This window comes from Lacerta agilis, chromosome 12 (assembly GCF_009819535.1).
Source record: "Lacerta agilis isolate rLacAgi1 chromosome 12, rLacAgi1.pri, whole genome shotgun sequence".
NCBI lineage: Eukaryota > Metazoa > Chordata > Lepidosauria > Squamata > Lacertidae > Lacerta > Lacerta agilis.
This window is the reverse complement of record NC_046323.1, coordinates 49,824,622-50,112,979: the sequence shown is the minus strand read 5'-3', so window position 1 is coordinate 50,112,979 and position 288,358 is coordinate 49,824,622. Positions and strand designations below refer to the sequence as shown.

General features: G+C 45.8%; 2 protein-coding genes across 9 annotated transcripts; one reads left to right on the top strand and one right to left on the bottom strand.

Moving 5' to 3' along the window:
- Positions 1–110,145: 110,145 nt before the first annotated feature.
- LOC117055758 (vasoactive intestinal polypeptide receptor 1-like) lies at positions 110,146–145,469 on the top strand. Its single transcript, XM_033165565.1, is given in 14 exon segments — positions 110,146–110,245; positions 125,834–125,933; positions 126,123–126,230; positions 129,665–129,774; positions 131,084–131,181; positions 133,552–133,618; positions 133,620–133,682; positions 135,075–135,228; positions 136,340–136,400; positions 138,726–138,798; positions 140,072–140,163; positions 141,418–141,547; positions 143,481–143,522; positions 145,280–145,469. Coding segments are annotated over 14 exon segments (1,317 nt in total). The 5' UTR covers positions 110,146–110,209; the 3' UTR covers positions 145,463–145,469.
- A 10,491-nt stretch (positions 145,470–155,960) lies between these two features.
- On the bottom strand, positions 155,961–276,436 carry ADCYAP1R1 (ADCYAP receptor type I). Of its 8 annotated transcripts, none has more exons than XM_033165720.1 (18): positions 276,262–276,436; positions 242,195–242,350; positions 222,584–222,689; positions 204,481–204,588; positions 194,232–194,267; positions 192,874–192,912; positions 189,636–189,760; positions 189,036–189,133; positions 187,615–187,747; positions 184,695–184,848; positions 184,519–184,579; positions 183,849–183,918; positions 180,610–180,701; positions 174,530–174,571; positions 169,367–169,450; positions 160,499–160,628; positions 158,266–158,307; positions 155,961–156,317 (listed from the first exon to the last, which is right to left on the bottom strand). In XM_033165720.1, exons 2-18 carry the CDS (start codon positions 242,273–242,275, stop codon positions 156,108–156,110), a joined length of 1,611 nt encoding a protein of 536 aa, XP_033021611.1. In that variant the 5' UTR covers positions 242,276–242,350; positions 276,262–276,436; the 3' UTR covers positions 155,961–156,107. The 8 variants fall into 8 exon arrangements, with proteins under 8 accessions (XP_033021611.1, XP_033021613.1, XP_033021612.1 ...); XM_033165722.1 differs by having other exon boundaries at positions 155,961–156,304; positions 276,262–276,433; XM_033165721.1 differs by lacking the exon at positions 276,262–276,436 and adding an exon at positions 275,783–275,907.
- Between the last annotated feature and the right edge of the window lie 11,922 nt (positions 276,437–288,358).

Genomic DNA, 288,358 nt, shown 5'->3' with positions numbered 1-288,358 from the left:
CTCCGTGGGCCGGATCGAGCGTGCGGGCGCCATTTCTGGCATCTGGTGCTGCGGAAGCAAGTCCCCGCGCTGCGCCAGTTTAGCGCAGCGTGCGGGGACTCACCGAGTGGGCGGCTTGGTTGGGGGGCGGCGGCTCGTGGGCCAGTTAAACAACCCCTGTGGGCTGCTTGTGGCCCATGGGCCGCGGGTTGCCGACCCCTGACTTAGCTGTACTCTGTGAATGTTCAGTGGAGTGGGGAGAAATAAGGGCACATCTCTAAAGCCCAGACACTGCCTGTGGGCTGTATCTCATATTAGCTCTACTCAGAGTAAACCCATTGAAGTTAATAAACATAACTAAGGTTCATTTATTTTAGTCAGTCTGCTCAGAGTAGGAATTAGTTAGAGCCAACCTGATAGCTCTTATTTGAATCTCTCTCTCTCTCTCTAACAAAAGAAGTTGAGCAGTCAATGAGAAGCAGGAATGCTAATCCCTCCACTTACAAAAGAATGGAGTTTTGCTAATGGCAAAATTGGAACCAGTCCAAGGAATCCTGCACAGCAAATTAAAAGGTAATTACTCCAAATGTTATGGGGAATCTTTATCATTCACTTGCCAGCTTGAAAAGTCAGCTCTTGGTGCGGGACGATGTTGCTGTCTTCAGGGGCACAAAAGGTCAATTTATTGGATGACAAGAAAATTCCTTTAAAAAAAGAAAGGTTTTGTATATGTGTGTGTGTGTGTGTGCGTGCGTGTGTGTGTATATATATATATATATATATATATATATACACATACAGCTGTGCCCTTCAGATCTGTTTCCCCCGAGCTGGGCGTGTGGCCTTCTTTTACATCTGGGGTCAGGAACCTCAGGATCTAGGGGCCACATATGCAGTGGTGGACTTTGGGCTCTCGAATTTCAGCGGTGCCCTGTGCGACACTCAAAATTGGTGTCCCCTGCCTCTTGCATTCCACTCTGCAGCATTGCTTTGATGCCCCTGCCTGGCGGTTGCACTTCCCTCAAACTGCCTCTGGAGACGTGGCTCTTCACTTCTCTCTATCTGGCCCTTGGACGTCTCCCCAGGCCACATGCCTGCTTCGCTCCCCCAAGTGTTTTCCCCTGGCTGAAACATGTCCTTGTTCATTGTTTCTCTGGATGGAGGATAAAGGTAAAGGGACCCCTGACTGTTAGGTCCAGTCACGGACGACTCTGGGGTTGTGGCACTCATCTCGCGTTACTGGCCGAGGGAGCTGGCCCCCAACAAGAAGGCCAGATTTTGTATATGATGAATCCTCAAAGAACTTTAAAAAAATTATCCCTGTAATCCTTTGCACAGCCCGGTATGGTAGGCTGAGGTTTCCATCCCCATATTACATATGGGGGCTGATGCTAAAACAGAATGATTCCTCCTAAGGATCCCACGTAGTGATATAGGGAGCTGCCTTTAAGACAGGTCAGAATATTCTCCAGGCTCCTGGAAGTATCAGCTGCTCGTGAAGGTGCTAGATCAGGCGTAGGCAACCTTCAGTCCTCCAGATGGGAGCCAGTGTGGTGTGGTGGTTAAGAGCAGTAGATTCGTAATCTGGTGAACCGGGTTCGCGTCTCCACTCCTCCACATGCAGCTGCTGGGTGACCTTGGGCTAGTCACACTTTTTTGAATTCTCTCAGCCCCACTCATCTCACAGAGTGTTTGTTGTGGGGGAGGAAGGGAAAGGAGAATGTTAGCCGCTTTGAGACTCCTTCGGGTAGTGATAAAAGGTAAAGGGTAAAGGGACCCCTGACCATTTGGTCCAGTCGTGTCCGACTCTGGGGTTGCGGCGCTCATCTCGTGTTACTGGCCAAGGGAGCCGGCGTACAGCTTCCTGGTCATGTGGCCAGCATGACAAAGCCACTTCTGGCGAACCAGAGCAGCGCACGGAAACGCCGTTTACCTCCCCCCCGGAGCGGTAGCTATTTATCTACTTGCACTTTGATGTGCTTTCGAACTGCTAGGTGGGCATCGGGTAGTGATAAAGCGGGATATCAAATCCAAACTCTTCTTCTTCTTCTCCAGATGTTTTGGCCTACAACTCCCATGATCCCTAGCTAACAGGACCAGTGGTCAGGGATGATGGGGATTGTAGTCCAGAACATCTGGAGGGCCGAAGGTTGCCTATGCCTGCGCTAGATGGAGGTGAGGGTACTCAGCACATGCTTGGGGACTGAGATTCCTGCATTGCAGGGGGTTGGACTAGAATCATAGAATAGAATCATAGAGTTGGAAGAGACCACAAGGGCCATCCAGTCCAACCCCCTGCCAAGCAGGAAACACCATCAAAGCATTCCTGACAGATGGCTGTCAAGCCTCCGCTTAAAGACCTCTAAAGAAGGAGACTCCACCACACTCCTTGGCAGCAAATTCCACTGTCGAACAGCTCTTAGATGAGATCTGGTGTGCCCTTGCACCTGTGTGAATCAAGGGTCTGCGTGGATTAAGTCGGGATGCAAGGAAATAATGGGGGAATCAGATCTATGACTACATTTACGGAGCGCCGTGTCCTTCAGGAGCAACCTAATCTCCCAGTCTGAAAAGAACTACAAGCATCAAGCTGCTCTATTGGATTTCCAAACGAGAGCTGGGCTTGTTATTGATAAGGATGTAAAGGGCTGTTGCATTTGATAAGGTGGTCTGCAAGGCATTCAGCATAATAGATGCCCTATTTATAGATGGAGATAGCGTTCGTCTGGTTAAAACAGCACACTGGTGTATTAACATGCCATTACTGTTAGTGCAAGGAATGTTTTGCAGTCTTAAATACACTTCTGGGCCAGAGTATCCACCCAAGTTCTCTGGCATTGGCTAGGGTTATTATTTCACCATGGTGAAAACAGAAGGGTTGGGGATTCTGCCACTACAATCCTGCTGCAACAGAGAATATTGCATTGAATTTTGCTTTAATACAAGTTGGGTTTTTTTTTTTTACATTTAAGAAACGGAAGGGGTGTCAGGGCTAAAAACTGGCCACTGTTTCTTTAATAACATAGAATCATAGAATCCTAGAGTTGGAAGAGACCACAAGGGCCATCCAGTCCAACCCCCTGCCAAGCAGGAAACACCATCAAAGCATTCCTGACAGATGGCTGTCAAGCCTCTGCTTAAAGACCTCCAAAGAAGGAGACTCCACCACACTCCTTGGCAGCAAATTAATTCCACTGCCGAACAGCTCTCACTGTCAGGAAGTTCTTCCTAATGTTTAGGTGGAATCTTCTTTATTGTAGTTTGAATCCATTGCTCCGTGTCCGCTTCTCTGGAGCAGCAGAAAACAACCTTTCACCCTCCTCTATATGACACCCTTTGATATATTTGAACATGGCTATCATATCACCCCTTAACCTTCTCTTCTCCAGGCTTACGTTACAAAAAGAGGGTAACGTAAACCAAGGTGCTACTGTACCTTCAAGTGCACCAGAATAGTACCCTGTGAAGGTCCTCTGGATGAAGGCACCTTAACAGTTGGAGTGCTGCCGACAAAATTCCCTCTCTTGTGTGCACCTACCATGCCCATTAGTTGCATGGAGACCCATCTCTGGATGTCACCATGAGCTCTTCATAGGAGCACCAGAGGTTGCCTCATCAGACCATTATTCTATCCAGCTCTATAGTGCTTATACTGACTGGCAGTCGCTGTCCAGAATTTTGGGCAGGGGTCTCTCCCAGCTGTACCTGGGACTGCTGAGAATTTGTCCTGGGACACTCTGCATGTGGCGCAGATGCTCCGTCTCCGAGCTGTGACTCTTCCCCATGGTGACTGCAGTGGGCCAATCCACACCTGCCGGCTCAGCTTTCATTTCCAGCATTGCAATTTGAAAGGGGACCCATCTGAGCCTCAGCCTTAACTCCAAAGACCGTGCCGTCAAGCGTTCTTCTCTGTCAACAGGTTGTAACATTTAATGTTTGGCACTCGGGAGACCAAGTATATAGCACACACACACAAAAAGAGAGGAAAGAAAAAGCACTCCAAACTTTGAAACTATTCAGTAAGTGCTGTAGCACTTCTGATGCCAGGCATAAAAGCATCAGGAATTTAGGGACGGGATTAAGAGGCACTAAGGCTGTAAATCAGAGATCGAGAAAAGAGGGGAAAGTAATTTTCAGTGTTTTGAAGTCTTCCAGCTTGAAGAGTGTGGCGGTGAAGTGAGAAAGCTGTTCCTGTTCTTTTCCTCTTCTATGGTCAGGAGGAGAGAGCTTTTGAGCATTGAAAGATTGCTGCAAAGTTCTGATGAACACAGAATTTGGGGCGTTTGGGCAAAGCAGGATTCAGGGCAGAATTCGGGTAATGTCTTACCAGAATCCATAGAGTGCTTCCATAGAATTCTCAATGGTGCCTTTCATGCTGAAACACTATTATTATTATTATTATTATTATTATTATTATTATTATTATTATTATTATTATTATTATTATATATTCTGGAAGTTGTAGTTGTAGACTCTCCTTCCTTGGAGGTTTTCAAGCAGAGGTTGGATGGCCATCTGTCATGGATGCTTTAGCAGAGATTCCCCAGGGGGTTGGACTAGACGACCCTTGGGGACCCTTCCAACTCTACAGTTCTTGAATTCTCTGATTGATAAGCTGCATTTTTCCCTGATGGGGCTCCAGGAAGCTTACAGATAAAAATAAGAACCACTAAAAACATGGGGGATGGGGAAAACTATTATTATTATTATTATTATTATTAAAAATGAAACAAGTGATAGAAGTAAAACTATACACAGATATAAAGTCTATTAAGCACCAGCCCTTTCATTAAAAGCAGTCGGTTTCCAAAAGCCCGTTGGAACAAATAAAGTATTCACCTGTTGGCCGAAGCACAACAAGGAGGGAGCCAGTCTAGCTTCCCTAGGGAGGGAATTCCAAAGTCTGGGAGAAGCCACCACCAAGAAGGCCCTCTCAAGTGTCCCCACCAAGCCGGCTTGTGTGGGTGGCTGGACCGAGAGAAGATCCCAAAACCCCGGTAGATTTGTATGAGGGAACACAGTCTTATGAATTTGAAATAAGAGATACCTTCTGTTTTGCTCACAAACACCATGAGGCTTGCAGTATACAGTCAACGCGGAACATTGACTACAATGCCTACGATGCAGCGTGACTGCGAGCAAAGTGTTGATAGCAAAACTTCAAATCTGAGCAACGGGACAGCAGAAGTATTCTGCCAACCAAACTTACTGGGATCTGCACTTCTTTTGATGAGCACAGTGGATGCATTTATGCTCCAGATTTTCAGTTCCAACACCTGATCATGATCCATATGTCACAATGCAACATTAGGCTGATATTTAGCTGCAACTTCTGAAATTGCTGGAATGAGTCAGAATGTTCCATGTTCTCTGGCCGGCCTCTTGAAGAAAAAGGCAGCTCAAGTGAGGTAGTTTTGAAAGGAACAAAATGGCCAGCAAGGGAGCAATTAACCACTTGCTCCTTATCTGCCCTTCCCGCCACACATGACTTTGGGCTTGCTGATTGGAAGGTCGGCGGTTCGAATCCCAGTGACGGGGTGAGCTCCCGTTGCTCTGTCCCAGCTCCTGCCAACCTAGCAGTTTGAAAGCGTGTCAGTGCAAGTAGATAAATAGGTACCTTTGTGGCGGGAAGGTAAATGGCATTTCTGTGTGCTCTGGTTTCCATTGCAGCAGAAGCGGTTTAGTCATGCTGGACACATGACTGGGAAAGCTGTCTGTGGATAAATGCCGGCTGCCTCGGCCTGAAAGCGAGATGAGCGCCGCAACCCCATAGTCACCTTTGACTGGTCTTAACTGTCCAGGGGTTCTTGACCTTTACTTTTTACATGACTGAAGACCCCCAATGGGTGCTCTTCAAGGGTAAGTTACACAGAATCCTGTATAATTTGTACTTTGGCCTCAATAGACTTATGAAGGATGCACAGTATGAACAACAACTGTGAAATTTAAATATCTGTCTGTCTGTCTGTCTGTCTGTCTGTCTGTCTGTCATTTATCTGTCTATCACCTATCTATCTATCTATCTATCTATCTATCTATCTATCTATTATCTATCATCTATCTATCTATCTATCTATCTATCTATCTATCTATCGGGTTGCCAGGTGTACACTATTTGAGTGGACAGTCCACTTTTTCACATTATGTTCACTTTTTTCACAAAATAGTGGACTTTTTATTCAAATGCTTTATGATGAAATGGTATTTTAATACATGTTAAAATGTTTGTAAGAAAATATATAATTTAATTAAATTTAACCCCTCCGCTTGTCCACTATTTTTTGGAAGCAGACCTGGCAACCCTATCTGTCTGTCTGTCTATCTATCATCTCTCTCTCTCTCTCTCTATCATCTATCTATATCATCCATCCATCCATCCATCCATCCATCCAGGGATACTGTCATTTGGCTCAATTGTTATAAATCACAGTAAAGGGTGTCTGAGGAGAGTCACAAAAAGTTCTGGCAAAGCAGCAGAAAACAGCATTTTTCTTGGGGTGAGTATTAAATTGGATGCAGCAGGTTGGAGAGAGAAATTATTCAATTATGCTGAAAAGCGTATCAATCAATCCGGCGAAATGGAAGAGCAGTGACAGGGAACATGCCTTATCATGGAGGGGATGAGTGGATCCAGGCATAATGCCCTCTGTACACAGCCCCCCTTCCCCTCCCACCCATGTTATCGCCGCAAATTGGAATGGGAGCCATTGTGTTACGCAACTGCAGCCAGGAGAGCGAGGCTAATGGTCAAGTGGAATAAATGGCATTCACACGTCTCTGAGATGCTGCTTTTAATAGCCAGGGTTGCTCTACGCTACAATTGTTGAGGGTTTAACTTGAGGCAATGGCGCCAGCATCATTATTACATTTAGAAGAAGAAGAAGAGGAGGAGGAGGAGGAGGAGGAGGAGGAGGAGGAGGAGGAGGAGTTTGGATTTGATACTCCGCTTTATCACCACCTGAAGGAGTCTCAAAGTGGGTAACATTCTCCTTTCCCTTCCTCCCCCACACCAAACACTCTGTGAGGTGAGTAGGGCTGAGAGATTTCAAAGAAGTGTGAGTAGCTCAAGGTCACCCAGCAGCTGCATGTGGAGGAGCGGAGACGCGAACCCGGTTCACCAGATTACGAGTCTACTGCTCTTAACCACTATACCACACTGGCTCTCACCTCCCCCCCCCCCCCGAGGAGCTTAAAGTAGCATGCAGGGTTCCCCCTCCCTCTTCCTTTTATTCTCACAAAACAGCCCTGTGAGGTAGGTTAGCTTGAGAAACACTGATTGGCCCAATTACAGGTGGGTAGCCGTGTTGGTCTGCCATAGTCAAAACAAAATCGAAAATTCTTTCTAGTAGCACCTTAGAGACCAACTGAGTTTGTTCCTGGTATGAGCTTTCGTGTGCATGCACACTTCTTCAGATACGGATCTGAAGAAGTGTGCATGCACACGAAAGCTCATACCAGGAACAAACTCAGTTGGTCTCTAAGGTGCTACTAGAAAGAATTTTCGATTTTGATTGGCCCAATGTCACTCAGGGAGCTTCATGGATGAGTGGGGTTTTGAACTCTTGTTCCCCAGCTCCCTCTCCTCTCTCCGTTTATGATACACAGGGCTAGGCAAAGTGTTAGAAGGCACACCTGGTGAATTGCACCACTAGATGCTAGCTAAGATGGATGAAATGCTCTGGGCGTGTCTTTCCCAGCCTATGTTCTTGAGATTCTTTTAACTGGACATTCCAAGGTTTGATTGACTGTAGAGTTATGACAGAGCACAAAAACCTGTATTTCAGGGATAGGGAAACTGTGGCTCTCAAGATGTCATTGGGCTCCAACTCCCACCAGCATCAGTCAGCATGCCTAGTGGTCAGGGATGTTGGGAGTTAGGAGTCCAGCATCTGGAGGGTAGCAGGTTCCCCATCTTTGCTGTTTAAACTAAGAAGTGTGCATGCACATGAAAGCTCATACCAAGAACAAAGTTAGTTGGTCTCTAAGGTGCTACTGGAAGGAATTTTTTATTTTATTTTGTTTTGACTATGGCAGACCAACATGGCTACCTACCTGTAACGCAAATCCTAAAGGAAGAGAAGCAATTGTGTGACTTGACCCTCAGGCCCGCCCACCTGCCTGCCTGCCTGTCGGATCCTTATAAAACATATTAATCTAGCCCATTCTTACTGCTGAAGAATACATTAATGCACTAATTGCTCCACAGAGAGAAAGTGAGTGAGAGAGTGAGTCAAACATAGTCACTCAGCAACAATGTTCTGCTCGGAACATCTATATTTAGATTGCAAGTGATGTCGGGTTTGAATGGCTTTGAACTACGACTGTTGCTACTGTATTAAAGCAATTATGCAGAGTCTATTGCTGGCAAGGGACAAAACAAAGCAAGATAGATGATATAAGGAAATCAGAGCATTTCTCTTGCAAAGTGTGCGCCTTGTAGCACTCACAAGAACTAGCAAGGCTATACAGAAGAAGGAAGTGAGAGACATGAATTTTACTATCTAACGAGACCATTGATCCATAAAATGAAAGCAATAATCAATGTACTATACTATAAAAGTGGGAGCTGGACCATAAAGAAGGCTGATCGCCGAAGAATTGATGCTTTTGAATTATGGTGCTGGAGGAGACTCTTGAGAGTCCCATGGACTGCAAGAAGATCAAACATATCCATTCTTAAAGAAATCAGCCCTGAGCGCTCACTGGAAGGACAGATCCTGAAGTTGAGGCTCCAGTACTTTGGCCACCTCATGAGAAGAGAAGACTCCCTGGAAAAGACCCTGATGTTGGGAAAGATGGAGGGCACAAGGAGAAGGGGATGACAGAAGATGAGGTGGTTGGACAGTGTTCCTGAAGCTACTAACATGAGTTTGGCCAAACTGCGGGAGGCAGTGGCGGATAGGCGTGCCTGGCGTGCTCTGGTCCATGGGGTCACGAAGAGTCGGACATGACTGAACGACTGAACAACAACAAAGCTTTCTCACCATCTCTTACCATTGGCCGTCCTTGCTGGGGCTGATGGGTATTGTAGTCTACATATCACATCACATTTGCTAACTTTAGCCTCATCCAGGTGCAGCCAACATAATGCCCCGCAGATGTAATTAGACTACCACTTCCACCAGTGCTAGCCAACATGGCCAGTGGTCAGGGATAATGTGAGTTGTAGTCCAGCAACTTACGGAAGTTACTGCATTGGCTTCCCCTAAGCATAATCTCTCTGGGCTCTTCCAGTGTTTCTGGCAGAACAGAATGTCATAGGGTCCAGGAGAGCTTGCAGGGGCTACGAGCATTCCTCTAACACGATCCAAGGAAACCTTTTATTCCAAATTGGCTCCGATGGTTGATACAGCTCTGCTTCTCAAGCGAAACCGACATTTGGCACAATCGTATTTGACAATTGCTATAGGAGTTTTGACAGCATTGTCTTCTGACAGAGGGGGATCTGACACATCAATTTTTTTTTAAAGATTAATCTGGATAGGCTGCTCAGAGAACCCAAGTGCTGAATTTTGAGGCCAAATTTCACATTCAGAACATATGCGTTTTGAAATGGGTAATTTCAGCCTTGAAAACTTGCACGTCACAGACCCAGATGCGTGTATCTGCTTTTAGCTTGTTGTTGATTTTAATTGCTTTTCTTAAAAAAGGTTTTAATTTAACTGCCAATTTTATTGCTTTATTCCTTTTAGAAACGACTGCGGTTTTTAAAAATTTAAATCAAGCAGTACATAAATTTTATGGAATAAATAAATAAAATAAAATGTACACACTCGCCTGTTGTAACGTAGGGATCATGATTCAGCAAGTGACTTCAGCTCTCTGACATAGCAGGCAGGAGACAGTTTCTTCATGTAACACTCTTTATTCAGGCAAACAAGACTGGGGAACGGAGGAGAGGGATGCTACATTTATAGGGACAGAAAGACTGGCTAGAAAGGATACATTTTGGAGGGAACAATCTCAAGCAATCACAAAGCTGCCTTTTGGTGGGAACCAATAAGACTGAGGATCCAAATGCAGCAACTTGAATGAACCAATAGTAGCCGTTCCTTCTGGAACAGGAAGGCAGTTACTTTCCCCTAATGTGAATACGGACAATAGTAATACAGATATTATAACCCTTGAATCAATACACAACACCTACAGTGCAAGGAAAAGGTTTTGCTGCTTCGTTGTGTGGAATGCCTGAAGAACCACATCATAGCATCCCTTCCAAGTTTTATAAACATGCAAGCTTCTACTGTTCGTTGATACTCACCTTATGCCCTCTGTGCACTGTGAGCTAGACACTGAAATAAACTCTCCATATGGGGCATAATCTAGACAGCGAAGCAGTCTTTCGCTCCTTTATCTTCCCTGGAAAATATTTAAGCTGGTGTTTTAATTCCCCCACTGGAATCAGCGGAGCTTCAAAGTTTGAAGACGGAGCCCACGACAAGACCCCACACAGACCATATTTTATCGTCTTATTGGGCTATTGTTGCAAAATGCAAAATCTGATGACTCAGCAGAACGTGATGTGTTTGTTGAACTGCCCGGCATATTAATCAAGCCTACTTGTGCCTCGTTAAACAATCAAATGAATGTAATAAAGCAGGAGGCCTTTTTAAGCATCCCACAGCAATAAAATCAGGCCCGGAACATCCTTCATCAAACAGAATCTCTAAGCTGAAAAAGAAGATGGGATCAACAAATCATATTTCAACCTTAGTACCCATGTGCAGGGAAGGGTTTGTTATTTTTGGATCTACGTTGTTAATGTTAAAGTTGTAGATGACCAGGACAACGTAGATACCCAATAATACACACGCCACAAAGAGCAATCTGTATCTATTACTGTCAAGGTTGAACATGATGTTTATGAGGGCAATAAAAGGAAGGCAGTTTTTTTTTAACTGTATTAAGTTATATATTTGTGTATTTGCTTTGCATTGTCATTGTTCAACAATTGTCCATCAGTCATCCTCCTCCGACGTGCGTCTGTGACTCAAGCTGCTGTGCATGCAAGAGCACACATTACGCAGTAGAGTAATCACACAACAGATCAGGCTCGAGGCGTGGATACTATTACTAAACTATGCATTTATTCTACATAAATCAGGACAAAGAAAAACACGGCCTCGCTCCTTGTCGTTCTTCTCGGAGAGAGAAAAAACAAAAGCTATACAGAGCGGAACTTCCGCTCACGGGATTCAAGCAATCTGTGCTGGAATGCAAACAGACATGTGACATGTAACAAACCCACATATCTGCAGTAAAGGGCGGAATGGAATTCCCAACATCCCTATGCCTGTTTTAGGTATCTCAAGCAAATATGTAACACACACAAACACCTTCCAGTAGCACCTTAGAGACGAACTAAGTTTGTTCTTGGTATGAGCTTTCGTGTGCATGCACACTTCTTCAGATACACTGAAACAGAAGTCACCAGACCTTTATATATAGTGAGAGGGTGGGGAGGGGTATTACTCAGAAGGGTGGTGGGAATGGGGGATTGGCAGATAGGTGTGGAAAACCTGTTGATGACCACCCTTCTGAGTAATACCCCTCCGCACTCTCTCACTATATATAAAGGTCTGGTGGCTTCTGTTTCAGTGTATCTGAAGAAGTGTGCATGCACACGAAAGCTCATACCAAGAACAAACTTAGTTGGTCTCTAAGGTGCTACTGGAAGGATTTTTTTTAAATTTTGTTTGTTTGTTTTGATATGGCAGACCAACACGGCTACCTACCTGTAACACCCAAACACATTACTGTATACTGATAGCATTCCCAGCATCTATTTAGTTCAACTGGATAGCTTTTAGTAATATGGAAGTCTGTTGCCAGCACGTTATACTGACTTTCCATGAAGGCATCCTGTTCTCACAGGGACCAACCAGATGCCCCTTTTGGGAAACCTGTAAGCAGGACCTGAGCACGAGAGCACTCTCCCATCCTGTGGCTTCTAGCAACTGCTTTTCAGAGCAGTGTCCAGATCAAGGGAAGTAATAGTACCACTCTATTCTGCCTTGGTCAGACCACACCAGGAGTGCTGCGTTCAGATTTGGGCACCTCTGTTGAAGAAGAAGAAGAAGAAGAAGAAGAAGAAGAAGAAGAAGAAGAAGAAGAGGAGGAGGAGGAGGAGGAGGAGGAGGAGGAGGAGGAGGAGGAGGAGTAGTAGTTTGGATTTGATATTCCATTTTTCACTACCCGAAGGAGTCTCAAAGTGGCTAACATTCTCCTTTCACTTCCTCCCCCACAACAAACACTCTGTGAGGTGAGTGGGGCCAAGAGACTTCAAAGAAGTGTGACTAGCCCAAGGTCACCCAGCAGCTGCATGTGGAGGAGCGGGGATGCGAACCTGGTTCCCTAGATTACGAGTCTACCACTCTTAACCACTACACCACACTTGCTGACAAGCTGGAATGTGTGCAGATGAGGGTGACCAAGATGATCTAGGGTCTGGAAACCAAGCCTTATGAGGAACGGTTGAAGGAGCTGGGTATATTTAACCTGGAAAAGAAGAGACTGAGAGGAGATATGATAGCCATCTTCAAATATCTCAAGGATTGTCCCATGGACGATGGAGCAAACTTGTTTTCTTCTGCTCTGGAGGGGAGGACTCAAACCAATCGCTTCAAGTTACATGAAAGGAGATTCCGAGTAAACATTAGGAAGAATTTTCTGACAGTAGGAGATGTTCAGCAGTGGAGGTTGCGGACTCTCTTTCATTGGAATTTTTTAGGCAGAGGTTGGATGACCATCTGTCATGGATGCTTTATTTGAGATTCCTGCATTGATGACCCTCAGGGTCCCTTCCAGCTCTACAACTATATGATTCTATGAAAACAGATGCTCTACCATTCAGCTACACCCATGTCCTAGCAGGATCTTCTGTCCTGGCTCCTATTTGATCCACGCTCTAGCCACACGTAGGTGAAGCTTGGAGTTATTTCTTTAACCTTCCAGCCAGCCTTGTGATGCTCCACCTTGCAAAATAAAAGAGGCACCATTAAAACAGGCCAAATGGATTTCTTGCTGTAAACATTGGGAGTTAATAGCTGGCCTTCCAGGTCAATGACGGATTGAAATGTTGATACTGATAGGGGGATAGAAAGCAATGTTTGTGTAAGCTTCTGTTTCTGCTAGGGATACAGTGAATAAGAGCTGTTAGAAATGTAAGTTGTTCTGTTGTTTCCTGTAATTCGCTTTAGATTGGAGAGACCACCCTCCCTGTATTTTCATTTCCTGCTTCTTTAATGAGTGTAGTGTGGCTTGTAGCTCGATCCTCAAAGCAGTCAAGTGAAAAGATTTGTGTTTTCTATCAGAGCTGCATGTCCAAGATTTGGGGATCTAGAGTGAGCCAGCGTGGTGTAGTGGTTAAGAGCGGTAGTCTCGTAATCTGGTGAACCGGGTTCGCGTCCCCGCTCCTCCACATGCAGCTGCTGGGTGACCTTGGGTGACACTTCTCTGAAGTCTCTCAGCCCCACTCACCTCACAGAGTGTTTGTTGTGGGGCAGGAAGGGAAAGGAGAATGTTAGCCGCTTTGAGACTCCTTCGGGTAGTGATAAAGCGGGATATCAAATCCAAACTCTTCTCCACAACTGGACTTCCAATGGTTTTGAGGGGCCTTGGTTCCCCTCAAAAATTTATTTGGGGGCCAAAACTGCCCTGGGAGTCAGTACCTAGGCATGCAACTGATGTTTGGAGCTGCACTGAAGTGTGAAGTCAATGTTGTGGTTCAGGCTGCAGCAACAGCATCTTACAGGAAATAGTTAACTTCTGCTTATTATGGGTTCTGGTTGCATATCTGGCTGAGAATGGTGGAACAGAAAGAATGTTGCACATGGCAGCATGAAGATAAGACAGTCTACATTAGGCAAAGCATTCTTACAATACCAGGTGCCTAATTAGTGGCTCCGTTCGCTGGACTTCATTAGCATAAATGGAGCCGCAGGGTTTCTCTTGTTTTCTCTAATGAATGAATTAGAGAATGTCAGTTGTTTCTTCACTAGCGATGGGTTGTGTGCCCCCCCCCCCAGGGTAGAGATACAACAGACATAGGCAACCTCAGCCCTCCAGATGTTTTGGGACTACAATTCACATCATCCCTGATCACTGGTCCTGATAGCTAGGGATCATGGGAGTTGTAGGCCAAAAACATCTGGAGGGTCGAGGTTGCCTATGCCTGAGATACAAGAACCATTTGAGTAGCTTTCCTCTGGCCTAGTAGCCATTCCTTCCACAACTTTGGAAACCGCGACCTTGATCCAGCAGTAGAGATCTCTGAGCTGGAAGCCCCAGTTGCTCATCAGGATCTGGAAGAACATCCAGAATCTCGTGTTTCCCACCCCTAGTCCAGGAAGCCATCAAATGGAGCTGGATGCCTCAATGAACGACCCTAGCAATGCAATATTATTTACATTTTAACAGGGGACTCCCAAAAGCCATTCCAGTGTAAAAAATATGGAGTTGCCCTGAGAAGTGGACTGGAGCATAGCGTAGGAGGGGGCACAGGGGCAGTTGCCCTGGGTGCAAAATTTTTAGAGGGCACAAAATTTCAACACCCAGTGCTGCCTCAAAACATCTGCTTACTTCCATCGCTGGACTCTGTTGAAGATGGCTTCTCCATGAGAACCAGGAAGTGACCTCTCCAGGCAACGGAATAACTCTTCTTTTCAATTGAATGTGCATGCATATTCTGTTCATTTCCCTCCTTCCCACACCCCTCCACACTGCCCTGGGCTCTGGCAACCCATGCTACGCCACTGAGCAGAGCTATTTAATGCTAACTTCAATCAGCAGAGAGCCAGTGTGGGGAAGCAATTAGAGTGCTGGACCAGGACCTGGGAGACCAGGGTTCAAATCACCTCTCAGCCGTGAAGCTCGCTGGGTGACCTTGGGTCAGCCATCATCTCTCAGCCTAACATACCTTACGGAGTTGTGGGGATTAAATGAGGGGAACCATGCACACCAACTCGAGCTCCCTGAAGAAAAAAAGTGGGGTTAAAAATGCAGTAAATAAAGAAATGACTCATTTTAGTGGGAAGCTAGTGTGAGAACTATCTTCACACATTACCTATTGTCAAAACAAGCTTTGCTACCCACAGAAAATCCAGAGGCTCAGATGAGAATACCTGTGCATCTCCTTACAGATCCCCATTTGTGATCTGCAGTGTGTGTGTGTGTGTGTGTGAGTGTGTGTGTGTGAGTGAGAGACTGTTGCGATGAAGCCCATCCCTCAATTACTAAAATCGTGTCCGAAAGGGTACAGGGGTGAAACCAACCCCCATCCACTCGGTTCACCTCAAAACAAACCCCTCTTACTTCAAGGGCTTAATAGTAATGAGAGTCTTTTTTCAGCTTTCATGGCCTGGTATCCTCAATGCTCTGGGTTACTTAAATGAACAACCTCTTGCCTACAGTAAAGGGCCTCCCTCAGCTCGGATCCCCACTGTCTCGATTTGCCTCACCACTCTGGCAACTTTGTGGCACTCTAGGTTTTCACCACCTAATACTTTTCTGTGTGACTCTAGGACACAAACTATCACCTCCCTTTCTTCATGTAAGTTTTGCCCTTTCTTGAGTCCACACCTCTGTGAGATTTGATACCCTGCTGGACCAATAATGACGATTCCTCCTTGGCATCAAAAAGAACTGAACTTTATTTTCTTGAGAACATAGTTGATTTAAAGATTCATGCATTCACAATCTTAGTTGCAGTAATACAGAAACATATTTCGTTCTATAGTTTCATGTTAAACTAAACCTAACCTAAACCACCACTATCCTGGCCCCACACCCTTCTTCTTCCCTGTCTCCACACACACCCTCCCACTTCTCAACTGTCAAAACGGCTGTTCCCTCCTTTTAAACCGGCGACCGCCCCACCCCCAAAGGATGAGCTGTCAGTTAAGTTGAAGGTGGATTACCGTATATATTCGAGTATAAGCCGACCCGAATATAAGCCGAGGCACCTAGTTTTCCTACAAAGGTAGTCCCACGTAGAGCACATTGCAGTAGTCTAACCAGGAGATAACCAGAGCATGCACCACACTGGCGAGACGATCTGTGGGTAGGTAGGGTCTCAACCTGTGTACCAGATGGAGCTGGGAGACAGCTGCCCTGGACACAGAATTGACCTGCGCCTCCATGGACAGCTGTGAGTCCAAAATGACTCCCAGGCTATGCACCTGCTCCTTCAGGGGCACAGTTACCCTTTCAGGACCAAGGAATCCTCCACACCCGCCTGCCCCAGTCCTCCAAAATAAGTACTTTTGTCTTTTCAGGATTCAACCTCAATCTGTTAGCAGCCATTCATCCCCCAACCGCCTATTCCAACCGCCACATGAATCACTGTTCATGTGGATACACAATGCAACCTTCCATTGTTCAGGATCACTCCTGGCTTGGGTTCTGGGTCCAGATTGTGCTACAGTTCCTTGTTAGAGACACCTGTTATATATACAGGTGGGTAGCTGTGTTGGTCAGCCATAGTCGAAACAAAATAGAAAATTCTTTCCAGTAGCACCTTAGATACCAACTGAGTTTGTTCTTGGTATGAGCTTTCGTGTGCATGCACACTTCTTCAGATACACTGAAACAGAAGTCACCAGATCCTTAAATATAGTGAGGGAGTGGGGAGGGGTATTACTCAGAAGGGTGGTGGGAATGGGTGATCAGCTGATAGGTGTGGAAAACCTGTTGACGACTCTTAACGGCTGCAATTAGTCTTGCAGGGAAAGGCAAGGGGTGAGATGGCTAAAGATAGCTTTGTCATGTATAATGAGATAAGAATCCAATGTCTTTGTTCAGACCAGGTTTCTCCATGGTTTCAAGTTTGGTGATTAGTTGCAATTCAGCCACTTCCCTTTCCAGTCTATTTCTGAAATTTCTTTGTATTAAGACAGCTACTTTGAGATCTGTCCTGGGAGATTGAAGTGTTCTCCTACTGGTTTCTCTGTCTTGTGATTCCTGATATCGGATTTATGTCCATTTATCCTTTGGCGTAGGGTTTGGCCTGTTTGTCTGTTATATAGTTCATTTAATCTTGCAAGAGCAGCTTTAGAAAGCCCTTTGCTCAACTGAGCATGGAGTCTAAAGCACCCTCCCACCCACGCCAACTCTCCAGCTTTTATCATATATCTAGTAGAGGATTAATAGGCAATTAGAATGTAAGGCTGAACAGGCAGATGGTCAGCGCTCGCAAACAACCCCCGGGAGCTGGTTGCAACTTGCTCCTGAGTGCAGCGTCTTGTTGCCTGGTTGAATAAATTAGGCTAATTGGAAGGTGAGTGGGATGTGGGCTTAGACCAAATATGCCCCCTCCTCCCCCCCCCCACCTGAATTGAAATGAGGCTTCACTTTGCAGGGTGATGATGCTGTTTGATTGGAAATGGCAGCAGGTGAGTTATAGACTCATCAGATAGATTCAGCATCTCTGGCATGGAAGGAAATGAAGGGAATATCTTCAATGCCGACTGAGTGCGTATGAGCTGTCTGATTATTAGAGAGATTTATACTATCTTTCTCTCAGACAGTTCAGTTTGAGCACACTCTGGAAGGCAGAGAGAGAGAGAGAGAGAGAGAGAGAGAGAGAGAGAGAGAGAGAGAATTACTTGCACAACATTTCCTTTCATATTTGAAAGTTAGATTGATGCTGACCACTGCATTCAAGACTGGGTGTAATCCAGAATTATTTACACACATATAAAACCTGTGTGTAGGATGGAGGAGCTCACAGCATTAACACCCCAGCAGATCCTCACCTGGAATACTGTGTCCAGTTCTGGGCACCACAGTTCAAGAAGGATACTGACAAGCTGGGACGTGTCCAGAGGAGGGCAACCAAAATGGTCAAAGGCCTGGAAACGATGCCTTATGAGGAACGGCTTGGGGAGCTGGGTATGTTTAGCCTGGAGAAGAGAAGGTTGAAGGGGTGATATGATAGTCATGTTCAAATATATAAAAGGATGTCATATAGAGGAGGGAGAAAGGTTGTTTTCTGCTGCTCCAGAGAAGCGGACACTTAGCAATGGATTCAAACTTTAAGAAAGAAGATTCCACCTAAATATTAGGAAGAACTTCCTGACAGTAAGAGCTGTTTGACAGTGGAATTTGCTGCCAAGGAGTGTGGCGGAGTCTCCTTCTTTGGAGGTCTTTAAGCGGAGGCTTGACAGCCATCTGTCAGGAATGCTTTGATGGTGTTTCCTGCTTGGCAGGGGGTTGGACTGGATGGCCCTTGTGGTCTCTTCCAACTCTATGATTCTATGATTCTATGAGTCACAGCTTTGGCTCCAGCACAGAGAAAGCATATCTCTTTGTCTCCAGCTTCCAGCCTGGTTCCATTTCTGCTCTCACACACCACTAAGTTTATTGTTCTTCTGCACAGCATCTGGGTGAGGAAGTGTGGGGAGGCCCACCCATTAGCTTGGAGAGCACCATCACTTGGTTGTAGCTCCTGCAACCGAGCTCATTATTTTGAGATGCTGATGAGGTCACTTAAGCAGCAAGCTACGGTCATTGCCTTATAAAGAAATTTGTATGACTAGTTCAGTAACATAATACTCTATTAGATTCTAAACCTTGCTGGGCACAGTACCCCAAGAACTGGAAGGGACTCAAGGCTCCCGACTGACTCTCCAAATCCACAACATCATCCCATGTTCTACATTTTGCTGCTTCAGTTGTATTCCTTTGGAGTCAGGAATAATTTTGGTTCACAGATCCTCTTCCATCAGCAACATCTGCACAGGCATAGGAAAGTTTATCTCAGGAGATCTGCCTTTCATTGTAGAACTAGCTGCCTTGTTATCGACTGTTGGAAAAGGCACCACCTAGTAGAGAAGAAGAAGAAGAGTTTGGACTTGATATCCCGCCTTTCACTACCGTAAGGAGTCTCAAAGCGGCTGACAATCTCCTTTCCCTTCCTCCCCCACAACAAACACTCTGTGAGGTGAGTGGGGCTGAGAGACTTCAAAGAAGTGTGACTAGCCCAAGGTCACCCAGCAGCTGCATGTGGAGGAGCGGAGACGCAAACCCGGTTCACCAGATTATGAGTCCACCACCCCAGTAGTGTAAAACTACTTTATTGGTTACAGCATAGAACATTTCAACTCAATAAACACTGGTCCCCAACACAGACATCATTTATGACAAGGACAAAGTAGGTCCCTGAAGTGTGCTTTGGAGTGGTGTGTGGAGGTGTTACTCCAAGATGCTTCCTGTAAACTGGGGTCAATTGTTTTTCTTGGGCATTGCTTCATTGAAGAGCACATAAAGGAGATAGCCTGTACCAAAAACATCAAGGATCATGGTGGTTTGATACAGCATTGCATCCATTGTTCCACCTTTTAGGTACACTGGAATGCCATTATCTTCCTGGAAATGTTTTTGTAATTCCGGAACCTTGTTTGCAACCTGCCTGCGGGAGGCAGTGCTTATGGTTTTCTGAGAAAATTGCTTGAAGAGTTAAAAGGTTCTGAAGCAACTTGGCAGCTCTTCCCGTTCACCTTCCTCCTCGTCTATGCCGTGGCCTTCAACTGAGAACTCGCCTTCAGTTTTGCCCGCTTATGAGTTCTGTTTATTTTCCAAGCTTGCATGTGCACAGAACTACTTAACAGTGGCTTCTGGGTAGCACCAGAGAAAAATGGTGGAGAGCTTTTGATCAGGGCGTTATCAGGGACACCTGGTACGTGTAAATCATGCAATTCTACCAGTTTGGGGGGCTGGTTGTTCGAGATGCAATTTTGCAACTGCAAGGCCCTCCGGGCGTAACGAAGATTGATGAGACACTCACCCTCGGACGATGCATTATTTATATGTGCTAGAGCTGCCAACTCCAAACGCCTTCAGAGTGATAGAGATTTCCTTGCTGGCGGCAAGGCCTTCTCATCATTAGTCCCTGATAGGAGCTGAGTCAATGCAGGTACAAGCATTGTTTTGGAGCATAATTAGAATCAGAGAATCCCTTACGCTTGCGTTCTTCCAGGCGAGTGAGATGTGAACAGCCTCCACAATTCAAGGAGCTGGTTGCTAACCTTTTAAACGCCCACATCTCAGAGACCTCCTTTCCTTTGGCTGACCCCCACAACCCCACATTAAACAGGCATAGCTCTGCTTTGCTTGCAGAATGTCCCAGGTACAGTGCTCAGCAGAGGGTGGGGGACTCTCTCTCTGTGTGTGTGTGTGTTGTCCAGGGCACAGGTTTTATTTTGGAGGGGGGGCAAATTCCTTCTCACACCACCCTCCAGCTGGAGGGCACCTTGAGAAGGACGCTCACGGTGCTCTGTGAGCCAAGCGGGACTCACAAAAACGGTGTGGGGCTCGTAGGGCTCCACTAGCTGTTGTGTCCTTCTCGAGACACCCTCTGGCAGGAGGGCGAGTGAGAAGGACACAACAGCTCACGGCACCCTGCAAGCCTAGCATTGCTTTGCACCCTGCCCTGTTGTGTCCTTCTCACCCGCCCTCCATCTGGAGGGTGCCTTGAGAAGGGAGCAGCAGCTCGCGGCGCCCTGGGAGCCCCACATTGTTTCTGTGAGTCTTGCAAAGCGGAGCTGGGCTCCCAGGGCGCTGTGAGTGCACACCTCAAAACACGGTAGAGTTGGTCACGTGGGCAAGGATTGCTTCAGTGGCACGGCATGCCCCCACGGCATGCCCCACCCCAGAGCACGCTGAGCGCTTGCCCCCAGCCCCCATGGTGAATGCTCTGGCACTGGTCCCCAGTATCTCCAGACAAGGCTGGGAATCTCCCCTGCCTGAAACCCTGGAGAACTACCGCCAGTTGCTGTAGACAGGAGTTCTGCAAGCTCAGGGGCAAAATGCGGCCCTCAAACTCTTACAACCTGGCCACACGTAAGAGTGTACCCAGAACAGCTTTGTTTGCCAGGCGTAATAAACGTTAAGTTTCTCTATTCTTTCAAACAGCTGTCTTACAAGACTATTTATTGCAATACACAGCGGAACTAGCATGTCCACTGAAGATGACAAACGGTCCAGAGACCACTGCTTCTAGGAATGTAGGAAAGTTTGCTTACTTGCAGTGCTGTGTGTCTTTTAGCAGGTAGTCTATGCATGTGCCGTCTCCCCCGGTAAAACAATCACTTCTTTATTACCACCCTATCTCAAAACAAGCAGAGATAATATATCGCTCACTGCGATAGCAGTATGGGCTGTAGCCAGAGGTGCTCTCTGGGGTTTTCACAAGGTTGTTGGCATTCTCCTTTCGATTTTTAAAAGTCCCTTCTGGAGATGTCGAGATGTCGTAATTTTAAAGGGTGTGACAGAAATTGTGAGATCCCAGCCTTCGCTGAGGGTTGCTCTGTCACTAAAGGGCTATTTGTACAAACTAAAAAAATGGAATAAAAAGATAAGCCACTGTGTCTCTGGGCAGAGAAATTTGCTGGCATCTGCCTGTCTCAAAAGACAACAAGTGCACCTTGAAGTCAAATAAATGGAGAATCGCAGCACCTGCTGTGGCTGCAGAAGACAGGTAACTCGTAACTGCTGCCTCCCACGTTGTTTTTGCTGTGTTAGCAGCACCGAAATGACCTCTCTGGGGCTCAAGTGTGTATGGCGGTCCTGGGCTGTCCGGTTGACAAGACCACCTACCCCCCATTCGGCCTCTCTGATGTTGTTCAAAGGAAAGCAGAGCAACACATTTCATACCAACTTGGCTGCAGGAGTTGCAATCCAACCATCTTAGGGACTTCACTCCAGATTTGTGTAGAATTTACTCCTTAGCACTTTCTTCTCACGAAGATGTCCTAAAAGGCAGCAGGTATGGATTTTTACATGGGGTTTACTCTTTCTCATGAATGAATATAGCTTCAAGGCAGCGGAGGTTTAGGATCGGAGTTGCCCTTCTCCTATAGGGGCCAGCTTCCCTAGTAGACAAGCCCCACCTGTCCCTCACTTCCATTTTTAACTCACCAAATTGGGGGACTATTCTGGAAATCACAAGGACATACAGGTGAAACTCGAAAAATTAGAGTATCGTGGAAAAGTCCATTTATGTAAGCAGTTGTTTTCATTAGCTACTGGAGTTTAATATATGAGATAGACTCATGACATGCAAAGCGAGATATGTCAAGCCTTTGTTTGTTATAATTGTGATGATTATGGCGTACAGCTGATGAAAACCCCAAAGTTGAAATTGTGAATTTGGGGCTCTCATCATCTGTATGCCATAATCATCACAATTATAACTAATACAGGCCTGACATATCTCATTTTGCATGTCATGAGTTACTGAATTTGCATGTCATGAGTTACTGAAAGAAATGAACCTTTCAACGATATTCTAATTTTTCGAGTTTCACCTGTATTTTAAAGATTTAAAAGCCTAAATTTCCATGCTTCACTTGGTTGTGTATCTTGTGATTTTAAACCACTCCTGGAGTTCCCTCACCAAGGAGTACAGTGGTTAAGAACTTAATTCATTCTGGAGGTCCGTTCTTAACCTGAAACTGATCTTAACCTGAAGCACCACTTTAGCTAATGGGGCCTCCCACTGCCGCTGCGCCGCCAGAGCACGATTTCTGTTCTTATCCTGAAGCAAAGTTCTTAACCTGAAGCGTTATTTCTGGATTAGCGGAGTATGTAACCTGAAGCGCCTGTAACCTGAGGTTCCACTGTACTTGCCGCAAGCTTGGATCTTGGCATCCAGGAATTTTAATTTTTATGTGTATTTTCCCTTGAATAAACACAACCAACACATGTTCCTTAGATCATTGGTCTTCAGCAGATGGCTGAGGACACAATACCAGGTCTACAACAAGGGGGTGCTTGTACCCGGAAGTGCTACCACTTAGGCAAAATGGAACTGTATGTATTCTGTGCTTCCAAAGAAGAATCCAATATGGCTGCAAAGGCACTCCATGAACTCAGGCCAAATCAACCAGAGATTCAGAGAAGGTATGGTTTTGATGCACATTCCCATGAGACTATCCAGGATGGATGCAAAAAGTTGGGTTTCCCCCCCCCCCCACTTAATTGGCTAGTCTTGGCCTGACTCTTCCCACCAATAGGGAATGTTTTGTGTGTGTGTTGGTCTGTTGTGTTACAAAGGATGCTCCCCGCTTGAGCGAGTACAATGTTGCCGTTGAAGAATCACTTTCACAAAGAGGAGGTTTGTTTGAATGTTGATATTCCCTTCACAACAGAAGCAAGCGAGATTCGCCCCCCTCTCAGTTTAGCATGCCACTCATCTTCATTATTAAAGGCTTACATTTCCTTGTTGTTCGTTTACAAAAACCACAATTGTTTTGTCAGGCTTTCAGCTTAAATGCCATTCAGTTGGGTACTGTACTCATTTTAATTTTCTTTTCCATTTTCCTTGCTGTTCGCTACTGCTGCCCATGACTGTAGCAAGAGCAGAGCTGATTTCTGTGGCTGTCGTTATGTTTTGCGTGTTGAAGTCCCCAGACCACCCCTCAAATAATTCACACTTCAGACATGAATTTAAGTTATGGTTTTTGGCATTAATTTGGCCAGAACTTTATTCAAATACAAATTACGTGAGTGGTTGCTTAGGCATTGGTTCAGACTATCAGTCACTCTAGGGACAGAACTGACATTTGTCAGTAAGGGGAAAACCCTTTGGGGAGAGAATTGGAGCCGGGGGTCTGGCCCTCGCCTCTCCCCAAATGTTCTCAGGGGCTCTTGCGTGGCCCTGGCCCCCGACCGGGGGATACGGACAAAAGCATAGCGAGCCCCTGGATTCCTTTAACGGAATTCCCCATGCAACAGCAGCATTGGAGGGGCAGCCACCGTCACTTCTGACCCCTCCACCAACCAATAATAACCAATGCCTAACCGCCAACCTTACAAAGTTGTGACTAATTGCTACGCAGTAGGCGAAAACCAGATGGCACCAGCCAATCAGCCAAATGGAAAAATTCCTACCAGGCCCCTGCCCCAAGAGCAGACGACCCCATGACAGGCATAGCAAGGTCAAACACAGAGGCCTAGTAAAAGGGAGGGAGGGCAGGAGATCCGATGCACGCAGCGAAGAGGAGGAATGAGCAGCGTGCTAGACAATATATAGACCCTGGCCTGTCAATCAACAAATTGCTACATACAAATCTCCCCAGCTATACCCTGGACCCAATTACAAGAGACCATCTATCCTAACCTGCCCAGCGACAGAGGGGTGTCTTACTGGCCCCCACCGCAACACGTGCTCTCCAGGAAAGAGAAACGCTTTCCCAGAATGCTGCGGCATCGTTCTAGGATGTTTTTTGGAGGTGGGTGGGATGGCAGATGCCACTGGCAGCTGCTCTGAGTGCCCTGGATGCTCTCCAGATCTTTTTGACTACAACTCACATCAGCCCGTGCCCATGCCGGATGGAGATGATGGGTGTTGTATTCCAAAAAGTCTGGAGGTTGTGCCAGGTTGGCGAAGGCTGTGCTAGAGTCATGCACCACCTGGGGCATTCTGGGAAAGCAGAATAGTACCTGATAGAAGCAGGTGCTGGGATTTAGCTCTGCTGCAACCACTGCTAGGAAAAGTACCGTATTTTTCGCTCCATAGGGCACACCGGACCATAGGGCACACCTCGTTTTTAGAGGAGGAAACAAGAAATTTTTTCCCCTGGTTTTCCTCCTCTAAAAGCCCTGTTTTTTGAGGATCAGCTAAAAGTTTTGCAGCTTTTTTTTGCAAAGGGAAAAGCCCTGTTTTTTTGAGGATCAGCTAAAAGCTTTACAGCTTTTTTTGCAAAGGGAAAAGCCCTGTTTTTTGAGGATCAGCTAAAAGCTTTACAGCTTTTTTTGCAAAGGGAAAAGCCCTGGTTTTTTTGAGGATCAGCTAAAAGTTTTGCAGCTCTTTTGCAAAGGGAGAAAAGCAAAGCTCCTTTTGCAAAGGGGAAAAAGCAAAGAGGAAAAGCCCCATTTTTATGAGGTTTAACTCACATTTCTGCAGCTTCTGAAGGAAAGGGAGCCTTTTCTACAGTTTCCAGACAGATAATCTAATCAGCCAGTCACATTTCTCTGGGGAAACAAACAACCTCCCTCTGCAGCACATTCAACAATGGAGGGCGGGGCTGAAAGGGAGCCTGGACTCTTATCTCTCTCCGATCTCTTGCTGATCAGCTGCTGAGCGGGGTCCTTTCAACACCCCCTTTTCTCTTTGTAAAATAAAAAGCATGATCCTCTTTTGGCCCCTGGGCAATTCAGCTCCAGGGATCGCCATTCGCTCCATAAGACGCACCATAAGTGTCTTATGGAGCGAAAAATACAGTAACATCCCCACCTCACCTGAAGGAGTGCTAAATGAGATGATGAAAATGACACCCATTCATACTTTTTTTTTTACGGCTCATTGCATTTGTTTAAGAATGAATGAAAACTCTGACTGCAATTGGCAGGTCATGTAACAGAATCTATATTTAATGCTGCAAACTGCTACATGGTATCTGAATGGTAAGCGGTATAGATTTTTTTTTTAAAAAAAGTGAAAACGATTCCATCTCCTCCCTCCAAAATCCTTGCACCCAGAAAGCCAGCATGTCAAGGAGATGAAGACACCAGAACCTATCTGCCGGGCATACTAATCTTCTCTGTTCTTTTTCTTAGCCAAATTCATTATTCTCCCATTTCCCCCTCCCCGTGCTTTTTAATGGAGAGTTTAGGGCCGAACAATATTTTATAAGAAATCCATTTGCTGCAGGGGAAGCAGAAACAATGCATAATGGAACACAGGTAATTTTAAGACGCCTGGGTGTACATGGCTGCATCTTAAAAACAACAGCAGGAACAACCCATCCCGATCTGGATATGAACCAGAGCAGTACCACTTTGGCATGCTAATCAGGGGAGGTCATGAATATTCAAAAGCCTCTGTCTCCTGACTCCACCTCTCGGATGGCTTCCCACTGCCAATTATATACCACTCAGCAGCTTCAGTGCGTTAACCAGGCAGTTAAAGCAAGTAGCTTTGATTTAAGGCAGTGGAATAGTCAGATGATTTTAATATTTTTATTAAATATTTTCTTGATTTACAATCAAGGTAGTGCAATGTCTCTCTCGTATTTTTCCATATAACATTTTTACAAATCAGTTTTTGTTGTTGAGACATTAGGAAGAAAAGGGGGAGAGAGCTGGGTGGGATGGGGTGACGATGTTTCTATTTTACTTAATATGAGTAGGGTTTGGTGTCAGCGTTGTTTGTGTAGGTTCTCTGTTGTTCGCTTGTGCTCCTTTGGCGGTGAGAGAGGTCGGGGTTGGCGTAGGTTGTGATTGTTCATTTGTGGTTGGCTGTGGTGATCTTTGGTTTCCTGTGTGGGTGGGGTTGGTGGGTGTTTTGGATCAGGCCAGCCATATTGATTTGTATGCTGTTGGTAGATTTTTGTCATTGTCTTGTTGGGCTGTGTGTGTGATGAAGGGGAACCATACTGGGGTGAAGGTGTCTTCTTCTGTTTGTCCCCGTGTCAGTTTCAGCTTACTGGTTAGTTTTTCCAATAGGGCTGTTTCCCATACTACTTGGTACCATTGGTCCATGTTTGCTCCTGTCAGGTCTTTCCAGTGTCTGGTTACGATGTTTCTGGCTGCTGAGAGTAGATGAATTATGAGTTCTTTGTGTTGTAAGTGGGCATTATTGTCTTGGAAGATGTTTAGTAAGACGAATTCTGGGGTGGTTTCTAACACTTGCTTGGTTATTTTACATATTTCTTGTGTGGTTGTTGTCCAGAATGTTTGGATTTTGGGGCAATTCCACCACATGTGGAAGTATGTGCCTGTGGAGGTGCACCCTCTCCAGCATTTTGGTGAGGTTCCTAATTTTCTTGGCGTTAGATACCACCTGTAGGTTAGTTTTAGGGTGAGTTCTCTTCTTTTTGTTTATATGGATTTAAAGGGGGGTTTAGACCACATTCTGGTCCATTGGGTGGGGTTGATTTCATATCCTATGTCATCCTCCCATTGTTTTTATGCAGCACAAATCCTCCAAACCAAAACCTGACAATCCAAAGGCCTATATCGCCTAATAGACTTTTATAAAAAAAAATAACAAACCTCTGTCAACACAAGAAATACAGGACAAATTAGAAGACACCCAAATGCCCTGGTTAACACAACACCAATTACATGCCCTCTTAAACAACCCAACAGTAAAATCAGCAGCAACTAGACCCCTGACAACCTTCAAAAACCTCATCCTAATGACAAAGGGATGCGGCAGAGGGCTGGTATCCACAATATACAACATACTACTCAAAAATCCCACAAGCCCCTAGTCAGATGATTTTAGACCGTAGACTTAATAGTCTTAGAGCGGAGGGGTTTTTAGGCCAATGACTCCTCTAGTCTAACATTTCCATAACTTAAGCAAGTGGGTTTCCAAACTTCCTACCTCCACACCAGCTCATCTGTGCATGTTGCAGAGGATTCTGGTAAGCGTCCCAGAAGGTTTCAGGGCACTATCTGGGCCTGTTGGTCCTCCAGGTCACCTCTCAAGAACTGACAACCAAGGATGTCACCGAATGTCGCAATGACCTGGTTCAGAATACGAATATGCCCCTTTTGCAATGCTCACACAGATTACATGAGCCAAACCTAATTTCCTTGCACATTGTTCTGCAGCTCTGAATGTACGGCAAAATTATGCAGAGATGCAGAGTGTTCTTCTCATTCATAGCTATGTTTACTAAGTCTGTTTTGTGCCCTTGGCCTTGGGCAGCCCTCATATAGCTCCTGCCAAGCTGCTGCACACACCTCAAAGGAGATGATGAAAACTCCAGATAATCATGGATGAGTCCAGGGAAGCTGTGGAACTACAATAGTTTACAAAAAATAATCTCTCTCTCTCTCTCTCTCTCTCTCTCTCTCTCTCTCCGCCCCCCAAAAGCAATTGAATTGAAACATTCTGAAACTAGAATCACTAGAAACACGTCAGCATTCTAGGTAACTGGGTAGGTTTTGTCTAAACCAGCGTGGTTATTGGTTAAGAGCGGTGGACTCATAATCTGGTGAACCAGGTTTGCTTCCCCGCTCCTCCACATGCAGCTGCTGGGTGACCTTGGGAAGGGAGGAAGGGAAAGAAGATTGTTAGCTGCTTTGAGACTCCTTAAGGGGAGTGAAAGGCAGGATATCAAGTCCAAACTCTTCTTCTTCTAAACAAAAGTGATTTTAGCAGGTGCCAAAAGAGTACAGTGAAGGCACCTGCCTGGTGTCAATATAGACAGGGAGTTCCATGATCTTTAATGCTAAAAGATCACTTTCCTACAGATATAGAATGGATATTGTGTGGCACCTGTTCCTCATATTGATGTGATCAGGAGTAAGGGGTGAGACAATCTCTCAGGTCAGCTGGTTCCAAATTGTTCAGGGCTTTGTATTCTAACAGTAACGGCCTCAATCCTGTCATATTGAAAGCAATGTGTGAACACCTCTAGTGTCAAACTGAATCCTAAGCAGGAAGCATGACTTGCCCCACACCAGGAACTCATCCATCTCACCACAATGGAGGGAGGTGCAGGCAATCATTCTCTAAGCCTGGGATCTTGACTGGTATTTTGAAGCCCATGGGAAGCAGGGCTATCTTGCAGAATGCTTATGGTATCACTTTCAGCTGCGCACATTAAGTAATCAAATGCCTACTAATGAAAATGAAAATGCCCCGCTGAGATGATGGTCAGGGTCTGATGAGATCAACAGGAGGTTGATTGCAGCATCCCTGTGGTTACCTTCAATTTATTCTCCCAGGACTGCTGACTCAGCTGCCAATAAGCTGTGCAGTGTAAGCCTGACAGCGCTCATGGCTACGTCTTGATAGCCAGGTTGACTCTAGAAGGGGATTAAGCAAATTCGCGGAAGGAGGCTATTAGTCAGGATAGCTATATGGTCAAAGGCCTCTCCCTCACCAGACTGGAGAGGGGCAAAAGGAAAGGGCTGTTGCCTTGAAGCCCTGCTTGGTCACTGTGGAAAACGCAGGATGCTGGATCACATGGATCCACTGTTGGATTTGTTGTTTGTTTGTTTGTTTTTTGCTATGTTCTCATTGTGTGTTCAGTCGTTCAGTCATGTCCAACTCTTCGTGACCGCATGGACCAGAGCACGCCAGGCAACCCTGTCCTCCACTGCCTCCCGCACTTTGGCCAAACTCATGCCAGTCGCTTTGAGAACACTGTCCAACCATCTCATCCTCTGTTGCCCCCTTCTCCTTGTGCCCTCCATCTTTCCCAACATCAGGGTCTTTTCCAGTGAGTCTTCTCTTCTCATGAGGTGGCCAAAGCATTGGAGCCTCAACTTCAGGATCTGTCCTTCCAGTGAGCACTCAGGGCTGATTTCTTTAAGGATGGATAAGTTTGATCTTTTTGCAGTCCATGGGACTCTCAAGAGTCTCTTCCAGCACCATAATTCAAAAGCATCAATTCTTCTTTGTTCTCATTAGCTAGCCAAAATGAATGGATGGGGGAATCTGCATAGTATCTGTTGTGTCCTCCCTGCATGGGGATCTTTATTTCAGTGCTGTCTAGCAACTAATAACCCCACCTCTAGGCTTCACAGAAGCACTGTTGCATGGTCACATAAATTAGGATTGCCATATTTCAAAAAGTGACCTTCCGTACTTTTTTATTTTGCAAAATCTCCCCCCCAAATTGACATTTTTGAACTACTGTATTGGCCCAAATATAAGACGCACTCGCAAATAAGCTGCACTTGAACTTTTCACAGTTGGAATTGGGGGGGGGGGTTATATTTGGGCCAATACGGTATTTTTTTGGAAATTCGCCAAAACATCTACACTTGGGTTGCCATACACCAGGGTTTCCCCAGACATTTTCCTGCCCAGACTCTTTTTCTGACAGACGAATCCTGGACGTGTCCAGGAAATGGCAGCCCTACAGAAATGCTAGCACTGTATCACACTTCCCCCAGTTTCAAGAGACCTTATCTGTTTGCTGATTAAATTCCCAGGCCAAGATACGGTTATGTGATCAGTACACACAGAGATCGGTACACACACACAGAAAGGCCATTCGGAATGTAATCACACTTACGATTAAATAAATTGGTTTCATGTCCCTGGAGAGATCTTAACCATGTGGCTTGGCTGCTGCTAAGTCGTGGAATATCCACCAACATTCCAGCTTCTGTAAGGAAAGGGTTAATCGCAGAATGCTGAAAATCAATGCAGTTGAATAGGGAAGAGTTGGGAGAGAATCCTGCAAAGAGGGCTGAGGGGCGGAGAGCCGATGTTCTGGGGAGTAACCAGGCAGGTTTGCAATCATAGGCCTTTATTATTAGCATATTTCTGAAAGTCAGCCTGACCCTAATAAACTATCTAAAACCATAAAGCACATTTGACACCTCGTGAAATTTAAAGAACGCCAAGTTTCTGGCAAACTTAACAAACATTCAGTGGGAAGGCCATTTCTAAGAGCTTTCCCCCCCGGGAGTTGTCATCTGATTTTTCATTAGTTTGTTCTGAAGGAGCCTAATTTACTGATCTTTAAAACCACCTTGGGACAGATTTGGACCTTAGCGCAATCCATTAAACAACCTTCTAATAAGTTCTATGCATTTCATAAAGCTTGTTATTAACACTTCTTTGTCATGCTCTGGAGAATATGTTTAATTTAGGCAAACGGGGAAATCCAGTTAGTTAAGACAGCATACACATTTCCTATTATTTGGAATCATAGAATCATTGAATCATAGAGTTGGAAGAGACCACAAGGGCCATCCAGTCCAACCCCCTGCCAAGCAGGAAACACCATCAAAGCATTCCTGACAGATGGCTGTCAAGCCTCTGCTTAAAGACCTCCAAAGAAGGAGACTCCACCACACTCCTTGGTAGCAAATTCCACTGCCGAACAGCTCTCACTGTCAGGAAGTTCTTCCTAATGTTTAGGTGGAATCTTCTTTCTTGTAGTTTGAATCCATTGCCCCGTGTCCGCTTCTCTGGAGCAGCAGAAAACAACCTTTCTCCCTCCTCTATATGACATCCTTTGATATATTTGAACATGGCTATCATATCACCCCTTAACCTTCTCTTCTCCAGGCTAAACATACCCAGCTCCTTAAGCCGTTCCTCATAAGGCATTGTTTCCAGGCCTTTGACCATTTTGGTTGCCCTCCTCTGGACACGTTCCAGCTTGTCAGTATCCTTCTTGAACTGTGGTGCCCAGAACTGGACACAGTATTCCAGGTGAGGTCTGACCAGAGCAGAATATAGTGGTACTATTACCTCCCTTGATCTAGACGCTATACTCCTATTGAAATTAACTTGGGCCTCAATTGTTGCTTTAAGTCCAGAGAGTGCCCACCATCTTTCTCCTTCTTAATCTTAGTATTGTCCTTGCGGAAGCCAGCAGGGAGGAGGAGGAGGGTGGAGACAAAACGTGAACTATTGGGTTCTGCCTCTCACTGACTCTGAATCTACCAGTCATTTGTTGTAGCTCAATGTACTATTGGCTCCCCTGCCTTGCATCCAACTGACCCCAATGAGCACCAGCCTCCACTGCGCATTTACAAGATTTTTATGGTTACTGGTAGGTAGCCGTGTTGGTCTGCCATAGTCAAAACAAAATAAAAAATAAAAAAATCCCTCCAGTAGCACTTTAGAGACCAACTAATTTTGTTCTTGGTATGAGCTTTCGTGTGGATGCACACTTCTTCAGATTTTTTATGCTCTCTAGCATGGTTCATAAGGGATGTGGGTGGCGCTGTGGTCTAAACCACTGAGCCTCTTGGGCTTGCCGATCAGAAGGTTGGTGGTTTGAATCCCCGTGACGGGGTGAGCTCCCGTTGCTCGGTCCCAGCTCCTGCCAACCTAGCAGTTCGAAAGCACACCAGTGCAAGTAGATAAACAGGTACCGCTTTGGCGGGAAGGTAAATGGCATTTCCGTGAGCTGCTGTGGTTCACCAGAAGCGGATTAGTCATGCTGGTCACATGACCTGGAAGCTGTACGCCAGCTCCCTCGGCCAGTAAAGTGAGATGAGCACCGCAATCCCAGAGTCGTCCGCGACTGGACCTAATGGTCAGGGGTCCCTTTACCTTTAGCAAGTCAAGAACAATGACCACAAATGGCAAAGACAGATAAGCAGTGAAAGTGGAAGTCATTTTTTTTTAAAGAAGAAGCTCCAGACCTTAAAAACTAGATCAGAGTTTGTTGAAGCTGCCTGACTCAGCAATCGAATCAACGACTAAAAGCCTCAGAGAACAAAACAACCTTCACTTGGCATGATCACATCTACGGGAACATTTCTGGGTATATACTTTGCTACCAATGTGTCAGCTAAGAGCTCTTGCATCATCATGGCAGCAGATCTGCACCACAAATTTAATTTTTAATTATCATTCCTTCTCCTGGTGTGGGATATATAGGGAGCTGTTGGTGAGATGCCACAGGAAGCACTTGGAAGTGCTGCCAAGAGCATCGGGCAGCACATTGCCGGTCAAAACTAGCACTTTGAATTGGGCCCAGAAACCAATTGGCAGCCTGCGCAGTTGGACCAGGATTTGTATAATATGCTCAAACCATCTTGCCCCGGTGAGCAATCTGGCCACCAAATTCTGCACCAGCTGAAGTTTCCGAACCGTCTTCAGAGACAGCCCTACATATAACTCGTTGCAGTAATCTAACCTAGAGGTTACCAGAGCACAGACAACAGTAGTTAGGCTATCCCTGTCCAGATAGCAGTGCAGCTGGGACACCAGCCAAAGCTGATGGAAGGTACTCTGCACCACTGAGGCCCCCTGAGCCTTGAGTGACACCCAATGATCTGACTTGGTATGAGGAAGCTTCCTACCTTCCATGAAATTGTTTGACCTTCTTTTAAAGCTGTCCAGATTAGCAGCCATCACCATGGCTATCTATCTATCTATATGATAGATAGATAGATAGATAGATAGATAGATAGATAGATAGATAGTCTATCTATATCTCTATCTATATCTATCTATCTATCTACAGTGGTGCCCCGCTAGACGAAAATAATTCGTTCTGCGAGTATTTTCGTTTAGCGGGTTTTTCGTCTAGCGAAGAGGCAATGCAAACTGCGATTTTCGCTAGACGAAAAAAAAATTTCGTCTTGCGAGGCAGCCCCATAGACAAATTCGTCTTGTGGGGCAGACTTCCGCTAGACGAATGCCTTCATCTAGCAAGTTTTTCGTCTAGCAAGGCATTCGTCTAGCGGGGCACCACTCTATCTATCTATCTATCTATCTATCTATCTATCTATCTATATCTATATCTATATCTATATCTATATCTATATCTATATCTATCTATCTATCTATCTATCTATCTATCTATCTATCTATCTATCTATCTATCTATCTATCATCTATATCTATCTATCTATCTATCTATCTATCTATCTATCTATCTATCTATCATCTATCTATCTATCTATCTATCTATCTATCTATCTATCTATCTTTCTATCTTTCTATCTATCTATCTAATGTTCTTTGTATACTGTGTTAGTTTTATGTTGTTAGCCACCCTGAGCCTGGCTCCGGCTGGGGAGGGTGGGGTACAAATAAAAATTTATTATTATTATTATTATTATTATTATTATTATTATTATTATTATCATCATCATCTATGCACTGTGTGAAGAAATGCTTTCCTTCATCTGTCCTGAATCACCCTACATTCAGCTTCATTGGATGTTCAGAAGTTCTAGTATTATGTGAGAAGGAGAAAAACTCAGGGACAAAGTCCAGGACCTCACTTGGAGAGTGGCAGATGGCGGGCCCAGTGGCAAACAGGCCCCATTTTTTTTTACTACTGGTCTCTATAGGGCCGATCATGAAGCATTTGTTCTCCTTATTTATCTCTCTTTGCAACTTTCTCCTTATCTTTCTCCTTATTTTTAGAAACAGTCGGCTTGCAGCTGACTGGGAATATCCATGGTTACAGATGCTCACATTATTGTTTTTACCTTACATGCATATTATCCTTTTCTTCGTCAAAACCGTTATTTTTTCCTAAGCAAAGATACTTTGCATAAAGGTAGCAAAACCAACCTCCCGGTTTATTCCCGTGCTATGATTTTCTATTTGAAATAGGGGGTTGGGGGGGTCATTTTTCATTCCAAGGGCCACATTCCCTTCTGCACAAACTCCTGGGGGCCACATCCCAGTGAGGGGCGGGGCCAGAAGCAAAAGGGGGCAAATCAATGAATGTAAATATTAATCCTTGAACTGCAGGCTAGTTTCTACACACATGCCTCTCTATCCTCCATCCAGATAAGGAAGATACATTATCAGTCAGTTTTCAAATACGCATTTCAGCCAGGAAAGCCCCCCATGAGAGTTCAAACAGGGCTAGTGATTCCATAGGAACACAGAATTGCAGAGTTGGAAAGGACCCTGAGGGTCATCTACCCCAACCCCCTGTGTGGGATATGCAGCTATCCCACACAGCAGGCACAACCAACAGGTAGATCGCGACCTACTGGTAGATCATGGGGTGTCCTGGTAGATCCTGGCAGATCTCTAGCCCCTCTATGATCTCCCCACCAAAAGCTCAACAACCTTGGCTTCCAAAGAAAAGCTCAACAACTTTGGTCCATCCAACAGCAATGGGTAGATCACTGCCAGTTTTTTATACTGTGAGTATATCACAGTCCGTTGGGAGCTGGACGTCCCTGCTATAGGTAACTGAACAGAAACCTATGTCTGACAGGAGGGCCATACAGGAATCAAATCTGCAGTCTAGGCGTCAGCACCATGCTCTAACCAACTGAGCTATCCAGGCCTGTAATTTGGCATCCCCACGCTTGAGGAGCTCCCGCCACCCCACCCCCCGGCGTTTTAAACCCCTGATCTGGACAAATCATTTCACAGCCACCACATTTTATCTCATAATTTTGCTGGGAAAACCACGGGTCCCCCACGTATCTGCTTCAAAAACAAATAAGCGCTGCTAAGGTCAGAGGCTTTGCCACTCGAGTCTTGCTAATTGAATCTTGGCACTCGGTAGACTCTAAGCAGCTGTTTTAACCGTTTCCATTAGAAAATTGCGCTTTATCCAAGGTTCCAAATGACATGTCCCTATCCATGCTGCAAGCTGACGACAAAAGGGCCACCAACCGGTTCGGCGTAGCTTGTTAATCAAGCTTCTGCTATAAACAAAGGGGAGCCCCGCTGTCCACTTCAGAACCTTGGACAGCAGCCAGCCAACAGGCAGAATGACTTTGCAGGGAGCACGCTCCATGTGCAATGACTGGAGCATGCCTCGTTATGCAGACTTGCATGCCGTAGTTTGCCAATAATTTTGAAGCTGGTAGAATCATAGAACTGTAGAGTTGAAAGAGACCACCAGGGTCATCTGGTGCACCCCAGGAATCCTTTGCCCAATGTGGGGCTTGAACCCACGACCCTGAGATTAAGAGTCTCATGCTCTACCGTCTGGAGGTGGCAGGCTGCGTTGTACCATTTCAGGCTGCAAGTGTGCAGTGTTATGTCCGAATGCTCCCCCCGCCCACTTAAAATGTTCCTTCAGATCACACAGTCTGGAATCACTGCCACAGACAAAGGCAGCCACAAATCATTTTCACTACCTGAGGCAAAGGACAGATGGGCACTCCTGCCATGTTCAGATCCAGCTGGACAGGCAGTGGACTCTTATATCAGTGCTGGTAGTGCAATAGCAAGGGATTCAGGTGGCGCTGTGGTCTAAACCACTGAGCCTCTTGGACTTGCCGATCGGAAAGTCAGCGGTTTGAATCCCCATGACTGAGTGAGTTCCCATTGCTCTGTCCCAGCTCCTGCCAACCTAGCAGTTCTAAAGTACACCAGTGCAAGTAGATAAATAGGTGCCACTGCGGCAGGAAGGTAAAACGGCATTTCCGTGCGCTCTGGTTTCCGTCATGGTGTTCCGTTGCACCAGAAGCGGTTTAGTCCTGCTGGCCACAGGACCCGGAAAGCTGTCTGTGGACAAATGCCGGCTCCCTCGGTCTGAAAGGGAGATGAGCGCCGCAACCCCATAGTCGCCTTTGACTGGACTTAACTGTTCAGGGGTCCTTTCCCTTTCCCTCTTACCTTAGTGCAGGGGTGCCCAAACTTTTTTCAAAGAGGGTCAGATTTGATGAAGTGAACATGCATGAGGGCCGACCAAAGTTTTTGAGCTTTTTTTAAGGATTGAATTTTCCTCCAAAGTTGTTGAGCTTTTTGAAGGATTTTACCCCAAGACATATACTGCCATGGGGCTGGATTAAATCAACCGGTGGGCTGGATTAGGCCCCCGAAATGGACTTTGGACATGCCTCCCTTAGTCACATCATCAATATTCCATCTGATTGGACTTGCTTTCATCTATTAACATCTGTGCATATCATCTGACTGGACCTTTTTTCATCAATATCTACAGGAGCCTGGCTAAAGACATTTAAAGACTGAAATTGTCCTGTTGTACTAACTTGAATGAGTTTTCTGTTTGTGGCTTCTTTGTTTGACTTTTTGCATTGCTCTCTTGTTGATTGGACTACCAATATAGAATTCTATACGTGGAATGGTTTAGTAGATTTGTGTGCGCCGTTTTTGTGCTGCTGATTGTATACTGATTTCCCTTAGTGCAATAGCATACACTGTCACACTTGACAACAGTAGGCTACTTATGAGACATGCCGTGTATCAGACAGATATCTGTTCTGCAGCAAATGAGTGCAGCTGACACCACTGCAACCCCACCCACAGCATCGACTGCCTAAGGCAGTTACCTCATTGCCTACAAATAGACGCTTTGCTTTTGGGAATACTGGGCTCTGCTGATAGTCTGAAAAGCAGCAGGGTGAGTGTACAATTTGCAGGAGAGAGTGGCAGGCTGCAGTATGGGGCTGATGAACTCTTCCCGGCAGAAGCTGTCCTGACTGCTCCATCCTTCCTAGCGAACCACTATAGCCCCAGTGGAGCCTCTGTTTCCCTTCTTCTCCTTCCTTGTTTCTGCTTTGGGGTCGTAAGCTCCTCAAAGTAGGGGCACGTCAAACCCGTCAAGAGCTTTGTATACACAGATAGATAGCGCTGTGCATGTGAATGATGATTAATAAGCAAACGAGCTAAAGGGAAGAATTGGGGAATGAAACAAGCTAAAGGGAAGAAGATTGAGGCAGGCAGCAGAGAAGTCCAAGATGTGAGACGGGAAGTACTGTGTTTCCCCTAAAATAAGATGTAGCCATAAAATAAGCCGTAGCAGGATTTCTATGCATTTGTGCAATATAAGCCATACCCCGAAAATAAGCCATAGTGATGTGGTGCCTCCCTTAAGACGGCCTGGGTAGGCGTGGCTATGCAGCGTACCGACGTGGAGCAGTTAAAATAAGACATCCCCTGAAAATAAGCCATACTGTGTGTTTTTTCGAGGTGGGGAAAAATAAGACGGTGTCTTATTTTAGGGGAAACACGGTAGTTAATAAGGGAGGGAAGGTGGAGGGTTGAATTTCAAGTGTTGATTTGAACTATCCAGTCAGAATCCTGGGCTGCAGGATAAACTGGTGCCCTCCAGAGGTTGGTGGACTCTGGAGAGCCAGTGTGGTGTAGTGGTTAGAGTGTCAGACTAGAACCTGGGAGACCAGGGTTCAAATCCCCAGTGTCATAGAATTGTAGAGTTGGAAGGGTCATCTAGCCCAACTTGTGTGCAATGCAGGAATCACAGCTAAATGATCCCAGGCAGATGGCCATCCAACCTCTGTTTTAAAACTTCCAAGGTCACTGGGTGACCTTGGGCCAGTCACTGCCTCTCAGCCTAATTTAAGTCACAGGGTTGTTATGGGGGTTACATGAGAAGAGGAGGAGGAGGAGGAGGAGTTGGAGTTTGGATTTGATACCCCGTTTTATCACTACCCGAAGGAGTCTCAAAGCGGCTCACATTCTCCTTTCCCTTCCTCCCCCACAACAAACACTCTGTGAGGTGAGTGGGGCTGAGAGACTTCAAAGAAGTGTGACTAGCCCAAGGTCACCCAGCAGCTGCATGTGGAGGAGCGGAGACGCGAACCCGGTTCACCAGATTACAAGTCCACCGCTCTTAAGCACTACACCACACTGGAGTGGGAGGGAATTCGCAAAGTTGGGAAATAAATAAATAAATAAATAGTCCCAGCCACCAAGGCCAGTGGTCCAGGACAGTGGAAGGCGTATCTCTAACTTCTGGAGGGCATCGTAGAACCACAGAATTGTAGAGTCGGAAGGAACCCCAAGGATCATCTAGTCCAACCCCCTGCAATGCAGGAATAACCTGGGGTTCTTGTGCTGCAAATGACATTTGATGTCCTCTATAAATAATGAGTAATGATGGGGTGGTTGGTTTTTTTTTTTTTTTAAATACTTCACCTTTCTAAAGCTGTTTACATCAAACTGACAAAAACATTCCAACAGAAAAGAAAAATACTCATAAACCGCCTACACTCTTTTCAGCAGTTAAAACACAGATATCAAAATATTAGCTCAGAAAACCGCTTAAGACAATTCATTAAATATATAATATACAATTAATGCATTTATTTGAACCAAGCAATATTTGATTTTTTCAACAGCAGAATTTCAAAAGCAGAAATAGCGAATAATAATATTAATAATAATAATTATAATAATAATAATATCCAGCAGGTCAAGAAATACTCGAATAATATGGATTACCAGGGTATTGATCATCCTTAACAAATCCACAGACCTAAAATGCAACACAGCCACTAAGTCTAAAAATTCTAAAAGCTAAATTGCTAATTTAAGCATCCCACTCAGAAGTGTCATTCATACTGGTTAAATGTGTCATCTTGCTCTTCCTAAAACTGTTACCAGCTGGGACAGGGACTATCTATCCTCAATGGCTCTCTATAATCATGTTGAACAGTAAAATGCAGTCAAGTGGTGAACTCAGCTTGTTGGTTGTCCTGCATTCATGGGCAGTCAACACATCAATTATATGACTTGGCAATTGACAGCACTTATTCTCTGGCAAACCAGGCAGCCCAATAAAAGCGGGCCAGGCTATTGAAGATAAGACCTCTAGCACTGAAAAGGATTGAAACAATCTCTACGTCGAAAAACAAATAGCTTTTTATTACCATTTGGTCAAACATGATGGGGAGTTCAGGTTGGAAGCCAGAGAGATTCATTCAAGTGCAATTATTTTCAGCGCGGGCTGAACAGAGTTGTAAGACTAGGGGGAGATACGGTGTGCTTAAAGTTAGGGGTTTTGCCATTTCTCTGACCAAACTGCCTCTCCTAAACTGGTATTATTATTATTACAGGTAAAGGTAAAGGTAAATGGTTAAGTCCAGTCAAAGGCAACTATGGGGTTGCGGCATTCATCTCGCTTCAGGCTGAGGGAGCCAGCTTTTGTCCACAGACATATTTCCAGGAAATGTGGCCAGCAAGACTAAACCGCTTCTGGTGCAATGGAACACCATGACGGAAACCAGAGCGCACGGAAATGCCATTGACCTTCCCGCTGCAGCGGTACCTATTTATCTACTTGCACTGGCGTGCTTTCGAATTGCTAGGTTGGCAGAAGCCGGGACAGAGCAACAGGAGCTCACCCCGTCACAGGGATTCGAACCGCCAACCTTCTGATGGGCAAGCCCAAGAGACTCAGTGGTTTAGACCACAGTGTAACCCACTCCATCATCATCATCATCAGTTAGTTAGTTAGTTAGTTAGTTGCTACACTGAAAGGTCTCCAAACGACTCACAATGTATTTAAGAGCAGAAGCACAAGCAAAGATGTATCTACAGAGAAACACAGGCAATTCATAAAGAAACCACAACACAACTCCCAATAAAAGCAGCTGAAAGCTTCAATTGCACCCTGAAGAACGGACATCATCACGCACCAGTGTGGCATAGTGGTTAGAGTGTTATCCTAGGACCTGGAAGACCAGGGTTTTGGTCCCCACTCGACCACAAAGCTCCTTGTGTCACGTTGAGGGCCAGTCACTGCCTCTCAGAACAACCTGCTTCAGAGCATTGTTGTAAGGATAAGGGGGGGGCAGCAGTGGGGAGAATGATGTATGTCACTCTGAGTTCATTGGAGGAAAGGTGGGAAATAAATGCAATAAAATAACAACGTTGTATTCCAAAAGAAGGTTGATCGGCGAAGAATGGATACTTTTGAATTATGGTGCTGGAGGAGACTCTTGAGAGTCCCATGGACTGCAAGAAGATCAAACCTATCCATTCTTAAGGAAATCAGCCCTGAGTGTTCACTGGAAGGATAGATCCTGAAGCTGAGGCTCCACTACTTTGGCCACCTCATGAGAAGAGAAGACTCACTGGAAAAAACCCTGATGTTGGGAAAGATGGAGGGCACAAGGAGAAGGGGACGACAGAGGACGAGATGGTTGGACAGTGTTCTCGAAGCTACCAACATGAGTCTGACCAAACTGTGGGAGGCAGTGGAAGACAGGAGTGCCTGGTGTGCTCTGGTCCTTGGGGTCACAAAGAGTCGGACATGACTAAACAACTAAACAACAACAAACAATTCCATAAAAAGACGTGGAAGGAGCAAGTTGTTATCTAGCTACAAAAAGAAGCTAAAGAAGGTGCCAGTCAGACCTCACAGGGGAGAGCATTCTGCAGATAGGGAGCCACAATTGAAAAGACCCCTCTCCCTTGTCATCTCTCTCTAAGGATTCCTCAGAGGGGGGACCCAGGGAAGGGCCTTAGAAGAAGGTCTAAGGCTCTCGGTAGGTTCATACATTGGGAAAAGCATTCCAGAAGCTATTTGGGTCCTAAGTCATATAACAAGCGTGTGCTCTGTGAACTATTGAGATTAACCAGCACTCTTTTCTGAGATCTAAGTACTAACACCCTCTATTTTGGTTACAGGTGGGTAGCCGTGTTGGTCTGCCATAGTCGAAACAAAATAGGAAATTCTTTCCAGTAGCACCTTAGAGACCAACTGAGTTTGTTCTTGGTATGAGCTTTCGTGTGCATGCACACTTCTTCAGATACCTCTATTTTGGATTAGCCTGTTTGGTTCCCTTGAAATCCAGGTATCAATATTTCTGCAATCTGAGGGAAACACTAGGAGAAGCCAATTTCTGAAATCTGAGGGAAACACTAGGAGAAGCCAATGGTTCACATTATCCAATTGAGCACGGCACAGCAATGAGACGGCCGGCTAATTACTTCACTGGAAACCACACACCGGGACTAATCCCTTTGATAACAACACATTTTCTGGTTCAATCCTGGAAAATCTTTCCATCCTGGAGAGTTTATTAATTGTCCTCTTTATTGGCTCTGTCAACTTGGCTCTGCTCTGAATAGCAGAGATAACGCGAGGCGTAGTTAATCTTTTACCTACCTTTTGGCTCCCCGTCCTTCTCAGGCTTGGGCTCCAGTTGCCAGTTGCTCTTTGTGAAAGCGCTGCATTGCATCTCCTACCCCTGTAGATTCTAATTATATACCCCAACTTAAAGCTGTTGTCATTAGTTTTCTTCCTCCTCCTAGTATTGGGACTTGTTGTTGTTCAGTCATTCAGTCGTGTCCGACTCTTCATGACCCCATGGACCAGAGCACACCAGGCACTCCTGTCTTCCACTGCCTCCCGCAGTTTGGCCAAACTCATGCTAGTTGCTTCGAGAACACTGTCCAACCATCTCATCCTCTGTCATCCCCTTCTCCTTGTGCCCTCCATCTTCCCCAACATCAAGGTCTTTTCCAGGGAGTCTTCTCTTCTCATGAGGTGGCCAAAGTACTGGAGCCTCAACTTCAGGATCTGTCCTTCCAGTGATCAGTATTGGGACTAGCCGGGTCTTACTTGAGAGCCTCCTCCTGGTCCTGCTTTGAATGTGGTTCAGAGGCTGGTGACAAGGCAAAGATCCTTTTCAGCTCTGGCTCCTCATTTGTGAAATGCCCTCCCCAATGAAATCCTCCGGGTGCCATCATTCATTTACTTTTGGCACCCAATAAAAAACTCTTCTCTCCTCCCAGGCATTTTACAGATCACGAGCGTTTTGTTGTCTAGTAATGGCATGGTTTGGCTGCAGTTTTACTGAGTCTGTTTAAAAGGTTACTGCATGCCGCGGCAAGAATACTTCTAGCCCAAAGGTGGGAATTACAGGAAATGCCTACGATTGAGGAGTGGCAGACGAAAATGATGGAACATGCGGAACTTGCAAAACTGACAGGCAGGATCCGAAACCAGGATGAATCAAAATTCCAAAAGATTTATTGATTATATAAGATCTAACTGTGGAAGTTTGAAGACACTAGTGGGATTGGACTGACCCTACGACATTGTGGAAGGTTTAAAGTCAGAAACTGTGTGTTTATATTGGATTGAAAACCTGCTGATGTGAAGAAGGGAAGTCGAAGCTCGGCAGAGCGAGATTTATTGTTATTTGTTTATAACGTTTATAATCAGTTTAATTTGTTTAATTGTCAAAAATAATAAAAATTATTTAAAAATAAATAAATAAAAGGTTACTGCATGGTTTTTAATATAACGGACCTCTCTTTTTCTGGTTGTATTATTCTTTACACTGCTAAAATTATAAAAGTCACATGGAGAATCCTATATGGCAAGGCACATTATCACCACCACCACCATCCTGTCGATAAAAATGCAATCCGTTTTGTTTTTATGCTTTTTGTGTGTGGTTCAGTGGACATCAAAAGCTATAGCTTTTATAGGGAAATAATGGAGCATTTGGAAAAAAAGTTTCCAAAATTCTATTAGTGCTGGGTCAAAGCATTCACCTCAAATGTTTTCATTACTGTATTGAGAGTTAAAATGTCCCCCGAAGACTGGACAAAATCTAATAATTTTCAAATTAGTGTGCTTACCTTTAGGCCAAAGTGGAAGGTGGGTATAGTCCTATCTATCTCCAACTCGCCTTCCACCATCACCTGCACAGCTGCCTTCTTAATGCCTTTGTCTGCCCACTAACCTCACCTCTGACCCTTTCTTTCACTTAACCCTTATATGTCATCACTGACCCTTGACCTATGACTCCACCAAGAACCTTCTTCCTCTATCCACTTCTCCTAGGCGGTCTTTCTCTCTGGGAGCTCCTCCCTTGATTGATTGCTCTCACTTGGTTTTTTAAAAAAATATTTTCACATTTTATAATAACAATAATGCATAAATTCAATGCTCCCCCCCAAAAACCCAACCAATATAGACTTCCCTCCACCGCTCCCCTGAATCCCAATCTTTCCCCACATAATTTCTTGCATCTCTTTTTATCTCCAAACTCTTTGTTTTCCCTCTTGTTTATCTTAATTTCCAGTTATTTAATTACATAAATGTTACATCAGACCCGCTAATGTTTTAATATATTTACAGTGGTCTTTAAAATAATCTATAAATTTCTTCCATTCCTGCTCAAACACTTTCTCATCTTGATCTCTGATCTTCACGGTCATCTTTGACATTTCAGCATAGTCCATCATCTTAGTTCTCCATTCTTCTTTCATTGGTATCTTCTCCTGTTTCCAATTCTGGGCAAGCAACATTCTTGTGGCTGTTGTTGCATACATAAATAACCCTTTCAGGTCCCTAGGTATTCCATCCCTTGTTAATCCAAGTAAAAAGGCTTCTGGTTTTTTTTAAGCAAAGGTTATCTTAAACATCTTTTTCAGTTCATTATATATCATTCCCCAGAAGTCTTTTCCTTTTCTACAGGACCACCACATGTGGTAAAAAGTACCTTCCTTTTCCTTGCATTTCCAACACACATTTGATGCACTTTTATACATTTTTGCTAGCTTTGTCAGACTCACATACCATCGGTACAACATCTTCATATACTTTTCTTTCAGTGAACAACAAGCCGTAAATTTTAAATCCTCTTTCCATAACTTTTCCCATTGATTTAAAGGTATATTATACCCCACATCCTTTGCCCAGTGTATCATGACTGCCTTAACTTCCTCATCCTTTGTCTCCCATTCCAACAGTAATTTATACATTTTTGATAGCAGTTTATCATTATTGTCTACTACCTCTGTTTCAGACCTTGAAAATTCGTTTCCAGAGCCCACTCCCCTATCTATCCTGCTCTCACTTTGGAACTGGGGAACATGAGAAGAGGCCTGCTGAATTGGATAAGTGTCTACTTAGTGCAGAGGTGCTAGCCAGTGTGATGCCCTTTGTGTGTGGATGAACTCCACCTCCCACAAGCTCCAACTCATGTGATTAATAGTGAGGGATTGTGGGAATTGTGGTCCAACAACACCTGGAGGACACCATGTTGGCTATCCCTGATCTATCATACTCTTCATTTGCAAACATTAGCCAACCCAATGTTCCTGGTATGTTTATAATGAGGACATTGTTTGGCTGACCCATTAATTGATGTTAATTGTTGTTAACTGAGTTGCGTGAGGATGGGATTTGCCTTTGCACATCTCTGTTCTTTCCCAAATTGCTAGGAAGTGAAGGACAAGCCCTTGTGATATTTTAATTTCCCTTTATTCATTTGAGGAACGCAGCAGTGACACTGATTTGAAACAAGCTTGGCTTCCCATCCTAATGTGAATTTGACGAGGCAAGGGAATTTCACTCAGGTGCTCAGAGCCTGAAGATATCTCTCATCAACTTGACAAATTTTCCCGTCACCTCTAATCATGATGTGATGAATTCACAAGGCTCGCTCGAGAGTAAAAACCTATGCTGACTTGATTTGAAGTCTTTCCCCCACCCCAAATCTATCCAGTGAACTTGTGTAACATAGTGGTTAAGAGTGTGAAATGTGAGCTAGGAAGCACCGAGTTTAAATTTCACATGAAGTTAAAAATTTATAAGATAACCATAAAAAATCTATCATTCTCTTAGCTCCATGTTTTACAGTATGGATGCAATGTGTTCCGGCCTTCTTTAAGGAGATGACATGCATGTAGGGCTCTATATATTCTAAACATGACATCTCTCCCCCTTCATGTACACTCCTTCTACTCTGTTCACTTGTACTGAGTCAGACCATTGGTTCATCCAGCTGAGTATTATCTACACTAACTGGCAGTGGCTCTCCCAGTCCTACCTGGCGATACTGGGGATTGAACCTGTGACCTTCGGCTTGCAAATCAGATGCTCTTCCACTGAGCTATGGCTTTTCCCTTACTCCAACTAGCTGAGACCTAATCTGAGCCAATTAAAAACTAGCAGAGAAAGGGGAAAGCTACATCATCCCATGACCTCTTGAGTGAGGCTATGGCTCTATGTAAAATATTAAAATTGTATTGTAGAGGTGAAAAGGGAGGTTTATATGCAAAAAAAAAAAAAAAAATGTGGCATGCTGTGGTAGGACCGAGATGAAGCAACCTTGGTTTCATCTCACTAAATCCATTCTCTCTTAGGCCAGGAATGAAAAACCTGTAGCTCTCCAGATGTTGTTGGATTCTAACTCCCACCAGCACAAGCCAGCATGGCCAAATGGTCAGGAATAATGGGGTCTGCAACCCAAGAACATCCAGGGGACCACAGGTTTCTCAGCAGTGAACAGGACACTATATCAGAGACTACGGTGTCACTGGCTAAGGAGCCAGACTGGGTTCCTGGTCCTGACTCTGATAATGGTGTTCTGGAGAACATTGAAGTCAAGGCCAGGAACCACCTGAAACAGGTCCCAGGGCACTAGAGCCCATGGCACCATCACCAGGACCCACACAGGCACCTTTTTGTGTGCCCAAGGAACCATATGTCCTCCTTGGTAGTCTGAGGATAGATGACATAAGTTGGTCAGGAGGCCATGGAGCAGAGGAGAACTGTTCTTTTTCAGGTCAGAAGGCTGGCCCTTAAAGAGACTCCCGTTCCCCCAGAAAAGGCAGCTCCTAGGCACGGTAAACTGGAAGTAGAAGCTTGAAAGATGCCAGTTTGCTTCCAACCCTTTTGGGAGCAAGTTGCTCACTAGGAGCTCTCCGTAGTGCTGAAATAATGGACACATCTCAATCTATGGCCCCCTCTGTGACACCAGAACAGAACACAACTCTGTCTTAAGCATATGCACCACAGAGGGTGGATGCAAGTAAAAAAATAAAATAAAAAAGCAAATTGTATATAAATAGTCACTTTTTCATCTCAGCAAATACTAAATCTCAACAAAGGCTATATATATATATATATATATATATATATATATATATATATATATATATATATATATATATACACATACACACACACTCCTATGTGCAAGGTGTTTTTTATTTTGAAATGCCCCCCCCCCCGTTGGTCTCAGAGATTGTTTTCAATAAAATGACTGCTAAAATATTTTCAATTACTTAGGGCACTTTAATTTATCTCCACCAAAGGCATCAATATTCATGAGAACGCCCAGAAGTAAACACATTATTCAGTCAATTTAATTAGTATTTAATTACCAGACATAACTACCGATTATTAAGGGGTGCTATAAGCGAGCAGATACCCAGCTGGAGTCACTTTGAAGTCCTGATACTTCATTGAAATTTCAGAGGGAAGAAAACGATGATTTTCTGGGCCAGCGTAGAAGTGCATAATGAGTAACTAGGCAATAATTACAGCAGATGCAGAACCGGTCTTAAGGAATTGACTTTGCATGCTGGGCATGAAAATGAATTAATAGCACCGAAAATTCAAGCAAAAAATAAAATAAAAAACAAAATAGCACTAAACCCCAAACAAAACACAATGAACTCTGGCATATATCTTGTTAAAAAAAATTAAGCTACCATTATAAAGGCATCAGGGTGATTATGGCATTTAGCATTTTAAGGCTTACTGCCTTCACTAGTGAAAGTAGAATACAGCCATCGTGGCCAGTTTTCTTATTCTCCATGATGAAAAAAAGAGGCCAGTGAAGGCCCTGATTTCCTTTTTTTCTTAAATAAATTTTATTTTAAAAAGTTCTAACATACATTATTATTTGCATGACTCCTCAAACAATCTCAATAACTTTATGGGGGTTCTTCAAACCCCCGAACTTCCCCCACCCACCCCTCTTCCCCATTTCCAATAATTATCTCCTCTCTTTTCTGCCTCTAAATACCTTTATCCAGTCTATTAAATTTCCTTGTTAATATCTTTTGTCAGATTATATTACAAGTGCCAGTCCAATCCTGCTAACGTTTTTAAGATGTTTACAATGCTCCTTCATATATTCTACAAAGTTAATCCATTCTTTTTAAAAAATTATTGTCCTCTTGGTGTCTAATCTTCCTGATCAATTTCGCCATTTTGGCATAGTCCATCAGTTTTAATATCCATTCCTCTTTTGATGGGGTTCTTTCTTCCTTCCATCCCTGGGCATACAACATTCTTTTTTTTTTAATATTTTTATTGTTTTTATATCAATACATTGAGAAAAACTTTCACATTTATCTTTCCATTCATTTAACATTGTGGCCTTTTGGGCCGTGACTTCCCTCAAACCCTCCACATGATTTTCTAATTTCTATTACTTTATACTATACTTCTTAACTCAATCATTGCTTTAAATCATCATATTTTATTCGATAATCTACAAAGCTTCTTGCAGTCCTATCAACGTATTTGATTGAATACCATTGTCTTTTAAATAATTCGTAAATTTAGTCCAGTCTTTGATGAATTTCTGGTCCCGCTGTTCTCGGATTCTTCCCGTCATTTTATCCAATTCCGCATACTCCAGTAATTTCACTGTCCATTCTTTGTTGGTGTTTCTTCTTGTTTCCATTTTTGTGCTATTAAGATTCTCGCCACAGTCACTGCATATTGGAAAAGTTTAAAATCTTGTTTTTTAATGTCTGTACCGGTAATGCCCAGTAAGAAGGCTTCTAGTTTTATTTTAGCAAATGTATATTTCAACATTTTCTTCATTTCATTAGGGCATACAACATTCTTGCCGCTGTCATAAATAGGACCTTCGAAGGTCCTGATTTCCTAGACAGCTAAGCATCTGGTCCAGTGAGGCTTTCTTCTACTTCTCCTTAGAATCATAGAATCATAGGATTGTAGAGTTGGAAGGTCATCTAGTCCAACCCCCTGCAATGCAGGAATCACAGCTAAAGCATCCATGACAGATGGCCATCCAACCTCTGCTTAAAAACCTCCAAGGAAGGAGAGTCCGCCACCTTCCAAAGGAGTCCGTTCCACCATCGAACAGCTCTTACTGCCTGAAAGTGCTTCCTGGTATTTAATCAGAATCTCCTTTCTTGTAACTTGAAGCCATTGCCTTGAGTCGTGCCTTCCAGAGCAGGAGAAAACTGTCAGTTTGCATTTCTTAGTGCAGAAAGTGTTGATCTGATGTGTAGAGGTATTTCCTATTCTAATTAATTCAAGAAGCTTCTGGAAGCTTCTCTGTGTGAAATAAACAAGCCGAAGGTTCATGTTTGGGTTATTCCTTCAGAGAAGCTGAGTACAGCTGGCTTAAACTGGTTCTGTTATCTTTTCTGTCAAGGTCATGCTGACTATAAAAGTAAGGCCAGAAGGAGCCTGGGTTTCATTTTCTCTTTCTATCTCTCTTCCTTCTGGTGTTGTGTTATGTATATAGTGTTAAGGTTTAGTCTTATTATAAGTTATTGTAAGTTTAAGTTAAGTCTGCTGCAACTGGATTTCTAATGGGCAGTGCCAATCCTGAATGTATTGGATTTGTGACCATTATGCTGATTTGCCTTCAGTAGCAGTAAAGCTCTGCTGGATGAAATACAATTGCCTCTGATCTATTTTTTGGGAATCCTGCAACATGTTTAAGTTTTTACTCTGCTAACTATACATTGGAATATACTCTGGATCAATATTGAGTAGAATTTCATGACAAAAACAAGCTTGCTCCATCTTACACATGACAGCACTTTCTGATAAGATAAAAAATAAAAAAAACTCCTTCCAGTAGCACCTTAGAGACCAACTAAGTTTGTTCTTGGTATGAGCTTTTGTGAAGAAGTGTGCATGCACACAAAAGGTCATACCAAGAACAAACTTAATTGGTCTCTAAGGTGCTACTGGAAGGAATTTTTTTATTATTATTTATTATTTTGTTTTGACTATGGCAGACCAACACGGCTACCTACCTGTAACTAGCACTTTCTGATGTCTATCATATCTCCTCTCAGTCTCCCCTAAATATACCCAGCTCCCACAACCATTCCTCATAAGGCTTGGTTTCCAAACCCTCGATCATCTTGGTAGCCCACCTCTGCAGCCATTCTGATTTGTCAATATCCTTCCTAAATCTTAGTGCCCAGAACTGGACACATCATTCTAGGTGTGGTCTTACCAAGGCAGAATGTTGCTGTTGTTCAGTCATTCTGTCGTGTCCTACACTTTGTGACCCCATGGACCAGAGCACGCCAGGCACTCCTGTCTTCCACTGCCTCCCGCAGTTTGGCCAAACTCATGCTAGTCGCTTCAAGAACACTGTCCAACCATCTCATCCTCTGTTGTCCCCTTCTCCTTGTGCCCTCCATCTTTCCCAACATCAGGGTCTTTTCCAGGGAGTCTTCTCTTCTCATGAGGTGGCCAAAGTACCAAGGCAGAATAGAGTGTTACTATTACTTCCTTTGACCTGGACACTATACTTCTGTTGATGCAGCCTAGAAGAATATTAGCTTTCTTTTGTTTATTTATTTATTTTTATTTTTGCTGCATCACACTGTTGACTCATGTTAAGCAGGTGGTCTACTAAGACCCCCCAGGACCTTTTCACATGTATTTCACATTGTACTTTTCACACTTTTCACCTTTTCACAGGTGCCCCTCATTTGTGCAGCTGGTTCTTCCTGCCTAAGTGCAGAACCTTACATTTGTCCCTATTGAAATTCATTTTGTTCGTCTCCTTCTCCTTCTTTCTGCAGGACAACAATTTTGTGCTTTTTCTCTTCTGCCTGCCTGCATCTTGTTCTTGAAACAAAAAAACCAACCCAAAAATTGTTGCAAGGAATCTTTCCACTCACCCCTCATCATTCACTGCTGTAAATTAAACTCTGTTTGCAAGTCATTTTGCTCTGTTTTATTAAAAAGCAAGACAGGATTCTACCTGTGATCTACATACATTTTTATGCCCTCTGGTGTTTTAGAGAGGAAATTTGCTGTAATGACTCACTCTGGGGCCATTCTTCAAGAAATGGCATGCGCTCTGGACGTGCCTAGAAAACCCATTGATTGTCCTCTTATCTGCATTACTCCTCCATGGCTTCATTGCAGAGCCATGGCCAGGGGTGATGGAAGCTGTAGTCTGGGACCTAAAAGATAAAGGTAAAGGACCCCTGGACAGTTAAGTCCAGTCAAAGGTGACTATGGGGTTGTGGTGCTCATCTCACTTTCAGACCAAGGGAGCTGGCATTTGTCCACAGACAGCTTTCCAGGTCACATGGCCAGCACTGTGACGGAAGCCAGAATGCATGGAAATGCCGTTTACCTTCCCGCCATAGCAGTACCTATTTATCTACTTGCACTGGCATGCTTTCGAACTGCTAGGTTGGCAGGAGCAACGGGAGCTCACCCCGTTGCGGGGATTTGAACCGCTGGCCTTCTGATCGGCAAGACGCTCAGTGGTTTAGTTTGGGAACACTTGGAGGGCCAGCCCTATTCTTATTATATGGGCACTCTGGAGAAACTAAAATGGTGGCTGCTTGTTGGGAGGAGTGCCAGGGAGGTTTGCATGATTCAGACTTCACACATGCTCCCTCAAATTAACGCAAATCCTCCTCTTCCATAGCTTGTAAATGAAGAGAAACCGTGAGGGCAATTTTGACCCTTTGTGTGCATTCTGTATTGGCAACCTTGGTGCAGTTCTGGATTTACATATAAGCTAAACAAGCTATAGCTTAGGGCCCCACTCTCTTGGGGGCCCCCAAAAAATGTAAAGAAAAAAGAACTGGATGTACATTTCCAAAATATAACATAAAAAATAAACAAATAAAATAAAACCTACATACAGCAACAGTGTTTTGTGTTGTCTAGCCTCCTATGATGAAAGTAATGGGTCCCACATCTAGCATGTATTCAACACAAAAAACAGTGGCAATTTGTTGTTGACAAAGGACAGTTGGACCTATAAAGGGCCTCATTACCTCCAGTAGATTATGGCCTCATCAAACCTAAATCCAGCCCTGCCTTGGGGGTTAATCCTATAGGAAAGTCCCAGCCAGAGCCATGAGATTGCGTCATCCAGATATTTGGTCCACAGCCATATGGAATCCACTGATGGAGAAGCTTCTTTCACTTAGCTGTATTTTTGATGAAAGAGTCCTGAATGCAGTTAAAGACTTGGAACATGGCCTAAAATGAGTATCAAACAGTCATGTAAACAATCTAATTTTGATGTGTGGTTTGTTAATCTGGAACATCAATTGCTATATAAAGTTTGCAGGAGATAAAGTGAGAGCTTTTGTGGAAAGCAAACAGAACAAAAGAGGTAGAACTGAAAGCTACTTCCTCCTCAAAAAGCAAACCTTAGAATCAATGGGAACAACACCTAAGAGCAGCCTTTTGACACTTCCAATCAATTAGTGACATTTCAGCATCCAGGCAAGATGTTTCCGTTTGATATGTTACCTGCTTAGTTCAAAAAGTAAGGAGTGTTTTGGGGATTCTCTGCAGAGCTGAAATGAAATTCTAGAAATGCGCAGTTCAGGTGCCGATTTCAAAATTTTGCTGCTGGAATTTGACTTCCAAACTCCAGAATTAGAATTTGACATCATAATCAAACCACTGAGATGAGCTGAATGCGGTCAATAGCAAACTGCATCTATCTAATTTTGACGGCAGACTCCAAGACTAAACTTACAGGAAACACACAATTATCCAGTCTGATTTTAAACAAGAGTGAAGGAAACAGTCAATAGCGAGAGGAAACGAGACAAAGGCAAGAAGAGATGGGATGCAGGAGAGATAAAAAATACAATAAGTGTACACTGAAGATGTTAATGCAGTCAGGAAAAAAACCCAGGGGTGAGCTTCAATAGATTTTTCTGTGCAGCCATGTATTTGTCCCATGCATTATACTGTTGTTAAGCGATAATGCTTTTCAAGGAGAAGCTTGGTCAAATCATCCTTCCATTATTCCAAAGCACCTGACTTCCGTTACCGCAGAATACTGCAACGTTAATACTGAAGAGTTTTTGATTGTTGGAAACACTTCAAACCAACCTTAGTACACCTTGGAGCCCGGCACGCTTCCTTCAGCGCACGTACCTCTCCTGTACGTTCTCCTTGCTGCCGTCTCCTGTGCTATTCAGCAGAGTTATCTTCTCTTATCTTCTCTCACGCAGCGGGTTGTGTGCATGCCAGCATATTACAGACAACAGAGTCCGGCTTCTTTCTAATCTAGAAGCTTTATTTTACAAGGCATAAATCATTACATTCCGGGAGAGTCGCAAGCCATGTTGGTGGCTTCTCCCTTCTCTCCGTTCTCCGAACAACAGAAACGGAAAGTATCACATTACACAGTACAACAGTACACAGAGCATCCGGTGACGCTCTTCCTCCTGTGGGTGGGACAACCGGTTGAGCTTGTTAACTCTAAAAGCTCCAAACCTCTACACCCCCTCTTGTCCCGCACACAGGGGCGTTGTAAGCATGCAGCTTACCTCACACAAACCCTCACAGAACTCCCCATGACGTTGGAAGTTCCTGGGCTTCGTGAACCCAACCTTCTGGTTCACCTGACCAGGACAGTACTTCAGCTTCTCCAAGCCAGTCTGAACGCACACGTCTCGAAAGAGAACGTCTAGGTGTTTGGGTCTGGCCTTGACTTGTCCAGACTCTGCCGCCAACAAACAGAGTTGGTTGTCCTCCCAAACCATCACGGGCAGGCAACTCTGAACGCAGATCTCTTGGACCAAACACCTATAGAACTCCAGTTCCCTGCAAAGCACTGACAACGCACTGTACCTGGCTTCTGCACGAGAACGAGCAATGAGGCTCTGGCACCGGGACTTCAGCCCGCCTAGAGCTCCTCCACACTGTACAACCATTTCAGACACAGATTTCCTGTCCTCGGAATTTGCCCAACCGCCGTCGCACCAGCGCGTGAGCTGGGGCTCACCGGTAGCTGACAACTCCGGGCAAAACTCCTTAGTCTCCTGCAAACTCTGGAGCACTCTCTCCATGCCATTCCAGGCATGCATGCTGGGATTTGCAGCCACCTTGCTGAACAGATCCACAGCAACTGCTATGTCAGGTTTGCTCAACCGTGAAGGAAACAACAGCCTCCCAGGAGCTGACCTAAACACCTCGGGGCTCTCGAACTCAGAGCGTTCCCCGGTCTGACTGTCCTCACCTAGACACGTCTCCATGGGTGTTCTGACACTAGCACATTCAGACACTCTGCACTTCTTCAACAACTGCACTACCTTGCCAGTCTGATTGAGCAAGACATTACCGTCTTCGGCTCTGTCTACCTGCACACCTAGGTAAACACCAACAGGGCTTAGGTTCCTGAGCTGGAAAGACTGACCAAGCTCCTCTGCGAACCGTTGCACCTGTCCCCTGGACTCCACCAGGTAAAGCATGTCCGCACTGGACTGCAGAACTAGCTCCTGCTCTGGACTTACTCCTGCCAGAAACAGGCAGCTATCAGCACAACTCTGGCTGACACCTAGCTTTCTCAAAGCTTCTTGCACGCCTGAGGACCAATCTCTGGCTGACTCCTTCAAGCCAGTGATTGCCTCGTGCAAACTCCACACCTGATTTGGCCCGTTGTCCTCGAACCCTGGCGGAGGTACCTCGTACCTCTCCTCATCCAGGTCGGAATCCAAACAGGCATCCAAACCAAAGTGGCTTGCCTCAAAGCTGCTTTGAGTTGCGACCGCTAACAGCATGCGCGTGGTTTCGCTTCTGAGAGAGGGCGCGTCCAGTACCTCGGAACAATGGACCCCCTCCTCCTGAGTGAAACCTCTGGCTACTGACCTAGCCTCGCACTGCAACTCGCCAGTTGCTGCCGTCTTGAGTCTGCATACCCAACGACCTTCTGACAGCGTCGTGGTTGTGCACACACCCAAAGACCTCATTGAGCTTACCTGCTCTACCATGGCATCCTGCCATTTCTGGGCCTCACCTTGAGATACCCATTGAACCTTCACAAGGCTTTCCGGTTCACACTGAACCAAACAAGCATTCACACTAGTGGCCGTGAACCTTTCGGGCAGAATCCCTTCAGTGGATCGTGCAGACCGCTGTGATACCACGTCAGGTTCTCCCTCTGCTCCAGTTGCACTGGATTCCACCTGCACGTCCTTGACGTCAGGCATCTGACCTACAGACTTGCTGCGCCTGTGCATCCTAACTGAACCACCCAAGGATGACGTTGGCGCGCCTTTGGGCTCCTGCTTCACTGCCAAAGAACCCCCCTCTTGCACCAGGACGAGACCTGCGCCAGGCTCTCCTGGAGAAGAGTTGCCACACAAAGAGTCGCCAAGCGTGGCCTGCCTCCTAGTCCGTGACATAGGAGTTGCGGGTGCACCCCCAGGCTGCTGCCTTGGAGTTGCCCCTAGCTGCGCTGCACCCTGGTGATGGCCGGGAACTCGGCCCGAGCCACCAGCAGGTGCCAAAACCACAGCAATACCCCCTCTTGGGGCTGATCCACCTGGACCATTGCCACCCAGTTCCACCCAGAACCCTTGTGGAAGCTCTGCATCCAAGAGCATGTCTTCAGTGGCAGCATGCAGCATCCTTTGCTGCCTTTCTGCAAGACCACATACCTGTGAAGAAAGCAGGTTAGTCACACTGTGCTTACTCCCCCTCTCACTGAGGACCTGGGAACAGCCTACTCCAGTAGAAACCTGCTGTTCCACTGCAACCAGTGGTGCTGCCTCAGTTGCCTCCTTGAGCAACGCAGACCACTTGTGGTGAGAGAAAGCATCAGCCAAACACTCAGAACAACACGCTCCCCCCAGGTTAGCTTCTGGCATCCCTTCAGAAACAGCCACATGAACCAGGGAAAAGGGACGCGTGGTTTCCCTTTCAGACGCGGGGTAGCAGGATGCCGACTCCTCGACCTTGCAAACCCTGCAATCAAGAAAGCTGTTACATGCCCTTAACTTGCACCCTTCAGAGAACTCAGGCTGCTTCAGCACACTGTCCCAGTGGCAACTTGCCAGCCTTTGGTACCACTGACACAAACATAAGTGGTGCACGGGCACACTGGTGCGCTGAGCAAACACTGCAGCAGCGCTACCACCTTCCGCTGTTCTTGCTTGAGGCCCCTCGACAGCAAACAGCCCATCCTGGCTGCATTCCATGCGTAGCAGCATCTTCTGGACCCTGCAAGCAGAACAGGTGATTATCACAAAGCAAACAGCAAAAACAATGGACAGAAGGTTTGATATAAACAACCAATACAGAGTTATGTCAACAGCCACAGAAAACGCCAGTTCTGTCCCTTGGATCTGTCCCTTGACTGTTAGCAAAAAGTCAAGCCTTTTCTTGCTTCCAACAGTCACAAACTGCCTCTCGACTGCAGCAGCCAGTACGTTGAACTGCTCTGTAGAAGGAGACTCGCAGTTCCTCACAAGTCCACCAGGAGGAACGATGACGATGCAAAGAGACGCTGCACAGGCACTCATCACTCGCAGCCCACCAGGGTTGGCCTTCGTTGCCACGGCAACTGCATCACAACAGTAGGCGTCCTCTTCCGCCTGGGCTGTGGTAGAGCTGTTGCGATTCTCATGGCCAGTACCACACGTCATGTCCTTGGCCTTATCTTCAGCCATGCACGTCAACAAAAGACCAGGTGCAGGCTACGTGCCAAAACACAGCTCACAGTCAATGCCTTTATGCTGGCTTCAGACTTGGAAACAGCCCCTCCCTTTCTGGGAGCAAAGCCCACGGCGATCTGGCCCCCCTCCTGCTTTCCATGGCACTGTTGCTGCACAACAGCCATAAGCCGAGCTGGGGGCGAGCTTTCCAAAGCCACTTCAGCCAGTCCCTCAGCCCCAGGAAACTGGGCTAGGGTCTTCTTCCAGGCTTCACAAGCACTGGCCAGACCTTCCTCCTCACAGGCGTTGGCCAGAACATCAACGCTCTCAGGGAACAGCCCTCTGCATTGAAGCTGTGAGGCTGGAGGTGCTTGCAAACAAAAGCTTCCCTCCTCCTTGCTGGGAATGCTATGGCTCCCTCCATCTTGCCCAGGGGTAGCGTACTTACGAATCTGTAGCTTCTCACCCGGCTCCACAGATGGGGGTTTCACCAGAGAGGTACAACTGCTTTTGCAGCCCTCGATCTGGGCTTCCCTGCTGCCTTCCAACCTCTGGCAGCAGGTTTTAGGCTCCTGAGCCATTCAGCAGACTGCTGAATGCTCCTGCTGGCAAAGCAAACTCCCTGGGTGCTCCATCACAGTCCAAACCAGGGAGGCACTTCTCAGCTTGGCACACACGTTCTGGATCCTTAGAACTGCTCCAGAATCAGTCCAGAATCATAAACAAGCGCAAATATGGGACCATAACCTGAAGAGTTTTTGATTGTTGGAAACACTTCAAACCAACCTTAGTACACCTTGGAGCCCGGCACGCTTCCTTCAGCGCACGTACCTCTCCTGTACGTTCTCCTTGCTGCCGTCTCCTGTGCTATTCAGCAGAGTTATCTTCTCTTATCTTCTCTCACGCAGCGGGTTGTGTGCATGCCAGCATATTACAGACAACAGAGTCCGGCTTCTTTCTAATCTAGAAGCTTTATTTTACAAGGCATAAATCATTACATTCCGGGAGAGTCGCAAGCCATGTTGGTGGCTTCTCCCTTCTCTCCGTTCTCCGAACAACAGAAACGGAAAGTATCACATTACACAGTACAACAGTACACAGAGCATCCGGTGACGCTCTTCCTCCTGTGGGTGGGACAACCGGTTGAGCTTGTTAACTCTAAAAGCTCCAAACCTCTACAAATACAAATGCTTAAACACATTGCCATCACTTAGCCATTAGGCAGTGGGATGATAGTGTAATTGTCGCATAACTCAGCTCTGAATTGCATAAACAATGAAAATGTAATTGCATCTTTAATGCTTTCTTACATGGCAGGACCATTTGTATGGGGTGCTGTCCATTCTATGCTAGACGCCATGCCCTATTTCCCCGTGATGCAGCTTTGAGCTCCTTCTTCTGCCTCCCTGAAAATCGTTTGGGGAGAGGATGCAGCAACCTGGGATTTTTCCACCCAGAGACTCCTTCACAAGACCATCTCCCTCCAAAAGACATTGTGGTGGTAAGTCACCTCAGGAAATTCTACCTTCCCAGAAATAGTCACAAGAGTCTCACCCCACCCTACTCCAAAAGAACCCAGCACAATAGGATAACAGCTATGAACATCGGGGTTCCTTAATTCCATAGTTTAGCTTAGTTTAACTGAGGAAACGCAGAAAACACAGCCTTATACTGGGTTGGACCATTGGTCCATCTAATTGTCTATCTTAAGTAACGGAGGCTCTCTGGGGTTTCGGGCAGAGGACGTTCCCTACCTGAATATTCCAGAGATTTAACAGGAGGTTTTGCATATGCAAGTGGGACGCAGGTGGCGCTGTGGGTTAAACCACAGAGCCTAGGGCTTGCTGATCAGAAGGTCGGCGGTTTGAATCCCCGTGACGGGGTGAGCTCCTGTTGCTTGGTCCCAGCTCCTGCCAACCTAGCAGTTCGAAAGCACGTCAAAGTGCAAGTAGATAAATAGGTACCACTCCAGCGGGAAGGTAAACGGCATTTCCGTGCGCTGCTCTGGTTCGCCAGAAGAGGCTTAGTCATGCTGGCCACGTGACCCAGAAGCTGTACGCCGGCTCCCTCGGCCAGTAACACGAGATGAGCACCGCAACCCCAGAGTCGGACACGACTGGACCTAATGGTCAGGGATCCCTTTACCATTAAGAGAGCCAGTGTGGTGCAGTGGTTAAGAGTGGTAGTCTCGTAATCTGGGGAACCGGGTTCATGTCTCCACTCCTCCACATGCAGCTGCCGGGTGACCTTGGGCTAGTCACACTTCTTTGAAGTCTCTCAGCCCCACTCACCTCACAGAGTGTTTGTTGTGGGGGAGGAAGGGAAAGGAGAATGTTAGCCGCTTTGAGACTCCTTCGGGTAGTGAAAAGTGGGATATCAAATCCAAACTACTACTACTACTACTCTTCTTCTTCTTCTTCTTCTTCTTCTTCTTCTTCTTCTTCTTCTTCTTCTTCTTCTTCTTCTTCTTTACCTTTGTATATGCAAAATAGATGCTCTAGTACTGAACTATGAGCCTTCCTCAAAATAATAATAATAATAATAATAATAATAATAATAATAATAATAATATCTTTATTACGGTCGTAGACCAGCAAAAGAAAAATAAAATGGTAATACATAGTATAAATATTTCTTAAATATCATCTTTTAACAATACTATCTCAAAGCCTTCCTCAACATTCTCCAGTTCTGCAATATCCTTTCTGAGATAGAACAACCAGAGCTATGCACAGTATTCCAAGTAGGTTTGATAAGTTTTTATTTTCAGTCCCTTTATCCCATTTCTGGGAAAAGAACTCTTGAATCCACTGTTTATCCAAGGCCAGTGAGTATTGCCTATGAGGTTGATAGAGATAATTTTTGTATAGCTTCCAATGACTTTCTGCTGCTTAAGAAGATGGATTGTGTTTGTTTACAGAAGCAAATAAACTACAGTGAAGTCAAAATGTTGGCAGGTCCCCCCCTCCCCCCCTCCCCGAGAGAATGACATGAATGAATGGTCCCTCTTTTCTATAGCTGGATTGAATTATGCTGCTAAGTGAATCCTGACTCAGTGAGATGCACTTGATGTCATACAGACCTAAAGTGAAGATGCATTAAACAATAACAGCATTCAAATCTACATGAAGGCAATGATGATGTGATTTATAAGAGCTTGCTTTCAGCTTAGTCACTCTCTGTGGAAGTTACTCTGAATCAAATGGGTTTGACCCTCTGCTTGGCAATGAACCTCACCAAATAGCTATGGTTAGAGCATAAGAGTATAAGACGAGTTTTGCTGGATCAGACCAAAGGCCTATTTAGTCCAACATTTTATTCTCCCAGTAGCTAAATGGTACTCTTTCCACTTATGATCCCCAGCAACTCAAATTCAGAGGCATACGGCGTCTCATACAGGAAGTTTTATACACACACACACACACACACACACACAGGTTCACCTTGTATATTGTATTCACCTTGTATCTTTTCTTTTTAAATCAGTCTGTTTTTTTATTTGCTCTGTGAGCTCCGTCTGCTTTGATCTTGTGACTTGAGTTCACTCACTCTAAAATGAAAGCTCTGTGTACCTCATTCCCTCTGATGGGAAATTTTTAAAAAGCCTATAAATTTCTAACCCTTTTGGCAGGATCACATGAAATTTGCAGGCACAGGAGCGGAGTAAAGTAAGCATTCCAAATTATGGAGAAAGAGGTCCAGGGTTTGTTTGTTTTTTGCGGGGAAGAAAAATGGATTCACTTGCCTCCATAATGAATATCAGGGCAAGACTTTCACTGAGTCAACTAAAACTCCAAAGTCCATATTAGTTTCACATTTTCAAAAGAAAGGAGTGTGGGCTTGCCTCTTGCTCTTTCTTGCATCAGAAATATTAAGAGGTAGAAGTGAGTATTCTCCGTTGTACAATTTTGAAAACATTGGCATCTCCACATCACCATTGATTTCCAGGTCCTTGCCTGGAGGAAGGAGCAAATCAAAGGGGTTGTTAATGGCGGAGTGCTGAAGAGTTCTTGAAGCAGGGAAGCAGCTGATTGCTGCATTTTTTAAGTTCTCCAGTCCTAAACTTTGTAACTGGAGTGTTATTTATACTATTTGCTTTGGACTGAGGAAGCACTTTGCGAAACCTGACATGTATCCGGAAAGCAGGTCTTCTTCATCCCCATCTGGGTGGTGGCTTTGGTTTCGCCTTTTCCATTTACACGGCTTGGAATTTCCAACTTGAGACCCTTTGAGAAACATTCCATCTAGTTCGACACCAACAACGGGTTTTGAACTTTCTCCGTTCTCCTATGTGCCACCCTCCAGATACATTCATCTGTTTGAAACCATGTCTCCCAAGGGTCTGAATGAACATCAGGAATACATTTCCTTTTTTAAAATATCACCACAGTGCCTTTTGTTTTTGAGGAGTTTGGATTGTATTACACCTTTAAGAAGAACAGGGGGTTATCTCCTCCCCTTTCAGATATAAGGCCACAAACTCACCTATGAGTAGGAAACGCCAGAAAAAAACAGAGAAAAATACAGCAAAACTTCTTCTAAGGTGAGACCACACATAATCTTGTACTTCACATGTACACAATTTAATGGAAGAATTGTAACAGTCGTTTTTTCTATGGTTTACAGACGCTTTATCCTCTTAGGAATCAAAGAAACAGACACCATTTTTATTTTTCACACACTTCTACCATAAAAAACAAGGTAAGGAACCAAATACTTTGAAAAGCCACTTGGGCACATATATAAGCACGAGACTTTAAAACTTCCTGTAATAATAATTTTTCTGATGTTGTTGAATTATGACCTTTAGTGAATGATACTTTATAATTCTGTTTAAAACCTGACATAACTCGTTTGATGTTGTTTAAAATGTTCAATTTTGAAACTTGATGTACTCTGTGCTATTTAATACTATTTGATATTGCCAGCTGAAGAAGGCATCCATGCCGAAACGGGGCCCTGTCCTGGTCTCCCTGGTTTACACCTGATACGCATTGGAGAAGCCCTGACATCCATCTCTAAAAGACTTTAAGGAAAATTTTCATATGAAACTATTTGTTGTTTAAGACTGTAATTCTTTACAGAATTGATAATACGTTTGGAATTACTTATGAGTAAACACATGTTTTTTTGTTAAAACTTTTGGCCAGAGTTCTTATTTGGATTCATTACAGTATATTTGGCAATAAGAACTCCAACTTCTTTCACCCTCAACATTGTGGCAGCACGGGGTCATTATCCTGTATTTGGACTCACGCCCCTTGTTATATTATTCATCAATCCAATTCGTTCAGATATCGCTGAGTTTTTACCTTTTGTTTTCAGTATTTGCACTTGGCACTTTAGCATGTTTGTGAATCCAATGGTTATCAGCTCGTTTCTATTCCAGTATATTTGGTTTTATAGTGATAGCCAGTTTGTGGTGTTGTTGTTTTGTTTTGTTGTATTATTTTCACCACAATTGATACTTGTGTACCGTATTTTTTGCTCCATAGGGCGCACCGGACCATAGGGTGCACCTCGTTTTTAGAGGAGGAAACAAGAATTTTTTTTTCTGGTTTGCCTCCTCTAAAAGCACTGGGGTTTTTTTTAGGACCAGCTAAAACTTTTGCAGCTTTTTTTTGCAAAGGGAAAAGCCCTGTTTTTTTGAGGATCAGCTAAAAGTTTTGCAGCTTTTTTTGCAAAGGGGGAAAAGCAAAGTTCCTTTTGCAAAGGGGGAAAAGCAAAGAGGAAAAGCCCTGTTTTATGGGGTTCAACTCACATTTCTGCAGCTTCTAAAGGAAAGGGAGCCTTTTTTACAGTTTCCAGACAGACAATCTAATCAGCCAGTCACATGTTGCTTGGAAACAAACAACCTCCCTCTGCAGCACATTCAACAATGGAGGCCTGGGCAAGGGGGCGGGGCTGAAAGGGAACTGGGGACTCTTATCTCTCTCCCAATCTCTAGCTGATCAGTGGGGTCCTTTCAACACCTCCTTTTCTCTTTGTAAAATAAAAAAGCATGATCCTCTTTTGGCCCCTGGGCAATTCGGCTCCAGGGACCACCATTCGCTCCATAAGACGCACAGATATTTCCCCTTACTTTTTAGGAGGAAAAAAAGTGTGTCTTATGGAGCGAAAAATATGATATATTATTTTCACATGAGTGGCCTATAGCCATGTTGTGGAATATTCACATCAATATGATGCTGGAAGCCTCATTAAAGAACATGCATGAGAGGTTTGGGGAGTTTATAAAGCTAAAAGAGAACCTGGGAATCACTGAGCAAAATGACAAGAGCATTAGAAAACATTTTTTAACATTTCCAAAACTGTAGAGCACATGCTCCATTTTGCAACAATCATTTCCGCAAGCCAGGGTTGAACATTTCTTGCATCTCATCTCGAAGAAAACTAAAATTGCTTGTCCTGATGACATCCCTGCCTGCTGCCTATGAGGTCATTCAGTGTCATCACACATTCTAAAGCACCATCAGCTTATTTATGCATTCAGGGTAATCAAGTGGAATGTCACACTGAAAGTTTCATGAATGCCTCCCAGGCCCCTTGTGGCCCAAATTCCAGTGATTCCTCTGCCGGCTTTCTTCTGCAAAAGCTGACTCATGCCACCATCTCATTTCCCCTCTCGCCGAGCGAGCAGCAGGGCCATAAATCATGACTCAGGAAAAAGTGGTCTAGGGGCAGCCTCTCCATCTAATTTCAACTGCCTTATGCCCCACTGCTGAGAAAATCTGGTGTGTGAGGAAACGTGGTAATAAAGAGATGAAATCTCTTCAGCTGTTTTAACACTTTTTAAAAACAAAAAAGTCATTGCAATGACACTATAAACACAAAATAAAAAATTCCTTCCAGTAGCACCTTAGAGACCAACTAAGTTTGTTCTTGGTATGAGCTTTCGTGTGCATGCACACGAAAGCTCATACCAAGAACAAACTTGGTTGGTATCTAAGGCGCTACTGGAAGGAATTTTTATTTTTATTTTTTATTTTGTTTTGACTATGGCAGACCAACACGGCTACCTACCTGTAACTGGAACTATAAACACAGTGTGGGATGTACACTGGGAGCAGTCAAATACAACATTCCTTGTTTTCCTAGAGTGGACATGCACGGGAATGTTTGTTCCAGTCAGTCGAAACTTCCTCTTGTTCCTCCTGGCCTGGAGCATCCTTCCTTGCATGTGACTAGTGGGTGGGCGTGACCTTTCCAGACCTGGTAAAAGGACAAGGCATGCTGCCACTCTCTCTCTTTTTCCATCTCCCTTTTGCCCTGCGAACTTCCTGGAATGAACTGCTGGCTGCCCCAGGTCATCTCCCTTATGGGGAAAAAAACCTGTTAGTATAAGTTTGTAACTTTAAGCCTTAAGCCTGCCTTCAGGGATCACACACTGTGCTCTGCCTGATCGTGAGTAAACTTTCTTTTTGTTACTCATGAATAAGACTGTGGTGTCTTTATTCTTTTAGGAGGGATTACCAGGAAAATATTAGAACACATTTCAATCTGGACAAGCCAGATTGAATTGCGTATTGTTTTAAGAAACTGACACGAGTTTGCAACTAGTTTTCTGCTGTGTAAAAGGGAATGCACTCTGTTAAGTAAAGGAACTTGCCAGCGCAAGTTAGGAAGGATATTAATAAACAAGCTCACTTTATTCCTGTATAATCTGTGACATTTCAATGCTGTTAAGAGTTGGCTGACAGGATGAGGAAGTGAAGTTGGTGATGATACAATGGGCAAAAGATTTTGGTCATAATATTATGTTAGAAGACTGGGGGAAATTGTGGAAAGAAGGAATGAAATTTACTGCATGTAATGCGTTAAAAGAAAATGTCTTGAAGATGATGTATAGATGGTACATTACACCGGTCAAATTAGCAAAAATGCATAAGGTTGATAACAAGTGTTGGAAATGTAAGGAAAAGGAAGGCACCTTTTATCATATGTGGTGGGAATGAAGGTGAAAGGCTTCTGGGATATGATTTATAATGAAATGAAGAAAATGTTGAAATACACATTTGCTAAAAAACCAGAAGCCTTCTTACTGGGCATTACTGGTACAGACATTAAAAAACAAGACTTTAAACTTTTCCAATATGCAGTGACTGCGGCGAGAATCTTAATAGCACAAAAATGGAAACAAGAAGAAACACCGACAAAGAAAGAATGGACAGTGAAATTACTGGAGTATGCGGAATTGGACAAAATGACGGGTAGAATCCAAGAACAGCGGGACCAGAAATTCATCAAAGACTGGACCAAATTTACAAATTATGTAAAAGACAATGGTATTCAATCAAATACGTTGATAGGATTGCAAGAAGCTTTGTAGATTATTGAAGAAATGTCACTGTAAATATGAAATTATAGTGATTAAGTTGGATATGATGATTTAAAGCAATGATTGAGTTAAGAAGCATATAGTATAAAGTAATAGATATTACAAAATCATGTGGAGGATTTGAGGGAAGTCATGGCGCTAAAAGGCCAAAATGTTAAATGAATGAAAAGATAAATGTGATAGGTTTTTCAACGTATTTATATAATAATAATAATAATAATAATAATAATAATAATAATAATAATAATAATAATAATAATTTAAACAGAGTTGGCTGACAGGCTTTGTGTGGGAAAGGTCCCAAATTTCACTCCTGGGTATCTCCAGGTAGTGTCACGAATGAAAGCAAGGAGAGACCTGCTGCCAGTCAGTGTAAGCAACACTTAGCTAGATGGACCAATGATTTGTCTTGGTATGAGGCAGCTTCCTATGTACTTCCCCTTCCAGGTTCAAAGCAAATGAAGTGAATCATCTCCCCTCCCGATGAGATATGTAACAAAATAATTAGATCTCAAAAAATACTCAGCCGGGTGGACCAAGAGATTTGAATGAATACCAGTTGCTGGGGAAAAAAACAGGAGGGCAGATTGCTGTTGTGTCCAGGTCCCACTTGCAGATTTCCCAGAGGCACCAAAATTTAAGAAGGATGCTGACAAACTGGAACATGCGCAGAGGAGGGCAACCAAGATGATCAAGGGTCTGGAAACCAAGCCTTATGAGGAACGGTTGAAGGAGTTGGGTATGTTTAGCCTGGAAAAGAGGAGACTGAGAGGATGTATGATAACCATCTTCAAATATCTGAAGGGTTGTCTTGTTTGCTTGTTAAAATCTCCAGTTTCCCAGCACAGAGAGGGAAGCGAAGCATGGAGGGCATTTTTCATTTATTCCCCCCCCCCACATCTCTAGAAATGAGGCTGAAATGCTATGTGTTGCCTCTGAAAAAAATAAATAAAATCTCTCCCTCTCTCCAAATCCAAATCAATGTTGAGCTTGTTAACGAAACCAGTTTTGACCTTGCATAGTAAGTTCATATCTAGCTATAAGGCCCAGTGATTTGCTGCTGCTTGCGTCAAACCCATTTAGCTCAAGGTTACAATTGCAGCTCCAAATTTGAATGTACCTCTTCTCTGACTCTTGAAAAACAGCACAGCCTTGCTCCGGCAAGCAATTACCAAAAATGTACTTTTCTGTCTGGACTAGGAACAGCAGTGCAATAGGAACCCAATTAATTTCTGGAATTCAAGGGTCATTTTTAAAAAACTATGCAAAAACGTCCGATTTCTTATTAGAATCAGGCAAACAGGTGGTCCAGTCATACGTTGTTATTTTCAATTATTGGAGACACAGGCAATTTTTGATATCTGGGTACTCAGGAAAGAAGGATGCAAAAGAGGCCATCTGAAGTTATAATCTGAACATGGAAGATGTAGCATTGGAAGGAAGCCTATTCAGAGCCATTGCAAGAGAACCTGCCCTCACTCTGATTTGGCTTTACAACATAGACCACACACCTGTAACGGATCAGCCCTTAGTCTGGGTATGGTTAGGAACCCAGCGTATTATGAGTTAACACCCACTCTATGTGACTGGCGGCTCACTCGCAGGAGGCGGGGCTTTTTGCCCTTTTAAAAGGGGGGAATGGCAGTTGGGCGGTTGGTGAGAGTTAGAGGGTTAGAGGGTTGGAGAGAGCTCGTGAGAGGTTAGGCTTTGGGAAGGGAAGGGAAGGTCTTTACCCTTGCTATGTTGTAACAAAGCTGACTTACATGAAAAGAAGATTTGTAACAGTATTAACCCCGGACATCCATGTTTTTTAAGTTACCTCAATAAAGTTAATTGTGTTTCAACGTTCGTTGACTCTGGCAGCGCATCAGTGCCTTAAGAGGTGTGACAAAGGGGAGAGAACAAAGTTTTCCTGTGGAAGAGGAAACGGTTTGCTTATTCTCCTGTCATACAGAGGGCTGGGCAGTGAAGCCAAAGGTGCCACGCAGTTGCCAAAAGGGAAGGCGAACTGCAGTAGTTGGGAACCCGGGGAGGGAGATCCCAAGGTGGCAAGAGGTTTTCAAACGTGGAGCACTGAGGTACCCCGAAGACATCTCCCATATGAACACTTTAGGATTCATTTTAGTCGTCAGTGAAACCTAGGGGGAGACACAGTTTGGGGAAGCATCTAAAGCGAGGGATCGGGAATAAGGGTCCCTCACAACACCCAACTCTGATTGTCTGTATGAGGGTATGGAGGGACAAAGGACAGAGGGTGATGCTCCCATTAACAGGTGGTGAACAGGGTGTAAAATGATGGGCAAAAGGAGCTGTGGAACATTACACCCATCCTAAAGCTCTGCCTTTCACCGTCACAATTTTCATGGACAAGAATTCAGCTCAGTATTGCTGAAAATTAGGCAGATAGGCTGCCGTGTTAAACCAGGTCAAATTATTTGCCCCTCTCGCTCTGCACTTTCCACTGAGACTGGCAGGGATTTCCCAGGGTCTCATCCAGAGACGATCTCTCCCATCAACTCCTACCTGATACCTTTAAAAAACAACCTGGTTTTGCTTTATTGAATCAGGTGGTTTTTCTATTTTTCCTCTTGATAATTGCTTATATTAATTACACAGCATACTTCATAATACCAGCTCTGTGTTAATTTAGTCGGCATTATTTGCAAGTTGAGATCCCAATTGGTACTTAATCACTTTTCTTGGTTTCTTGGGACTTGTCTCCTTTCTGCTTAAACAATAATTTACCTGCAACGTTCCCTCCAGGTTATGCATTCCAGATATAGGCAGCATACAGAGAAGGTACTGAAAGTGAAGTGTTCCTTTGGCAGTTTTATTCTGTGCCAAACAGAGAAATCCAATTTCCACTAATGGAGAGTGGTAGATCTATCTTGCTTGGGAAATGCAGCTTTCTGGAAAAGGCAGCTCACGAACCCCTCGGCTGATTTGAGCAAGAGTACCTCTTCCCTGATGCGGGTGGCGCTGTGGTCTAAACCACAGAGCCTTGGGCTTGCCGATCAGAAGGTCAGCGGTTCAAATCCCCACAACGGGGTGAACTCCTGTTGCTCGGTCCCTGCTCCTGCCAACCTAGCAGTTCGAAAGCACATCAAAGTGCAAGTAGATAAATAGGTACCGCTCCAGCAGGAAGGTAAACGGCATTTCCGTGCATTACTCTGGTTCGCCAGAAGCGGCTTAGTCATGCTGGCCACATGACCCGGAAGTTGTCTGCGGACAAACGGCAGCTCCCTCAGGCAGTAAAGCGAGATGAGTGCCGTAACCCCAGAGTCGTCCGCGACTGGACCTAATGGTCAGGGGTCCCTTTACCTCTTTACCTCTTCCCTTGCTAAGTGCATACCAATTCTGCTGTTTCAAAAGCCCATGAACTCCCAGGCCATCCAGGTGGACTTCCTTATGAACCCCCTGGCCTCCATTTGGGTTGTTGTTAACTTCCACATCCTTTGCCAGCAAATATGGGTGGAATGGAAACATTTCAAATCAAGGGAAGCCATAGTTCCACTCCTTTCTGCCTTGGCCAGACCACACCTAGAATACTGTGTCCAATTATGGGCACCACAATTTAAGAAGGATGTCAACAAGCTGGAACGTGTGCAGAGGAGGGCGACCAAGATGATCAGGGGTCTGGAAACCAAGCCATATGAGGAACGGTTGAAGGAACTGGATATGTTTACCCTAGGAAAGAGGAGACTGAGAGGAGATATGATAGCCATCTTCTAATATGTCATGGCTTGGGTCTCCCCCAGAGAAGTGAGACAACTCCGACAGTAATTGTCTCAGATTTATGAGCAACAGAAGTAATTAGCTGATAATATTGTGGTTATGATTGGACAGTGTGCAGCAGAAGGGGAGGAAAAACAACTGCAGGGAAAACAGGGTGGGAAGTCAACAAAAATAAGAGAAAAGACAAAATTATGTTTTGATTGTAAATGTTAAAAATGTTGGAAATTAATAAAATATAATTGAAAAAGAAAAATAGAAGCAGCAAAACACATCATGAAAGCTAAATTTCACAGTTTGGTGGGGATTTTTTTTTTTTGCAATCAAGTATTTTTTATTTTCCAATTTCATACAGAACACAAATGTATACATCAAATAAAGTTTTACAATATCACCAAACTCCGCCGAGTTTTTATTGACTTCCTTCCCTCTCATCTCTGGCTTTCTAATTTTTACATCACTCCTACGCTTTCTCTTCTATTCTTTTTCTTCTTTCGCATATTTTGATATCTCAATATTTTCATTACTAATTTTATCCTGTTACAAGATTTCTTTATACCCTGTAAGCGCTTACACCTCTTTGTAATCTTTTATATATTCCAAAAATTTACCCCACTCCGTTTGAAACCTTCGATCCTTTTGTTCTCTTATTTTCCCAGTTAGTTTCGCCAATTCTGAAAATTCCAATACCTTTCTTCTCCAATCATTTACCGTTGGTACCTCTTTAACTTTCCATTTTTGCGCCAATAATATTCTTGCTGCCGTGGTGGCATATAAGAAAAAGTTTTGATCTTTCCTTTCAATCTCTTCCCCCACCAATCCAATCAAAAACGCTTCCTGTTTTTTTGGGAATGTATACCTGAAAATTTTCTTTAATTCATTATAAATTGCTTCCCAAAAAGGCTTAACTTTTTCACATGTCCACCACATGTGGTGGAACTCACCATCCTTTCTCTCACACTTCCAGCATTTCTTATCATATACATCTATACATCTTTGCCAATTTTACTGGTGTGAGGTACCATCGATACATCATTTTCATGATGTTTTCTTTTAGGAGTATACATGCTGTAAATTTCATATGTTTCTTCCAGAGGTTTTCCCACATTTCTAATTGTATGTTGTGACCGACGTCTACTGCCCATTTTATCAGTTTGGTGGGGATTTTTGCATACAGTAGTAGCTTGGTTCTGAAACGCCTTGGTACTCAAACACTGCAAACCCAGAAGTAAGTGTTCCAGTTTGCGAACTTTTTTCGGAAGCCAAACGTACTCCGTTTTGCGTGCCACGCTTCTGTTTTGAGTGTTACCCTGAGGTCTGTCTGTTTTTGCTGTTTGTTTTGTGTATTTGTTTTTGCGGCTCTTTTTTGTGACTGCGTGGAACCCATTTCAACTACTGACTGATTGTGTGACTGTAGTACATTGATTATTGCTTTCATTTTATGGATCAATGGTCTTGTTAGATAGTAAAATTCATGTCAAAACGCTGTTTTAGGGGTTGTTTTTTTAAAAGTCTGGAACGGATTAATCCATTTTGCATTACTTTCTATGGGGAAAGCACGCCTTGGTTTTGGAACGCTTTGGTTTTGGAACGGACTTCCAGAACGGATTAAGTTTGCAAACCGAGGTACCACTGTATCTGAAAACTTTAGGTGTCAAATTCTGAGATGTGTGAATTTCTAACAATGGGTGTGCTTCGATTTTCCTGTTGCTTTGGAATGAGCGAGTTTGGTAGGTCTGCCTTTAAAGGCGAAATGAATCAAATTCTTCTGCATCCGTATCAAACAACCATTCCATCGACACAGATCTTATGCATTTCTGTTCTGATTGCTCACAGAGACCAAAGAGTGGATCGCAAGAGCACACAACATTATTGTTTCTAAAACCTCTGGATTTAAAAACTAATCTCACGATGGCATTCTTGGAGGCTGAATTGTTCTTTCAACAGGGAGCCTGCTGGCATTTATTAACAAATTTGTTCAGCTGGTATTTGCTGGGATACAAACTTCTGCACATTTATCAGATTTACGTCCCATTTCCAGCTGTGGCATTAATCAGGGATTTAAATTGCCTCTATCCTCCTCCAAGTTCGAGATAAAGGAAGTGTGAAGTTCTCAAGCTTAGTTACCTTTGTTTAAACTTTGTGGATTGCTGAAGAAACGAAGAGCTACAGAAGTTCAGCAATAAGGTTCACAAGGTTCAGTTTGGACACAGAGTCCAGTACTTTGGAAAACAGCCTGATTCAATCTGAACTGTTTTAGAGGCTTCCCAGATGGGTTCAGGTCCAAATCCTGATTTGGAAAAAATTATGCTATTGGAGAAAAATGTCACCCAGCCACTGGTAACCACCAGGGATTTCCCAAAATACCTTCTGAATGATGCTAGCGTTATGTCGAGAGGGCATGCTGGTGTCAGAGACCAGTCTGAGGAGTACTGCTCTTATGAGGAATGGTGGGAGCATCTCCCTCCCGCTGCTCCTGACCAGGATCCTGAAGCTGCCCAGGAACAGTGGAGCAGTATAGATATGGAGCAGTGGTTTGCAGAGGGGCATAGTTCTGAAGGCAAAAGTTGGGATGAACTGAGGTGAACAGCAAAGTGAAGAAGAACTGGAAGAGAGAGAGCTAACAGACTCTCTCGCTCGCTCAACAGTGTTGAGCATATCAGCCCAAGGTCACGTAGAGCAGATAAGGTGGCCACACAAAATAGCACAGTGCTTGCGAGATCGGGTTGCAAGGCACGGAAGTGACGGGGGTGGGGAATGGGTGAAAACCTTAATTGGGAGCACCTTCATTCCAAGAATGGCTGCTTTGTTTTTTTGCTGTGGTCATTCTCTTGAAATGGTAAGCAACTCTTTTTGCTTTGTCCTGCTTATTTACGTCCAAAAGGGAAGAGGAAACCGAGTCCCTGAAGCCTGACAGCTGGGAAATAAAAGAGTTAAATGGACCAATTGCCTGTCTTGACAGCTTCTTCTGTACCATACCAACTTTGACTCCTTTGCCCAAATTCTTCCCCTTCACCCCATTGGGCACTGGTTATAGTTGTGGAAAAGGCTGCAGGGTGGTCCAGTCTGAGCACCCGTGGGTGAGGGTCAGAAGGTTAATGAACAGAGTGAGGGCCAAACAGAAAGTTAAGCCTGAAGGTGCAACAGAAGGCTGAATGGGTCACGTACAAACGGGGCATCAACATCCCAGGCGGAGTCTTCACACTGACAAGCTGGCTGGATTTCAAAGGGTTTATAAGGGCCTGGTGTGTCCCAACTGGCTTGGAGAGTCAGCTGACAGCACACAAACAGTCAGCTGATTCTCTTCAGGCTGGAGCTGAAGTTTGGAAGACACTCTTTCCATAAGGACTGGTCTTCCCACAGAGGTGACAGCCTGCTGATGGGGCAAGAGAGTAGCCACTGAAGACCTTGGTTCAATGCCTGCATTTGTTATATTGAAAAAATGTGAGCCTCAGTAAAATGGAAGCCACTGTGCTGAATCCTTCATGTGCACTTATTCTCTGGAAGATGCAGGTACGCTACAAATTCAAGATGGCGACTTCCAGTTAGATGCTTCCAAACTTCTACACAGACTTTATATATATATAAAGTTCAGCTCTGTTCCTGAAACCTTGGTGGATTTGTAACTAATGAACAAACAAATAATCCAATAGCTCCCAGAAGCACACATTTAATTAACTTTCTTTATTGCGTTCCCCACAAGGAGATTATATTTACATACATACAGCAGCAGTGTCAAATGCGAGGTATCGGAACATACAGAGAACTCATATTTGTCGCTATCTGTTTGGAGTTAAAGCCTTAGGCCCAGTATCCACTGAGGAGCCAAACCTTTTATGAAGGCTTCACCACTACAAGCTGCAGGGCACCACAGCATACCCTCCAACGTTCCTACGATGAAAACAGGGACATTTCTCATCTCCTCACAACTGACCGTCCTGGACCCCACATTTTGTTGTTGTTCCACCACCACTGAGCATTTCCTATCAGAAGAAGGGCAAGTGCCACCACCACACCAATGGGACACAGCACACATGCCCTCCACTGTCCTGAGAAAATCCCTTAATCCCTATTTTATTTTATTTCCTTTACAAAAAGGAAAACACACGCCAAGAAACAATTTTAAAAAGGGGTAAGATTAGACATGAACACAGAGCATTTCTCTCTTTCTTTCTTTCTTTCTAGACTCTTTGTACTCCACTAGGATCCTGCCAGAGCCTCACACCTCCTTCCAAAAAGGCCCAAGGCCTCCCTAACTTGGATTTGGGTAGACAGCTTTGGGCTATGTCCCCCCTCAAATTTTGGCCTTACATAGGGTGTCATATTACTGTCAGGAAACAGCCTACTCACAAGTAGGACCCTGGCATGTTCCCTCCTTCCTGGATGATCATTTGGGAGCTTCTTAAGCTTCTTCAGCCCGAACATCACAGTGATTGATGTGGGAAGACATCAGCACACTTACACAGATCCACAGAGTTTGCCCAGCTTGCGTGACAGGCCACAGCAACTCAGCATATTGGCTAATCTACTTTATTTCGAAGAAGAAGAAGAGTTTGTATTTGATTTCCCGCTTTATCACTACCCGAAGGAGTCTCAAAGTGGCTAACATTCTCCTTTCCCGTCTCCGCTCCTCCACATGCATCTGCTGGATGACCTTGGGCTAGTCACACATCTTGGAAGTCTCTCAGCCCCACTCACCTCACAGAGTGTTTGTTGTAGGGGAGGAAGAGAAAGGAGAATGTTAGCCGCTTTGAGACTCCTTCGGGTAGTGATAAAGCGGGATATCAAATCCAAACTCTCCTTCTACTTCTTCCTGAGTTAAAAAAAGAAGTGAGTGGGTAAGCTAGCCACTCTTGCTATCAAGCCCTCCTTCCCCCCCATTAAGGGGGTGTTTAGGTCTTCCATCCTGAGACATTACGAGAGCGAGAAAACAAATCAAGTGTTAGCAATGATCTGGAAGGAGAATAGGAACAAACCAAGCATCACTCTGTTTATTTGTTGTTGTTGTTCAGTCGTTCAGTCGTGTCCGACTCTTCGTGACCCCATGGACCAGAGTACGCCAGGCACGCCTATCCTTCACTGCCTCTCGCAGTTTGGCCAAACTCATGTTAGTAGCTTCAAGAACACTGTCCAACCATCTCATCCTCTGTCGTCCCCTTCTCCTTGTGCCCTCCATCTTTCCCAACATCAGGGTCTTTTCTAGGGATTCTTCTCTTCTCATGAGGTGGCCAAAGTACTGGAGCCTCAACTTCAGGATCTGTCCTTCTAGTGAGTACTCAGGGCTGATTTCTTTGAGAATGGATAGGTTTGATCTTCTTGCAGTCCACGGGACTCTCAAGAGTCTCCTCCAGCACCATAATTCAAAAGCATCAATTCTACGGCGATCAGCCTTCTTTATGGTCCAGCTCTTACTTCCGTACATTACTACTGGGAAAACCATAGCTTTAACTATACGGACTTTTGTCGGCAAGGTGATGTCTTTGCTTTTTAAGATGCTGTCTAGGTTTGTCATTGCTTTTCTCCCAAGAAGCAGGCGTCTTCTGATTTCGTGACTGCTGTCACCATCTGCAGTGATCATGGAACCCAAGAAAGTGAAATCTCTCACTGCCTCCATTTCCTCCCCTTCTATTTGCCAGGAGGTGATGGGACCAGTGGCCATGATCTTAGTTTTTTTGAAACTCTGTTTATAGAGCACTCCAAATACATTATGATTCAATATCCCTTCTCATCCCTTTCCTTGGATACTGTTTACTTAATGGAGCCAAGCCGCACATTTTGAACAATTGCCCCACTCCTCATGGGATGCTATTCTTAGGTTTTTTCCTGATGTCACCAACGTGAGTCTTGGATGTCTGCTTACATCTGAGCGGACGGGAAGGAGCATCACGTTCCCCGATGACCTTTGCAAGCCCACGTAGGAAACATGTAATTTCGACAGTAACTGAAGCAATCCTTCAGAGAAATCCCCTCTGTTGTGAGAGCTGAGGGGCTTACTAAGCAAAGCGATTTGTGAATTAGAGTAAATCAAGCCACGGGGGAGCAGAGGAGATTAGTGCTTCGCATACCTCTGAAGATGGCAGTTTCAACAGCAGGGGCTAAGTGTTTGTGCAAGAAAATGGTCACTAACGTAACAGGTGGGGGATATTATGTTTTACTGCTGGGCAATAAAAGTCTCTTTATGACTGATTTATAAAGAATGTGCAGAGGAAAACCTTTAAACCTCTCCTTTTGGAAAAGTCAAGGTTAGAGACTTACCCATACATTTTCTTTTTTTGCTGTTCTGCATATAGCAGAACAGCACCTCATGAGAAGAGAAGACTCCCTAGAAAAGACCCTGATGTTGGGAAAGATGGAGGGCAGAAGGAGAAGGGGACGACAGAGGATGAGATGGTTGGACAGCGTTCTCGAAGCTACTAACATGAGTTTGGCCAAACTGCGAGAGGCAGTGAAGGATAGGCGTGCCTGGCGTGCTCTGGTCCATGGGGTCACGAAGAGTCGGACACGACTGAACGACTGAACAACATATAGCAGATACTGTGATAACTATTAGCAAAATAGCTCCCACACCCCACTTGTCACTTTTTTCAGGATGACGAGGAACCATTAACGAGCACTTGGGGGACTCAGTCAGTCGACCAGCTCCAAATCCCCCTAACAGTTACCTCGTCCAACCCTCATTTTATCACCTTCTTTTGTCAGAAGGTGAAATTGAGATACACTACTTCCATAGCGGTTCCCTGATCCACCAAGCTTGTAACTCTATCAGAATAAGAAATGAGATTCATCTGGCACGACTTGTTTTCGAAAAACCCATGCTTAGTGATCACAGCATCCTTTTCCATGGGCGCACAGACTGACCATTTAATGATCTTTTCTAGGACCTTTCCTGCTATTGCTGTCAAGCTGACTGGTTGCTAGTTAAAACAAAATAAAATAAAAAATTCTTTCCAGTAGCACCTTAGAGACCAACTAAGTTTGTTCTTGGTATGAGCTTTCGTGTGCATGCACACTTCTTCAGATACACTGAAACGGAAGTCACCAGACCCTTAAATATAGTGAGGGAGTGGGGAGGGGTATTACTCAGAAGGGTGGTGGGAATGGGTGATCAGCAGATAGGGAAAGGCAAGGGGTGAGATGGCTAAAGATAGCTTTGTTATGTATAATGAGATAAGAATCCAATGTCTTTGTCCAGACCAGGTTTCTCCATGGTTTTAAGTCTGGTGATTAGTCTGCAAATTGGACCACATGTTTAATTCCATTCAGGCCATGCTGAGTGCCTGTGCTAATTGTGGAAAAGTTTGCTCTGAAAGACAGAACAGAAAGGACTCATACAATGGAATGAATTCCAGGTAACGAAGCTGCAAATTGGCTGCGAAGCTCCACAGAACTGACCCTGCACACACACCCAGCTGCACACCCACAGAACTGACCAACACACACACACAGCTGACCTTTTGGCTTGGAAATAAAACCACCCCCAGCAATGGCCACCCACACCAAGGACATAATTAGATGGATAGAGAGCAAATGTGGATGAAACCAAACATACCGTAATAGGTAGCAATTATATCTATTAATGGACCGTGGGTTGATCCAGCAGAGGCAGAAAAAAGTGTGTGCTTGCCAAGAACAAAAGTATTATCATGATTACAGAGGAGAGAGGGATTTCATTGGATAGCTTTTGCAACGGACCTGATCCAGTGCTCTTAACCTGCTCGCTGACCAGGACGTAACTCCCAGATGGATTACACATTTTTCCGGATTGTGTGTGTTTTAAGTAAAACAGAGGAAGGTAACCTCTAGCCTCCTAGATGTCACTGAACTTCAATTCCTATCATTCCTCACTCCCACTCTTCAGTCAGTATGGGCAGTGGGCAGGGATGATTATGATGATTTATTGAATTTATATGCCAGAGGTCTCAGGGCGGTTCACAGAAATCAGGGCGGTTCAGGGAGCTGTTAAAGTCCAGCACCATGGGAGGGGTGTGTGTGTGCAACATTTCCCCACCCTGGGTGTCAAAGATGTGTAGAAAATGAATGCAACATAAAGCCTAGCGAGACACCCCCCCCCCCCCCAAAGTCTGAAAAGTGTGTTCAGCTGTTTGGCCACTTCCAAAGCTTATGGTGCTGGAAGCCGCTTTGAATCAATAGCTGTTTCATTCATATCTCTCATTTCATTCATGCGTTCACTTGGGCCACAGGAAACATGAATGGGAGCTGCACAAGAACTCTCTCCCCACTAGTTTTGGAAACTTAGCTGAGCACCCTCTGCAGCTTCCGTCAGGCATCTCGAGCCAGTCTTGACCTTAGCAGCTTGTGTCTTTAAAATGATCCTCGGAGTGTAAGTGGATGTTCTGAGATATGTGGACTGAACACACTCCATGCTGCTTCCTGAGAACTGTGGACACCATCCTGTTCTCACACTCTATGTTTGCCCACAGCTGTGTCCCATTCAGCAGTCAGCTCAGAATGACAGGAGGCTCAGAAGAGGCATTGCATTGCATGATGCCTTCATGTATTTAAACTAGACGTTCAAAGATGAGACACCTGGGACTAGCAACTTCTCTCACCTTTTCTCAAGTGGCAATTCATTGTCTGAAGTACAGGTGCCAGGAAAGAGCCAGGAATCAGGCCCAGAGCCAAGGAGCCAGGGACAAAGAAGAAGATACTCCAAAACTACCGCAACTAACTACAGTATCCTAGTTTTCCAGAAGGGGTAAGCAGAGCCAGCCCTGAGCCTGTGAATTCTTCATTCCCCCCAGAACAGGAATGGTGGAGACCGCCTCCCTATCCTGACCCCCTCCAGGAAGGAGGAAGAGGAAGACAGTATAGATTTACGACAGGGGTTTGAGGGAGGTCACGGCTCAGAGGAAGATGAGGGGGAAAGCTGGGGAATAATGGGAGAGGAGGTGGCAGGACCGGAATGGCAGCTGGCTGACACTGTGTCTTTAGAAAGCATTCCAGACCCTCCCCTTCTCCCAGGACCTGTCGAGCCTTGAAAGTAGGAGAGCAAAGAGCTCAAAGACAGAGGGCACGTAGCAGCACCCGTAGAAGTGATGAATGAAGAAGTGGGAGAGACAGGGTGTGTGTATGGAGATTCACTCGGGACAATGCCATTATCCAAGAGGCTGGGTTCTATAGCCTCTCTCTGTAATATTGAAATAAAAAAGGAGGGTAAGAAACTTTTCCTTGTCTTTATACTTTCCTGGGCAATCAGCCGGGAGCCACGGGCAGCTCCCCGTAAGAAACTTTTCCTTGTCTTTATACTTTCCTGGGCAATCAGCCGGGAGCCACGGGCAGCATCCTGACAGAGGAGCAGGGGTGTAGGAAGGGAGGGGTGGAGGGGGTGGTCCACCCCAGGTTCCGCTCTGGGAGGGGTGACAAAATGGCCCCTGCCTCCCCCCAGCTGTAGAGGGGCTGAGGGCACGCGCTTGCACGCCATCCATACGAGATGCCGCTCATGCATGGTAACCCTACAGGCTGCCGTGCATGAGTGGCAGCCCATATGGACTGTGCATATGCAGCATCCCGTACGGTCGGCACACATGCGCAGTCCGTATGGCCGCTGTGCAAGCGGCAGCCAGTATGGACACCGTGCAAGTGGCAGCCCATACAGAGTGTGCATGTGCAGCATTTCGTACGGACTGCGTATGTGCAGCATTCCGTACGGAGTGTGCAGGCGCGGCATGCTGCACATGTACAGTCTGTACGGGCTTCGCCGCAGCGGGAGCCGCAAAGAGTTCCTTCACCACTGCAGGTGAGGAAGCTAACCTGGCTCGAAGGTTGCATTCTGTCATAGAAAACCTTTGGGGGAGGGCACGTGGTAATAGGGGGTGGGGCCAGAAGCAGGAAGTGGGTGGAGTAATGGATGTAACTCATCCCTCTTTACAGCAGGCTAAATTCAACCAGTCCTTTTTTTTCTCAGGAGGGACGCAAGGGTACACATGTTGTTGTTCAGTCGTTCAGTCGTGTCCGACTCTTTGTGACCCCATGGACCAGAGCACGCCAGGCACGCCTATCCTTCACTGCCTCTTGCAGTTTGGCCAAACTCATGTTAGTAGCTTCGAGAACACTGTCCAAGCATCACATCCTCTGTCGTTGTAGAGGTTTGGAGCTTTTAGAGTTAACAAGCTCAACCAGGTCATCCCACCCACAGGAGGAAAAGCGTCACCGGAAGACGCTGTGTAATGTGTCATGTGATATTTGTTGCTGTATCTTTCTTCTTTCGTTTTTGAGCCGGAGAAGGGAGGACGAAAATGTCTTGCGTCTCTCCTGGATAATTTATGCCTTGTAAATAAAGCTTCTAGATTAGGAAAGAAGCTGAACTCTGTCATCTGTATGAAGCTGGCATGCACACACACCGCTGCGTGAGAGAAGATAACTCTGCAGATAGCACAGGAGAGCAAGTGAGAATGTACAGCAGGTACATGCGCAGGAGGAAACGTGCTGGGCTCCATTTGTGCTAAGTTGGTATGAAGCCTTTCCAACAATCCAAAACGCTTCAGTCGTCCCCTTCTCCTTGTGCCCTCCATCTTTCCCAACATCAGGGTCTTTTCTAGGGAGTCTTCTCTTCTCATGAGGTGGCCAAAGTACTGGAGCCTCAACCTCAGGATCTGTCCTTCTAGTGAGCACTCAGGGCTGATTTCTTTAAGAATGGATAGGTTTGATCTTCTTGCAGTCCATGGGACTCTCAAGAGTCTCCTCCAGCACCACAATTCAAAAGCATCAATTCTTCGGTGATCAGCCTTCTTTATGGTCCAGCTCTCTAAACCCCTAAACATTTTGTGAATCTAAGTTTGGCCTCATTGAGGGGCAGTATTTCAATATAAGTAGGAAGTTGGGAGCACCCCTAAACATTTTTTAAGAAAAAAAAGCACTGCATTCAACCATGCAAAATCCAGAGTTTTCTGCACACACCTCCATCCAGGCAAGCAAGAGACATCATCCCAGATCAAGGGCACATTCTGGCCAGACAAAAGAAGGGCACTCATGGCAGCTAAACACAGAGCAAAAGGCTCCTGGTTATTCTCCAGGATGACAGTTTTTTCACCTGGCATCAAGTTTTGTGTTTGCATCTTGCATTAACAGAATCGCAGACCACCCTGTCTCTAGCTGCCCTTGCCTTTTTATCTCAGCCAAAGCATCTGTTGTGGTCAATTGATTGTGCTCTATTATGATCGCTGTGTGAAGCATGGTACATCAGCCTTGTAACCTGGAGGAAAACCTGAGTGATGTCTACATAATTGGTCTACCGGAGACGTGGATTTCTCTCCTTCACTCATCTTCCCAGCGTCAGTTCCTTTTGCTCACACAAAATACAGAAATCTGCTTCCTGCCCAGGAGGGCTCCGTGTTCCTATCCCAGAGACCGCAGGCGTGGCAAATATTCATTACAGCACCACGAACTTTGTTTTCAACACATTTCTTCCCTCCGAAGAAAGGGAATCATGAATTAAGTATTAAAGCAAATGAACTTTTCCTTCCCACCGGCTGTCAAATGAAAGAAAAGTGAAAACGTTGTGACTCACGGTAATCTCCTCTGTGGGCAGAGGGCAATTTTGTTTCGGGGAGGAAACACACATTATGCTACATGCTTCGCAGGGGAGGCAGCTGACGCTTCTGCTGTCAGGTTTTAACAGGATTATGATCTCCACATTGCATCACATCCATTGCCCAGCCAGTTCACAAACCTTGGCTTACATCCACTTTGTGGGATGTGAAACACAAGAGCAGTCAAGTACAACATCCCTAGAGTGGACATAAAAGGGGATGTCTGGACCAGCCAGTTGGAACTTCCTGTTTCTCCTAGGCTGAGACAGGCTTCCTCTACATGTGACCAGAGGTGGCCGTGGCCTGACCTGTGCAGGTAACAAAAAGCATAGGACTGGCCGCCATCTCTCTCTCCCTGACTACATTCGTTGTAGAAGCAACATCTGCTTAGCCAAAGATGCTCCAGCCAAGAGAGGACAAAGGGACTGTCTCTTTATGGGAAAGATTCCAGGTATATTACTTTTGTAACTTAAGTCTGCCTTCTGGGATCCAATTGTGAACAAAATGTGTGAGTAAACTCTTTTTATACTTTTATAGAAGAATGTGTCGTGTCTATCTTTTTATGAGGGGCTAAAGGGGAAATTACCAACGAAATGCAGTGCTGTCAAGTATCCCGTTTCCCCCGGGATTCTCCCTTATTTTAAGCAGTTTCCCGCTGCCCTCCCTTATTTTTTATTTCCCTTAAATCTCCCGTTTTTAATGGAAGCAGCTCCTCCCCTGCTGGCCAGGGACTGGGTGGGAAGACCTCACCTACTTGGAGAGAAAACCCTCAGCCCTCAAAGCAAGTGGGAGCCGTTTCCCGTGCTTACAGGGGGGTATATTCCTCCCCCTGCATCAGCCCCTATCCGTTGCCGCCGAGCCCCTCAGCCGGCCAATAGGGTTAGCTGGTGGGCGGAGTCTGGCTGCCTTTGAGCAGCTGCTGCTTCCTGTCCTGTTTTGATGGGATCAGACAAGAAGACAATGGGGCTCCATTGCGTGGAGCACATGGCTGCCCTCCTCTTTGCTGGCTGCCCTCCTATTTGCTCCGCTCCGAGCCCGAGCCCGCTTGGAGTTTACATTGCTGCTCCGCCCACTTTTGCTTCTAGCTCCGCCCCACCACTGACATGTGACTGTCCCCGGGATAGGTGAAACTGCTGATCCCTTATTTTCAAATCCAAAACTTGACAGCTATGACGAAATGTATTCTAGAGGCTTTAGCGAGCCTGAGAAAACGCGTCCACTGTGCAAGTTTAAAAAGGGGAGGGGGAGGAAGAGGAGGAGGAGAAGGAGGAGCTCATTCAGGCGCTGATTCAAGTGTGGTACAGGGACCTGAAAATCAACAGTGACTGTTTGAAACTAGTAGACTCCATGCCAAACTGTGTTCAAATGCTGCTTAAAAATAGCGGAGGTCATATCCATTACGAATGTACATATATGTGAGTTTTGTACATGTATATGTGAGTTTTGTACAATAAACTACATTGTTTGCTTCAATTAATTTGCACAAGGGTGTACAATTACACAATTCTATTTTATGATGGGGGGGTCTTTTCTAGCTCTGGGAATTGGACCTGGGAACATGCCACCACTGAGCAGGGGTCCTTCCCTAACATAGGAAGCTGCCTCATAGCTAGTGTGACCATTGGTCCATCTAGCTCAGTATTGTCTACACAAACTGGCAGCAGCTCTCCAGGATTCTTTTTCCTGGCCTATCTGGAGATGCTGGGGATTGAACCTGGGACTTTCTGCATGAAAATTAAGTGCTCTTCCCCTTACAAATAGAGAGACACTACATCAATCATTAGGGATGTGGGTGGCGCTGTGGGTTAAACCACAGAGCCTAGGGCTTGCCGATCAGAAGGTCGGCGGTTCGAATCCCCACGATGGGGTGAGCTCCCATTGCTCAGTCCCTGCTCCTGCCAACCTAGCAGTTCGAAAGCATGTCAAAGTGCAAGTAGATAAATAGGTATCACTCAAACGGGAAGGTAAACGGCATTTCCGTGTGCTGCTCTGGTTCACCAGAAGAAGTTTAGTCATGCTGGCCACATGACCCAGAAGCTGTACACTGGCTCCCTCGGCCAATAAAGCGAGATGAGCGCCACAACCCCGGAGTCATCCGCGACTGGACCTACCGGTCAGGGGTCCCATTACATCAGTCATTAGTCCCAAATTAAAATGAAGATTGAAATTGGGTGCCTGTGTGCAAGTTAAGTTCTTCTATTTCCTCTCCAAAATATGAAATTGTGGTTTTTCCACAGCCCAGTGCATTCTGTCAAATTGAGGAGAGGTGGCAATTTATTCCGAATGGCACCTCGCACAGGTTGTTAAAACAAACACACACAAACCACATCCTTTCCAAAATCAATTTCAGTTGATGGGTGAGCATTATTTATCCCCCCCCCCCTGAAATACAGTGAATGCTCTCTTGGGTGCTTGGGGAACGAAAGCAATTTGTACCAGACTCTACAATTTCAACTTGAAAGCAATCATTTGTGAAGGGTTGCAAAATCCCTTTTTTTTCCTTCCCCTAAATCCAGGCAATATGTTTTCTGATGCTTGTCAGGTGGGAAGAATGCTTGAACTTAGCAGATCTGTTGGCTCACAATAACACCTTGGGGAGTACAGTGGTTGAGTGGGCTATGAAACTTGGATCTCAGATATGAACTCTCCCAGTGGCCTCTATAAGCCACAACATCTCAGCATCTTAATTTCACACTTGCATCTGTTTTATGATTGATTGATTGGTTGGTTGGTTGGTTGATGGCACTTACTACTCGAATTAGCTTCTAAGCAGTTTGCAAAATAAAAGACTCAAAAACAATTTAAATCCATGAATAAAGTTCACAATAAAACAGCAACCACAGAAACACAACGAAACAGGAGATCCATGTCCAGGTCAAGAGATTAGGAGGATGCTTGTGTAAAGAAGTGTGTTTTCAAAAGCCGGCAATATGCCAATATAGATGGCGGTCTCTTGAATTTAGCAGGGAGAGGATTCCATAGACCAGGTGCACTCAATGAAAAGGTCTCCCATTGTGTTACAGCTAATCATCAAATGACAGCAAGGCTAAAAGGCTGAGAACCAGTGTGGTGTAGTGGTTAAGAGCGGTAGACTTGTAATCTGGTGAACTGGGTTCGCTTCCCCACTCCTCCACATGCAGCTGCTGGGTGACCTTGGGCCAGTCACACTTCTCTGAAGTCTCTCAGCCCCACTCACCTCACAGAGTGTTTGTTGTGGGGGAGGAAGGGGAAGGAGAATGTTAGCCGCTTTGAGACTCCTTCAGGTAGTGATAAAGCGGGATATCAAATCCAAACTCTTCTTTCTTTGCTGAACTTAATGCCATTACAGGCATTCGTTGACACTGGGAGTCTTTTTGACAAAAGATAGTATAAAAATAACTGAAACGAATGCATGAACAAATAAAGGGCAAAGTTAGAATTCTTAGCAACACACACACACAAAAACCACATCCGATCTTTGCTTTTTATAATCAGTCAAGGCATAAATGAGAAATGAACACACTTCTATGAGTAAGCCTTTATTTCCTGTTGATTGATCATACACTGGAGAACAAAGTAGGTAAATAAATATGTAAGAAAGAAACAGTAACATTGGCATTCCAACCATAAATACATGGATGAGAAAGTAACTCCCATTGCACTTGGGATGGGGAATCAGTCTTAGTTCTAAGGATTGAATGGTGACACTATAATTCACAAAGGCAAATCCTCACCGAGGGGAATTTTATTTCTTTGTTAGTCATTTTGGACTTACAGCTGTTCATGGAGGTGCAGGTCAATTCTGTGTCCAAGGCAGCTGTCTACCAGCTCCATCTGGTACGCAGGCTGAGACCCTACCTGCCCGCAGACTGTCTTGCCAGAGTGGTGCATGCTCTGGTTATGTCCCGCTTGGACTACTGCAATGTGCTCTATGTGGGGCTACCTTTGAAGGTGAACTGGAAACCACAATTAATCCGTAATGTGGCAGGTAGACTGGTGACTGGGAGTAGCCGCCGAGACCACATAACACCAGTCTTGAAAGACCTATATTGGCTCCCAGTATGTTTCCAAGCACAATTCAAAGTGTTGCTGCTGACCTTTAAAGCCCTAAACGGCCTCTGCCCAGTATACCTGAAGGAACATCTCCACCTCCATCGTTCAGCCCAGACACTGAGGTCCAGCTCCGAAGGCCTTCTGGCGGTTCCCTCCCTGTGAGAAGCGAAGTTACAGGGAACCAGGCAGGGGGCCTTCTTGGTGGTGGCGCCTGCCTTGTGGAACGCCCTCCCATCAGATGTCAAGGAAATAAATAGTTATCCGACTTCTAGACGACATCTGAAGGCAGCCCTGTTTAGGGAAGTTTTTAATGTTCGATGTTTTATCGTGTTTTTAATATTCTGTTGGAAGCCGCCCAGAGTGGCTGGGGAAGCCCTGCCAGATGGGCAGAGTATAAATTTACTATTATTATTATTATTATTATTATTATTATTATTATTTGATTTATGCCCTCCCCTTCAACAAGTTCCCAAGGTATGTAGGTCATAGGGTTGGGATGTTGTTGTGGTTTTTTTTTGAGGGGGGGGTGAAGTGTGAATTACACAGTCTTCATTCATTCATTCATTCATTCATTCTTTCATTTATAAGATTGTAGAATTGTAGAGGTGGAGATATACCCCTTGGGCATCTAGTCCACCCCCTTGCAATGCAGAGATCACAGCTATATCACAGATGGGGCCTCAAAAAACGTCAAAGACCCCAGAAGGTACCTGCCAATGGAGGCAATATTCTTCTGAACCAGCTATCAGAATTTGGCATGGATGGCAGATCCATATTTGGGTCCAGATCTCCACGTTGCAGAAGGGGCAAATGATGATAGTTTACAACCTGAACTTTTATCCTGCCTGCTCCGTGTTTCAATGTATATATTGCTTACAACCACCCGTGTCGCTTCACCAAGCCCTCTGCATTCATCAGCAAATGTTTCCAGTTCTCTGAAACGAAAATGGTGCCCTTTCAACTCAGCCACCGGCAAATGTCCAAATTTTGGCAGCTCCAGAAACAAAACTGTCAGGGATTGCCCGGCTCCTCGCAAGGAGAGGGCGAGGGGAGATCCCACTCGGGAGGAGAGCCGGGACAAAGGTATTCCTTGTGAGGAGCGAAGGGAGAGAGATCCTCCTCTCGAGGAGGAGGGGGACAGGAGGACTACTCGAGAGGAGGGGCTGGTTGGAGGTCCTGCTCAGGAGGAAGGCAGGGAAAGAAGTCCTCCTCGGGAGGAGGACTGGGGGAGCAGCTCTTCATGAGAGGAGGGCTCTCTACATTACAGGGAACCCCAGCCGCTTCTGTTGATGGACTTCTCCTCCTCTAGCATTTCTCCTGAGGTCTCTCCTAGGCAGGAGGAGGTGCAGAGGCTTGGAGACTCTGGGCAAAGACCCAGCACCGCCAGCCAGAGAGGAGCTGAGAGAGAACTGCCACTTCTGGCACCAGCACAGCATTGGGGGGTCAGGAGGCACCGCAGACGTCGTTTTAGGGTGCCGAGACTTTGGTGTTGGGCGGGAAACCGGAGAGGGACACTTCCGGATTCTGCAAGTGACTGAGCGGTCATATTTCTGAACTAGCTCTACACTGTAAATAGTAATGCACAATAAATAGTCTTAGCTACTGAAGGCTCTGTTGTTACTCATGAGCAACACTTGGGAAGATCCTGACAGAAATGAGATTTCTCTGCCAGAAATGAAAAGGAGAACCTGAGGTTCTCGTTTATGTGGCTGTCACAGCAAACAGCTGTCCAGATGTGGCTGGGGATGGACTGCTTTCTCTGGTGCGGTCACTTTCCCAGTCGAAATTGGGGTCAGGGATTTTCTGGTTGGAATTGGGGATGGTCCCCCTCACCTTATAGGCGGTCCCTTCTTTGGTTATGACAGTTGCTGGTCAGATGTCACTTGTGAATTTTCTCCCGTTTATGCCACAGGGTATGGTTAAAGCAGGGGTGCATGGGGACATTTGGGTTGCTGCTTTTGTGTACAGTGGAACCTTGGTTCCCAAACGGCTTGGTTGCTGAAAAAATCCGTTCCGAACGCCTTAAACCCAGAAGTAAGTGTTCTGGTTTGCGAATGTTTTTCGGAAGCCGAACATCCGACGCTTCTTCTGTTTGAGTGCAGGAAGCTCCTGCAGCCAATCAGAAGCCGTGCCTTGATTTTCGCACGGACTCCTGGAATGGATTAAGTTCGAGAACCAAGGTTCTACTGTACTTTCATGCTTTTTTGTTCTTTGATTCAAATAAATCTGTACAGTTTATTCCATTTTCGGTCTGGCTCTGGTTTCTTTCTCACCGCCACCGCTAACTCACTGGAGAAAGCTCACTGGAGTGAGATTTCAAACCTATTTTTTGTATACGGTCTCACACAGCCCTTCAAGCTGCAGCCATCAGGGATTTTAAAATTGTAACAAAGTGGATGCGACCGAGTATTTCTAGGAACAAGCTTCCCCTAAGAGTATAATTCTAAGATCCAAGCAAAGAAACCAGCGATGCGTAAAACGTAGTAAGTGCACTGGGACGTGAAAGCTGCAATCCTAAATGCACTTACCGGGAAAGTGAATTCTATTAAACACCAGGGGACTTAAAGTCAAAGGAAACCTATATAAGATTGCAAATAATAATAAAAAAGCAAATGGGTAGTTAATCAATGGGGTTGTAGCAGGACAATACAACGATGGAGCAATAAGCCAATCAAAGCAACAGGGTGTACAAATCTATAAGGTTACAAAGTTCTCCTTTGGCATAATTGTCTACTGTGCTATTTGGAAAGGTTTAATTTAGACTTCAGCTGGTTTTCAATCATTTTTTTTGGGGGGGGGGGATTCTAAGAGGGTATTCTAACCTCCAAAACAGTCCATTGGGGATGGAACAGGCCATCAAATAGGGGGAAAGAAGAGTTTGGATCTTATATCCCGCTTTATCACTACCCGAAGGAGTCTCAAAGCGGCTCACATTCTCCTTTCCCTCCCTGCCCCCACAACAAACACTCTGTGAGGCGAGTGGGGCTGAGAGACTTCAGAGAAGTGTGACTAGCCCAAGGTCACCCAGCAGCTGCATGTGGAGGAGCGGAGACGTGAACCCGATTCCCCAGATTACGAGTCTACCGCTCTTAACCACTACACCACACTGGGGGATCCAGGGATGGGTGTGTGTGTGTGTGTGTGTGTGTGTGAAGATTGTTGGGAAAGGGTACAGCTGGATGGCTGGTACCCTGAAAAGCATGCAGTTCATACTGCAGCATTTTATTGCAGATTCCACGTGTCTTCAGCACTGAGAGGTGCTTGGAAGCAGCGTAGCACACCAGAGCCTGAAATTCTGATCACACGTAGGACAATAGGACCCAGGGCTTTTCTTCCTCCTTGGACTCCTGTTTTATTCCGGTTCTCTGATATGTCTATCGCAGGAGAGAGAGACGTTCCGATTAATTTATGCATGGCAAGGGAACAATCTCCGAGCCCGGAGTTATTTGTCAGCTTCACAATCAGTGCATGCGCTCAACAATGGGCTCCTGCCAGAGGAGAACTGTCTGCTTGCAAACAAATTGCAGGAACGTGGGGGGTGGGGGGTGGATTGCAGCAGGGGAACGCAGAGTTAAGCGACTGGGAAGCAAATTGGAGCAGTTCCTTGAGAGACAGCATCTCAAATGTACAGAGACAACATTCATAGAATCATAGAATCCTAGAGTTGGAAGAGACCACAAGGACCATCCAGTCCAACCCCCTGCCAAGCAGGAAATACCATCAAAGCATTCAAGCCTCTGCTTAAAGACCTCCAAAGAAGGAGACTCCACCACACTCCTTGGTAGCAAATTCCACTGTCAAACAGCTCTCACTGTCAGGAAGTTCTTCCTAATGTTTAGGTGGAATCTTCTTTCTTGTAGTTTGAATCCATTGCCCCGTGTCCGCTTCTCTGGAGCAGCAGAAAACAACCTTTCTCCCTCCTCTATATGACATCCTTTTATATATTTGAACATGGCTATCATATCACCCCTTAACCTTCTCTTCTCCAGGCTAAACATACCTAGCTCCCTAAGCCGTTCCTCATAAGGCATCGTTTCCAGGCTTTGGACCATTTTGGTTGCCCTCTTCTCTCTTCTCTTTTGATCAAGCAAAGCAGAGCATGCTGGGAAATGGCAATTTCGCTGGCTGGAGAGCACCAGCAAGAGCAGTACGGGCCCCTCTCATTCACTTTCATGATGTGCTTCCACCTCCTCTTCAGAGATAGCATCTCATCTGTAACTGGGATATTTAGAATGACTTTGGTGCACTTAACTATAAATGTCAAGAAATAGTGTGTGGGTTTTTTTTGGGGGGGGGTCAGAAACAGCCAATGAGGGGAGCGGGGTTTGAACCGCCATAACTTTTTTTCACTTCCATACATTCCAGCTCTCGCTTCCATACATCGCTGCCGACGGGCCAGCCCGTACGAGGCATGCGGGCAGCCGGCGAGCCCCGAGCAAGCCGCAGATCAAGACCTCCCCACCCGGGGCTCACCCGCCGGCAGTGCGCCACTCCCAGCATGCATGCGCAGTGTGCATCCGACGTGTTAGGGCGCCAACAAGTTGGTGTGCTGCAGCGCAGCAGTCAGGATGAGATAAGCCAAGGTCAACAGTCCAGGTCAGAAGCCAGCTGAAGTCAGGTATCAGTATTGGGGTCAAGAGAAGCCGAAGTCAGAGACAGTCCAAGTCAGAACAAGCCAAGTCAGTCAGGTACGAACCAGGAACACAGGAACAAGATGAGCAAAAGCAACCACGCGCCCAGCACTATCGTTGCAGACGCTGTGGAATAGGGCAGTTAGCTATCTCAAGAAGGCGGTTCACTCCCATGCTTCCTATGAGCTACAGCTGTCTCTAATTGCCGCCTTCGCTTCTCAGCTCGGCGTTCTACAGCTGAGAAGGGAGGAGGAGAGGGGATCGGCTGACTGGGACCTGCTCCTGGCCCCACTTCTTCCTCTAGCTCTGGTCTTCCCTCCTCCTCCCTGTCAGATTCCTCCTCTTCTGAGGAATGCCGCCACCAGTCTTCCCCAGGTACGAATTCCTCAGATTCCTCTGTGGGTGCTGCCTTGTCAGGGGGGGGGGGCTTGCCACCACTCCTCCTCATCTGACTCGACCCTGACACGACGGATGCGCCGTACGCACGCTGCACATGTGTGCTGGGAGCGAAACCATGCCCCACGGTGCTTCCGGGTTTGCCGCCCCGGATGGCCGGGTGGCTCCCTCTGCCCCTGAGGGCCAGCAAGGCAGGGTGCAGGTCTTCCAGGGCTCACAGCCAAGATTCTCTCATTTAAAACAACACAGATAAAAATTAAAAAATGAAACATGACTTTGGTGTGACCTCATCCCATTTTTTTTCCCCGCACGGAAGGCCCAACCAAACTCACAAATCACACGATCCTCTTTAAAACCACCATCTTTATTGGTTTCTGCAAATACCTGGGCAGCGCTGTGCTAATTCCTGAAGGTTTCTTTATGAAGCAGAGGGATGATCAATACAACCAGAAGTGAAAGCCCTTCAACAGCAGGGACGAATAATACACCCAACTAGTTTTCTCTCTCCCCTGCCCTCTTTATGATCCATGCTGCTGTATAGCCTCAAGAACAGGGATGCAATAAACTCTGCGTGTCGTGAGAGTCCTAGGAAAAGAATAATAATTAAAAGTTTCTGAGCGAGCTGCCTCCAAGACTGTACAGCAGCAGCTGCGAGGGAGTGGGGACTTTGGTGTTTTACGAGGCTGGTTTCCGAGGTCTCGGCATGGACCAGGAAAGCAGAGGGGGGAATTTAACAGATATTGGAGATGCTTAATGGCTGGAGTGGGTGGATTAAAAGTTCATTGCTGTGCAGTCCTCTGCACTAGGGGAAACTGCAAAAGCCTTAGCGTGCCATTGGGAACACGACGAAGCATCATTTCTGATGATTGATGTTGAATCCTGACAAGACAGAAGTACTGTTTTGGGGGGACGGGACGGGAGGGTGTGAGGGACTCCCTGGTCCTGAATGGGGTAACTGTGCCCCTGAAGGACCAGGTGCACAGCCTGGGAGTCATTTTGGACTCACAGCTGTCCATGGAGGCGAAGGTCAATTCTGTGTCCAGGGCAGCCGTCTACCAGCTCCATCTGGTACGCAGGCTGAGACCCTACCTGCCCGCAGACGGTCTTGCCAGAGTGGTGCATGCTCTGATTATCTCCCACTTGGACTACTGCAATGCGCTCTACATGGGGCTACCTTTGAAGGTGATCTGAAAACTACAATTAATCCAGAATGAGGCAGCTAGACTGGTGACTGGGAGCGGCTGCCGAGACCATATAACACCGGTCCTGAAAGACCTACATTGGCTTCCAGTACGTTTCCGAGCACAATTCAAAGTGTTGGTGCTGACCTTTAAAGCCCTAAACGGCCTCGGTCCTGTATACCTGAAGGAGAATCTCCACCCCCATCATTCAGCCCGGACACTGAGGTCCAGCTCCGAGGGCCTTCTGGCGGTTCCCTCCCTGTGAGAAGCAAAACTACAGGGAACCAGGCAAACGGCCTTCTTGGTAGTGGCGCCTGCCTTGTGGAACGCCCTCCCATCAGATGTCAAGGAAATAAATACCGGTAATTATCTGACTTTTAGACGACATCTGAAGTTTTTAGGGAAGTTTTTAATGGTCGATGTTTTATTGTGTTTTTAATATTCTGTTGGGAGCCACCCAGAGTGGCTGGGGAAACCCAGCCAGATGGGCAGGGTGTAAATTATTATTATTATTATTATTATTATTATTATTATTATTATTATTATTATTATTATTATATGCCTATGCTCATGAGCCCCAAGCACAGTTGCTCTGCACAGAAATTGTCTAGCCCATCCCAATATACCTCCAGAGTCAGTACCTATTAGTTCTGCTTTTGAAAAGAACCATATATTCGAGATTCCAAATGATCAGAAGACAATATTCATGCAGGCTACAACAGTCGCCTGGATGCTGCTTGCCCAGAGATGGAAGGAAGAGACAGCCCTGACCAAAGAAGAATGGCAGATCAAGTTGATGGACTATGCTGAAATGGTGGAATTAACTGGGAGGCTCAGGAAGCAAGAAGACAAGAAATTTAAGAAAGAATGTTTGTCATTGCAAACAGGTTAAAACAATAGCAGGATTTTAAATACACTAGTAATTTAATAGAAATTACAGATAATTTACTGTAGGAAGATGAAAAATGGATATGTAAGGTAAAGGGTAAAGGGACCCCTGACCATCAGGTCCAGTCTCAGACGACTCTGGGGTTGCGGCGCTCATCTCGCTCTATAGGCTGAGGGAGCCGGCGTTTGTCCGCAGACAGCTTCCGGGTCATGTGGCCAGCATGACTAAGCCGCTTCTGGCGAACCAGAAATGCCATTTACCTTCCCGCCGGAGCAGTACCTATTTATCTACTTGCACTTTGACATGCTTTCGAACTGCTAGGTTGGCAGGAGCAGGGACTGAGCAACAGGAGCTCAACCCATCGCGGGGATTCGAACTGCCGACCTTCTGATCGGCAAGCCCTAGGCTCTGTGGTTTAACCCACAGCGCCACCTGCTGTATTGATATGCAAATAAAAACAGGACTGAAAGGACCCATGGATGGGATGGACGGGAAGTCAGGAGATTCAGAGTAATCTCGATACGTGAATGTGTAAGACATTTGGATGCAACTTTATCACTTTTTTCTTTGTTTCTTTCTCTTTCTCTCCCCCCCCCTTTTCTTTATTTTTGAAAATCGAATAAAAAAATTATAAAAAAGAGAAAACAATATATTCACTGTGCTGCAAATGGCCCTGTGGGGCAACAGATCTGAGAAGAGGATTTCAGGAATTAATCCTGTGCCTCCCCCATATTCCCACCCCCCCCATTTTTAAAAACTAAAAATTAATAATGACAGGTTATGGGGTGAGGGGGACAAAATAAAATTTTATTTACACAGGGTAAGTTTTCACAATTGCCGGTGAAGAAATATAGGCTACAGCTATCCGATTTACTGGGTCAATAATAAATCACTGCTGCTGTTGCTGCTGCTGTGAGTGTCTGGGAAGACCGCTCCCTCCTCCGACCAACTCCATCGGGCCTAGGAGGCGGGCCGACACTCACCAACACAGCTTAAGAGGCGCCGAGAAGGGCAGCCTCGGCTCTTGCTCTGTAAATTACTATTGTTTGTATAATGTATTTTACATTGTAATGTAGCCAAAGCAAATTCCGAGTATATTGAAAAATGTACTTGGCCAATAAATTATTATTCTATTCTTTCTATTCTATTCTATTCTATTCTATTCTATTCTATTCTATTCTATCAGTTCAACGAAATTGTAGGTTACCCTCTTGCCCAAACCCATCATGGGAGAAACTTCGCATCCTTGCTTGTTTGGGGCTAATTTCGCTGTTGGCTCCGTCGCTGGAACCGCATTGTGTGGAAATCTGAAAAATGTCCTGCATGGAAATAGTTCCATGAATAGAAATTGGGGATTATATCACAAGTGCAATTCGACACCCTCTCCTCCATCGGTCACCAAGGAAACCGGGATGGTACCCCATGATCTATCAATGCCTGGTCTTGTCAGTAACATAAAAGTTCCATTAAAGCACAGTTTGAAAACACAACCTCTTGATAAGTCACTGTCGGCAGGGCCGTTCGTCGCCAGATGCCAGAAGATTAAAGGGATGTGGCAGGTTCGGTGTTTACGGTGACAATATGATGGACAAGCGACCTGAAGGAGCTGTGCTTCTAAGGCAACATGTCAGCAGCGAAGAACTGAATTCAGGCTCAATTTCCTGGAAATTATAGGGTTTTGCTTAACGTTGCGCCCCTCAACAGGGAGCAGCAAGGGTAACATTTGAAATAAAGAAATTAATATTTTCAGACATGTCCTATTAAAATAGCTGCACAGATTCCTTGCTGTAATAACCTGGCTTCCCTACTTCAGAGAAAACATTTATTATTATTATTATTATTATTATTATTATTATTATTATTATTATTATAGCAAAACGCCTGCCCCTGTCTTTTGGCCACTTCAACTGCCTGCACCAAATTTATGTGTAGGTGGGAGAATGCTCTTGGCTATTTGCAAGAGATGAGATTTGAGGGGCGGGGGTGTGAAACTCTTTCATGCCCCTCCGTGGTATAAACCACCATTTAAAAACCGTTTCATGGTGTGATGGGGGATTTTCAAATGTCATGATTCCACCCACCTCAGCCCTTCTCCGAATTTTGTGATGTGGCAGTCCAACTTCTGTTCGCCAAAATGCATATATTAGGGGAAAGCGTTCCTAAAGATGAATGAAGTGTCGAAGATAAGGTACAAAAATGCAATGTATTGTGGGGGGATGATGGCAAGAATGTACCCATTAGTCAAAACTGCATGCAAAAGGAAGTGTTCATTTGGAGAAACTTGCATAAAAATGCTGGAGAATTTTCCTGAGGATAAAAATGGCAAATTGCTGCAGAAATGTGGGCAACTGAATTTGAAATTGGAAACATGAGAAATGGAGAGCACGGGAACGGATGGACCCTTCCTCTCTTACAATACTTGTCGTCGGCAACCGTCTACCACAAGAAATAATGGAGTGTGCCTCTGGGGGTGAAGTAAACTGCTGTGTGGGTAGCACTGCAGTGAAATCTCCCAAGACAACACCCTCCTCTCAGCCTGGCTGATGTGGTCCAAAGGAGAGCAGAGGAAGGTATATGGCACCAGCTTGGCTGCAGGAGTTGCCGGGAGGAGGAACACAGGGCATTATCCAACAAAAAATGAAAGGCACAAATACAGGATGGGTGACACCTGGCTTGAGAGCAGTACATGTGAAAAGGATCTAGGAGTCTTGGTAGACCATCAGCTTGACATGAGTCAACAGTGTGATGCAGCAGCTAAAAAAGCCAATGCAATTCTGGGCTGCATCAATAGGAGTATAGCGTCTAGATCAAGGGAAGTAATAGTACCACAGTATTCCGCTCTGGTCAGACCTCACCTGGAATGCTGTGTCCAGTTCTGGGCACCACAGTTCAAGAAGGATACTGACAAGCTGGAACGTGTCCATAAGAGGGCAACCAAAATGGTCAAAGGCCTGGAAACAATGCCTTATGAGGAACGGCTTAGGGAGCTGGGTATGTTTAGCCTGGAGAAGAGAAGGTTAAGGGGTGATATGATAGCCATGTTCAAATATATCAAAGGATGTCATCTAGAGGAGGGAGAAAGGTTGTTTTCTGCTGCTCCAGAGAAGTGGACACAGAGCAATGGATTCAAACTATAAGAAAGAAGATTCCACCTAAACATTAGGAAGAACTTCCTGACAGTGAGAGCTGTTCGGCAGTGGAATTTGCTGCCAAGGAGTGTGGTAGAATCTCCTTCTTTGGAGGTCTTTAAGCGGAGGCTTGACAGCCATCTGTCAGGAATGCTGTGATGGTGTATCCTGCTTGGCAGGGGGTTGGACTGGATGGCCCTTGTGGTCTCTTCCAACTCTATATGATTCTATGATTCATTTTAAGGACTTCATTCTGGATTTGTGCAAGGTTTACTTCTTCTTCCGGAAATGTACCACAAAGCAGTGGAGGTTTAGGATCAGAGTTTTCCTTCTCCTAGATGGACTGCCTGCATCCGAGGGGGGGGGGGATGAGAATTTAGGGGTTGGCCACACCTACTTTTGACCACGCCCACCACTGCCATGTGGCCCTCATACGGCTGGCCAACAGTGAATGTGGCCCTCGGAACAAAAGAAGAAGAAGCCAGACCCCCCTGGAATTAGACTGCTGAAATGAAAGGCAGCGGTAGAGCAAGCTGATCGGGCAGCTGGGGCAGCATGCATGCCCTATGCCCAGGGGCAGGGCCAGCCACCTGTGGGGGCGGGGCCAGCTGCCAATAGGGAGGACAAACCAGGGCAGGACGCTCTGCAGGGCCTCAGAGGAGTCTACCTGCCTCCTCCCACTCAGCCGCCCTACAGATGAGGGAGAGGCAAGTGGACCATTTGGGGTAGTGCAGAGCCTGCGGGCACCCAAACCACCGTGTCACTCCCAGGAGAGACGCATGGCTTGGGCGTGCTGCAGGCCCCATGGTGAGTGCCACCTGGCATTTTGTCACCCCCCAGTGGCGACACCCAGGGCGACCCGCCCCCAGTGCACCCCCTTCCTTCACTCCTGCCGAATGCTCAGCACAAACTGCTTGAAAACAAAGGTGGAATCAGAAGAATTATGGGCTACAGCATAACAAAGTTAAGTGAAGAGAGGATAAAAGAAGTGGAGATGTGGAATTTGATGTTTTATTTGATAAGAATAAGATTTAAGATTTAAGATATGTGGATTATAATGGTAAGACTAAGATTAGATGTAAGAAAGTAGATTTTACAATGTTACAAAGTTACTAAAGAAGATTAGAAATGAACGCAAAAGAGAGGGTGTGAGGAAGTCCCAAGCCTAGGATTATAAAGAGGATAAGGATGAGTAAACAACTGTTTTGTTTGTGTGTATTTTGTGTGGTTTTTGTGGTGTATGTATTTGTGTTTTGTGTATTTCTGTTATTAAAATCCAATAAATTCTTTTGGAAAAAAAGAAAAGAAAAGAAAACAAAGGTTTATCGGCTCAAATGTTTTCACAGCGATCTCACCCTGATACCCAGAGTGTTATCAGGGCAATTATGTTCTCCCCCACCAATGTGATTTTTTAATTAGGCAAAGTGCTGCCAGTAACCGAGGGAAAGGTGTGCCCAGCTGGAAGGTGGCAGAAATATCTCTGCCATGAATGAAAAAGCAGAAGCGTTAGTCACCTGCCTGCTTTGCTCTGCTTGTGCCTTTCGGCAGAAACCACATAATCTCCGAGGTGTGAGTTAGCATGTTATTAAATCCTAGGTGGGGACGCGGGTGGCGCTGTGGTCTAAACCACTGAGCCTAGGGCTTGCCGATCGGAAGGTCGGAGGTTCGAATCCCCACGACGGGGTGAGCTCCTGTTGCTCGGTCCCTGCTCCTGCCAACCTAGCAGTTTGAAAGCACGTCAAAGTGCAAGGAGATAAATAGGTACCACTCCGGCGGGAAGGTAAATGGCGTTTCCGTGTGCTGCTCTGGTTTCGCATGCTGGCCACATGACCTGGAAAAACTGTCTGCGGACAAACGTCGGCTCCCTCGGCCAGTAAAGTGAGATGAGCTTTGCAACCCCAGAGTTGTTCACAACTGGACTTAACTGACAGGGATCCTTTACCTTTCTAAAATCCTGGGTGAGTTCCTAAACCATGCTTGCGTGGCACATGAGCATTATGATTTCCAGCCAGATATTATACAAACAAACAAACAAACAAACAAACATGCCATTCCCACTGGTCAGATCTTTCAGAATAAAAAGTTTATGTTATGTGAATTTCCCCCACAACTCCTGTATGCAGAATGCAGCTGGTTCTGCAAAGAGACAGAGTACCATCTGCTGGAAGGAAGCTAAAATTGCTTCCAAGGTCTACACTGAGTAGTGATACAGCCCCATCTAGTGGCAAATCTAAGACAATGCTTCACAGTGCCATCAAGGGCACAGAGTTAGGGCCAAAATCCAGAAATTACAAAAAGTCCTCTTCAGGAGCCCCCTGCAAGTATGTCAAGAGACCCTCATGCAGTGCTGGGGTAGTTGGGTCTGTTTTGCTCGGAAAGAGGAGACTGAGAGGAGATATGATGGCCATCTTCAAATATCTCAAGGGCTGACACATGGAATGGGGAACAAGCTTGTTGTCTCCTGCTCTGGGAGGTAGGATTCGAACCCATGGCTCCAAGTTACAGGAAGGGAGGTTCTGACTAAACATCGAGAAGAACTTTCTGACAGTGAGAGCTCTTCGACAGTGGTCTGGTCTCTCTCGGGAGGTTGTGGACTCTCCTTCCTTGGAGGTTTTTAAGCAGAGGTTGGATGGCCACCTGTCATAGGTGCTTTGGTTGAGATTCCTGCATTGCGGGGGGTTCGACTAGATGAACCTTGGGGGTCCCAATTTTACAGTTCTATGATGACCTTTTCAGTATCACAAAGGGAGTAATAATTTTGCACCACATTCCTGGGTGTCATGATGAGATATTGAACTAGGTTGACATGGTAGGTCATAAATTGATTGGTTATACTAATGGAACAGCCGATAAGATGCAATGAAGTCCATATATTCTGGTGTTTGTAAGTGGGTCACTTGACTGGGTTGAATTACTGCCTTCCACTGTCAAGGCAGAGCATAGCCATCATGGGCAGTAGCCATTAATAGTCCTCTTCGCCATGATTTGTCTAATCCTCTTTTAAAACCACCCAAACTGGTGGCCGTCCCTGCTCCCTGTGGCAGTGAGTTCCATAGTTTAACTTTGCACTGTGGAAAGAAGCATTTCCTTTGTCTTGCTTTAGTCTGTGTAAACTGCCTTGAGTCCTTGTCCAGGGAAAATAATAATGAAGTCTTTGCCTTTATCTGTGGGATATCAAATCCAAACTCCTCCTCCTCCTCCTCCTCCTCCTCCTCCTCCTCTTCTTCTTCTTCTTCTTCTTCTTCTTCTTCTTCTTCTTCTTCTTCTTCTTCTTCTTCTTCCCCGGATCTTCAAAGATTCGACTTTGTTGGATGATTCCGGGTTCTATCATTAGAAGAAGAAGAAGAGTTTGGATTTGATATCCCGCTTTATCACTACCCAAAGGAGTCTCAAAGCGGCTCACATTCTCCTTTCCTTTCCTCCCCCACAACAAACACTCTGTGAGGTGAGTGGGGCTGAGAGACTTCAGAGAAGTGTGACTATCCCAAGGTCACCCAGCAGCTGCATGTGGAGGAGCAGGGAAGCGAACCCAGTTCACCAGAATACGAGTCTACCGCTCTTAACCACTACACCACACTGGCTCACTTATTCACTATCTTCAAAGTATGCATAATTCCGCACACTTCTATAATCCATTCTTATAATCCATTGCCAACAACTCTCTTAATCACTATACATATACAGTGGTGCCCCGCTAGACGAAAATAATTCGTTCTGCAAAAAATTTCGTCTAGCGGGTTTTTCGTCTAGCGAAGCGGCAATGACAGCCGCGCTTTCGCTAGACGAAAAAAAAGACGAAAAATTCGTCTTGCGAGGCAGCCCCATAGACAAATTCGTCTTGCGGGGCAGCCTCCCGCTAGACGAATGCCTTCGTCTAGTGAGTTTTTCGTCTAGCAAGGCATTCGTCTAGTGGGGCACCACTGTATATTCTGTTTTATATGATTTTCTGATATATATATATATATATGTTCTGTTTTACAATTTAGAATACTCATTTAAACATTCTTAAAATATCAATGACTTCCCTTCTTCTCTTTCCATGGTTCATTTTACATATCATAAATCTCTGCATATTTTACATAAACCATCCAGTATTCCATTATTACATCCATCAAAATTTGTTTACACTGTTGAATTTATCTTAATGCTGCAAACGGTTTCAAGTGTACACAATCCCCCCGTATATTCAATAAACATTTTCCAATCTTCTCCAAATGTATGTTCGTCTTGTTCTCTTCTACTCTGTGTTAAGTCTGAAAGCTGTGCATATTCGATCAGCTTAAGTTGCCATTCTTCTTTGGTTGGAACCTCGCTCATTTTCCATTTTTGAGCTAACATAAGTGGCATACATAAATAAACTTTTTTTGACACCTGGGAATTTCCATCTGAATTATCCCCAACCAAAAGGAGGTGGGGAGTACTTTTGAACATTTTTTTTTCAATTCATTATGAATTATTTCCCAATACTCTTTTTACCCTTTTAACGTTCCCTCGACCTCATTGCATCTCCAGCAGTTATCTGATTCAGTCTTTTACATCTTAAAAAGGTAAAGGGACCCCTGACCATCAGGTCCAGTCGTGTCCGACTCTGGGGTTGTGGCGCTCATCTCGCTCTATAGGCCGAGGGAGCCGGCGTTTGTCTGCAGACAGCTTCCGCGTCATGTGTCCAGCATGACAAAGCCACTTCTGGCGAACCAGAGCACCGCATGGAAACGCCTTTTACCTTCCCGCCGGAGCGGTCCCTATTTATCTACTTGCACTTTAGCGTGCTTTCGAACTGCTAGGTGGGCAGGAGCTGGGACCGAGCAACGGGAGCTCACCCCGTCACGGGGATTCGAACTGCCGACCTTCTGATCAGCAAGCCCTAAACTCTGTGGTTGTCTCTCAAGATGGACAGATGCCAACATGGTAGTAGCAGGAGGATTGATGGGGGTTCTGAATTTATTCCTATCGACATCTCAGCTTCCACAGATATCAAGCCCCACATTGGAGACGTCTGGAAGATGCCCACCAATGTAGTTGGTGACTTAAAGGTTATGGGCTAATTTTGTCTCTCTTCTCTTTCATTTTCCCAGTGCCCGTGACATGTGGGATGCCCTCCTTTGTTCATTCATCTGCCCAGCCAGTGCCGTTCCTAAAAGCCATAATTGAGACACCCTCCTTCACCACCCGCAGACCCCTGGGGTGGCCTGCAATGCCGGCAGCGCAAACAGAAAAGACTCCCACCCTGTGGCTGCTACAGACCTGCCGGAATGCCTTTTTTAATTATGGTAATTCTGCCTCGACACTGTAATAAACTCTCTGCTATCGCAAGTCAAACAATTCAAAAGGTGGGTGGGTGGGGAATAGGGGTGAGTGTGGAAAGAGGCCAGAATTAGAATCCCGATTTGAAAGGGGCCACTGAATCGAGCTGCTACAGTCAGGTGCTTTCAGCGGGGCAAGACTGACGCTGTGGTCTAAACCACTGAGCCTGATTGGAAGGTCGGCGGTTCGAATCCCCACGACGGGGTGAGCTCCCGTTGCTCTGTCCCAGCTCCTGCCAACCTAGCAGTTCAAAAGCATGCCAGTGCAAGTAGATAAATAGGTACTGCTGTGGTGGGAAGGTAAAATGGCGTTTCCGTGCGCTCTGGTTTCCGTCACGGGGTTCTGTTGCACCAGTAGCGGTTTAGTCCTGTTGGTCACAGGACCCGGAAAGCTGTCTGTGGACAAACGCCGGCTCCCTAGGCCTGAAAGTGAGATGAGCGCTGCATCCCCATAGTCGTCTTTGACTGGACTTAACCGTCCGGGGGGTCCTTTACCTATACTGAGCAGATGGATTGATAAAGGGAGGGTCAAAAATACAGGGGTTATTTCCCCTCTAGAGATCCAAAGCAGAGCCAGATTAAGACCTTTAGAGGCCCCAAACACTTAAAAGATTTGGGTGCACCCCATCTAATTCAAATTCTAAACAATAATAAATCATAAAACCAGCAAGCTGCACTTATTTATTTATAATTTAATAATATTTATAAGCTACTTTAAAAAAAAAAAAGACGCGAAGCAGGTTACCAAAAAGAGAAAAAAGGAAAAAAAAAACCAAACAATTCATGCTTCTCACCCGGAAGAAAGTCCTGCTTTCACCACTGCTACCACCATACTCCTAAGGAACAACCCTACAGTGGTCTCTGAGTAAATAGGCTTCCCTCCTAGAAACCAACTACAGCTGAGAAATAAGTAGATTTTGGGATTCCTTCCTGCCTCCCCAAACCACTCCCGCTGATATTGCCACCACTGCGTAAAGTGCTGTCCTGCACTTACATGTTGAAATACATCCTTCAGCCAGGATAATAGAATCAAAGAATTGTAGAGTTGGAAGGGACCCCGAGGGCAGTGGCATAGCGGGGTTGCCAGGGTGCCGTTGCCCCAGGCGGACAATCTTGGGGGGACCGAACCAGGCGCCCCCACGCAGAGGTCACCATCGCACCCTGCCTGGCTCTGGCAAAGGAGGCTGGGGGAGTGCTGAGCCTCTGCCCCCAGCCTGGAGCGCAAGCGCCTGCCCGGTGGTAGTGGGGGCTTTTGTTTTTGCTATTTGCTATTTTTTGCAATTTGTTTTTTAGGCTTTTACGGTTAATTTGTTTTTGTGACTGTGTGGAACCCAGTTCAGCTACTGATTGATTGATGGTGTGACTGCGGAAATGGATAAAAGCTCCCCGCCCCCCCTCCAAACAATGACTATCATCAGTGCAGGTAAGAATTTTTTTTAGTTTTAATTTTTATCCTCTACAACACTGTTTTATTTATTTTATAGTACAGTACATTTATTATTGCTTTCATTTTATGGATCAATGGTCTCGTTAGATAGTGAAATTCACGTTGAATTGCTGTTTTAGGGGTTGTTCTCAAAAGTCTGGAACGGATTAATCTGTTCTGCATTACTTTCTATGGGAAAACACGCCTTGGTTTTTGAATGCTTTGGTTTTGGAATGGACTTCCAGAACGGATTAAGTTTGAAAACCATAGCTTTAACTATACAGACCTTTGTCGGCAAGGGGATGTCTCTGCTTTTTAAGATGCTGTCTAGGTTTGTCATTGCTTTCCTCCCAATAAGCAGGTGTCTTTTAATTTCGTGACTGCTCTCACCATCTGCAGTGATCATGGAGCCCAAGAAAGTAAAATCTCTCACTGCCTCCATTTCTTCCCCTTCTATTTGCCAGGAGGTGATGGGACCAGTGGCCATGATCTTAGTTATTTTTTTTTGATGTTGAGCTTCAGACCATATTTTGCGCTTTCCTCTTTCACCCTCATTAAAAGGTTCTTTAATTCCTCCTCACTTTCATGGAGCAAGCCAGTTGTTGTTGTTGTTGTTGTTTAGTCATTAAGTCATCCCCGACTTTTTGTGACCCCATGGACCAGAGCACGCCAGGCACGCCTAACCTTCACTGCCTCTCGCAGTTTGGCCAAACTCATGTTGGTAGCTTCGAGAACACTGTCCAACCATCTCGTCCTCTGTCGTCCCCTTCTCCTTGTGCCCTCAATCTTTCCCAACATCAGGGTCTTTTCCAGGGAGTCTTCTCTTCTCATGAGGTAGCCAAAATATTGGAGCCTCAGCTTCAGGATTTGTTGTCATTGTCAAAAAAATGAATAAAAAGATTTTTTTTTAATTTTTTTAAAGGACCAGGTGTTTCAACCCAGTTCCTCCTAGTTGGCCTCTTCTCGGGCTGATGTGGCAACTCATCAACCTGCCCTTGGAGAGTTCGGGTTTAGTCATTTGTCCATTTGGGGGACTGGTATGAATTTTCGCTGGAGCTCACTGAGTTTGGTTATTAACAAAGCTCTGACCCCTTTGTTGTTGTTCAGTCGTTCAGTTGTGTCCGACTCTTCGTGACCCCATGGACCAGAGCACGCCAGGCACGCCTATCCTCCACTGCTTCCCGCAGTTTGGCAAAACTCATGCCAGTCGCTTCGAAGACACTGTCCAACCATCTCATCCTCTGTCGTCCCCTTCTCCTTGTGCCCTCCATCTTTCCCAACATCAGGGTCTTTTCCAGGGACAAGTGGGTAGCCATGTTGGTCTGCCATAGTCGAAACAAAATAGAAAATTCTTTCCAGTAGCACCTTAGAGACCAACTAAGTTTGTTCTTGGTATGAGCTTTCGTGTGCATGCACACTTATTCAGATACACTGAAACAGAAGTCACCAGATCCTTAAATATAGTGAGGGAGTGGGGAGGGATATTACTAAGAAGGGTGGTGGAAATGGGTGATCAGCTGATAGGTGTGGAAAACCTGTTGACGACTCTTAGCGGCTGCAATTAGTCTTGCAGGGAAAGGCAAGGGGTGAAATGGCTAAAGATAGCTTTGTTATGTATAATGAGATAAGAATCCAATGTCTTTGTTCAGACCAGGTTTCTCTGAGGTTTTAAGTTTGGTGATTAGTTGCAATTAGTTGCCAGGCACCCCTGTCCTCCACTGCCTCCCGCACTTTGGCCAAACTCATGCCAGTCGCTTCGAGAACACTGTCCAACACTCTCATCCTCTGTCGTCCCCTTCTCCTTGTGCCCTCCATCTTTCCCAACATCAGGGTCTTTTCCAGGGAGTCTTCTCTTCTCATGAGGTGGCCAAAGTATTGGAGCCTCAACTTCAGGATCTGCCCTTCCAGTGAGCGCTCAGGGCTGATTTCCTTCAGAATGGATAGGTTTGATCTTTTTGCAGTCCATGGGACTCTCAAGAGTCTCCTCCAGCACCATAATTCAAATTCTGACCCCTTAACCCATGACATTGTTTAGTGTCTTCCTTCCTAGATGTGGGGCAATGCATTTTCCCCACCCCAAGCAGACTGACTTATTTATAAAACCTACCCCCCTGCTGTTCCGATGCATTTGCCTTGTGCCAATTGCATTGCCAGGGGTATTTTTAGCCCATCGGACCGAGTTGCATAACCAAAGCATATGGGACTGCCTTTAAGTTTGATTACACTTTAATAAAGCTATTCCACGTTTAATTTTAGCTCCCAGAGAAGTGTGAGGTTGTTCTCCATCTGTCATGCTGGAAAGATTTCTTAAAACACACACACACACCAACAAATGTTTTAATAATTAAGAAATGGAGAGGATTTGATTATCTGAAAGGTTGTAAGATGGTGCTCGATTTGATGTTGCTGTTGTTGCAGGGCTTGCTGGAAACTGCCGTAAAGGGAAGGTGTGTCACATTGCCCCAATCAATGTGGCGGAGAGCCACTGCCACCACAAAGTCTGGTCCTGCTCGGCACTCTTCTTAAGTGAGCGAATATAGACTTCTCGTTGTGAGTGTGTTTTTAAACGGCTGGGTGATCATTATCTTTAACTCATCTTTCCTCGGGGAATCATTATTGAGTGAAACGGGCGGTGAGTGTCAGGCCTTGGGCCAGGATGAAAACCAGTTGCTGGAAATCCATAGCCTTCAGCGCCTCTGATGAAAATAAGGACATCCTATTCAATGTTTCTGATGATAATTTTATTATTTATACTCTGCCCATCTCACTGGGTTACCGCAGTCACTCAGGGCAGCTTCATAGATAGACAGATAGACATGTTGTTGTTGTTGTTCAGTCGTTCAGTCGTGTCCGACTCTTCGTGACCCCATGGACCAGAGCACGCCAGGCACGCCTATCCTTCACTGCCTCCCGCAGTTTAGCCAAACTCCTGTTAGTAGCTTCGAGAACACTGTCCAACCATCTCATCCTCTGTCATCCCCTTCTCCTTGTGCCCTCCATCTTTCCCAACATCAGGGTCTTTTCCAGGGAGTCTTCCCTTCTCATGAGGTGGCCAAAGTACTGGAGCCTCAACTTCAGGATCTGTCCTTCTAGTGAGCACTCAGAGCTGATTTAGGACAGCTGACAGTTAAGTCCAGTCACAGAAACTCGGGTTGCAGCGCTCATCTCGCTTTGCAGGCCGAGGGAGCCCGCGTTTGTCTGCAGACAGTTTTTCCAGGTCATGTGGCCAGCATGACTAAGCCGCTTCTGGCACAACGGAACAATGAAACCAGAGCAATGCACAGAAACACTGTTTACCTTCCCGCTGGAGCGGTACCTATTTGTCTACTTGCACTTTGTGCTTTTGAACTGCTAGGTTGGCAGGAGTTGGGACCGAGCGACAGGAGCTCACCCCGTCATGGGGATTCGAACCGCCGACCTTCTGATTGGCAAGCCCAAGAGGTTCAGTGGTTTAGACCACAGCGCCACCCGTGTCCCATATATATACACACAGCGGTACCTCGGGTTACAAATTTAACCGTTCTTAACCTGAGGCGTGCTTTTGGTAATGGGGCCTCCCTCTGCCACCGCGCCGCTGGCGTGCGATTTTTGTTCTCATCCTGAGGCAAAGTTTGTAACCTGAGGTACCACTTCCCAGTTAGCGGAGTTTGTAACCTGAAGCATTTGTAACCCGAAGCGTTTGTAACCTGAGGTACCACTGCGTATATATATATGTGTGTGTACACACACACACACACACACACACACACACACACTGCTTTTTTTCCTGGGGGATGCAGGGGTACACATACCCCTAAACATTTTGTGAATCTAACAGAAGAAGAAACTATTTTTTTTTTTAAAAAATAGTTTCTTCTCTAGCACGGTTGATTGTCAGTTCCGTTGCTACCCCTGATGGCGGCCTCATTTCCTGCAACGGTGTTTCCTGAGTCACAGACAGAAGCAAGCGTTTAATGTGTGAAGTAGTGTGGAATGTGGATGTGTGATAATATCAAGTAATATGAGGTAATGCATGTTCTTTGTACTTTTGTCCATTTACTGTATTTATTTTTCCGAATTTGAAATATAAAATGGTGATTTTCTTGAGTCAAAATGAGAGTACCCCTAAACATTTTTCAAGGAAAAAAAGCACTGAACATAATAAAACATTAAACATTAAAAAACTTTCCCCACACAGGACTCCCTTCAGATGTCTTATAAAGGTTGTCTGATTACTTATCTCCTTGGCTCGGGGGAGGGGGGGGTCACATAATGCCATACACTCCAACACTTCTCCGAAGAAAATAGGGACGTCCTAAGGAAAAGCGGGACATTCTGGGATCAAATCAGAAACCGGAACGGCTTCTGTAAACCAAGGACTGTCCCTGGAAAATAGAGACTCATGGAGGGTCGGGAAATCACAGCTGTGGAAAGGAGTTATTGAACTCAGGTGCTGCTTACAGGTTTTTCACAGTTGGCCACAGTGAGAATGGATTGCTCCAGGATAATGGAGTAGATGGTCCTTTGGCCTGATCCTGCACTTAAACTCTGCTCTGGTTTCCCCAGGGCATCTGGTTGGCTACTCTGAGAACAGAATGTTGGACAAGATGGGCCTTTGGCCTGATCCAGCAACATCTTCTGCTGTTCTTATGAGAGTCCTATTACATGACTGTTAGGGCGCCAACAAGTTGGCGTGCTGTAGCGCAGCAGTCAGTCAGATAAGCCAAGGTCGGACAGTCCGGGTCAGAAGCCAGCTGAAGTCAGGTATCAGTATGGGGTCAGGAGAAGCCAAAGTCAGAACAGTCCAAGTCAGGAACCAGCCAAGTCAGTCAGGGAAAAGCCAGGAACCAGGAACAAGCCAAGGGTCAGGAACAAGCCAGGAGTCAGGAACAAGCCAGGAGTCAGGAACAAGCCAGGAGTCAGGAACAAGCCAGGAGTCAGGAACAGAACGAGCAAGAGCAACCACGCACTCAGCATATCAGTTGCAGGTGCTAGCGAAGGGAGCAGCCAGCCTCTCTTAAGCAGCTGGCCTGCAACCACGTCTCTTACGAGTTGCAGCTGCCTCTAATTGTTCCCTGCAGATCTCAGCTCTACGCTCTACAGCTGAGAAGGGAGGAGGGGAGGGGCCCTGCCTGTTTCTCTCCTCACAAGGGCCTGATTCTGGCTCGACTTCCTCCTCCTCCTGTTCTGGTCTTTCCCTCTCTCCATCTGACTCTTCCTCTTCCGAGGAGTGCCGCCACCAGTCTTCTCCAGGTATGAACTCCTCCATTTCCCCAGGTTCTTCCGTGGGTGCAGTCTCACCAGGGGGGCTTGCCACCACTCCTCCTCATCTGGCTCAACCCTGACATCGACGTTCTTCTCTGAGTCTCCTTTGGGGACCCGGTGTCACAGGCTGCCTGGATGCAGAGGACTGGTGAGAGGCACCAGCTGGTGGACCCCCAAGGGAACCCCCGGGGAAGAAGGCCCAGGGACAGGGAACTGATGGTGGGATGATAAGTGGTCAGAGGTAGAAGAGGGAGAAGACTGGGAGGAGGAGGTAGCGGAAGCTGAAGAGGCAACAGGGTTTAGTAAGCAGGAAGAGGCTGGGGCAGAGAGCAGTCCAGAATCAGAGGTAGGAGAGGAGTGGGGTGCAGGAAACAGAAATGGGGCAGGCTGCTGCAGAATCCAGGGAATCACCCTCTCCTGCTGTGGTCAGCTCCCAGAACATGTAGCAGAATGAAGAGGGCGGAGGAGGAAGAAGAAGGAGGAGGAGGAGAGGAGTTTGGATTTGATATCCCGCTTTATCACTACCCGAAGGAGTCTCAAAGCGGCTAACATTCTCCTTTCCCTTCTTCCCCCACAACAAACACTCTGTGAGGTGAGTGGGGCTGAGAGACTTCAAAGAAGTGTGACTAGCCCAAGGTCACCCAGCAGCTGCATGTGGAGGAGCGGGGACGCAAACCTGGTTCACCAGATTACAAGTCTACCGCTCTTAACCACTATACCACACTAGTGTAGACAAAGGAGCCAGAGATTTGGGAAGGACCCGGTGAAGAAGGAGTTTTAGGGGACAGTGGGAAGGCCCTCACAACTGCCTCATTGGGGAAGACCTATTGGGAACAGTTGCTGTGATCACTAGTTTTGGTTTCTTTGAATGAAGTGTTAACTTCACCGACACTGGGTGTTTTATTGTGACCTATGTCGCGGGCCCTTCGCCCTGTACAGCCCACCCCCGGACGTTTTACGGTCTATGAGTGCTGCACCAACGACAAACAGTCCCCAGCTGCAGCCCTCCTGACTACTAGCTGGATCCTGCTTACTTCATTCACCACAGACGAGGATATTGTGAACTAAAAAGATGTTTATTGCGTACAAAGCTTGTGGTTGCTGATAAAATAAAAGGTTGTTCAATAAGCTTAAAACAGTTGTCCTATACCGGCCTAATACCTCTAAAATGTTACCGGCCTAATACCTCTAAATGTTAACTAAATAGCAATAACAATGCGTTTCACAATCTCTTTATCCTCTCTGCTAACATCCACCTAAGACTCTAAACTCCCAGCTCTATCTCTTGACTCACACTTCAACTTCAACTCTAACTCCCCGCACTTAACTAACTCCTCCTGCCCACACTTAACTGCCTACTGTCCACTGGGAGGGGTGTTTTATACTCAGGCTAAGCCCGCCCCTGAGGGTTCTAACTGTCAGAGAAGTTAACCCCTACCTGGCCTTGGGCTAGTTCTCCACAACCTACTCCTGTCTCCGGCACCTGACATCTGTGTGGCTTCTATGAAAACAGGATGTTGGACTACAGAGGCCATTGGCTTGACGCAGCAGCCTCTTATTATGGCACACTTCAAATATCCTCTACCTCTGCAAGTCTCGTCTCTCCCCTGCCCTTTGTCAGGAGCCTCAGCAGGAGGTGATGTTTTCGTTCCATTTCTCAATCTGTCAGCAACTTATATAGAAAGAAACACGAGACCTTTTTTATTTCTTTCTTTTTAATTGCAGCTGCAACATGTTGTGTGGTGGATTTCACATCCTGCCTGATGGAGATGCATTATGCGCCTCCCAATCACCACACTTTCTAATTCTATCCTTTCAAATAACTTCTCTTAATTTCAATCCCATCAGCGTGACAACAATTACGCCATTCGGTTCAGCTTTTCCTGGATTCACTAGCTTTTCAAGGCCTGGAAATAGTACAGCTTCAGCAGGCCTGATTGCATATAAATAGATTCATGTTGCTTATTTAAAGAGAAAAAGATGAATGAGAGAAGGAAAGAAGGAAGGAAGGAAGGAAGGCAGATTGAAAGGACTTGGCTGATGCTGGGATAGCTCAATCAGTACAGAATGAGGCTCTCAGTCTCAGTGTAGTGGGTTCAAGCCCCACATAGAATCATAGAGTTGGAAGGGCCCCGAGGGTCATTTAGACCAACCCCCTGCAATGTAGGAATCTCAGCTAAAGCATCCATGACAGATGGCCATCCAACCTCTGCTGAAAAGCCTCCGGTGAAGGACAGTCAACCACCTTCTGAAGGAGACCGTTCCACCGTTGAAAACCTCTTCCTGATGGAGTATCCTTTCTTGTACCTTGAATTCATTGGTTCGGGTCCTACCTTCTGGAGCAGGACAGTGACTGACAGTGCTTTAGATATTTGTAGATGACATATCTACTTTGGCCACCTCATGAGAAGAGAAGACTCCCTGGAAAAGACCCTGATGTTGGGAAAGATGGAGGGCACAAGGAGAAGGGGACGACAGAGGATGAGATGGTTGGACAGTGTTCTCGAAGCTACTAACATGAGTTTGGCCAAACTGCGAGAGGCAGTGAAAGATAGGCGTGCCTGGCATGCTCTGGTCCATGGGGTCATGAAGAGTCGGACACGACTGAACGACTGAACAACAACAACAACAAGATGATATATCTCCTCTTTCCCAGGCTCAACATACCCTGCTCCCTCAACTGTTCCTCACAAGGCTTGGCTTCCAGACCCTCGGCCATCTTGTTCTCCCTCTCCTGCACACATTCCAGCTTCTCCACATCCTTCTTAAATTGCCATGCCCAGAACTGGACACAGGACTCCAGGTGTGGCCTGACCAAGGCAGAATAGAGTGGCGCTATGACTTCCCTTGACTTGGGCCTTCTATTGATGCAGCCCAGAATTGCATTAGCTTTTTTTGATACTGCATCACACTGTGGACTCATGTGACGCTTGTGGTCTGCTAAGACCCCTAGATCCTTTTCACATGTACTACTGGCAATCCAGATGTCCCCATTTCTTATATTTGGTGCAGATGGTGCAGCTCATCCGGCCCTGGAAGTCTGAATTCATTTAAAGTAGCTAGACGTTGCCTTGCCACCTCCTTTTCTATATTGAACTGCAACTCCCTCCTTATACCATTTATTCTGTGATCACCAGGTTGGGCATCGCTTTCCTTTTGTGTGAAGACAGCAACGGAGTATATGTTGAGCAGTTCCGCCTTCTCTATGGCCAGTGAAGAGAAGACTGGCAGAAAAGTCTCTCCGAGCCTCTGTAAATACAAACAGATTAGGGAAGAATGTGGAGAGCAGGAAAGTGGGCGGCTTTGAGATTTTGGGGAAAACCTTTTTGTAAAAATAATAATAATCACTTGACATTCTGCTTGGGAGCCGCCCAGAGTGACTGGGGAAACCCTGTTAGATGGGTGGGGTATGTTTGTATGTATGTATGTATGTATGTATGTATGTATGTATAAACAAACAAACAAACAAACAAACAAACAAACAAACAAACAAACAGTGCTGGTTGCCCTAATGGACCAGCCTCCACTGATTTTAATTGGGGAGCAGGAAGCAATACAATGAGCACAAACACTAGAATCCCATGTTGTTGTTGTTCAGTTGTTCAGTCGTGTCCGACTCTTTGTGACCCCATGGACCAGAGCACGCCAGGCACCCCTATCCTCCACTGCCTCCCGCATAATGTCCCATAATGACAATTAATTGTTTGCAACCACCCATTAAAGCTATACTCTCCATTTGCAAACTATATCAATAACTAGTGGGGCCCTCAGCCCCACAGGATCCCAAATCTGTGCATACCACGCATTCTTATAAGTCCCCCCATTGAAGGGACATGTTTGGTGCTTCACTCAGCTTTTCACCTCTGGCCATACCCACCACTGGCATGCGGCCCTTGAAAGGTTGTCTATGAGGGAATGTGGCCCTCGGGCTACAGAAAGCTTCCCCATCCCAGCTGTACAGTGTGTTGTGCATTTTTGAATGGAAAATTGCTGGAGGTTCCAACAAAGGAAGGGTGGCCTTTCAAAACGATGGAGTACATGGAACTGGTGAGATTAACAGCAAAGATTAGCGACCAAAATGCCGAAAACTTCCTTGAGGACTAGAAACCTTTCATTGAGTATTATTGCGAGATGAAAACATGAGCAGGGTTTGAAATATGAGCACCAGTGTTAATATATTAAGATAAATACATTACAGTGGATGTACAGAGGCACCTCGGGTTAAAGACGCTTCAGGTTACAGACGCTTCAGGTTACAGACTCCGCTAACCCAGAAATAGTACCTCAGGTTAAGAACTTTACCTCAGGATGAGAACAGAAATTGCGTGGCGGCGGCGCGGCGGCAGCGGGAGGTCCCATTACCTAAAGTGGTACCTCAGGTTAAGAACAGTTTCAAGTTAAGAACAGATGTCCAGAACAAATTAAGTTCTTAACCCGAGGTACCACTGTATTGAATATTATATTATATGTAAAATATGCAGCATTTAAGGGTAGATATGGAAACTGTGGAAGGGAAGTCAATGGAGAAAGCAATTTACAGTCTGTACAGTTTTTTTTTTCTTGAAAGATCAATAAATAAGATTTTTTTTTTTAAAAAAAAGAACAGTTCAGTGGTAGCAATAGGAATAAGATTCATTATTCCTGTCTTTCTACTACTGCTGGTAAGATCATGAGGACAGTGCTACTGAAGATGGTGGTTTTGCTTACCTGGGAAGACTGGAGCCTGCAGGGAGAATTGCTCCTTGAAAGCCGAGCCGAGAAGGTGTATCTTAGAGGCGGTGCTTGATTGGTGTGGATCGTCAGCTGTGTGCCGGCAGGGACAGAGCCTCCTGCCGCTACTGAAGATGCTGCTAACTTTCTGCTCGCTGTTCTTCCCCTTGGTAAGTAAACCCGTTGTTTACCTCTCCAGAGAGTGAAATCCTTAGACAGCCTGATCCTCTGAGGGAGAAGCTGGTTTGTGGTTTGTGCCTTTGCAAAGTGCCAGCTTATTCCGTCTTTGTGGGTCCACAAGGAGCCCTTGAAAAGCCTCTGGGCAACCTGCTGTGCTCCATTGAGGCAGTTCAAGAAGAGTTAAATAGGCAGATTACTGCTCTTTCATTGCAGTTTTGAGAGTGGAACGGACAGTAGTGGGTTGAGGTCACTGGTTAGTGAGGACCGCAGAGGTGTGATCTTAGGAACCGGGAGTGTGGCATGAGAGAAGCTGGCAATTATTCTCAGGTGGATTCATACGGGGAGCAAGAACACAACGGGGCACGTCTATGTGTGTTGCGCCGGCAGCTGAGGATATCGGATGCTCTGCCGCTTCCACTCTCAACTATGGCTTAAATAATTCTTGCTGCTGCCGAACTTCTGCTGTGGAGACAGCGTTCGTCTTCGTCTGATGGCTCAAGGAGCACTAGGCAGGCCGAACCCCAATGATGGGGGCCGCCACCGCTGACGTTTCTTTTTACTGGGAATTTTAACAGAAGGAGAAATGGGGGGAGAGAAGAGAATGGAGAAAGCAGAAGGGAGAGGAGAGGAGAGGGGCAGGAATGCGTAGAAGGCAAATATTGCTCATGGAGTCTCGTCTTTCAGGCTGGGTTGAAAAATGGATATTCAGAACTATCTGAATTATCTAACTTAAGAACGCAAGAATCACAGAATTGTAGAATTGGGAGGGACCCCGGGGTTCATCTAGTCCAGCGTTTCCTAAACTTGGGTCTCCAGCTATTTTTGGACTACAATTCCCATTATCCCTGACCACTGGTCTTGGTAGATAGAGATGATGGGAGTTGTAGTCCAGAAACAGTCACAGAGCCAAGTTTGGGAAACACTGGTCTAGTCCCAACCCCCTGCAATGAAGGAATCCACTATATTCTGCTCTGGTCAGACCTCACCTGGAATACTGTGTCCAGTTCTGGGCACCACAGTTCAAGAAGGATACTGACAAGCTGGAACGTGTCCAGAGGAGGGCAACCAAAATGGTCAAAGGCCTGGAAACGATGCCTTATGAGGAACGGCTTAGGGAGCTGGGTATGTTTAGCCTGGAGAAGAGAAGGTTAAGGGGTGATCTGATAGCCATGTTCAAATATATCAAAGGATGTCATATAGAGGAGGGTGAAAGGTTGTTTTCTGCTGCTCCGGAGAAGCGGACATGGAGCAATGGATTCAAACTACAAGAAAGAAGATTCCACCTAAACATTAGGAAGAACTTCCTGACAGTGAGAGCTGTTCGGCAGTGGAATTTGCTACCAAGGAGTGTGGTGGAGTCTCCTTCTTTGGAGGTCTTTAAGCAGAGGCTTGACAGCCATCTGTCAGGAATGCTTTAATGGTGTTTCCTGCTTGGCAGGGGGTTGGACTAGATGGCCCTTGTGGTCTCTTCCAACTCTATGATTCTATGATTCAACCAAAGCATCCATGATGGATGGCTATCCAACCTCTGCTTAAAACCCTCCAAGGAAGGAGGGTCCGCAACCCCCTGAGGGCTCAGACCAATGGGATCAGACCAGCACCCTGTTTCTCACAGTGGCCAACCAAATGCCTGTGGGGAACCTGCAGTCAGGATTCGAGCACAAGAGCTCTCGCTCCCTTCCTGCGGTTTCCAGCAACTGGGATTCAGGAGGAAACCGTGGAGGTGGAGCATAGCCACCATGGCTAGCAGCCACCGATAATCGCTTTTTCCTCCTTCGTGAATTGGTCCAATCCTCTTTTCAAAGGCACCCAACTCGGGGGCCATTGCTGCCTCCTTTGGGAGTGAGTTCCAGAGTTTAAACTAAATTACTAAATGCAGATCTGGTTCACTCACTGGAAAACCCAGCCGGATGGGCGGGCTATAAATGATAAATTATCTATTATTTATCAAGGAGAAGGGGACGACAGAGGACGAGATGGTTGGACAGTGTTCTCGAAGCGACTGGCATGAGTTTGGCCAAACTGCGGGAGGCAGTGGAGGATAGGCGTGCCTGGCGTGCTCAGGTCCATGGGGGTCACGAAGAGTCGGACACGACTGAACGACTGAACAACATTATTATTATTATTATTATTATTATTATTATTATTATTATTATCTTTTTCTTGTTCCCTGAGATCCACAGGCTCTTCTGTACTTAGAAGTGCTGCTTGTGAGCTTGCTTGAATTCAGGAAACTGCCACATCGAGATCTCTTTCTGGGCTCACATTCCTTTAGGGAGCAATGGCGACCTCATTCCTATTCTTCTCTCTTCTGATAACAGTAGAGCCTAATTCATCCTTTATCTTTTTTCTTTTTTAAGCTTTGAAGCTAGAGTCCGAGTAGTAGTTTCCTTGAATGCATGACAAAAATGAGAGAGTATTAAATCGAAATATTGTTTCGGTTATGGCTAGATAAGCAAGGGGAGTGGGGTGTATGTACCCACGCTAGCAATGGTGATGACAGGTTTTTGTCTTTTTTTGTTGTTGTTTTACTTCTGCCTCCTTAAGAAGGAGTTTGAACAGATTTCTTGGGCTCACTTGGGTGTTTGTAAGCGGAACGTTGTGACATTTGCGTTTCGGGGAGAAAAAACAGGTTTTTGGCTCAAATTCAATTCCCGTCTTCTCAGAAAAGGGTGAGTCGTTTCTGAACACACACACACACACACACACACACACACACACACTGCCATAAATTAATACAAGGAAGGAGAGTTAAAATAAGAAATCTGGACATGAAAATCTGGAGTCTGTCTATCTGTCTGTCCCCCCCCCCCCCCGGGCATTCACAGGAGCCTGATTGCCCAACTCCTGACTGAGGTAAGAAATCCACAGTAATTGCATCTCAGTTTGGCAGCCAGTCAGAATCCATTTCTGGAGGCCCTGTCTGGGGAGCCAGTGTGGTGTAGTGGTTAAGAGCGGTAGACTCGTAATCTGGTGAACTGGGTTCGCGTCTCCGCTCCTCCACATGCAGCTGCTGGGTGACCTTGGGCTAGTCACACTTCTCTGAAGTCTCTCAGCCCCACTCACCTCACAGAGTGTTTGTTGTGGGGGATGAAGGGAAAGGAGAATGTTAGCCGCTTTGAGGCTCCTTCGGGTAGTGATAAAGCGGGAAATCAAATCCAAACTCTTCTTCTTCTTTTTTAAGGGCTGGAAGCACATCTGGAAACCTAAAGGAAACTGTCAGGGAGACAAAGGAATACCCATTTCACAACACAACAATGGGTGCTGCCCCTGATCCCCTCCACAAAATAGCCAAAGCCCCCCCCCACCAAAGCAAATAAAATACAGGCAAAAAGGGGGGAAGGGCAGCCCCCCCGGAATAGGCAACCCTCCAATCTACCCCCATACAAATACTTACATTCAGTGGTACCTTGGTTCTCAAACTTAAGACGTTCCGGAAGTCTGTTCCAAAACCAAAGCGTTCCAAAACCAAGGCGTGCTTTCCCATGGAAAGTAATGCAAAAAGCATTGATCCGTTCCAGAATTTTAAGAACAACCCCTTAAACAGCAATTGAGCATGGATTTTACTATCTAACGAGACCACTGATCCATGAAACGAAAGCAATCAACAATGTACTGCTGTCACACAATCAATCAATCAATCAATCAGTCAGACAGTCAGACAGTCAATCAATCGGCAGCTGAACTGGGTTCCACACTGTCACAAAAAAGAGCCGCAAAAACAAAAAACACGAAATAAATAGCAAAAACAGACCTCTGCGTAATACTCAAACCGAAGTGTGGCACTCCAGTCGGAAGCGTAACACTCAAAACGGAGCACGTCCGGCTTCCGAAAAAATGTTCGCAAACCGGAACACTTACTTCCGGGTTTGTAGTGTTTGGGTTCCTAGTTGTTTGAGTACCAAGGTGTTTGAGAACCAAGGTATCACTGTACTTCAAAGCATGTGACTTTGGTCAAATCAACAATAATTCAGCCTAACCCACCTTGCAGGGCTGTTGTGAAATATATTAAAGGCCGACGAGCAGACACTTCCTCTGACCTAACTTTGTGGGACCGGTCATTCAGCCTTGCCTACTTTGCAGGGTTGGTGTGAGCCTCAGTTATAGGACTGTGCACAGACACAGACATCCTGATCTGATTTGTAGGGCCGATCATTCAGCCTAGCCAATTTGTAGGTCCAGATCGGTCCCTGTGTGCTGCCAAACACATGAAACCCACTCTTCTCCCATGGCAGCCCCCAGCCATTGCCTGCCTGCCTTCCTCCTCATCCTCCTCCTCCTCTCTCTCTCTCTCTCTCTCTCTCTCTCTCTCTCTCTCTCTTTCGGTTTCCTTTGTGTGCCTGAGCAATTTCTGCCTGCATGGGTGGTTGCATCTGAATGCCTGACGGGCACACCTAGTAATTATCATTACTCTTAATGCCGTTGAACACGTGAAGCACTTTTGACAGCTATTAACTTTTAATTGGGATGACAAAAAGAGTCACAGAACATGCCAAATACCTGACGTAGAAACGTTAGGTACCAAAGTGAAGTTTCCTCTCTCCTCCACCCCGCCAGGGGGTGGTTGCGGGTGGAGGGAGGAGATAGAGAAAGCATCATGGGAGAAAAAGAGAAGAGGATCTCGGGGTCACCTCCACAGCGTGAGAGGGCCAGGGGCCCATGTCCTCATGGGAAGCAATAGAGATATTGATCAGAGTGAGGGGGGGTGGGATGCAGATTTATTGATTGCAATGTTGTCACAGGACGTTGCACATCAGACTAAATTAATAAACACCTCATCATACAATTGTAGAACTGGAAGGGTCATCTAGTCCCAGCAATGTAGGAATAACAAACACATATATCGGGGAAAAAATTCCTCATAATTAGCAGAGTTAAAACATGGAAAGGATTTCATTGCTGTCAACTTTTAAAAGTCTGATTTTTTAATTAAAAATTGGTTTTTACTTGGCATCGGAAGGAACATAAAGCAAGGGGCAAGAAACACCTCAGTGGGAGAGTCCACAAACTCCCCAAGGGAGACGGTTCCACTGTTGAACATCTGTTATCCGTCAGAAAGTTTTTCTGTATGTTTAGTTGGAATCTCTTTCTTGTAACTTTAAGCCTACCCTCTGGAACAGGAGAAAACAAGCTTGCTCCATCTTCCATGGGACAGATCTTTAGATATTTGAAGATAGTTATCATATTTCCTCTCGGTCTCCTCTTTTTCAGACTAAACATATCCAGCTCCTTCAACCGTTCCTCATCAGGCTTGGTTTCCATGTACACACACACACACACACACACACAAATGCAGTTCACCTTCAGAATCTGCACTCCTCTGGCTTTTTATGATGCAGTCCTCCACCATGTTTGTACATATTCCTTCGGTGGAGATCTGCATTGCAAAATTCAGAGAAGTGTGAATTTTGTAGGATGGCTGTGTCTCAGTTCACACATTGCTCTGTAAAGCGCAAAGTAGGTAGGCTCGCTTAGAAATGAGAACTGCATGAAATTTCTCCCCATCCATAGCCACAGTTTACTGTCATGCCTGAACCCTAAACTTGGATTAATCTTAACCATGGTTGGTTAAAACATGCTAGCTTCATAAACTTTGAAAAATTCACAAACATCTCTTTCAAAATTCTGCTGGTATTTCTTGTAGTCTTGCTGGGCAACATACAGTATGAGAGTATGTGGCATCTTCTTGACAGGCCCGACTAATCTTATCAAATTTCCTTTTGCTAGCCTTGACATCCCTCAGGTAATAATAATAATAATAATAATAATAATAATAATAATAATAATATATTTATACCCCATCCATCTGGCTGGGTTTCCCCAGCCACTCTGGGTGGCTTCCAACAAAAGATCAAAAATACATTAAAACACCAGTAATTAAAAACTTCCCTAAACAGGGCCGACTTCTGTATGGAAACATACTGGGAGCCAATGTAGGTCTTTCAGGACCGGTGTTATGTGGTCTTGGCAGCCGCTCCCAGTCACCAGTCTAGCTGCCGCATTCTGGATTAGTTGTAGTTTCACATGAGCACCAGACTCAAATCAACCACAGAATTTCATTTAAAATGCCTAAGAACCTTCCTGGATCAAACCAAAGGCCTATCTAAGCAACCTTCTGTGGCCCACAGTGGTGAGGTGAACCAGAAAAGCCCACAAGCAGGGCATGAGTGCGAGAGCCATGCTTCCCCAAGCCTGCTATTCATGGACCTATTGCACCTGGTCCGGGAGGTGGTACATATCCATCCATCCTGGCAGCCATTTCTGTCATTATCCTCCACGAATTTGCCTTACCTCCTTTTCAAGCTCTCCATGTTAGCGGCTATCACTGGATCTTGTGTTAGTGAGTTCCATGGTTTGTTTGTTTGCTTGTTTGTTTGTTTGTTTATTTTATGCTTTTCAAATTTATACATTTCATTAGTTTTACAATCAATTCAACATCTCTAAATTTGACTTCCTTCCCCCTCTTTCTGCGGCTCCTTAAATTAATTTTTTTTAATATCTTCTCCATATCCAAATCTATTTAATTTACTCATTTAATTATCTACTGCAAATATATACTCTTATAAAACTGCATGCTATTACAATAATCCTGCTTATGTTTTTATCTGCTTATAATTTGTCTGTAAATATTCAATAAACCATTCCCATTCTTTTATAAAAAATTTGTTATCTTGATTTCTTATTCTTCCGGTAAGTTTCCCCATTTCTGCATATTCCATCAGTTTTTGTGTCCATTCTTCCTTTGCTGGGACTTCTGCTTCTTTCCATTTTGGGGAGAGTAACATACTTGCTGCTGTAGTAGCATACATAAATAAAGTTCAATACAATTTAGGTAGTTCTGTCCCTGTAATTCCCAAAAGAAAAGCTTCTGGGTTTGTTTGTTTTTAAATAAATGTTACTTTGAACATCCTTTTCAATTCATTATATATCATTTGCGCAGCAGAGTCCCCCGAACCCTGGGGCAACCCCTGAGGGAAATAACAACATGTGAAAACGTTCTTTGCGATTAAATTGGCCACAACTTTATTAATATTCAGATGTAGGAAGACCTTGGCTCAGGCATTGGGCGTTTATCCTTCCCAGCCCCCCAGCCGGGGTTCTGGGTAACTTCAGGGTTATCCAGCATGAGTGGGGAGTGGGCTAGTCTGGAGAACATATGTTCAAGCAGATAGCCCCCCCCCCCCATGTTCGCCGCCTCTGGAGGGGGAGGGCAGTGACGACCCTGGGCGTATGGTCAATGCCTCCCCCTTAGACCCCTTTAACGGGAACCCTGTTATCGCCACTGCAATGGGGGCGGGGGTCACCACCCCACGCCCCCCTAATCTTGTAGATGACTAAAGGATTCTGCCCAAGGCATGGCGACCAACAAAGTTGTGACGAATTGCTACGGGAAAGGCGAAACCTGCCAATGCAGGGAACGTCCTTTCCGGCCCTTCAATAGCGACCTTGTCATAGCAGCGCCTGCGTGCCTGTGGAGAAAAGGTGGTCAAACCTGCAAAATAAGCATCAATTGAGGGAGTGGAGGGTGAGGAAGCTCTGAATCAAACGGCCGCTTCCCACGTATGACTCAAGTTCTATTGTGTGTACTGTATAATCCCTCCTTCTACCTGGCCAATCCCCCTAGCAACACCTCCCCAGCCGGGATTGGGCGGCTGCTAGAGTAGGTAGAGTCCACAGGTATCCAACCTGGGGAAGGCGATGCCAGGACCAACTGCCAGGAGCTGCCCGTGGTCCAATGGGGCTACTCGCGACCATACAAAAGGCGCACCCCATTTGATGTGGGGGAACGCTCATTCCCAGTAAGCTTTAAACTGTGAGTTTCATGGTTTAGTGATGCGCTAGGTGCATCAATTGGAGGTACAAGGCACACCCACACACCCACAAATTTCTTTTCCACCCCTTTTCTTGTTTTGCTTGCCTTCCTAAACCATCTCACCATTTTGCTTTGGGTGAAATTCAGGGCCAGTGCTCTTGTGCAGAACACATTTACATATTGATATGAGGTGTCGTCTATTATTAAAGCCCAGCTTTAAGAAGTGGGATATATTTAACAGCCAGGACTTTGATCTCCGACTCCAGTAATTCAGCCCTCGTGGATCTCGGAGCAAGGTTGATATTTTCGGCATTGCTGTTAATTAGATATTCTACTTTATTTTAATTCCTGGTTATTTAAAACTGATTTGCCAGGCGCAATTAACGTAATGATGAAAGATCAAGGCAACGAATACTGAATATGTATATTATGGTCCCGTAAGAAGAATCTCTCTGATCCAGCAGGGGAGACCCAGGTGAGGTAACAGTTTCAGTGTGAGATTTCCCTCGATGAATGCAGAACCACAGAACAGAACATGAATTTGGAACCAAATCAATTCTAGGCACAGCCAGGACCACAAACCAAGGAGTGACGGCAGTGGAAAAACAGGTGAAATGAGACAGCAGTTTGGGCAAAAACTCGGTCCTCTAAAAGTTCCCCAATTTCGAGCTAAAAGTTCTTTAAAAGTAACATTCTGCTCAGCCTTAGAACAATCCCCAATAGTTATTCGTTACATTTATATTCCACCTTTTATTCCAGGGAACTCAAGGTTCTCCCCTCTCCACTTTATTTTCACAACAACCCTGTGAGGTAGGTGAGTGGCCCAAGGTCACTCAGTGAGCTTCATATTAGAGTGGGGATTCGAACCCTGTTCCTACTGTAATCGAGGAGCTGAGAGGAATGAACCTGTCAGTTACAACATCTCCCTTTCTCAAACTCGGTCCAGCATTTCCCCACATTAATTTGTGGGATTACCTAAGGGCAGGGCCGGATTTAGGTTTGATGATGCCCTAAGCTACTGGAGGTAATGGGGCCCTTTATATGTCCAGCTGTCCTTTGTCAACAACAAATTGTCGCTTTTTTGTGTTGAATATATGCTACATAGTAATTTATGGACCTCATAGGTATCTCAAGCCATTTGCACATGTTGCTGTGCAACCAGTCCATGCAGAATGTAGGCACCCTATATATAGAAAGGAGCAAACCAGTGATATTTTAGGGAGCAGGCTAGCAGGCGGGGCACATGACTTATATCATAGGAACCTACACAACACAAAACACTGCTGCTGTATGTAGGTTTTATTTTATTTGTTTTTTATCTTATATTTTGGAAATGTACACCCAGTTTTTTTCCCTTTAATTTTTTCTTTGGGGGGGGGCAGAGAGTGGGGCCCTAAGATATAGCTTGTAAAGTTTATATGTAAATCCAGCACTGCCTAGGAGGCAGCAGGGGGGCACTGGCATACCCTCCAATTGTCCCGATTTTCCAGGGACGGTCCCATAATTACAGAAGCGATCCTGGTTTCTGATTTGATCCCTGAATTTCCTGTTTTTTTTTCCTTTTCCCTCCCCTACACACCTCAGAGAACAATTAAAAGTGGTGTGGGTGGAAAAAACCGACTCCTTTTTACACAGAAAATAAAATGCACCAAATGAATAGTGGAACTGGCATGCAAAGCCCTTCCTATAATTTTGAAGAAAAATGATAAAGCAATCCACTTTATTTTATTTAACTGCACTGCTTCCGCAGCCAGCAATTGCTTTAGGAAATGGCGTGGGGTGTTTATTCCTTACACTGCAAACCTTTTCATGTCTACTCAGAAGTAAGTCCCATTGTATTCAGTAGAGCTTTGTTGTTGTTCAGTCGTTCAGTCATGTCCGACTCTTCGAGACCCCATGGACCAGAGCACGCCAGGCACTCTTGTCTTCCACTGTCTCCCGCAGTTTGGTCAGACTCATGTTAGTAGCTTCGAGAACACTGTCCAACCATCTCATCCTCTGTCATCCCCTTCTCCTTGTGCCCTCCATCTTTCCCAACATCAGGGTCTTTTCTAGGGAGTCTTCTCCACCATGAGGTGGCCAAAGTACTGGAGCCTCAGCTTCAGGATCTGTCCTTCTAGTGAGCACTCAGGGCCGATTTCCTTGAGAATGGATAGGTTTGATCTTCTTGCAGTCCATGGGACTCTCAAGAGTCTCCTCCAGCACCATAATTCAAAAGCAATTATGGCTTACTCCCAGGTAACTGGGCAGCCTTTCACTGCAATCCTAAACAGGTTTACCCAGAACTAAATCCCACTGAATTCTGTAAGATTACTCTCAGGTATGTTCCTGACCATTCTCACAGTCTTTCCTATGACAAGGACCAGAGGCAGCTTACAGCTCAAATTTTATTTCCTTCCATTTATTTATCTGTTGAAGGTGTTGTTCACGATCCTTCTCTTGCGGGTTTTTATTTTATTTTATTCACGACCACCTTGTGAGGTAGGTGAAGTGGAGACGTTGCAATTGGCTCAAGGTGACCGATGTAATTGTGTATATGGCAGTTATTTGTGTGGCAGATCAAACAAGGGAGAAGCTTCCTGATGTCAGAATAGAATATCCCTATTTTCATCTGAGAAACGTTGGACGGTATGCACTGGAGGTGTAAACGCCGGCCAGATTTTTGAAAGTTGTTATCACTGCATCAAGTTCATCAGTTTTGTTGAATTAATCGAACTGGATAGTTTCAATTGAGTTCTGAATAAATGTGCCATTATTTGTCACTGTTTTGAATTTAATTGTGCTGTCATCTTCCTCAGTGGGTCGTGCTGTTCTGCTATTCTGAATAGTGCTTTTAATAAGGTAGGAGGCACTGGGGCTGAGTTTCTGGAACCAAGGAGGTGCCCCCCAATTTTTTTGGGGGGGGGACCCTTGTTTAAGGTCAGGCTAAAGATCCGACAACCTCATTTCCCATTCATTTCTCGTTTGAATTTAAGAAGTTCCTTGTGATCTCAGAAAGAGGATTAAATCTATATTAAAAATGGGGTGTGGGGGGGGATGGAACTGTTGCATCTTAATTCTATCTCTGCCTTTTTTGAAACGCCAGCGTAAAAGTATCCCAACAGCAAACAATTTCACATGATTACAGTTCTTGAAAAGCATCTGAAGCAGTCAAAGGAGAAGGGGGGAGCGCCAAATACAATTAGATTCCAGCCCAAGCTCTGAATAGGTTCTTTTGAAATGCAAATTGCATTGCCCTTCTCAGAGTAATAATTTTTTTTTGCTCCCGTTGTTGGAAGTTGGTATTCCTTTGGCCTGACGCCGTGCGAAAACCCTGCTCCGTCTGGTTCTATTTTATTTATTTATTTTCAGATGCTTCCATTGACAACATGACGGTTTCTTTCCATTTTTTTTTTTTTGCAATACAGAGAGGTGCTATTTTTTTTTGGGGGGGGGTGTAACTTAATATCCCTCCCCCTCCACAGACACTAAGGGAAAGAAGAAAATTATCTGCTCCTGGTCTAAAATGGAATGAAAACAATTCTATTTTGGTCTGGGTAGCTCCTCGCATTTTTCTCCTTCATGTTAGGGTCAAGGTTAGGTGCTCTGCAATTCTTCACTGTCTCAAATTTGATGGTCCCAACCCCCACCCAGAAGATCTCCTCTCTGGGGGTGGAATTTACTTATGTCAAGTTTACCTAATTCCCATCTTGCTGACAACTGTAAAGAGAAGTGGGGTGCCCCCTCCCCGCTTCTGCTAGAAATAAAAACACAGGGCCTAGGGCTTGCTGATCAGAAGGTTGGCGGTTTGAATCCACGCAATGGGCTGAGCTCCCGTTGCTATGTCCCAGCTCCTGCCCACCTAGCAGTTAGAAAGCACGTCAAAGTGCAAGTAGATAAATAGGGACCACTCCGGCGGGAAGGTAAACGGCGTTTCCGTGTGCTGCTCTGGTTCGCCAGAAGCGGCTTAGTCATGCTGGCCACATGACCCAGAAGCTGTACGTTGGCTCCCTCAGCCAGTAAAGCGAGATGAGCGCCGCAAGCCCAGAGTCGGACACGACTGGACCTACTGGTCAGGGGTCACTTTACCTTTACCTTTACCTAGCATTATTCTACTCTAATGATGTAGTCCCCAAATACCAGAAAGACCACCTGTTTTCCTACAGATCCTCTTGGGTGCTATGATTCACAGAGGAGACCACTGTGGTATTTCTTCGGCCCTCAGGAACTCAGAGTGATGGAAACTTTGGAGAGTGCCTTCTCTTTGGTAGCCCCTAAGTTGTGGAAGTTTTTGATTTCTTTTTTGCTTTTAACTTGCTGTTAACTTTTTACGGGTTTTCTTAAAAAAATATTTTTATTATTTTCCTCCTTACACAGTATTTTCGACAATACAATAACCAACCCAAAAACTTTCTGCTCTGCCGAGTGTGTGACTTCCCTCCTTCCCTTCAGCAGGTTTTCTGCTTTCAAGTCCTGTCTCGCATTTTAGCTATTCAACTTCCATTGTCCACATTGTAGGATTTATTTCAGTCCTGCTAGTGTCTTCGATTTTTTACAATTATTATTCAAATATACAATAAATTTACTCCAGTCCCTTTGAAATTTTTGATCGTCCTGATCTCGAATCCTGCAGTTCTGCAAAGTCCATCATCTTCGCCTGCCACTCCGCAATCGTAGGTCCCTCCTGTAACTTCCATTTTGGGGCCCATTAAAGTTCTTGCTGCTACTGTGGTGTACATAAATAGTCTTTGATCTATCTTTGCAATTTCCTCTCCCATCAAACCTAGCAAGAATGCTTCCGGTTTTTTGGGGGGGAAGGTATATCTGAACATCTTTTTAAATTCATTGTAGATCAATTCCCAAAACATTTTTTACTTTATTACACGTCCACCACATATGATAAAAGTCTCCGTCTGATTCTTTACATTTCCAGCATGATTTATCTCTCATTCCATACATTTTAGCTAACTTTACTGGTGTCAAATACCATCTATACATCCTCTTCATTACATTTTCTTTTAATGCCATTGTTGTTGTTGTTGTTGTTTAGTCGTTTGGTCATGTCCGACTCTTTGTGACCCCATGGACCAGAGCACGCCATGCACCCCTATCCTCCACTGCCTCCCGCAGTTTGGCCAAACTCATGTTAGTAGCTTCGAGAACACTGTCCAACCATCTCATCCTCTGTTGTCCGCTTCTCCTTGTGCCCTCCATCTTTCCCAACATCAGGGTTTTTTCCAGGGAGTCTTCTCTTCTCATGAGGTGGCCAAAGTACTGGAGCCTCAACTTCAGGATCTGCCCTTCCAGTGAGCACTCAGGGCTGATTTCTTTAAGGATGGATAAGTTTGATCTTTTTGCAGTCCATGGGACTCTCAAGAGTCTCCTCCAGCACCATAATTCAAAAGCATCAATTCTTCGGCGATCAGTCTTCTTTATGGTCCAGATCTCACTTCCATACATTACTACTGGGAAAACCATAGCTTTAACTATACGGACCTTTGTCGTCAAGGTGATGTCTCTGCTTTTTAAGATGCTGTCTAGGTTTGTCATTGCTTTTCTCCCAAGAAGCAGGCGTCTTTTAATTTCGTGACTGCTGTTACCATCTGCCGTGATCATGGAGCCCAAGAAAGTAAAATCTCTCACTGCCTCCATTTCTTCCCCTTCTATTTGCCAGGAGGTGATGGGACCAGTGGCCATGATCTTAGTTTTTTTGATGTTGAGCTTCAGACCATATTTTGCGCTCTCCTCTTTCACCCTCATTAAAAGGTTCTTTAATTCCTTAAATTAAAATTATGCCCAAATTAAAATTAAATTAAAATTATGCCCATAGTCTAGTGCCCAACTTTTTACAGTTTTATTGCCTGGTTTTACGATTTGATATTGCTCTAAACCGCTGTGATATATTTTGTATGACACGGCAGTATACAAATATATTTTTATAAATAAATAAGGAAGGCATGCCCGGAGGGCTCAGTCGGTTAGAACATGGGGCTGATAGTGCCAAGGTTGCAGGTTCAATCCCTATAAGGGACACCTGCATATTCCTGCATTGCAAGGGGATGGACGAGATGACCCTCGGGGTCCCTTCCAACTCTCCGATTTTATGAAGGAAGTACATAAAGAAATAAAAAACCCTCCCTACCAAGGTGCGTTTGGCAATTTCGTTATACAGTGATACCTTGCTTCTCAGATGGCTTGGTTCTTGAACGCCGGAAACCCGGAAATAAGTGTTCTGGTTTTCGAACGTTTTTCGGAAGCCGAACGTCTGATGCAGCTGTTGGCCATTGTTTCCGGGGCACCTGAACCAATCAGAAGCCATGCCTTGGTTTTTGAATATTTTGGAAGTCAAACGGACTCCCAGAACAGATTAAGTACAAGAACCAAGGTACCACTGGAGTTGGCGCTTTTGGTTTTGCTCTTTATTTTGCGTTTTTGTTGTTGAGGCTTTTTCGATTAATTTGTTTTTGTGGCTGTGTGGAACCCAGTTCAGCTACTGATTGATTGATTGTGTGACTGCGGAAATGGATAAAAGCCCCCATCCAAACAATGACAATCATCAGTGCAGGTAAGGGGGGGGGGAATTATTTAAAATTTTATCATTTACAATATTATCTTATTTATTTTATGCTTTTATTTTATGGATCAATGGTCTTGTTAGATAGTGAGATTCATTTACAGGTAGGTAGCTGTGTTGGTCTGCCATAGTCAAAACAAAATAGAAAATTCTTTCCAGTAGCACCTTAGAGACCAACTAAGTTTGTTCTTGGTATGAGCTTTCGTGTGCATGCACACTTCTTCAGATAACATGAGATTCATGTTAAATGGCCATTTTAGGGGTTGTTTTTAAAAGTCTGGAATGGATTAATCCGTTTTGCATTACTTTCTATGGGTTCTATGGTTTTGGAAAGCTTTGCTTTTGGAACAGACTTCCGGAACGGATTAAGTTTGAAAAGAGTCCTCAGCCACTGGTTTAGTGAGTAACACTAGCATACCCTTTGGAACTCCCTGCCTCTTGACACCAAGCAGGAAATTTGCTGTATTCTTTTCTGCACTAGCCTAAATCAGTTTTGCTAAGGCAGGTCTATCGAGACATGTAGAAGTTATGTGTGTTTTCTCTCTTTTCAAACACTTTGATTTCAATCATCTTTTGACAAGTTTCTTGTTGTTGTTTTTTTAAAAAAATCAAGCGGTATATAAATTTTATTCAATGAATACCTGGTTGTGTTTAGATTAATCTCACAGATATAATGAAAAAAAACTGATTTTAATAAATGAACACAGAATATTTGTCACTTAAGAGGTGTTGAAGCAGGGATTCCAACTAGGTTTCTGGAACAGAAAGCAAGTGACTGGAAAGAAAGAAAGAAAGAAAGAAAGAAAGAAAGAAAGAAAGAAAGAAAGAAAGGATTATAAACGTATTTCTTTCTGAGAACCTGGCATATATAATAATAACAACAACAATAATAATAATAATGATAATTTATTTGTACCCGCCCATCTGGCTGGGTTTCCAAGGCTATTCTGAGCAGCTTCCAACAGAGATTAAAATATATGAAAATATAGAATATTCAAATTATTGTTTGTATCTTTGAACAAACTTGTGTACTTGACTAATTCTTTTTCGTTTTTTATTATTCATCTTTTTTTTCCTTTTCCTTTTTTGTATCTTTTCTTTTTGAATATTTGGATGTAATGTTTAACTTATGCTTTCCCTGTAATTTTTTAAAATGCAATAAAGATAATTTAAAAATTCCTCTCTCTCCCCCACCCTTCCTTTTCATCGTAGGTGGCTTCCATCCATCCAGAATGCAGAATATTTCAACAGCTTATGAAAGATGAGAGTCGATGCTTGGGGGGAAACGAAACTCTCTTACCAGATTTTAAAGGTAACAGGCATGAGCCCCGTCCTATATAAATATTCACCAAGATGCACCAGCTACCTGGGTGGCCCCTGCTGGAATAGATGGGCCATTGACTTGGTCCAGCGGGGTTTTATTCTGCTGGACCCTGTAAAGCCATTATTCATCATTCTGGATAGTAGGAGTCTTCAATCTGACACTGACTTTTCTCCTTAGGATGTGCAGGCGTTTGGGATGGACTAAGTTGCTGGCCCAAAGCTACTTTTGGACAGACCGTGACGCTCGCATGCCCAGGATTTTTTGAAGAAATCACCAGCATACATGGCAAGACCCCTTTTTAAAAATCTGCCTCCCTTGTATCTCTCTGCCATGTGGGTCAAAGAGGGAAATGGTGTACAGTGGTCCCTTGGTTCTCAAACTTAATCCGTTCCGGAAGTCCGTTCCAAAACCTAAGTGTTCTTAAACCAAGGCGCGCTTTCCCACAGAAAGTAATGCAAAACGGATTAATCCGTTCCACCCTTTGAAAAACAGCCCCTAAAACGGCAATTGAACATGAATTTTACTATCTAACGAGACCATTGATCCATAAAATGAAAGCAATGAACAATGTACTGCAGTCACACCATCAATCTATCAATCAATCAATCTATCAATCAATCAGTAGCTGAACTGGATGGCACACAATCACACACAAAAATAGCCACAAAAACGCAAAATATATAGCAAAACCAGACAAACACTCAGTGTAACACTCAAATTGGAAGCGTTCTGTTAGGGCGCCAACAAGTTGGCGTGCTGAAGTGCAGCAGTCAGTCAGATAAGCCAAGGTCGAACAGTCCAGGTCAGAAGCCAGCTGAAGTTAGGTATCAGTATGGGATCAGGAGAAGCCGAAGTCAGAACAGTCCAAGTCATGAACCAGCCAAGTCAGTCAGGGAAAAGCCAGGAACCAGGAACAAGCCAAGGGTCAAGAACAAGCCGAGGGTCAGGAACAAGCCAGGAGTCAGGAACAGAATGAGCAAGAGCAACCACGCACTCAGCATATCAGTTGCAGGTGCTAGTGAAGGGAGGAGCCAGCCTTTCTTAAGTAGCTGGCCTGCAACCACATCTCTTACGAGTTGCAGCTGCCTCTAATTGTTCCCTGCGTCTCTCAGCTCTACGCTCTACAGCTGAGAAGGGAGGAGGGGAAGGGCTGTTTCTCTCCTCACAAGGGCCTGATTCTGGCTCGACTTCCTCCTCCTCCTGTTCTGGTCTTTCCCCCTCTCCATCTGACTCTTCCTCTTCCGAGGAGTGCCGCCACCAGTCTTCTCCAGGTACGAACTCCTCCATTTCCCCAGGTTCTTCCGTGGGTGCAGCCTCACCAGGGGGGGGGGGGCTTGCCACCACTCCTCCTCATCTGGCTCAACCCTGACACGTGACACTCAAATCGGAGCACATTCGACTTCCAAAAAAAGTTCGCAAACCAGAACACTTACTTCCGGGTTTGCAGTGTTTGGGTTCCAAGGCGTTTGAGAACCAAGTTACCACTGTAGTTTTTTTTAAAAAAAATGTTTTTATTTGGTTTTTCCAATTTAGATTTGTAACGAAACCAAATACATTTCCGTACACAGAGATTTCTCAGAATCTCAAGACCTCCCCCCATCCCCTCCGTGGGTCCTAATGTCAACGTTTTCAACTGCATATTATATCATAATCTATATTTTATATCGATCCATATTGTCCATAGTATTTGTTACATTACAAGTGAGATTAGAATCCTGCTGATGCTTTCATCTGCTTACAGTGGTCTCCTAAATAAATTATAAATTTCTCCCGTTCTTTCTTAAAGTTTTTTTTCCCCAAGAGGGAAATGGTATAGATTAAATACAGTGGCGGTGAAGATTGGAGTCAAATTCAGTTTGGTTCCTACCTTCACGGGAGCCTAGCTAGTTTGCAAATCCCGATGTGATCCGAAATCCAGCTATCCTGTGATGTTTGCACTTCCCCAAATTTTATGATGTGATTCTCCAAAAAAAGTGTACAAAAATAAACAAATGTTATTTAGACCAGAATGCACATTTTTGTTTGTTTCCATGCCATCATCATCATCATCATCATCATCATCATCATATTATCATCATTTCTATACTGGTTTATATTTTTTTGGGGGAAATCTCAGTCATTTACAACAAATACAAAAAGTAGAATCATAGAATCATAGAGTTGGAAGAGACCACAAGGGCCATCTAGTCCAACCCCCTGCCAAGTAAACAAAACATAAAATGCATTAGAGTTGGGGAATTAGCTAAGACTGTCTGCAATTTTTTTGATTAATATTTGGTTTTAATTGTATGCTTATATTGTTTTAACCTGCCCTGGGACCTTATTGTGAAGGGTAGGTAGAGAATGTCAAGAATTGATGAATAAATGAATAGGGCAAAATTGCATAAATTAATGTGTATATTAGGTCTCAGATGCTGATGGATTTTTCACGAGTCCTTTTAAAAACTACACAGCTTAATCCCAGGCTATCTGAAGGATGGTATTCCACCATAGCATTCTGCCTGGGTTCTGAGTTCTTTAGGGGAGGCCTTTCTTTTGGTCCCCCCACCCTCACAGGCACACATGGTGGGGATTCAGGACAGGGCCTTCTCGCTGGTGGCTGCACCAAGACTTTCAACTTTCTTCCTAGAGTGGTTAGACTGACTCCCTCCTTGTTCCTCTTCCTGTAGATGAAGTCTGTTTTATTCCTACAGGCTTTGAGGAACTGACTGCTTTTAAGGAAAGGACTTTTAATAGTGCTGTTTTTAGGGTTCTTATGCATTGCTTTTTAATAGAGTTGTGTGTGGGTGTGGGTGTGCAATTTGGATTCTGTTGTAGTTTACTGACCTTTTAACTATTATTCCTTAAACTTTTTTAGATATCCGTGTTTAGTCCATGTTTGTTTTCATTTTTGTGAGCCAGCACGAGTCCCTGTTCTGGGTGAAAGGCGAGGCACAAAGCAACCAAGCAAATTGGATATGGAGTGGACTTCAGATTGGAAGGATTTGTAATCCAGAGAAACTGAAATGGGTTGATTCATCCATCTTTAGGTGGTGTTTTCAGGTTCCAGAGCAGATGAACAAGGATACAAAGAACTAGAGCAGGCATCACCAACCTTCGGCCCTCCAGATGTTTTAGACTACAATTCCCATCATCCCTGACCACTGGTCCTGTTAGCTAGGGATCATGGGACTTGTAGGCCAAAACTTCTGGAGGGCCACAGGTTGGGGGTGCCTGAACTAGAGGTTGAGGAGGTGGCCTCAGAAAAGATGGCCGTCAAGTTTCAAAATAGGCAGGTGAGGGGTGTTTGCTGAGCATCTTCTCTCACAGATGAGTTGCTCACTAGGCAGTCAAGCCTAGGGGTTATTATATAAGGGCAACAAGCTCCCTATTGGCTGCCCAGGTCACTTGACACCTTATGCTCCGACTGTTTGCAGTTCCCGTTCCCACCGCACCAGGCGGCGCTGAGGAGCAGCAAGGCTCGGGCCAGCTAGTCTCTCCCCTAGTAAGCTCTGCTGGTGTCACCGAGAGTGTCCTTTGAATTTTGCTTTTCACAATCAAGTGGTTGTATAAATCTTATGAAATAAGGCTCCTGCCCCTCTCCCTAGCTACCAGACACCCTGCTCCATGCCCATTGGTGTTTTAGGTCCTCCAGATATTGCCATCTCGATTTACTGGCGACATTGTACTAGGATAGGATGTGTTAACGTTAGAGCTTCACAGCGATATTTTTTTCGCAGGGTTCCTGCACAGAAATTGCACTCCAGGCCTTTACTGGTCGGAGCCATTCCCCCCATATCCAGTTGCCTGCGGGTTTGAAGAGAGTTTAACAAAGGGGCCAGAAGATCAGGTCAGTCAAGCTTTTAAATCTGCACCGAATATTTTCCCCGTTTGGACATCTGAACCAAAACTAGACACGCTGGTGGCTTTCCTGCCAACGCATTTGCACCGCGCCTGCCCTCTCCATCACTTTGCCCTTGCCCTGTTCACCTGGAAAGCAGAGCAAAGTGGCTGGCAGGTGGCCAAGAGCGTGTTGCCATTGTTCCTCATTAAGTGCCCCGGATCTTCCACCCTTCAGCTTCATTGGATGGCTTTGGGAGAGTGAGGTGAAGTAAGTGACTGGTGGGGACAACAAGAAGGAGCATCGCTAGGGTGCTGCAGTTCAGAAGGTGGCATGGACCCCCCGCATCAGCTGGTGGTCCCAAAGCATCATTGGGATCAGATTAGCAATGGGTCTTTTTGGTCCTTGGTCAAATGCCCGTGCCGAAGCTGGCCTTGAACAGAAGACAAACTTCTGAATGCAGAAGTTGGTCATCCTTAGCCTAGATGCATGAAAACAAGGAAATATGACTCAATCGTGGAAGGGAAGGTCTTCTCATCATAGTCCTGTGCTTCTCAGTGTGGTGTAGTGGTTAAGAGTGGTGGACTCGTAATCTGGGGAACCGGGTTCGTGTCTCCGCTCCTCCACATGCAGCTGCTGGGTGACCTTGGGCTAGTCACACTTCTCTGAAGTCTCTCAGCCCCACTCACCTCACAGAGTGTTTGTTGTGGGGGAGGAAGGGAAAGGAGAATGTTAGCCGCTTTGAGACTCCTTCGGGTAGTGAAAAGCGGGATATCAAGTCCAAACTCCTCCTCCTCCTCCTCTTCTTCTTCTTCTTCGTCATGGCAGAGTTCAGTGGAGGGAGAAGCCAGCCAACCAGCTGAATCTCGGGGGGGGGGGGGTATTGCCTGGAGGCAAATACGAGGTTCAGTCCAGTCCTAAGGTCAGGAGTATCTCAGTTCATGTAGTCAGATGATCTAGGGGTCAAGAAAGCCGAGGGTCTAAGGTCACAAGAAACACCAAGGTCTGGTCTGGAACGACGAATGTTGTTTTCAGCAACCGACTGAGGCTGGAAACTCTGCTTAAGGAAGCTGGAGCCAGCTGGTTCTCCTCAGGAGCAAGAAGGCTGATCACCAGCAGGTGGAGTCACTCTGCCTTCTGCTCCTTCAGGCTGCTGTTCAGCAGGTGAAGCCAACTCCTGGCCCATGACACTTCTTCTTCTGTCTTCTACACAATGTCCTCCCCCTCTGTGGTTACCAAGGGAAACGGGGTTTTAACTCTGAAAGATGTTTCCTCCTCATGTGCCGCCACTTCTGAATGTTCTCTTTATCCCCCACAGAAATCATACTATTCAACATTCTGGCACATCTACACCGCAGGCTATGCAACTTCCCTGGCTTCGCTCATTACAGCTCTCCTCATCTTCACCTTCTTCCGGTAAATGCTGAACGTGCCTTTCAGAGACAGCACCCAGATCTACACTTATCTCGCCCTCCTCTGGGATTTGAACTAAACTGCTTTCCATATATATATATATATATATATATATATATATATATTATATAATCTCCCATGATGCATTTGAATTTTCCTCAAGCCACGTGCTTCTGGGGCCTGTAGCTTAGCTGCATCATGTAGCCTTTGCCAGACTTTGATGGGGAGCAGAATAGCTCCATTGGACTCCATCACAACCCTGGCCACCTCCGGACTGTCACAGTTTTGCAGGTGGAATTCTTCCCCCCCCCTTTTTTTGAATTAAAAATAAACTTTATTGGGTTTTAAGAATCACACAATTTGTACAAATTATCATTTGACAAAAAAAGAAAGAAAGAAGAGAAAAGAAGAAAAGAAAAGGAAGAAAAAACTTAAACAATCTTTAACATACAAAACTTAAATATAGACAAAAGATATAAATATATGTGGACAAAAAAATGAATACTACTGGCAAAGTTCTGTGCTGTCGCTATTAAGCTTCGTTCTGCACAAATAGGTGGCTCCTGATCCTTCTTTCGATTTAAGTATTCGATTTAAGTATTATAATAATCTGAATTGCTGATTCTTTTAATTAATTTTAAATTTATTCTTTTAAAGCAATAATTATAATTTTAATATACTTTAATTTTAAGACGGCCAACCCCTTTTAGATCAAATCTCAGATTAATTTTAATTTGCATTTATTATTGATTCTGTATGTGTCTTTTTTGTGTGTGTATGTGTGTGCTGGTTGTCGACCGTAATAAAGAACTACTACTACAAAACTTAAATATAGACAAAAGATAAATATATGTGGACAAAAAAAAGAATACTACATTTTTTCACACACCCCATCCCCCAGTGTTGACTTCCAACCTAATCCTTTATTGCGGTTTCTGTAATTACATATTTTCCCCCCGTATACCTGAAATTATTATTTCTCCTTTTTTCTATTCTTCTTGAGCCCACTCATATGTTAGATGGGAGACTGGCCCTTTCTACAGAGTTCCCTATATAATCTTTAAATGCTTTCCAATCATCTTCCATTTTTGTTCTGTTATTCCCCTAGCTTCTCCTCCCTTCCTTGCCATATTTTGATGTGATAACATTTTGACTTGCTAATCTTCCATATTTTGCAGGTGGGAATTCAAACGTGTACTTTACGTGCAATTTAGCTTTTCCCATTTAAAGTGGATTAAAGAGTTCAGTCACCCTCGTGCAACAAAACCACTTTAAAAACAGAGACTCCTTTGAGGTTAGGGAAGCGATGGGGAAATGTGGGATGAATGAACAATGAACAGGGTGGCATGTGAGCACCCCACAAGCTAATCAAGATGAATGCTAAATAAAGACTGAATGTAGCCACATGGAGATGGAGGAGAAATTTAATTCACATTCATGGAATCATAGAATGGTAGGTTTAGAAGGGACCACACGGGCAGTGCCGAAGGTGGGGCTCAAACCCATGACCCTGGTATTAAGATTCAAAAGTGAACTTACCTAAATTTCACCTTTGAAAACTCCATGAGAACTGAAACACAGCCATCTAAATTGGCACTTCTCTGAATTTTGCGTTGCAGTCCTCCAGCCAAGTAATGGGGGAAGATTCTAGGGGTCAAGTGTGCATATAAGGGCTTAGCGAAACTTAACTTTCCTCTGCACATTCCAGCTCCATATCTGAGTGCTCACTCACTCACTCACTCACTCACATTCATTGTTTTTGCTCCAGAGCTTTCCCTGTGAAAATCCACTCTTTAGTGCTGATTCAGAGCAAATGGCTATCCATGGGGAAATTGAATTGACGTTGGTTGCACTTCAGCTTTTAAAGAATGGTTTTTCCTGGGGGAAAGATCCAGGGTGAGAATAAAGCACTCAGACACAGTGCTTTAAAGCACTGGAAACACGAGGCAACAGGTAAGTACATTATTAAATGCTGGTTGAAACAACATACAAAAATGCACTGAATTGGGGGAGGGGGGTCGCTTTGCACATTTATCAGGAGAAGTTTGTATTAGGAGAAGTTTGAAATAAAATGCTGATGATTCTTCATGAGGTCTTTCAAATAAATAAATCACCCGCGGATGTGGAAATGTGGAGAACGGACCGTAAAGTCGGAAAAATTAGAAAAAGAGAAGAGCTGAAATTGACAGAATCTCCCACCCCTAACTCCTTGCAAGCTAAATCCCTTTTAAAGATACCCAAGTTGGTGGCCATTCCAATCATTCCTGCAGCCAAAGCCACCATTTAGGTGCCCTGGAAGCAGGATTCAGCTCAATTCAGCGAGGTGATGTCACCCCGCAAAAACTGACAATCTGCTTTCCTGCCCCCTTCCAGGAAATTCCACTGCACACGGAATTATTCACATGCATCTGTTGTCTCCTTCGTCCTGAGGGCAGCTGCCCGTTTTCACCAAAGACACCATTTTGTTCTCCGACGACAGCATGGACCACTGCCTGATGTCAACGGTACGCATCTGACCCGCTTTTGAAAATAATATTTTACACAAAAGCTGTGTGTTTGCAGAAGGAGTTGGGCTATGAGGTTTCTCACGACATGGCTTCTGTTTTGCTTTTGTGGGGGGGGGGGTATGGCTTTGAGCTTATTCAACATGGCCCATTTCATGCTTCCTGATTTCCCTAGTGGGTAAGAATCTTGGGGGGCAGACTTTAAACTCAGTTCGCTTTGTGAGGTGAGAGTACCAGGGAGACTCCACTGCCCTTTCTGAAAAAAAAGGAGGGGGGAAATGTACAGACTGGAAGCATGAGCAGAGTACTAGTCCCAAGCAAAATCAGTCCATCACTTCCTCAAGGGCGGAAAAGTTATTCTTGTCAGCCAAAAGCTTCACTTATAACCTTTCCCAGGTTGTGGCTAGGATGCTCATCCCCAAGGGAAGTCTACCGGGTACCATCACCGACACCCTTTTGATATCAGGGTGGACATTTTTCTGCTGCTTATTCATAGCTGTTTGGTTTGCTGGGTCCATTTATGACGCTATTTGTAATGGGTTGAATGCAGTGTGCTGTATTTTCCTGTGTATAAGACTGTTTTGGGGAGTCAAATTTAAGAAAATAGAGGGAGGTGGCCCAAAGTTGCTGAGCTTTTTGGGGGAGGTTTGCCCGGGGTTGGTGAGCTTTTTTTGGGGGTGGGGGGTGGGAGGGAATGCCGAAAATCACTAGCCCGACAGAAAAAACGCTGACAATCCACTAGAGTCGCAGAACAGCAGCCGGAATTCGCACGCCCATTGCCGCCTGGCAACCAATCCACAAGACAGCACCTTGCTGGGCAGCAACCAATCACCAACCAAATCGCTCCTGCTCGCAGGCAGCAACCAATCACCTGTCCCCCCATTCACTACCCATGCATAAGACGAGGCATGTTCTTTATCAGTATTTTAGAGTTAAAAAAACCTTGTCTTATACACGGAAAAGCCTTTGCTCCTTAAGTTTTTGGGTGAGTGGTTTAGAGACTCTTTTGTGAGTGATTAATTAGCAAAAACCTCCCCCCTCCCAACTCCATCATCAACATTGCTCAGGTATTAGGAATGAATTTCCATTGTGTGAGCTGTTGAGAGCAGAAGGTGGTCGATTCTCCTACCTTGGAGGTTTTTAAACAGAGATTGGATGGTCAACAATCAGGGATTCTTTTGCTGTGATTCAGACGACCGTCAGGATCCCTCCCAACTCTGTGATTCCATGATTCTATCATCATCATCATCATCATCATCATCATCTCATCATCATCCCTGCCAGGAGAAGGAGAAGGTCACAGCCCTCAGTTGAATGTTGCTCTGGGGAAAATCTTACCTGGTGAAAGAATCTCCTTGTCTGAAATGAACCTTGTTTTTTTCTTTCCTGTAGGTGGCATGCAAGTCTGCCGTTGCTTTCTTCCAGTTCAGCATCCTAGCCAACTTCTTTTGGTTGCTGGTCGAGGGCATGTATCTGCAAACCCTACTGATGCTGACCTTTGTGTCAGACAAACAGTACGCATGGAGTTTCATCCTGATTGGCTGGGTTAGTAGATGGCTTTTGATTTCTGTGTCCAGGGCAGCTGTCTACCAGCTCCATCTGGGTACACAGGCACAGACCCTACCTGCCCACAGATTGTCTCGCCAGAGTGGTGCATTGCTTGGTTATCTCCTGCTTGGACTACTGCAATGCGCTCTATGTGGGGGCTACCTTTGAAGGTGACTTGGAAACTACAGCTAATCCAGAATGTGGCAGCCAGACTGGTGACTGGGAGCGGCCGCTGGAGACCACATAACACCGGTTCTGAAGACCTTACATTTGGCTCCCAGTACGTTTTCTGAGCACAATTCAAAGTGTTGGTGCTGACCTTTAAGCCCTAAATGGCCCTCGGTCAGTATACCCGAAGGAGCGTCTCTACTCCCATCGTTCAGCCAAACACTGAGGTCCGCGCGAGGGCCTTCTGGTGGTTCCTTCACTGTGAGAAGCGAAGTTACAGGGAACTAGGCAGAGGGCCTTCTCGGTAGTGGCGCCTGCCTTGTGGAACACCCTCCCATCAGATGACAAGGAAATAAATTGTTATTCTGACTTTTAGATGACATCTGAAGGCAGCCCTGTTAATAATAATAATAATAATAATAATAATAATAATATAATAATAATAATAAATTTATTTATTTATACCCCACCCATCTGGCTGGGTTTTCCCCAGCCCTCTGTTTAGGGAAGTTTTTAGTGGTCAATGTTTTATCATGTTTTTATATTCTGTGGGATGGGAGCTGTCCAGAGTGGCTGGGGAAACCCAGCCAGATGGGCAGGGTATATATTTACACACACACACACACACACACATATATATATGATTATTTATTTATATTATTGACATTTCCCTCTCAACCAACTGGATTCCAAACTTCTTCCTTCCACCCCTGCTAAGATCGGCAAGCACACTTGTTTTTTTGTTTTTTTGCATTAAGCCAAGGGTTGTGAACTCCAAGTTCTGGATCATCAAGGACCCGTCCTATTAACGTCATAGTGACTACGATTTCCATCAGCTGGCCGTACCAGTGCTGATGGGAATTGAAGTCCAATCTTCTGATTTTATTCTATTCTCTATTTAACCTATGACTGTATTTAACCCGCCTTTCCCCTTTGTTTCAGGAGCACAGTGATCATAACATTGATATGGATCTTGAGCAGGATTTACAGACAGAATACTGGGTGATTTATTTATTTATTTTTACTGCTAGATTTTCACAAATGATTACAGGGAGAAGTTACAAGTTTTCATTCAGTCTCAGAAATTTAAATGCTGAAATTTTTTTAATGGGGGGAACCAATGGTCTCCGGAGGCTAAATTAATGGAAGTTGATAAGGGGGTGGTGCTATTCATGTTGGTTTGCATTTTAAAGAGAAATTCATCCAACCAGGACGCACTATTCTTCAATTCTGCACTTCTCTGAATTTTGCGATGCAGTTTTGTACACAAACATGTATACAAAAATGGACATATTGGGGAAGGTGCATTTAATACGTGCATTAAAATACATATATTATGAAAATAACACAAAATGCATTATATTATGAAGCACTGCTTGCAGACAATTGTTACATTAGCCAAACCCATACAAAATGTGATACTAAAGAGAAATTTGCACTATGAATCTGACAAATTTTCATGAGAATTTTTTTTTTTGATGCAACAATTACTGCAGAAATGCAGAGGACTGAATTCAAGAATTATTTGAAAAGAGAGATGAAGACAAAGTGAAATGGACAAATTTATCCATCCCTAATTTAGGGCACTCCGACAAACTGTGAATTGAGAATGGGAATGGACATAGTTTAGCATTGAGCACCTCCTTTGTGAGAAGGTCCCTGGTTTGATCTCCAACATTTTGACATAGGGGTGGGGAGGTCCCCTTTCTGAAACTCTGGAGAGCTACTGACAATGAGCTAGATGGATCACTTGGTTATCTAAACTTCTTACCTCTCTCTGGCACTGATTCTTGAGTTAAAGGAAACAGAAATATTAAGAGGGATGATAGCAGGGACAAGAAGGAAGGGTTTTTAATTCGGTATACAGTGGTACCTTGGTTCTCAAACTTAATCCGTTCCTGAAGTCCTTTCCAAAACCCAAAGCGTTCCAAAACCATGGCGCGCTTTCCCATAGAAAGTAATGTAAAATGGATTAATCCATTCCAGACTTTTAAAACAACCCCTAAAACGTTTCCGAGCACAATTCAAAGTGTTGGTGCTGACCTTTAAAGCCCCCAAATGGCCTCGGCCTGTCTACCTGAAGGAGCGTCTCCACCCCCCATCGTTCAGCCCGCACACTGAGATCCAGCGCCGAGGGCCTTCTGTCGGTTCCCTCACTGTGAGAAGCAAAGCTACAGGGAACCAGGCAGAGGGCCTTCTCGGTGGTGGCGCCCGCCCTGTGGAACGCCCTCCCATCAGAGGTCAAGGGAATAAACAACTACCTGACATTCAGAAAATACCTGAAGGCAGCCCTGTTAGGGAAGTTTTTAATCTGTGATATTTTAAATGTATTTTAATATTTGATGGAAGCCGCCCAGAGTGGCTGGGGAGACACAGCCAGATGGGCGGGGTACAAATATATTATTATTATTATTATTATTATTATTATTATTATTATTAAAAAAACAGCACTTTAACATGAATTTTACTATCTAATTTAGAGGCCATTGCTCCATAAAATGAAAGCAATAAACAATGTACTGCGGTCATGCAATCAATCAATCGGTAGCTGAACTGGGTTCCGCACAGTCACAAAGACAAAACGAAAAGAGCCGCAAAAACAAAAACACAAAATAAGTAGCAAAAACAGACGGGCCTCAGCATAACACTCAAAACGAAGTGTGGCACTCAAAACGGAGCATGTTCAGTGTGGCGTTTCACCCCTAAAGGTTCTCCAAGGGTAACTTGGCAGGGAGGAGATTGACCAATGGGAGCTCTCCAGGCAGTTAGAGAGTGGAAGGGGGGCTGTTAGAGAGAGGAGAGAGAGAGAGAGAGAGGAAATGAGGACAGCAGAGCTAGAGCGGATTGAATAAATAGTAGGAGGCATTAGGGATAGTTATTGAAATACTAGGTAGAGAGTTGGAATATACTACCTGAAGAACCATTCGGTTGTCTTAAAACGTTTTACCCGTTCATATGAAACCATTATGCTTTGTACCAACAATAAAGAAACTTATGTTTATTTTCTACCACAATCCAAATCTGAAGTGAGTTATTCATTGCCAGCATGAAGACTGGCTGGTTGGCAGCGGATATACCACATGTTGTATGGGTAGTTACCAATAGACCGTTTAAACGTCCGGGGGTGCTGCTCAGGTCTGAGAGAGTGACCGCGACATTCGGCTTCCGAAAAAAGTTCCACAAACCGGGAAAACCAAGGCGTTGAGAACTAAAGTACCATACCACTGTACAAGCATGACACGGTCATCGAATGGCAGAGGAGTTGGTGGAAGTCTCTTCTTTCAAGGTAATAGACATCATTTGTTTCTTTTTTGTTGGCTGTTTCAGATGCTGGGATGATGATGAGGAGAGCTCTGCAGTCCTCTGGATCATCAAAGGACCCGTCCTATTAACCGTCATAGTGAGTTTTCCTTTTGATCAAACGAATGCTTTGAAAAACAGAAAGCCCAGCAATTGTCGTCAGTCATTGGGGGACAGTGGGCTGTGTGCCGCCCTTGCGCCCTTTGAGATGTTAAGAACCTAAGAATAGCATGCTGGATCAGGCCCCCCTCCTTCCCTACGAAGTGGGATATTGCTCAGTCAGGGTGAGGAATTTCCCCAATTTTTGCCTGTTTGATTTGGCTGAGGAAGTATACACCTCCCTGATTACTGTGGGTGGAGGTGTTTGTTTTTTGGCTGAATGTACAGAATAAAGGATGTGGGTGGCGCTGTGGGTTTAAACCAGTGTTCCCCAACCTTGGGCCTTCAGCTGTTTTTGGACTACAGCTCCCATCATCCCTAGCTAGCAAGGCCAGTGGTCAGGGATGATGGGAGTTGTAGGCCAAAAACAGCTGGAGGCCCAAGGTTGGGGAACACTGGGTTAAACCACAGAGCCTATGCTTGCCAATCGGAAGGTCGGCAGTTTGAATCCCTGAGACGGGGTGAGCTCCTGTTGCTCGGTCCCTGCTCCTGCCAACCTAGCAGTTTGAAAGCACGTCAAAGTGCGAGTAGATAAATAGGTACTGCTCTGCCGGGAAGGTAAAGGGCGTTCCGTGCGCTGCTCTGGTTCGCCAGAGGCAGCTTAGTCATGCTGGCCACATGACCTGGAAGCTGTACATCGGCTCCCTCGGCCAATAAAGCGAGATGAGTGCCGCAACCCCAGAGTCGTCCGCGACTGGACCTAACGGTCAGGGGTCCCTTCACCTTTACCTTACAAATTATGGTAGGTTAGCCATATATTTGGGTACACAGCTCTGACTCACAAAAAACCTAGATTCCACATTCATGCAGAATGTCCTTGACAACCCCTTGCAACAGAACCACCTGTGTTATGAAATCAAGGCATTGCGGATTTGCAGGCGACTTGTATGTCATGTACCCCACATGAACTGTTCAGTAAAGGAGATCTAGAGGAAAATCAACCCCAATTACTGGTTTTCCAGTTTCTTCCTGAAGACCTTGAGTGGAAGAAAGCTGGCTACCACCTCTCTAGGTACTTGGTTGTCTTCTTGCCATCAGAAATCTTCTCCAAATCTACCTTCTTGTTTTAGATTCAATAGAGAGGAAGGGCTGTATCTTACACTTGTTTATCTCGTTTCGATACAACCCGAGGTTATTTCTCAGTAAAGTAATGCGACCTGGAAATGTGTTCACTAAGCTTTGGTGGATGCTGAGATTCCCTCTTCTCTCTCTAGATGAACTTTGCTATCTTTCTCAACGTCATCCGGATTTTGGTGCAGAAATTAAAATCTTCAAAGACTGGAGGAAGGCATACAAGGCATTTTGTGTAAGTGGCCAACTCTTTCATCCCACGAGCCGGAGAGGTTAGACCCCGATTGTCCAGCATACACCAGGGGTGAGCAATCTGTGGACCTCCAGATGTTGACGAGCTTCAGCTCCCATTAGCCAATACATGGCCAAAGATCAGGGATGGTGGACATTGCAATCTAACAGCATCTGGAGGGCCACAAGTTCTCTGTCCCTGCTGTACACTGTAAGCAGATTTCTGCCAAAGTTGTGGCTTATGTGGTGGTTGGGCAGATTCACGAAGCAGGAGGAAGACTGAACTGTTCCTGTCCCTGTCTGTGCATAGGTGGGACACCAAGGGCAGCTCACTACCACCACCAGGCCTGCATCCTGAAAACCAACAGGGCTTGCTGCTGAGTAAACATGCCTAAGTGTCAGGGACCGTGCTGAGGAGGAATGGTGGGAGTCTCCCCCTGTTTCTGATTCAGATCCTGAATCTTCTCAGGAGCAGCAGGACAGTATAGATTGGGTACAGTGGTCTGCAGAGGGACATAGTTCAAAAGGAAGAAGCTGGGAAATACTGAATGGGGAACAGCTAAGAGAAGAAACACAGGAAAAGAGAGGGTTAACAGATTCACAGTCTCTGGGTAGTATTCACCCCCCCTTCTCCAAAGTCTCAAAGAGCTCAGAAAGTGGCAGAACAGAAAGCACAGAGGGTACAAACTCAGATTACAAGACGTAGAAGTGACATAGATTAATAGGGACAGAAGGGGGTGGTATCCTTAATTGGGAGCACCGCCATTCTAGGAGATGTGTTCTTTGTTCTCTCGCTGTGATTATTAAAGTTTATAACTGGTAAGAAAACTCCTTTTGCTTTGTTTTCCTTATCTACTGCCATGGGGGAGGAAGCCGATTCCCTGAAGCCTGACACTAGGATGGCAGTTTCACAGGGGTTGTGCGGAAACCAAATTCAGGAGCAGTGCACCAGAAGCAGAAAGACTCTTCTGGTGTATTTTCTGTTCTGCCACCTCAGTGGATGGTGACGCCCTGATCCATAAGCTATGCATACACCTCCCCCATGAATGAGAACCCTTGCCATCATTTTTTTAATCCACCAGGACCTCCCCAGTGTTCTGTGGAAGTCTTTTCCACATTGAAAGCACCTCTCCTGCCTGAGAAACCTTGTACGCCCCTGCAGAACCTGGTCTGCAAACTGCCACCTGAGTCATCTCTGGCTGCCCAGAGATGTGTGGCCTTTTCTGAACTCCTATCCCATCCACATTCTCTCTTTCAGGAGACTAGCAAAATCGACGTTGCTGCTCATCCCTCTCTTTGGGGCTCACTACATCATCTTTGCCTTCTTTCCAGAGAGCATTGGGATGGTCGCCAGGCTGTACATTGAGCTAGGCTTGGGTTCCTTTCAGGTAAGAGTTGGGGAAGGGCTGTAGCTCAGCAGTAGAGCATCCGCTGTTGCCTGCAGAAGGTCCCAGGTTCAATCCCCAATAGCATCTCCTGGCAGGGCTGGAATAAGACTCTGTCCCTGGACTCCTGGAGAGATGCTGCCCATCAGAGTGGACAATACTGAGTGAGATGTGTGGGAATGCTTGGGAGTGTGGATGATGATATATTAACTTATATATCTCATCCCAGTTTGTATTAACAAGCTCCAAACTTAGCAGAGTTCCATTCCCTTTCTAAAACACAGCAGAGACAGTTGCATAGGCTTGCTAAAGCCTCTATAAGAAATATATATTCCTGGTATATTCCCCTTCTTCCCTCTTAAAAGTAAAGACACAACACTTCTCTTTATAAGATATAAAAGAGTTTACTTACATTACTTCCTGAGTCACACAGCGTTTCTCAGAAGGCAGGCTTGCTTAGTAAGAAGTATTTACATGTGGTTGCTACTTCCATAGGGAAAAGTAGCTCCCTTTGTTCTCTTGGCTAAGAGCCAGAAGGACATGGTTGTTGCTCATTCAAGAGACGATGCAAAAGAGAAGGATGGGGCCTGCTTCCTGTGGGTTTTTTTTGTGTAAACCTCCCCAGGTGAAACCACACCCATCTCCAGTTACATAGAGGAAGTTGTCTCAGTCCAGGCAAACAGGAAGTTAAGGCTGGATGACTGAGACATCTTCATGTCCACTCTAGCAATTTTGTGTTTTGACTGCTCTGTGTTTACATCCCACAAGATGAGCCAATTATCTGATGGTATAAGACAGCTCCCAGTGTTCTTATAGTATACAGCAGGCACATCCAACTCCCATGAGACTGTGATCTACTCCCAGTATATAAAAAAACTGGCAGTGATCTACCCATTGCAATTAGAGGGAGGAGGAGCGTGCGTGGGGTGTGTGTGTGGAAGGGGAGGATTACCCAGAGTTGTTGAGCTTTCTTTGGGGAGGAATGACCAGAGTTGTGGATAAGGATCCCCCGGGGATGTCTGGTATACAGGAAGTCTGCAGCACAATGATAGAGCATCTGCCATCAAGGCAGAAAGTTCAAGCTCCAAATATCTGTAGGTAGGGCTGGGAATGTCCCCTGCCTGCAATCGCGGGAAGACTATGCCAGACAGCTGGACCTACAATTGGCTGGACAAATGATCTGGCTCAGTATAATACTAATTCCTACGATCCTGAGAGCTGGAAGCCAGAGAGGCTTGCTCCTGTTGGAAGCTATTCGAAAGCAAGCTCCTGGAGAACTAAGCATTTCCTGATACTTCCCACTCTCTGGCTCAATGGGAGCATTTCCATCTTTCAAGGTTTGTTTGTTTGTAGCTGGGACGCGGGAGGCCCTGTGGTCTAAACCAATGAGCCTAGGGCTTGCTGATCAGAAGGTTGGTGGTTTGAATCCCCGCAATGGGGGGAGCTCCCATTGCTCGGTCCCTGCTCCTGCCCACCTAGCAATTTGAAAGCACATCAGAGTGCAAGTAGATAAATAGGTACCGCTCCAGCGGGAAGGTAAATGGCATTTCTGTGCACTGCTCTGGTTCGCCACAAGCAGCTTAGTCATGCTGGCCACATGACCAGGAAGCTGTACGCTGGCTCCCTAGGCCAGTAAAGCAAGATGAGCGCCACAACCCCAGAATTGGACACAACTGGACCTAATGGTCAGGGGTACCTTTACCTTTACCGGTTAGCCAAACAAGAAGAGCCCGGCTGGATCAGACCAAAGCTCACTGAGTCCAGCACCCCCTTTTCTGACATAGACCAATCAGATGTCTCTAGGAAGGTGACAAGCAGGGCAAGAAAACAACAGTCCTTGTGTGCAAGTGCCTCGCCCACTTTTATATCAAGCCACATTTGTTTGGTAGGTGTGTGCTTCTCCCACAATTCTCTCCTCTCTTTTTCTCTTTCAAAGGGCTTTGTTGTCGCTCTCCTGTACTGTTTCTTAAATGGAGAGGTAAGTACAAATGAGAAAGTGCTGGGTTTTTTTTTAACCTATAAAGCCTTATGCAGCTCAGGACCCCAGTACCAGGGGTGTAGGAAAGGGTGTGTGGTGGGGGCGGATCGCCCCGGGTATCATTCCAGAGGGGGGTGACATAATCCAGCCAGGTGGATCATGCCGCTGTGCCGCGATCAGACCCCCTGCCAGGAGGATCGTGCCGCCATGCTGATCGCCCCCATGGGCGAATTACCCCACCTGTTGGGTGGATAGTCCCCACCCCGGCAGACCAACACGGCTGTAACCTGTAACCTCCCTTGAAGTTCCATTATAATACCAATGGCGCCCAACTGAGAGATGCTGGACCTGAGTTCTGGCAAATTCCAGCTGGGGAAAAAAGTCCTGCCAGGATGCGCAGAGGCGGTGTGCCCATGAAATTCCTGCAGTGCAGTAACGTGTAACAGGGTATCTGCCACTAAAGCAAGCATTCTGAGAAGCCTGGCTTTCAAAGGAGCAAGTTGCTATTCCTCAGGGCTGCAGGGAGGTGACTGGGAATAGGTGGGTAGTCCTCACTGAGATCTCAGCTCACCCCAGCCCCAAAACAATATTTGGGATAGGGGCTTATTTGCAAACATTGCACTCACATAAGGTACGAGCCTGGGACACGGGTGGCGCTGTGGTCTAAACCACTGAGCCTCTTGGGCTTGCCGATGAGAAGGTTGGCAGTTTGAATCCCTGCGATGGGGTGAGCTCCCATTGCTCGGTCCCAGCTCCTGCCAACCTAGCAGTTCAAAAGCACATCAAAATGCAAGTAGATAAATAGGTACCGCTCCGGCAGGAAGGTAAACGGTGTTTCCGTGTGCTGCTCTGGTTCGCCAGAAGCGGCTTAGTCATGCTGGCCACATGACCCGGAAGCTGTCTGCGGACAAATGCCGGCTCCCTTGGCCTATAGAGCAAGGTGAACGTGCAACCCCAGAGTCGTCCGTGACTGGACCTAACGGTCAGGGGTACCTTTACCTTTAAGACTTGTGTTGGGGGGAGCAGTTAATTCCCTTTATTAAGCAATTGGGCGACTCCATATATATTCCTGCCCTGTGCTGCAAACTGGGAGGGAGGGAGTGTGGCTGGGTTGCCCTGGCAACAGGTGATCACTTTCTGACCACCTGGCTCACGGCAGCATGGGAAGGAAGCACCATCATGTTGCCTAGGCAACAAAAGGATGCACTTCCTTCTTCCAGCCTGTACTCCCTGCCCGCCCACCCGCCCACAGCACAGTGGGTGAAATTTACACATCTTCATAGCTCTTCTCCCCACCCCACCCCACCCAAGAATGATGGAAGAGGCTGCAAAGTTACTTGCCCTCCAACATTTCTCCAGGGTAAATAGAGACGTCCCATTGCATAATGATAATTATTCTATTTATACCCCACCCATCTGACTCGGTTGCCCCAGCGACTCTGGGCAGCTTCCAACTTACATAAAAACATAATAAAACATTAAACATTAAAAAACCTTCCTTATACAGGATTGCCTTCAGACGGCTCTGGGGTCGGATAACTCCATACTCTCCAACATTTCTCCGGTGGAAATAGGGACACCCTTAGGAAAAGTGGGACATTCCAGGATTAAATGAGAAACCAGGACGGCTTCTCTCAATCAGGGATATCCGTGGAAAATAGGGACACGTTGAGGGTCTGAAGTCAGGGGCTGTGTTTTGACTCTGTCCCAGCTGTAAGCCTCTGTTTCTTTTCCTGCTGTTGCTTCCTCCATCTTAGGTCCAGGCCGAGTTCAAGAAATGCCTCCGGAAGTGGCACTACCGACATTACCTCAGCTTTGCCCGGGTGCATCGGAGCCTCTCCAGAGAAAACAGCCCTGTTAATTACGTCACACAGTTATCTATGCTGGACAGAATCAGTCCCAAGAGGGGTGCCTCTCAGAATGGCCTGTCCTCTGTCTGAAGATGTACTTTGCTTTCATGACCTCAAAGGTTTAGGGGAAGTACCCAACCCTCTTGTTCCAGCAGAAGTGGCAGCTGTATCAGAAGACTTCCACCCTACAAGTGCCCTATGGGACCTTACAAGCCTTCAGACAGAAATTGCTAAGTCAGGGTCAGGTTGGTTGGTTGTTGTGATGTGGGTACCCAAGACCACCCATCATTTGTCTTGTCATCGTGAAGGGGCTTGAATAACTCAGGGAAGCTATGAACCATGCCATGCAAGGCCACCCAAGATGGACAGGTCATAGTGGAGGGTTTAGACTAAATGTGATCCACCTGGAGGAACCGGCAAGCCACTCCAGTATCCCTGCCAAGAAAACTCCAGTACTTTGGCCACCTCATGAGAAGAGAAGACTCCCTAGAAAAGACCCTGATGTTGGGAAAGATGGAGGGCACAAGGAGAAGGGGACGACAGAGGATGAGATGGTTGGACAGTGTTCTTGAAGCGGCTAGCATGAGTTTGGCCAAACTGCAGGAGGCAGTGAAAGATAGGCGTGCCTGGTGTGCTCTGGTCCATGGGGTCACGAAGAGCCGGACACGACTGAATGAGTGAACAACAACACTGTGCAATTAAAGTATATTGAGGGGCTTTCTGTTGCCCGAGTACAACAAAGCCACTTAAAAAATAAATTTTTAAGAATGGATGTTTTGCAGTTAGGAAAGTGACAGGGAACTCCATGACTAATTCATGGGAATGTGTATAAACAGAAAGGAGTGATTAGGGGGTGTCGGAATGTGGGTGAAGATGAAAGCAGGGGCCTGCAAGTACCTGCAGAATAAGAGAAAGTGTTTTATTTCCTTTCTTTCTTTTTAATTACTTTATTAGTAGATTTGTCCTTCCAGTACAAAGTAGTTTGTTTCTGGTCTTTCATACCACAATGTTTAAAAATATCTACATTAAAATCCTTATGAAAACCACTTGTCTACAGTCACTATAGGCTATATATGAAGGGATAACATTTCTTACCAAGGGTATTTTTATAGGAAATGTTCATATTATCATTTTAAAATCCTTCACCAGCTTATTACATAGGGTACATTAATTAAAAACTAACCACACAGGTACTTTCATATATTGCACGTTAAGAACTGCAGGTCAGTTCTTAACGTGCAATATATGGCATTGGGGAAGTGAAAGGCAAGTTTCATTGTTCCACGGGATGGGAAGGGGAATCTCTAGGGGAAGGGGGGGGTTTAAAGTAGGGAAAATGTCAGGCAGAACGTGCAGGGGCACAACCCCTAGCATAGCTGTCAAGTTTCGGATTTGAAAATAAGGGATCAGCAGTCTCACCTATCCCAGGGACAGTCACATGTCAGTGGTGGGCGGAGCCAGAAGCAAAAGTGGGCGGAGCAGCAATGTCAACTCCAAGCGGGCTCAGGCTCGGAGCGGAGCAAAGAGGAGGGCAGCCATGTGCTCCACGCGATGGAGCCCCATGGTCTTCTTGTCTGATCTCATCAAAACAGGACAGGAAGCAGCAGCTGCTCAAAGGCAGCCAGGCTCCGCCCGCCAGCTAACCCTATTGGCTGGCTGAGGGGCTCAGTGGCAACGGATAGGGGCTGATGCAGGGGGAGGAATACACCCCCCTGTAAGCACGGGAAACAGCTCCCACTTGCTTTGAGGGCTGAGGCTTTTCTCTCCAAGTAGGAGAGGTCTTCCCACCCAGTCCCTGGCCAGCAGGGAAGGAGCTGCTTCCATTAAAAACGGGAAATTTAAGGGAAATAAAAAATAAGGGAGAGCAGTGGGAAACTGCTTAAAATAATGGAGAATCCCAGGGAAAACGGGATACTTGACAGCACTGACCCCTAGTATCAAATAAATATGCTGGTATCAGAAATGTGGTCTGGCCATGTGTTTGCGTGTGTTGCTTAAATTAAAAAAACCCAGAAACAAGTCACAACAAATCCTTTATTGTTATTATTATTACATTTTGCTTTTAATAACATATATTCTCAAACTCCAAAATATATCTCACAGTGGGGGCGGGTGGGGGGGGCATAGCACTGTTGAAATGCAAAAGAGATCTTGTTTATTTACATTGCCTTGAGAAGAAGTTCTGCCTCCGGGTTTCTACTGCTCCGAAGGTTTACAAAGGAAAACGGTCACCTCAAACAGTGCCCTGCCCGCCCATTCGCCATATTCATTTTTTAAAAATTATTGATATTATTTTCTTTTTACATTCAGCATAAGGAGAACTCTTTAAGCAGAGGCCCCATTAGAAACAATGAGCTTGCTGGCATAACTCTTGGCTCTGGGTACACCTTCAGCATGAGCACCCAAAAATGGTTTGTGGGAATCCCAAAAGTATCAGAGGGCACAATCCTGAGCACTTCAGAAGTAACGGGTGAGGCTTACCCTCAAGCAAGTGTGCACAGGGTCACAAAATGAGTCAGCTCTTTAAGGACACCATTGTAGGAAGTGGGGGCTTGTAGTACAGGGGGAGGGATTTAATATACACATAGAGAACCAGTTCTTGAAGAACTTTTGGCACAGGTGAAAGGCATTAGATGGATGGCACTAGAAACTGAAGTTTCCATTTTCTATTAAACAGGAAATGTTGGGAACCCTAGTTTAGTGATCCATTATTGTCAACCCCTAGGTTCCGGATGCTTCAGCATCAAAGGAGGAATCCCGAGGCACCAAGGATCTTAGATGATCCTGTCTGTACATCATCTATGAAAGCAGACATTGGCCTGGCTCACACATAGATCACTCAACCATGGTTTATTAAACAATGAGTTATTAGTGTTATGTGTGATTCCTGCCCAGTTGCTTAACTATTATTTGTTAAGCAACAAAACACATTCTGAGGCTACGGTTTGCTGTTGTCTAACAACCCTGGTTTGTTTTAAACTATTGCTTGGCCTTATGTTAGAACCCAGCACCATTCCTTAACCATGTTTTGGAACCAGGTACTCTTCAGAGTGCAAAGGTGAGGCAACATCAGCTGGAAAACAGGAGAAACGAGCCATGGTTTGTTGGGTTGTCTGTTCCACAACTCTTGGCAAACTCATGGTTTGTTAAGCAAGCCTTGACTTAAACAAACCATGTCTTAGCATTATGTGTGTACCAGGTCTCAGAGGAAGCCTTCTTGCAAAGACCGCTTTCTTGAGAATAAGTCACCTCTATGCAGAAGCTGCATTTTCTCTATCCCTCACTTCCAAAAGTGCCTCCCAGCTGACACTGTCATCTCCCAGTGACTTCTCACCAGAAACCCTCTCAGCTCTGGACATTGACATTACTATTTATTATGTATGCAATACTATCAAAACCAATGATGCTTTCCCAGAAATTCTTTTTCCTTTGGAGATTCAGCAAAGCCTGAGCTTAAGCATCTTCTAGAACTGACCTAACGTTTTTGTTTTGTTAGTAGGGCCACCCATTCATTAATATGGGGAGGGGGGAGAGACGTAAAAGGGGTGACCTTGGGGTAGGGTGACCTCAACCACTAAGAATCCATCCTGCTTCAATACACAAAGACCCATCCCTCAATCTCCAAAACACATTGTGCCTACCAATTTATCGACTCTTTGGTCACTCTTGATGCAGAACTGGATCTGCCAGCACACTGCTGTGGTCCTACTGTCTGGCTGCAAAAATTGGGGTGACAATTTTAATGAGGTCACAGGAGAAATTTGACTGGGTCAGGGACTCACTGGGAAGAGTGGCGATGGCAACCTCTCCTGTCCTTCCGTTCAACTGAATTGCTCCACTACCACAAGTGGTGGAAGACCTGCACAATGGGAGAGGTCAGCAGGGCATGGGCTTGCCTGACCTCTCCCATCCCTGGAGTTCCTGTGGCTAACTGGCACCATTCAGAAAAAGGCCTTGCATTTCATCTTTTCCCCTTCAAAACCCAATCCAAACAAATGGGTTGTGCCTGGAGGCAGTTCCTTCCTTGGTGTAGTTCAGCTTGTCACTCAAGAGTGTTCTCCACTGGGGCATCAAAGGAGCTTTGCCTGTTTGGTGCTGGTGGGGTTTTTGTTTGGGCAATTTGCAGGGTCTTGGCAATGTCCTCCTGCCAGCCTGGCTACTAGTTACTGCTGCTGTTGACACAGATGTTCGGAATCCAGTAGAACTCCCTCCAACAAGTGAGAAAGCTAGAGAGGATGGATGCGTAGGCTCTCCCATTAGCTCCTCCAATGAAGGAGACAGACCAAACTTGCCAAGCTGTAGCCCCTTGTCACAGGCAGGGCTAAGCTCTACTGCAAGTATCTCTAGGCAGCTGCTGGGCCCCAGTAACCAGAGATGGTACTTCACGGATATGCCTCCTTTGTTTCTACAGTATTTTAAGAACATAATAAGAGCCTGCTAGATCAGGACAAGCACCATATTTTTCACTCCATAAGGCACACCTTTTTCCTCCTAAAAAGTAAGGGGAAATATCTGAGCGTCCTATGGAGCGAATGGTGGTCCCCGGAGCCGAATTGCCCAGGGACCAAAAGCAGATCCTGCTTTTTATTTTACAAAGAGAAAAGGGGGTGTTGAAAGGACCCTGCTCAGCAAGAGATTGGGAGAGAGATAAGAGTCCTGGCTCCCTTTCAGCCCCGCCCCCTTGCTCAGGCCTCCATTGTTGAATGTGCTGCAGAGGGAGGTTGTTTGTTTCCCCAGTGACATGTGACTGGCTGATTAGATTATCTGTCTGGAAACTGTAGAAACGGCTCCCTTTCCTTAAGAAGCTGCAGAAATGTGAGTTGAACCCCACAAAAACGGGGGTTTTCCTCTTTACTTTTCCCCCTTTGCAAAAGGAGCTTTGCTTTTCCCTCTTTACAAAAAAAGCTGCTAAACTTTGAGCTGATCCTCAAAAAAGAGGGCTCTTCCCTTTGCAAAAAAGCTGCAAAACTTTGAGCTGATCCTCAAAAAAAAACAGGGCTTTTAGAGGAGGAAAACCAGAAAAATATTTTTTTTCTTGTTTCCTCCTCTAAAAACGAGGTGTGCCCTATGGTCCGGTGCGTCCTATGGAGCGAAAAATACGGTACATCCACTCAGGCATACCACTGGTGGAAAAGACCTACTGGAGGGGATATTCTCTAGGGCACCTTCAATCATGGTGCCAGCTTGGGCAGAAGGGGAAATCAGATCATCACTACTGCTGCCTGGGGGTGAATTTGTCTTCTGCTGTCAACTCTTCAGCTGTCCATCTTCTCTAGTTGCCCCTAAGGATGGATGGTAAATTTCATTTCCTACCAGTTTCTCATTTTTTGTAATCTTAAATTCAGTTTGCTCCATTTCCATATCAGAATATGAAAATTCATAAACACTTTCTTTTGGCACCCATTTCTCCACAAGTACAGATAGTTATAGAAATTTCAGCCTATTACATGAATTGCAGTTTCCCATTAGCTGAATGCATTTTCGTACGCTGTTGTCGCTATCATAGTTTTGCATGCTCTTTTGACTGATAATGCACCCAACTGTGCACATTGGCTGCAACACAAAATTGAGAGAAGTAATCATTTCTAAAGTGTCTTTGTTCATGCCCTGGTGAGGCAAAAACAAATCTGGTAAGTTTGCATTCAAAGATATAGAAAAATGAGTCTCGGGTGTCAAAAGTCAGGGCACAGAGATGTATCTGACATCTTGATTATACAGCTTTTGATGAATGCTGAAGATGTACCTAACTTTTGACACCTGAGATGTATATTTTTAGAACTCCTTTATTATTATTTTTTGCAAATGTAAGTTTTTCACAAATGCAATGTTGGTGACATTGTGTTTTAATTGTTGCAACTTACTCTGGGACCTTAGAGTGAAGGGGTGGGCAATAAATTTAAATAGTATTCATTTCCATAACATGCAGACGAAGACATTTCTTCCTAAACCTTCCCTTTCAGTTGATAAGAAAGATTGCCAGCTTAAGAGTCAACACCAGAAGATAACCAGCTTACATTCAGCAGTGACAATGGCATCGCACCCTCCTTTTGCCAAATTTCACCTGTGCTTTGAGTTTGATCAGGGGTGTGTCTGGCCTGGAAATACAAGGTGTCTGAGCAAGCCAGCCACCTCTCAACTGCCATTTAGAGGAGGGAGCCTTTCAGGGTTCCAGACATGCAAAGTTACCTGCCTGTTGTCCTAAGCAGCCATAAGGTCTTTGCAGTCTCTCCGAGATACAATCTGGGCCACGTTCTCCATGGGTGCAAATGGAACTTGAACCTTTGCCTCCACTGGTGCCTATGCTATGCAGACGGCCATCCAACCCTGGCAACATTTTCTTTTGGCACTCAATGAAACCTGGGCTATTCCTTCCACCAACGCCTTCAAAACCTTGGCCATTCCCTCCATTCTTCTCAATGGACCCCTGGCAATTTGCTGCACCGATTCCCTGTGGAATCCGAGCAAATCAATCCCTTGATACCAGTGCAATTGACTGGCTGTGGCGTACGGGGAAACATCCAGTCCATTGAATCTTGGAGATCCTATGGAACTGTTGGAATTAGCTCTGTTGCCAGTTCTGGAATCTTGGCAATTTCAGTTGTTTGGCACAGAAGCTCAGATGCAGGCACCGATCTCCTGCATGCAAGGGCTTCTCGTTTTACCTCCATGGAAGGGATGGATCCATCTGTGCAAAACCAGGGATGGGCTCTCAGAACTACCCCCTCTACGGAAGCAAATGGGCAAGTCGCTATGCATGCATCGTAGTGAGCAAAAAGCTCTGGATGATATCAATTGTGTTTATTACTTATAGGATATATTTTTTCTTTCTTTCTCTTTTTTTGGTCCCATGCACCATCACAACTGGGAACAGTTCTGAGATCCATCTGAAAGAAATGACTTGCTTTCATTCGCAGTTCAGAATGAACTGCCGATACTGCAGTGATTTAAAACTTCTTTGTGACTTGGTGGAGCATGAACCCAATCCAGATAGGAACATAGGAAGCCGTCTTTATTCCATTTCCATGAGGTTTCCCTAACTTAATTTTCACATTACGTTTGAGCTTCAAAAGCCGCTTCCAGGAATAGAACACAATGCTGAATCCACACGGCAGTCTGTTCCATTTTCCTGATGTTTCCCTAACTGTTAATTTCTTCATTCCACGTGAGCTTCCATACAGTATGAGCTTTCAATTTCAGAAATATCATGGATTATAGTGCGACTTTGGTGCTCATTTCCCTGTTACTTAGTTCCAGGGGGAAAAAAATCTATTTGCAAATAACATGGAAATGAGCATTAAACTTATTCTATATTCCTGGAAGTGGCTTTCACATCATGCGGAAGCTTAAATATAATTAACAGTTAGGGAAACACAATGAAAGCAGGATAAACTGTCGTGTGAATACAGTCTAAATCAGGGGTAGGCAACCTAAGGCCCAGGGGCCGGATGCGTCCCAATCGCCTTCTCAATCTGGCCCACAGACAGTCCGGGAATCAGAGTGTTTTTACATGAGTAGAATGTGTCCTTTTATTTAAAATGCTTCTCTGGGTTATTTGTGGGGCATAGGAATTCGTTCATTTTTTCCCTTCAAAATATAGTCTGCCCCCCTACATGGTTTGAGGGACGGTGGACTGGCCCATGGCCGAAAAAGGTTGCTGACCCCTGGTCTAAATGGACACATCCATTTGCTCATTTCTTTTTCTTTTCTTTTTTTTTAAAAAACACAACTATTTATAGGTATATATATTAAAAAAAAAAAAACATTTCACACAACATCACGACGTAAGTGAACAAAATCCAGAAAGATGGAAAAGGAGCTTTTGTACAGAGTGGCCACGATCCAGTCATTGGAAGGGGAAGAGCCCCTTATGCCTTTGCTTCTCCCGCCCACAGGGCTGGTCAAATGGGGCATCAGACGTCTGGATCCAAGTCAGTTTTGTTTCTCCCCATGGTTGCTCTGCTAAGATCTGATGACTACAATTACCATGAGGCAATGTCCGACCCGCCTCCTAAGCTGGCAGCTAGAGGTATCTGTTAGGTGCTATGCAGGGATCTGCAAGCAGGTAACTTTCAGTCTGGGATAACCATCCCATTTGTAGTGGTGGGTTGGGGGTGGCAGCGAGGATATGGCAGTGACTTTCCAGAAACTCAGAGCTAATCGGGACCTCCCCTTTCCCTTTGATGCCATTAGAAGACTACATGGGCGCATGGCGTGTTTATGCCCAGCTCTCTATGATACCGAAGGGAACTCATGCATTGTTCTCAATACAACTGGCGACCCACTGAGCCAAATGGGACTTGATAAACCACCTGGCCAAACAAGGGAGGGACAAGGTTGTGGAGGACTTGATGGGCCACCATACATGGTCTAGCCCAGAGGTAGCAGCTAACCTGGTGCCCTCCATGTATGATTGGACTACAATGCCCAGTGGGCACAGCCAGCACAGCCAATGGCTAAGGCTGATGGTCAATGTAGTCCATTAACACATTAACAGAGGGCACCACCGCGGCTGTTCCTTGCTTAGCCAGAGGGCTGTGCTGACTCACAAGGTGTGCAAAGCTATTTCTCCCGGAGCTTCTTTTCCATGCACACAGGAGCCAAGATGGCAGCTAACGTGTGTGTTGAAGCTGACAAACTGGTCCACGCATGGCATGAGATTAGGAACACAGGAAAATAGGACGCTGCCTTGAACTGAGTCAGACCATTGCTCCATCTTGCTCAGTGTTGTCTACACTGTGTGGCAGTGACTCTCCGGGATTTCAGGCAAGGGGTCCCTGCCAGTCCTACCTGGAGATGCTGGGGGTCGAACCCGGGACGTTCTGCTTTCAAGGCAGATGCTCTACCACTGAGCTACGGCCCTTCCTGTAGATTGTGCTGCTCAACATGTACAAACCAAGCTCTAGCTCAGGGATGGGGAGCCTATGGTCCTCTATAAATTCTAGATGGTCATCTGTATGTGGTTGGATTCCATCTCCCATCAACCTCAAGGCAGGTTGGGAATGATGGGAACTGTAGTCCAGAAACATCTGCAGAGTCAGATTCCCCAACCCCTCCCTGCTCCAGTTTATGGTCCACTTCTTCTTCTCCACCGCACCCCACCCCCATTGAAACACTTTATTTATTTTAAAACCCCATTCATTTAAACGAAGGAGAAAGAACCAGCCCTTTCACGGCAACTTTCTTGGCCTCAGCTTGCATTCATTAACAAAATAAGCAATATTTTTCCCCTCTCTAATGGACACACACAGGCAAGCTCACACACTCACATTGAAAGATTAGAGAGGACCTGAAACATCTAAGATAGGCTCATACAATCCACAGAGGGACAATAAAAAGTCCAGAGGCCTTCGTGCATTGCACAAAGTCTGCTGAGAATTGACATCATTGTTTTAATTCGGCTGAAGTAGCTCTGTTTCGGTTGTGGCTCTGACTAGAAGGCGGGAGCGAAGAAGAAATTCCCCACTTCACTCGAACCTATATTGAAGGCATTAATGATTTCCTAAACAAACTAAACTCTCCCCCCCCGGGGGGGGAGAGTGCCTCAATTTAAAGACAAGTTTCCCCACTTCCAAAATCTATATTATTTCTTCGCCACAGCATTGGATCTTGGACCTTCTGTGACTCACCCAAATGGACCCTCCTCCCCCGTTTTAGCTATGTATAATCCACAAAAATTGCCTAGCCCTTTTGACGTGAACCCTGGCGCAGCAAAAGCCCCACACTTTGTGTGGCACACAACCAACCTGTGCCGTTGGGGGTCACAACCACCAGTTACATCCTTATTTCTGTGGAAATGTATCAATGGAGAGGGTTTTGCATGTAGTCCGGAGGAAGTGACCTTCAAGGAATTCATGTAGTCTTAATTTGGGGATATATATAGATAGATATTTTCCACTTTTTTAAAAAAAGAAAGAAGACGAAGCCCTCCCCTCCCCCATCAACCTCAAAAATATAGCTCTATCTTAACTTGGACGACCCTTTTAGAAAATTCACAGCACAACATAAGCTTTCTAATACATTCCTGGAGGACGGAATACACCGGTTGGCTCCATTTTGCTCGGCATGGCTTTTCCACCCATCGAGTGTGGCTGCTGTCCACATGGCGCAGTCCTGCACAACCTCATTGGATGCCTCACGCTTGGGCAGCCTCTGGTGGGATCCACGGCGACCATCATCTCATCGAGGCTGGTGGCGCATCCAGTGAAGAATTTAGGCTACATTCTATGTCATGAAAGAGGTTGCAGAGACTAGCCCAAGACAGAGGGAGATGCATTGGAGATGAATATATATGGCTCATTCACAGGTTATCAGCTTGGCAATCAAAATTCACGATGGGACAGAGAACAATCACCCCCCCCCCCCCAAAAAAAATGCCAGGCCAACAATGGAATTATTTGCAGCTTGCTGAGATGGCGGATGAGTTGAACGCCTTCTTTTTTGGTCCGGATGATCTCAGTTGCATATTTACAATCCTCTCCAATGCCTTATCTTCCACCCATCAGGGATGACGTCTCATGCTTCAAGAAAGAACTTTGTTTCTCTCTCTCTCTCTTTTTTAATAAAAGGGAGGTGGGTTTTTTTTCTTTTAAAAACAAAACACAGAGACAGACACAACCACCCCACACCACCAAAATTAATTATGACCTTTTTGTTGTTGACGTTGTTTTGTTTCCCAAAGGAGCTTTTTCTTCTTCTCTCCCCCCCTGCCCCTTTGGGGGAGGGGAAGGAAGACGGCCTATGCGTTCATGTCGCCAGGTTCTCCGCATTTATGCTCGACATTCGGATCTGTGAGCTGCTCTTGCTCAGAATCGACAGCTGCGTCCCCCCGTTCACACCGCTGCTTGCTAGGGAGGGGTGGCGATGTTTGAAATCCACAGCAAAGTACCGGTTGACTTTCCAGCTCCTCCATTTCCTCTTTATTTCCGATTGCACCTTTAGGGAGAAACTTTAAAAGGTCATTTTTTTTAATGTACTTAGCCGCTTGGGAACATGCTGGCAGAAGTTTCTATATATATATTTTTTTTTTTTAATTTTTCTTACAACAAAACGCAGAAGCAGTAAGAATGCAAGACGAGCTCTGCGGCTGGATCAGGCCAAAGGCCCACCTAGTCCAGCACCTTATGCTCACAGTGGGCAACCATATTTTCTTAAAATTACTTTCTTCTCATCATCGATTCATTGCTTGCCTTCTAAACCACCATCTCAAGGCGATTTACACATAACATAATTTAACACAGTTAAAAACACAAAATTCGTGAATAGCAAGTCTTAAACTCTAACAAGTAAACATTCGTGGTAAAGCCACATTTAATCTCTTGGAACATGCACGTCTTCAATCGTTTCTGGAAAGTGCAGATGTCTTATCTTGAAAGGAACATTATTCCACAGAACTGGGGCAGCAACATGAAAGGCCCTGCTTGGAGTTACTGCGGAATGAGCTTCTGAGATCTTTAGACCAGATATAGGCAAACTCGGCCCTCCAGATGTTTTGAGACTACAGTTCCCATCATCCCTGACCACTGGTCCTGTTTGCTAGGGGTGGGTTAAACCACAGAGTCTAGGGCTTGCCGATCAGGTCAGTGGTTTGAATCCCCGTGACGGGATGAGCTCCCGTTGCTCGGTCCCTGCTCCTGCCAACCTAGCAGTTCAAAAGCACGTCAAAGTGCAAGTAGATAAATAGGAACTGCTCCAGCAGGAAGGTAAACGTCGTTTCCATGCACTGCTCTGGTTCTCCAGAAGCAGCTTAGCTGGCTCCCTCGGCCTATAGAGCGAGATGAGTGCCGCAACCCCAGAATTGGACACGACTGGACCTAATGGTCAGGGACCCGTGACCATTAGGTCCAGTCGTGTCCGATTCTGGGGTTGCAGCACTCATCTCGCATTACTGGCCGAGGGAGCCAGCATACAGCTTCCGGGTCATGTGGCCAGCATGACAAAGCTGCTTCCGGTGAACCAGAGCAGCGCACGGAAACGCCGTTTACCTTCCCACCGGAGCAGTTCCTATTTATCTACTTGCACTTTGACGTGCTTTCGAACTGCTAGGTGGGCAGGAGCTGGGACCGAGCAACGGGAGCTCACCCCGTTGCGGGGATTCGAACTGCCAACCTTCTGATCAGCAAGCCCTAGGCTTTGTGGTTTAACCTAGTTACCTAGTCCCAAAACATCTGGAGGGCCGAGTTTGCCTATGCCTGCTTTAGACCTTAAAAGAAAAGCTCTCCTGCAGGCCACAGTGATCTACTGAATGGAAAAGGGATAAGACAGTCTCCCAGGTGCTTACAAGGAGCCCCAAAGCAGGATCTGAGTGCAGCTGTGCTCTCTCCACTTTGATTCCAAGAGACCTACTGCCTCCAACAAAAGCATTAGAAGGCGCTAAACAATGGTCAGCACCCAAAGGGTCCCATGCAACTTGCTACACACACTCCGGGCTTTGGGCAATCTCTCATTTATTATTATTGCTTCGTACATTGCAATGGATGATGCCTCTCCAGAGGGTCACCCAAGCTTGGTGTGTGCAGAGAGAAGAGAGGTCACAGCCCACCGGGGATAGAATTGGCAGTGAATGGTTGTAGGGACTCAGAATGGCAGGGGAAGATGCAAGCAGGAACCAGGCTATGCATCTAGGGGAGGAAGGAGGAAAAAGTTTGTGGACATCTGCCATGGATGCTTCAGTCAAGATTCTTGCATTGCTGGGGGGGTAGGGTGGGCATGAGTTTGGCCAAACTGCGGGAGGCAGTGGAGGATAGGGGTGCCTGGCGTGCTCTGGTCCATGGGGTCACGAAGAGTCGGACACGACTGAACGACTGAACAACGAACGACGAGGGTGGGGGTTGACCTAGATGACGCTCAGGATCCTTTCCAACTCTACAGCTCTATGATTCTATGAAAAGTCTTACCTCCCCATTCAAGAAGCAGTAGAGTACAGCAACCACGAAGCCCTGTGGGGAAGAAGAGAGGAACAGGCAGCTGTTCAGATTGTGGGATGTGATACATAAGTAGCAGTCAAGTACAACATTCCTTGTTTTCCTAGAGTGGACATGCAAGGGGATGTTTGGACCAGCCAGTCGAAAACTTCCTGTTTCCTCCTGGGCTTGGGCATACTTCCTCTTGCACGTGACCGGAGGTGGGCAAGACCTTACCTGTACGGGTAACAAAAGAACAAAGCACGTAGCCCTTCTCCCTTCTTCTCCATTTTCCTTTCGTCGTGTCAGCTGCAGTGACTGCCAGTCTGTAGTCACTGGGATTAACCCCCCCATATGGGGTAGATCCACATGTATATATCTGCAACTAAGTCTGCCTTCAGGGATCCAACTGTGAACTGATGATGTGAGTAAACTACTTTTATATATCTTAAATAAGATTGTGGTGTGTTTATTCTTTAAGAGGGAAATAAGGGGTCTTACCAGGAATCTATATTGAGAAGCTTAAACAAGCTTGCAACCAGCTACCCGCTGTGTGTTTAAAGGGGAATGTGAAGCTCTGCTAAGTTATAGAACTTGCTAGCGCAAGTTAGGAAGGATATTGATAAACAATATATCCTCTCCTGCCTCCCTGAACATTCCTACACAGATGCACTGAAAATTTCAGGTTCTTACTGCACAAACTGCTGTTTTTTTTTGGGGGGGAGGGGGCATATTCTGCAACATTTCATTGATGCAATAGTAGAGCATCACTGATGGATTTGCACATCATTCCGGACCACTAGACACACCTGTTTTTTAAAGGGGAAAAACCAGGAAAAAATATTTTCCTGGTTTTCCTCCTCTAAAAGGGAGGGAGGGGGCGCTGGAGGGGGAGCCCCTTCTCCCTTCACAGCGGCTCATCCCACTCCGTTTCTCCCCTTGTCCCCATGTCCATTTAAAGCATGTGGGGATGAGCCTGCTTTTGGCATCGGTGCACGGGGTGGTGGAGAAAGCAGCAGCATCCCCGCTGTTTTCTCCACCCCCACACACCTTTGGGATTGGAGGGCAGCACGTGGGGTGGTGGAGGAAATCCTCCACCAGCCTCCCTGCCGCCCACCGATCCCAAAAGCAGGCATCGCAGCTGCCTCCCCCCACCTCCCACCAAACGCGGTGGGGGATAGGGAGAGGCAGCAGGAAGCGAAGGGGATGTTGCTGGATCGTGCCAGCACCTGACACGACCCATCACCTGGCACAACCCAGCAACAACCACTTCCCGCTGCCTCCCCCCATCCCCCGTCGCGTTCGGCGGGAGGTGGGGGGAGGCAGCAGAGATGTTGCTGGATCGTGCCCAGCACCTCCGTTTGCCGAAAGAAGCTTCTTTCGACGAACGGAGGTGCTGACACGATCCAGCAACATCCCCTTCGCTTACTGCTGCCTCCCCCCATCCCCCGCCGCGTTCGGCGGGAGGTGAGGGGGAGGCAGCGGAGATGTTGCTGGATTGTGCGCCGCTGCCTCTCCCCACCTCCCACCGAATGCGGCGGGGGATGGGGGGAGGCCGCAGGAGCGAAGCCTTCGATCCATAAGGCGCACAGGGATTTTCCCTACCTTTTTAGGAGGGAAAAAGTGCATCTTATGGAGCGTAAAATACGGTATATAAAAACATAATAAAACATTAAACATTTTTTCAAAAAATACACTTCCCTATACAGAGCTGCCTCCAGATGTCGTATAGTTACTTATCTCCAACCTGCCGAAAGACAGTAGGAATAGAATCTGGGGCCTTCTGCATGCAAAGCAGACACACTGTGGTCTAAACCACCGAGCCTCTTGGGCTTGCCGACTGTAAGGTTGGCAGTTCGAATCCGCACTAGGTCTTGTTGCTTTGTCCCACCTCCTGCCAACCTAGCAGTTCAAAAGTGTATCAGTGCAAGTTGAGAGATGCCATTGCATCGGGAAAGTAAATTGTGTTCCCGTGTGCTCTGGCTTCCATCATGGTGGTCTGTGCGCCAGAAGTGGTTTAGTCATGCTGGCCACATGACCCGGAAAAGCTGTCTGTGGACAAACGCAGGCTCCCTCGGCCTGAAAGCGGAGATGAGCACTGCACCCCACAGTCAAATGTGACTGGGCTTAACATTCACCGTGACCCTACCACTGAGTTATGTCCTTCCCCTCTGGGGTGGATGAACAGGCAGGCAGACAGACACAGGCTATTTTCGTGCATACTCACCTGGAAAGATCCCAGTCCCAGTTCAAAGACCAGCCTCTCCCTCTTGCTGACATTCTCTGGATAGAAGGCAAACACTGTGTAATGAATCCCAAACAGTGGAATAAGTAGCAAGGTGGACCGAGCCAGTCTCCTGTTGAGATAAAGAGAAAGTGCCCTTCGTGAAACGATGCGGGAGCTCCATTTGTTTGCTTCTGTTCCCGTTTGGCAAGGAAGCGAAAAGCCCAATGAAGACTGAGAGACCTAATATTTAGCATCGACATTTGATCCCACTGCTCTTTACTAGATAGGCACAAAGAAACACAGAAAACACCAATCTTTTTTTGGGGGGGGGCATTGGAACATCTGGAACTTTGAGCAACTTCCATGAATGTCACTTGCTCTGGTTCACCCGCCTCTTCTGGATTAGCCTCCACACCCCACAAGAGACAGAAAGATGGAAGGCTGACACACACAAACTCCACTTTTTTTCAATCTGTGCCTTGGACAGAGGCATAGAGCTGAAAGAGGAAGTGGGCAAGGGTCCGTTTTCCAACTTCCTGTTTCATCTCAATGTAGGGAGGAAAGGGTAACCTCAGCCCTTCGTGACCAAGGGGGCAGTGAGTGGAAAAGCTCTGGGGAAGATCTCAGCAGTGCAACCGCATCCACTGGTGACCCCTGCTATAAAACATAGGAAACTAGTTTCTGCGGAGTCCCTTTAGGGCAGCCCTCACCCAGTGCTCTCCAGATGTTCTGGACTAAAACTCCCATCAGCCCCAGCCAGCATGGCTTCAACTTAGGGAAGGCTCTCTGAAGGTTGTGGGACTACAACTCCCATCATCCTTGACCCTTGATCATACTGGATGGGGCTGGTGGAAGTTGTAGTCTAGGACTACAACTAGGGTAGGGAAGACTGTTCTATGCCAATATTGTTTCATCTGAATAGCAGTGTCTCTCCAGGGTCCTCCTCAGCCCTGATTCTTTAGATCCTTTTAACAGGAGATGCCTGGGACAGGACTTGCAACATTCTGCATCCAAAGCTTAGGATCTGCCACTGAGTTACAGGTTCTCCTCAAGGACCACGTACTTCTGTACACAACTGCTAATGATTCTGTCCTGAAATTCTGCCCATGTTGTTCTTGAGCAGTGGTCACATATCCTCATGACCACTGCTCCATAGAAGGTGTTACCATTTATTGCTAAGTTCATTCTTCCAATTAATGGGTTGTGCTGAAGAAGATTCCTGCGAAACAGTCAGATTATCCGGGATCACTGTCTACATTGTTGGCTTACTACTTCGGCACCATAGAACGCAAATACAAAGCTTTACAGCCTGGCCTACTGGATAGCTTCCATTATATTGTTTCATTCAAAGACTCACGTTGCTTCTACAGGTGGGTAGCCGTGTTGGTCTGCCATAGTCGAAACAAAATAGAAAATTCTTTCCAGTAGCACCTTAGAGACCAACCGAGTTTGCTCTTGGTATGAGCTTTCGTGTGCATGCACACGAAAGCTCATACCAAGAACAAACTCAGTTGGTCTCTAAGGTGCTACTGGAAAGAATTTTCTATTTTGTTGCTTCTACAGACCTCCTGAGATTCACAGACCTTTGTTTATCTGGCTTTAGATTCACAAGAGAACCTTACAAGTGCATATATTTGTTTATGTTGTGCTATGTCATGTATAAAATGCAGTAAGAATTGTAGTGCTACTGGTCATCGTGTTGCCTGTATTGTTGTTGATTCCAGTTTGCAACACAGGGGTTAATGGTTTGGATACATGTTGTTCTCGAGACAGAGTTGCAATAAGTGCATGAAACGCTTTTGAAAACCCAGCCTGTTCTCCTGGGGAATATTCATTCTCATCGACATCCACGTTGGCATTCTATTTTCTCGGTAGTGCAGAGAAAGCGGAATGATTCAGCACAGGAAAACAAGACACGGAACAATACAACCCAAACATAAGCAGTGCTCCTAACTGCACTTCAGAGCAGATTTCTCATGAACCAGGAATGCAGACGGATCCAGTAAACCATCAATGACGCTTGGGTGCAATTTACCAGGAGATCTCTCAAGTGACAGCAGACCAGGGATTGGGGGGGGGGAACCTCAGGGCCTGAGGGGTGAATGTGGATCCTTGGGCACTTGCACCCGGCTCTTGGGGAGTCTCACCAGCAACCCTGCTCCACACTTGCCTAGAGTGCTTTGGCCTGGCTGGAATGTGCCCTTGAGCTGTGATAATGTCTGGATCAAGACTGGTGGTGTGTGGGGGTGGGGTGGGCAGAAACTCTGGATTTTGTTCTGTTGGTTACAGCGTGGTGCTGACAATGCCGAGGTTGCAGGTTCAATCCCTGTAAGGGGCATCTGCATAGCCCTGCATTGCAGGAGGTTGGACTAGATGATCCCCAGAGTCCCTTCCAACTCTGTGATTCTATGAGATATCTATGCAGAGGTAAGAGTTGCATCTGTTGCTCTGTTCACTTCAGCTCCTGGCCCCACCTGCATTTGCTTTGGGTCATGCCCACCACTGGCAGGTGGCCCCTGGAGGAACGGGGTCCCTGAAGGCAAGGGACCTTCAGGTTGAAGACCTCCTGGTAGGAGTGGAGGAAGGGAGGATGCAGTGGGGGCGGTCCGCCCCGGGTGTCACCACTGAGGGGTGTGTGACAAAATGCCGGGCGGCCCTCACCATGGGGCCTGCAGCGCACCTGAGCCACGTGTCTCTCCTGGGAGTCACGCGGTGGCTTGGTTGCCTGCAGGCTCCGCTCTGCCCCAAACGATCTGCCCACCGCCTCCCCCTCAGCTGTAGGGTGGCTGAGTGGGAGGAGGTAGGCAGATTCTTTGGAGGCCCTGCAGAGCATCCAGCCCCCAGGCACGATTGGCCCCACCCTGTGTGCGGCTGGCTCCACCCCGGGCACAGGGCATGCACGCCGCCCTAGGTGCCCGAATGGCTTGCTCTGCCGCTGCCTCCTGGATGAAGTAATTTGCATTTGTGTGTGTTCTTGGTTTTTAGGATGGGTTGGAAAGACGCCCCACTTTGTGAGAGCATTCCAATTCTTAAGTTTGCATGACCACTGCCCTTTGAATTCATTAATAATAATAATAATAATAATAATTTATTTATATGCCACCCATCTGACTGGGTTGACCCCGACACTCTGGGCAGCTCCCAACAAAAATACAGTGGTGTCTCTAGTTGTGGACATGATCTGTTCCGGGGTGCTGTTTGCACCCCAAAAAGTCTGCAACTAGAGTGGCACTTCTGTGGAAGCGCGGAGCGTGATAGAGTGCTTCTGTGCACATGTGAAGCACACAGAATGCTTCTGCACGTGCGTGCGGGGCGAAACCCGGAAGTATGCACTTCCAGGTTTGCTATGTTCGCAACCTGAAAAGCCACAATGTGAAGCAAACACAACAAGAGTTATGACTGTACTAAAACAGTAAAAACACAATACAACATCACACACTGAAAACTTTAGAGATGAGCATCTGCAAGCTGTGGCAAATTAGCATTTTGGGAGAGTCGATGGAGAGGAGTGGTGATGAGCCAAGAAATCCCAGTTCGAATCCAGCTTAAGGCAGGAACTTCATGCAAGACCTGAAGTAAGTCACTCTGTCTTGGCCTCAGTCCTCCTGTCTGCATTATGGGGATCTGCCTTAAAGTGTTGTTCTTGATCAAAGGACAACTGAGGTTTACACTGAAGTTAGGAAATACGCTGTAGAAATATGTAGCATTACAAGAGATGTAGCATTAATGCCTGTTCAGGGTACGGACAGACAGCTGTGGCAGAAGACAAAAATACTTCTGGAAAACTAGCAGAAAGCTCCAAACATGCTTGCATGAGTGGCAAAGCTGACTTTAAAAACCAAGGAAAAGGAAGTTGCAAGCTCAAGTCAGGCAAACAGACACTATCCCTACAATACAGCCATTTAAAAGCACTATAGATACACTTCGATTGCAAATCCTAAACCTCACGACACTATGTACTGTAATTTCTAGTCGACGTAACAAGAGAGTGAACGATAAGCAGATGAAACAAAATTAAAAATTCCTTCCAGTAGCACCTTAGAGACCAACTAAGTTTGTTCTTGGTATGAGCTTTCGTGTGCATGCACACTTCTTCAGATACACTGAGATGGAAGTCATCAAACCCTTAAATACAGTGAGGGAGTGGGGAAGGGTATTACTCAGAAGGGTGGTGGGAATGGGTGATCAGCTGATAGGTGTGGAAAACCTGTTGACGACTCTTAACGGCTGCAATTAGTCTTGCAGGGAAAGGCAAGGGGTGAGATGGCTAAAGATGGCTTTGTCATGTATAATGAGATAAGAATCCAATGTCTTTGTTCAGACCAGGTTTCTCCATGGTTTTAAGTTTGGTGATTAGTTGCAATTCAGCCACTTCTCTTTCCAGTCTATTTCTGAAATTCCTTTGTATTAAGACAGCTACTTTGAGATCTTTTATAGAATGTCCTGGGAGATTGAAGTGTTCTCCTACTGGTTTCTCTGTCTTGTGATTCCTGATATCAGATTTTTGTCCATTTATCCTTTGGCGTAGGGTTTGGCCTGTTTGTCCAATATAGAGAGCTGAAGGGCACTGTTGGAATTTGATGGCATACACAATGTTGAAAGATGAGCAATTAAATAGTCCTGAGATGGTATGTTTGGTGTTGTTGGGGCCAGCAATAAACCCAGATGCCAACTTTGCTGCCACATAAACCAGGACAAGACCATTACTGGCCCCAACAACATCAAACATACCATTGATGCTCCAGGAAAGTGTCAAGGCAACAGCATCTATAAAACTTCTCCTGCTTCCTGGATGCTGCTGGAGGAAGAGATTCTGTTGACTATGTCCTAGATCTGTGTTCAGGTTCTGACTCCATGGCTGGACAGCTACCTTTCTGGCTCGGTAAAGCTTGAGCACTGCCCTGCTGGACAGCTCCCCAGCCTTGAGGAATCTGCATTCACATGGCTCAGTGTTGTCCTTGGTTTTTTTTAAAAATAATATTTTTCATTTTTTACATTATACGATGTTTTAACAGCAAAAATTAAGTCTAAACAAATCCAACCTACATTACCTACGACTCCCCTTATTTTATATCATATTCTTACTGCATATTCAGTTCAAACCTATTTACAAATTTACTTTTTATAATCCCTTCAAGTATTTTCCTTACTGCTCGTGTTTATGTCAATCCTGCTAACATTTTTAACTGCTTGCAGTTTGCCGTTCTTGTTTTTTCTTTCGCTGATCTTTTTCATTCGATGATTTGTGTTTTGACGGTGTGGTTGCTGCTGTTTTCTTCCCCTGGTGAAGATCTACACTCATGGTTTATAACGTTATCGTAACGTATTTGGACATATTATGTCTTGCCTGTAACGTTAATAATGCGCTATTAAAATGTGACACCTAAGGTCCTGCAGAGGAGGCAGGAACCAAGAATAGGGGAACTATATTGTTATGGAGAAAACAGGTAAGGAACCTTTTTTGCTTTACCAGTATAGCCTATGACTTTTTAGAACGATATATCTAATATCGTTCTACTAACGTTAAAAAGGTCAGTGTAGATCCAGCCTAGGAATGGGCAAATCTGTGAATGTCAGTTTCTCTCATTATTCCACAAGAGATTGGGATCTTCCTTTTTAAGCCCTCATGAAAATGCATCAGTGAATTTTCCCTCACATGAACACGCTTTGCAAGGAAATTTCCCTAACACAATGAATTTTCGGGATCTTACATTCACTAACATGTTCATTTGTACACACACTTTGCACAGTTTTGTACCCTCTACTTGCCTGGAGAAGTGCAAAAGTTGGAGCAGCGCAAATTCTAAAGGATGGCAATGTTTTGCTATGTATGTAGTTTCCCAAAAAGGTGAATCGTCCACCTTTAAATGCAAACAGGATCAAATTCCCGCCTCCCTCAACTGCAAGGTGTGCTTTTATATTCATAAACTGCTCTGAGCATCTCCTTTGTGGAGGAGATAAGGACAGACTACATATTAAAGAAATCTATCTATCTATCTACCATCTATCTATCTATCTATCTATCATCTATCTATCTATCTAATCTAGCTATCTCTCATCTATATCTATCTATCTATCTATCATCTATCATCTATCTATCTATCTATCTATCTATCTATCTATCATCTATCTATCTATCAACTGGTTTTTTAAAATCTTTTAGCTGAGGACTTATGATTCTTCCATTTATTTTTATTTTTTATTGTAGTTTATTATTCTGACGTTAGGCACCTTGAACAGTACAGTGGAACCTCTACTCAAGCACGGAATCCGTTCCGGAGGTCCGTTCGTGAGTCGATCCAGGTCGCTGGGAGAAGCTCCATTCTGCGCCAGCCCTGGAAGCTCCTGCAGCCAATTGGAAATCACGGAAGTGGCATTGGGATGTTCGGGTTCCAAAGAACATTCGCAAACCAGAAAACTCACTTCCGGGTTTGCGGCATTCGGGAGCCAAAACCATAGCTGTCAACTTTTCCCTTTTCTTGCGAGGAATCCTATTCAGAATATGGGAATTTCCCTTTAAAAAGGGAAAAGTTGACAGCTATGGCCAAAACATCTGAGTACCAAAGCATTTGGGATCCAAGGTATGACTGTATGGGTTTTCTTTATTCCTGGATACGTGGACACTGATGATGCGCTGAAGGAAATGAACACTGTGATAAGCTGAGCAGGTGCTGCCCCCTGTGCCGAATTTGGAAATTCAAGCAAAGGTGAGTTCCGAGGTTGCAACCATCGCTAGTCTGAACAACAAGCAGACCCCCTGAAACAAATGCATGTGACTAACTTATGTCCATTAATTTCAATGGACTTTCTCTGAGTAGAACTTGGTTGGAGCCAAGCCATGGCATTTACTATTTTGTAAAAAACAAAAATAAAAAACACTTCTAAGAATGTGTGTTCTCACAGCAGCCAACCAGATGCCTGTGGGAAACCTGCAAGCAGGATTTGACCACAAGAATAAATATTTCCTGCTGCAGTTTCCAGCAGCTGTGGAGGCAGATAAGAGCCATCATGGCTAGCAGCTGTCAGTATGCCACTCCTCCTCCATGAATTGGTCTAATCCTCTTTTAAAACCATCCAGGTTGGTGGCCATCACTGCCTCCAGTGGGAGGGAGTTACAGGTGGGTAGCCGTGTTGGTCTGCCATAGTCAAAACAAAATCGAAAATTCTTTCTAGTAGCACCTTAGAGACCAACTGAGTTTGTTCCTGGTATGAGCTTTCGTGTGCATGCACACTTCTTCAGATACCTGTATCTGAAGTATCTGAAGTATCTGAAGAAGTGTGCATGCACTTCTAGAAAGAATTTTCTAGAAAGAATTTCCAGTGGGAGGGAGTTCCGTAGTTTAACTATGTGCGGCATGAAGAAGTGATTTCTTTTTATTCATCCTGAATCTTCCAGCGTTCAAATTCATTGGATGTCCACAAGTTCTATTGCGCCATGGAGAAATGGCATTACTTGAAAGAAGAAGAAAAAAGGGAGTAGAAACCAGAAGGGCAAAACCAGAAGCACACACGCTGGTTCGACTTCAGGAAGAAGAGTAGATCATTTCGAAATCCAAAATCTGCAGAGAAATTTGTAGGGAGACACCGGGAGCCTCCCTAGGCAACCCTTCACCCAAGCAAGCTTGTCATGTGAGTTCTCCAGCCAAGCAGCGAGGGGGAATTTCTAAACTCTGCTTCTTGCCACATGGGAGCAGGGTACAAGCAAGCCCATTCAGACAACCAAGCTACAATGACCAGCTTGTTGAGTGGTTATATGCAACAGAGGGTTAGTGGAGATGGCTGAATGCTCCCCGCCCCAAGCACCCCTCTCATCTCCAATAAAACTTCGCCACCCACACTTTCAATGAATGACAAGAAGGACAGTAGCAATGGAGAGAAAGGTTATATACTTCTCCCTTCTCTCTCTCCTTCATCCTGATGAAGGCTGTGCCTATGTCAAAATTTTCCCTCTGATTCTTTGAAAGTGCCCCCCTCCCTGAACAAGAGGCCTCAATTTCTCTCTCTCTTATTTTCAGAGTACTTCCGAGTGTCTGTGAATGTGGGGTTTTGAGCCTACTGTATCATTGTTAGAGGAAGAAGGGTGGTGTGTATTTCTTCCTACCTTCCCCGTCAACGTTTCTCCAGGACCTTGCAGCCTCCCTGGGTGTCCACACCTTTCTCGATCTGAGAAATGTCCCACTGAAGGAGCTGCCTTATGACGTCTTCCCCTGGGCTTTAAGCTGAAGTGTGGACACCCTGGAGGGCTGCAGAGAGCAGAAAGCTGGTGAGATGGTTTGTAGAATGAAAGAAAAGAAACTCACAAACACCCCTCGGCTGCGGAGGAGAGGGCTATTGATGGCTACTAGCCATGCCATGATGGCTGTGCTCTGCCTCCACAGTTCTGATCAGCAAGCCCAAGAGGCTCAGTGGTTTAGACCACAGCGCCACCCGCATCCCAGAAGCATCATTGCCGTCATGACTAGTAGCCATTGATAGCCTTTTCCTCCATGAATTTCTCTAGTCCTTTTTCAAAGCCATCTAGATCTCACTGCCTCATGTGGGAGTGAGTTCCATAGTTTAAATATGTATATTTTCCTTTTGTCTGTCTGAATCTGCAGCCTGCATATTTTGGGTTGGGGTTTTTTGTTTTTTTTGGTTGTTGCTTTTGTCCCAATGGAACAGCACCATTCAGACATGGATGTTCCTCTCACTGGGATGCTATCAGCAGAAAGCACACAGAAAAAAGAAAACAGACAAAGCCGGCATGCAGCGAACGAGAAACACAGACGCTAGCCTCAGTGGCGGCTACAGCTATGACCACGTCTTAGCAAACATGCATCAAAAACACACACACACACAGATATTGCCACAGGATCGCGTACAACTTACAAGGTAATGGTGGACAGTTCTGACATCCTGCAAGCGTGTTGATTAGCCCTGCTGGATTTACAGTAGCATTTCTGAACGCAGCTGCTGAATGTGACAAGATCAGCAAAGAAGGAAAATAAATAATAATAATAAAAGGAAAATAGATTTCTCACTCTTTTCTTTTCAGCTTATCACAACAAGGCCAAGAGGCGTGTCAAACCCCAGAACACATTTGGATAGGTTAAGATGTCAAAAAAGGGAAGAAGCATCATGGCAGGCACATGGAAATGGAAGCGGGTTGTTTTTTTTCCTTCCCCAAGGATACTGGATTGATGCAGGAGGACAGACAGGAGAAGAGATTTTTTTTTTTTTTTTTGCATTCAGCCACGGAATCAGCAGAAGCTTGCAAAGAAGCAGATGGTGCAGCCGATCGATAAATGATGGCGAGTTAACTGAACAAAACACATCTTAGACGCAGCTTGTGATTTTGATGGGTTCAGCTACAAAGCTAGCAAAAGGAGTCCCCTTGCAAATTGAAAATATACTTTAAGGAGATCTGCTCAGCTGTTTAGATTTTCAGAATATTCACGCAGCAGATTCAAGCAACAGAGGCGCAGGGGAGCAATGAACACAAATGTTTAAAATATTCATGGCAGAAAATCTGTTTGAAGTTTTGCCTAAGGGAGCCATTTTAGCCATTTTTTTTGGGGGGGGGGAAGCTCTCATGAAGATTTAAAGGCCTGCTGTTGATTATGTGGAACTAAGAAAAGACATTAGATGAAAGAGATAATTTGGAAGTCCGAGGCAGATTCCACAGAACACATCAGCTGCTAACAATCTGATTGCTATTTTTTCCTGTTGTTCTCAGTGCTGAAGAGCCAAGCCTTTTTTAAACCAAACTCATCAACAGAGATAATAACTTTGGCAATGTTAATGATGCGGGTCAGACATACTGAGACCAGGCAGCTGCCTTCTCTCTACTCTTTGAGGCACCTGCTTAAAGCATTTGTGTTTAGGCAACTCAATCCTTTTTTTTTAATTAAAGATTTTCTTGATTTACAAAAGTCACAGAATCACAGAATCATAGAGTTGGAAGAGACCACAAGGGCCATCCAGTCCAACTCCCTGCCAAGCAGGAAACACCATCAAAACATTCCTGACAGATGGCTGTCAAGCCTCCGCTTAAAGACCTCCAAAGAAGGAGACTCCACCACACGCCTTGGCAGCAAATTCCACTGTCAGACAGCTCTTACTGTCAGGAAGTTCTTCCTAATGTTTAGGTGGAATCTTCTTTCTTGTAGTTTGAATCCATTGCTCCGTGTCCGCTTCTCTGGAGCAGCAGAAAACAACCTGCTTGCGGTCCTGAGCAGTTTTATACGTCACAACCAGCATTTCAAATTGGGTCCAGAAACTAACTTGTGGGAAGTGCAGTCGTGCCAGGATTGGTGTTATATGCTCAATCAGTCTTGTCCCGGTGAGCACCAGCTGAAGCTTCCAAACTGTTTCCAGAGGCAGCCCCACATATAATGCATTGCAGTAATCTAACCTACTCCAAGAAGATCAAAACATTCTGAAGGAAATCGGCCCTGAGTGCTCACTGGAAGGACAGATCCAGAAGTTGAGGCTCCAATACTTTGGCCACCTCATGAGAAGAGAAGACTCCCTGGAAAAGACCCTGATGCTGGGAAAGACTGAGGGCACAAGGAGAAGGGGACGACAGAGGACGAGATGGTTGGACAGGGTTCTCGAAGCTACTAACATGAGTCTGACCAAACTGTGGGAGGGAGTGGAAGACAGGAGTGCCTGGCGTGCTCTGGTCCATGGGGTCACAAAGAGTCGGACATGACTAAATGGCTAAACAACAACAGATCTAACCTAGAGGATGCCAGAGGATAGATGGCATCTATTAGGCTATCCCTGTCCATCAGATGAAGCTGACAGAAGCCACTCCATGCCATCGAGGCCACCTGAGCCTCAAGTAACAGCTGAAGATTCAGAAGAAACCCCAATCTGCATATCTGCTCTTTCAGAGGGAGGGTAGCCCCATCAAAAGTAAAGAGCAAGCTGTGGGGGGAGATCTTGGCCCTTCAGCTGTTTTGGGACTACAACTCCCATCATCCCTAGCTAACAGGACCAGTGGTCAGGGATGATGGGAATTGTAGTCTCAAAACAGCCGGAGGGCCAAGTTTGGCCATCACTGCCTTAAAGCCTTTTGTAAGTCTCCCCTCACCCTGCTTTTAAACCACAGACATTGAAGGAAAGTTTGCATGCACAGCCCTTCGCAAAGTCTCCTTGTGGCTCCCTTTGAAACTGTCGGGTGGCAGAGGAACCAACCCCCACGGCAAGTTGCCAGGAACAGATAAGGCTAGGAAAAGTCCTTACCATCTGCTTTTTATTAAATATTTACAGAGAGAGGCTTGGAATAAGGGCGTCGTCCCGAGTAAATCTCTCCCCCACTTCTCTCCCACTTCCTCATTCCTTATCAGCATCACCTCCTCTATGGGTGCCGTTTAGGGCCATTTGCCTCCTAGCTCTTTGCTCTCCTACTTTTAATAATAATGATAACAACTGATTAATTATACCCCGCCTATCTGGCTGGATTTCCCCACCCACTCTGGGCGGCTTCCAGCAAAATACTGTAAAAGCTTCCCTAAACAGGGCTGCCTTCAGATGTCTTCTAAAAGCCAGAAAGTTTTTTATTTCTTCGACATCTGGTGGGAGGGCATTCCACAAAGCGGGCGCCATGACCGAGAAGGCCCTCTGCCTGGTTCCCTGTAACTTCACTTCTCGCAGGGAGGGAACCGCCAGAAGGCCCTCGGAGCTGGACCTAAGTGTCTGGGCTGAACGATGGGGGTGGAGACGCTCCTTCGGGTATACTGAACCGAGGCCGTTTAGTGCTTTAAAGGTCAGCACCGGCACTTTGAATTGTGCTCGGAAACGTACTGGGAGCCAATGTAGGTCTTTCAGGACTGGTGTTATATGGTCTCGGCGGCCACTCCCAGTCACCAGTCTGGCTGCCGCATTCTGGATTAGTTGTAGTTTCCGGGTCACCTTCAAAGGTAGCCCCACGTACTCCAAGCAGGAGATAACCAGAGCATGCACCACTTTGAAGGCTCACTGGGTTATGGGAGATGGTGGGTCTGGAATGCTTTCTAATGACAATACATCAGCCAGCTGCTGCTCCGGCTCTGCCTCCTCCCATTTTCCCCCAACTTTCCCCCTCATCTTCCTCTGAGTTGTGACCTCCCTCAAACCCCTGTTTTAATTCTGAACTGTCTTCTTCTTCTTCTTCTTCTTCTTCTTCTTCTTCTTCTTCTTCTTCTTCTTCTTCGGAAGGGTCAGGCTAGGGAGGTGGTCTCCACCATTCCTCCTCTGCCCAGGCCCTGACAGGAACCCCTTACGATCCCAAGTATAAACGGGGCACTTGCGAAGCTGTGTGAGTGATTTTGACAGGTTTGGCAGCCTCACACGCCTGTCAAGTTTGGCCCGAAAGGCAAATCTTGATAAGCTTCTGACCCATGCAGCCAAAAGTGTTCTTTATCCCTGCCCTAAACATTGTCACGTTTAAGAGGCATTACAGGACAAAAAGAAGATGTGCAGTATTCTTACAGAAAAAAAAATACAGAAGAACAGAAAATAGAAATAATAGTTGTTTATGTATCAATAAGTAGGTCACGACGCAACTGAAAAGTAACAATTCATAGAATCATAGACTTCTAAAGTTGGAAGGGGCCCCAATGGTCATGAAGTCTGTTATGTACTAAGCTTGGATCCTAGAACAATAGGTAGGATCTGAAAATGCAACAAACTGATTGGCCTGCAGGAGCAGCCCAATCAGACCTTAGGAGGAAGTTAATCAGCCTATTAGGCTGGTAGGATACTAGGATGCAACAACTGATTGGCTTGCAGCAGCAGCCCAATCAGGTTCCAGGAAGGAACCATAATCAACCAATCAGATGGTACTCATTGTGTAAATAATGTATATAAAGCCTGAGGTGCGGGGGGGGGGGGATTCAATCACTGTTCCTATGACCTGAAATAAAGAGCATGAAATTACTACTCGACTGAGTATATTTCAAAGTCCCTGCAATGCATTCAACTAAATCATAAGGTAAAGGTAAAGGTACCCCTGACCGTTATGTTCAGCCATGGATGACTCTGGGGTTCACCTCGCTTTACTGGCCAAGGGAGCCGGCGTTTGTCCGCAGACAGCTTCCAGGTCATGTGGCCAGCATGACAAAGCCGCTTCTGATGAACCAGAGCAGCGCACGAAAACACCGTTTATCTTCCCACCCGAGCAGTACCTATTTATCTACTTGCACTTTGGTGTGCTTTCGAACTGCTAGGTTGGCAGGAGCAGGGACTGAGCAACGGGAGCTCACCCCGTCACGGGGATTTGAACCGCCGACCTTCTGATCGGCAAGCCCTAGGCTCTGTGGTTTAACCCACAGCACCACCTGCATCCCTGGGGGAACCTACTAGGCACTCCAAAAATAGGGACATGACATGGTTAAAAAAATAGTTGGAATATCAAAGTGGGCTTTTTTTTCAATCTTCAAAGTAGGCTTTTTAAAAAATCACCTATTTTGGGGGGCTATCAGCCACGGGTAGAACAGATCCTCTCCATGCAGAAAGTCTCGGGTTCAGCCTCCGGCATCTCCAGTTAAAAAGTAGCAGGTGATGGAAAAGACCTTTCTCTGGCTGAGCACCTGGAGGGCTGCTGCCAGTCAGAGTTGACCAAATTGAGTAGTAGCCTGGTCTAGTGTAAGGCAGCTTTCTATACTCTTAAGAGAACTGCATGCCTTCCTTGTCTATTTTCTTCAGGGCCAGTTTTAGATGCTGAAGAGACAAGCCTCTTTTAACACCCAATGATGGCTTGTCTTTTCAGCAGCGAAGAAAAGCAAAGGACCCTTTGTGTGGACTTCTGTCCTCTTTGCACACACAAACACGTCTCTTTCCCTGCTCTACTGGTCTTTGTCCTTTCCCATGGTTTTGCAAAAGCAGAATAAATTATGCAAGGTAGACACGTGTGAAATGACTTTATTTGCATAATTTATACACATTTTGCCTCTTAATTTTTTTTTTAAAGGAGTGTTTCTCTTTCTTCACCCCACCTCCCAGAACACTGGGATTGTTTGATCTAATTCTTATTCATTTTCCCCCTAGAGGTAAAATCATACCTACCGATGGGATATGCCATGTTTCTCGTCTCTTTCCACCATGAAGCTAGTTGGAGGAATGATGTACACCTGCGTTAGCTAAATATATATGCATGCTTTCAACATGCATGACAAAAGGTGCTATTAAGATGACAAAGGAAAGGAAGAAGGAGGAGGGTGCAAGCCAGAATAAAACCAACATGATAGACAGGGACGTTGGCTTACTGCACAGCTGTCAAAATTATGACAGGTGGCGACGAGATTTTGTGCATTGAACCAAATCTAATTATAGTGATAATAAATGTACGGGTGCACTGTGCAACACCATTGCTACATACGATTGGAGCTGGTGTGTATCAATAAATAGAGATGAAATGAAAATTTTCACTAAAAAAAAAATGCAAACAAAAGAAGCCCAAAAGAAGCCAGATTATCCTCCACAAGGGCCAGGGCTTTTTCAGTGTTGGCTCCGACCTGGTGGAATACTCTGTCCAACGGGACTAGGGCCCTGCGGGACCTGACCTCCTTCCACAGGGCCTGTAAAACAGAGATATTCCACCTGGCCTTTAATCTAGCCTGATCCCTTATTCCTTTTCCCCTTCCCTTTTTTTTTCAGAAGAAACCCTTCTGGGTGCCCACATTAAAATTCCTCCCTGGTCTCCCTTATTGGCCTAGCATGACTAACCTGGGCAGTTATCCCTGGGGATCCCATTAATGTTTGTTTTTTAGCTGTTTTTTAAAAAGTTGTTTTAATCATTGGCTTACATTTGTTGTTAGCCGCCCTGAGCCCGGTTTTGGGATCGGGAAGGGCGGGGTAGAAATAAAAATGTATTATTTATTCTTATTCTTATAATTCTTTTTAAAAAAGTCATATGAAGTCTTTGAAGGCTGCTTTCGGAAAATTAAGTCTTAAGATTGGCTGATGGCTTTGCAGGGAATTGTGCTAAGGATCGATCATTTCCATTGTTTCTGATAACTCTAAATACAACAGCGTTTATAATCTGGAAATGTTGTCCAAACAGTCTGTGCCATTGGGTCAAATTTTGCCAAGCCGAATTATGAATTAGAAGAACGCACTCAACCATCCTCAGCAAGTCCCAGTTCATGCCAGGTCCAGTTTCAATGCACCAAACTAACAAGCCGAAGTCTGCCTGGCTTAACCTTCAAGCTTTTGCCTTGTGCCAACTGAACCGTTGGGTGGGCTCGATTTTCAGTAAGCAAAAGTCCCCTCTTTGCATTCGTGAGTTGGCAAGCAAATAAACATCCACATGGGCAATGCACAAGCGAAAAAAGGCTGGGTGGAAAAAACAATGGACTGCTGTCACTTCTATTGATTATGCTTTTACTTGCAAACAGCAGTGTCTTAGCATCCCCTGCTATTTAACCTGATGGGAAGGTTGGTCACGTACACTAGACATTTGCAGCACATGGCTTCCCCCAAAACAATCCTGGGAACTGTAGTTTGCTGAGAGTGCAGGGGACTGCACCTCTGTGAGTGGGTAAACTACCGTTCCCAGGATGCATCGGGGGGAAATCGTGTACTTTAAATGTACGGTGGGTACGCAGTCATAGAACTGCCCCATTCCTGCTCACCTGCCGCTAATACCGACAGTTGTGGATGGGCCAGGCTTCATATCTTAGCCCCAGGATATTTGCATTAGTATCTCCTAAATCGAAAATTCTGTAGACCTGAGGTGACTTAGCAGAATGTCACAGAAAATCTGCTTTAAGGAATGAAACCACCAGTTAATTTGCTGAGTCGTGGCAAGCAGCCGTACTAACTGTGCTTAGCAGCTCTCTGTAATGAACCCTTCTAAGAGAAGAAGAGGAGGTTCAGGTAGAAAGAGATAGAAGTGTTGGTTGCATAATACAGATGGGTTCAAATGACCCTCCCAAGGATCTCTGCTTTAAAAAAAAAAAGCATTTCCCAGCATCTGCTTCCTGTAACTGGTGATGCCAAGGGTTGAGCCGCAGAGTTTTCTGTGTAGTAGAGTTCTGGTATCTTCCTTGCAGGCGAATCGTTCCCGTCCTCCTGTGGCAAATGCTGCCCCCATCTTCAAAAAGGGGGGGAAATATTACTGGCGACGGAATCCAGTTTCTGCAGTGCCAAACCGAGCAGCAAAACGTAAACAGAGATTCTAGTCCTTAGGATTGCAGCGGGGAAATGCGTTGCTAGAAAATGTGGAAACGCTCTGTAAAATATTATAGATTGGAATGGATAGTGGGGCTTTTTCTTCTTCTGATGCTGTGGCTTCTCTGACCCTTCAGGATTCTGTATTCCTTCTCATATATTGAATAATATATAATATTCTTTCCCCCATCCCTCATTCCCATCCGCTTTCCACATTCTTCAAAAGTCAACATTTATGGCAGAAATAAGCAACGGTATACGATCTATCTAATTTATTTTTTTGTGTGTTTGGATGTTCTCACAGCGCTGAAATAGCCTCGGTGCCCCTCCCCCTCCTTACCTCCAATGTGGGATGTGATACATAAGTAGCAGTCAAGTACAACATTCCTTGTTCTCCTAGAGGGGACATGCAGGGGAATGTTTAGTCCAGCAAGTCGAAAACTTCCTGTTTCCTCCTGGCTGGGACATACTTCCTTTGCATGTGACTAGAGGTGGGTGTGACCTTACCTGTCCAGGTGACAAAAGGACAAGGCACGCAACACACACTCTCTCTTTGACTTCCTCCATCGTTGGAGCAGCTTTTTAGCTAGAAATGCTCTATTGGCTTTCAGCCAACAGAGGACACTGGGATTATCCCCATATGGGATAGATCCACAGCTATATCTCTATAACTAAGTCTGCCTTCAGGGATCCAACTCTGATGATGTGAGTAAACTTCTTTTATTGACTTTCAAGAAGATTGCCGTGTGTTTATTCTTTTTAAGAGGAGATATAAGGGAACTTACCAGGAATCTAATACTGAGAGGCTTACACAAGCCTGCAACCAGCTACCTGCTGTGCGTTTAAAAGGGGAATGGAAAACCCTGCTAGGTAAAGAAACTTGCTAATGCAAGTTAGGAAGGGTATTAATAAACAATATATCCTCTCTTGCCTCCCTGAACATTCCCACAAAGCTCGGATTCTAATACCACTTTGTGAACACAACCTTTCCTTGCTATACAGAAGGAAGCCCTTGTTAGGAGATGAGCTCTGTGCATGCCCTGGATTTCTCAAGACCAAAAAGAACACCTTGATTGGAGCAGACAGTTGCAAACCAACACTTATGCATGTCCCTCATTGTGTGCATGGGGTCTCCCTTCTACCCTGATGTCATGTGGAACTCTGCACATGCACTGGAGCTCTGGGTTCAAGACACACACACATTATTATATTCTCGGTACAATCCATACGCAGGATCTCTGCATGACCACAGGTTACATATATCGGCAACCATGCACATTTTGAAGGCGCCGTGAATATATTTCACGAGTAGTCAACTCAAGGTCACTAAGTAGCACCGGGATCGGCAATTCCTTGCAACACAGACATCAACATTAGACTTTTCTGCGGGACTCCAGACAGGAAGCGGCAAGCCAACATGAACAGAAATTAAAAAAAATGGCAGCAAATGAAAACGGGAGAATGACATCGCCTGTCTCTGTTTTGCTGTTGCTAACCATACACATAGGAAAAAAATCGCCAGCAGATGTGGTCGCCATGTGGACTCTAGGCTGTGCAATATTGGAAGCTGATGGGAGCATTAGAACATTTGATATGTGGTGCTTAGGGACAGAGGAAGTTTCCTTATACAGTCGTACCTTGGAAGTCAAACAACTTAGTTCCCGAACATTTTGGCTCCCGAACGCCACAAACCTGGAAGTGATTGTTCCGGTTTGCGAACTATTTTTGGAAGCCGAACGTCCGCCGGGGCTTCGGTGGCTTCCTGCAGCCAATCAGAAGCCACGCTTTGGTTTCCGAACGTTTTGGAAGTCGAACAGACTTCCGGAATGGATTCCATTCGACTTCCAAGGTACGACTGTATTGAGTCAGGCCTTACCTCCATCTAGTACAGTATTCTCAACAATGACTGGCAGCAGGCCTCCAGGGTTTCAGGTCAGGGGAATTCTCAGCTCTATTTGGGCATGTTGGGAATTGAACCTGAAACCTTATGCATACAAAGCAGACACACAAACCAGTGAGCTATGGTCCCCCTCCCCCCCGAATCATCCCTTGTGAGCTGTTTTAAAGACAAATCTCTTGACACAAGATGCCGCCCTGTGAGCTGTAGGATGAACATGCAGCAAATGGCCATTTTGGGGGGTTGAGAGGGGGGAAATGACAGCTCTTTCACTTTCCATAGCAGCACAACCTCAGGCAGAAATACACCATGCCAGGTTGGAAGGAGCACCACAAAACTCTCATGTATGAATGCTGCAACCCCAGGCTGGATAAAATTCCCAACAGGGATTAGACAAGCATATTCCTTGCTGAACTTCAAGTGCATGGCAAAGACTGTCTCATTCTAGTGGGCTGTCTAAGGTAGTAAAAAGCACTCAATGGTGGGAGCTGGCGAGAGCTGTGACCTTTGGAAGTTGGCATGACCTACAGAGAGATTGTATAGCATGGCCCATCCCAAATTACAGCACCAATAATTTCCCTACTGGAATGCTGACCTAATATGCAACACAGAAGCAGAGGTGCCAGATAAATTGATTCAATGCGCACAACACTGGGAAAACTCTCTGCCCAGAAGTCTTTTTAGATGAATGGTATCCAGACTGGAAAATGTATTTCCTCCTTTACAATCCCACCCAGCAGAGGTGAAACAGTCACCCAATGAGTGCAATGCCACAAAACAGGGGTAGCCAGTGGGATATTCTCCCCCCAATTTTTTTTTTGGGGGGGGGGGCTCTGACTCCCCAGTCCCAGCTTATGTGGCCAATGGACAGGGATGATGGGAGCTATAAAGGTAAAGGTAAAAGGTAAAGGACCCCTGGACGGTTAAGTCCAGTCAAAGGTGACTATGGGGTTGCGGCACTCATCTCGCTTTCAGGCCAAGGGAGCCGGCGTTTGTCCACAGACAGCTTTCTGGGTCATGTGGCCAGCAGGATTAAACTGCTTCTGGCACAACGGAACACCGTGATGGAAACCAGAGCGCATGGAAACGCCGTTTCCCTTCCCGCTGCAGCGGTACCTATTTATCTACTTGCAATGGTGTGCTTTCGAACTGCTAGGTTGGCAGAAGCTGGGACAGAGCAACAGGAGCTCACCACATTGTGGGGATTCGAACCGCCGACCTTTCGATCAGCAAGCTCAAGAGGCTCAGTGGTTTAGACCACAGAGCCTCCTACTATAGTCCAGTAACAACTGCAGAGTTGGCTGAAGTTAGAGAAATCGGCATTCTCCTGCAATCGGTGATGACAGCCACGAATGGCAAGAAACTTCCCACATGCTTAATTCCCCCTTGCTCCTGTTCCTTGTGCCTCCTGTTAAAAAGGGTTTTCCTCCAGAAATCTAAAATCCAATGCAATTTGTTCTATTTTTTTTTAAAGGCATTCTAGCTTTGAAATAAATTTAGAAACATCATCTATATGAACAGAAGATTTCCGCCATGGCTGTTTGAAAGAGGTGATGCTTTTGTGTTCGTTAACAAAATGAAAACAGAAATTTGGGGACACCGGTAGCTACGTTGTCCTTAAATGGAACACACACAGACATTCCAACACAACCCCAAGGTTCCAAATACGTATGTGGAAAACTTTGCTTTCCTCACTTTCATCTTCATCTCAGTTCTTCCTTAGCCTGATATTCCAAGAAAAGGTAAATGTACTGTTTAGAAAGCTTCCTTAAACTGAGACACACCGCTGACCTCTGTATTGTCTCTCAATACGCAAGCGTTCTTCAGCCTTCAATCCCTCAGGTGAAGGTGGACTACAACAACCATAATCCATGACCATTGTGGATGATGGGTGTTGTAGTCCACCCAAAGGTTGAAGAACACTGGTGCAAGATGACCGGTTAGAGAGAGGCATTTCTCCCAGCCCGACCTTCCCAAATTGAACCCCCCCCCCAAGCCACATGTTCACTTTTTCCTATGTGTATGTCAGAGCTCAAAACCAACTAGGGCTCCTCAGACAGTTCTGCGCTGTACTTACAAGTAAATGCTGGATTCGTTGCCCCCGATATCAGGTGACTGGAGCTTCTGGACTAGGATGATGATGATGCCCACGAAAAGCAAAAAGTTGATCTGGGGAGAGGGGGGGGAAGAAGAAAAGGGATCCGTAAATCACCAAAGAACAGGAGCATGAAGCTTCAGTTAACCAGATCTAAACCGCCTCCATCAAATATTTAATTCAGTTATTTATTCAGTTTATATGCCACCTTTGATCAGAAGATCCCAGGGCAGTGTACAACATTAAGAACACATTTTATGGAGAATAATAATAATAATAATAATAATAATAATAATAATAATAATAATGGCATATAAAAGCATAATAACAGACAACATAATAATAACATAAGGAGATATACAGGGCGTCCTCCCACTTCCACCAGGGCTACTTTTCGGGTGCCTGTGCACATACGTGAAATCACATAAAGTGGGGAGCCCCCTCTGAACACCTCCAAGGAACGAGAGTCCTTTTATTTTTTATAAATATTTCTATTATTTGCAAGAGAAATATTTGCAAGAGTTAATACTTGACTATCCCTTTGGCACTGCAATGTGTCTTTGTACTTCTGTTCTTCCGTGCTGTGATACTTTGTGGTTAAAATTTCTGATTCTTTGTTTTTCTTTTATAAAAAAAAGAAATATTTATGAATACGGTTGTACCTTGGAAGTTGAACGGAATATGTTATGGAAGTCCGTTCGACTTCCAAAACTTTCGAAAACCAAAGCGTGGCTTCTGATTGTCTGCAGGAGCTTTCCCCGACAGACGTTCGGCTTCCAAAAATAGTTCGCAAACTGGAAGTCACTTTTGGGTTGGCGATGTTCGGGAGCCAAAACGTTCGGGAACTACTGTATTTTTCGCTCCAGAAGACGCACTTTTCCCCTCCTTAAAAGTAAGGGGAAATATCTGTGCGTTTTATGGAGCGAATGGTGGTCACTGGAGCTGAATTGCCCAGGGGCCAAAAGCAGATCGTGCTTTTTTCTTTTTACAAAGAGAAAAGGGGGTGTTGAAAGGAGCCTGATCAGCAGCTGATCAGCAAGAGATTGGGAGATAGATAAGAATCCCGGGCTCCCTTTCGGCCCCACCCCTTGCCCAGGCCTCCATTGTTGAATGTGTTGCAGAGGGCGGTTGTTTGTTTCCCCAGCGACATGTGACTGGCTGATTAGATTATCTGTCTGGAAACTGTGGAAATGGCTCCCTTTCATTAAGAAGCTGCAGAAATGTGAGTTGAACCCCCCAAATACAGGGCTTTTCCTCTTTGCTTTTCCCCCTTTGCAAAAGAAGCTTTGCTTTTCCCCCTTTGCAAAAAAGCTGCACAAATCTGAGCTGATCCTCAAAAAACAGGGCTTTTCCTTTTGCAAAAAAAGCTGCAAAACTTTGAGCTGATCCTCCAAAAAACAGGGCTTCTCCCTTTGCAAAAAAGCTGCAAAACTTTGAGCTGATCCTCAAAAAAACCAGAGCTTTTCCCTTTGCAAAAAAGCTGCAATTTGTACCTAAAAGACTGAAATTTGGCTTACGGAGAGAGATTTAAAATGAGGAAGTCCGTCTTTCTCTGACAGCGGCAAGATCAAAATAACATCAAGGGAGCTGGAGCCGCTTAGGATTTGTTTGGAAGTTTTACGCTGATTTTGTATACTTTAGAAAATCCCGTTTGGGGGATAAGACTGGGACCTTGAATAATTTCTTCTGGTGGATTATAAGTGAAAGAGAGATACTGTTAACCCTCTGGTTAATGGCGGCTGTGGACCAGCTGGCGCAGCTGTAAAAGTACTGAGATCCTATCACTTCCTGACTACTTAAATCCCACGGTCTCCTTAGACTCAACAATGACATCAATCCAGGAAAGGCTATTGTTTGAATTGCAACTACTTCAGCAGAATGTCATAGAAAAGTTTACCCACATTGGAGCTACTTTGAAAAACTGTTCTATATATCCACTTGATAGAAAGGATGGAAAGAATGTTGATCCAGTGCAACTTTTTGAAGAGGAATATGCGCAAGCTGGTAAACAAGAAAGGCTTCCCTTGCGTGAGAGGCGGGAAGCCCTTAGTATGGACAATACAATGAACTCCTGGGGTGGCAGCCCAGAGATTCTAGAACAACAACCATGGAAATTGCAACAAGAAGTTGAGAGTGGAGGAAAGACACTTTGTCATAAACTTATTGCAAGTACTTATCAAGAAGATTGCTACATTCTGGAGAAGAGGAAATTACATCTGAAGGAAAGAACAGAAGGAAAAGAAGTACCGGTAAAATTGAACATGAAGGAAATAATAGAAGGAGAACCTGGACTGGTGGAATGTTGGGCGGGAGACTGCTGGGGGATGGGGAAGGTAAAGGGGAGGGTGATGTTGGACAGAAGAGGGGTGGGGTAAAGTATGAATTATTAGGGAAGGAAAGGCTGACCACGGCACCCCGACACCAGAGGGAAAACGGACTATGAGAATGGAAGGAATATTTAGGTATTGGTTAAAATGTGTTGTTTTTTTATATATTTGAAATTGAAATAAGAGGAAATATAGGCCACAGCATAACTAAGTTAAATGAAGAGAGGATAAAAGAGGTAGAGATGTGTAATTTGAAGTTTTATTTGATAAAAAAAGATCTAAGATTTGAGGTAGGATGTTAATAATAAGATTTAAGGTTTAAGATATATTGATTATAATTGTAAGATTAAGATTTGATGTAAGAAAGTAGATTTTGCAATGTTACAAAGTTACTAAAGAAGATTAGAAATGAATGCAAAAGAGAGGATATGAGGAAGTCCCAAGCCTAGGATGCTAAAGAAGATAAGGAGGAGGAATTAATTGTTTTGTTTGTGTGTGTTTTTGTTGTTGTGTAGTCTGTGTAATGTTTGTATTTTGTGTATTTTGATTTTGAAAAACCAATAAATTCTTATTTTAAAAAAAAACCACATGAAACATTTTTTTAAACTTCCCTATAGGGGGCTGCCTTCAGATGTCTTCTAAAGGTTGTCTAGTTACTTATCTCCTTAGCTCAGGGGTTGCATAACTCCATACCCTTCAATATTTCTCCAATGAAAAAGGGGATGTCCTAAGGAACAGCAGGGCATTCTGGAATCAAATCAGAAACCAGGACAACTTTCGTAAATCTGGGGCTGTCCCTGGAAAATAGGGACACCTGGGGGGTCTGTTATTGAAGACCTGCTCATTTACCAGTCTGGCTCATTCCTGCGCCATCCTTTGTCCTCTCCAACTTACCATTATTGATGCAATCACAGGGCCTTTGATCACCCACCACAAGGCTGTGTTGTCGTTCATGTCCCAGCAGCTGAGACCCAGATGGAAGGCGGGCAGAAACCATAGAGATAAAGGAGAAAGATTAAGAGGCCAGATGAAACACTTCTGCTCCAGGTGTGACCTGGACCCAGGCCACAGACCCACTTGACATGAGTTCAGTCATGATGCACCCCCACTTAGCCTCTGCTCATTTAATCCTTAGTAGCAGGCAACAAGGGACACGGGTGGCACTGTGGGTTAAATCACAGAGCCTAGGGTCGGCGGTTTGAATCCCCGCGACGGGGTGAGCTCCTGTTGCTCGGTCCCTGCTCCTGCCCACCTAGCAGTTGTTGTGCGGATTCGAACCGCCAACCTTCTGATCAGCAATCCCAAGAGGCTCAGTGGTTTAGACCTTTACCTCAGTCAAAAATACAAACAGGAGAGAGGGGGGCCCCAGGAAGTGAGCAACCGCAGTCCCTGCCTTGCCTGTTTGTAACGCTAAAAGCCTAGCCGAGGGCAGAGGCATAGGAAGGTCAGGTAGTATCCGGTGCTCACTTTTTTCCCCCTGTGCCCTGCTGGACTTGTGCTGGCAGCGTGGAAAATGTGTGGCCAACAGCAAAGATGTAGACAAGTGTAAAACAGTGACACCTACCCAACGTCATCAAAGTGAAGTCTGAGGACAGCCCAGATGGTGACGCAAATGGTAGGAGTTCCTGCAGAGAAGAAGAAGGAGGAGGAGGTGTTGGGTACGTGATCGCTGCCCTTTACAAGCAGAGGGTGGGTAAGATGGAAGCGCTCCTAAAGGAAGCGACGGAAGGAGACACATACCCCAGCCGATGATGGTGTACCAGTAGAAGTATCTCCTCTCTGGAAAGAAAGTCTCCACCAGCAAGGTGAAAAGGTACAGCCCCTCGATGAAGAGCCAGAAATAGTTGGACATGACGCAGTAGTGGAAAAAGACCATCACGGCCTTGCATTCCACCTGCGGAAGAGAAAAGAACATCAGCCGATTGCTCCGCCTCCCGGCTGGGCTCATAAGATTCTGCCCAGGCTGCAGCCTTCCTTGCCCCGGCTTCACACATCCAAGTAGGGTTGCTACCAGGATTGTCCCGTTTTTCCAATGTAAAATGCTGTGCCCTGTATTGATAGTTTTGTCTTGTATTTCAGGTCCCCCCCCTCTCTCTCTCCCCCGCCCCCGCCAGTTAGGAAATCTCTCCAAATGCAGGTATTTGAAAAGGTATGTGAAAGGTCATGTATCACTGGGTAGCAAAGCACAGACAGATTTACAAATTCACATGTATGTTTGTGTACCAGTGTGGCATTGTTTTTATTGTGTTTTTATTGTGTTATTGTGTTTGTTGTTATTGTAGTTATGTTTTTTTATATATGTTTGTTTTTGTTAAAAATTCAATAAATATCAAATTTTTTTAAAAAGCAATTCCAAATCCTTTATGCTGCAAACGGCCTCAGCCCAGTATACCTGAAGGAGTGCCTCCACCTCCATCATTCACTGAGGTCCGGCTCCGAGGGCCTTCCGGCAGTTCCCTCACTACGAGAAGCGAGGTTACAGGGAACCAGGCAGAGGGCCTTCTCGGTAGTGGTGCCTGCCCCATGAAACACCCTCCCGTCAGATGTCAAGGAGATAAACAACTATCTGACTTTTAGAAGACATCTGAAGGCAAACCTGTATTAGGAAATTTTTAATGTCTAATAATGTTTTACAATTTTTTCATGTGCTGTAAGCCACCCAGAGTGGCTGGGGAAACCCAGCCAGATGGGCAGAGCATCATCATCATCATCATCATTAGCAATGAATTGCTCTGAAGTCACTTCAGCACCAAAAAAAAAAAAAAAAATCATACACACCTAAGTCTCCTGCCCCATCTTGTCCTGCCCTGTATGTTGCCAAAACAAAGGATGCAACCCTACTTCCAGCTGTTTTCACCTGCCTGAAAAGCATCCGTAAACTCTGATCATGTGTCTTCTCTGCCTGAAGGTGTGTGTGTGTGTGTGTGTAAAAACTAGCCCACCGTACAGAAAATAAAATCTGTGTTTGTCTCTCTACCCAATTTCGCTTCTGGCTTCTCCCGCAACGAGCATGCAGCCCCCAGAATGCTGCCCAGATGGGAAAGCAGCCCTCTGGAAAAGCTTTTGCACTGCTGCTCTAGAAAGCTCATTTTTAAAGTGTACTCAAAGTCAGCCATGGCATTTTTAAGTTCATGGGGGAAAACGTGGATTATTATGATCATTTTTTTTCACCCAACGACCTGTACTTTAAAATATGACTAAAAGCATTTGCGTGGGGGCGGGGGTGTGTGGAATATAAACACTGCCACCTAGATGCTGCCACTCTAAAAGCAGAGAAAAAGCAATTCCAGTTGTCAGGAGGCGTTTGATGAAAGGTTGCAGGGAGCTTACGGATTTCTAGTGCAGGCCGGGAGAGAGACAACAATGGCCGCTAATTGGCAGACTGAAGTCCTCCAGGCCTTTCCTGAAAGCAAGAAAAGAACCCAGCTGTGTGTATAATGCATGTGCGCGCGGAGTAATTCAAGGAAGACGTGTGGATAAGAATGGAGGAGAAAATGTGGACAAATTGCTCAGGAGCTTATAAAAGCAGGCACCCCACTGGGTGACCCAGAGAACCTTCTGTCCTTGCAGCCTGCAGAACCTGCCACTCACAACAAAAGTTGGAGGATGGATGGCACGTAACAGATTGAGGTGGAATCCTGACAAGACAGAAGTACTGTTTTGGGGGCACAGGGGGCGGGCTGGTTTGGAGGACTCCCTGGTCCTGAATGGGGCAACTGTGCCCCTGAAGGACCAGGTGTGCAGCCTGGGAGTAATTTTGGGCTCACAGCTGTCCATGGAGGCATAGGTCAATTCTGTGCCCAGAGCAGCTGTCTACCAGCTCCATCTGGTACCTACCTGTGGACTGTCTCGCCAGAGTGGTGCATACTCTGGTTACCGGTATCTCCCGCTTGGACTATTGCAATGCACTCTACATGGGACTACCTTTGAAGGTGACCTGGAAACTACAATGAATCCAGAATGCAGCAACTAGACTGGTGACTGGGAGTGGCCGCTGAGACCACATAACACGGGTCCTGAAAGACCCACATTGGCTCCCAGTACATTTCCAAGCACAATTCGAAGTGTTGGTGCTGACCTTTAAAGTCCTAAATGGCCTTGGCCAGTACACCTGAAGGAGTGTCTCCACCCCCATCGTCCATAATGGACACTGAGGTCCAGCACCGAGGGCCTTCTGGCTATTCTCTCACTGCGAGAAGTGAGGTTACAGGGAACCAGGCAGAGGGCCTTCTCAGTAGTGGTGCCTGCCCTGTGGAACACCCTCCCATCAGATGTCAAGGAAATAAACAACTATCTGACTTTTACAAGACATCTGAAGGCAGCTTTATATAGAGAGATTTTTAATGTTTGATGTTTTATTGTGTTTTAGATATTTTGTTGGGAGCTGTCTGGAATGACTAGGGAAACCCAGCCAGATGGGCAGGGTATAAATAATAATAAATAATAATTATTATATTATAGCTAGTGGCACAGAGCTAGACATTCACCCAAAGACGAATACGGATCTGGATCTCTGGCTGCATTTGGCTCCTAAGCCTGAGGTTCTCTGCCCCTGGTGTAAACATACGTACTACGTCAATGATTTATATTTCTGTATCTATTCTTATTCCTCTTTTCGCTTCCTGGAAAGTGCTAGACTTTGATTTCTAGCCCACTTTACCGTTGAGACAAAGCAATGGTTGCTGTCCTGTTCAGCGTACAGAACTCCATCCTTGATGAAGACCGAAATGGCTCGCAGGATGAACGAGACAAAGAGATTCATGTGAATGAAGTTCCGTGTGCAGTGCAGTTTCCTGGGGGCGAGAGGGAAGGAAAAGTCACCAAGGAGGAAAGGCCATGTCTAATCTGCAACCTATTTATTCCGCATACAGTGGAACCTACTCGACTCCCAAATTGTTCAAAAACCAAGGTGTGGCTTCCGATTGGTGCAGGTGCCCCGGAAACAATAGCTGACAACCGCATTCAATGTTCGGATTCCGAAAAACGTTCGGAAACCGGAACACTTACTTCCGGGTTTTTGGCATCTGAGCGCCAATTTGTTTGTCAACTAAGCCATTCAAGAACCAGGATTCCACTGTATATTGTAGTGGAATTCCATGTTGCACTTTCCAGGTGGAACAAATCCCCCTCACTATTCTGGGTGTTCTCCAAATCCCCTCACCCCGCAGGAGCCAATTTCGGGGGTACAGAGGGCGGAGGCGTCGGGGAAAGCCCCACTCCACGAGTGGAGATCCTTGTACAGTGCTTCCATTGACAGGGTATGCAAGGTGAATCACTCTCAGAAATTCTTGGTTTGGAGGGATTTCTTGTCTATTAAATATGATCTGTTCTCTATGCATTTGGACACCTCTTCAGGCATCGTAACCAAATCTTGCCTGATGGTTCCTGAAACGAAGGAGCAGGCTTCTGTTGATGTTTTGATACAAAGCCTCAAATCATTTTGACTGAACCTTTCAAATCTGCATCTGGTTTGTTTGTTATGTTTCTTAGCATTCCTAAGCACCGTTGAGTATGAGGCTTATGGTATCTCAAGACTGCAGTGGCTGAGATATGGAGGGGTTGTTGGTAATGACGCTTGCTTGGAGACGGCGAACTCCAAGACCCCTGAGCATCTCCCAGGAGGCCCTCTCTGGCTGGCATGTCCCTTCAGTCCAGAGTGCCTATATCTGTGACCCTTCTCTTATGAGAAGAGCACACAAGTCTTCTAGCATCATGCAGCAAGAAGAGGGAAACATCCGTATGTCTAAACTACGTTTATTTACAGTCTATATACAGAGAATCCATTACACACGTCTTTGTTCTCCAAGCTCTGGCAGAACAAGAAACAAACTGCGACACAGCAGAAGTGAAACCAACTTACAATAACACACTGAGGCGGAAGAGATAAGACAGTCTTCCGTTCCCACACACTCTCTCAAACACTCATGTGATTTATACTAATCACACTAGCGAAGCTGAAGCAGCAGAGGCTACACAAAATCCTAACAGGGGTTTTCTTGCTCTGCTTCCCAACACCACGAGCCCCATTCCCCCCCCCCATTGGCACAGAGGCAAAACCTCTCTCGCTCTCGCCAAACTCACCTGAAACGGCACAGGATCACCATCGCAGTGGTGAGCGACACAAGGGAAGTGCTGTAGCCCACTGTGTACAGAGCCTTTACCGAGAGGTAGTAGTAATCCTGAGAAAGCAAACCACAATGTGCTCATTACTATGAATCATGAAATCCAGATCTGGGATGCAAAAATGACTGTCAGATTTTTGCTTTGGGAAGAGTAATCTTCAACTGCTCCCACCCAGGGATGGACTTATCAGCCAATATCTGGTTCATATCAATTTTGCATGTGCTTATTCCTAACTCTGCTCCGTTCTCTTTACTCATTTTTTTAAATAAAAAAACACACCCATCAGATTCATATTTAAATATGCCTATTATCAAAAGCAGTATTTAATTCGATCTTTTTATCAAGGTACGTGTTTCTAAATGCATGTCATCAATAGATACGCATTTCCTTTTTGGAGTGTCGGGGGAGTGCATTCTGAGATAATAACTTAATCGCAAAATTTGGAGAACTACAAAATCAGAAGGATTCCAATCTACAGGTTTTTCCAGAGGAGCTGGATCTGGGTAGCTCATGTCAGAATTCCCAAAAATCCTTAAGCATCTCTAAATTCCAGCCTACCTGGTTATAATCTCCCATGGTGTCATTCTCATCGAACCCGCAGGCATCATAATAATGGGGGAAAGATTCTGACCAGCCGTCCTCAGTGCAGTTCCTACCGACAACCTTTAAATCTGCAGATCCACCTAATAATTAAAATTAACATGGAACATCTTTGGTAAATGTTCTACCACTGGAACACATGCTCTAATGCAAAGGAATTACTACTGCCTTCTGTTTTATTGTGAGCTAACATCTTAGTGGGGATAGGAAAATCTCTCAATATCAGTTTCCCATTTTTTCCTCTCTTACATTTCTCCATGTGGCCAGCTTGCCTGTGGAACACCCTCCCATCAGAGGTCAAGGGAATAAACAACTACCTGACATTCAGAAAATACCTGAAGGCAGCCCTGTTTAGGGAAGTTTTTAAACTGTGATATTTTAAATGTATTTTAATATTTGATGGAAGCCGCCCAGAGTGGCTGGGGAGACCCAGCCAGATGGGCGGGGTACAAATAATAAATTATTATTATTATTATTATTATTATTATTATTATTATTATTATTATTATTACTCTTCCTGTGAAAGAGGATTTATTTATTCTCAGAGTGCTTTAGAATTTATTTCGGATTTCTTCAGGATTTCGGTGAGTGTGGGATTAAACTCATTTTATTGTAGCTGAGGGGGGCATTTATGTATGCAACAACTGCCGCGAGAACGCCGATAGCTAGAAGGTGGAATGGATAGACTTTGCCAACAAAAGAAGAATGGCAGGCGGAAACGTTTGAATATGTAGAATTGGCAAAGATGACAGAGAAAATTAGGAATCGGACAATCCGAAAGTTCAATAAAGAACGGGATAACTATAGATTATATTTAAAAGAACATTGTTCCCATATGAAACCTTTAACACGTTTTGACTAATCCCTGCAATATAATACATTATAAAGAGTATAGGCAATATATCTGAAGTTAATTGTTATAATATAATGCAGTAAACGAGGAAACGAAGGACCCATGCTGAGAGAGATGGAAGTCTTAAAGCAGGCATGTCCAACAGGTAGATTGTGATCCACCGGTAGCTCACTGGACATCTGCGGTAGATCACTGGCTCCCCGCCAAAGAAGCTGAACAACTGTGGCTCCCCTTAAAAAAGCTCAACATTTACCTCCTCCATGAAAAAGCTCAATAGCCTTGACCCAAACCCCACAAAATAGGCCTTCCTCCTTCTAAAAAAAAGCTCAGCAACCTTGATGTGAACCCCAAAAGGGGGTACATCACTCCCACTTTTTTTAACTCTGTGAGTAGATCACAGTCTCTTGGGATTTGGCCACCCCTGTCTTAAAGTATGGGAGAACTTTATTTTATTTATATGGAACATTTTTTTTTTGGTAACCTTTTTCTTTTTATGTGACATATTTTTGCTAACTGATGGGGTGTGTGTTTTCTTTTTACTTTTGTGAAGCAATTATACACACACACACACACACACACACACGAACTTGCTTTATTGTCAGGAGCCACCCATGGGTGGTGGCGTGTCTCCCCTTTTCTTTCCATGAAAAGTTTTTCAAGTGCTCGGCAGCCTTCCTGGCCATTGGGGCTTCCTGATCAGAAAAACGTCCCAAGCAATGAGTTATCTCACGATGTCTTCCCCTAGTAATGACCTGTGTATTTGCTGAATTTGCTAGTTAATTTTCATTTAAAAAAAAGTTGGAAAAAAATTCATGCACTGTAATTTGGCCTTGAATGCCCTTGCAAACCGGGGGTGCTAATTAATGTTGGGCATGTTACCCCTCTTCTGGCAGGATTGTGGTGTGATCTGAATTCAATGAATTCTCAGTTCCTCTGTTGCCAAACACGAGTGACGCTTCAGCATTTCTTTTCATTATCTGAGAGACGGAGGTGGGAATTCTGCAGAAAACCCATTATTACGTATTAGCATCAATTATTTGCTTTGGGCACACGAGGCCAGACCACAAAACCTGCAAGAACCAGTTCAGGAGGGACCTAACTGGACGTCCGAGTGAAAAAACAGCTCCGGGTGAGGTGCAAGGAGGGTTCTGCAGATATAGCAAAAAACTTAGTATAAGTGCAGCAGCGGAGCATATGCCCATGCTGCCCAGGGCGGGCGCACTCCCAAGGGGTGTGTGTGTGTGTGATGTGGACGGTGCCCTCCCGGGTGCTCTCACAGAGGGGGGTGACATTCGGCGCGCCACCCGCCCACACTCCCGAGCCTAATCCAAGCTGTGGGTGGGCTAGGGAGTCGCGGGTGGGCAGCACCCCCCCCCCAGTGAAAGCACCCGGGGTGGTCCACCCCTGCCACCCGCTTCCTACACCCCTGAGTAAGTGCTTTCAAGGACTTGATATTGGATGAGAGATGGTGGGAGAATGAGGTGGCAGAACATTTTCAAGGAGGGCCCCCTCAAAATTCTGCCGTGCTTACGTCATGCCTTGGTGAAGATTTGACGTTTTCTTCCCCAGACAGTTTTTGATTTGAGTTTCTACTGAAATGAGGCTGCATTTTAATTTTGTATTTTAATCTTGTTTTTAAGTCGTATTTTAATCAAGCCGCCCTGAGCCGCCCTGAGCCCGGTCTTGGCTGAGGAGGACGGGGTATAAATAAAATTTGATGATGATGCAGGCCAGCCCCCTCAGTCACGGGGGCAAGGTGGCCCGCTTGGGTGGGGGAGAAAAGGACTGTAAGGGATTGTCTGTCATCACTTCCATGTCCTATTGCAACATGGCCTCGTGTGGAGCGCTTTGTGGTCTGAACGATGCGAGACGCAGTCTGTTTGGACCGACAACACTCTTGCGTTTCCAAAGCGATCTGGGTGTCACCATTTCCCGAGCTCTCTGAGCTCCAGAGGAGTGCGCGATGCTCAGGGCCCTTTCGGGAGCTTCGTTGGCGCAATGCGCAACTCCCTGCCACGCGCTGGCTTCCCACTCGAGACGTCGCTGCGAATGGCAGCGTTGCAGGCGGGAGGGGGGCGTCTGTTCTTTGACGTCGCTCAGTAATTGTTGTTACGGCAATAAGTATAATGTATAATTATGTCCCTGCTAGATGGTAGCACTTGAGAATACATTTTCATAATACCATGCACAGTAATAGGCTGCCGCGCGTACCACTATAATTAGAATTGATTAGGAAATTAATATCCATTTAGCTCCAGCTTCAAATCCCTTTCTCTCCGTCTACCAGTTCAGAGGGGTGCTGTGAGGTGCCAAACCACTGTCACCCAGTCTCTTTCCTCTTACCTAGAATTTCGTCTGCATTGTCCAGGAGCTCGAGGTCACCTGCGAAAGAAGTGCGGCCACCATGAGAACGTCATCTTGGAGAAAGAGCAACTTTGTTTGGGGGGGAAAACCTTAAAGGAACATCAAGGGGACCTGCCGCGTTCCTCCGTTGCAGCTGAAATGACTTGTGGCATCTTCACAGACTGGCAAATTTATTGCGCCATAAGCTCTCAGAAATATATTCTGCATACATTTAAGCTTTAATGCCATTGTCATAGGGCTGTTTCGTTTTGCATTTCTTTGTCATGTGACCTCCCTTACCAACACCCACATGTAGACCCAGTTGCCACGGTGATCACACATCTGGTGAAGTGGGCTCCAGTTCAAGGGTGGGGGGGTCTTTTTAAGCCTGGGGGGGGCTGCATGGCTCCATGGGCAACTATCCAAGGGCCGCATGCCAATGTTGGGCACGGCCAGAGGGAAGAAGTGAGCAAATCAACCTGTGGAACTCTTCTTATCGACGATAGGCTACATTTCAGCCACAAAAAGGTCAGAGGTTCCCACTTAAGGAACACCAATTTAGGGGGTGAAACTTTTTTTTTTAAAAAAAATCATTTTTATTAATTCATTTTGTTTAACAAACAAAGAGGAAAAAGGTAACAAAATATTACAACTGCTGTTATATAATATTACTAAATAAAATTTAACATCCCACATAGTCGTATCTGTGTCTTATTGTTTATATCTTAAGAGAAAACTAAAAGAAAAAAATTAGAAAAAAATTCAGCCAAGCATATAATTAGATAGTCCATACATCCACTTACTTATACATACCTATATATACCTAGACTCTCTTACCTACGTATACATAACAAACTTAACTTGACTTATATATCCACAAGACTTTAATTTCACAAATCAGACTTTTTGTCAAATCCCCATGCGTCTACCTCTCTTATTATTTAGGGGGTGAAACTTAATGTTTTCAAATTTCTTCAATGAGAGGTCTTTAAAATATGGGTTTTTTTTGAGGTGTGAGGAATTCAAATCTGCCATTGTTTTTGTGCCAGGTTTGGAAGACTCTCCCTCCTCGTTGACATCCCCATGGCCCATTTATTTGCCCTTTCCCTCTGGGCCCCATTGCAGAGGGGCTGCCCAGGAGGACAGCCCAAGGCACGAGGGGGGGGTATCTAGTCCCTCTCTCTTAGCATGCTCAGGGAGGACATACAAACATGGTATGGCAACTAGGAGGCCCTGGAGGGGGTCAAGAGTGCCCCCCTTGCAGGGTTATAGACCTCGGAAGGTGCCCTGAGTCCAGCCAGCGGCACTGGTAGACCAGTGCTTCTTTCAGCCCCTGCAATACCAGAATATGGCCTTACCTGGTTGTGCGTAGGCCAAGCTATTCACATCCCAGCCTGTACGGGGGTGGGGGGTGGGTGGGGGGTGGGGTGGAGAGAAGAAATCCCACATGGTTAAATCGTAATGGCCAAGAACCCCCATGCCTTACTTTAAGAAATACTTCATTACTTCAATAAATAATAGTGCTGTGTGTGTATGGGAATCCCTTGTAGACGACCGCGGTGCTTAAAGACAAGACAGACAGTGTCAGGAATGAGCCAGCTCCAAGCGAAGGTTTGCAGCCAACGGCAGAGAGCAGCCAGGAACAGAGAGGCGTAGTCAGGTAGGGGAGAGCCGGCAGCTGCAGACTTTGGCTCTTCCTGACCTTGAGTGGCAGGCTGATAATGCAGCAGCCGAGAGCAGGCTAGAACACAGCCAAAGCTCGCAGGAGGCACAAAACGAAGCGAACTAACTCAGAGACAGCCTCTCTGAACGGGAAGATGTTGGAGCTGATCCAATCAGCCCTAAGAGTCAGCAAAGAAGAGGGCTGTTAGATTGGAAGCAAAACAAGAGACGTGAGGGTCATAAGTTCAACGCCGGAAGGAGTCTTCAGAAGGGTCATCTTGAGTAATGGTGCCGGAGCCTTTGTTAGAGCCGTCCGGAGCGATCTGTCTGTTTGTTTGTTTTTTGCAATAAATCCTGCTTTTTAATTACCTACGCTTACTGGGTTATCAAGCTGGGAACCTGGACTCCTGACAGACAAGTTGTGACTCCACAGCAGTGACCAGAGGAGGAACGAGCACTGGGGGGGAGCACAGAGAGAAGGAACGCCATGGTACGTCTGCAGCAGTGCAACCGGACACTTTCATTCGCCCCAGATGCAACCAAAGCAGGTACTGTAGCCCTTCAACAGTTTGCCCCAAAGGCACACTCCTCCGCTGTCTTCTGAGACAGACAGATGACAACAGCTGCATGTGTGTGAGAGAGGTTGGGGGGTGTATTAGGTTTGTTTGTTGCTATGGTATTCATTTTTGTGTTTTTATATTGTGAAACGCCCTGCGATCCTTGGATGAAGGGTGCTATAGAAATTCAATAAATAACAAAATAATAATAATACCGAAGTTAAGCCGGTGTGTATAGTTTAACTGAAGGCATGTGCCTCACTTCCATCTTCCTACGCTCCTTCTCCTGCCTCCCTCTTGTCAGATTGTAGATTGTAACCTCCCTGGGGCAAGGTCCCACCTTCCTGTCGTTAACTCATAACTAGGAGTGGGCGAATCTGTCAATTTTGGTTTCTCTGGCTGGCTCCTCATTTTGCCGGCCTTAAATTCAGCTCGCCACATTTGTGAAACTTTTCAGAAAGCCTCCACATTAAAATGTGTCATGGCGCATTTCCTTGAGCAATTCCCCTAGACGCATAGTGCATCTGCATGCTGTTTTCACAAATATATACATTCTGATGTTCACTGTAGCTTCTCCCTTATGACAGATGAACTGAATCATGTGCCTATACATGAGCATGTCTGCATATACACCCTTGCACACGGTGTCTGGTCCACCTGTGACTTTCCAGATATTAGAAACAGAGAATTGCAGAGTTGGAAGGGACTCAGAGGGTCATCTAGTCCAACCCCCTGCAATGCAGGAATCTCAGCTAAAGCATCCATGAGAGATGGCCACCCAACCTCTGCCTCAAAACCTCCAAGGAAGGAGAGTCCACCACCTCCTGAGTGAGTCTGTTCCACTGCCGAACAGCTCTTACTGTAAGAATGTTCTTCCTGGTATTCAATTGGAAACTCCTTTCTTGAAGCTGTGAGTTCGAGTCCTGCCCTCCAGAGCAGTAGAAAACAAGCTTGCTTCATCCTCAGATATTTGAAGACTCCAACTCCCATCAGCCACAACGGTCAAGGATGGTGGGAGGTGTAGTCTAATGAGGTGTGCAGGGCTGCAGATGATGGATGCAGCCATTCCCTACCCCCAAAATTCACATCTGGATGGTGTTCTCTGGATGTGAGCATGTAACGGGAGACAGATGAGGTGGCGGTGGCAGCCTCACGATACGGAATGGGCCCGGCTCTAATCATGACAGACTTTAAAGGAACGCCCAGCTCAATCCCACTGAAACTGCATTGCACCGCACAAGATGCTAATGATGAACTTATTTCTTTGTAGTGCTTAATTTGGCCGCCAGATGGCCCTGTGGACTTTTCAGATTTTCTGATGATAGGTCTTGTGTTGCAGGCAGCTGGTAAATAGCCTGTGTTTGGTCTGGACCTCAAGGTGCCCTCAATTCCCAACCCCACACAGTACTCTTCCACTCGAAGTGGATTAAGATCCTGATTCATTTTTACCTCCAAATCATGCTTAATTTTTTTTTTTTTAAAAAAAACTTTGTTGGCTCAGCCATAAGGCAGCGGTTCTTAAATGCCGCTCCAAAAGCACTCGGTTTTATTTGCTTCTCCTTGGTGAAGATATTAGGAACAGTGGTCCACCTTTCCTGCAGACAGCTCGCCCTCCGTGCTGCAGCTTCTTCAGCAACATGCATCTAAAGCAGCGGGTGTTTTTGGCCTGGTTTGCAAGTCTGCATAGCATACCAAACAATGAAGACCACCAAGCAACGAGCAGCATTTCATTTCAACTGGCCACATTCTCCGGAACAGAGACAGGGAAACTTCAAGCATAGAGGTCAAACGTATCCTCTCCCAAGTGTCCCAATTTTCCAGGGACAGTCCCAGAATTACAGAAGCCATCAAGGTTTCTGATTTGATCCCGGAACGTCCAACTTATTCCTCCCCTCCACGTTTCGCTGAACAATTGAAAATGTGTCTCTCTCTGTGTGTAGGTGCAAAAATGGAGTCCCGTTTCTCCTTAAAAATAAATAAATACCTGTACCAAATGGAGGAAACAGTGAAGCTGGCATATGAAGCCATTCCTATAATTTTGAAGGGAAATATATATTCCTTTACAGTCGTACCTTGGTTGTCAAACACCTTGGTACTCGTACGTTTTGGCTCCCGAATGCCGCAAACCCGGAAGTGAGTGTTCCGGTTTGCAAACGTTATTTAGAACCCGAACATCCGACGCGGCTTCCGATTGGCTGCAGGAAGCTCCTGCAGCCAATCGGAAGCCGTGCCTTGGTTTCCGAACGTTTTCGGAAGTCGAACAGACTTCCGGAACGGATTCCATTCAAGAACCAAGTTACGACTATATTGTAAATAGAGCCTTACACTGAAAGCCTTTACATATCTACTCAGAAGTGAGTGCCACTGTATTCAATGGAGCTTACTCCCAGGTAACTGGGTAAAGACTGTACAGCTTTGGACTGCAATCCTAATTATTTGTACTCAGAACTAAATTTACTCTCTGGTATGTTCCTGATCATTGTCACAGTTTCCATTATTATTATTATTATTATTATTATTATTATTATTATTATTTCCATCCTTTACACCTGATGGAGACTAAAATGGAACTTACAGCTAAAATTCCATTTCATTCCATTTACCTGAAGAAGTGTGCATGCACACGAAAGCTCATACCAATAACAAACTTAGTTGGTCTCTAAGGTGCTACTGGGAGGATTTTTTTCTTTATTTTGTTTCGACTACGGCAGACCAACACGGCTACCTACCTGTAACACGGCTACCTACCATTTACCTGTTGAATGTGTGGTACACGATCCTTTCCCTCTCAATTTTTTATTTATTTATAACAGTTCTGTGAGTTAGGTTCGGAGGAGAGGTCCCAGCCGATGGGAGCTGTAGTTGAAAAACATCTGGGGGAGCTCAAGGTTGGTGAAGGCTTGTCTAGAGCATCACCCCAGCAAGACTGTAGCTCGACGGCAGCGGTTCAGTCCCCGGCACCCCCATGTAGGAGATGGAATATGGCTCCTGTCAGGGATTTGCCTTCTCCTCGCGAGGAGAGCCCGGGCGGAGGTCCTACTCGTGAAGAGAGCCAGGGCTGGAGTACTCCTCACAAGGAGAGAGGGGAAAGAGATCCTCCGAGGGGGGAGGATTTGGACAGGGAACTTCCTCGAGAGAAGGTCTTGCTTAGGTACAGGGATCCCCCGCCACTGCTGTCATCTGACTCCTCTCAAAGCCGTCGCCAGAGCTCTCTCCCACAGAAGAGGAGGAGGAGCCAAGGGTCAGGGATGCTGGGCAGAGACCCAGCACCGCCAGCCGGACAGGATCAGAGGGAGAGTTGCAGCTTCCAGCACAGGCAGTGTTGGGGGGCTAGGAGACCCAGAAGACATCGTTTCAGGGTGCCGAGGCTTTGGTGCTGGGCGGGAAACCGGAGAGGAGCACTTCCGGATTCTGCAAGTGACTGAGCGGTCATGTTTTTAGCTAGCTCTGCACTGTAAATAAGTACGCACAATAAAGTAGTCTTTAGAGTAAGAGGACTCTGTCGTTACTTGTGAGCAACCCCCTGGGGTATTCCTGACAGCTCCCTTCCTAAAACCCTGGTGCGTGGAGAGATAGGTGGACCAAATCTCTCGGTTTAAGGCTGCTGCCTATGTTCCTATGTTCTCTTCAGTGTGTGGTAGGCAGGGGCAAAGCAAGGGGGGGTGCAGCCCGCCCCGGTGTAATCTCCAAGGGGGGTGGCATTCGGCACGCCGCGCGCCCACGACTCCTGCCTACCATGAGCCGTTGGGGGAAGGGGGGTAGTTCCTCTGCTTTTCGTCGCTTCGTTTTGACAGCCGCGCGATCCTGGGCTGCTGGAGGAGTCGTGCAGGCAGGAAGGGGACGGGAAGGAGGCAGGCGAGCGAACAAGTGGAGGGTGGAGGGAAGGAGAGAAACAGAAGCTCTCTCCACTCAGGACCCAAACCCTGCAAGCTTAAAAAAAGCTCAACAACTGTGGTCAGGCCTTCCTTATAGCAATGACAATGGGTAGATCACAGCCAGTCTTTTTATACTGTGAGTAGATTACAGCCTCTTGAGAGTCCAACTAGATTTCAATGTGTGTGTGTGTGTGGAGGGGTGACAAGAAATTTCCTGCACCGGGTACCACCTGACCTTGCTACGCCACTGGTGGTAGGACTCCCTGGGAGACAGGTGACTGTAGAAAGAATACCCTGAAAGAAGGAAGTTTGAAAACCCCAGAGTGAATGAATCTCTATGTCTCAATCATGTTCATTCCCCTTCTACCGTATTGGCCCAAATATAAGCCGCACCAGCAAATAAACCGCATCTTTAAAATTCAAGGGGGTGTGGAGAAAAAAAGACAATACCCTAATATAAGCTTCTCCCTTAAAATTCCACAGGCAGTCACACCCATAAATGGCAAATGTAGAAGAAAATCCTACGGGTACTAGAGAGGACCCGCAAGTGGGTTAAACACCTGTTTGTAGCGCCGTAAATGCAAATAAAATAATCAATACCGCACTGTAAAATACAGGGAAAGCGATGAGTGACTTTAGAATTGATTGCACAACAGCCTCAAGCTTACAAATCGGCAATAGAACATTTCTTTGTTCCGTATGTCTGTTTCAGCAGCGTTATCATGAAAGCCAATTTTCGTAAGGTCGCTCGCGAATTTAAGCCTCACTTTAACTTTTCACGGTTGTAGTTTTGTAGTTGTTTGTTTGTTGTTGTTTTATTGTATTTTGTATCGTTTGTTTTATTGGAAAATTTAATAAATTTCTTATAAAAAAAAACTTTTCACGGTTGGAATTTGAAAAAAAAAAAGTGCGGCTTATATTCGGGCCAATACGGTACTCAGGTAGCAATGCTGCCATTGGCCAGTTCCTCCCCGTCACTCAGATTTCGGTTCCCGGAGGAGGGAAGTGCTCTGAAAGATGCTGCTTACGCATCAGGAGCTTTTAGCATTTCTCCATCAGCCTGATTTGGGTTGATACATTAAGCCTCTGGACGTTTAATTGGATTCACCCTACTCTTCACTGACCATCAACGTCAATACCAATTGCCTGAAGTCTCTTGGTAGACGTAATTGTCGGGCCGCTGCTCACCGCATGCTGAGTTCGCAGCTTTGAGCAACCAACTCCCGTCTCCCTTGCGGCTTACAGAAGATCACACCCCGAGGCCACGTTATTCATCCATAGTACCCCACGCCATGCAAAGCAGTTACAGTCAAGGATCAGAACCTCCACTTTGCCCAAGAAACCAGTGAATGGGAGAGAAAATCCTCAGCTGGGGGTCAAGCTCACACATCCCTTGAGAACACCGTCAAGTGACAACTATCAGATACTATGGCAGATCAACACGGCTACCCACCTGTAACCAGATACAAATGGGCAATGGAAGTGTAGTGGTTAAGAGTTTGGGGTCAGGTCCTGTGAGACAGGGTTCAAATCTCCCCACTTAGCCATGGAGCTCACTGAGCGACCTTGGGCCAGTCACTGTCTCCTAGGTGAGCCTACCTCGCAAGGTTGTTGAGAGGATAAAAAGGGAAGGAGGAGAACCATTGACACCAAGCTCCTTGGATGAAAGGTGGGATATAAATGTAATAATCTTTTTTAAAAACAAAACAAAACAAAATACATAATTATCATATGACTTAGCCATGATTCCTGCACTGCAGGGGATTGGACAAGATGACCCCTGGGTGCATTCCAACTCTAGAATTCTATTATTCTGTGAATCAAGGGTGCCCACCATAATGACAATGTAATAATAATGTATATGCTGCCCATCTGACTGGGTGGCCCCAGCCAGATGGGCAGCATATACATTATTGGGCAGCTTTCAACAAATTAAAACATCAAACACAAGAATACATCCGTAGCAAGCATCCCTACCACCTCCACCAAGAGTGTCCACCCCAGCTGTCCTTCTTAACTTGGAACTGGGGAGAGAGCCAGGAGATCGTCCTCTGGGTCGTCTTCTACTCTGGAGGTGATCTGAGTGCCTCGGAAGCCCAACGTGATGGTGGGGACAATTCTCCACCCCCTTCCCCAGCTCAGAGCTTGGGAGAGCTGTATCCCTTTCATGTACTGCTGGACTTCAGAGGAATTCAGAGCACTCTGAATTCAGAGCTACCCATCTTGAGAACCATCAGGGGGGAAAGACTGGGTATAAGTAAAAATAAACCCAACCACTGGATTGATTCCCAGGCTCATCTCCAAGTTCCATTTGCGAGGTGACACAAAGCACATCTGAAACACAGCAGAGCATTTTGTGTTCTTACATGGCAAGGGGAACGTAGCTCAGTCTTGAAGATTCAGCTTCACCTGCCGAAGGTCTGAGGTTCGAAACCCAGCGTCAATTCTCCCAGTCCGGCTAGACACTACTGAGCCAGTCGGACCAGTGGTCCGACTCAGTTGAAGGCAACTTTCTATGCCCTGTGCCCTGCAAGAGTAATTTCCCTGCTTGGTTTGTCTTGCCCGGAATATCAGACCAAGGTGGTGCTGGGGTGAAGGAAAGCAACGACCTGTGGTGGACTTTGGGCTCTCAAATTTCAGCGGTGCCCTGCGTGATGCTAAAATTCAATGCCACCTGCCTCTCGTGCTCCATTACAAAGCAGTGTTGCAGTGCCCCCTGCAATACGGTGCCCAGTGGCACCAGCCTGGTTGCGCAACCTAAAACTGCCTCTGCAAAGGCACCACACGTAAATGTTTGAAACCATGCAACTGTGAGGCACTGGGGAGCAATTTGGAGTGGAGAAGTGGAGAGCAAGGAAAGAGTTAAACCTTCCCTCTCCCAAGATGTCTCTCACTCTGAAAGACCCCCCCACCCCAAAGCACTTTTAATGAGGATGAGGATTCCAGGGTACTGTCACGCTTGCTCAAGACAGAGAGAGCGAGAGCCGGGGACTGCCATCTCCTGTTAAAAGGAACCAGTGACAGTGCGTTATTCTGGTGACAAGACCTGTGTCGTGAGCTACAGATGTGCCTTCATCCCTTTTCGACAAGAAGAACTTGTTTTCGCAAATCTTTTCTGTACTCTCAAGAGGCGGGGGGGAGAGGAGAACTGCTTCCCTGAAAACAGATAGGCCTGAAGGTCACACACAGCAATATTTCATTTGGGTTTGGAACGTCTGAACCTCAAATGGAATGTTCTAGGAAGGTGGCCAATATGGGTGGTTGCTGCTGCTGCTGCTGCTGCTGCTGTTGTTTTCAACAGAGCTGGCCGACTTCTGGGCCCCAAGACATTCCTGGACTACAGTGAGCAGCAGAAAATCACACAGAGTGAGTTTCTCTTTATTACCAGACAGGATCCACGAAGGAGTTTCAGGGCTAATGAGCACTGCAACTCATCTTTGTCAAGTCGTGCTCCCATGAAGCAGTTGCAGAGACTAAAGGTCCCCGGCTCCTCACAGTTGCCTGCGTCTCCTCCTCTTCAGAGTTTTTTCCCCCCCAAGCAATCTGAGACTGTGCCTATGTGAAGCTGACTTCTCCTCTGCCCTCTTCATGTCTCTCCTGGTTCTGGGAGACCAGGGAGGAGGGGAGCTTGTCGCAGCAGGAGGGGGAGACACCCATGCTTCCTCATCAGCCTGACTCATCTCTGCCTCTTGGTCTCGCCTCCCACTATCCTGTTTCTGCTTCTGATTTTGGACTTCTCTCTGCCACAGACTCTCCCTGCTCACTAAGCCCTGTTACCTCATCAGCTTCCAATGCCTCCTCTTCCCAGTCTTCTCCCTCTCATCACTCACTGTTGTCCCACCACCAGTCCCCAGACTCTGGTTCCCCAGCTGATTCCTCCCACTATTCCTCTGCATCCAACCAGTCCATAACACACAACTCCCATTATCCCTCACAAAGGGCCATGCTCTAGCTGGGACTTATGGGAGTTGTAGTTCAGTCAAAGTTGGATGGCCACAGGTTAGCCACCCCTGTTTTTTAAAAAAATAGACAAAGCCACCAAATAATGTGGTGCCTTAGTTCTGGACCAAATTCCCCTTCTGCATCAAGTTCCTCTTGTTCCTTGAACTAGTTTCTATATATTTTGCTTCTTTTTCATTCCAGGGCTTTGGTTGATGTTACCGGAGCCGCCGGCCTCATGGGTAACAAGCCTGCTCATCGCTTTCAAAAGATCCCAGCCGTTGCCATGGAGACAACGGGCCTGCTGTTGGTTATCGGGGAGGAACTGATAAGAAAAAAATTGTAACACATGTTGGCGATTCTATCTGGGGATCAGTCCCACCTCACCAGCTGTCGGTCAGGATAGAAAATATTACTTTCTTTCATGATTTGCCCTCATCAAAGAAAAGAAAAAAAAGAGGCCATTGATTCTGGCCTTGTCCTTCCAAAACTGAATTTTGGCCTGGTTTGAATGAACAGCCAAAGGGCAGGGACTGTCGTAATATTGATTTCTGCAAACCACTCTGAGAGCCATTTTTGGCTGAAGGGTGGGGTATAACTGCTGTACATATGCACATCCGTAAAGCAGCTGATGGGGGGGGATTTCTTCTTTTTTTTTGGCGATCACTTGTAGCCGAGTAAGATTGTCTTGTTGTCTTTGTCCATGGAGTTTTCTTGGCAGGGATACTGGTGCTGGAGGAGACTCTTGAGAGTCCCATGGACTGCAAGAAGATCAAACCTATCCATTCTCAAGGAAATCGGCCCTGAGTGCTCACTAGAAGGACAGATCCTGAAGTTGAGGCTCCAGTACTTTGGCCACCTCATGAGAAGAGAAGACTCCCTGGGAAAGACCCTGATGTTGGGAAAGATGGAGGGCACAAGGAGAAGGGGGTGACAGAGGATGAGGTGGTTGGACAGTGTTCTCGAAGCGACTGGCATGAGTTTGGCCAAACTGTGGGAGGCAGTGGAGGATAGGGGTGCCTGGCGTGCTCTGGTTCATGGGGTCACGAAGAGTCGGACACAACTAAACGACTGAACAACAACAACAAGATTGTCTTCCATAAACACAATTATAACAATGAGTCCGTAAGTGACTATGGAGGCCAATTCTGGTCCCAAATGTCTTTCCGCAGTGGGGACATTGGCTCCCGGGTGGGAGTTGATCACAGTGTAGATTTGCCAAGGATTTTTTTAATTTTGTATTTTGTATCAGCCGGGTGTTTTTCCAGCTCTCCCATGATTTCCCAGCCTTCCCCCTCATCTGCCTCTGAGCTCTGACCTCCCTCAAACCCCTGTTGTAAATCTATACTGTCTTCCTCTTCCTCCTCCCTGGAAGCGTCAGGATGGGGATGGGGAGGTGGTCTCCACCCTTCCTCCTCTGCCCAGTCCCTGACAGGTGTGTTGTTGCAGAATGTTTATGCCTGTGTGCAGTTGCGTCTTGCTTGGTTTGAGCACCCCAGGCCACCACACAAGGAGCAAAGCTCTCATTTGGCAAATGTACGGCACAAGCACAGCGAAGATTTGGGCAACATTACCGTCATCGAAGTTCACCATTGTGAAGAGTGCTGGGCATTTGACGAAGACGACCTCGCCGACGAAGGCAGGCTTCCAACAGGTAATGTTATCCCACATCCCTGGGCATCCTGCGAAAGGGGGAAAAGATCAAGTGTTTAAAAGAGTTGCAGGTTGAGTCGAGCCGCCCCATTTGCTCTCCATATATGCCAGAGGTGAAGAACCATTCTCGGCCCGAGGACAACCTTCCAGGGCCGCATACAAATAATGGAAGGGACAATAGTGGGCAGAGCAATGAATGTAGATCCCACCTTTGTACAGCAAGCTAGTTTCTATACACATTCACAAACTCCTCTCTGTCCTTCACCCAGGGAAGCACGAGGAATTATCATAGTTCAAGGACACATTCCAGCGAGGCTACAACGCTCAAGGTGGATGCAAAGCAGGTCCAGCAGGATGTGTGGCTGGGAATGGTGTGCTGCTTAGGGAAAGTCCCAAGGGCCACATAAAGAGGGCTTGAAGGGCCAAATTCAGCCTCTGGACCTGTGGTTCTTCCCCACCCCTGTTTTTTTTTTAACCGTTATTTCATTGCCCTTTCATTGCCCTGGGTATGTTTAGCCTGGAGAAGAGGAGGTTAAGGGGTGATATGATAGCCATGTTCAAATATATAAAAGGATGTCATATAGAGGAGGGAGAAAGGTTGTTTTTGGCTGCTCCAGAGAAGCGGACACGGAGCAAGAAAGAAGATTCCACCTAAACATTAGGAAGAACTTCCTGACAGTGAGAGCTGTTTGGCGGTGGAATTTGCTACCAAGGAGTGTGGTGGAGTCTCCTTCTTTGGAGGTCTTTAAGCAGAGGCTTGACAGCCATCTGTCAGGAATGCTTTGATGGTGTTTCCTGCTTGGCAGGGGGTTGGACTGGATGGCCCTTGTGGTCTCTTCCAACTCTACGATACTATGATTCTACTGACAAAACCCAAGGCTGCTAAGAATGATGGGCGGTTTGTTTGCTGAATTTGGAAATCACAACACAATAAAGAACAACAACAACAAAACAAACAGTTGCAGATCTCTCATGCGCTGTGATTACAGGATATTATTTCCATATGTCTAGAAAGAAGCATCAAACGCGGAAATCAGGGTAGCAATGAGTAAAACAGATATCTGAAATAGCCTCTCCAAAGCTCAGGGTGGGTTGCGGGAGGTCACAAACCCTTGGGGGAAGCATTTAGGAATGTCAGGAATGGAAATGTACCACCATGTCAAATTGATTAGATGCCATTTAGGCCCTCGCTTTCCGGGTATCGTGCATTAATCTTTCAATGAGAGCGAGACACCCAACGCACCCATACCAATTTGCAGTCGAAAAACACAGGGGATGTTTTCCAGGTTCCAGCTATTGTTGATATGGCTGCAACCAAGAGGAAGTTAATCAGGTCTTTATGGAGGAGCCAGTGAAAATAGAAATAAGAGTTAAGCAGGCTGTGTTGGGACCATCTGGTTAGTTATCTCAGATTTACAATCGAATCCCAAATGCCAGAAACACAGGGGGCAAAACCGCTCTATGTGGAGGTGGCAACTCTGTTCCAAGCATCCCCTCCAGCACTCAGATGATAGGGATGGATTAACATGATTTAATTTTACCAGAGTGAGCTACCAGCAAGTGAATTAGATGCAGGCAAGGCAGCATTGAGGGCAGCAACACTGAGAAACCCGGGTTTCCTAGCAGCAAGACACTTGACTGTCAGGACACAGTCAGTACACGTAAAAGAAAGTCCTTCACGCAATTAAAGCATGGAAATATGGAAGAAGTGAGGGCACCCAACCTAGGTAAATTTAAAAGAGGATTAGAGAAATTCACGGAGGAGAGGGCTATCGAAGGCGACTAGCTATTATGGCTATGCTCTGCCTCCACAGACAGCAATGCGTCTGAAAACCACTTGATGTAAACCACAAGAGGCCACAAGTTGATGTTCTTAGCTGCAGCCGATCGATCCTGGATCCCTGAGATCTGTGTCAATATGCTGAAAAATTTCCACTAGGGACTGTGAATGTCCATCCGCCCCCTCCAATCTGGCGCAATGGAATGGCCCTGATCTGACATGGATGTTGCCAAATTCTGCGTTTCTGCTATTAGACACAGGAAATACGAGCTCTCTATTGACAATGCGCAGGCGAAGGCAAACATCTAATTTTATTTACCGTGTTTTTCGCTCCACAAGACACACCTGAACATAAGACGCACCTAGTTTTTAGAGGAGGAAAGGGGGAAAGACCTGTTTTTTTGAGGATCAGCTGAAAGTGGTGCAGCTTTTTTTGCAAAGAGGAAAAGCCCCCTTTTTATGGGGTCCAACTCACAGTTCTGCAGCTTCTAGTCCTACAGCCATTTCTACAGTTTCTAGACAGATAATCTAATCAGCCAGTCACATGTCGCTGGGGAAACAAACAGCCTCCCTCTGCATTCAACAATGGAGGCCTGGGCAAGGGGGCAGGGCTGGAAAGGGAGCCTTATCTCTCTCCTGATCACTTGCTAAACAGCTGTTCAGCGGCTTCCTTTCAACACCCCCTTCTCTCTTTGTAAAAAAAAAAAAGAGCACAATCTGCTTTTGGCCCCTAGGCAATTCGGCTCCAGGAACCATGCATTCACTCCATAAGACGCATAGACATTTCCCCTTACTTTTCAGGAGGAAAAAAGTGTGTCTTATGGAGCAAAAAATACGGTAAGATCTTAATTTTGAAATGCTGTTGTTTCGTGTTGTTTGTGTCGTGTGTGCTTCGCTGTCCAGTTGAAGAGGTCGATTTGGTCTGTGACCGTTTAATAAAAATTTGATTTGATTTGACATGGATCCGGGCCCTGAATTGAATCATGGGCCTTGCACAGTTTTTATTTAGGTGTTTGAACCCCAATTAAAAATGCAGTTGACGGAGGAGAGAGGAGGAGAAGCCAGCCGTCTGCAAAGGGTAGCCTATTCTCGATTACTCTTCGTAAGCTCATGTATTGCCAATACCCCTCCTCACTCTCTCACTTTATATAAGGGTCCGGTAACTTCTGTTTCAGCGTATCTGAAGAAGTGTGCATGCACACAAAAGCTCATACCAAGAACAAACTTAGTTGGTCTCTACGGTGCTACTGGAAGGATTTTTATTTATTTTTTATTTTTATTTTGTTTTGACTATGGCAGACCAACACGGCTACCTACCTGTAACTTCTCTATACAGGAGTCTAATTTCATGCAGAAAAAAAACTGGTATGAAAGGAGGTTATTCTTATCATTACAGGTGTTACACAAATGACAAATGCACAGATGTTCAAGAACGTATAATAAAAAAGCACATAATTGCAAACAAAATCTGTAAAAACAGGTTTCGAGATTGTTCTGGTCTGGGAGTTCTTTGACGCGAGTAAGGCATTTTAAAAAAAACATATTGCCATAATATCTATTCCCTGGGCGCCTCTTCTCCAATGCATGAGTTTTCCATCAGGGCTATCACATAAAAGACAAGCTTTCGGTGCAACTATTAGAGGGGGGCGGGAATCCCCAGCCTTATTCCTTTATTGTGCTTCTGATCTGCTCTGCCTTGTGCATACCAGTCCTCCAACATCCTGGTTTAATTAGGATAATTTAAAAAGTTGCTGCTGGAATGAGAGAGAAGATTGCAATTTGACACGTTCGGTTTGCGTTCCCCCTGCCACCTTCATCAATAATGGGTCCGTGTGTATTGGTGAAACATGTCTGAATAGCAGGAGATTTTCCTGGGGATGCCAGAGATTGAACATGGGACTTTCTGCCTGCAAAGCAGATGCTCTACGACTGAGCTGTGGCCGCTTTCCTTATGACCTACCGTATTTTTCACTCCATAAGATGCACTTTTTTTCCTCCTAAAATTAAGGGGAAATATCTGTGCGTCTTATGGAGTGAATGGTGGTCCCTGGAGCTGAATTGCCCAGGGGCCAAAAGAGGATCGTGCTTTTTATTTTACAAAGAGAAAAGGGGGTGTTGAAAGGACCCCGCTCAGCAGCTGATCAGCAAGAGAGATAAGAGTCCCGGCTCCCTTTCAGCCCTCTTGCCCTGCCCTCCATTGTTGAATGTGCCGCAGAGGGAGGTTGTTTGTTTCCCCAGTGACATGTGACTGGCTGATTAGATTATCTGTCTGGAAACTGTAGAAATGGCTCCCTTTCCTTCAGAAGCTGCAGAAATGTGAGTTGAACCCCATAAAAACGGGGCTTTTCCTCTTTGCTTTTTCCCCTTTGCAAAAGGAGCTTTGCTTTTCTCCCTTTGCAAAAAAGCTGCAAAACGTTTAGCTGATCCTCAAAAAAACCACAAAAAACACCAGAGCTTTTCCCTTTGCAAAAAAAGCTACAAAACTTTTTAGCTGTTCCTCAAAAAAACCAGGGCTTTTGCCTTTGCAAAAAAGCTGCAAAACTTTTAGCTCATCCTCAGAAAAAACAGGGCTTTTCCCTTTGCAAAAGCTGCAAAACGTTTAGCTGATCCTCAAAAAAACAGGGCTTTTAGAGGAAAACCAGAAAAATATTTTTTTTTCTTGTTTCCTCCTCTAAAAACGAGATGCGCCCTATGGAGTGAAAAATACGGTAAATTTCCTTCTTGGCTCACTGGTAATGGACATGCAATGGCTTGTCAATACATCCTCACTGACATCCCTGCAATTGACTTCCAGATCATGCGCACAGAATCAGGTTGTGAGCATGTGTCCCTGTGAGTCAATGGTGCATTGAACACACGGGGAAACCAAGGAGGAAGCCAGTTCATTGCGTTTGCACCACATTTCTCTGCCAGTTTTAGGAACAGCGCTTTCTTCTCCGAGGCTCTTATTCATAAAGCTAACCCTTCACAACAGAAGTGTGAAAAAAAGGCTCCTCTTTCAAGTCCTCTCAATAGCATCTCAAAAGGTAACGGCCAGCGCCAAGTCATTTACATAGCAAAATATTTCACACATGGGAAAATGGGTTTTTGAAAGGATGGGATCTCTTATCTGCAACTGGGAAAGGAGAAACCTTTTATTCTGTCCAAGTTGCTCTCATTATTCCCGGCTCTTGGGTTGTTTATTCTGAGCTCATGCATGGAGATGCAGTTTGCTTGTTACTGCTCTCACTTTTAACAACAACAAAAAAGGTAAAGGGTTTAAAAAACAACAACACAACAACAAAAACACAACCATGCGCTGGAGCTAGCTGATCAGGGTAGAGCACTTAAAAGGGAACTGGAAAAAAAATCTGGGGTGAGGTTCACTGGATATCAGTTTGATTTCCATGATGTACACTCCTTGGCAAACGTAAGAGCATAAGAGCCTGTCAGATCAGGCCATGTTGAAGCACAGGTAACGAAAATGCGGTTAAGGAGCTCAAATTATATATATGACTGACACCCTTCTTTGGAACCAATGTCCAGACTTTAACATTCAAAAGCTTTACTTGCAGAAACTTATGGTTGTAGGTGAATTAAAACATAATATTTACAGTCACATACTTATCCAAACATGGCCTTACAGTCTGTTCTTTTAACTTCCAAACAACTGTATTTTCCTCTTTCCAGAGCTCAGCACTCAGCCTTCTGTATCTCAGTGAGGCCATGCTTTGCAGCTCCTACGAGAGATTTCCACTTTTATCTTCTCCCGTAGCTTTGCTTTCTCTCTTTCTTTTAAGCAGAGAAGGAGCACTCCAACACTCTATTCAACCTAGCAGTGTTCACAGTGGATACTAAAACACAGTCACCTTGCTTCACATAAAATGGAGTCTCTCCTTCACTAGATACCTCCCATGTGACCAATGTTAGACAATCTCATGAGAACTACTAGAGAACTTGCCAGAATTCAGTTACCAACGAAGCAGATTTAAACACACAGCAATGCATACAAGCATTTGCAATTTCAGCGAATTAAATTGCTAAACTTAACAGGCCAATGGCCCATCTAGTCCAGCATCCTGTTCTCACAGTGGCCAACCAGATGCCTGTGGGAAACCAGCAAGCAACATTTGGGCACAAGAGCAGCACTCTCCCCGCTGTGGTGTCCAGTAACTGGTATTCAGAACCATTACTTTCTCCATCCATGGAAGCAGAGCATAGTCATTATGGCTAGTAGCCATTGACATCCTCCAGACAACCCCCTTCTTATGTTCTTATCGGCTCATCTTTATTTTCACCATACTCACACAGAGTAATAACAGTATATGTGTGACGGGACTGATGCATGCTCTTTTTGGACCATAACCACGGGACCAAAATGGTGGATGATTCAGGACAGACAAAAGATACGACTTCTATATGCAGCACACAATTAAACGATGGAGTTTGCTGTCATAGTGCTGACCAGTGCTGAAAATCTCACCTGCATTTTAAAAAACCCATTTTCAATAAATGAAGGATACCCTCCCCCCCCCCCCCATGAAAGAAAAACACACACAATTCACTGGTCACCTTGTGGCGATAAAAAAAAGCTCAAAACGTGAAACCACCAACCTTCTAAAGGAATTCTAAACTGTGATTTCTGAATTTAGCTGTGATTCCTGCACTGTAGGGGGGCTGAACTTGATGATCCTTTGGGGTCCCTTCCAACTCTACGGTTCTATAATTCTATGAATGAGGCAGGAAAATGGAAGCCCCCTTTGCAGAGGGAAGTGTCTGAGGAAGTGGAGGACAGATTTCATCACAACTTTGATGGGGTTAGCCTGAAGAAGTGTGCATGCACACGAAAGCTCATACCAAGAACAAACTTAGTTGGTCCCTAAGGTGCTACTGGAAGGAATTTTTTATTTTATTTTGTTTTGACTATGGCAGACCAACATGACTACCTACCTGTAACTTTGATGGGGTTAGCCAAGTTCATGGACAGAAATATCTATCTGTTGCTATTATTATTATTATTATTATTATTATTATTATTATTATTAGTCATGCTGCCTTTAGACCACCTTCTGGATTAGACACAGTCTGAATACCATTTGCTGGGCTTCCCCAAGGCATCTATTTAATCACTATGGGGAAGGAAGTTCTGGACTAGGTGGTCTGATGCAACAGGACTCTTGCATTTCTATGGAGTATTTAGCCACTTGCCAAATGTGGCCACTTGCCTTGGTTTCTCTAAGTCCTGATAGGAAAAAATCCTGGTTGAGTCTGGACCTAATGATCAGGGGTCCCTTTACCTTTACCTTTTATCCCGCTTTGTCACTACCTGAAGGAGTCTCAAAGATGCTCACATTCTCCTTTCCCTTCCTCCCCCACAACAAACACTCTGTGAGGTGAGTGGGGCTGAGAGACTTCAGCGAAGTGTGACTAGCCCAAGGTCACCCAGCAGCTGCATGTGGAGGAGCGGAGACGTGAACCCGGTTCACCAGATTACAAGACTACCGCTCTTGACCACGACACCACGCTGGCTCAGAGTCAGAGATGATCAAGCTTCACGCCAACAGGTAATGGCAGCTTTCCACGTGTGGTTAAGACACTGCCTGGGTCTCTCGCGCAGGAAGGGGGCAGATAGAGAGCTGAGAAGATGCGCGGAGAGAAGGTATCGTTGAGAGAGGAGGAGGGGGCTTTCAGGCAACACCACAAACAGAGCCAGAAACACTGTTTGAAAACAAATGACAGAGGATATATTTGAGACGGCTTTAACTGCAAAGCTTGGCTAATTAAATCGGGGGCTTAGGAGGGGTGGTTGTGGGGAGCCAGGCAGGGCTCTTTTTGGCTCACGCAAACTGTTCTCATCTCATCAAGTGTCTGCTCTTGGAACAACATTTACTATTCTCTTTGTGAGTCAGAGCGGCTGCTCAGCTGAGTTTCCCAGAGCTGCGGCTTGTGTGCTGCCGTTATACAACGAAGGCTTTCCAGAGGTGTTCGTCTATGTATGAATGAATAAATAAAACACATCCATGTTCTAGACTGAGGAAAGATATGTCATGCAAATCATTTTTCAAAGGCTGTCATCTTTCATATACAGCCAAAAAAAGGGGGGGGGATACAATTTAGGATTCCACTGGCTCAATGTTGCCACTGATCAAGACCCTTCTGAAATTCCAAGATCAAAATAACATACCGTCTAATGAATTCCTCTCCAAATACAGGCTTATTCTTTCTTGCTTTTTTATATATAAAAAGTTGGGTAAATCATTGTATATTTATTGCATTTATAGTCCACCTTTACTCCAAGAGCTCAAGGTGGACCACTTCTTCTCATTTAATCCCCACAACAACCCTCTGAGGTAGGTCATGCTGACCTGACCTACCCAAGGTCACCTGATGATCTTAATAGCTGAGTGGGGGAATTGAACCCAGGTCCAAGTCTGACACTCTAACCACTACACCACACTGGCTTGTATATGTTGGGGTGGTGCCCTTAGCACAGCAGTAGGGCACATCCTTTGTAGGAAGAAGGTCCCAGGTTCAATCCCAGGCATTTCCAATTAAAAGAGTCTCAGGGAGGAGGACAGGGAAAGATTCCTGCCAAGCATAGCCAAGGCAAGATGGGACTAGATGAACCACAGGCCTGATACAGGGGCAGGCAGCGTCACGAGCTTCACAGCGATTACATGAGCTGCAATATTTAGCCCAGCCTTTGCTAAATAGGTGCCTTTCAGGTGTTTTGGACTGCAACATCTGGCTGCTGCTGCTGGGATTTAAGAAGAGCCCGACTTAATCGGTCAAAGGCTCCTCTAGGGTGGCATCCTGTTCTCACAGTTGCCAGGCAGTTGCCCCAATGGGAAGCCCTCAAGCATTCTCCACTTTTGATTCCCAACAAATGATATTCAGGGACATACTGTGAGGAGTGAGCTGAAAGGGTTACACTCAGCTCAACAGTTGCGTCCAGCCCACAGGGGAAATGACGTTGTGTTTTCTGTGTATGTAATGTAACTGTTGTAATTCCCAGTTCGTTCAGTTTGTCCGTTGCTGTTTCACGTGCCGGTCAGAGAGCAAGAATGTCTGCTCTTTCTCCCGGTATGTGATTTATGATCTGCTGTAATAAAGAATGCTGCTTTGCTGAAAAGAAGCAGGAGTCGCTCTGAGTTTGTACCAGACTTTTTTCCAGACGCTTTTGCAGCAGATTGGCTTCCGAACAAGAAGGCTGCTTGTAACTCTGTTGAAATCGAAAGTAAGTTAGCTGCGCAACAGAAGCCTGCTGGACGCCATACTATCTGAGATTTATAGGCTTGTGGACACGGGGGTTTTTCTGCTGCGACCCCCTGCACCTTCAAACATACCATCTCCAACAATGGAAGTAGAACAACATAGCCATCATAGCTAGTGCCAATTGATAGCCATATATTTCATGCATTTGCCTTATCCTCTGTTAATGTCATCTAGGTTGGTGGCCAACAAGACCTCTTGTGGGAGTGAGTTCCACAGTGTGAATAAGTACTTTCTTTTGTCTGTCCTGACTCTTCCGACATCAGCTTCCTTGGATGGTCTGGAGCACTAGAATGAAGAGAGAGGGAGAAAACCATTTCTCTGTCCACTTTCTTCATGCCATGCATGATTTTATCAGGTCTCCTCTTATTCACCTTTTCCTATCAAGTCAGAAGTTGTAGTTCAAAACATCTGGAGAGCAGCAGCATGGCAAAAACTGGTGTGGCCAATCAATCCAGGAGTTAAATCAATGAAAAACCTTTGTTTGCCTAAATAGGTACCACACCTTCAATTTCTCAGGCAGCAGCATTAAAGACATAGATACAAAAATGCAGGTACTCATATGGATGCCAGGCACCATAAGAACCATCCCTCATTTCCTTCCCATATGGGAGGAAAGGTTTCTCCTAAGCTGGCAGCTGCTGCGATGCATCCATCCATCACCGAAAAGCACTGTGCTTTGTGTTTTTACCAGTATGCAGATTTAATTGACTGTGGAATCGATTCCAGCTCATACAATTAATTGGTTTAAGTGGTTGAGTTTTAAGCTCTTCAGAAGCCAAAGAGGGTAAGCGGCCGGATGGTGGTGGTTGGTGAGAATGAAGGCATCTCCCCTGTGTGCGATGCATTTATATTTTTGGCAACAACCAAAAAAGGAGCCCGGGGAGAAGGATAGCACCAGAGCAGTTTGCAACTGCGCACAGTCTCCATTGGACAGAAGGGCATTTCAGAAGCACATTCAGTGAGCCAGTGTGGCATAGTGGTTAGAGTGTCAGAACTAGGACCTGAGAGACCAGGGTTCAAATCTCCACTTGGCCATGAAGCTCACTGGGTGACCTTGGACCAGTCACTGCCTTTCAGCCGCACCTACCTCACATGGTTGTGGGTATGAAATGAGGAGGGGGAGAACCTTGTGCACCGCCTTGAGCTCTTGAAAGGTGGGGTATATTATAAATGCAATAAGTAAATGAGCGGAGAGCAGTCCCCATGGCAACACGATTACCGACTCCACCCCCTGACCTCCACATGTTCACTAGGAGCTGTGGATTGAGACCCTGTGCATGCATATGTTCACAGAAAACTCCTCAGCACAGACAGGAACCCAAATTACACAGGGTTCCAGATTGTGTGGAGAAGCTGTTGTGCACAGAGAAGCTCTCCATCTTGGCCACATGGAGGGCAAATTTGGTGGGGCTGGTGGGCACAAAACCCTGTTTGTTTAATGAACTGGAGATGACATCTGAAAGTCGTCAGAGACTGTGCCTCTGGGTCCTTGTCCGCTTCTGTGACTGCTTGAGATTCATAGGGGAAGCTGGTACCACCACATCACAATTCAAAGCCAAACAGAGAGCATTCAGGACCCTGGACAGCTCCAGTGCCTCCTGCTGAAGCAGCTAGGAAACACATTCTCTCTGCCCAGAGCAAGTACCACCTGGTGTCCAGGCCTTAAGAATGGCATAATCTGTCTCAAAGGATGAGCTCGATGGCTCTCATCTCACCTTATTTTGAAACTTTTGGCTTCTGCAGTTCTGGGGAGACGAGAGGATAGTGACATAAGAATGTAAGAGTCTGCTTTGTTGTTGTTCAGTCATTGAGTCGTGTCTGACTTTTCGTGACCCCATGGACCAGAGCATGCCAGGCATGCCTATCTTTCACTGCCTCCCGCAGTTGGGCCAAACTCATGCTAGTCACTTCGAGAACACTGTCCAACCATCTCATCCTCTGTCGTCCCCTTCTCCTTGTGCCTGCCCTCCATCTTTCCCAACATCAGGGTCTTTTCTAGGGAGTCTTCTCTTCTCATGAGGTGGCCAAAGTACTGGAGCCTCAGCTTCAGGATCTGTCCTTCCAGTGAGGACTCAGGGCTGATTTCTTTAAGGATGGATAAGTTTGATCTTTTTGCAGTCCATGGGAGTCAGCTGGATCAGCCCAATGGCTCATCTTGTCCAGCATCTTGTTCTCATAGGGGATGACCGGATGCTATAGTGGCAGAACAGCGAGCAGGACTCAAACAGAAGAGCGGACTCTCCTTCTGTGGTTTCCAGAAGCACTGAAGATGACTCAGAAACTTCAATTGGTCCAATATGCAGTGGTGATATTGTTGGCTGGGGTTCCTTTCAGATCTTCCCAGACTCCTGTTTAACATAGCTGCCTTGGTTGCTGGTCCATTTCTGGGCCCAGTTGAAGGTACTCGTGTTGGTCTAAATGCCCCCAAATGCCTCTGGCCTCTGATACCTGTTGGACCGCCCTCTTTCCTGCAGACCCTCTTGGCTGCTAAGATCAGTGTAGGATGACCTCTTGTTCACCCTGGCTTCTGACACGTGAGCAGTATATTTTAAAGACCCACGTAATTTTTTTCAATTTAAGCTGTTTTAAATTATTTTCCTTTTTTTGTGTGAAATCGTTTTTATTTATAACCTTCCAAATGCATGTCCATACATAGAGATTACTCTGAATCTCGAGACATCCCCCCATCCCTTCCATGGGTCCTACTGTCAACATTTTACAACTGCATAGTAATAATAATAATAATAATAATAATAATAATAATAATAATAATAAAAATTTTATTTATACCCCGCCCTTCCCCGCCAAAGCGGGCTCAGGGCGGCTAACACCAATAAAATCACAACAAAAACATAAAACAATTCATTAAAATACAGATTAAAATACAATTTAAAATTTAATTTAGACTGCAGCCTCATTTTTAAGTAGCCCACCAATCACACCAAAAGAATGAAACATCAGGGTTAAACTGAAACCAACCCAAAGGCCAGGTGGAACAGCTCCGTCTTGCAGGCCCTGCGGAAAGATGCCAAATCCCGCAGGGCCCTGGTCTCTTGCGACAGACCGTTCCACCAAGTCGGGGCCAGTACTGAGAAGGCCCTGGCCCTAGTTGAAGCCAACCTAGCATCCTTGTGGCTTGGGACCTCCAAAAAGTTATTATTTGAGGACCTTAAGGTCCTACCCGGGACATACCACGAGAGGCGGTCCCTTATTCTATATTTTAAATCAATCCACATTGTCCATAGTATTTGTTACATTGCAAGTTGGTTTCAAAACCTGCTAATGTTTCCATCTGCTTGCAGTGGTCTCCTAGATCAATTACAATTCCCCCCCCCATTCTTTTTTTAAAAAGTTTTTGTCCTCTTGGTTCCTGAGTTTTCAAGTCAGCTTTTCCATTTCAGCGTAGTTCATCAGCTTAGCTTGCCATTTCTCTCTGTTTTTAATTGTTTTCAATATTGCGCAGTATAGTGTTGTAACCCACCCCGGGACCTTAGGGTGAAGGTGGGTAATAATAACAACAACAATAACAATAACAACAACAACAACAATAATAATAGTAATAGTAGTAGTAGTATTCTCAGCCCAGGTACAAAGCAAAGCAAATAAGCGCTCATTTAGCTGCCCTAGTTTGGAAGAGGGTGAGTTAATTGCTCTTCAAAAGCCCATCATATCCTTCATAGTCTTTCGCTGATTAATTATCTGCCTTATAACTGATCAAATAAAAGCAACTGGCAGCCGAAAAGAGCAACTTCCACAGTTTGTGGCTGCAAATTCCTTAAGTTTGTTGTGTGGATCAATCTGTTGCTTGATTTCTCCTGAACCGATGCCTGCCCCCATCAATTTCACTGGTTTCCCCTTGGATTCTAGCACGTTGGAGAAAACGTTCTCTCGATCTCCCTTCCCCACACAAAGCATCGCATCAGTTATCTTGCCAAATCATTTTTATTAGAGTTTCCAATATAACAGAATCACATTGAAACATTCTGGATTACATTCCAAATTATTTATCCAATTATCAATTAAAAAAAAAAAGTTCCAAATCTACCGAATTATTATTTAAATTTATTTGGGGGCTTTCCCATGCTTCAAACTCCGGAGGTATCTGATCAACTATTGTCCTTTGTTTTCTGTCCTTCAATATTTTCACAGCCTCTGGTATATTTCAACAAGCAAGATAAATCAAAGCAAACAATGTCTCTGTGTGGATTTAAGTCCATATTTCACCACCATACCATCGCTTTGCCCCTTGACTCTCTGACTCCAAAAGCCTAATCACAGACAGTCGCTATCTTCGTTCTCTCCCGATAACATCCAAGGATCGCATCAATTATCATGCGCAGACATGCGCACACTAAACTACCTCTGGAAGATGAGACGTCTGGCAATGTGCAGAGGAGGGTGGGGTGGGGGGTGAGGCCTTTTCTGATGACAATCAAGGCAAACGAGCTTTGTTATTGTTCTAACACAAAAGTGAATAATAAACTCAGCAAAGGGTGGGAGTGTGCGCAGTTGGGGTGGTTGGGGCGAGAGAGGACTGGCGATTAGGTTTTGCATTGCCAGGCGCTGTGGGAGAGACAATTTCACAGATGCGCGCTTTGGAATGGGGGGGGGGGAATAAAACCTTTCATGCTCAGCAGCAAGATGGTGCCTCCTGGCTGCGCCACAGCGGCGAGGGAACGCTCCTCACCTGGCCCTTTCATTGCAATGCTTCATCCATCTCCCGCCTTTCCAAAGCTTTCTTCAGCAAGCTGTTTTCATTTCCCCTGGCCCTGCTTGGAGTGTGGGGTGGAATGATTCACTCTGCGTGTGCAACTTTGGCCCTTGCAGCTGGGTACAGGCAGCAGCGGAGCAAGCTGATCAAGCGCCCGGGGGGGGGGCAGGGCCGACTGAGGCAGGATGCTCCACGGGGCCTCCGAGAAGTCTGCCTGCCTCCTCTCTCTCAGCCGCCATACAGCTGAGGGGGAGGCAATGGGCAGACTGTTTGGGACAGCCTGAGGGGCCCAGAAGAGAGGTGTGGCTTTTGGGCGTGCTACAGGCCCCGCGGTGAGTGCCGCCCACCATTTTGTCCCTCCCCTTAGTGGGGACACCCAAGGCAGGCCGCACCTACTGCACCCCCCTTGCTATGCCCCTGGATACAGGAACAAATCATCTCTTGGCCTTACGAGAAGCTGAGATCCTTCCCATTCAATTCCCAAGAAGGAAGCAGAGGGTGAAGTGGCTGAGGGTGTGGAGGGGGTTGGGGCAGCGCGGCTGGTTATCAATGAAGTAAATCACAGTGCCAGCAGTGCCAGGTGGCTGGTCTAGGAGGCCAAACTGGGCAGCGGCTCATCAGTCTCAGTGGCAGCCACTGGCAGGCCTCAGGGCAGAGACAGCAGTGGATGGGCTGAGGCAGGCTGGCCTGTCGCATTTTCTTATCTGCCGCCTGAGGCCAGGACTGGCCATGCCTGACAATTTACGAAGTTCCACCGTGCCCACCTTATCCTCACAACAACCCTGTGAGTCAACCTGAGGCTAAGCTAGCAACTGGCCCCCAGTTACTTAGTGTGCTTTGTGGCTGGGAGCAAATCCAGAGGTTGTTCCTTATTTTTTTTCTTTTATGGTAGATCGTTTGTGTATATTGGACTGAGGAAGTGTTATAGGCAGCAGGAGGAGGGTGCTTAGATTTCCCAGTGTCTCTTGGTTTCTCTCTCTCTCTAAAGCGGCAGAGTATCCTGTGATCTGTGTGCAGATGCTTCAAGGTTCAATTTGCAGGTAAGACAATGAAAGTTTCTCTTTTGATAGTGAACTGAGCCCACAGTCCTATATACCTAGGAGTAAGACCCACAGAATTCATTGGGGCTTACTTCTGAGTTCACTTGTATGGGACTGCGCTGCTCTTTATCTCACTCTTTCCCTTTCTACCATTCTAGTAGAAGAAGAAGAAGAAGAAGAAGAAGAAGAAGAAGAAGAAGAAGAAGAAGAAGAAGAGTTTGGATTTGATATCCCGCTTTATCACTACCCGAAGGAGTCTCAAAGCGGCTAACATTCTCCTTTCCCTTCCTCCCCCACAACAAACACTCTGTGAGGTGAGTGGGGCTGAGAGACTTCAGAAGAAGTGTGACTAGCCCAAGGTCACCCAGCAGCTGCATGTGGAGGAGCGGGGAAGCGAACCTGGTTCACCAGATTATGAGTCCACCACTCTTAACCACTACACCACACTGGCTCTCCAGTAGGTTTTTAAAAGCAATAATCGTTGGCCAGCTTTCAACCTGGCCTCTTTGCCAGTCCCCTTCCACCTTCCTCAGCACAGACAGCAGCAAAGAAAAGTCTGATTTGGGGGATAAAATGGGGGGGGCAGTGCAGGAAGCCCCCACAACCAGAAACGAGAGTCCTGGCAAGGCTTCTTCTATGGGCAATTAGCCAATCCTGCTGCCTGTTACTTTTTACTTGGGAAAGAACGAGAGGAATGAGGCTTCTCCCTTTTGGGTTTTCAAGCATGCAGATGCTAAAAAAAAACCCAAGATGCTTGCCTATGAATTTTAACTTTGGATCTCAGCAACATATTCATGATGGGAGTAGGGAAGGGAGGAGGAGAGAAATGCAATTCATTTCACTTTTATAGGTTGAGCCTGTCCATTTCTCGCTTTCCAAACCACTAGGCAAAGCAAAACACAGCTGTCCTCACTTCTCTGAATTTTGCAATGCAATTCCTCCAGCCGAGTAACGCACACAAGAACACAGACACCGGGGCAAAAGTGTGCGTGGAAATGCAAGGAGAAATTGCAGTGGAATGTTGCGCGTGTTAGGCCCAGAGGGATACAACGTGCGTATGAGTTGAAAGTCTCGCGAACAGCTCTTAAAAATAAATATGCAACCTGATGTGACAATGTGGAGACACAAAGGAGTGGAGAAATGAGAATCTGATAGGAATGGAAATCAAAGGCCCTGTCATCGTTGTGAAGCAAGGAAGTCACACTATATATGGAGGGGAGGGGAGGGCCAGACTCACAACTGGCCACCCTCCTGCCAATCACCAGATCTCATAGGGCATCGGGGGGTTGTCATGTCAACCTGTGTCTGCAAACTGTAGCCACTTTGTAGCCTTTGTCCCCATGCAGGGTGACAAGGAAAGGTGCTGCATTTAAAAGCTGCAGGATTTCTCCGACAAAAGGTGCTTGCTTGCACGTGTTCCTTCCTGCTGTGGCTTGAATTTTGCTGTACCTGACGCCATATGCGATGTCAGGTGTCAGAAAGGTGTGTGTGGCTCCTAGGAAGTAATTTGACAGGCCAATTTCCAAGACCTAGTGGCCCAGATTAAGCCCATGGTCCAGACATTCCCCACCCCTGGTGTATGCTGTGTGAATAATACTTCACTGTGAGGTTATTATGCAAAGATGTTTGATTGGCAGAGTTTGCACTGGAGCAGAGAATTCAAGCATTTTGGGAAAGGCTTCTCTTCCTTTCTCGTTCCCACTTTCCCTGGAGTAGGAAAAGGTCCCATTGAGAGGCTCCCCTGCAATGACAAGGGCGGGTGGCATTTGCATTCTGACAGCGTTTCTCCCTTGTCTGCCTCTGCCATTGATTCGAATTTTTTTTTTATGCTTCGTTTTCTGCCAAAGACAAAAGGAGCGAGCAGTACCTTTCCCTCCTCGACCAGCTGTCTCATTTAATCTGCCTTATTTCTCCGAGCTGCCAACAAGAAACCGATTACGAGGGTCCCAATTCAATAAGGACCTTCAGTCTGTATTGGATCTGAAACTGCTTTTACACACGAGATTGTGCTTGAATTCATTATTATTATTATTATTATTATTATTATTATTATTATTATTATTATTATAAACAAAATGTTTTTAATTGCTTTTTAAAGTGTTTGCGCCCACGAAATCGCAAAATCGTTTTCATCGCTCATGTGTTTTTCTTGTGAAATTGCTTCAGGATATTTTGCGGAAAGTGATTCATAAATGGAACTAAAGAAAGGAAATCTTTGAAGCCAGGGGGAGGGGGAGGGGGAGCCCCACCCAAGGTGGGCTACAATTAAAATACAATATACCGTATTGTTCGCTCCATAAGACACACTTTTTCCCTCCTGAAAAGTAAGGGGAAATGTTGGTGCGTCTTATGGCGTGAAGAGCATCTCCTCCGCTGCCCGCCGCTAGCAAAAACAGGCTTTTGCGAGAGGCGGGCAGCGGAGGAGGTGCTGCTTGCTCCTCCACCACCCGCGCCTCCCACTAAAGCAGGCTTTGGCAGGGGGCAGGGGGCGGGACGGGCGAGCAGCAGCTTCTCCGCCGTAGTGGAGGAGGTGCTGCTTGCTCCTCCTACACCCCCCGCTTCCCGGTAAAGCAGGCTTTGGCGGGGGCGGCAGCTTCTCCACTGTAGCAGCAGCGGAGATGTTGCTGGATCCTCCCCGCACCTCCGTTTGCAAAAACAGGCTTGTGCAGCATCTTCTGCGCTTCCCGCTCCCTCCCCTGCCGCTGCTGACACCGGAGAAAGTGGGGGGGGGAGAAAGGGGGAGCCCGACAGCATCGCTACTGGGCTGCCCCTTCCTCCCCCGCCCCCTTCGCCGGACTGGTCCCAGCCTTTAATTTTTTTTCCTGGTTTTCCCCCTTTAAAAAATTGGTGCGTCTTGTGGGCCGGAGCGTCTTATGGACTGAAAAATGCGGTGGCATAGATACAACAAGAAGACCATGAGAAGCCAGTCAAAATGAACCACAAGCGTCCGGCAAAAAGAAGACAGGACATAATTGGAACAAAAGCCTTCAGCGGAACATAGCGAAAAGTGGAAGTGTGTATTTTTTAGGAGGTCTGTTGCACCTTTGATTTGTCATTTTCACTCTGAACTTTGTAAGTCAGACCCCAAATCTTGAAGAAGAGATTTATAAAGGACCGGGGGCATTGCCCAGCATGTCCCACTCTACCTTCCTGTGTTTCCCAGCCATTCCTTCGTCTCCCAGTTCTGGAAAAAAACCGTAAGAGTGCATGCTGAGTTAGGGTATGCCCTGAAAATGTACCTGGAGCCGATTCGTTCAGTGGCATTAGGGCGTTCAGCTTCCGTATGGTCTCCAAGCAGGCCTCTTGCTCCTTCCTGATGAAACAGTCTGAATGCATCGGAGTAGCCTGAAAAACGAAGAAGAAGTAAAAGGCTCGCCTTAACCAATGGTTGGTCAATAGAGGAAGCCTGAACTCCAGTATTGGGTGGGAGGGGGAGAGGAAAAGACAATTGTATTTAGAGAACAACATTATGCCAAGGGGAGTGGGTTGGTGTCTGGTTGGTGTCTGGGATCGTGCTGAGGAGGGCCGCACTGAGTAGGAATGGTGGGAGCCTCCCCCTCCCCCTCCCCCTGCTCCTGCTCCGGATCCTAGATCTTCCCAGGAGCAGGAGGGCAGTATAGATTTGGAACAGTGGTTTGCAGAGGGACGTAGTTCAGAAGGCTGAAGCTGGGAAATACTGGACGGGGAACAGCTAGGAGAAGAAGCACTGGGAGAGAGAGAGTTAACAGATTCACTGTCTCTGGAAAGCATTCATCCGCTCAGGCCAGGGTCAAGAAGAACTGATAAAGGGGCAGCGCAGAAAGCACAGTGGTTATGAGATCAGGTTGCAGGATGAAGTAGTGGCATGGGTGACTAGGGAGGAAGTGGGTGGAATGCTTGGTTGGGAGCGCCACCATTCCTAGGAATGAATTCTTTGTTCTCTCGCCGTGATCATTAAAGTTTCTAACTGGTAAGAAGACTCCTTTCCCTTTGTTCTGCTTATCTACTGCCAAAGGGGGGGATTCATTGAAGCTTGACAGTTGGTAGTGTTGGTTCAGGGAAAAATTGTACAGAAAGGAGAATTTGGGGCTGCCAAAATCCAAGTTTGGGGCTCTCTTTGGTGAGACAACCCCAGCGGACATTTAAAATCAAAAAAATTTGCAGCCAAGCAAAGCATGGAAATATAGGCTCAGACGTGTAAAATATGCCCTTCCAAGTTCCTCCCAAAGTTTCCCTCTTCCCCTAGCATAGAAAAAGACCACACATTTGTTAAGTTTAAAATGGCTTACTTCCAAACTCTCCAAAGGTCAGGTTCATGTGCTATTCGATACAGCATTCAGAAAATGTTGCACTGGGAATGAAATTTGGCTTAGATACAAAGTAGCAGGGGAAGTTCCTAAATTATTGGTACAGGAACTAGAGTGGCTTGTGAGAGCCATGTGGTCTGAGGTGAAGCAACATCTCCACCTTTTGAGTTTCTCATTCAGACTGGGAAAGAACAGTAGGCTTGATTACTTGTTTCCTCCCAAGGTAAGGGAAGTGACCTAGGCTAAGTTTGGCAGGACAGCTTTCTTTATGGGATTAATGCCTTCGTGCATTAATTAAACCTAAGCACAATGGTTATATGAGGCTGGCTGTCCCACAGGTGAAATATCTATAGCCTCTACAGCCTCCTTCTAAGTCTTCCTGCTCTTTCACGGCCAAGTGCTTTTGTTCACCCTGGTTGTGTTTTACAAGTTTTCCCTTTCCCATACTGCTTGCGGCTTCGGATGCTGTTCCATGGGGAAAGCGGTTCTCTAAATTTATATACTTATATACTTGAGTATAAGCCTAGTTTTTCAGCACATTTTTTTGTGCTGAAAAAGCTGCCCTCGGCTTATACTCGAGTGAGGCGGGTGGTGGGGGCAGCGAGAAAGAAGCTCTTTCTCTCCACTCATGCCGCCGCTGCCCGCTCACCCCAGTCAACCATTCCTTAAGAAGTGTACAAGAACAGCGGTTCTTTACTCTCCCCAGGCAGCTTGTTCCATTCCTGAACTGCTCGCATAAATGCAAACTTGGCAAAGGAGGAAGAGGAAGGAGCAGCCCAAAGGGCTGCTTTCGGGCTGCTTGTTCCTCCTCCTCCTCCACAGCGGCAAAGGTGAATCGGCTTATACTTGAGTCAATAAGCTTTCCCAGGTTTTTGTAGGAAAATTAGGTGCCTCGGTTTATATTTGGGTCGGCTTATACTCGGGTATATATGGTAATTACAATAATCAGAAAGCTGGCTCCATGCTCCGTTCTTTGTTTCCCCAGCACAAATATGCCGGCTTTGGGTTCCTGAGTTCAACCGCTTAGCGGCGTGTGATATAAAACGATCCTGCAAGCGTGAATTTCTTCGGGCCTGAGCCTCCCGGTCCGGCTCCTTTCGCCTTGAGGATGCTGTTTACAGCTTCCTGCATCCAATTGAGATGAATCGGTTTCAATTTCCCTGGGAGAGAACACCAGCGATCTGTGCAGGACACGGCGCGATGTGATGGATGAGGCGGGATGGGGGAAGGCAGGTGCAATGAAGATAGAAGCTGAGCAAATGCCCACAATCAAACTCTCTCCCCCCCCAATCTCCCAAGGAGGCTGAGAAAGGTTTGACTGGCACCACACTAGGCTACTGGTGGTGGGAGACACAAGGATCTGATTGGAGGAGGCGCAACGACTGAGCGTGAATTAATCAATGGGAGAAGAGGGCTGAGCATGCCAGCACATTCAGAGTTCTGTTGCACACAGAGCAATGGCTTGCTTGAAAAAACAACCCGGGAAATTCTATCAAGAAGGCAATAAAATCTGGGGAGGCAGGACAGATTCAGGCAGAGGCTGTGAAGATAAATAAGCAACATAACAGGCCTTATGACAGGTCTGAGTTCATTTATGGGTGACGTTCAATCAAGTTTCAATCAGGATAGGCCCATGGAGATTAATGAGTAATTAAGTTGAATCCATTCAGTTCAATGGTACTACTCTGAGGTTTCTAAACAGAGGTTGGGTGGCAATTTGCCAGGGATTAATTAGATTCCTGCAGTGCTGAGGGTTAGACTAGATGACTCTTAGGGGTTCCTTCCAACTCTACTATTTTAAGGTGAATTAATAATATATCTTTTTCAGCTAGCTGTTCTTCTTCCAGCCCGATCTTTTGCACACTTCTTTGAAAATAAGTCCCAATGAGTAAATAAACAAATAAACAGGCATGCCTAGGCCTTACCACATAACCCTAAACATTGCCTAGGATTGTAGCCCTAGTTTATCAACCGCCTGCGATTTTTCCATGCCGTTGCTTAGAGATTTTCATTTGTTTGTTTGTAGCCGGCTTCCTTTTATACCATTTTTTGGGGAAAAACATTTAATCAAACATCTCAAAAGAAATGCACAAATGTAAAATCTCTCGGCATCTGACAGGGTACTTGTTTTGAAATACCTTTGCTCTGGGACTGTAACCATCTCAGGTGCCTTTTGAGTGAGGCAGAGCAGAGATAAGACTTCAAAGGCTTTGGAGGAAATGAATCGCACAGCCCCCAAGGATTTCACAACGACGGCACCAAATCAAAACGCACCTGTGGTGGTCTTTGTAAATTAATCAGGGCTCCTTCTTCCTTCCTTTCCTTTGAAAGGATTTTTCTTGGCTCGGCTGATTCTTCCAAAGAAAGGGGAAATTATGGAGCCCCATAACTGTGAGATTACCGTACCTTGCACCATATATATGCCCCCCTCAACCACTTCAGTCTGTGGAACTCCAAACAGAAATCTCTGTCGAAACATTTCCTGATAACCGTCTGGCTCTGAGCTGAACAAGGAGCACTGCTGAAACCCACCCAAGGAGCAAAGCTTTAATTGGATCGGTAATTAAATTAAAACTATCCTGCCCTCGGCTTTTAAAAGCGCTCCATCCTGGCACCGGCAGCCCGTCCTATGAAGAGCTCCTTCTAATTGTGTCCCCAGAGGCCCTTTTGAAAGTGAGAGGGTTTTGATCAAAATTAGCAGAATGACTGGGCAGTCTAAAAGTGGGTTTGGAGAGAGCCGGTGATCAGGATCTCCAAAACAACAACAACAACAACAACGAACTTCTTATTCTTGCCATTAAAAGAAAGAAAAGCAAAATTAAAATGGAAGCCAATTTAGTGCCGGTGTTTTCTGTAAAAGATGGAAATGGCAAAGCTGAAAAAAGAAATCTCTTCATCCAGAGTAATTATTCTAAGGATAGAGCCCAGAATCAAATTGTAGACTGAACACTAGTGTCCTTCTCAATGAACTCTCTCAATGCATTTTTGGCGAGCCAGTGTGGTGTAGTGGTTAAGAGCGGTGGACTCGTAATCTGGGGAACCGGGTTCGCGTCCCCGCTCCTCCACATGCAGCTGCTGGGTGACCTTGGGCTAGTCACACTTCTTTGAAGTCTCTCAGCCCCAGTCACCTCACAGAGGGTTTGTTGTGGGGGAGGAAGGGAAAGGAGAATGTTAGCCGCTTTGAGACTCCTTCGGGTAGTGATAAAGCGGGATATCAAATCCAAACTCTTCTTCTTCTTCTTCTTCTTCTTCTTGCCGAGTAAGATTGTCTTCCATGAACGGGGTTTTAACAGTGAGTCCATGAATGACTGTGGAGACCAATTCTGGATCCACACATCCTTCCACAGTGGGGACATAGGTTTCCGGGCGGGAGTTGATCATGGTGAGGGTTTGCCAAGCATGCCTTCCTCTTAGCATGTTTCTCCCTTTTGTCCTGAGTTCGAGCTTCTTCAAAACTCATGACCACATTTCGTTCTCCAATTGGGGTGCTCACAGACCAGTGTTTTCCAATTGTTTATAATATAGGGTTACCAGGCGTCCCCGCTTCCCGGGGACAGTCCCCGGATTTGCAAATCTGCCCCCGGACAAATTCTGTCCCCAGAATGTCCCCAGATTTGCAAATCTGTCCCTGGGAAATGTGGCAGCAGCAGCCTCAGCAGCTCCTGAAGCCAGCCAGAGCCAACTGCGCTACCAGGCTGGCTCTGGGCTGCTGAGGCTGCTCGCTGCCACCACCACTGACAAAGGGGAACCGGTGACGTCCGGTGGTACAGATCTCCTGCCCCCTTCCCCCTTTGTTTTGACTGATCGGGGGAGGCTTGGGAGTCACTGGCGGGCGGCTGTTGCCCAGTTTTTAAAAAACTCTGCGCATTTATGTTTCACAGGGTGTGGAAAAAAGGGCTTTGCACCTTTATACAATATGCATGTGTGCTTGGGCCCAGGGTCTTTTGCCTCACCATCCCCACTGCAGACTCCCTGTTGCTACTCAGATTTAAAAAAAAAAAAAAAGGTGTCCCCGGATTCATTGAAAAAAAATCTGGTAACCATATTATAATACATTTTTTTTAAAGATTTGCATTGAGAGAGTCTTTAAACTTCTTTTGTTGGCCACCAGCATTACGCTTTCCATTTTTAAGTTGGGAATAGAGTAGTTGCTTTGGAAGACGATAATCAGGCATCTGCACAACATGGCCAGTCCAATGAAGTTGGTGTTGAAGAATCGTTGCTTCCACACTGGTGATCTTTGCTTCTTCCACTACAAATTCATGGGGGTGAATGGCTCCCAGCCATGATGGCTAAGCTCTACCTCCACTATGTCTCTGAAAATCAATTGCTGGAAATGCCAGTTGCATCCAGTTTGGCGACCAGGATATGACTAGATGTGCCATTGGCCTGATCCAGCAGCCAGACTCTTCTTATGCACCAATAAGGAAGAGGGCCTTCTCTGTGGCAGTACCCTATTTGTGGAATGCCCTCCCTCTTGAGATATGGCTGGATCTGTCCCTTCCTGGGTTTTGTCACCAGCTGAGAACACAGGTATTTGTAGGGTATGAATGCCAGGCTGGGTACAGGCAGAACAATATATGTGGTTCCTTGCTGGAGACATTTCTTTCTTATCTACTCTTGTTTCATGGTAATCGTTTGAATTGATTGTCTTGTTATAGGGCTGTACTGTACCCAGTATAACTCTTACTCCAAGTATGCCCACTGAAATTAATGGGCATGACTAACTTATTCATATCAATAGGTCTACCCTGAGTAGAACAAGCATTGGATAATGTGTTTTACCATACCACACCCTGGGATCATTACCATGGGGGCAGACTAGAAACATTTTAAATCAGTAAATAATTTTTTGGGGGACCATAGTCACCTACCCTTCTCTAACCATGCCAACTGAAAGAGTTAAAAACTGCTTAAAATGTGTCTCACACACTAATCTACGGGAGCAAACACACTGGGTTCTGGAGTAATCCAATACCGTTAAGAAAGGCAAAATTCAAATAGCTGTAACTCTATTGTATGACTTTGCATACATTTGCATGTTATAATTTGCCACTGCATCCAAATTTGGGAAACAATGGCTTGCAGAACATTGGTGTAATGGTAAACTATGGTTTGCTATGATCTTGGAAGTCAGGGCAGAAATCAAAATGTTCACTGGGAGGAAGAAGGAGTGTCTGTGCAAAACCAGGCTATCATGAAAAATTCCCCAAACCATAGTTCTTGCCATCGCTAGTGCATGGTTTGGGAGTTCCATGTGGATGTTGAATGTTCACCGACCATTGAGTTTTGTTTGAAAATGTTGGGCTTGTTTCTTTCCAATCTACTACTGGGCTAATGGAGTCAACCATTCTGGGTTGCAGACTGTGGTTCCTTGCAGGCGCTGATGTGCTCAAAGCTTCAGCAACTCCCAGCCAAAGTCCTGTGTCTTTATATTTAACCTTGGCAGTTGCTGCCACAGTGCCGGACAATGTATGGCACACAGCATCGGGAACAAGGGCGTCCTTTGCATGCCAACTAGGAATGAATGTGCAGTAATGCTTTCATACTCTGAAGCCAATTCCCATAATTCTCTGGATCAGATCCACTAAAGTGAGACCATTCCCACGCTCCTGCAAGGGCTCTTGAATAGCACTCCTGCTGCCCAACCCTTGGAGCAAAACAGGGTGGAAAAATCCCGAGGGAGTAAAGAAGACTGTACCACATTGAGCTTTGGGTGGGAGTTAGAGATCAGTTCCGAACGCTTCCACAAAAAATAATACCTATTTAATCGAATCTAATGTTCACCCTTTTTTTTGGCCAAATACGTTGTGAAAACTAAGGTGCTCATTAGATTCTATGCCACATTTACATTCGCCAGCAAATACTTTTCTTGGTTTCAAGGTTCTGAAAATTTGAGGTGTCCATTAGATTCAAGTAAATAAGGTAATTGAAAACAGAAAACCAATACACATGGGAGAGAGATTCGGCCTCGGCCCAGTATCCCTGAAGGAGCGTTTCCACCTCCATCGTTCGGCCCACATACTGAGCTCCAGCGCCGAGGGCCTTCTGGCGGTTCCCTCCCTGCAAGAAGTGAGGTTACAGGGAAACAGGCAGAGGGCCTTCTCGGTAGTGGCGCCTGCCCTGTGGAATGCCCTCCCATCAGATGTCAAGGAAATAAACAACTATCTGACTTTTACAAGACATCTGAAGGCAGCCCTGTTTAGGGAAATTTTTAATGTTTGATGTTTTATCATATTTTTAATATTTTGTTGGAAGTCGCCCAGATTGGCTAGGGAAACCCAGCCAGATTGGTGGGGTATGAATAAATTATCATCATCATCATCATCATCATCATCATCATCATCATCATTATCCTACTTGCAGTGAACGTTTTATGCAGAGGAGCATCAAAAAATGAGATCCTGCACCAACATTTTGAAGTGAAACTATCAGTTTGATCACTACCAATTCATTTTAGTGTATGGATAAGGGTTAAACTATTTTAATGGTCACCAACTATTTTTAAGGCCTGTGGGCACATCTGTACTGCTGTTATCTCATCAGAGCAATTCTCTCCCCCTGAATCAGCCCATCCTATTCACAGGGAGCTGGTAAGAGAAAAAGTACACACACACATGTACCCCCCCCTCCTCTCCAACATTTCTCTGATGAAAACAGGGACATCCTATTCCTAATAATAATGATGATAATAAATTATACCCAGCCCATCTGACTGGGTTGCCCCAACCAAGGAAGAAGACTTGCCAAATAAAGTGAGATTAAGACAGAATCTGGGAATTCAAGAGAAGAGGAGTCAAGAGTGGGTCAACAATACCAGTGAAATCTCTTAGGATCTCACACATCTCTGTGACTTAACAGACATTGCATACACTGATGCAAGCGAGCATGGGTGCCCAGGAGATGAATGGGCATGGGACAGCTGCCTTAGAAAGCTCGGAGCCACACACACACACACACACACACACATGATAAATGCGATCTCACAAAGCCATTTCAACAAAATCGGCTTGTCACATAGCGGAGGCTGTATGCAAAAATTGAAGTGGATTCTTAAATGGGAGAGAGAGGCAGCCTCTATAAAAACTGCCATTTACAACCGAATGAGCTCTGCACTTAAATTTTGATTTTATTCTTTAGCAGGGATCCAGCCTTTTTCGGGCAGCCGGGTGCTCTCCAGCTCAGTTTCTGATTCCGCTGCTCTGGTTTTGTAAGAGAAATGGAACGTAGAAAGATGGTTTATACTGAGCCAGAGCAGATCAGTGTTGTCTGCCCTGGTTGGCAGCACCTCTCTAGTGTTTTGGATATATCTAACTCTACCTGAAGATGGCAGGGACTGAACCGGTATAAAAGGGATGCGGGTGGCGCTGTGGTCTAAACCACCGAGCCTCTTGGGCTTGCCGATCAGAAAGTCGACGGTTCAAATCCCCGCAACGGAGTGAGCTCCCATTGCTCTGTCCCAGCTCCTGCCAACCCAGCAGTTCGAAAGCACACCAGTGCAAGTAGATAAATAGGTACAACTGCAGCGGGAAGGTAAACAACATTTCTGTGTGCTCTGGCCTCCGTCATGGTGTTTCGTTGCGCCAGAAGCAGTTTAATCATGCTGATCACATGACTCAGAAATGCTGGCTCCCTCGGCCTGGAAGCGAGATGAGCGCCGCAACCCCATGGTCGCCTTAGACTGGACTTAACCATCCAGGGGTCCTTTACCTTTACCTTTTTTGTACCCTACTCATCTGCCTAGGTTCCCCCAGCCACTCTGATCTGCTGCCAATCTCCATATGACACATACCAACATTTCACTCTTGTGCAGGGGTCTCCAAAGTAAGGCCCACGGGCCAGATAAAGCCTGAAGGACTCGTTTATCCAGCCCGCGGCGACCCCTGTCACCTGCTGCCACCGCCCACTCTTACTGGCACTGCGCTGCGCTGCTGCCCACTTCTGGGTCAGAGGAGCACCACAAATAGCTTGTGCGCACGCATATGGGCATGCGCTCCCCCGCCCTCTGTGCAATCGGCGCTGGAGACACCGGCCCAAGGCGCGGTAAGTTTGCTGACCCCTGCTCTTGTGCCTTAAAAGAATGTTCGATGTAGGGAGTGGCCTGATCAAAGCTGATCCATCTAGCTTGATATTGCTAATTGATCTCCAGGGTCTCTGCAAGCTTTTAGATGGAAATGCGAAGAACTGAAGGAGAAGAAGCACAGGCAATACGTGTGCTTATCTATCACATTCCCCTCCCCAGAGCAACTGAAGGCACTTATTTATCCAAAACAATCCCTTTATGGCCACGTCAAGACTAACGTGTTTAAAGGCATTATGCACTCATAGAAGGCAAGCAATTTGGGGCCAAATGCAGTTATTTCACAGAAGGGGAATCACGACTCACAGCAGATCCTCCCACACTTGTGAATCACACATCTGTAAATGTTGGCATCATGACATCAGCAGGTGACATCACCAGCCCAAGCAAGATGCCCTCTTGCTTGTCGTATCCACATTGCTATGGAATCTGTGCCCTGCTGGGCAGTGTGCCCCATGGGTATATGACATCATTGCCCAAAGTTGTCCAATGAGCGTTTCCTCAGATTCTGTTGTCTGAAAAATAATCCTATGTCTTCATTGGCATGTCTCTTGCTGAAGCTTGCCACTATGGTTGCAAGTGGACAATCGAATGCAGGGAGTTCCAGTCCTGGTGGTTTCTTAATCTATGTCTCTGTCTCTTCCCTCCAGGGGTCTCTGACTGGGCACCCACAGGTACTAAGGTTCCCAACTCCTATGGTAGCTGAAGAGGATCTCAGCCAACACCCACAACCCATGAGAGAATGTATCTTTTTCCTGCTCAGTTTCTGTCTACAATAATTCAGCATCACCTACATTGAAGGTGCATCTCCACTCCCATCGTTCAGCTGAGATCCATCTCCGAGGGCCTTCTGGCAGTTCCCTCAATGCGAGAAGCGAAGTTACAGGGAACCAGGCAGAGGGCTTTCTCAGTAGTGGCGCCAGCCCTCTGGAACACCCTCCCATCAGACGTCAATGAAATAAAGAACTATCAGACTTTTAGAAGACCTCTGAAGGCAGCCCTGTTTAGGGAAGCCAGTGTGGTGTAGTGGTTAAGAGCGGTGGACTCGTAATCTGGTATTCGTGTCCCTGCTCCTCCACATGCAGCTGCTGGGTGACCTTGGGCTAGTCACACTTCTCTGAAGTCCCTCAGCCTCACTCACCTCACCGAGTGTTTGTTGTGGGGGAGGAAGGGAAAGGAGATTGTTAGCCGCTTTGAGACTCCTTAGGGTAGTGATAAAGCAGGATATCAAATCCAAACTCTTCTTCTTCTTCTTCTTCTTCTTCTTCTTCTTCTTCTTCTTCTTCTTCTATATTTGATTAATCATTGTATTTTAATATTCTGCTGGAAGCCGCGGGAAACCCAGCCAGATGGGCAGGATATTGTTGTTGTTGTTGTTGTTGTTGTTGTTGTTGTTGTTGTTGTTGTTGTTAATAATGTTATTATTACTACTACTACTACATTGAACAAACCCCCTTAGACAGACCTAAGTTTCAATGGATGCCAGCATCAGAAACCTACTCTCCCATCCATTCTAAACAGAGAAGACTCTTTTTCTACTCTTCTCCTCTTTTTCCTACACCTCTTCTGTGTTATGCCACATCTCAAAGCAGCCCTTTCCTGTCATGCCATCCCCCAAGGCAGCCATTTTCTGACTAGTACACCCATAACGGTTTCTCGACATCCCAAAGCGCCCACTGTCCCAAAACAGTTGGCAACCCCCAAGCTTACAGACTGAAACGACTTCTGCTGCATGCAAAAGTCCTGGGTTCAAGTCCCAGAATCTCCCAGGGTGCCCTCTGACTGAAACCACTGCCAATTAATGTAGACGATATTCAGTTATAGCTACACCAGCTTGTGCTTGTGCTGGGTTGGCATACGGCAACTGCCTACGTTCCATGCCTTTCCAAGGGCGGGAGAAAGTTATGCCCTGCAAGGAAAAAGAGATGGTTATAGTTTTCAACAGATGGCAAAAGAGCCCAGGCGCTGAGATGCCCAAAGGACTGAGAGACATCTGCTCTTCCAAATAAGGAGTCAGGTGAGCTGATTAAAAAAAGGAGGAGGGGCAGAGAGCCATCCCTGATAGAAGGCTGGGATGGTACAGGTTTAAATTTACCTCTGAGACAAGGGTGACCTTGGCTGAACATTCTCCCTCAGACTCAAGTAATGGCAAAGAATAATAGAAAATAACCCTGTCCATTTTTAAAGTCTCCAAGCCAATTTCTGCATGCAAAAGCCAGACATTTGGGATAGTTGCCAGTGGCTTAGTTTTTCTTTTAGTTTAAACCAATGCCCCTTAAATCAAATGCATATCTCGTGAATGCACTCTAAGATGTCAGGAGCTCAGCCCTGGCACAACACTTGATAGGTAATGGGAGCGCCACCTTTTGGGAGCCAGAGTTTTGAGTTTTAAGAAAAGTGCTGTGGGCAGTGGGGCACCAGCCACAAAATGCCTGCCAGGGTAGGTGGCTGTGGCATAATGCGCCATGGCTGCAGTGGGGCATGGAATAGCACAAAACGCCTGCAGAGCAAAATAAGAGGGAGAAAGGCGAAGAGGAAGAGGAAGGACAGCAAACTGGAAAAATGGCACCTATACCAGTCACTGTAGGACGAGGCTATCAATCATAGCTGTCAACTTTCCCTTTTTGCGGGAAATCCCCGTATTCCAGCGCCGTTTCCCATTGCAAAAAAAAAGGGAAAGTTGACAGCTATGGCCGTTTCCCAATGCAAAAAAAAAACTGGAAGGTTGACAGCTCTGCTATCAATGGCTACTAGCCAGGATGGTTATGGTCTGCCTCCCCAGCTGGAAGCAGCTGCTTCTGAATACAGTGGAACCCCGGGTTACGCACACCACGGGTTGCAGACGTTCCAGTTAAGAACACCCGCAACCTGGAAGTGTTTCAAATCGCTCTACTTCTGGGTTTTTTCTTTTGGGGGGGGGGGCATTTGTGTTATGCACGCCCGTGTTACATACCACGATCCGGAATGGGTTGCGTGCGTAACACGGGGTACCACTGTATCACTTTCTGGAAACCACAAGAGAGGAAAGTTGTTCCTGTGCTCTTGTTGGTTTCCCATCGGCCACTGTGGGAACAGGATACTGGATCCCCTTTGTCCTGATCCACTAGGCTCTCCTTATTTTCTTACTGTTCAGCCAGGTCAGTTGCTATGATAAGGGCCCAGTGCCCCAACTATATTTGTGGTTAATGCAGTCAACTCTGTAGCGTTCTGTGAGTCTGAAGTTAGTCTGTCTGTTAGTCAGTGTTACTTGTCCAGTGTTGTGTCTTGAATTGCTGGAGTTTATTTGGAGCAACGGAGATAACTTTGTATGTATTGGTAGATATCTGCATCTGCCAAAGCTTACAAGCTGTCAGCCCCGTCCCTTCACTGACAGGGAATGAGAACAGCAGGCATAGAGAGAGAGCAGATAAGAGTGGAATGCAGAGGGGAGGGAGAAGCAGCAGGAAGCAGCCTTAACTTGATCTCTCGACACAGGGAAAACGAAAGAGAGAGCCAGAGTGAGAGAATGCAACTTGTCAGCTCAGACAGTGACACAGACACAGGAATACAGGGAGTGCCCTCTCCAAAATCTCGTAGACTCACAAGACTGTTTGAGAAGTGAGGAAAGAACAGGAAGAAAAGTTGGGGGTTTTCCTGTTGGGGGAAAAGGGGGCGGGACTCAGTTCCGGCAACTGTGCTTTCTGAGGAGGATGGAGATTTGGTCGGGTGGCGGTTAGGCATTGGGTTTAGTGTGGTATCGGAGGGCAAGGTTCGGGCCACCGCCTAACCCTCCTAAATTTTGGGTATTCCGTAAAGGAATCCGGCAGTCGTGGATCCTGTCCGATGCCCTGTTGGTGGCTAGGGGCCATGGCACGACCTCCGGTGACTTCAGGGGGTGGAGCTTCCAGTTGTATCTTGCATCAACAGGCTCCACCTCATGGGCGGTTAACCCTTGAGTGACTCCACGCACTGCGGGGGGAGTCAACTATAGTCTGTTCAACCCAATGCCTAAGCCAATACCACTCACACACTATAACCAATAAAGTTGTGGCCTTTTACCTCCATTTAACCAAAAATTATGTGTCATTGTGTTTTATTCCTGACATGCAGGAGTAGGGTCCTCGAATCACAACTGTGCTTTCTGAGGAGGATGGAGATTAGCTGAGCTCCGACCGAGACCTTGCGATTTGACTAATAAATCTGAAGTAATTACCGGTAACTGCCTGAGTCGTCTCACGTGTGTGGGAGAGACCCAAGCCACTACACAAGCTATATACATCTATGCCTTTTTTACTGGGCCTTAACATGAGTTTGGCCAAACTGCGAGAGGCAGTGAAGGATAGGCGTGCCTGGCATGCTCTGGTCCATGGGGTCACGAAGAGTCGGACACGACTGAACGACTGAACAACAACAAAAATCTTCTGCAACAGTAAACTATTTGGACCTTAAGCTGCTTCCGTGTTGTGGCTGGTACTGAGAAAAACTTCCACTGCATCTCTTATCAGATTCAAAACATATTCTGGGTTAACCAAGTTACAAATGGATCCACCACCACCACCCCCCGCAAACGTGTAACACAGAAACGTAAGCTAAACTTCTAGATTTCACAAGATTTCCATAAGTGGTGTTTACATCATATGAAATATCACGTAAAATACAAAGATTATCAGGTGGATAATCTCAGGTCGATATTTTGTGGCTCTGGATCTCCAGATAAAAGAAAGTACTTCATATAGAACAGGGTTAAGCTATGGAACTCATTCCCACAGGAGGCAGTGAGGGCCACCGACCTCGATTGTTTTGAAAGAATTAAACCAATTCATAGAGATGAAGGCTATCAGTGACTACCAGCCATGTTGGCTGTCTTCACAGTCGGAGGCAGTAATGCTTCTGAATGCCAATTGCTGGAAACCTCAGGAAGAAGAAGAGGAGGAGGAGGAGGGGGGGGGAGGAGGAAGAGGAGTTTGGATTTGATATCCGGCTTTATCACTACCTGAAGGAGTCTCAAAGCGGCTAACATTCTCCTTTGCCTTCCTCCCCCACAACAAACACTCTGTGAGGTGAGTGGGGCTGAAGAGACTTCAGAGAAGTGTGACTAGCCCAAGGTCACCCAGAAGCTCCATGTGGAGGAGGGGAGACACGAACCCGGTTCCCCAGATTACGAGTCTACCGCTCTTAACCACTACACCACCCTGGCTCTCAGGAGGGGAGAAATGCTCTTGTGCTTGAATCCTGCTCTCAGTTGGCCACTATGAGAAAGGGATGCTGAACTAGGTGGGCCATTGTCCTGTTCCAGCAGGGTCGTCTTATGTTCTTAAGTAAGGAGACATCAGGGAAATAGAATAGAATAATGTCTGGATGCAGCTACAATCACCCAGGGATCTCCCAGTGGACCCCAGACTTCTGCCCACCTCTGCCTTGGAGCCATTGCCAAAAACAGCTGACAGTGAAATGGCAGGGCAGTGTGATCTGTCCATGAGATGAGAAGGTATGTTCAAGGAGTGCAGCAGAAAAGGGATGCCTGCCCAATTTTTATCAGTATTCCTATTTGTATATCATCAGCTCCCCTCCAGCTTTTAATGCACCCTGTAGATTTCCCTGCCAGTGCCTAAGTAAGCTGACAACACGGTTAAGCAAGCTGCTGATTCAGCAGCAGAAATTCAGCAACACGCTTATTAAAGCCTTGAATAGTCTCCTTCCTCCTCCTGGTTATTAATAGCCGAATCTGAAGTGGCTGGAGGCAAGTCTATTTCCTTGCATTTTCTTTCCAGCATTTCCTTTTTCTACTCCGCCCCCCCCCTGCCCCTCACCGAGCTGAGCTTTTTCAAAAACCTGACGAAGGTGGGGAAGCCAATGTCAACAACTCTCCCAAAATGCTATTTGCTTCTCGTGCGAAGAGCACTGACCAAGTCAGTGGGACACAGAAACGATTGTATAACCCGCCTCTCCCTCCTGTTTGCAAGGTCCGTTGATTTTGCCTGGTGTGTGCGTGTGTGATTTGGGGACGTCCTCCTTTGCATTTGGGAAGAGAGGGGTGACGGTACGATCTATGAAAACTTGGGCAGGTGGAAATACAGCACAAAGCGCCCTCAATTTCTGGGTCAACTGGGAAGCAACTGACATGGAAATGATCACCACAACTCCTGCTAGATTCCGCTAGATTTTCAGAAGTGTCTTTTATATTGTGTGAAAGGTCTACAGTGCTGTCTAAATCTCCAAGGTCTCTGACGGACAGCCCCGCTGTTCTTGAGATCCTTCATAGCTGGAGATGCCTGGGATTGAACCAAGGACCTTGGAGATGCAACGACGGAGCTCTACCACTGAGCAATCCTCCCTCCTCTTCCCGATATTCTCCGGGGCTTGTATTTACCTCTCTGCCATTCACAGTGTTCCTTCACACCCTGTCATTAGCACAGCAGAGTGCCGCTCGCGCCTTCCCTTAAAAAACCAGCCTTATCATACTAATCGCAGCCTAAGGCAGGAACCGTTTATTATCTGCGCACTCCAACCTTGAAGCGCTACAAAGGCATCTGGAGGAAGTGCCAGTCCTTAGCGCCAAAAATCCACCTGATTGAATCATTACTGGCAATTCAAACACCTGCATTGCAGTTGGCTTTAAAATTCAGCTCAAAGCCCTCAAGGCAACGTTGTGACTCACAAATCAAATTGTTTCCCGCGCATCTTTCGTAGCCAGCTTAAAGGGGACATGTGCGCTGTAGGTTTCACCCCATGCATTTCCTCAGTGGCGGCTTCACTTGGATTCCCTGGCAAAAAACAGTTTGACAGAAGAGGAGGAGGAGGAGGAGGAGGAGGAGGAGGAGGAGGAGGAGGAGGAGGAGGAGTTGTTTTGGATTTGATATCCCGCTTTATCACTACCCGAAGGAGTCTCAAAGCGGCTAACATTCTCCTTTCCCTTCCTCCCCCACAACAAACACTCTGTGAGGTGAGTGGGGCTGAGAGACTTCAGAGAAGTGTGACTAGTAGTAGTAATTTTATTACGACCATTGGTCCATATCAAAACAACAATAACAACAATACATCATGTAACATTTGAACTGATACAATTTAAAACAGTTTCCCAAATTAAAACACCCTCTATATATATACAAAATTTCCAGTTGGATAAGACAGTTGTATTCAATAAAATTCATTCGTCCATCTAAAACTTAATTTAGACTCTACCAAATAAAATACAGTTTTACAGCTAAGTTCTGGTTCCCATTAATGGTTATTTGGTTTAGCTGAGCTATCAAAATCATAAAGTGATCCATTTCTCTAAGAAGTGTGACTAGCCCAAGGTCACCCAGCAGCTGCATGTGGAAGAGCGGAGACGCGAACCCGGTTCACCAGATTATGAGTCTACCACTCTTAACCACTACACCACAAAGCAGCCATAACGCAAGTGCTCGGCTGCTGGATCAGACCAAAGGCCCACGCAGGCCAGTATCCTGTTCTTACGGTAGCCAGCCAGATTTCCATGGGAAGCCCGAAAACCAGGACCGAATGCAGCACACTCTTCCCACGTACGGTGCATAGCTCAGATGGTTAGAGTGTGGTGCTGAAAATACCAAGGTTGCAGGTTCGATCTCCATATGGAACAGCTGCATATTCCTGCATTGCAGGGGGTCGTGCTACATGATCCCCAAGGTTCCTTCCAACTCTATGATTCCATTAGATGAACTTCCATGAGAAGCCACTGAGATTCCAAGAGACCCCCCAGCAAATGATATTCAGGGGCAAACTAACTCTGACAGTGGAGGGAGAATGTAGCCATCATGATAAGCACCTGCAGGGGGACCTATCCTCCTTGAATCCATCCAATCATCTTTTAAAGAAAGGTATGTTAAACAGGGACACGGGTGGCGCTGTGGTCTAAACCAGTGAGCCTAGGGCTTGCCGATTGGAAGGTTGGCGGTTTGAATCCCCACGACGGGGTGAGCTCCCGTTGCTCGGTCCCAGCTGCCAGCCTAGCAGTTTGAAAGCACGTCAAAGTGCAAGTAGATAAATAGGTACCGCTCCAGCGAGAAGATGAACAGCGTTTCCGTTCGCTGCTCTGGTTTTGCCAGAAGCGGCTTAGTCATGCTGGCAACATGACCCGGAAAAACTGTCTGCGGATGAACGTCGGCTGTCTCGGCCAGTAAAGCGAGATGAGCACCACAACCCCAAGTCATTCACGACTGGACTTAACTGTCAGGGGTCCATTACCTTTTTATGTTAAACAGAAGGGGATGAGGGGATGCTCAGTGAGTGATATAATGTCCCTTATTCTTCAGTTCCCGGGATTCTTGGGGGGGGGGAGCCATGCATATTTAAAGTAGTATGCTACTCCTTTAAATGTATAGTACATTTGGGGCCTTGGTTTCAGCTCTCATTTATGTATGGATAAGAAGCAATCTGAGCCTGTAAATACACAGGGCAGGGCAGGAGATAGACAACTGTCTGACTTTTGGAGGACAGCAGAAGCATAGCTGTCAACTTTTCCCCTTTTTTAAAGGGAAATTCCCTTATTCCGCATAGGATTCCTCGCAAGAAAAGGGAAAAGTTGACAGCTATGATCAGAAGGCGGCCCTGTGTTGGGAAGTTTATAATGCTTGATGTTTTTATTATGTTTGTAGATATGCTGTAAGCCGCACAGAGTGGCTGGGGAAACCCAGCTAGATGGGCGGGGTATAGATATGATGATGATGATGATGATGATGATGATTCAGTTACAGGTAGGTAGCCGTGTTGGTCTGCCATAGTCAAAATAAAATAAAAAATTTCTTCCAGTAGCACCTTAGAGACCAACTAAGTTTGTTCTTGGTATGAGCTTTCGTGTGCATGCACACTTCTTCAGATACGAAAGCTCATACCAAGAACAAACTTAGTTGGTCTCTAAGGTGCTACTGGAAGGAATTTTTTATTTTGTTTTGATGATGATGATGATGAACAGAGGATGACAACACAGCAGGTGTCACTGGGCTTTCAAAACTGTGCAAGTCCAATAGGTCTCTTGGAACCGTGAGCAAATAACTGTCCTGGCACGCAAAGAGAGCCAGAAGCAACTGCTTCACGGATGCCACCATTGCAGGCCGCCATGAACAACATTAGAGAAAATTAATGACCCACCATCGCTCTTGTAATGAACATATTGGCTCCGAAAGAACGAAAGGCAAAGTAGTGTTAATGAGAAAACATTCTCTCTCTCTCTCTCTCTCTCTCTCTCTCTCTCCAAAGATCCGTATCATTTCTCACCGACTCGGACACTCTTTACAGGGTGAAGACACAATTATTGCCTCCTTCAAAAGATAGGTTTGCAGTCCAGATAACCCCCTTGAAGGACCAGGTGTCAGCAGCACCTCAGAGAAAAGAAATGAAGATAACCTACTACCACTAAGACTTTGCAGCAACAGTGCCCCAAGAACCAAAGATTTAACTCACTGTTTATCTCATTTTTATTTATTTATTTGTTGGCAAAGCCAAGGGAGGCCCCTCGTCCACTCCCCACCCCCGCCCCCCAGACAATATCTCACTTGAATATCTTTATACCAGAAGACAATTTGGTCAACAAGTTCAGGACACAATTCAACATGTCAAGAATCTCTTCACCACGGGTCCAAACAATGGACGGATCTGGGCATAAACATCTGCAGCGAGGAAGAGATACAGTGGGGACACAGGTGGCTTTGTGGTCTAAACCACTGAGCCTCTTGGGCTTGCTTAGCAGAAGGTCGGTGGTTCAAATCCCTGCAACAGGGTGAACTCCCGTTGCTTGGTCCCAGCTCCTGCCAACCTAGCACTTTGAAAGCATGCCAGTGCAAGTAGATAAATAGGTACCGCTCTGGTGGGAAGGTAAACAGCGTTTCCATGTGCTCTGGCTTCTGTCATGGTGTCCCGTTGTTCCAGAAGCGGTTTAGTCCTGCTGGCCACATGACCCGGAAAGCTGACTGTGGACAAATGCCAGCTCCCTCAGCCTGAAAGTGAGATTAGTGCCACAACCCCATAGTTGCCTTTGACTGGACTTAACCCTCCAGGGGTCCTTTACCTTTTTTGTAACAGTTTCCCTCCTCAGCCCTGCCATGAAACATAATCCTCAGATTCCTTTAAAAAGGGGGCTTTTAGCATTTGTAAAACCTTATATATGAAATAAAATGTGCAGGAGTTATTCCATTTTTTGGTGACACGCTGGTCTGAACCCCTGCCTTTCAGTGTTTAAAGTTGGCCCCCACCTTGGAAAAATTCATGTGGACACCCATGAGTCTGGTTAGATTCATATGAGGCTCCCTTTGCCTAAGCACAGCTTCCTCACTCCTGAAAACTGAAAGGTTAAGTGTCTCCCTCACAGCTGAAAATACCATGAGTGTGTGCTCAGGAACTGGTCTTTTCTTTTCCCCTTTCCACACTTGAACAACCTCTGGGTTGTGGGAATGGAGAGTTGCAGAGGCAACCCAGGATGTCTACCCTAAAAGAATGCAGGTTGTAGGAAGGTAGCTTGATGTGATGGCAACACTCCGAGGGTCACTTACCACAGGAAGAAAAATGGCTGCCAAGACACAGGTTTTCCACCAGGCGATCATCTTGACAATCAACCAATCCGCAGTCTTCATGAAACAGATTTAGATCTTTTCCTGTGACTGGAGTGTGAGGAGCCCAGAAGATTTTGCCTTGAGCTCTTCAAATCTCTGCAAAAGAAAAGAAAGAGAAAGCGTTGTATAGAGGAGGCAAGGGAGAGGAAAGGTTCTGGTACAATGGAAAGATGCGAGCGACGGAACGTTGATAAACAGTACAGTTTCCGTGAGAGAAATTAAAGGTCATTTTGGCCAAATAAACAAATTGCATTCAGGGTCTAGGAACATGGATTGGGGTGAGGGGGACCCAGTGTGATGTTGGAAGGACTGAAGTGTGGAAGCAAGGATGCAGGTGTCAAGATTTTGCCTTATAAGTGCAGTGATCAAAAGATGAAGAGGAGATGTGGGACTCATGGCTTCTTCCAGATCTTGCCTAGCAATGTCTTTATCTGGCATGGAGTTTTTTTTTATCAGCCATAGCTGCACCCAAACTTCCTTCAAGAACCTCAAGATGTCATATATCAGGCATGTCCAACACGTCAATCACAATCAACTCGTAGATCACAGACTGATTTTTTTGTCGGTCGCTGGTTGCACAAAGTCAATTGCGATTTAAAGCAACAGTAGGGGAAAGACTGAGGTGGAGAGAGGGAAAGGGGATGCCGTGAGAGAGAGAGAGAGAGAGAGAGAGAGAACGCACCTGGTGCGCTCTGACTGGCTCCTCAGATCTGTATAAACTAATATAAATTGCTATAGTTTGATTTTTCTCATTTGTTTAGTTACTTGTCCATCTAATAACTATTTGGATCTGTCATGATGATATCCAAACATAACTACTGTACAGTGGTAACTCTGGTTGCGAATGGGATCCGTTCCGGAGCCCCGTTCACAACCTGAAAGGTCCGCAACCTGAAGCGCAGTTTCTGCGCATGTGCGTGGCACGATTCGGCGCTTCTGTGCATGCCCAAAGCGCGATTTCGTGCTTCTGTGCATGTGCTCGTGCCGAAACCCGGAAGTAACCCTTTTCAGTACTTCCAGGTCCAGCACGTTCATAACCTGTAGCGAACGCAACCTGCAGCGAACGCAACCAGAGGTATGACTGTATCTGTGAAATAAAGATTGATGATTGATTGATTGATTGATTGATTTAATAAACTTAAATTACTTCGTAGGGTGATAGATCACTGCCAGGTTTTTTATACCAGGTAGTAGATCACAGCCCACTTGAAGATGAATATGCCTGTCATACATGATTTCCTACCCCCACCCCCGCAAGCGACTGGTAAGCAGAAAGACAGCACCTGCCCTTACAATTGACAGCGGTTTATGTAGAAACCTCTGGCCTTTGTGTGGCTGAGATGCGGCCTACTTTTCAGTGGGAAAACTCACATCCAATGCTCTTCCCAGTTTATCTCTGGCCCTCCCCACCACTGGCATGTGGCCCTCTGGAAGGGCATGTGGCCCTTGGTTTCCCCACCTCTGTCCTGTTTTATGGATTTGGCCAAGACTAGGTTCAATGCAGGCTCGTTTTCACTGGTTAAATGTGAACGCATTTGTCATTACAGCGTGCCTCGGTCTCTGGAGACGAAGCAGGAACAAGAGCCGAGAGAGATAAAAAACTGAACGGCTGGAAGAGAATGTTGAAGTAAAAAAATGAGAGAGAGGAAAAAATAAATAAATGGAAATAATAGTGGAAGCTGCTCTCTATTCAAGTGTTGTTCAGTATTCCCTCCTACTTCAACCTTGGCAAAACAGCAATGCCTGGGAACCAGAATGATTTGTATTAATGGAAAATAAAATCACTGTATTACTCATCTCCTCAATGAATGGAGGAAGGGAAGTGATTCAGAAAACCTCTGAGTGCACCCTCTTCTCCAGTCCTCTCTTGGAGAGGCTGCATTTAGGCATCACAATAAGCCACAGTTTATCGTGACCTGAATGAGACATAGCAACGTTCGAGGAAGAATTTGGAAGCTCTCTGCTTCCGATTAACCACTGCTGGTCCGTTTGTCCAAATCCAACAAGCCATGCTTAATCTTAACAACCCAAACTGCGGGTTTACGAAGCTGGCCACTCTCCACAAACTGTAGCTAAGATCAACCACAGTTTAGGGCTTGAAGGGCACAGTAAACTGTGGTTTTTTAAAAAACAAACAACGGAAGCAATGGTTTGAAATCACCTCCTCGCAGCTATGCCAGAAGAAAAGGAGCTTGACAGCTCAAAGCCCCTGACAGCACATTTCTTTCACAATAAGCCACAGTGTATTGTGACATCCAAATGTGGCCAGTGTCCTACATTTCCCCTGTCCCTTCCACCTCTGCCTTCTATGACACTGAGCCCTCATCTCTTGGCCCCATCATTTCTCTAAGCCTGGTTGACTGCAGGAAAGGACCCAAATAATGCATAGCAGCTCAAGCTCAAATTAACTTCTGGCCAACAACTGAGGGTGTCAATGCAATGCCCCTTTGACCTTTGCACAGAGCCATACTTTGAGATTAATACAATTGTTTTAAAGCAGGCATAGGCAAACTCTGGCCCTCCAGATGTTTAGGGCTACAATTCCCATCATCCCTGATCACTGGTCCTGTTAGCTAGGGATGATGGGAGTTGTAGTCCCAAACAGCCGGAGGGCCAGAGTTTGCCTATGCCTGTTTTAAATGGATGCTGTTGAGATGCCCCCAATTTTACACAAGGGGACCCTGATTTGCAGCCCCAATGCAAGTTCAATTCTCTCCCCAAACTTATTTTTTGCAAGATTCAAGTCGGTCTGCCGTAGTCAACATAAATTAAAACAATTCTTTAAAAAGATAGTTAAAAAGACTCTTCTTACTTATCAAACCTTTATTAGGCATTTACATGTAAAATCGCGAGAGAAAGAATCACATACAGGAACTTTAAAATATACACACACAAAGAAACAACAATTAAACTCATAGGCTGATTGTATTGTGTATATGTAAAATCTAGAATTTCCTCCTGTTAAAGTACTCCTTGAAGCACTGCTGCCAAAAACTCGGCTACCCCCGCAGTCACCCCTTGGTCAGTGTCAGAGAGACAGAATCCAACACTTCCACCATGCTGTGGTTTCAAACCGTCCAAAAGGGGGGACAACAAGCATTCACGCACCATACTGTGTAGTGGAGAGTAAAAGAGAATATGCTCTACAGTGTCCGGGACATTCAGGGAACATCTGATCTGTAGACTCTTCTTAAAAACCTAAAAACTCCCTTAAAAGAATCAAGTCTTCAAAAACATTATACTGTATGATCTAAGAAAGTCTTTGAAAGAATCCTTCCAAAAGAATTTAAAAAATGATAATGTAGCACCTTAGAAACCAACTGATAAGTATAAGCTTTTGTGTGCTTATACAAATGTAACCAAATTGTAACCAAAATGGTCAAAGGCCTGGAAACGATGCCTTATGAGGAACGGCTTAGGGAGCTGGGTATGTTTAGCCTGGAGAAGAGAAGGTTGAGGGGTGATATGATAGCCATGTTCAAATATATAAAAGGATGTCATATAGAGGAGGGAGAAAGGTTGTTTTCTGCTGCTCCAGAGAAGCGGACACGGGGCAATGGATTCAAACTACAAGAAAGAAGATTCCACCTAAACATTAGGAAGAACTTCCTGACAGTAAGAGCTGTTCGACAGTGGAATTTGCTGCCAAGGAGTGTGGTGGAGTCTCCTTCTTTGGAGGTCTTTAAGCAGAGGCTTGACAGCCATCTGTCAGGAATGCTTTGATGGTGTTTCCTGCTTGGCAGGGGGTTGGACTGGATGGCCCTTGTGGTCTCTTCCAACTCTAGGATTCTATGATTCTATGTATCTGAAGAAGTGTGCATGCACACAAAAGCTTATACCTAAAACTGTTTTAATTAATTTTTGCAATGCTTGTTACCATTAACTAGCAGGCAAAGAAGAGGAGCATTTTTTCATTCCTGCCATGTCTGGTCAATTCTGACGTAAAGATAAACTGTCGGAGATGCTCAAAAAGAAAGCAAAATCAAATTTGTTTGTGGGTGGTCCCTTTGCTTATTCTGCTCATGGGGTGTTTAGTTTTTAATGAGATATTTTGATTTAAAAACCTGGATTCATCACACCTGAAAATGCTTGCAGACAAAGTTTTCATTTTATATATTTACAAGCCCTGCCAACCTGAAACCAATGATCTCCATCAGACAGTTCTTAAGTTAAAATTCAGTGTCAGCTAGTGGTTTCTTCTCAGATTTGAACAGTCAGTCCGAGACAGGATGCATTTATCCCGGCGCTTCCTAATTCTAGACAGGACAAACAAAAAACACCCTCCCTCCGACCGTCCTGATAGAAACCAGATTTCTGCATGCTTAAGGATTCGCATCATCAATCTCGCACAAAGATTAAATTGCAGCTGGCTTCAGTTCTAAGCCGCACCAAATTTCTTGCGAAAGATTTGTATTTACTCAATATCCTATTTCAAGTTGCTGAATTGTGAAACACGTTTGATGGGCAGTTCCTGTTGCAGGGTCAGTTGAAACTATTGCCCCAGCGTCCCTGAAGGAGGAAGTCAGACAAAACAACACATAAACTATTGTTATAAATTGGGTGGGGAGGGAGGATCCCCCTAAACCCTAGGAACGAATAAATATTAGGATTGTGATTAATTGGGATATGCGCTCTACGTGGGGCTACCTTTGAAGGTGACCTGGAAACTACAACTACTCCAGAATGTGGCAGCTAGACTGGTGACTGGGAGCAGCTGCTGAGACCATATAGCACTGGTCCTCAAAGACCTACATTGGCTCCCAGTATGTTTCCGAGCATAATTCAAAGTGTTGGTGCTGACCTTGAAAGCCCTAAATGGCCTCTCGGCCCTATATACCTGCAGGAGCGTTTCCACCCCTATCGTTGAGCCCAGACACTGAGGTCCAGCTCCGAGGGCCTTCTGGCGGTTCCCTCCCTGCGAGAAGTGAGATTTCAGGGAACCAGGCAGAGGGCCTTCTCGGTGGTGGTGCCCGCCCTGTGGAACGCCCTCCCACCACATGTCAAAGAAATAAACAACTTTCTGACATTTTGAAAACATTTGAAGCCAGCCCTGTTTAGGGAAGCTTTTAATGTTTGATGTTTTATCGTGCTTTTAATATTCTGTTGGGAGCCACCCAGAGTGGCTGGGGAAACCCAGCCAGATGGCTAATAATAACAGTATTAATAAAACCCATGACGTAAAAATCTGCAAAGACTTTGCTAGGTTCCTGTTCCTGAGCATTAAAACAGTTTCCCTTGTGCATCAAATACCGCTCCAATTCTATTACTATTTTGTGTTTTTAAAAAATCCGATTTCTCAATACCCATGAAGTACAAGAGAGAAGTGGCCAGAGAAACCCCAAAACTCAAAACCCAGATGGATTTCAGATTAAACCACAACCACAACAGATAAAACCACCGCCACAATTCACAACAATTAAATAGGAGTCAGTATTATTTCATTTGCATTGCTTTATATATTCCGTCTTCCGTTTTCCTACGGAAACCACTTTGGTGTAATTGCTAATGAAAGCGGCATGTACCTTGGAAGTGAAACAGAATCCGTTCCGGAAGTCTGTTCGACTTCCAAAATGTTCAGAAACCAAAGCGCGGCTTTTGATTGGCTGTAGGAAGCTCCTGCAGCCAATAGGAAGCCATGGAAGCACTGTCGGACATTCGGCTTCTAAAAATAGTTTGCAAACCGGAACAGTCACTTCCTGGTTTGCGGCGTTCGGGAACCAAAACGTTAGAGAACTAAGCTGTTCAGAAACCAAAGTACGACCATACTGAAATGAATTTAAAAAAAGTGATATTGACACAATATGAGCAATAACCTGCTCAGATTTTTAAAGTCCAAGAGTAGGAGCTCCACTATGGTCAGGCATCCAAACACGGAAAGTTGACAGAATAGACCAACTATAGACAGGTGCATATCACTTTGGCTTGCATTTTCTAAAAGGTAAACTGCCATTCTAGATGCAGAATCGTGCTGCCAATACAATACACCAACTTTCCCCAACCTTTTGCCTTCGAGATGTTTTTGGGCTACAACTCCCATCAACCTCAGCCATCACAGGCCAGTTGTAGTCAAAACCATCTAGAGGACACCAGGTTGTGGAAAGTTCCAAAAGACACCTATAAATCTAACATGGAACAACAGCAAGCCGGAATAAAGAGTTGCCTGAAGCGAAAGAAAGTATACTTATTCACACAGCGGATAGTCAAAATATGCAGCTTGCTCCTACTGGAGGCGGCGATGGCCACCATCTTGGATGGCTTAATAATAATAATAATAATACAGTGGTACCTCGGGTTACATACATTTCAGGTTACATACGCTTCAGGTTACATACTCCGCTAACCCAGAAATAACGCTTCAGGTTAAGAACTTTGCTTCAGGATAAGAACAGAAATCGTGCTCTGGTGGCGCAGTGGCAGCAGGAGGTCCCATTAGGTAAAGTGGTGCTTCAGGTTAAGAACAGTTTCAGGTTAAGAACGGACCTCCGGAATGAAATAAGTATGTAACCAGAGGTACCATTGTAATAATAATAATAATATTTCTACCCCACACATCTGGCTTCCAACAGAAGGTTTAAAATACATCAAAAGAGGATTAAACAAATTCATGGAGGAGAGGGCTATCGATGGCTACTAGTCATGATGCCTATACAGTGGTACCTCGGGTTACAGACGCTTCAGGTTACAGACGCTTCAGGTTACAGACTCCGCTAACCCAGAAATAGTACCTCAGGTTAAGAACTTTACCTCAGGATGAGAACAGAAATCGCACGGCGGCCGCAGGAGGCCCCATTAGCTAAAGCGGTACCTCAGGTTAAGGACAGTTTCAGGTTAACAACGGACCTCCAGAACAAGTTAAGTTCTTAACCCGAGGTACCACTGTACTCTGTCTCCACTGTCAGGAGATAGTAATGCTTCTGAATACAAGTTGATGGAATCCACAGGAGGGGAGAAGGCTCCAGTATACCTGAAGCAGCGTCTCCACCCCCATCGTTCAGCCGGACACTGAGGTCCAGCTCCGAGGACCTTCTGGCGGTTCCCTCACTTCAAGAAGTGAAGTTACAGGGAACCAGGCAGAGGGCCTTCTCGGTAGTGGCCCCCGGCCTGCGGAACGCCCTCCCGCCAGATGTCAAGAAGATAAAGAACTACACAACTTTTAGAAGACATCTGAAGGCTGCCCTGTATTGGGAAGTTTTTGATGTTTGACGTTTTATTGTGTTTTTATATGCGCTTGAAGCAACCCAGAGTGGCTGGGGAAACCCAGCCCAATGGGTGGGGTATAAATAATAAAATTGTTGTTATCATCCTGTGATCAAATCCTGCTTGTGGGTTCCCCAAGGACGTCTGGTTAACCACTTTGAGAACAGGATGCTGGTTTGTATGTCATTGGCCTGATCCAGAAAGTTCTTCTTATGTTCTTAAAAGGAGGCACTCAAGATTACATCTGGAAATCATAAAGACTTAGTAAAAAGGGATTTTCTTAAAAGTCGTTAAACTGGGCAGCTTTAAGCAAATAACCAGTCGACTGATTGACAGAATGCAATTCTACACATTCCCATCCCAGCTGCATAACTAGGAGCAGCAAACCCGAACCTCTTCCTTGTACTCCTTTCCAGACAAACTGCTCAGTCTTTTGGACACTAATTGCCTGTACTTCAGTGGGTTCTCTGACTGAGCGAGCCGACATGATTGGCGTCTCCAGAGGACGCCCGTCAATCTTTCCTGCAAATGCACACGGCAAAACACGCCAGTTCCATCGAGCCAAAGGTCATGAGATGTGTGCTCTTTTTTCCAGTTTCTTTCAACACCGGATGCTTCGAATTCTGGGGAAGCAAGCCAGCCCTGGAATCAGATTAAGCGGTTGATGACGCCTAAAGATGGGAAGAACAGCACGGGGGGGGGGGGGGGGTTGATCAAATTTAGCCATAGAGAACTAATTGGCAGGGACCAGAAGACGGCTGATGAAGCCGAGGGCTCAGGATTAAGAAGGGAAATAGAAATGTGTAGGGTCAAACTGAAGAAGGACTATTCCTCTGTGGGTTCAGTGTCCTGCTCTAGCCGGAAGCAGAATGCTGCAAGATTCAGCACAGATCAAAGAGAGCACTTCTTCCCATAGTTAAACTACGGAACTCACTGCCACAGGAGATATTGATGGTCAACTTGGGTGGCTTCCAAAGAGGATCTGGCAAATTCATGGTGGAGAAGGCTATCAAATGCCACTAACCATGACGGCTATGCTCTGGCCTCCACTATCCAGAGGCAGTGATGCTACTGAATGCCAGCTGCTGGAAGCCACAGGAGGTGAAAGGGCTCTTGTGCTCACGTTCTGCTTTCCAAAACAAAACAAAATAAATAAATAAAATCATTCCAGTAGCACCTTAGAGACCAACTAACTTTGTTCTTGGTATGAGCTTCCATGTGCATGCACACTTCTTCAGATACACTGAAACAGAAGTCACCAGAGTGAGGAGGGGTATTGCTCAGAAGGGTGGAGGGGATGGGAGATTGGCTGATGGGTGTGGAAAAACTGTGGAAGACTGTTAACGACTGCAATTAGTCTTAAAGGAAAAAGCAAGGGGTGAGATGGCTAAAGATAGCTTTGTCATGTATAATGAGATAAGAATCCAATGTCTTTGTTCAGACCAGGTCTCTCCATGGTTTTCAGTTTGGTAATGAGTTGCAATTCAGCAACTTCTCTTTCCACTCTGTTTCTGAAATTCCTTTGTATTAAGGCAGCTACTTTGAGATCTTGTATAGAATGTCCTGGGAGACTGAAGTGTTCTCCTACTGGTTTCTCTGTCTTGTGATTCCTGATATCAGATTTATGTCCATTTATCCTTTGGTGTAGGGTTTGGCCTGTTTGTCCAATATAGAGAGCTGAAGGGCACTGCTTTCCAGTTTGCCACAGGCATTGGGGTAACCAGATCTGAGGGTGATTTGCAGGTAATAAGTAAGTAAATAAATAAATAAATACCAGAAAGCCTGTGCAGTGTAGTGGTGAAAGCGTCAGGGTAGGACCTGGGAGACCAGCGTTCCAATCCCCACTGAGTCATACAGCTCACTGGGTGACCTTGGATTCAGTCACTGCCTCTTAGCCTCACCTACCTCACAGGGTTGTTATGGGGATTAAATGAGGAGAAGGAGAACCATGTATGCCACATGGTTCTGTGGAATATAAATGCAATACATACATAGATACGTAATTTGTTGTGTCTGTGACCTTTTAGTTCTTCTGTTTTGGGTTGGGTGATGTGGATTTGTCCATAATAAAGGTAAAGGGACCCCTGACCGTTAGGTCCAGTCGTGTCCGACTCTGGGGTTTCAGCTCTCATCTCACTCTATAGGCCGAGGGAGCCGGAGTTTGTCCGCAGACAGCTTCCGGGTCATGTGTCCAGCATGACTAAGCCGCTTCTGGTGAACCAGAACAGCACACGGAAACACTGTTTACCTTCCCACTGGATTGGTACCTAGTTATCTACTTGCACTTGACGTGCTTTTGAACTGCTATGTTGGCAGGAGCAGGGACCGACCAACAGAAGCTCACCCACTCGCGGGGATTCGAACCGCCGACCTTCTGATCGGCAAGCCCTAGGCCCTGTGGTTTAGACCACAGCGCCAACCGCGTCCTATCTTGTCCATAATAATTATCTGTAATTATCAGATGAGCATTTTAAGTTCTGGTTTTATTGTTCCTCTTAATACAGTAGAACCTCGGAAACTGAATGCCTTTAAACTCGAACATTTTGGCTCCCGGACGATCGAAAACCCGGAAGGGAGTGTTCCGGTTTTTGAAGGTTCTTTGGAACCTGAATGTCCGACGGGGCTTCCGCAGCTTCCGATTAGAAGCCGCGCTTTGGTTTCCGAACGTTTTGGAAGTCAAACGCACTTCCGGAACAGATACCTTTCGACTTCCGAGGTACGACTGTATTTGGTTTCAATGTTTCTTGCCCTCCCTGTGCTCACTTTCCAAGTCGCTTTGAGGCGCTTCTGCGTCAAAAGCAACAAGTAAGCATAGTAAAGTAATAATAAATAAATAAATAAATAAATAAATAAATAAATAACTCTTCGGGATTTCTTTCAAATTCCCGCAGACGTTCCGCTTCTCTGGAAGCCTGAAAAAGCTTGGGTGCTTCTCTGGAAAGCCTGATGTTCAGCGAGAAAAGTGGAAATGCATCCGCTTAACGGAGTCAGAATGCCGGTGCGTTTCGAAATGGGGATAAATGAAGAGGGGGCCCCTCTCTCTTCTTTCCCTCTCTCCATGAGGGTGCTGTGGTTGACATAACAACGAGAATCTAGCGAGCCACCCCCTCCTCGGGAAAGACAAGCACCGACAACGCTTCCCGCCCCATAACGCCCTCGCTCTCGACTGGAATGCTAAAAAATAGAAAAAGGTTCTTTAATTACACCCCAAGGACACTGCGGCATGCAAGTGTGTTGCTATATCAGCTCAGCACCAGCCGTCCAAAATCGTTACCAATTATTATCTCACTCACTCTTTCTTTCTCTCCCTCTCTCTCCAGAGCACCATCCAAGCTCATAATGCGTTAGGCAGATGCACACGCTCCATCGCTTCGCGTCAACAGACGTGCGAGGCACCCCCGTACAAAATTCCACGAACCCCATCCACGTCCTTGTTACGTTTCCTCAAAATTCCTCATCCCGCCGCGAGCTTAACGGCACACGCTGCTCCCCGTTCCGAAATGTGGGGCACGTCTCAAAGTGGTGAAGGGGTTAGAGGCCTCTGTCCAGTAAAACAACAACAACAACAAACGGGATTCCGTCCATATGCAGCTCAAACGCCGGTCAAATAATGATCAAGTCATTTTAAAAGCATTAGCCTAATGAGAGCACCGTAGATGATAATAATCATTCCCCCCCCCCATTTTTTTATTGATTTTATCATAACACAAACAAAAGACAACACAAAAACTACAAACAATAAAGACATCATACCCCACTACCCCACCAAAATACTTATCTAAACCTAACTATTCTTCTATATATCATTGTTAAGTTGACTTCCTCACGTCCTCTCCGACTGCTTTCTTTGTAATTCATCTTTAGTAATTTCCTTACCTTTTTCTAATCTTATATCAAACTACTATTCAACTTATCTCGATTTTAATAACCTTAAACATTACTTCCTATTTTACTAAATCTTATCTATCTTCTACCTCTGTAGCCTAACTATTTCCACCTGTCTGCTTTACATAAAATTTTTGGCATGTTTCTTCAAATATGCTTTAAATTTAATCCAGTCTTTCTCCACCGCATCGTCCCTCTGGTCTCGGAGTTTCCCGGTCAGTTCAGCGAGCTCCATATAGTCTATCATTTTCATCTGCCATTCTTCAATCGTTGGTATTTCTTCTTTCTTCCAATTCTTTGCAAGTAGAATTCTTGCTGCTGTTGTGGCGTACATAAAGACTGTTCTATCTTCTCTGGGAATCTCATGGTTTACAATACCCAGTAAAAAGGCTTATGGTTTTCTACTGAATGTGTTTTTCAACACTTTTTTCAATTCATTATAAATCTTCTCCCAGAAGCGTAGATGATAATAATCAGCACGACATTTATGCTACTTGCAAACAAAAAACAAATTAAGTCGCCCTTGTGAAACAATGGCATTAGCCTTGAAAAAAACGGAATCCTTTACTTTAATATATTTTATCCAGTGGTGATGTTCCATCTGCCCTTCAACCTAAGGGAAGCAGTTTAAAACAACTTGCAAACACAGAAATCAGGTCCTAAAAATATACATGAGAGTACGTACAGAGACGTGTTAAGGAGGTCCCACTAAATTTCATGTGAAGGTAGCTTAGCCAGAAAGCATATGGCCAAGCTAGATGGCTTTAAAAGAGAATTATAAAAAAATTATGGAGGAGGCGACTTTCTTTGGTTACCAGCCATGATGGCCATGCTCTGTGGTGGCATGTGGTCAGTGGACTAGGGCGACTAGATGTTCCCAGAAATTGCTGGGTGACCGGAGTCCACTAACGTCTGAAAAGGGCCCTAGTTGTAAACTGTAGGATTGCACCACAGCATGCGACGAGACACAGTCCTAGCCTTGGTCCAACCTCCTCATGCTCCTCCCTCCTCACCAGGGGTGCCATCTTGAATAAAATATTGGGCGGCAGGTAAGCCACACCCTGCATAATCAATCACATGACACGGTGTACGCATACCATTTGAATGGCAATGTCCATCAACTTTGGTGGGGTCCTGTCCCCCTCAAATATTTTATTGGGGGGGGGGGCAAAGACCTGTCAACAAAGGTCCGTATAGTTAAAGCTATGGTTTTCCCAGTAGTAATGTACGGAAGTGAGAGCTGGACTAAAGAAGGCTGATGCCGAAGAATTGATGCTTTTGAATTATGGTGCTGGAGGAGACTCTTGAGAGTCCCATGGACTGCAAGAAGATCAAACCTATCCATTCTTAAAGAAATCAGCCCTGAGTGCTCACTAGAAGGACAGATCCTGAAGTTGAGGCTCCAGTACTTTGGTCACCTCATGAGAAGAGAAGACTCCCTAGAAAAGACCCTGATGTTGGGAAAGATGGAGGGCACAAGGAGAAGGGGACGACAGAGGATGAGATGGTTGGACAGTGTTCTCGAAGCTACTAACATGAGTTTGGCCAAACTGCGAGAGGCAGTGAAGGATAGGCGTGCCTGGCGTGCTCTGGTCCATGGGGTCACGAAGAGTCGGACATGACTGAACGACTGAAGAACAACAACAACAAAGACCTGTCAGCCCCTAAAAGTTGGCTCCTAGGCTTCTCATGAGCTGAAGACCCACCAGGGGGAGCGGCAAAGCTGCCTTCTACCAAGTCAAATCATTGGCCCATCGGGCTCAGTATCATTTCCACCAAGGACGTAGAGGCTCTCAAGCATTTGGGGCAGAAGCCTTTCCCAGCCCTACCTGGAGAAGGTAAAAGGTAAAGGACCCCTGGATGGTTAAGTCTAGTCTAAGGCGACTATGGGGTTGTGGCACTCATCTTGCTTTCAGGTGAGGGACCCGGCGTTTGTCGTCAGACGGCTTTCTGGGTCATGTGGCCAGCATGACTAAACCGCTTCTGGCACAACGAAACACTGACGGAAAACAGAGTGCACGGAAACACCGTTTACCTTCCTGCTGCAGCGGTACCTATTTATCTACTTGCACTGGTGTGCTTTTGAACTGCTAGGTTGGCAGGAGCTGGGACAGAGCAACGGGAGCTCACTCTGTAGCGGGGATTCAAACCACCGAATTTCCGATCGGCAAGCCCAAGAGACTCAGTAGTTTAGATCACAGTGCCACCCACCACAAACGTTATTTTGAACATTTTTCCCAACTCACTATATATCATTTCCCAGAATGCTTTTGTTATCTTGCACGCCCACCACATGTGGTGGGATGTGCCTTCCTTCTGCTTATATTTCCAACATACAGTGGTACCTCAGGTTAAGTACGCTTCAGGTTAAGAACTCCGCTAAGAACAGAAATCGTGCTCTGGCGGCGCAGTGGCAGCGGGAGGCCCCATAAGCTAAAGTGGTGCTTCAGGTTAAGAACAGTTGCAGGTTAAGAACGGACCTCCGGAACGAATTAAGTACTTAACCCGAGGTACCACTGTACATCTTTGATAATTTTATAGGTGTTAAGTACCAATGATACATCATTTTCATATAGCTCTCCTTCAATGCACAGCATGCTGTAAATTTTAAATCCTCCCTCCGTAACTTTTTCCCGAGATGAAAATTGGGCGATCTTTTCTCATGGCGTTGCCAACTTCCACAATCTTCATAAGAAGCCGCTGTTAAGAGGCGAAAAAGCAGGAGAAAGAACGGTCCTTTACCAGCCTGCCCAAATCGCACTCAAATTCGCAGCACACTGACTCGTTTATTTAGGAAAGGCGGAAGATTTGCATTCGGGTCTTTAAGCTGACAAAACGCATCCCGAAGACTGACAGAGAATCTGCTTACGCGCCCGATTCCCCCCCCAAAAAACCCCCCTGAGCACCATCATTACAAAGCTCAACAGCATGTATAGCAAAGCTGCTTTCCTCGCACTCGGCTCTCTGACTCAGCAGGAGAACTGGCGGCCGGCTCGCTCAAGCCGTGCACTTGGCCGTATCCATTGCAACAGGTCAAGCTGACCGAGCTGACAGCGACAGCTCCCCCCCCCCCAACGCCTTCATCTCCGCAGGAAGCCTTTTCACACAGCCCGGGGGTCTGGCTCCGTCTGGTGTGGCCAGATGGAACAAATGAGGCGTAAGGTTTGTTTTCATAAAATGTCACTCAAGGGAGGAAAGGCTTTTCCGAGGTTCCCGGCCCGCTCCGAAGGAACGGTTAAAGCAAGGCTCTTTGCGAGGAAGATAGTGAAAATGATGGGTTGTATTCAACATGGCAATCCGTCATTGCAAGCAATTAAACTTGTCCATCAGGACTTCCTTCTCCTCCATGCCCCTTAGATATGTTCTAGGGTAGGGGCTCCCGAACTTCATCATCATTATTATTAATAATATTTTTTACTGCAATGTGTTATACGCATGGCTGCCTCTGAAGATGATTCAGAAACTTCAGCTGGTGCAGAATTCCGTCGCCAGGTTGCTCACCGGGGCAAGAACATATAGCACCAATCCTGGGCTGATTGCACTGGCTTCCAATGAGTTTCTGGTCCCAATTCAAAGTGCTGGTTTTGACCTAGGAAGCCTTAAGCGGTTCAGGACTGCAATATCTCAAGGACCACCTCTTCCCATATGAACTGACCTGGACCCTGAGATCACCATCTGAGGCTCTTTTTTGCTTGCATCCTCCACCAGAGGTCTGGAGGGTGGCAACACAAGAACGGGCTTTTTCTCTCTCCAGGGAGACTCAGCTGGCGCCTTTCTTATGTATCTTTAGGTTGCCATATGTCCTCTTTTTCCAAGACGCCTCCTCTTTTTCATGGGTACGTAAAATGAGAGTCGTCATAACATAGAATCCTAGAGTTGGAAGAGACCACAAGGGCCATCCAGTCCAACCCCCTGCCAAGCAGGAAACACCATCAAAGCATTCCTGACAGATGGCTGTCAAGCCTCTGCTTAAAGACCTCCAAAGAAGGAGACTCCACCACACTCCTTGGCAGCAAATTCCACTGTCAAACAGCTCTCACTGTCAGGAAGTTCTTCCTAATGTTTAGGTGGAATCTTCTTTCTTGTAGTTTGAATCCATTGCTCCGTGTCTGCTTCTCTGGAGAAGCAGAAAACAATCTTTCTCCCTCCTCTATATGACATCCTTTGATATATTTGAACATGGCTATCATATCACCCCTTAACCTTCTCTTCTCCAGTCTAAACATACCCAGCTCCCTAAGCCGTTCCTTATAAGGCATCGTTTCCAGGCCTTTGACCATTTTGGTTGCCCTCCTCTGGACACGTTCCAGCTTGTCAGTATCCTTCTTGAACTGTGGTGCCCAGAACTGGACACAGTATTCCAGGTGAGGTCTGACCAGAGCTGAATACAGTGGTACTATTACTTCCCTTGATCTAGACGCTATACTCCTATTGATGCAGCCCAGAATTGCATTGGCTTTTTTAGCTGCTGCATCACACTGTTGACTCATGTCAAGTTTATGGTCTACCAAGACTCCTAGATCCTTTTCACATGTACTGCTCTCAAGCCAGGTGTCACCCATCCTGTATTTGTGCCTTTCAGTTTTTTGCCCAAGTGTAGTACTTTGCATTTCTCCCTGTTAAAATTCATCTTGTTTGCTCTGGCCCAGTTCTCTAATCTGTTAAGGTCATTTTGAAGTGTGATCCTGTCCTCTGGGGTATTAGCCACCCCTCCCAATTGGGTGTCATCTGCAAACTTGATCAGGATGCCCTCAAGCCCATCATCCAAGTCATTGATAAAGGTATCTGAAGAAGTGTGCATGCACACGAAAGCTCATACCAGGAACAAACTCAGTTGGTCTCTAAGGTGCTACTAGAAAGAATTTTCGATTTTGTATTGATAAAGATGTTGAATAAGACTGGGCCCAAGACAATCCATAGTTAAAAGCAAAAGTATGTCCTCTTTTCTGCTCTTCAAAATACGGCCTTTTGTCTTTTCTTATCTTTTAAATGTTTCTTTTTCTTTTTCCTCTTGGTTTTAATGTATCTGTGTGGGTTTTTGTTTGGTTGGCTGGTTGAAAACGCTTTTGTTTGCTTTGAGCAAGGTAAAGCAAATAACAAATTTAATAAATAACCAACATATAAAATACTTCTTTATTAATTTAGTGTTGCCATATTTCAGGAAGCACGTATGGCAGCCCTCATTAATTTTTTAAAAAGGTTATAGGAAACTCTGAAAAATACAGCATTATCGAACAGCATTATCGGACATGTATGAAAGGTTTTTCAAAAAAAATATTCTCTTCTTTCTTTATGCTTCCACTGCCCCCCCTTTTAAATTCAATGTCCCCTAATGGCACCCAAGACTACTACCGCCCCCCTGGATCATTCCAAGGGCCCCCAGGGGGCAGAAGATGATGCATATTATCTCCCCTATATAGCAAGGATGTGCAACTCCCAAGAGACTGCAGTCTACTCCCGGGGGGGGGGGGAATCAGTGATCTACCCATATTTTTGGGGGGTGATCCCAAAGTTTTTGAGCTTTTTTAAGGGGGGCAAGCCAAAGTTGATGGGCTGCTTTTTTGGGGGTGCCATAATTCTGCTGATTTTTTTTGGGGGGGCGCAGTAAACCACTAACAAGGTAGTGAGCCACCAGTGATTTCTCCGTCTCCCGTGGTTCCAATCGTGCGTGAATGAAAGGAAGAGTGAGGGGGCAGGAGTGGAGGAAAAAGAGCACACGATCTACCACGAGCAGCCAAGGATCGACCTGTTGATCGCGGTCGACTGGTTGAACATCCCTGGCATGTATCTTAATGGAAAACTCTCTGGACTCTGTCCTGTAATGCATTACTAAAGAAAACATCTGCCCGATTGGGCAGATAGAAAGTTGTTGCGACCCTCTGTATCAAAACCCCTAAAGGGGATTTTCTCTGACGCACCACATTGGACAGCAAGACAAATAACCTAGTTTTGGGTGGAACACGGAGTGCAGCAGAATGGAAGCAGCGCTGCATGCAACAAACCCAGGGTGGAACTGAAAATAATGCCCTCTTACATCCCTGGCTGTACTCTAGTTCCTCTGTTGAACTCTCGGGGGGGGGGGGGAGGGGGTTGCCAAGCTGGTGCCATTCAGCTGCTTTGGGTGACAACTCCTGTCAGCCCCGGATATCTGGAGAGGAGCAGGTTGGCAAACGGTGCCCCAGCCATTCATGCTAGAACGTTCAGCATTCCGCGACTCTGATTTAGCACCACTAAGCTTTTAATTCCCAATTCGTTATTCAACCCTGGCATGTTTGTGGAGAGAGAAAAATGACTTTCATTTTCTCCCTGACACTGACAAGTGGCTTCACGTGGAAATGTTGGCTGCTGGGAACCTGTGAGCTGATCTTCGAGGTGCGTAAATTCAGAGGAGGCGGGAAATCGTCAAACAAACTGTCTTAATTAAAATTTGCATTGCAGAGAGGGAACGGCGCATTGTCTCAGTTCAAACTTTCTTCGGCATTCTCGGTAATCGATACTGTTGATCAGGGTCAGTCTGTTGTTGTGGTTTCTTTTCATTTATAAGTACAGTGGTACCTCTGGTTATGAACTTAATTCGTTCCAGAGGTCTGTTCTTAACCTGAAACTGTTCTTAACCTGAGGTACCACATTAGCTAATGGGGCCTCCCACCGCCGCTACCGTGCCGCGAGATTTCTGTTCTCATCCTGAGGTAAAGTTCTTAACCTGAGGTAGCATCCTTGAATGTAAGTTTGTCAACAAGATTTCAGCTGATTTACAACGTCTCCAAATTAAATCTGAAACTATCAATGGAAAATCCAAAAAATAAAGAGAGAGAAAAATCATAGAACTGTAGAGCAGGATGGGACGTAAAGGGTCATTCATTCCCAGCCACGTGGGATTCACAGCTAAAAAAATCCCTGGCAATGTCCATACAACCTCTGCTTTAAAACTTTCAATGAAGAAGAGTCCAACACCTTGTACTGGAAGAAGCAAAGATCACCAGTGTCGAAGCAATGATTCTTCAACATTAACTTCGTTGGACTGGTCATGTTGTGCGGATGCCTGATTATCGTCTTTCAAAGCAACTATTCTATTCCGAACTTAAAAATGGAAAGCGTAATGCTGGTGGTCAACAAAAGAGGTTTAAAGACTGTCTCAAGGCAAATCTGAGGGTCATCAAAGACTGCATGATAGGACTGTTTACAGGAAGAAGAAGAAGAAGAAGAAGAAGAAGAAGAAGAAGAAGAAGAAGAAGAAGAAGAAGAAGAAGAGTTTGGATTTGATATCCTGCTTTTCACTATCCAAAGGAGTCTCAAACATTCTCCTTTCCCTTCCTCCCCCACAACAAACACTCTGTGAGGTGAGTGGGGCTGAGAGACTTCAGAGAAGTGTGACTAGCCCAAGGTCACCCAGCAGCTGCATGTGGAGGAGCGGAGACGCGAACCCGGTTCACCAGATTACGAGTCTACCGCTCTTAACCACTACACCACACTGGCTCTCCTGATTTGATCCTGGAATGCTCCACATTTCCTTAGGAGATCCCTATTTTCATTGGCAAAATGTTGGAGGATATGGAGTTTTGTGAACCCCAAGCCAAGGAGATAAGTACCTATACAACCTTTAGACATCTGAAGGCAGGGATGTCTAGGGAAGTTTTTAAATGTTTAATTATGCCATATGTGTGTGTGTGTGTGTGTGTGTGTGTGTTGGAAGCTGTCCAGAGTGGCTGAGGCAACCCAGCCAAAAGAGCGAGCGGAGTATAAATATTATTATTATTATTATTATTATTATTATTATTATGGAATAGGACATCCCTATTTTCATCAGAGAAATGTTGGAGAATATGAAATAGGCTTTCTTCTGCTCTTCAGATATAGCCTTATTGCAGTGGGATACATTTTCACAGAAGAAAATCAAATGCAAAACTGAGGAATATTCAGTCAATATGGAAAACTAGAAGCTGGATCAATTTTTCTTTTTTCACAAAAGAGATACTAAAAAAAAAGTAAATTCCATTTTTATTCATATTTGTGCATCAAATGTCATATTAATTCTCCTTCTCTGTGCATTTAAGCAGGAAAAAGTCCAGTGCTGAAGAGGAACAAAATGGAGAAAAGATGGCTGAGAGTACCAGGCGCCATCGAATTTACAGCCATTATATGATAATTATATAATGAAAGAGTCACCAGAGAAGAGGCATAGATAATTACCCAACTCATTACAGAACAGAAACCGACAAGTCATCGGAGGATAAACTTTTAAAACCCTTAATACTTAGGCGGTTCCTCGATGTCGCAGAATGTGGAACTAATAAATTATCTCACTGAAGGGATTTTTAAAAATAAAATAAAATGCTGCGATTTAGGGGCTAAAAATGGCCTAGCTCCATCGAGGTGGCGTGAAGGTTTGTGAAGGCTGATGCAAAGATAACAGCAGGCTTCCAGCAGGCCGGGGCAGCAATAGACCAACATGGCGCCCTCCAGACATTGTTGGACTACAACTCCCAACATCCGTTGCCATTGGCCAAGATGGCGGGGGCTATTGGGAGTTGAAGTCTAACACCATCGGGAAGGCACCATGTTGGCTGATTCTGCCACAGAATGCTTTCCCCCATGGAAGTATGGTGGCCTGCAAGGGTCATGTCCTCTCAAGGGCCATTCCTGAATTTTTATTTAAAAATAAAAATGTTTAACCCACAGCGTCCCTAGGGCGGCGCCTTACCTGTTGCAAAAAAAAAAGGCTGAAAAGTGGCATAAATCTGCTCCTTCGAATGTGTTTTTGTAGATGCAGATTAAGCTGTTGGTATGAATTGTTGGTTGGACGCGGGTGGTGCTGTGGGTTAAACCACAGAGCTAGGGCTTGGTGATCAGAAGGTTGGCGGTTCGCATCCCTGTGATGGGGTGAGCTCCCGTTGCTCGGTCCCAGCTCCTGCCCACCTAGCAGTTCAAAAGCATGTCAAAGTGCAACTAGATAAATAGGTACCGCTGTGGTGGGAAGGTAAACAGCGTTTCCGTGTGCTGCTCTGGTTCACCAGAAGTGGCTTAGTCATGCTGGCCACATGACCCGGAAGCTGTACGCCGGCTCCATCAGCCAATAAAGTGAGATGAGCGCTGCAACCCCAGAGTCGTCCATGACTGGACCTAATGGTCAGGGGTCCCTTTACCTTTACCTTTAAGGCGCCATCCTAATGATCACCTGCAGCAAGAAAGCTCCCAATTTCACCTGTGCTAAGGCTCAGTGGAGGAGCTGGCATTCCTCCGATTCCCTTGTGACCAAACTGGTCTGGTTCCAGCCACTCTTCGCCCACCATTGAGCTTTAGAGCAACTCGGGAGAATGAATACAAATTTACAGAGGACCGGAGCACTTCTGACAGCTGTGATGGAGCTCAAGGCCTTAGTCATTACCAGCCTTTCTCCTTAGCTCTCTGCAGTTTAGACATCTATATTATTTCTGTACTTTCTCTCTCTCTTGCTCTGTCTCTTTCTGGTGATTGCTAGTTTGGGGGAAAATGAGAGGGTTTTTAAAAAGCCGGGTTCTCCTCCCACCTGCAGCCTCCCTCCCCTCCTTCTCCCACTGCAAGAGGAAATGAGTAACTTCCACCGATTTGAATGCAAACTACTCAAATCCAATGCTGGGGAAATTAAGCTTTGCGGAGAGTACAGTAAAACCGCAGCTTCCATTCCCCAGGACTGCGCCTAAAGCCAAAATTATGTATAGACAAGTGCTTTTCTTCTGGGGGAACGCAGGGGTATCCATACCCCTAAACATTTTGTGAATGTAACAGAAGAAACTAAAAATATTATTATTATTATTATTATTATTATTATTATTATTATTATTATTATTATTATTTAGTTTCTTCTCTAGCACAGTGAATGTCAGTTCTGTTGCTACCCCCGATGGCGGCTTCCTTTCCTTTCCTGGTGTCTCCTGAGTTTCCGACAGAAGCGAGCATTTAATGTGTGAAGCAGTGTGGAATGTGGATGTGTGGTGTTTTAATGATGAAAGTTTGGCCTCATTGAGGGGCAATATTTCAAGATGAGTAGGAAAATTGCTATTTTTCATCACAGGAATCGGAAAGATGTTAGTGCACACAACCTCATGCCAATGTGCTGTGTAATATGAGGTGATTCATGTTCTTTGTACTTTTGTCCATTTACTGTAGTAGTAGTAGTAGTAGTAGTAGTAGTAATAATAATAATTATTATTTATTTATTTATTTATTTATACCCTGCCCATCTGGCTGGGTTTCCCCAGCCACTCTGGGCGGCTTCCAACAAAATATTACAAAAACAAGAAAGCATCAAACATTAACAACTTCCCTAAACAGGGCTGCCTTCAGATGTCTTCTAAAAGTCAGATAGTTGTTTAGTTCCTTGACATCTGATGGGAGGGCATTCCACAGGGCGGGCGCCACTACCGAGAAGGCCCTCTGCATTATACTGAGGTAAAGTGTCACAAAAAATACATTTCTTACTACAAATGACACACATTCTTTGCAAGGATGTGTATGTTAGGCAAAATTACATAAACCATGTGTGTCTCAGGAGAAATTTGCGCGAAAATGCTGACGAATTTTCATTAGCTTTCCCCCTCCCCCCCAAAAAAAATCACAACTGATGTGGAAATAGGAGGAATGAGAAAACAAGAACTGAGAGAGATCAGCCTTGACAGATCAGCCCATCCCTAACTCTGAGCAACTTCCTTTTTTCCGCTTTAATGAAAAAGGAGCAATTGGGAGTTGTACACACTCCAAGCTGCTCCACCATTCAAGCCTGATCCGGGGTGCTCTATTTTTAAATACGCTGATCATGTCAGCTGCTGCAAACAGATGTTCTTGGCTTCTGTAGAAACATGGGGTTGAAGAGGACGCACAACCAGTTATCAGCACACTTGTCTTATCTCATTTTGGACTCACAAGGTGCGCCCTGAAAAAGAGACAATTGCAGTACAACAGCGGGTGGGGGCGGGAGCAGGGCAGGACAGTAACTTCCGACATCTACTGTAGGGAGCTTCGAGGAAATGACTAGGACTGGTAAGTTGGTGTGCAGAGCCTGTGAGCGGCGTAGCTCAGTGGCAGAACATCTGCTTGGCATGCAGAAGGTCTTGGGTTCTATCCCCGGCATTACAAGGTAGGGCTGGGAGAGACTCCTGTCTGAAACCCCGCAGAGCTGCTGCCTAACCACGTTGACAGTTCTGGGCTAGATGGATCAAAGGTTGATTTCGGTATAAGGCCGTTTCTTACATTCCTATGTGCTTAAAAAAAGATGGAAGATTTGCTCTAAAGGAGGGAACAGGAACCCGGTTTCCTTCCCAGATCTTTTTGTTCTAATAGCCAATGTCAGGTGCAAGTGAATCCTACCTTCTCCACCAGCGGCATAGGAAGCCTTTTCACCGTCCGGGGCATTATCGTGGAGGCACCTCCTGGGGGCGGGGTGTCACGGTGTGTGCGTCGTGACGTCACAACACATCAGATGCACTGCGTATGCCCGGAGTTTCCGTGCATGCGTAGTGGATCCGGCCGGCGCTCCCGCAAGCTGGCGAGCGAGCGGCGAGCCGGGCAGCCCCACGACGTGCCGCTCGCTCACTGGCTCGCCGCGGGAGCAGCATTGCCGGCCGGATGCACTATGCATGCCCGGAAACTCCGGGCATACACAGTGCATCTGATGTGTCGCGACATCTGGTCGGCGCTGCTGCAAGCCGGCGAGCGAGCAGCGGGGCGTGGGGCTGCCCTGTCCAGACGGGGAGCTGGGCGGCAGCGGAGAGGCCAGGGAGTGTCACCTCCCCTCCCCTGGAACCCGGGGCGCAGCGCCCCCTACGCCCCACCCTTCCTACGCCACTGCTGTCCACCTTGATAGGGATTTGGAGAACTGAAACATACCATCCAACATTTCTCCAGTGAAAATAGGGATGTCCTATTCAACAACAACCATCAGAAGGCATAGAAGACATTTGAAAACAACGAAGAAGACATCTGAAGGCAGCCCCGTTTAGGGAAGTTTTTAATGTTTGATGATGTTTTATCGTGTTTTCAATATTCTGTTGGGAGCCGCCCAGAGTGGCTGGGGAAACCCAGCCAGATGGGCAGGGTATAAATCAGTGTTTTTCAACCTTTTTTGGGGCAAAGGCACACTTGTTTCATGAAAAAAATCACGAGGCACACCACCATTAGAAAATGTTAAAAAATTTAACTCTGTGCCTATATTGACTATATATAAAGTAATTCTCTTGAATTTTTCCATTTTTCCCACGGCACACCAGGCAACATCTCGCGGCACACTAGTGTGCCGCGGAACAGTGGTTGAAAAACACTGGTATAAATAACAAATCATTATTATATTATTATAACAACAATAAAATCCCACCCATCTGACTAGGTTGCCCCAGCGACTCTGGGCAGCTTCCAACATATATAAAAACATACTAAAACATTAAAAATTAAAAAACTTCCCGATACAGGCCTGCCTTCAGATGTCTTCTGAAGGTTGTATAGCTACTTATCTCCTTGACTTAGGGGTCACAAAACTCCAACCCCTCCAACATTTATCCGATGAAAATAGGGGTGTCCTAAGGAAAAGCAGGACATTAGGGGATCAAATCAGAAAGCAGGGTGTCTTCTGTTAATCCGGGACTGTCCCTGGAACATAGAGACACTTGGAGGGTCTGCTGCAATATTGGAGAGGATATCTGAAAATCAATCATTTCATTTTACAGTGGACGAGCCATAGCCCCGTGGAAGAGAATCCACCAACCCAGTGGAAGGTTCATTTCCACGCCTGAAACCCCAGAAAGGCACTGCCAGTCAGTGTAGGCATCACTGAGCCAGATGGACCAATGAGCTGACCTAGAAGAAGGTAGCTTCCTATGCAGTGGTACCTTGGTCCTCAAACTTAATCCATTTCTGAAGTGTGTTCTAAAACCAAAGCGTTCCAAAACCAAGGCGCGCTTTCCCATAGAAAGTAATGCAAAATGGATTAATCCGTTCCAGACTTTTAAAAACAACTAAAACAGCAATTTAAAATGAATTTTACTATCTAACGAGACCATTGATCCATAAAATGAAAGCAATAATCAATGTACTGTACTATAAAATAAATAAGACAGTATTGTGGATTATTATTTAAAAAAATCTTACCTGCACTGATGATAGTCATTGCTGGATGGGGGGCATTTGTCCATTTCCACAGCCACACAATCAGTCAATCAGCAGCTGAACTGGGTTCCACACAGTCACAAAACCAAATTAACTGAAAAAGCCTCAAAAACAGAAACGCAAAATAAATAGCAAAAACAAAAGCGCCAAACTTAATCCGTTCCAGTAGTCCGTTTGACCTCCAAAATGTTCAAAAACCAAGGCGCAGCTTCTGATTGGTGCAGGATCCCCGGAAACAATAGCCGACAGCCTCATCAGATGTTCGGCTTCCGAAAAACATTCGAGAACCGAAACACTTAATTCTGAATTTTTGGCGTTTGAGAACCAAGGTACCACTGTATTTGAATCCGTTCTTTCACTCCATACATATAATTTGCTATTATTTATTGCAATTGCATCCTGCCTTTTTATCCATGGGGCTCATGGTTCTCCCCCCTCCCCAGCTAATCCCCACAACAACCCTCCGAGGTAGGTTAGGCTGAGATGCAGCGACTGCCCCAAGGTCACCCAATGACCTTAGATTTCAAATCAATGTGCCATGAATTGCTATTGAGGTTTTCGGTATTATTATTATCTTCCTCAGTGGGTCATAGAAACTGCTGGTCTGAATAATGCTTTTAATAGGGTAGGGGGCACTGGGTAGCAGCCCCCCCCCAAAATATTTGGGAACCACAGCACTAAGCCCCACTGACCCTCAGAGAAGAAATAGGCTTATTCTGCTAAAAGCTTTGGGGAGTCGCAGTATCTTTCATTTCCCCTGCCTTTGTGTTTCTGTTAGAAACGAGATCTTTGCGTCGTACGGCTCCTGTTCTCAGACCCTCTCCGTTGGGAACTGTCTCATCGAGATCGAGAGGAGCTCTCCAAAACAGGCAGCAAACAAATCAGGTTCTGCGATTCCCCTTTACTCTGAAGCAACCCCACTTGAACCCACGCGGAAAGGGTTCACGGACTCAGAGACACAGGAACAACGTGTCTGGCAGATGCTCTCTGAACGGCGAGAGAGGAGGCAGGCAGGCGAGCTGCGAAGGGTGTATCGAAATTCAAAAGGGGCCACCAATAAATTGAAAGAATTTTGGAAGGGCTAGAGTTATTTTTTAAAAAAAAATCCAAAGATAACTAGCTGAAAGATGGACAGAGAAACAGACATTAAGCAGTACCTCTGAGGGTCATCAAAGGCTGCCTGATAGGACTGTTTACAGGAAGAAGAAGAAGAAGAAGAAGAAGAAGAAGAAGAAGAAGAAGAAGAAGAGGAGGAGGAGGAGGAGGAGGAGGAGGAGGAGGAGGAGTAGTTTGGATTTGATATCCCGCTTTATCACTACCCAAAGGAGTCTCAAAGCAGCTAACATTCTCCTTTCCCTTCCTCCCCACCAACAAACACTCTGTAAGGTGAGTGGGGCTGAGAGACTTCAAAGAAGTGTTACTAGCCCAAGGTCACCCAGCAGCTGCATGTGGAGGAGCAGGGACGCGAACCCGGTTCACCAGATTACAAGTCTACCGCTCTTAACCACTACACGTCACTGGCTCTTAACCACTACACCACGGCTGGTAGGTAGCCGTGTCGGTCTGCCGTAGTCAAAACAAAATAAAAATAAAATTTCTTCCAGTAGCACCTTAGAGACCAACTAAGTTTTTTCTTGGTACACGAAAGCTCATACCAAGAACAAACTTAATTGGTCTCTAAGGTGCTACTGGAAGGATTTATTTTTTATTTTATTTTTTGTTTTGATTGGACTGTGTCACCCGTCTTGAAAACACTTCGCTGGGTGGCAGCATCCTATTCAGTCCTATTCAGAATCTTACTATTAGCATAGAATGCCTAAAACTGGTAGAAAATTGAGGTCCCTAAAAGAACACCTTCATCAGTTTCAACCATCTGGGACCCTACGATTAGTAGGTCAGGCGTCTTGGTGGTGCCAGTACTAGGGGCCGACCAGTTACATTTGTTTGGTTTCGTTTGTTTCCCGACTTTTCCCCGGACTTTGACTGAAGGCAGCTTACCCAAATTAATACAAGACAGATAAAACCCAGAAAGCTTAAAACAAACAAACAACAACAACAACAACAACACACACACACACACACACACATAGGAAATAATAATGATTAAAGTGTAATCGAGTTAGAGCAAAATTTAAAAATACAGATAATAAAAAACAGTAAAATAGCACGGTACTATTAAAAGCCCTTTCCTTAAACAAAACAAAATCAGTCCCCAAAGGCCTGTCATAATAAAACAGTCTTCACCTGCCGGTGGAAGAACACAAGAAGGAAGCCATTCTAGTTTCTCTGGGGAGGGAGTTCCATAGTGTGGGAACTGCCAGAAATCAGGGCCTTTTCTCTGGTCCGCACCAAGCATGCCTGTGAGGGTGCCGGGACTGAGAGAAGGCCCACTGAAGATCACAGATTCCAGGCAAAATCATATAGGAGATCCATGACAGGGTCTTCTTGGTGGTGTTTCCCTCTTTGTGGAATGCCCTCCCCAGAGAGGTGCATTTGTCCCCTTCCTTCAGGAGGAAGGTAAAAGCATCCCTGCCTACCCAAGCATTTGGCTCTAGCGCCACCTACTGCTGGTCTCCCCACCTTCTGCCCTCCGGGTCCCAATGGACACTGCTCAGTTCAGCACTGAATATTTTAAGTGAAAGATGCTTTAGGAAGGGGCTGCCGGTCATGCTAATACCCTGCTCTCTAGAAACATTGGGGTTCAAGTTGCATGAAAAACTTAGGATATAATCCCCGTGAATGGAGTAATCAAAATAAGACAGGCCGAGGTCTTCGGCTGTCCCACAAAGGTGGTCAAGATGGTTTTGCGGCAGGAGTGAGCTGTTGCTTATTATCTCTACATATTAAAAAGGTAACGGAGCTCTGGATGGTTAAGTCCAGTCAAAGGCGACTATGGGGTTGCGGCGCTCATCTCGCTTTCAGGCAAAGGGAGCCGACGTTTGTCCACAGACAACTTTCCGGGTCATGTGGCCAGCATAACTAAACTGTTCTGGTGCAATGGAACACTGTGACAGAAACCAGAGCGCATGGAAACGCCATTAACCTTCCCACTGCAGCAGTACCTATTTATCTCCTTGCACTTTGACGTGCTTTCGAACTGCTAGGTTGGCAGGAGCTGGGACAGAGCAACGGGAGCTCACCCTGTCACAGGGATTCGAACTGCTGACCTTCTGATCGGCAAACCCAAGAGGCTCAGTGGTTTAGACCACAGTGCCACCTTTTACCATTATTATCTCTATCCTCAAGCAACACTAGAGGAACCCACTGACGACAAACAGAAGGAGAAGACACTTCTGTTTCCAGGGCTCCGTGACAAAGGAAGAAACTCCCATTTCTGAACCCTCACATTTAAGTGGAAATATCTAAGTATTACTGTCTGTTAAGCAGCATACGAGGGGTTGGGGAACCCTCACTTTTAGACTTCCAGTAACACACACACACACACACACTTTTTATATTATAAATAAATAAATTTATTGCGTTTCAATTTGCTACTTTGCACAATATGTTTTTGCCGACCTTGAATTTACAGAATGGCATAAATGTTTACGGCGGTTATCTGAGCCTGGTGCATAGACTTCCCATTTGCTTTGTGGGTAAGCATTCCAAACAAGCAGCAGGTTTAAGAAAATTATTGTTGGAGCAATTTAAAAAAATATATATGTTCTGGCTGGATGTAGCCCAATTAAACCAGTGTGTTGTTAAGACAAATGCAAATCTGTTCTGCAAAAACAACAACAACCAATTGGGATATTTGCTTATTTAGAGTGTTTGCTCTTCAGTCAAAAAAAGCAGTTTTGCATCCCAGCAATTAATACAAGACGGTCTTACAATCGAAAAGTCATGGCACAAAAGGAAAAAGAGACAGGGAGGGAAGAAGTTGGGGAAAGCAAAGCCCAGCACCAGTCTTGAAAGTTATAGTAGCAGCTCTTATATCGGCGATATGCGTTATGGCTAAAGAAGCGATGTCTGCACTTGGCAAATGAAGGCATTTTCAGGTAACAGGATGACTTGGGTTTGCTGAAAACTGGGAGAAATCATCACACACACACACACACACACACACCATCATTCAGGTGCATGGCTGGAAGTTTTGTATTTAATAATACAAAATATCTTATCTGATAAGGAATGGAATCACAAAATATCTTATCCGATAAGGAATGGAATCACATTTCATTTCTTGGTTTTGCCTCCCTGATAAGTTTTATGCTTTGTTTCATTAAAATGGCAACCCTGTGTCTTGTGTCTTTCCCCATTTTGTCCTTTGGTGGCGTGTGAGGGTTGTGAATGGTTGCACAACCTTGCTGTGTGAAAACCAGATATCTGTGTTTGAACACAAAAGCACCCTGGAACAGGGCGTCCTGTTTCCCGATTGGTCACCTTGGCATCTAAAAGCCCCTTTTGCAAACCTACATAGGTCTGGCGTGTGCATTTGTGTCTGTGTGGAATGGTGCCACAACGATGGATGAAAACCGTGTGGTGTGTTCCAGGCACACAGACTACACAGCTCCAATCAAACACACCGCAAGGGAGTCTGCTCTCCAAGGGAGTCACTGAAACGTATGATCCAGCCATGCCCTATAGCGGTCGCATTGTGGACAGAAGCCATTGCCTGTGTTAACTTGGTCCTGGGAATAGCCCTTAAATTATTCAATGCTCGGTTATATTCCCACGCCATAGGCCTTGGCAAAGGGGCAATGTCTGCCAGGACTCTGCGTGGTAGCCAAAAGGCTGTTGTTGCTACTCTGGAAGGAACGTAAGCACATGCACGTACAGGATCACTTAGCGATCAGGAGACTTATCTATTTTTGCAGCATTTGGAAAAAGCTACTTTTAGCAGGCAGTTCAAAGAAAATAAACACCTGGGTATTTCAGAATTGTTTGCATGAACTATATGCCCAGCAACCTCTGCCGGAGACTATCTCCCCTCCATCCTTTAACCCCTTGCTCTGTTTTTACCTGAAGGCCAAAGTGAGCAGGGATGTTTACATGGCAAAATGCACTCCTTAAGCTACCCTGATTTTGCAGATAAGTCCAAATGAAATTAGCAAATGTAAGCAACTCACATGTGATGCTTGTTCTACGAAAGAACGAACTGGCAATAGAAATTCTAACATTCCATCCGTGGGTCTCACCTTCTGACCCAGAATCCCATTTCTCCCCTAATCCTTGCTGCGGTTAATCGATGAGGAGGGAAATGCACTCTTAGCATGCTCAGAAGCTATTCTACCTATTGCAGGGTTTAACGATGACCATAGGGAGAGAAATAGCTTCAGAAGAACAGTCATGGTTGAGACTGAATCCTAGATTTACATATTTAGAAAGCGGAAAGTAGCATCAAGCAGAATCAAAACCTGAGAAATCTGGTGGAGGAAAACAAGTCACATATTCCACAGAATATCCCCTTTACAGTTGCAGGGAACACTTATTGCAGATATTTATTCTGAACGTATACTACTGCTCTAAATTTATAATGTTGATGCTTTTTGTATCCGAGAACCATCTATGAGCCCCAAACTACAAAACGGGCAGGAACACTTTTAATATTTCGTTTATTTAATCTGAAGTACGCACATGCCATATTTCCATATAAATATTCCCAGGATGTCTTACATAGGAAGAATAAAGCACAACCACAAAAGTGATATGTTCATGTTCCTCTGTCTGAAAGTGTCTACCCCCTTCTTTACCTTTCATAAATTCTTCTTATCCTAATAAACATAAACAGAGGGAAACAGCCATCACAACCCATGAGTGGTCCTCAGTAGATAGACTGGGGCACGATCCAATTACTGAGTGCAGCCGGCTGGTTGAAAGTCAGTACTCTAAAGCTACCCCGTTTTTCCTCAAAAAGCATACAACCTAAGACACGCACACCTCACAAACTGCTTAGCTAACTCATTCCACAAATACCTTTAAAAAATTGGGGAATATCTATATCCGAGTGGGGATGCTGACCATCTCAGGTAAATTCTGGGAATGTCTAAAACTCACAAATACACATCTGAATCTTGCTCAGTTATATGTGACTGCAAATAGCCAGAAGACGTGCAGAGACAACGCAAAGATAATCAATGCATTGATTATCTACTAGATACTGCAAGTGGGTCGTATTTTGTATACATATGGATTCCAGATAGAGGTATCACAGAGACACATTTGAAGAACGATTCCCCTGCAAAGAATTGCGGAGCTGTTGTTTACCACCCTTAGCTCAGCACCCTTAAAAATCACATATCCATCTTGGAGAGATATTGTACTTTAAATGTATGCTGTACACACTGCCCCAGCGATGCCATTTGTATTCCATGAATTTGGGTCCTTCTTCTTGCACGTCCTATCCGTACATGTGCATGCGATGGACATATATACCTGATCGTAGACTCTAGTCCACAACCACGTTGGCCACCGCTGACCTGTTTGCCTTTCAGTCTCATTCAGGTGTTTTGACACGAAAATGGAAACCGATCAAACTTGCGGCATTCCCCTTGACAAATGCATGTAAAACTTAAAACCCGCAAATCGTGCTGACTTCTATAACACACACGCCAACGAGAAAGTCCAATTGTAGCAATGGTTCCTCGGGACTAAGTCCCATTGGTCCCAACAGGACTTACTTCCAAGTAAGGATGCTTAGCCTTGCAGCCCGAGAAGGATGACACAACTATGCTTTGCTTCAGTTTAACAGGATTGTGCCCATTTTCATAGCCGCCGTCAGATCAATCAAAGGAGCAGAACATCAAAATCTGCCTTGTATTGAAAGCAGGGAAATAACTTCTTGCCCTACCTGGAGATGCCAGAAATTGAACATGGGACCTTCCGAGCTCATATACTGTTATCAGAACCTAGGAACAACTTTGATGGAGTGACTCCAGATTGCTCCCAGAAATGGGAACATCCTTTCCCTTATGCGCATGTTTCAAAGCACACCTAATATCCTTCTCTCACCTGACAATCTCAGCACCGGAGAGAGGTTCTAACACACTTGCAGCCATCTCACATTAAGAATGTTCACTGAGTCCGTCAGGATTTAAATGCCCAGCCTGAACGTGGAAGCAAGCTGTTTTATAGCTCAGCAGTTGCTAACCTGTGCTGCATTTTAAATTGGGGTTGCACAGATCATGTGGATCAGGGTTTCCAATGCCTTGACATCCCCAAGACCTTGGAGAGCAGCTGCCAAGGCAGTGTAGGTGATACTGAACATTAGTCTGACTCAGTAGAACACAGCTTGCTCCAGCACCCATATATGTGTGTGTGTGAATATGAATATAAATAATAATAAGAAGAGTTTGGATTTGATATCCCACTTTAGAACGACCCTAAGGAGTCTCAAAGCAGCTAACAATCTCCTTTCCCTTCCTCCCCCACAACAAACACTCTGTGAGGTGAGTGGGGCTGAGAGACTTCAGAGAAGTGTGACTGGCCCAAGGTCACCCAGCAGCTGCAGGTGGAGGAACGGGGAATCGAACCCAGTTCACGAGTCCACTGCTCTTAACCACTGCACCAACATCCACCCACCCACCCACAAACAAGATATGTATATTTGACTGTGTCGCCTCTTGGCAGATGCAAAGGTGCTCACAATATTATTACACAAACAATGAATACCGATTTGAAGGGCTAAATATTCCATTCAGCATCGGAGGCAATGTGACACGGTGAATGCCATTTGCTTTGGAGGAAAAGCAAAGAAGAGGGCTTCTTGGACTTGTTCATTAAAAAAAATAAATCATTTTATTTGTATGCTGCTTTTGCACGCGCACACACGAGCAAACAAATCACACTCCAAGCGGCTTACAGAAAAGAAACGCCATCCAATAGCAAAATTAACAAGGGAGCTTCATGGTTTCACCATAGTCCTAGAAACACTCACAGTTCTTCAGGCCTGGTTTGTTTTCCAGAGAAGTCTGGCTGGCCAGCGTGAGAAACGGGATTGTAAACTAGCAGGACCTCTGGCCTGATCCAGCAAGCCACTCCTTATACGCTGGACCTTGGGGATCCAGGGTTCAAATTCCCCGCTCAGACATGTAATGCACTGGGTGACCTTGGGCCAGTCCCAGTCTTTCGGCCTAACCTACCTCGCAAGGTTGATGTGACTGGGGGGTGGGAAGAGACCTGCATGCGCCGCTTGGAGCTCCTTAAAGGAAAGGAGGAATCAAAATGCAATAAAGAAATAACTTTTCAACAAAGCCCACCTTAAATCCCAGGATAAAAATAAAGCAAAACTTGTGTCTCCCACTGTCGTGCTCAGGTGAGAGTTTTTGTGAATTCCCATACCTAATAATATATAGAGAGAGGCTTCCCAAATCCATAGTCTGAGCATTTACTGGGGGGTAATAATGTTGCTCTGTGTTGCTTACCATGCATGCTATGGTCCTGCACACAGACTTCCAGGACAGCATCAGTTGCAAGTTCAGTTTCAGACCTACCGTAAGCACCACACATCCACCTTCTTAAGCCAAAAAAAACTAGGACATCTTTGCAAAAGGGTTCCCTTACTCATTTATTTAAACTGGAGCTGCAGAATATGGCTAGTTGCATTTGTTCATCGCTTCCCCCCCCCCAGGAAAATGTCTGGAAGCGCCTTACAAATCCACGAAAGGCCAAACCAGCCTCGACCATCATTTTCAAACCAAAAGCGTTGGAAAAATCGGAACCAGCTGCCCAAACGGCGATGTGGGGAAGCGCATAAAACACGCACACGAAAACACACACAGATCCATGGGGGGGGGGGGATTTAACCCTTTCATCCTCAGAGGGATTCCTCCTCCTCCTCCTCCAAATTATTTTTAGAAAATAAACCTACTCGCCTCAAGGAGAATCGCTGCGTTTAATTCCCAGCCCCCAATAAATCTCGCTGGATCCACAAGCCCTTTCAGCACCATCCATTTGTTTTCAAAAGCAATGGGATTACTTAATCGGAAGAGGTTTGAACGCAATCTTCATCTCACACCGAAGTCAATGTCAAAACTCCCATTTCCTTTGACTGGCTCTGCCTTCCACGCAGCCCCTTGTAAACACCCAACCCTGTGGCGGTCTAAGATCCCTAGAAACCAACGGCATAACCGGTTTGCGAATCGGATTATTTGTTGCCTATCAGTCTGGGGTGTTTGTTTTGTTTTATTTGCAAATTACCAGCCATGTTGCATCGAAAGGAGACGTGAGCTACATACCAACACGATGTCCTGGAAGCCTGGCTCCGCTTTATCTCTCCCCCCCCCCCCAAAAAAAAATCCATATATTTAGACACACTCCGCTTTCATCACCCCAGTTATTTATTTTTTATTTTTAAAGCCAAGCCCATATCACCTCTCCATCCCGGCATGGTTGTTGCGGAGGTCGCCAAAGAGCGTGCCCGCGCGTTTGCGCATCTTCGTCTGCCCGTTGCCTTCGTCCTCCAGCTATGTGTTTGTGTGTCGTTGTGCGATCCCTATGCAAGAATTTAATTCCCAGGCAGAAGTGGAAGCCCAAGCATGCCGCCGTCCTGCAGCATCGCCGCCCGCGCCGGCTCGTTGCTCGCTCTTCTCCCTCCCCCGTTTTAATTCTTGCAAACCTTTCCAGATTCCAACCCCACCCCCCTTTCAGGCATCGACTTTGCAAGAAAAGCGATTCCTGCAAGCATCTCTCGCTCTCTCTCATCTTCCCTGACTCCTTAGCCTCCAACACACACACACACACACACACACACACACACACTCCAATCTCCTGCACATTAGCCCAACGGGAATGGGGTGAATGATCTATAGATGGGGTGACCCGTAGCTTCGGGGGGCGCAGGGTTGCCTTACCATTGCAGTCCCGAGGTGGAGATCCCACGATCGGCAGCTGGACGCCCTTGGATCTCCAGCCGGGGAAGGCGAACTGCTCTGCAGTCTTCTCTGGAGAAGTCCTCGGCGGTGGGGGCTCCTTTAGCGAAACGAGAGAGATTTCAAAAGGGGCTTTCCTCCACACGGCTTGGTGAACAGCTGTTGCAATGGTATCAGTGCATTGCAGTGCGAAAAAAAAAAACTGTCCAGACAAGCAGAGAAAGAGATGTGTGTGCGCTCGCTCGCAATTTTTTTTCTTAAATAAATAAATCAGAAATCAACTCGGCTACGAAGGAATTAACATTCGCTCCCAGCCCTCAGCGCTGCCTAGCGCCTTGAAACGAGAGACCAGGAGTTGCCACGCCGTTGGGACGTGCCCGCGAAGGCATTTTCCTCGCAAAAAAAATTATACTGAGGGTGTCACGCTTTGTGGTATTTAAAAACTTCTTTCCTTTGAAATGGATTGGTTTTTAAAAATTATATCATTTGCTTTCTTCGCTTTTTTAATTTTTTTTAAAAGAGAGAGTTTGATCCCGATCAAGCAAGATGCGAAGCCGAATCCGGATTTAAGAAGACGTCGCTTGGAAGGTCTCTGTGCGCAAACCTGCCCAGGCAGGACTGGACGGCTCTCGCGCGTCCTGCAGAAAAAATTTCCAAGCTTTCCCTCGTCCTGCAAAGGGAGGGGAGGGGGAGAGAAGGGGGGGCAGGAGATGGGAAGAGGCCTGAGCCAATGGCATGAGAGGGGTAGAGAGGGGAGAGCCAATGGGCTGGAGGGAGAGGCGTGGCCTATTCAAACCAGCTGTTTAAATCAAATTCTGGGTATCCAAAACTGCGTCCAGATTATTTCTCTCTGAGTTAAAGGTTGCGAGGAGCTGGAAAGTGGATGATAGGTTCATGAGTACTGCCGGCATGAAAGTCTCCTTTAACTTTGAGATAGTGAGAGAGAATATCAATCCACCAGTTTACTGTACTAGCCAAAGGCCATGACAAATCAATACCATGCAATCAATTTAAAATTTAACTCAAACAGATGCAAATAAAAACAGCGGCCAAGACAACTGATACCAGCACAGTTACACTGATTAAATTTCAGTTTAGACCTCGGAAAACCCCTTACAATTTACAGCAATTTTATTCGGTTCCTAATTTTATTATTATTATTATTATTATTATTATTATTATTATTATTATTATTATTATTATTTTGCCGCTGGAGAAAAAGAGCTACTTCAGGTGTCACTAAGACATTGTTGTCACACAACAGCTCCTGAACCCTTTCTATCAGGGAGAGCCTGTTTTCTTGTACCAATTTTAGGTTTTAGAAAGTGTGCCTTTGGATCCTTGCATAAAGGACAAGTGGACATATAATGAGGAATATCTTCCACCTGAGGTTGAAAAAGAGAGTGTATATAACTATATATAGGGAAGAGGAGGAGTCACCCTGTGCAGTTTATTCTCAGTGAAAATCATCAGTGCCCTTTACAAACTTGGCATGAGTCAACAGTGTGATGCAGCAGCTAAAAAAGCCAATGCAATTCTGGGCTGCATCAATAGGAGTATAGCGTCTAGATCAAGAGAAGTAATAGTACCACTGTATTCCGCTCTGGTCAGACCTCACCTGGAATACTGTGTCCAGTTCTGGGCACCACATTTCAAGAAGGATACTGACAAGCTGGAACGTGTCCAGAAGAGGGCAACCAAAATGGTCAAAGGCCTGGAAACGATGCCTTATGAGGAACGGCTTAGGGAGCTGGGTATGTTTAGCCTGGAGAAGAGAAGGTTAAGGGGTGATATGATAGCCATGTTCAAATATATCAAAGGATGTCATATAGAGGAGGGTGAAAGGTTGTTTTCTGCTGCTCCAGAGAAGCGGACATGGGGCAATGGATTCAAACTACAAGAAAGAAGATTCCACCTAAACATTAGTGTTAAAGGCAGCAGTTCGAGGGCTCCCTTGGGCAAAAACTGGAGACCACCACCAAAGTAAAGAGCAAACAGCAGCCAGTAGGCTTGGTCTTTATTGGTAGAAATACTGTCGCGACAGGGCTCCCACTCCTCAGCACGAAGGAAAGATGGAAGCCCCGAGAAGGAAGTGTCCCCGACTTTTATTGCCTTCCCCCCTTCCCACATAGATACACCCCCAAATTACATCAGACTACATTAAAGATTTCCAGGACGGGAGGGGCTAGGAGCAGAAACCTGAGTGGTTTCACACCTGGGCTACCCCCTCCAGGTAGTGAGGCACAAGAAGACAAAAGGTGATATTGCCCTAGGGTAGGGCCAAGCACAGTCCCATTGAGTGGAATCCACTCTGAAGAGGCAGTCCTTTATTAAACAGATTTCCTTGTCTGGCAGAGTTGAGGCGGGAAAATCCTGTCTTCCTGCGGACGTGGGGTCACGCTTCGAGGATTATGGAGGAGGGTGAACAATATGGAGGAGGCAGCCCTGAGCTAGCCCTGCTGGTTACCGGTGGCAGGGAGTCATACACAAGTCAGAAAAGGTCCAAAAGTACATAGAAATAGAGCGGAAACATTGTATAAAGGAATTGATACATTTGTGATTGGATCAGTCACGGTCGATTGAAAACGGAAACAATGTATTTGCACCTTGTCAGAGCTGTCAAAGCAGAGAGCCTGCAGTACCAGCGGGCTGGCCACCAGGGGCGCTATTTAGAACCGCCATTTTTATGAATGAATGGGATCCACGGAAGGAGAAGAGACGGGATCTTCGGGCCTATTTTCCTCTTATTTACGAGGACGGCCTCATGCAATAAAGGGTGTAAGGTTCAGGGAAACTGTGTGTGGTGCTTATGTAACTTGTGTGGGGAAATACTGCAACAGTTCCCCCCCTTCGGAGATAAGATCGCAAGGGGGGGTCCTTGCGATCCTTTTCTCCGCACAAAGTTGGAGTTAAAGGGCAAACTCTTTGTTGCGAAGGGCAGCTATGGGTCTCATCTCAACGTACTCAGAGTGATCATAGTGCAACCCTACTGCCCTGTTCTGCTGAGTCGGAATAGTCTGTCTGGGGAAGCACGCACGGCATGTCTGGCAGCATAAAGGGAAGCAATGCATCGCACAGCAAAATATGGCAATACAGAGGACAACAGCGCATATAACAACAATAATGTTTCCCACCAAGTGTTTTAGCCACCCAGTCCCGGGCAACCAACTCCAAAGAGAAGCGTCAGATAGCCCTTCATGCTGGATATCCCTTAGATCGTTGGCCAGCGCATGAATGTTATTTAAGTGACCGGTGATGTTGAGGGTTTGGTCAGAGACAAACGTGCAACATTCTGCCCCAATTAGGGCACACACACCTCCAGTCGAAGCTAAAACATAGTCGAGAGCAAGTTTGTTCTGGAGCGCCACCTGGCGGACCTCTGATAGTTCTGCAAGTACAGATTGCGTGGCTGCATTTGATTCCTCCATAAAAGTTAGTAAAATGTCTGTAAGTTTGAGGATATCGACATGGTTGGCACCTGCCCCATATGGGGGGAAAAGGGCTCTGCCGTAGGTCTCCCCGTTTGCCTCTACTTGGGAGTGGTCAGATAAAGTCTTGTCCCTCTTATTGCGCCTCCTTCCTATGGGCAGTTCAGGGGTGACTCTAATTCCTGGTAAAATTAATCCTAAATAGCAATTTCCACGTGAGTGGGGGCTGGCCCAAACATATCCCCGGTGGCCACACAGCCAGAATAGTCCTTGAAGGCAAGTGCCGATATGGCCAGTTGCAAAGGTCCGGAAAAAGCACTTTGAAGTGGGAGTAGGGACCCAGGAGTCAGGTAGATTCATAACTACTTTCCAGGCAGAGAGAAGGTCTGCCTGGGGTTTGGGTACATTATCATGCCAGAGGGTTACCCGCCCCGACAGGGAGATGGCAATAGAGTACTTACAGGTACTGTCTCCGATCATTCGTTCGTCACCGACAAATTTGCGGCATAAGTCCCCACTGGTCGGTCCAGTCAAGTAGATGTACTGATGGGTCAGGTTTACCGCTGTTAGGTTCCATGCAGCCACATTGGCAGAAAGGTATTGCTGCAGAGTGAGAGGAACTCCAAGGAAAGGAATGCCACTTTGAATGTGGGCAGGTGTGTTTGCACATACCCAGCAGTTGTCCATCTTCGCCTGTTCCGCTACCTTGGCAACCAGCCTCACGTAGGAGTTCGAGTGCCAGGTGGATAGGAGATCCTTGTTGGAAAGAGTGTTTGACACCAACAGTTCCCCCCTTTGTCGAGGTGCCGTCCCCACTGGGTGGAGGGGGTCCTGTCGATGTAGTAATGACAGAGAAGAAGCCAGTCCACCGCAACGTTGGGGGCCAGTATTATCCCACGTCTTTATGGTGTCCGGGGTGGAATGATGCCAACCTTCTAAGTAAGCCTTCCCGTCCCAATATTCTGCCATGCCAATATCCCAAATGCAGCAAAAGCGACGGAGGCAGACACCTTGCAGGAGACTATGTCTGGGACGCGAATCAACTCGCTTGCAATAAAATCCATACAAAAGACGATGAGAAGGGTGATGTTTGTCGGTGTACGTGGTTTCCGCACCCCCAATATCCATCAAAGTCCAGTTTAGGGGTTGTAGGGTCTCCCCGTCCTGGAATCGGGTATAGGAACCGTTAACACAACGTGCCCGATACCAGGTGTTGTCCAGGGTAAGCGTAAATGTCCCTATGAGAGCGAAGGAAGGAGAGCGGATAAAGAGTTCCCAGCTATGGGAGGATGTCAGCACTGGCAATATGGAGTGGCGCAGCAGTACTCGGGTTTCTGGCAGGCAGAAGTCAAAATCTCCCAATCGGTCCGGGGTACCTTTCCGTACCATATCTACTGTCCCATAGTCCAGGTATAGTTGGGTTATGTTCAGTCCAGGGCACCACTGATTAGTGGCTGGGGTGGGAGCAACGGTAGCGGAAGCGAGGGCACCGAAAGTGAGGAAAAGCAAAAATAGGGACATGATTGGCGGGGTGTGACGTGGCTGGAGCCGTGGAACGGGGTGTCACACGAGCTGTCAGAGGTGGTCGTCCGATGAGATGTCGGAGGTAGCTGTGAGACTGGCCGTCAGAGGCAGCTGTCAAACGAACTGTCAAAGGCAGCTGTCAAACGAACTGTCAAAGGCAGCTGTCAAACGAACTGTCAAAGGCAGCTGTCAAACGAACTGTCAAAGGCAGCTGTCAAACGAACTGTCAAGGGCAGCTGTCAAACGAACTGTCAAAGGCAGCTGTCAAACGAACTGTCAAAGGCAGCTGTCAAACGAACTGTCAAAGGCAGCTGTCAAACGAACTGTCAAAGGCAGCTGTCAAACGAACTGTCAAAGGCAGCTGTCAAACGAACTGTCAAGGGCAGCTGTCAAACGAACTGTCAAAGGCAGCTGTCAAACGAACTGTCAAACGCGTTTTATGCGGAGCTTGATACCAGGTTCGTTAGGGATGATCTCCGAGGTCCAAGGGACATTGGAGGGGGTGGCAGCTGATGTATTCCGTTGGGCACGGTGTGGCAGGACGGCTGGCTGGGTCCAATCCTGGTTGCGATCTCCGGTTGGTTGAGCCCGATCCTGGCTCCGATCAGCAGGCGGGAGAGCCCGATCCTGGCTCCGATCAGCAGGCGGGAGAGCCCGATCCTGGCTCCGATCAGCAGGCGGGAGAGCCCGATCCTGGCTCCGATCAGCAGGCGGGAGAGCCCGATCCTGGCTCCGATCAGCAGGCGGGAGAGCCCGATCCTGGCTCCGATCAGCAGGCGGGAGAGCCCGATCCTGGCTCCGATCAGCAGGCGGGAGAGCCCGATCCTGGCTCCGATCAGCAGGCGGGAGAGCCCGATCCTCCTCGAAGTCGTTGTCCTCCCGGAGCGGTGGTGGGGTGACGAAGCCTAGATCGCCTGTGTCTGCTGGTTCTGTGGGTGGGGGTACGGCTTTGCAGCGAGTATGATGGAGCCACGCAGTTTTCTCTGCAACTTTAAGAGAGGTGAGAGTGGTTAATAGTACCTGATATGGTCCTTCCCAGGTGGGTTCCAGTGGTGTCTTGAGGTAAGTCTTTGTCAAAACCCAGTCTCCCGGCTGGAAAGAATGCACAGTTTCGTCCAGTGGTAGATTTTGACTGGTAGCGGCGTACCTGTGTAGCGCGGTCAGCTGCTTCTGTAGTTGGATAACATAGTGAGTTAATTCGGACTCCCCAACCTCCAATTCAGAGGGCGGAAATTGGGTGTTGTAAACGGGGGATGGTCTCCCAAAAAGCAGTTCAAAAGGGGAAAGGTTCAATTTGCTGGAGGGGCAACTTCGGATATTATGTAATGCCAGAGGGAGTGCATTTATCCATTTCAAGCCAGCAGACTTGCAGAGCTTACCTAGCTGCAGCTTTAGCTGTTGGTTGGCTCTTTCAACTTGACCAGAGGAAGGTGGGTGGTATGGGGTATGTAATTTCCATTTTATCCCTAGAGCCTTAGCTGTAAGTTGTACAACCTCTGAGGTAAAGTGGGTGCCCCTATCCGAGTCGATGTGACGTGGGACCCCAAAACGCGGTATTATTTCATGTAGGAGGACCTTGGCCACTACTTGAGCGGTAGCCCTGCGGGAGGGGAAGCATTCGATCCAACCCGTCAATTGATCGATTAACACGACCGCGTGTTTAAAGCCTTGGCATGGGGGCAGATCGATGAAATCTATTTGTAGACTTTCGAATGGTACAAAGGCCCAGGGTCTGGCTCCTGGTGGGCTCCTGGCAGTATGCTTGGGGTTGAAGCTCTGGCACGTATGACAGTTTTTGACAGCGGTTTTGGCCGCTAGAGCCAGTCCGGGGGCATACCAGCATCTTTGTATGGTGCCGATTAGTTTGTCTCTTCCCCAATGAGTACATTGGTGTAGTACTCTGAGATGTTTGGGCACCCAAAGTTTTGGCATTATGAGTCTCTTGTCAGGGAGATACCATACCCCGTCTTGAAAGATTGCCCCGTTCTCCTTCCAACCTTCTATTTCATCATTAGTTGCTACCGCATACATTTGTTTAAAGTCCACATCAGAAGGCAGAAGAGCACCTTGGAATTCGTGGCTAGGGTCAAGGGGTTGTAGAGCTACTTCTTGCGCCACACGATCGGCATAGCGATTCCCAGAGGAGATCGGATCCTTTCCTCTGGTATGTGCCTTGCAGTGTACAACTGCTATTGCCTCAGGAAGGTGAATGGAGTTCATGAGGCGTTCCACTAAGGGGGCGTGGGCAATGTGGGATCCAGCGGCTGTTAGGAATCCCCTTTGTAGCCAAATCTGTCCCGTGGCATGTACCAGCCCGAAACAGTACCTTGAGTCCGTATATATAGTGATTCGTTGGCCAGTTCCTATTTCACAGGCTCGGATTAAGGCAATAAGTTCTGCAGCCTGTGCGCTATACCGGGCATGTATGGGGCAAGCCTCTAAAATATCTTCATTAGTTACTACTGCATATCCGCTCTTTCTTTGACCTCCCACCACTTTAGAGCTACCGTCAGTATACATAATGAGATCAGGGCATTCCAGAGGAAGGTAGTCTAGGTCCTCCCGTGGTTTATCTGCATGCCGAACGATTTGGGAGCAGTCGTGGTGAGGCGTCCCGTCGTCCGGGAGTGGTAATAAGGTGGCAGGATTAAGAGCATTTACCCTTTTTATGGTGACATTGGAAGGGCTTAAAAGGATAGCTTCATACCTATTGAGTCTCTGGATGGTGAAGCGTTGGCAGCCCCTCAGATTAAGGAGGGTGGCAACCGCATGAGGGACATTTAGGGTCATTTGATGTCCCAAGACTGTTTCTTGTGCCTTTTCCAAGAGCAGTGCAGCTGCAGCCACTGCTCTTAAGCAGCCCACGTTTCCCAGTGCTGTGGGATCGAGTTGGAGGCTGTAGTAAGCCACCGGTCTATTCCTGCCTTGGAATGGTTGGGTAAGCACTCCAGAGGCTATTCCCTTATTCTCATGGACAAACAAAGCGAAAGGTAACCTGTAGTCAGGGAGTCCTAGCGCGGGGGAGGTCTTAAGTTCCCTTTTTATAGTCTCAAAGGATTCTAGCGCTTCTCCTGACCATTCAAGTCGTTCTGGGGCTTTCTCTTGAGTCATAGCTGTGAGGGGTCGGGTAAGTTCCCCAAATCTTGGGATCCACTGGCGGCAATACCCAGAAATTCCGATGAACCCACGGAGCTGTCTTTTTGTCTGTGGGAGTGGGAGTCTAGCTATGGTCTCTATCCGGTCAGTAGTCAGGGCACGTGTTCCCTCTCCCAGGATGTGTCCAAGGTATTTTACTTCCTTCTGACAGTACTGGATTTTCTTGGGGGATACCTTGTGCCCCTTGTACGCTAGAGCTGTAAGGAGAGTTTTTGTGTCCAGCTTACAGGATTCAACGTCCTTTCCACATAACAGAAGGTCATCAACGTACTGGCACAAGGTAGACCCCCCAGGGAGAGTAATATCCTGCAGATCTTGATACAGAATTGCAGAGAAGATCGCTGGGGATTCCACATAGCCCTGCGGTAATCTGGTCCAAGTTAACTGGCCGGTTTGCCAGGTAAAAGCAAAGAGGAATTGGCTGTCAGTATCTATCGGGATGCTGAAGAAGGCTGAGCATAGATCTATGACCGAATAAACTACAGTTCCCCCCGGTATGGAACTGAGAAGGTGCTGAGGGTTTGCCACTACAGCATGGCGAGGAATAACGAAGGAGTTGACAAGTCTCAAGTCCTGAACTAAACGCCATCTTACTGGGTTGGTATTGGGCTTTTTGACTGGGAGCAGGGGAGTGTTGCAAGGGGAGGCGCATGGAACTAGAACTCCCATTTTTAGAAATTCCTCGATCATTGGGGTCAGTCCATCTATAGCAGCTTGCGGTAGAGGGTATTGCCTAGTACACGGGAAAGGAAGGTCTTTCCTGTAGTTTATCTTTACTGGCGTGGCTGACTTGAGCAATCCAACGGAAGTGGATTCGGTGCCCCATAGCCAAGGGGGAACCGCATTCAATAGTTCTGCAGGCAAGTCAGAGTCTTTATCGTCTAATTCCTGTAGCACCCCTTGGAAATCAAAAACTGCCTCTTCGGGCATGTGCAAGTAAATGCCATCCTGGCCACATTGTATCGTGGCTTTTAATTTACAGAGCAGATCCCGCCCTAGAAGGTTAACCGGACTGGAGGTCAATAGAAAGGTGTGATCAACGGAAAGGGGGCCCAAAGAGACATGGGCAGACTCCGAGAGAGGGCAGACTCGTGGAATCCCATCCAGCCCCATCACTGTTCTGGATTCTGTCCCGGGGGCTAGATGGCTGTTGGTAAGGGTGGAATAAGTGGCCCCGGTATCTAGAAGACAGTCGTATAGCTTGCCATCTATTTCTATCGTGCAGATCGGATCCGAGGGAGAGAGTTGTAGAACGGGACCAAGAAATGGAAAAAAGGCTGGATCTGCTGCTAATTGTCAGTAATCGGCATGGTCCTCCACCATCATCTCTCGAGACACGTTGGGGTTGCGATGGGGCTGGGCGAAGGGATTAGCATTGTTGTTATGGTGTCTGGGATGTGGCACGGGAGGAAGGGGTGGTCTGGGGGACTGCGTTCGTGGAAAGTCATAGTCAGCATTAGGAGCCTTGTGGGTGGAGGTGGGATTTGGCGCGTAATCCTGTTTATGGTGTTGAAAGTTTCGGTCGTCTGATCTATAATTCCCGGGTTCCCTATATTTGGCCAATAGGGCGCAGTCCCGTTTGAGATGCCCTTTTTCGTGACAGTAGTAGCAGGCGCGGGCCTCTAAAGGAGGGGGTCCTTGTCCTCTTCCCCTTGGCTTTTCCCGAGATGGGGGAAATTCGCTGGAGTAGGCTAGTACCCGGGGGGTGTCTGGCTTGCATTCCTTTCGTTTTCTCTCGTCTCTAGAATTAAAGACTGATTTGGCTATGGAAAGTATCTCATTTATAGACTTCCCATCATAGCCCAAGTGGGTGTTCAATGCCTTCCTGATATCGGCTGCAGCTTGATCCTTAAAGAAACCTTTTACAATTACTTCATGCTGCGCACTTTCCGGATCTATTCCACCCCACGTTTTGATGGCTGATACCAGGCGGGTGTAGTAGTCAGAAGGGTGCTCTTCAGGGCCTTGGAGGACAGACTGGACTTTGGTCCAGTTTACAGTCCGCTGTCCAGCTGCCTGTAGTCCATCTAGGATGGCCTTTTTAAATATCTTAAGGCACCATGCTCCCCCGGCGGTGTTGTAATCCCAATTAGGCTCAATTTGCAGGTTCTGGGGGTTCAGTGGCGCCGTTCCCTCTGGCGGGTTTAACTGATAATCAGCTTTACTTAAGGCTTCCCCCGCTTTGGCGATTATCTCCCTCTTTTCCGCATCATTAAAAAGCGCATTTAATAGCATGTGTACATCCGCCCACGTTGGGTTATGCGTGGAGAAGATGGTAGCCACTTGCCGATAGCATTTGTCTGGATCGTCTCGGAGGGAGGGCATTTTGTCTGACCAATTTATTAAGTCAGACGTTAGGAAGGGCTGGTGGGTGAAGACCATGCGTGGGGGGTCTCCCGCTCGAGCGGGGGGTATTGGCAGGGCTCTTAAAGGGAGCACGGTTTCAACCTGGCCATTGATTGAGTTATCGCGGTTGCGCAGCCTAGAGGCGATCGGGGATGTACTAGCTTCGTCAGGGGAGGGGACATCCGATGTGTGAGCTGGCGAGTTTCCCCCTGCATCCGTTGGTGGGGGTCTAGAGTCCTCGGAACCCGAAGCTTCCGCAGGTAGCACACCTCCCCCCCCGCAGGTAGTGAGCTAGGTGGGGCACGCTGTACAGCTGGGTCTGGAACTGCCCCTCCTCCTCCTCTTCCTCCCAGGCCAGGCGGGGGATTCGTTGATCCGGGATAATAGAAGGGGATGAGGGAGCGATCCAATTGTTCCTCCTGCATCCTAATATCATCATAAGGCGGCGGTCGAACAGGACTTAAGACAGCCATTTGACGGGCGATCTGTGTCTGTTGCATTCTAAAAAGCTCCCGCGCTTCTAAGAAAGCATTTAGATAGTAGATTTGGCGGGGTTTCTCATCAGCCAGGTAAAGTTTGAGCGCCTGGAGTTTAGATCCATTAAAAGAACCTTGTGGTGGCCATCGGGACTCCGGCTCTAGGCTCTGGGTATAGGCTACCCAAGATAGATTGCAGAGATCTCGTAGCTTAGATTTTGAGAGGTCCTTTCGCCCCTTGAGGTGTTTCCAGTTTTCTAACACGAACTTAAGTGGGGTGTCTGAGTCCATTCCACGGCAAAGAGGCTTCAGGGAAGCCTGATTGTCGGGAGGAGTCCACCCTTGCGCTTTGGAAGATTGGGCTCCCATTTTTAAAGGCGAAACCCAATTTGGACGAACTGCTCAACTAAGAAAGGGGACACACTTCAAAGGATAGAGAGGAGACACAAGAGGGTGGGGTGAGAAAGGAAACACTCTGTCAGTTTGCAAGCCTAATGGTTTAGTGCTTTTGAAGGAAGTCACACACTTAAAGGGAGTCCGCCTCCCTGTACCCCCCTTTTCCCGGACCGTCTGGACACACTCCGACGGATCGGACTGGGATGGGATCACTACACTTTCAGGCAAACCCTGTTCCTAGCCTTAGCTTCGTCTGACTGTTCTGCCTATCAGTTTCTCTCTTCCCCTGTCGTTCAACTCAGACTAAATCCGAACTCCACCAACACGTGTCAACTAGAAACCCTGGTGCGGGGCCCAATCCTCCACATGTACCTCCCGTTCTGCTACTCACGACAGCCCCTACCTAGCCATAAACCTAGGATCGGAATTCTTTGCCGAACGCTCGCCCAGTGCGATGCCGGTTCAGAACCCGGAAAATAAAGGGTGGAAAGGAACAAATGACCTTGCGTTCTCACATACACGGGTCATCCTCAACAAGAGTCGCCGTGCAGGAGGTGCGGCTTCATTTGATAAGAGGTGAGAAGAGCAGAGAGTAAAGGAAGAAGTAGATGTCTCTCTGGCCCCCTAACACCGTTCTGGACCCTTTTCCGACGGAGCCGGGTCAAGGAGCCAGGAGATGGAGGAGAGAGAGGGAGAGAGTGATATCCTTATCCTTCACTCAGCACCGTTCTGGACTTTTTTCCGACGGAGCCG

Bases quoted from the DNA above. Each gene is read 5' to 3' on its own strand.
- ADCYAP1R1 (XM_033165720.1), bottom strand. From the start codon at position 242,275: ATGAAGACTGCGGATTGGTTGATTGTCAAGATGATCGCCTGGTGGAAA. The intron at 189,134-189,635 runs GTAGGCTGGAAT...TTGCTTTCTCAG, and splicing joins CCATGGGAGATTATAACCAG to GATTACTACTACCTCTCGGT. The intron at 180,702-183,848 runs GTAAGTTGGAGA...CCCTCTCCCCAG, and splicing joins CTGTGATTGCATCAATAATG to ATCAACTTTTTGCTTTTCGT.